Below are 266856 nucleotides of genomic sequence, written 5' to 3' on the forward strand. Positions count from 1 at the left end.
GGTAGCTACCAGCCATACAGATCTATTTAGATATAAGTAAATTGAAATAAAAAAACACAGTTTCTCACACTAGCCCCATTTCAAGTGCCTTGAAGTCCCCTGCAAACTGTACAAGAAGACACAAACGTCTTTGTGTCAGACGTTTCTTATGGACCGCTCTGGCAATACTTGAGTGTGTTTCTTTTTCCACTACTAATCATTCATACCCCGAATCTGTGCATAATCCAAACTCAAAGGCTGAGGTCTAAACTCTTCTACTTCCTAGTCCAGTACTGACAAATGTAAGATTTCTGGACTTTAAGTCTGGTCAGCATGCAGGCAGTAACTAAGTAAGGATGCCAAGACCCAAACCTAGAAGCAGGCGGAGCGGTGAAGGGGCGGGGCCAGCTTGTAGCTCTGGGGCTTGGTTGCTAGGTCTCAGTCGGGGGCGGAGCCTCGCGCGCGGGGGGGGGGGGGAGGACGGTCAGCCCGGGGCGGGGACTCGGGAGGCGGGGCCCCGAGGGGGCGGGCCGGGAGGCGGGCCAGCCAGTGGGTCGGCGCGCCAGCCCTGCCTTGCGTGCTCACGTGACAGGTCCGCGAGGCCTGGCTCTTGCAAGCGTCCAGGCCAGCGAAGATGGCGGCGGAGAGGGAACCTCCTCCGCTGGGGGACGTGAAGCCCACCGACTTTGAGGAGCTGGAGGACGGAGAGGACCTGTTCACCAGCACGGTCTCCACCCTGGAGGTGAGACGGCCCCGCCGAGGAGGCTGCGCCGCGCGTCTCGCCGCCTTTCCCCTGCCGCGACTTGTCCCCTCCCCACTCCCCGGTTTGGCCAGGCCAGGTCCGGTGACACCTGTGACGCCGGCCGCACCTCAGGTGCCTGTCAAGGGGGCCGGGTTGGCCCGGGCGGCCAGGCCTCCGGACTGCAGCCTGCGGGCCTGGGGTACGACTTCATCCTCCCGGGGCCGGGACCCGCGGACGGAACGCCGTGCTTGCGGGCTCTCGGGCCTTGCGGGTCATTCGCGCCTCTTCCTCCAGGCAGGAGGAAGGCTTGGACCCGCTTCCCGGGCACCTTATCCCCTCTGGGGTTTCAGCAGCCCCGGGGAGAGGGGCTTGTTTCTTTGCCCAGGAGGGTGTGCCCTGCAAGGGGACCGTGAAGTCATGAACTGAACGCTACCTGGCTGAGGGTCCCCAGGGAGGTCAGGGTGCGCTTTTCACTGTCCGTCATGGACTACCAGTTTTCTTGGAGGTAGGAGCCTCTTTGGTTTTCTTTTTTAAATAGGCAAATGCATTTGAGTTAGTAGACTTATGTTGAGGCGAGATCTCTTGCAGCCCAGGCTGGACTCGAACTTACCATGTAGCTGAGGATGGCTTTGAACCTGTGATCTTCCTGCTTCTCCTCTTTCCTAGTGCTCAGATTAGCTGACGTGAGCCACCACTTGGTTTTAGACTTTTTAGGGGCTATCATGCTGGGAAAACACAAAGTCTAAGGAGGGTATAGTCCAGGAAACTTTTTTTTTAATTACTAGGGGAGAAATAGAAACAGATCTCGACTCTTTTTCCTCTTTTTTCGCATGGTCAGCGATCTCTGTAGCTGAGTGTTCCTGTTTTTGTCAAAGGAAACACCATGAGTTGAACTGTGTTGGCCCACCAATTTTCTCTAGTCACATTTGAATTGCTTTACATTGGATGAGCGCACATACACCGGAAACCCTAATTTTAAGCATGTAAGCACTTTTCTCAGAAGATTGTTTACCTCAGATAGTTTTTTAATTACATGTATTTATTGTGGATGTGTGTGTGTGTGTGTGTGTGTGTGTGCCGGCGCTTGCGTAGAAACTCAAAGGACAACTTTTGGGAGTTGGCTCGCTGTTTACACCGTTGTCAGCAGCTTTACCAGCCGAGCATCTCACTTCTCACCCGCCCTCTACTTTCTTACAGAGTTCTCTGCTATAAGTTTTGTGCGCCTGTTCCGTTCTGCACCAAATCAACTGGAACTAACTGTAAAACACCCTTATCTGAATTTCATTGACCTGAAACTGAAAACGTAGGGGACTGCTCTCCACTGAGTACATTCTACTCTTTTTGTCTGTAGTGGTGAGGCCGAACCCCACCTTCCCACAGAGTGTAAATTCCTTGGATGGTACCTTGGTTGTCCATGTGTTCTAAACAAAATCTTGAGTATTTGTATCTCATTGGAGCTAGTGCTGGTGTACATGTCAAAACCACTATCTTCTAAAATAATTTTGCAGAATATATTTTTCTGGACACGGAGAGTTAGTCTCCTGGTATACTTTGGTCTGTTTTATTTTTGCGTAATGTGTGTTGAAAATGTCTGCAGGGCCGTAAAACCTGCATTGTCTTTTCTAGATGCAATACACAGAGTAAGAAGAACTATAGTCTGTATCTCCAAATATGATGTTTGGCTGTTTTTTAAAAGAAAGTCTGCAAAGTTTTATTATGAATGTTCTTATTTTGGTTACCACATTGTGAAAGTTATAAATAAGGTTAATTGGTTGTTTACCCAAACCCTTATAAGAAAATGGGTGACTGTAAGATTTTTAGATATGTTTTAAAAATGTTCATTTTTTTCCCCTCTCCCAAATGTTCAGGAGGGATCCCATGCCACTGCTCCACTTCTCTTTTACATAGTGCGTCTTACACTCGGGGTGCAAAAGAATCCACAGCATTCGTGCACAGATGCCTACACCTGACTTTGGAATGCTATATGTTTAACAAACGCTTTTCTTTTGAAATCGGATCTCTTTTTGTAGCCTAGACTGGCATGGAACTCTCCTTGGCCGAGCCTGAGTGCTAGAATTACACGCATGTACCGCTACTGCTGGCTGTAGAGTCGTATTTTTCCTTTACTTTGGTTGAACCGGCTGAATGACATTCCCAGCCCAGATCAGGGTCTTCGATATTCAATTGTTTCAGGGGACTTATACATAACATGATTCTGTAGGACACTGGAGAGGCCTGTCGTTTGTTTGTTTTGAGACAGGCTCTCACTGTGTAGCTCTGTAGGCTGATCTGGAACTCGATCTGTAGACCAGGCTGACTTCAGACTGATAGAGAGCCTCTTGCCTCTGCCTCCTGAGTGCTGGGATTAAAGGTGTGCACCACCATGCCTGGCCCATCAGCCCATTTATTGACTGGGGTGTCTTTTCAGTGGTCTATATCTTTGTTGAAAATCTGGTGGCTGGGACCTGGTGAGATGGTTTATTGTGTAAAGGTACTTGCCATCAAGCCTGATGACCACAGTTCAGTTCCCAAGGAGGAATCAACTTCCTACACATTGTCCTTTGACCTCCACAGTGGCATGCATATGCCCCTCATCTCCTCAATAAATGTAAATTTAAAAAAAATTAATCATGTGGCTGTAGCTGCATGGATTTATAGTTGGATCCTCTTATTTTATTCCGTCTACATGCTTGTTTTGTGTTAGTACCATGTTTTGTAGTATAATTTGAAATCAGATATGATTGCAACATTGATCTTTGCTTTCCATATGAATCTCATTGTTTTTTATATTTCTGTGAAGAATGTTAATGGAGTTTCGTTAGGGATTGCATTGAGTCTGTAGATTGCATTTTGAAAGATAGATCTTCATAAATAGTAATTCTGTTGATCTGTGAGTGAGGGAAGTCTTCACATTTGTTTCTTCACATGTTTTAATTTTTTTGTAGAGGTCTTTTCCTTCTTTGGTTAGGTTTGTACCAAGATACCTTCATATTTACTTACTTATTTTTTAGAGAATTTTGATGGAATTGTTTTCCTGATTTTTTTTGCTTAGCATGCTTATTATTAGTAAATAGGAAAATGACTGATTTTTGTCTGTCAATTTATCCTGGCTTATTACTGGAAGTGTTTGTCAGATCCAGAAAGTGGAGTCTTTTAGGGTCTGTTATAAAAGCGAATTGTTTACAAATAAAGATAATTTGACTTCTTTCCTATTTGTATTCCTTTTATTTCTTGACTTACTGCTCTAGATAAGACTTCAAGCACTGTATTGAATAGGAATGTAACTGAATATTCTTCTTGTTCCTGATTTTAGTTGAAATGCTTTGAGTTTGTCTCCATTTATCATGATGTTGGCTATAGGCTTATTGTATGTAGTTTTTATTTTGTTGGGGTATGTTCCTTTCATTTTTAGTCTCTTTGAGGATTTTATCATGGAGTATTTTGTCAAAAGCCTTTTCTGCATCTGTTGAGATAATGATGTGGTTTCTTTCCTTGAATCTATTCTTGTGATATGTAACATTTATTCATTTGTATGTTGAACCATCCATGCATCTCTTAAATGAAGTTAACTTGATCGTGATGAATTACTCCTTTTGAGGAAAAAAAAATGGTGTGTGTGCATTCCTGAGTATATGTATGTACACAGTGTGCATGCAGAAGCCCAAGGAGGCCAGAAGAGGGTGTTGGGTCTCCTGGAACTGGAGTTACAGACAGTTGTGAGCCATCATGTGGGTGCTGGGAATTGAACTTGGGTCTTCTGAAAGAGCAGTAAGTACTCTAACCACTGAGTCAGCTCTCAAGCCTGAATTATTCCCTGCCCTCTTTTAAGCTTATTTATTTTTTATGTATGAGGGTTTTGTTTTTGTGGTGGTGGTGGCTGCGTTCCTGTATGTATACTATGTGCATGGCTCATGCATTTAGAGGTTAGAAGAAGGCATCTGGAGTAACTGGAGTTACAGGTGGGTCCTAGTGGAACTGGGGTTCCTCTGCAAGAACAAATGTTATAACCTCTGTTTGAACCATCTCTCCAGTCGCTGAATTACTTTTTTGATGTGATCTTGAATTTGGTTTGCAAGTTTATTGACAATTTTTGTGTCTGTGTTCATCAGGGAGATTTGTGTGTAGTTTTCTTTTTGTTGTTGTCTGGTTATGCCACCAACACACCACTGGAGTCATGAGAAGAGTATGGGAGTCTTCTTTCCTTTTCTCTTTGTGAATGATCCTTGTTGATTCTTCTTAAAATTAAGAATTTAATTTTAGTTGGTAGAATGTTGTAGTGAATGCATCTGGGGCTGGGTTTCTTTTAGCTGGAAGATTTATATTGCTGTCTAAATTTTGCTTGTTATAGATCTGGTTGCATCATTTATCTCTTTAGTTTTACTTCAGTAGGTCATATGCATCTAGAATTTTTTTTTCCTCTTGATTTTCAGATTTAGTGGAATATAAGTATCTTAATTTATTTATTTTTTGTTTTGTTTTGTTTTTTCGAGACAGGGTTTCTCTGTGGTTTTGGAGCCTGTCCTGGAACTAGCTCTTGTAGACCAGGCTGGTCTCGAACTCACAGAGATCCGCCTGCCTCTGCCTCCCGAGTGCTGGGATTAAAGGCCTGCGCCACCACCGCCCGGCCACATCTTAATTTAAAAGGAATTTATTTTTATTATTTTTATGTATATCTGTGTTAATGAGTGAATGCTGCATGTATATGGGTTCCTGTGGAGATCAGGAGAGAACATGAGATCTCTTGGATCTAGAGTAAGTCACTTGACATCGATTCTGGAATGGAACCTGGGTCCTCTGGAAGGGCAGCTAGTATTCTTATCTGCTGAGCTGTCGCTTTAACCCTTGAAATATACATTCTTGCCAGGTGATGGTGGCACACGCCTTTAATCCCAGCAGGTGGATCTCTGAGATCAAGGCCAACCTGGTCTGTAGATTAAGTGCTAGGACAGGCTCCAAAGCTACTGAGAAACCCTGTCTTGAAAAACAAAACTAGCCGGGCGGTGGTGGCGCACGCCTTTAATCCCAGCACGCGGGAGGCAGAGGCAGGCGGATCTCTGTGAGTTCAAGGCCAGCCTGGTTTACAAGAGCTAGTTCCGTGATGGGCACCAAAGCTACAGAGAAACCCTGTCTCGAAAAACCAAAAAAATAATAAATAAAAAAAAAACAAAAAAGAAAAAAATAGTGGAAAGAAATATATATTTTAAATGCATATCCTTCTAATTTTATGGCTAATTCTTCTCCACTGTATTGGGGTTTGGGATATGTGCATATGTGGCAGTCAGGGCACATTTGGGGAGTTGATTCTTTCAATTTTGTAGGTTGTGGGAAACTTGGCTGAGAGCCCCCTTAGCTGTTGAGTCATCTCACCAGCCCAGATTTTCTGACTTACTTTCTTTTTTATTACTTTTTCTTCTATAGGGTTTCTCTATGTAGCCCTTGCTGTCCTGGAAATCGATCTGTCGACCAGGCTGACCTCAAACTTGAGATCTGCCTGCCTTCTGAGTGCTAGGATTTAAGGCATGCACCACCGATTTTGACTTTTCATTGGTTTCTCTTGTAATGTCTACCTTTTCATCTCTAATCTTATTAATTTTGTTTATTTCACTTGTTTTTTTAGTTTAGCTAAATGTTTGTTCCTCTTAATTAACATTTCAAAGAATCAACTCTTAGTTGATTTTTCAAAAATTTCTTTCTTTTATTTCCTGATTTTTTTCTTTCAATCTGCTGACTTTGGGTTTTCCTCTTTCTTGTTTTTCCAGAGTACTGACGTTATGTGAGAGCCCTCTGATTTTTTTAAAAATAGGCACTGGTAGTTAGGATCTTTCTTCTTAGGGCTGTGTTCATTCTATCCCATAGGTTTTTGACAGGTTCTCTGCATTTTCATTCAATTCTCATATGTTAAAAATTTCCTTCTTGATTTCTTCAGGGACCCATTTATCCTTCAGTTGGGTGTTATTTAATTCCCACGAGTTTATGTATTTTCTATAGTTTATCTTGCTAATAATTTCTGCTTCATTACATTGTGGCCACTTTGGAAACAACAAAAACTGTTATAGTTTTCCTGATTCTAATAGTATCTATCTTAGAGAAAGTTCCATGGGCTACTGAGAAGAATATGTATTTTAAAAAATATATTTATTTATTTGGTTTTTCGAGACAGAGTTTCTATATGTAGCTGGCTGTTTTAAAACTCACTCTGTAGACCAGACCAGGCTGGCCTGAACTCACAGAGATCTGCCTGCCTCTTCCTCAGCTTCCTAGTTCTGGAACTAAAAGCACGCACCACCCCCCACAGGCTTTATTTTTATTTTTTAAATTTAGTGAGTGTGTGTGGGGTGTATGCAGTTGCACGAGTAGAGAGGGTAAGTGAACAACTTTGTGGAATTGGTTCCCCCCTTCTGTATTTTGTTTGTTTGTTATTTGTTTTAGTGGGATGACCTTTCTTATTGGTGAGAGTAGGGTATTAAAGTCACCATTGTGTTGAGGTTAATTTGGTCTTATATCTATCTAGTAGTATTTGTTGTAATTGGTGGCATCCAAGTTCTGTGCACACGTTTAAATCGTAGTCTTGGATTGCTCCCTCATCAGTATGAAGTGATTTTTCTCTGTCTTTTGGGTTGAAATCTGTCTTGTCAGATGTTAGCAGAATGACACACATATTTACTTCCTGTTTTTCTTTCCGTGGAATATGTTTTTCCCATCCTTTTACTGTAATCTTTCATTTGTCTTTGATGTAAAAGCACATTTTTTGGAGGTAGCAAATAGATGGATCCTGTTTTGTTGATTTTTTTTTTTAAAGTTCTTTATTTTTATGTATATGGGTATTTTACCTGACTGTTTGTCTTTGCACCATATCCAAGCTTGGAGTCCACAGAGGCTAGTAGAAGTCTTTGGATCTCCTGGAAGTAGAGTTAAGGTGGTTGTGAACTACTTGATGTGGGTGCTAGGAACTGAACCCAGTTCTCTGCAAGACCAGGAAGTGCTCTTAACTGTCGCGTCATCTCTCTAAAGCCTTGATCTTTAAGTTAAAAAAAAATTGTGCCTGTGTGTGCCACAGACTTTGAGAACTGAATGGGTCAGTTGGACACTGGTCACAGTCATTTTTCACTGGCTTCTTTTACAAAGATTGTTACCTGGCTTAATAAATTATTTTATAGCAATTGTATTTTGAAGAAATAGACATTATTGTGTGATGTTCTGTTGGGGCTTCTAATCCTCTATCACTTGGAAGTTCTGTTTTTTATTTTTGTTTACAGTTTGTGTGTGTGTGTGTGTGTATCTTATCGGAGTTGGTTGTTTCTATCATGTGGGTTCTAAGGATCAAATTCAGGTCCTCAGCATCCTGCCCACTGAACCATCTTGCTAGTCTTCTTCGTTTTGAGAAGGTTCTCACTTACATAGCCCAGGCTGACCATAGACTTTGAGCAGTTCTTCCTGCCGTAGCCTCTCAAGTGCTGGCGTTGCAAGCATGAGCCCTCATGCTTCACTTTTCTGAACAGCATTGTTAAGGTACAACTTATACGCCATATTGTTCACCTATTAGTGTGTGCATTTCAGTGGTTTCTAGTCTAGTGAGACATATGTATCTCACTAGTCAATTTTAGAATATTTTCATTATTTCAGAAAGATAGCTTGTACCCTTCAGATGTTGTCCTGCCATTTTCCCAGCCTCTAACCTTAATATAACAACTAATCTATCTCTATAGATTTCCCTGTTCTGGAGTTTGATGAGTAGAACCATATACGTGTGTGTGTTTAAACTTTCTTTTCCTGCTCAGCATGGGGGTGGTGGTGATGTTATCATAGTGCATTGTCTACAGGAATAACCGTGTAAATAAATAAGTAGGGTTTTGCCTTATAGACCAAAGTGGCCTTAAGCTTGTGATCCTGTGGCTTTAGTCTCATCTCAGTGCTTCAGTCTCAGAAGTTTGTCACTATGCCTGGCTTCCACTTTCATGTTGATACCTTCACTGTCATGCTCAGTATCTGCAGAATGCAGAGTCACAAAGACTAGGCTTTGATTTATCCCCCCCTCCCCCCTTTTTTTGAGACAAGGTTTCTCTGCATAACAGCTCCTGCTGTCCTGGAACTTGCTCTGTAGACCAGGCTGGCCTCAAACTCACTGTTGCCTCTGTCTCCTAAGTGCTGGGGTTAAAGGTGTGTATCATGCCCTGGAGGCTTTGGTTTTCTTTTAATTCTTGTGTGTGTGTGTGTGTGTGTGTGTGTGTGTGTGTGTGTGTGTGTGTGTGTGTCTTACTGTGTAGTCTTGGCTACCCTGAAACTAGTAATCCTCCTACCTCAACTTTCCCTGTGTCCAGATGGTGTGAGTACCCTACCATACATGACTTATTTTCTTGTTCTTTATTTAGTTTTAAATTAAAAAAAAAAAAAAACATTGCTTTTGTAATTGTATGCATATGTGGGTGCCCACAGAGGCCAGAAGTAGGTGTTGGGTTCCCTGAAGATTGAGTTTTTAGTCTGTTGTAAGCTGCCCTATGTGGATGATGCTGGGAACTGAATATGAGTCTTCTGCTAGAACAGCAAAAACTCTTAACCACTGAGCCATCTTTCCTGCTTCCTTGTTTCTGTTCCAGGATGTGATCATGCAGCTCAGGTTGACCCAGACTTTCTTTGTAGGCCGCGGTAGTTTGAACTACTAATCTCCCTCCTATTGCCTCCATAAAATACTGAGAATTCCAGATGTACCACCATGCCCAGAAGATGAATGATATCAAAAGATGATTAGAGGAATTGGGTGTGGTTCTGTAGTAGAGTTTTTGCCAGGCATGTGTACAGGGCTCTAGGTTCAATCTCAGTCACCACAAAAACAAAAAGGTCATCCTACGGAAAGTTTACTAACCAAATAAGAAGTGACTGTTGAGCAAAGGACACACATTAAAGTGTATTTTGGACCTTAGAGAAGAAAATATAAGTAGCTCTTCTTTTCCTCTCTAATCAAGAGATTGCTGGGCTTTTATTTATTTGTCTTCCCCCCCCCCCCAGACAGGGTTTCTTTGTGTCTTTGTATAACAGTTCTGGCTGTGTTAGAACTAGCTTTGTAGACCTGGCTGGCCTCTAACTCACAGAGATCCACCTGCCTCTGCCTCCTGAGTGCTAGGATTAGGCGTCCACCACCACCGCCCGGCCTGTATTTCTTTAGTTTATGAGATACAGTCAAAAGCAAAGAAGCATTTCAATCCATTGTCTTCTATTGTTCTTTTAACAGTCAAGTCCATCATCTCCCGAACCAGCCAGTCTTCCTGCAGAAGATATTAGTGCAAACTCCAATGGCTCCAAACCTGTAGAAGTCATGCTAGACGATGACAGAGAAGATCTTTTCGCAGGTAGTTGTCATATCTTGATACTTTTTAATGTCGCTATAATAGTAATATCAATAATAGCCAATTATGATATTATATGCTATTAGAATACTCTCTAAGGCAACTGAAATTCTTTGTCTTAATGGGAACTCTTGTAACACCCTAAAAAGTGAATCTGAGCATGGCTGATGCCTATAATCTTAGCATTTGGGACACTGAGGCCCGAGGATTGTTGAGTTCAAGGTCAGCCTGACTTATAGGGTATCACCTGTATAACCAACCAATAACAAAACAAAATTTAGCAGGATAGAGACTGTCTAGTAGGATCACTCTGTAAGAAACACACAGACCATTACGAGAAGCAAAACTGCCCTTTATTTGTAAGCATTTGAAAATAGGGTACATGGTATTGACCATACCCTTGGGAGGTAGCAGTGACTGTTGTTTTGGTTACTGTTGTTATTTACAAATGTCACAAAGCAAAATCAAAGTATGGGTTTAAGAATCACTCTATGGGGGCTAGAGCGATGCCTCAGCAGCTCTTCCAGAGGGACCCAGGTTTGATTCCTAGCACCCACATATTGGCTCATAGCCATCTGTTAACTCCAGTTCTAGGGGATTTGATGCCTTCTGGCTTCTTTTGGCACCAGGCATACATGTGGTACATAGAAATACCTGCAGGCAAAACACCCATCACATAAGAAAGCATCATTTGTTGTTAGGTAAGTTGATGGTTGAGTTTATTTTGGATATAAAAGGATAGAATTTGGTGTAGTTCATTCTAATGTAAAAAATGCTTGACTCTTAAACAGTTATACCTTAAAGTTAAGGTTTAAGTTAATATTTAACATTGAAAAACAAAAATTTTAATTTTAATATTGACACAAAATTAAAATAGTAAATATGTTTGTATTTAGCAACATAATTTAAATAATTGGCTTTTATTGAATTATTAATATTCTCAACTTTTGTAGTGGCCCATATTCAGATCATTCTGTGCTCCTTAGTATAATTACGCTTGAAGGTACAATTCTTTATTACAAAAGTTCATGTAATTTCCATTTTGATAGCCTGACAAAGAGTGTTGAGAGTGTGAGGCCAGCCTCGGCTATATAATGAATAACAAGATCAGGGATATCAAGACTCTGTCCAAGATAGGAAGAAAGAACAACAGTATATTATCAGTATTTGTTTAAAGACTAAAGAATTTGGCATTAGTGAGAAGGAATCAGTGGGTAAAGTTCTTCCTGTACAACACTATTTTTGAGTTTGATCCAGTGAACCCTCAGGAAATGGAGGGAACTAACTCCTGAAAATTGTCCTCTGGCTTCTACAGAGTACTCTGTGGCATGTATTTCTGCACAGCCGTACATACACCATACATACCTACTCTCGCAACAAAAATTTAAATGAAATTATTTTTAATCTTTACAATTTAACTCAGCTGTGTTTTATAATGACATCTTTAGGTGATCTAAGACATTTTGTAAAAATTATAGTCTGTTGGTTCATATTTATAATGTATTTAAGCAGATCTATGTCTTTTCCTATAGAAGAGTATGATGCTAGGAACTTGTAAATGCAGTATATACTATCAATCAGGATGATGAAACTTGTCTAGTAGTAGTAACACACTTTCAGTGCATAGAATACAGATCTGGCCAAAGCAAAGTAGCCATTGTGACTTTATAAGCCAAAAAGAAACCAGATTATGTTGGTGTGTATCTGTTGTGTTTTAAATAACTTACATAGTTTATGGGTTGTTCATAACAGCACCATACTGGAAATAAGTTAACTATGACATGTTGTTACTTCTTTATAAAATGTTCACCAAATGGGTTCAACTATCTAACCCTTCTCCATTTGGTACATCGTAAAGAATGCCTGAATTTTGATAAAGTCAATGTGTGTTCACCTTTAAGTTATAGCTATATATTCCTTAACCTTCAGATCTGTTTGGAACTAAGCCTTCTGTATCTTTAGTTGTTTACTTAAGTTAAAAGAAGTCATATCAGCCATTTAAAGTCTGGATATAGTCATATGCACCTCCCATTTTAGCACTTGGGGGTGGCAACTGTAGGATCAGATGCGCCTCAGTAACATGAATTGGAGGATTCATGAGACCATGTATTTTTTGTTGTTTTTCACTGTGTAGCCATCCTGGCCTAGAACTAGCTCTGTAGAACAGGCTTGCCATGAACCTAGATAGCTCTGTCTGTCTCTGCCTCCCAAGTCATGCGCCACCCCTGCCAGCCCAGACCATGTCTTAAAAACCAAACAGCAAAAAAAAATTTAAGGCAGACCATCTATTGATTTCTTCTCTTTCCATTATTAGTTGCTTAGATCATGCCTTACTTAAAGTTCTTTGTTGTTGAAGCAGCTACTAGTACAAGCACCTAAAACTTCGCATCAATGTAGTAAAATGTCATTGAGAAATTCTGAATGGCTTTAAGAAGTGCTTTTCAACCTTCCTAATGCTGTGACCCTTTAGTACAGTTTCTTATGCTGTGGTGACCCCTAACCAACCATAAAATTATTCTGTTGCTACTTCATAACTGTAATTTTGCTGCTGTTATGAATCATAATGTAAAATGGGAGGTTGCAGCCCACAAGTTGAGAAATGCTGTGTTTAAACGATGTCAGTGGGTTCTGTTGTTGGTTTGTTATTGCTTGTGTGTTGTTGCTGGAGCAGTTCTTCCTCGGGGTTCACGGGGCTTGGCGGGCTCTGCTGCTGCTTAGGTTCATGTTGATGCTTTGACCCTTAATAAACTTCTCATACCTTGGTTTCTTTGAAAATTTACTTTTATATGTGTGAGTGTTTTTTTTTTCCATTTGTATATGTGCAGCAACCACATGCAGTGCTTGTAGAAGCACTAGATTTCCTGGAACTGGAGTTGTGGATGGCTATGTATTGTAGATGAGCTGCCATGTGGGTTCTGGAAACCAGAACAGTCAGCGATCTTAACTGCTGAGGCATCCCTCCAGCCTATACCTAGTTTTGATGTACTACTTTTGACTTCCATACATTGTTGGCTGTTTTTTGTTTTTGAGACAAGGTCTCAGTATGTAGATCAAGCCTCAAACTCATAGGGATCTACCTGTTTCTGCCTCCCAAGTGCTGGGATTAAAGGCAAACACCACAATGTCAAGCTTATTGTTAACTATTTTCTCTTTCAAATTATTCTTACTGTATTTACTTATTTATTAATTCATTTGTGTGTGTATGTGTGTGTGTTTGTGTGTGTATCCGTATACATACCACAGCATGTGCATGGACGTCAGAGGATACTTGTAGAAGTTAGCTCTCTTCCTACCATGTGGGTCCCAGGAATCAAACTTGTGTCAGGCTTGGTGGAGAGCACCTTTACCCAGTGAGCCATTCTCTGGTCCTGTTTTCATTTCTTAAAACAAGTAATAAATACTAGCAGTCTACAAAGGCTGAAGTGGTATCTAAACTTTTACTGTATGCTGTCAGAGGCATATGTAGTCTGTTGTATCTGCAGTTTATATTTTCCCCTTTGGAAGGTTTTTAGTTATTAGTCATCTTTCTTTTAATACAAAAACATGAAGAGATCCATACCTTGTCAACATTAAATAGCCAATCCAAATAATTGATAGCATGTCCAGTTGTGTAATTTCAAGTCGACTGCTTCCAATGGGTCACTGACCACAATTACTGCTCTACCCAAACTACAAGAATCCAGAAAACGTAGACTGAAAACCATTGGTCTGATCCCTTATTTGCCTATAATTTCATCTTCTTGATATCAATTCTATAACCCAAAGGACTGTTTTGTCTTAGACTCACTGATTAAAAGCCACTGTCCTGGCCTTGTTTTTCTTACACTTATGCTGTTATTTCATTTACATGGATTTTTTCCAACTTCTTCCTATAACTATTTAAACTATCTCAAATCAGAGTCAGAGACTATTTCTGATTTTCTTCACTCTGAAGTATTGACTCCTGTGTCTACTCAAATTATAGTGTTTATCCTACCATTCATATAGTAATTGAATGTCTTATAACATTCTTTGTTATTCTTTTAAGTCTTTTATTATTATTTAACATTCCACATGTCTTGTTTTCTCAACTAGATTATAAACTCCCTGAGGGCAGGTATGATTTATTTTTTCCATTTCTTTGTGTTTCATCATTGCATTTAGCACAGTATTACATAGTCTGTAGACTTCAGTTTATTGTTGTGGTTTACTTTAAATATATTTAATTTTAGATATTTCAAGTGAATGAGCGTTTAAAATTAAAACGTAAACATCTCTTTGGTTTGTGTCATATTTGTATATCCAACTAATACTCAGTAATCTTTGGCAATTAATTGCTTTAGATTACTAACTTGGTAGGTTTTTCCATAACAGAATTTTAAGCCCAAAGGTAGTCTTCTTCCATAAAATTTGTTTTCATATGTATGCAATAATCATTAGCCTGATTAAAAAAATAGAAAGGTAAGTTACCACATGTAAGACGTATTACAATCCAAACACAAATGAATGTGGAAATGAAAGATGAAATTGTGTTTCTCCTAGTAAAGATAATTAAGCTGACTTTATACAGTTCTTCACAAAATCAACATAGTCCCTGATTATTGTAAAGTTTTCATAAACAACTAAATAATTAGTTGCATAAAGTCCCTTGTAGTGATAACTTAAAAATCATGGTACTTTTGAGACTTATTTGTAGGTGTGTTTTTCATATTTCTTGAATTGCTATATGCTGTAATTTCTTTGATTAACTTGTTTAATTTATGTCTAGAAGCCACAGAAGAAGTTTCTTTGGACAGTCCAGAAAGAGAGCCTATCCTCTCCTCCGAGCCTTCTCCTGCAGTTACCCCTGTCACGCCTACTGCACTCATTGCTCCTAGAATCGAATCCAAGAGCATTTCTGCTCCAGTGATCTTTGATAGATCCAGGGAAGAGGTATGGAGAGATGTTTATAATTCTAGGTTAATATGGAAAGAATACATGTATATTTCTTACCCAGTACTTCTCTCCTGTTAATTTATTCTTAATCAAAGCCTTTCAGACATTTTAAATGGAAAAACTATACTAAGAAGAAAGGTGTGGTGGTACATGTCTATAATCCCAATACTTGGGAGGCAGAGGCAGGAAGCTCCCTGTTAGAAGCTAGCCTGACTCTACAATTCAGTTCTAACCCAGCTAGGGTTGGATAGTGAGCCCTGGTGTTAAAACACATACACAAAACACACACACACACACACACACAGAGAGAGAGAGGGGGGGGAGAGGGAGGGAGGGAGGGAGGGAGAGAGAGAGAGAGAGAGAGAGAGCGAGCTCTCACTGAGATCCTCCTCTTACCTCTAACTTCCGAGTGTTGGATTTGATTTTCGAAAAGGTTGGTAGCTCATGCTGGCCTGGGACTCGTAGTATCCCTACTGGCTTTCACAGCAATGTTCCTGTCTTAGCTTCCCCAAACCCTATCACTTAACCTTCTAAAAATCAAAGAGTTTGAGGCTGGAATGTAGCTCACTGGTAGAGTGCCTCATATGCTCAGGACCCTAGATTTTATCTCCACAACTACAAAAAAAAAAAAAAAAAGACTGATGAGTAAATTGGTGTATTGAACATTGTGGTCTTATGCTAATAGTGTTATGTATGCCTCTGAGGGTTTCTGTGTTAAACAGGTAAAAATACTTAAAGTGGGTTATGAGTAATTTTTTTTGACAGAGCATGTAGTGAATACTGTTAATACTTAAGATTGCTAGCTAGCATCTCTTTGTTTTTACAGCATTGAGGATTGGACCCAGGGGCTCTTGCATGATAGGCAACTGTTTTTACCTCTGAACTGTATGCTCGGCCCAAGCCTTTATCTTTATTTTTGAAATGACTCAAACTTTGTTTTAAAAGAAAGAAGTACAGATCAATAAAAGTTGCTTTCTCATGCCCTAACAATCCTTTTACTTTATCAAAGATAGAATTATTAAGAAATGACACATTTGGAAAAGAAAAAAGTCATGGTGTGAAGGTTATTTTAAATATAAACATTTAAAATTATTCAACTAGAAATTTGTAACTAATGTAATCATAATTAAATAATAGCTATATACAAATGTGAATAACCTCCAAAATAATACAAAGGGAAGGTAGTAAGATATAAATAAATAAATAAGTATTCACACTGTATGAGTCTATGATATGAACATTAAACACAGATAAAATTAGGAAACAGTATATGCAACGTCAGATACCAGGGTAGCAGCTGAGTTGGCAGGGTGACATGGTTCGGACTGGGAGGCAAGCTGTAAGGGGGTCTTAGGGATGTACTCATTGCCTGCGTTTCTCATTTGGGTTCTAGTTATAAAGATGAGTTCATTTTGTGAGAGTTTATTGAACTGTCCACTTAACAGTTAATAATTTTTCTAACTTCAGTGTCCATGTAGAGAAGATTAGCTCTCTCTAGAAAAGTGGCTTTGAAAAGAAAGATAGTTAGGAAAATATGCTTTATATTATTAATGTTGCCTTGACATTTTGGAGGTTTAAGACTCTGAGATTTTTTTTTTTTTTTTGGTTTTTCAAGACAGGGTTTCTCTGTGGTTTTGGAGCCTGTCCTGGAACTAGCTCTTGTAGACCAGGTTGGTCTCGAACTCACAGAGATCCACCTGCCTCTGCCTCCCAAGTGCTGGGATTAAAAGCGTGCGCCACCACCGCCCGGCGACTCTGAGATTTATTGTCTTTTGTTTTGCGCTTTTGTTCAGTGCTATGGACAGAATCCAGGCCTTGCTTATGCTAGGCAGGCACAGTCCCTCTGAGTTACACTCCTAGCTGACCTTTCTACAAACTCTTCCTGAAATGCTTGGGGTTTGTTTGGTTGGTTGGATTTTTGTTTTGTTTCTCGACAAACCAGACTGACCTTGAACTGAGGGATTCACCTGCCCCTGAGTCCTGAGATCAAAGGCTTGGACCACCTTGGGCCCAGCTGAAATTCTTTTGTTTGTTTGTAATTTTTATTTATTTATTTTTGTTTTGTTTTTTTAATTTATTGATTGATTGATTATGTATACAATATTCTGTCTGAGTGTGTGGCTGCAAGCCAGAAGAGGGCACCACCAGACATCATTACAGATGGTTGTGAGCCACCATGTGGTTGCCAGGAATTGAACTCAGGACCTTTGGAAGAGCAGACAATGTTCTTAACCACTGAGCCATCTCTCCAGCCCCTGTTTGTAATTTTTAAAATTTACTTATTGTTATTTTAAGTGCATTGATGTTTTGCCTGCATATATGTTTGTGTAAAGGTGTCGGGTCCCCTGGAGCTGGAGTTACAGACAGTTGTGAGCCACCATGTGGTGATAGGAATTGAGCCTGGTTCCTCTGGACGAGCTGCCCATGCTCTTAACTGCTGAGCCATTTTTCCAGCCCCCAAATGCTCGTTTTTGAATTGCCTTCAATAAGACGTATCTGTGGTCCAGTTATTTTTTTTTTCCCACTTGTTGATTTTGAAAATGAGTTTTACAGGGCTTTTACTTTTCTTGAAAAAATGTTTTTTATTAGATTATTACTGAAAGCATTGTGTTAAAGTTGGTTTTAGATATAATTTCTATAAGTATGTAAATTACTATTGGTACAAGTAATGGGTTCTTTTTAGTTATTCAGAATTGGAAATTACGGGGCAGGGGCTGGGACTGGGGTAATGACTTAGATAATGCGTATGTGGTTCGGATACCCTGATGGACATATATGCCAACTGGACATGGACAGCTGTCCTGCAATCCCAGTATTAGAGAGGGAATAAGATAGCTAGCTAGAGTAGCCAAACTGTGCGGGAGGGAAGCTAAATAAAAGTAAGGCAATAAGCATGTATCTAAATCTAAAGATTCCATTTATTAGCTGGGTATGGTGGAGCACACCTATAATCCTAGCACACAGGAGGTAGAGGCAAGAGGAATAAGAGATTCCATGATGAACAACAATAACAACAGCACAAAATCTACAACATTTAGAAAATCACATTTCTTTTTTTCTTTTTAAAAAGTTTTCTGTCATTTTTTATATACATCTGTTAAGGCAAAAATTCCTGTTCTCCAAATGATCTTTCTTATTTTAGAGTTGTGTTTGTTTGCAGTCAGCATTATGAGAGCTTCTGTTGTTTTGAAACTATTGTGATATGACTCCAGTAACATAACTAGTAAAAACAAGCTGTTGGTGTCATGACAGTAATAGAAGTTGGAATTTTAAAATTTTGTATATTTTGAAAATTTCATACACGAGTACAGTATTTTATGACTGTCCACTGGGTATTAGATCATCCATTAGTGGGGTCATCCCTAGGAAAAAAACAGATTTTCCTTCTCTAGGCAGCCTATGGGTAGGAACTTGTGAAATTTCTCCCATCTACACATTGGCATATCAGTTGGTGTTGTCACATGCAGGTCTTGTTGAAGCAACCATATTCCTGAGGTCTCATGGGTGCAGCTTTACTGTCATGCCTAAAAGACAGTATCCAGCAGTGGGCTTGCTGGTCGTCTGGCTCTTACAATCTTTCTGCCCCTCTTTCATGATTTTCCCTGAGACTTGGATGTAGTAGTTATATTGGGCTCTATCAGTTGGGCATGTGGCGGTCTCTCATTCTCTATATGTTGACTAGCTGTGGGTCTCTATAATAGTCTCTGGCTTTTGCAAAAAAAGAAGTTTCTTTGCTGATGGGTAAAAGTTACACCTATTTGTGGGTATAAGGATAAGTATTTAGAATATAATTAGAAATTTATTGGTTTAGAGAAATGACAGAAGTAGGCTCTTGTTAGGCACAGGACCTCGGTAGACACAGATAGCTGGCCAGAACTGCAGTACTAGGCATAACTTCCCTCCTGTTGACAGGGCCATGCATCCAGTTAGACAGCTGCTGGTTACCTTCAAGAGAAATGGAATTTTTTAACATGAAAATATGCTTTTATAGATTGAAGAAGAAGCAAATGGAGATATTTTTGATATAGAAATTGGTGTGTCAGATCCAGAAAAAGTTGGTGAGTTATTATTTTTTGTACTTGTTTTGATTAGCTTGTTAGATTCTATAGTTATCCACTTAAGTATATGGTTGCAGTGTTTTTTTCTTTTAAATTTTTTTGTGGATTTTATTTTAAAGCATTTAACTCAATTAATTTATTTTGGTGGTACTAAGAATTAAACCCAGGGTCTTACACACAGTAGGCAAGCAGTCTACCTTTTACCTCCTCCAGCCCAGCATTTGAATTGTAATAATATTCTTTGGCTTTTTCTTTATAGGTGATGGCATGAATGCTTACATGGCATATAGAGTAACCACAAAGGTGAGCTTTTTGCTTCTTCAACGAAATGTTGGCCCCTCCCTCTGTATAGTAGAGAGGATGTGAGTGTAAGGAAGAGCATATGCAGTGACTTAACATAGACCGGGAGGTTAGGCGTGAGCAAAGTAGTTCTAAGGTGAGACAGATGAGGGAATGCTGGGTAGGAATGGGAAGAAGCAGGAAGCTTCCAGACAAAAAGATCTGCTGTGTAAAAGCCCAGAGTTGAGGCATTTTGCTTTCTAGAGTCTCGTCTGTAAGTGACTCTGACTGAATTCACCTCGTGGATTTTAAGTATTTCATCCTTAGCATACAGGAGAGCTGTTAGAGAGGCTCAGACAAGAGCATGGCACTATGACATTTTTGTTAGGACAGCTCTATCTTAACTCAGTGTGAATTGGAGGATCTAGCTGGGCGGTGGTGGTGCGCCCCTTTAATCCCAGTACCTGGGAAGTAGAGGCAGGTGGATCTTTGTGAGTTTGAGGCCAGAGCTAGTTCCAACACAGTCAAAGGTACACAGAGAAACCCTGTCTTAAAAAAACAAAAAAAAAAAAAAGAAGAATTGGAGGATCCAGGTCAAGATTTCCAGTTAAATATCACCACAGTTTTTAAAGGATTAAGTCTTGAAACAGAAAGCAAGTCTGTCCTAATGATCTTAGCTTTATACTGAGGGTGTAGCTCAGTTATAGTACCTGCCTAACATGCATGAAGCCCTGGGTTCATTCACCAATATACAGAAAAAACAGGGGAAGTGGTGAACACCTGTGTTTTCAGTACTCAGGAGGTAAGTAGGGGCAGGAGGAGCAGAAAGAAGTTCATAGTGAGTGCTAAGCCAGCTTGAGACACACAAACAGCTGCAACAGGGGAGGGCATTGATACTTAATACTGAGAAACAGTTTTGAAAGTAATCAAAATAAATGTTTTTTAATTATGTAGGTGGGACAATCAATAATGTTTGAGTATAAGGCATGAGGAAGATATTTATTTATGATATAGGAACTTTATAGTTTGAGGTGGGGTAAGTTTTGTTAGTTGATGAAACAAATATTATGTTTCAGGCTCTGCTGCAAGCACTTGCAAAAACCAATAAACAGTAGAGGAAAGTGCTGTCCTTATGGGACTCTTACTCTAACAAGGAAAATTCAGTGAGATTTACGTGGAGCTGCCTCCACACAAATGGTCTGGGCCACAGGGAAATATTGAAGAATCAGTAGCCTATTCATCGTGAGTTCAAAGCTAGCCTAGGTGCTGTATAAACCGGTCTCAAAACCAAAATGGGGAAAATGATTAGCTAAAGTAGGGTAGAGAAGGTGTTATAGGTCAAACTTAAAATAAAGCAAGTGTTTTCTAACCTCTTATATTACTTTTAAAAAACTATGTCTTGGGCTGGAGAGATGGCTCAGCGGTTAAGAGCACTGGCTGTTCTTCCACAGGTCTTGAGTTCAATTCCCAGCAACCACATGGTGGCTTACAACCATCTTTATTGAGGTCTGGTGCACTCTTCCTATATATACAGGCAAAACACTGTATACATAATAAATAAATAAGCAAGTAAAAAATACTGTGACTTCTAGGTCTTTATGCTAGTTAGGGTTTATACTTGTGTGCTTGAGTGAAGTTGGAGCCAAAAGAATCAGCTGATGCCATAAAAAAAAAAAACCTCTGTCTTGAGCCCTAAATTTTAGTTTAGTTGTTTTTGTTGTCTTTAAGCCATACTACATATTCTGTATTCGTTTGCAAAATAGAGCAGACTGTTCTTGTAGTCAATGTGCAGCATTAATTTGTAAATGATCGCTTTCTGTTAACAATGTGAAATACCTGTTCTTCATTTGTAGACTTCCCTTTCCATGTTCAGTAAGAGTGAATTTTCAGTCAAAAGAAGATTCAGTGACTTTCTTGGTTTGCATAGCAAATTAGCAAGCAAATATTTACACGTTGGTTACATTGTGCCACCAGCTCCAGAAAAGAGTATAGTAGGTAAGCATAAGTCAGACCATTTCTTTTTACTGTTCCTAATTTTAGCTGTTCTGGTTTATTTATCCCTTAATCATCCCCAGTCAGGGCTCCTGTCTAGAGGCGCAGGTTTATACGTGCTGTGATGTTCCTGTTTATTCTTTTGTTTTGTTTTTTGTTTTTCGAGACAGGGTTTCTCGAACTAGCTCTTGTAGACCAGGCTGGCCTCAAACTCACAGAGATCCGCCTGCCTCTGCCTCCAGAGTGCTGGGATTAAAGGTGTGCACTACCACCGCCTGGCTTCCTGTGTATTCTTGAAGTATGTGTAGCTTGAAATTTTGGTTTATAACATATAAATACCTGGTTGTTGAATATTTGCTTGAAATTGATTAAATTGAAGGAGGTTAGAAGCTAACTTTCTAGGGTCGTTAGAATATCAATTTTATGAGTCCTTTTCTAGTGATAATGTTGTTAAGACGTTAGTGTTTTTGTCTAAGAGCTAGGTGCTATTTGGTGCTCAGCTATATATTGTCCAAAGAGAAGTTCAATTTAACCTTTCTCATATAAAAGCTATTTAAATTCATCTTAGTTTCTTGAGTTCCCAACCAGATTTAGTGAGAGTCTGCCTGAAATAAAACAAAAGAAAATTTCTACTATGATCACCATTAAGGGCTTAGTTAACAAAATTCAAAATTTTTAAAAGAAGCAGAAATCCTTCATTACGTTTACTATAATTTTTTGCTACTGTGCTTACTGTGTGTGTTGAGGTGTCACTCTTGCCACCATATGCATATGGAGGTCAGGACAGTTTATGGAAGTTGGTGCTCTCCTTCTGTGTGGATCCCTGGGATTGAACTCAAACTAGTCAGGTTTAGCAGCAAGCATCTTCATTTCATATACTCAGCCATCTCTCTGGCCCCCATTATTCCACTTTTAAGTCTTGTCTGGGTGGTGGTGATGCACACCTTTAATCCCAACACTTGGGAGGTAGAAGCAAAGGCAGGCGGATCTCATTGAGTTCAAGGCCAGCCTGGACTACAGAGCGCGAGTTCCAGGACAGGCTCCAAAGCTACACAGTCTCAACAAACAAATCAATTTTATTTAAGATACAAAAAAATTTATATCTTAAAATTTGTAGGTCATTACCAGTCTTATTCAAGTCCTATATTTTTAATGACCCCCATTTTAATTTTCTTTACATTCAACATTATTACTCTGAAATATATTTAAAATGAATTTTGCTGATCATTAGTTTTATTAAATGCTTGGCTTGAAAAATCATTTTATAATTTATAATTTTGAAACTTGATGCCTTCAAATGAATTTGTTATTTGTTGTATCTTTTTCTTGATCCTTAAATACAAACTTTCTGGGTTAGGGTTTTTTTTCAAGATAAGTTCTCACTGTGTAGCCCCAGTTATCTTAGAACTCTGTAGACCAGGCTGTTCTCAAATCCACAGATCCTCCTGCCTCTGCCTCTGGAGTCCTGGGATTAAAAGCTGCCCCCACCCTTGGATTGTTTTGTGATGGGGACTGAGCTCAGGGACTTCAGCATGCTAGGTGCACAATACTACCAAATTTCTACCATGGACCAAATTTTCTAAAAAAAAAAAATACTCTATTGTTTCAGAAGTGTCAAATACATTTAAAATGGTTTGAGCTCCTGATCTTCCTATACTTCCCAAGTGTTCAAATTATAGATGTGGACATGCCCAGCTTGCTTGCTTGCTTACTTCCTCCTTCCCTTCCTTTCTTTTCTTTCTTTCTTTTGAGACAGAGTCTTAGTGTGTAGCCCATACTAACCTGAAATTCACAGTCCACTTACCTCGTTCTCTCAAGTGCTGGGATTATAGGCATCTGCTACCACACTTGTGTAGGTGTGTAGATTTTTAAAGTAGTATATCTTTTACTGAGATGGCAGAGTACAAAGAGTAGCTTTCTGGGAAGCTGTAACTGCCACCGAAAGGAAACAGCCTTAGCATATGACTTACCACTTTTAGCTTGACTTCAGTTAAATTAAAAACACGATTCTTCCTAAACTATTAGAAAAGGAGCAGTCCGGCACAAATGTGCATTTTATAACACCAGCACCGGGGAGACTTAGGCAAGAGGATCAGTTGAGACCTTGGTTCTATGAAACAAAGACAAAATGACAAAAACAAGCTGAATGTTGGTGGCACACACCTTTGATAATCCTAGTACTCAGGAGGCAGAGGCAGGCAGATCTCTGTGAGTTGGAGGCCAATCTGGTCTACAGAGTGAGTTCCAGGACAGCCAGAGCTACACAGAGAAACACTGTCTCGAAAACAAACAAAACCAAACAAAAAAAGACAAACGGCAAAACTAGTCATGACAAATAGGAACATGCTAGTTCTGAAGCAGGGAAAGCATTTAGCAAATTCATCAATTATATCTAACACATTTCTTCATTCCATAAAGACTTTTATTGACATTAATTAACTTAGTGTTTTTAAACTCCCCATTTTATGTGTTGAAATGTAGGCCTGGGGCCTAAGGAGACGACTCAGAAAAGTACTTGCCACTTCTGTAAAGAGCTGGAGTTTGCTTCTCAGGACCACGTTAGGCATCTCACAACTGCATGTAACTTCAGTTCCAGAGGATCTGCTGTCCTCATCTGGCCTCTGCAACTCCTATATGCATGTGTACATAATGAAATACACACATACACAGAAGTAAATAATGAAGTCATTTTAAAAAAGAAATGTAGGGAAAAGAATCAAGCTGGGGATCTAGGCCAGAAGTAGAGTTCTTGTCTAGCATTCATAAGACTTTGGGTTCAAGTCTAGGTCTAGGGAGAAAATAATCTTGAAATATCAAAACCACTGTGTTTTTAAAGTGTGAAATACCACAAATAATGAAATTTTTATGTAAGCTTTTTTATAAACTTACTGTATGAGTTCAAACCCCATAAATACAAGTCATGTTGTACTTTGTTTACATGTTCCTGCCATAGATATTTATTCATTAGAGATATTAATACATCATGAGATGTAATTGTTCAAAATGGGTTTCTCTTTAAATAAGATTCCAATTACCAACATAGGGACATTATTATACTTAACTGTATATTATTAAAGTATATTTTTATTATGAAGATATTATGACCTGTTTTATTATAATCTAAAAAAATTCTTATGAATTTCTTCCAACTTTTTCAAAGGTATGACCAAGGTCAAAGTAGGTAAAGAAGACTCATCATCCACCGAGTTTGTAGAAAAACGAAGAGCGGCACTGGAGAGGTAATTCCAAGTCCCAGGACCACTGTTACCACGCTTCATTAGTCTAGCAGCATGGCGCCCGTTTCTGTATCACGTTACGAGCAGGAAAATGTTAGATTATATCATCACCAAGAGCACTAACAAAATGACTGTAGTTATAAGAGGGAAACGTGGAAGCTGTACTTGCAGGACTTGATAGAATGTCTGGGGAAGCTGTGTGTGGTGTACACTCCTGCAATCCCAGTATTCAATAAACTGGCAGAAGGACTTACCGGGCTTGTCCTGGGCTACACAGAAAGACCCAGTCATTTGTATAAATTGATTTTTAAAAATTAGATTTATTTTGATGTGTTTGAGTGCTTTGCCTCATTGTAAACATATATACCACATGCAAGCTTGGTACCTGGGGTGTTTAGAAGAGTGGGTTGAACCTCCTGAAACGGGAGTTAGAGATGGTTATGAACCACAATGTGGGAGCTGGGAACCACATCTGGATCTTCTCCAAGAAAAGCAACTGTTTATAATTACTAAGCCATCTCTCCATCCCTAAGTTAATTTTTATTTGAATAAATATTTGGTATAAGCACTGTTAAACAGTGAAAACTGCATGTGTGTGCCCTCTCATTTTTGTGTACTTGATTTTGACTTTAATGGATAGCAATGTTACATCTTGCTTAATCATTATGTAATTAAATACTAATTATAAATATATTGTATCTCCCTTTAGAGTATATAACTTTACATGTCCTATAGATTTAAAGACTTGCTTTTCTTCTTTCCTCTTTGAGACAAGTTCTCACTGTGCAGTTCTGGCTGGCCTGCCTCTGCCTCCTACAGTACTAGGATCAAAGGCATGCACTTCCATATCTGGCCTAAAACTTACCTTTTTAATGGCAGACTAGAATATTTTCACTCCCAGCTTAACATTCCTTCCTTCCTTCCTTCCCTCCTTCCTTCTCTCCTTCCTTCCTTCCTTCCTTCCTTCCTTCCTTCCTTCTTTTTTCTTTTTGATACAGTCCCAGTTGTCCTGAAACTCTCTATGTAGACCAGGCTGGTCACAAACTCACAGAGATCTACTTGCTTTTGCCTCCAGAATGCTAGAATAAAAGGTGTGAATCACAATGCCCAAAATTTCTCCATATCAGTTCTCCTTGGTCCTTGGTTCTGATTTGATGAAGACTAAATTTTAATATTACAAGTTCCAGGACAGGCTACAGAGAAAACTTGTGTTGGGGATAGGGGGAGAGAGTACTTGCTCTTGCAGAGGACATGGGTTTGTTCCTACTACCCACATGATGGCTCACAACTGCATGAGTCCAGCTCTGGCCTCCATGGGTACCAGGCGTATTTGTGGCACATGTAGGCACTTACACATACACATAAACTAAAATTTTTTTAAAAAATGGACAAAACCTTTTATTCTACTTCTTTAAAGTTCTTTTCTCTGAGTTAGGGTCTTATATGTAGATCTAGCTGGTTTAGAACTCTGTAGACCAGTCTGGCCTCAGACTCACAGAGATTCACCTGCCTCTGCCTCCCAAATTCTGGGATTAAGGTGTGCACCACCACTGCCCTATTCAATTTGTGTAAAATTCTAGATAAATAGGGAGTACAGACTAATAAGAGATACATTGAAGATACCTTTTACCTGGATATTTTTATTCTTTTGTTGAAACCCAAATTTAAAATTGCACTAAAACTGGATCTATTCTACTCTTAAATATAGGTATCTTCAGAGAACAGTGAAGCATCCCACCTTGCTTCAGGATCCTGACTTAAGGCAGTTCTTGGAAAGCTCAGAGGTATTTCTCGTTTAAATTGTCTCTCTAATTAGGTATTGTCATAACTAATCCAAGATTAGCCCTTCAGTAAATGATTCGTTCAGTGGAAACAGTGAGACCGTGTTTTGGAACTTTGGGTTTTGCTTAACTAAATCACCAGCAAATAATTCCTTTTAGTGATAGAGGATGATGATCAGATCCTTTTTGAAAAATTTAAACTTGATTTAATTAAATAGATTATACATCATTTTACTGTCACTGTTTGAGATTTTTTTAAAAAAACTTTGCTAAGTCCCATAATTTTCTAGACACTCACAAGCTCAGCCCTACCAGCATGGGGAGGTTTTTCTCAAGAGCACCTTTGCTCACCAGCAGCTTGTTTGTGCTTGCAGACAGGTGGCCAGTGTTAGAGCCTGGCAATTTCTTAATGTATTTTGACAAACAGCGTTTGTTCTATCTAAATGTAAACGTGCAGAAGAAAAGCAATGGAAAGTCTATTTTTTAAGTTTTCCTTTGAGAATGTACAAGTAGTGCATTTGAGAAATTAGATCTCACTGTTGAAATGTATGAGGGTGAAGAAAATACAGCCTCTTTTCTCTTTGCTTCTCTCTCTCTTCTTTATTTTGGGAGGGGGATCCCTTTTGTGCCCAGTTAAATCTCTAGGCTTTTAACCGGTTTGTTTGCCCTTATTTGTCATTCAATTCCAGCTGCCGAGAGCAGTTAATACACAGGCTCTGAGTGGAGCAGGAATATTGAGGATGGTGAACAAGGCTGCCGACGCTGTCAACAAAATGACAATCAAGATGAATGAATCGGATGCAGTAAGAGCTGATTTTTCGACTTGAATAATGAAATGAATTAATGAGCCCAACAATTGCATTTTAAAGCTGTACAAGCAGAAAATAGGATATTAATTTGCTTATTGAGTTCAGTTCTCAGCTACATCATTTGACCACCATGGTTATATACGGCTAATTTACCGTTCTAAAACAAGGAAGGTAGCTTGCTATTGGTAACCTAATTTACAATGGTTCATTCGTCTTAAATTAGCTCCATTTTTCATTTTTTTTTTCTTAGTGGTTTGAAGAAAAGCAACAACAATTTGAAAATCTTGACCAGCAACTTCGGAAACTTCATGCCAGTGTTGAAGCCTTGGTTTGTCATAGAAAAGGTTGGTGTGCCTTGTTAAAGCGAATACTCAGCTGTGAGTCTGGGAAGGATAAAGCGGTGGTTTGTGCTGGGTGTGGTGCATCAGGAGACTGAAGCAGGACTGCTGTGAGTACATAGTGACGCTTGACCAGAGTACATAGTGAGACTGTCTCAGGACCGGAAAAAAGAGTATTTTGTTTCAATGTCATTTAAAACTTTCTGCTGTATTTTGATCTAACTTCTACTTTAAAATTAGAAAAATCAAAACCTTATAAAACTTTTAATTTCAAATTATTATTTATTTAACTCTTGATACATTTATAATTTAATAGATAAAATTGTTTCATTAGTAACTGATTATAATATAAATTTGAGTTTCTAAAATTTATTTATAGGACTCAGATTTATAAAATATATATATAAAATTTTATAAATTTATGAGTTCTATAAAATTTATGGGACTCAGATTATAGCTCAGTGGTGGTAGAGTGCTTGTCTAGCATGCATGAAACATTGTGTTCAATTCCCTGAACCAAGGTGGGGAAAATTAAAAATTGGTATTTACAGATTTTCTTGAAAGTATATTGTGCCTCTATTTCTTGAAAAATTCTATGAATTATTTTGCTTATGTTTCCATAGTATTTAGGGACTGGAAATGTCCTCTACTTCGTAGTGCTTGTTGAACATACAGAAGGCCCTGGGTTTGAGCTCCAGAACTACATAAACCCGGCAGTCTAGAGTTCAGGGCCAGCCTCTCAGTGGGAAGTTCAGGGCCAGCCTGAGCTAAAGAAGACAAAAATTAAGAGGTCCAAACCATGTTTTTTGGTTTTTTTTTTTTAACTCACAAATTTTTGGGGGGGTTGAAGTTTTGTTTGTTTGACTTTAGGGGTAGGGATATTTTTACTGTCCAAGACGTTTTTGTTTGTTTGTTTTTTGTTTTTCGAGGCAGGGCTTCTTATTGAAACAGTCTTGGCTATCCCAGAACTCGCTTTGTTCTCGAATTCATAGAGATCTGCCTGCCTCTGCCTCCCGAGTGCTGGGGTTAAAGGTGTGCTCCACCACCACTGCCCAGTACAAGACTCTTCATCATGGTTGTCTAAAATATTTACTATGTGACAGTGTTTAATGGATTTCAATAAGTAGCAGATTACTTGTATGATAAATATTTTTCTAAGATTTATTTATTTTTATTTTATGTGCATTGGTGTTTTGCCTGCAAGTATATTTGTTTGAGGGTGCCAGATCCCCTGGAACTGGAGTTACAGACAGTTGTGACCTGCCATGTGGGTGCTGGGAATTGAACCTGGGTCCTCTGGAAGAGCAGCCAGTCCTCTTAACTGCTGAGCCCTTTCTCCAGCCCCCGTATGATAATTATTTCTATATAATAGTTTATTGTAGCTTTACTGTTTGTATTATATATCTCTTAGGAAGTGGACTGTATTTTTTAAAAAAGAAACTACAGAGTAATGGAACTGTTTTCAGAAAATGTAATTCTTAGTCATTGTCAGTGGCCTTTAAACATCTAATTTTTCATTTGAAAAGGCTTAAAATGGGGGCTGGAGAGATGGCTCAGAGGTTAAGAACACTGGCTGCTCTTCCAGAGGTCCTGAGTTCATATCCCAGCAACCACATGATGGCTGACAACCATCTGTAATGAGATCTGGTGCCCTCTTCTGGCATGGAGGTGTACATTGCAGGAGGCACATTGTATACGTAATAAATAAATCTTTTGAAAAAAAAGAAAAGGCTTAAAATGGTTATATTAAAAATAATGTAGAAATTGTGATTAGAGAAATTATGTGTTTGAGGCCAGCCAGGACCAAATAATGAGTTCCAGGCTAGCCTTTGTTTCAGAAAAAAAAAAAAAGTTAGCATCATTGCAAAACAAATAACAAAAAAATGACTTAATTTGATATAAATTGAATTGTGTTTATAAGTTTACCTTGTTTTTCTTTCTTGGTAGATAAGATTCTCATTAGAAACTGAGACATTATTTGCAGTGACAAATGTTTAAATGCCAAAGAATATAGTATAGCTTAATTGCGATCTTTTAAAAAAAGTATTATTCTTAATTATATAAACTTGTATGTGCCAGTGTGTGGGATTACAAACTTGGGTTCTCCAGAACAGCAATATAAACTCTTAACCTTGGAGCCTTCTCTCCAGCCTCTTTAATTTTTATCTTCATGCTTCTTATATTAGAAACACACTTACCTCTTTAACAGAATGCAGAAGAGAATAAATGAGCACTTTGGGGTCAAAAGGGGTAGGCAGGTTATTAAAATAATTCAAGAATTAGACACAGTTCACCATCTGAAAACATAAGCTATGATTCTTTTTTGGAGGTTGTGGGGCTATGCTGGGACTGGATGTAAACACAGGCTTGTTCATGCTGGGTGGGTGCTCTGCAGCTGTGACTCCATACAGCAGTGGTGCTTCTGCTAGCATCTATACCCGAAGCACTTATTGACTGTTTCATATTAATTTAAATATTACTAAATTCATGAATATAAATATAATTTTACTAACAAATACTAAATGCTTTTTTTTTTTTTTTTTAAATTTCAGAACTTTCAGCCAACACAGCTGCCTTTGCTAAGAGTGCTGCCATGCTAGGTAATTCTGAGGATCACACTGCCCTGTCTAGAGCCTTGTCTCAGCTTGCAGAGGTTGAGGAAAAGATAGACCAGTTACATCAAGAACAAGCTTTTGCCGACTTTTACATGTTCTCAGAACTTCTTAGTGACTACATTCGGCTCATTGCTGCAGTGAAAGTAAGCCCCATTCTACAAGCTTTCTTACACTCTTTTGGTTAAGCCATTTGCTTCAGAAGTAATTTAGACTAGACACAGTCTGAATTGTCTGTAATACCTAGGGCCAGGCTAGTAAATTCTAAGCCAATCCATATCACACAGCAAGTGCAAGTACGCGGGACGGGTGAGTGTGCGTGCATACACACACAGACATTTGGTTTTCTGTTAGATACACATTTAAGTGTGCAAATATATTGTACCACTATATAAAAAATAACTTCAAAATGAGTACTTGTAATTTAACATTTTCTTCTCTTATGACATGGATAGTAAAATAAAACAGTTTTTAAGAAGTCTAAGGGCGACTGGACAGATGGCTCAGCAGTTATGAGCACTGGCTGCTCTTCCAGAGGACCTGGGTTCAATTCCCAGCACTTAGATGGTTCACAACTGTCTTTAACTCCAGTTCCAAGGTTTTTGACACTCTCACACACACATGAAGGCAAAACACCAATGAACATTGGAAAAAAAAAATAGGGCTGGAGAGATGGCTCAGTCATTAAAGGCTAGGCTCACAACCAAAAATATAAGAAGCCTACGGAATGCCAAATAAGAAGTGGAAACAGTATACATTTATTTACGTATCATATTCAAATTATTCAAATTTTAACTATTTGAATTTGCTCTTTCTAGAAGTAACTAGAGCTGCCTGCCAGGTCTATTTTCATTGGTAAAGTTTGCTAGGCATTTAGAAATAGGATAAATGCCAGGCGGTGATGATGCCATTAATCAGAGACAGACAGATGTCTGTGAGTTCAAGGCCAATCTGGTCTACAAAGCCAGAACTATCTTGGTGTGTGTGTATGTGGGGGGGGCGGGGGAGAAGTAGCATAAAAGTAGGAGTGATTATTGTCTTAATGGTTCAGGAGGTTTTTAGCATGAATTTGGATAATAAAAGGATTTTCTGTCTATGTACTCAAATGTACAGTCATGTATTTATAGATGAAATGAGACTAAATTAGACCATAGCTCACATTTTAAAGAAACCTATTTCTGAGTGGTTGCAGACAGAATCTAGTTAGAAATTGGTGTTCTGCAAATGCCTTCAGTATTTATACTCTCAAACTGAGCTATCAGCCTGAAATTCAAATATTTTAGAGAACTAATGAGACCATTCTTTCTTGTGAAAACTAGTATTCATCCATGGAGAGAACACTGGCATACTGCCTATTTATTGATGTTTTGTGAACAGGTTTTTGGTCTCTAGAGGATTCAACATTTCCAAATGGTGCTTTTGTAGGGGTGACAAAAATTACCAACTTTATATACTCTTCTATATAACTCTTTATGCTTCTGGTGAGTTTTTTCTTTGGTTTAGAACTGTTAAAGTTTCTAGTGTATTTATTATTGTATTAGGTAGCTTTTATTTTTGTTTTATCTTTTTTTAAAATTTATTTTTATTTAATTTTATGTTATGGAGGTGTCAGATCTCTTAGAACTGGAGTTACAGACAGTTGTGAGCTGCCATGTTGGTGCTGGAAACTGAACGTGGGTTCTCTGAAAGGGCAGCTGGTTCTCTTAACCACTGAGCCATCTCTCCAGCCTGGCAGCTTTTATTTTTAACATTATCTCGGCCTGGTTTTCAAGACCTGGTAACTTTTTATTGTGTTTTATTTGTATTGTGTGGCCAAGGCTGGCCTTGAACTCCTGATCCTTGTGACAGGACCTCCCAATTGCCCATATTACAAGCATGCACCATCAGATGGTGATTCCCATTTCTGTTTCATCTGTTGATAGTCTCTAGAGAGATGTGAGAGCTGCTATTTAAAACAAACAAACACAAAGATAAGGAGCTAGAGAGATGGTTCTCAATTAAGAGCACTTGCTGAGGAACTAAATTCAGTACCTAGCACCTCCACTGGATGGCTCACAGCTGCCTGGCTCACATCCAGCTTCAGGGGATCAGGTGCTCTTTCACATGAACAACATGTACAGAAGTAATAATAACTCTTTAAAACACAAAACACAAATGCATAAGAACAAAACCTATGGATTAAAAAGGGAAATTGACAGTGTCTTTGAGGGCATGCTGAGTAGAGCTTCCTGAGGAAAGGCCCTATGGCAGGGTGGCCTGCCTGTGCTGACCCTTAGAAAAACCTCTTCCCATGCCTGAAATCTTCTGTTAGACTTCTACATTCTTTGAAATTAGTTATGTTCATGTTTTCCAAAATTCTCTAGAGAATATTGGCATCAACAGATTTGCCACAGTCAGCTGAGCTTGGAAAGAGTTATTTAACTTTTTAAATCCAGGGGTACCTAGATTTATATGAAAAAATTCTTTTTTATATTTTTGTTTTTTTGAGAAAGGGGTTCTCTGTAGCTTTGGAGCCTGTCCTGGAACTCGCTTTGTAGACCAGGATGGCCTCAAATTCATAGAGATTCACCTGTCTCTGCCTCCCAAGTGCTGAGATTAAAGGCGTGCGCCACCACCATCCCGGAAAAATTCTTCTTTCATACAAAAATTCTGTCCACTTAATGTATCACAGGTGTATTGAGAAATGCTGAAGTTAGATTGGAGTTACAGAGCTGTGGTCTGGTTTTGTGAAGGCAGATAAAGCTCTTCAGCATCTTCTGAAACGTTGGCCAGCTCAGCTGCCTGAACGAGATAGAGTCATAAGAGCTAGTAACAGGCAGTTAGACTCGCAGGACAATTCAGATAACCAAAAGAACACATTTCCCTCTCCGCTGCCAAGACTCTAGTTTCTCCAACAGTAGTTTTAATCTCTTAAAATTCTTGAGTGTCTTCATAAAAGACTAGCTATGAATGTACGTGAAGCTAATTTTTGTCCCGATCCCTACTTGTTTTGTCCTTTTGTCAATACATCCCCCAGACCCCTCCTTCCCTTCTCAAAAAGGAGCATACTGTTCTTTTTTTTTTTAGAGAATTTTTTTAACATTTATTTATACATTTATTATGTATACAATATTCTGTTGGTGTATGCCTGCAGGCCAGAAGAGGGCACCAGACCCCATTACAGATGGTTGTGAGCCACTATGTGGTTGCTGGGAATTGAACTCAGGACCTTTGGAAGATCAGGCAATGATCTTAACCTCTGAGCCATCTCTCCAGCCCCGAGCATATTGTTCTTAACATTTATAGATATGCCACTTTATTCATTTTTTTGATTTTTTTTTTTTTCTGAGACAGGATTTCTCTGTAGCTTTGGAGCCTGTCCTGGCACTAGTTCTGTAGACCAGGCTGGCCTTGAACTCACAGAGATCCACTTGCCTCTGCCTCCCCAGTGCTGGGATTAAAGGCGAGTGCCACCACTGCCTGGTTTATTTTTGATTTTTAAAATAGCATTTCATATACCTCAGGCTGGCCAAGAAACCTATTGTGATTATAAGTGTGTGTTATCACATCTGCTTAAATAATGCTAGTTCTAAACCCATGGCATATTCAAGCAATTCAAGCTTAATTTTATAAGGTGTTTTGACAACAGCTATTTTGACAAAAAATTCCTAGAAGTAAAATTATTGACCAATGGTTGTATATAGACATGAAACTCAATTTTATTTTATATAACTACCACATGCTCCTTTTGTCTGCCTTTCTATTTATAATCAGATTGCTATCTTCTTCTCTCCCCTTTCTTTGTTTCTTTTTTAAGATTTATTTTATTTTATGTGTTTGAATGTTTTGCTCATATGTATTCATGTTTACTAGGTGTGTGCCTGCTGCCTGGTATCTATGTAGTCATTAGAGGGTATTAGATCCCCGGGAACTGGAGTAGCAGACTGTTGTGAGCCTTGAACTCATGACTCTTAGCTTCTGCCTCCCAGTTATTGGGATAGCAGGCATGAACCACAACACCCAGCTATATGCTGCTTCTTGATTAAAATATGTTTTAGAATTGAAGTATCTCTGGCATAGTGCCTTTTTATTCACCTAGTTTGTTGATAGTTGGTTCATTTGCTAAGTTAGTAACTAATTAAAATAATGTTAACATACCTCCAACACCAAGCTAGAGAAAAATTCGTAGTAGGTTTTTCCATCTTGTCCCATCCTTTCCTGTTTCTGTTTGTTCATACCCTAGTTGCTCTTCTGTGGCTGTAGTTCACTTTCTTCTTCATTATCTTGATCTTACTCGGACAGAACCCTTGAAGATAAGGGTGATTTTGGTTGACTTGCTCTGGTAGAGTCTTTGTGTCAGTTTCTTCATTTAGCTCTGCCTTCTGACTGTGTTCTTTGGCCCTTTTCACCATGTAGAGGACTCACCTGTTCCCTGTCTTGTTAGGCCTCTTAATTTAATATTTGCTTTTTTTTCTCTTAGAGTCAACTATGACATCTGTACTTCACTCTTCACTTCTGTTACTTGGGGTTCCCCTCTCTCTGTGTACGTGTGTGTGTGTGTGTGTGTGTGTGTGTGTGTGTGTGTGTGTAAGACTGTCTCACTATGTAGCCAGCCCTGGCTTGCTTAGAACTCACCATATAAACCAAGCTGGTCTCAAATTTAGCAACAATCTTCCTGCCTCTGTCTCATGGTACTGGGATTACAGGGGTAGGTCTGGCCTATTTTATGTTTTTAATTTCTTTTTTCCCCCAACATTTAAATGTTTCGCATACTGTTCAGTAGAACACTTCTAATGTATATCAGTAGTTTTTCATTAAATACATCTTTTTTTTTCTTTTAGATCATGCATCTCTTTTACTCTTATTAATCTTATTGGAGGCCACATTTAAAATCCTAAAAGCTAGTGAAATTGCTAATGGCTTGCATATTTTCATTGTCTGTATACTTAAATAGTTGGCTTTATAGATTTAATATTATTATGCTTATGTTGTAATGAGAGTATTTTTACACTGTTAATAGCCTTATGCCATCAACTTACAGGGTGTGTTTGACCATCGGATGAAATGCTGGCAGAAATGGGAAGATGCTCAAATTACTTTGCTCAAAAAACGTGAAACTGAGGCAAAAATGATGGTTGCTAACAAACCAGATAAAATTCAACAAGCTAAAAATGAAATAAGAGAGGTAATTAGTATTTTCTTTACTCAGATTCTTTGTCATTCATGTATGCATAATTTTTCATATTTTTTTCTGAGTCATTCAGCACTTAGCTATTTCTCCATAGTTTATGAATTATGTGATTTAGTTAGAAGTATTTATCTCCAGGAACCTTTGTTTCCTCACATGACTTTGACATGAGCAAAGCACAGAAGGAAGCATCTAAAGTTAACCTTCGCATTTTGTACATCTCTTTTCAAATGGCTCTGTTGTCAGGTGGTTACTCATTTGTGTCTAAAATGGTTTTAGAGGTAGACCTACCCACATTTAGTTCTCTGGGCAATATTATCCCCCATATATATGTATTATATATGGTATTTTAACAAATTTGTATAAGTTTATTATAATTTATACACTTTTTTTGCCATGCTTCAATAAGGAAATTGAAGAGGTAGGACAACCTTTATATTACTACAAATAAGTACATCTGCTCTTTGCAGAGTATGGACCAGTGTTTTGGTTACATAGTGGGAAAATACCATTTCATTGCTTAAATCTTTATTTTAGCTCTTTCATTAGTCACTAGTCATATTCTGTTGTTTCCATACTGAATTTAATGATTATTGATGAGTCTACGTGACAATAAATAGTTCCACTCTTTAAAAAAGTAGTCATTTTACCATTACAAATTATTTTAAAGTGTTTGCCATATGTTGAAGTATTTCCATGACCATATGAATTGTGATAAACATGTATTATTGGAATTAATATTGTTGGTATATTTTGAAATGTGTAAAAATTGAACTTCAGGTCTTTTAATTTATTTGATAGTGAACTCTATACTCAAAATCCCTCCAGGTGTATCTAATGGGCATTGGTAAGGTGGTTCTTTTATTTGTTGGTTTTGAGATGGGATCTAACCATGTTAGGTGGGATCTAACCTTAGGCCAGTTTTAAATTCACAGTTGTTTTTCTCAATGTTAGAATTATAGGCAGGAGCTACCATACCTGGCAGGACATTATAGTTCATTAACTAAGTATTCTAATCTTAAATAAATGTAGCGATGAACTATTAATGGAATTTAATCTGATATGTATCTCTACCACTAGGAGGTGAAATGCACCATTTTTGTGTGTGTGTGGGGTGTGCATGTATGCATATGTAATGTGTGTGGGCATATGTGTATGTGCATGGATATACATGTGTGTGCATGCATGTGGAGGCTAGAGTATCATGTTTGGGTATTTTATTCCATCATTCTCCACCTTATGTTTTGAGACACACTGTTTCACTTTAATCCAGAACTTGCTGATTTGACTTGCTTAGCTAGTCAGCTTTCCTCAGGGATCTTTCTGTCTCTGCCTGCAGGGTGCTGGGATTACAGGCAAACTGCCATGCCCAACCAGCATCTACATGGGTACTAGAGATCCAATTCTGATGATCATGCTTGACAGCAAGTGCTTCATCCACTGAGTTGTGTCCTCAACTTCTAGATACACCACTGATTGTGTTAGACTGGATTTTCCAATATTGAGATTTCTTGGTTCTTTTAGGCATTTTGGTTAAATTAAATGAGTAATCATGACAGTACAATATTTTTTTTCCAGGCAAAAATAAGCATTTCTTTCTCTCGTTTGTTTTCATTAGTGGGAGGCGAAAGTACAACAAGGAGAAAGAGATTTTGAGCAGATCTCTAAAACAATTCGAAAAGAAGTGGGAAGATTTGAGGCATGTATCATAATTCTATACTTTCCTTAATTTTTTTTGTAGCTCTGTGGTAAAATTAGATTTAATTTCCTACTAATGTCCTTTTTTAATGTATTGTACTTTAACAGAAAGAAAGAGTGAAAGATTTTAAATCTGTTATCATCAAGTACTTGGAGTCATTAGTACAAACACAGCAACAGGTAAGCTCATTTTCTTTACAGCTTCTAGGATTTCTTCTAGGATTATTTTAAAGATGATTAGTAGGCTTTTAAAATGGAAGAAAAATTAAAGGTAGATTAAAGAAAGGTAGGACAACGAAGGGGAAAATGCTAAAGTAATTGGAAACTACTTTAGGTCTATTTGCCTCTACTGAATAATACACAGAGATATACTATTCCCACAATTAAACCCTAAAAAGTCAGAGGGCCTGGAGAGATAGATCAGCAGTTAAGAACACTTCCTGCTCGTACAGAGAAAGCATCCACATAGCAGTCACATCCAGTTCCAGTGGATCCAACACCCTCTTCTAGCCTCCCAGAATGCCAAGTGGATATGTGGTACGAAACACTTAGGCATGAAATCACGTAATAGCTTTTCCCTTATCTTTGAGACAGTCTGCGTATATACCTCAGGGTAGCCTGGAAATTGCTGTCCTTGTGCCTCAGCCTGCCTAGTGCTGAGGCTGTAAGGGCGCACCATGGCCCTGGTTTCCTCTCCTTATCAGATTAGCAGCTACAGTAAGCACCCCTAAAACATCTTTCTCCTCTGCAACAGATAGAAACTTAGATGGAAAACTAATTTTTAAAAGATTTTTCTTTGTAGTGTTTCGATAATTTTGTCTTATTTTTGGTACTTGATTTCTACAACTGGCATTTGTTTCCTTACCTAGGACTATGAGCTTTCATAATACATTAAAGTCTATGAAAGTCTTGCATATACAAATCAATTAATTTAGTGTCTTTAATAGGAATAATTCTTCCATTTAGTTTTAAAATGTTCAGAAATAGAAACCTGTCCATATAATATAGTATGTCTTCAAATTCAAGCCAGGCCCAGTGGTGCAAACCTGTGATCCCAGCACCTAGAAGGGGAGTGCACCCTCGGGAGAGCCTGGTCTGCAGAGTGAGTTTCAGGCTAACCTGGACTACATAACATAACTTTCAAATGAGCTAATAAAGTTAGATGTTTAAAAATGGAACTGCTGGGCTGTGGTGGCACACCCCTTTAATCCCAGCACTCTAGGGATCCACAGAGGCAGGTGGATCTCTAAGGACTGCCAGGCCTACACAAAGAAACCCTGTCTTCAAAAAATCAAAAACCAAACAATAACAAAAACCCAAAACCAACCAAACAAAAAACAAGCAAACAGCCTAAGTCGGATAAACTTAGTTCCAAAGAAGTTGTTTTAATTTAATTTTTTAGTATATAGTCAGTCTGTTTTCCAGTCCCTGTTTTCCTTTGTTACTCAATATTGACTTTTTTCTTCCTTTATTCTCATCTTCTTAACTAGCAATAATATAAAATGTGTATATCCTAGAAATTAGGGTATGTCATTGTTTTATGTTGGAAATGGTCAGTTTTTAACTCATAATAGTATGTTTCTATATAATTTTGCATATATCTAAGAAGTATAAAAATAGATATTATGTTGCTTACAGTGGAATCTGTAATTACTTAGGAGTAATGTTTAAATAGGTCATTTATTCTGTTGATAAGACATCTGGTGAGGAAATGATCCATTTAAGAACCATATGTAGTCAGGCTTCGTGATGAACACCCATAATCCAGCACAGTGAGGCACAGGCAGAAGGACTGCCACAAAACCAGGGCCAGACAGTTCTACACAGAAGAGAGAGAGAGCCTGTCTTCTTTCAGACAGGCCATTGAAAAACAAAGCAAAACCCACACACAGGCAAGGTGTGGTTCTGCACCCATAATCCCAGTACTGGGGTGGCTGAGGCATGAAAACCTGAAGCTTGAGGCCAACTTGAGCTAACAGTGAGACCCTTTCCCAAACAAGAACAGGTGATCCCATTAGTACATACAGTTATATACATATATAAATTAAAAAGACTAAATTAGAGTTAGCTGTTTATGTATATATTTTTAAAAGAATATATGCACTAAAATAACAAAAATATAATGAAATTATCTTTTTATTATCGCCCACAGCTGATAAAGTACTGGGAGGCATTCCTACCTGAAGCTAAAGCCATTGCCTAGCGATAACGTTATCCCTGTTAAGGAGACATTGGATTCCTCAGTGAGATCATCTAGAAACCATCTAAATAAACCACTATATATTTTATGACTTACATGTGGTTTTTTTATATATAAAGACATATGCGCTGACATTTTATCACCAGCTGCATGTCCTGACCCTCTTTGAATTCAGTGGACTGTGGCATGACATTCTGCAGTATTTTGCTGAATTGAACACTATTGTGTCTTAAATAATTGCACTAAAAGGTGCACCGCAAGGCCAGAAAATTTTACAATCTTTTTTCTTTTATCTTCTGTATTATGTTTACCCTTATTGTGAAGCAAATTAGCAAATGCATTGATTAATGTTCACTTATACATTCCTGTACAGAAATTATGATTTTGTGATTATAATAATAAAATGATATTACTTGTGAAATATTAGTAATAAATTATTTGAGTAAACATGTTAGGGATCTTTTTAATAAGAAGAAATATATATATATATATATATATATATATATATATATATATTTAATACTGTCATTCCTTAAATGTTTTAACTGATAGGAAATGCCAAGTTCTTACATTGAATAGCTAAATGAGTTTATAAATTGGCTTATAAGACAACCATAAATCAGGGAACAGTTATCTTGGTCATTTTAGGTAAAGAAGAGAATATTATAAATGCCCAGTTTTAAGAGTCAGGACAGGTTGAGCATGCAATCATGCCTGTAATCCCAGCACTTGGAAAAGCTGGAATAAGTGGATCATTGCAAGTTCAAGGCCAGTCTGGGCTAGAAAGTCAAAGGATGGTATCTGTGTTTCAGTCATATGTGTCATGTATTTCTTTTTTTCTTTTTTTAACTCATATGATTATCTTCAAATATTTTATTGTTGCCTCTGTTCTATTTCAAACTAAAAGTAGGTCAAATGTAGTCTTGATTGACAAAGAATTGGTGCCATATTAAAACACCGTGGTTTGATGAGTAGCCAAGGACAGCAAAAACAAATCTGAAGGAAAATGACATGTGCAGTCTTCTCACAGTTCCTGCATGTCCTATTTAGATGACTGGTATTCAGTGATTAATGATGATGAAGTTATAAGTTATGACTGGCATCATTCATTTTCCCCAATCAGGTAACAGAAAGAGACTGTTATAGAGGTGTGTAAACTTGGCCAGTCAGACTGCATTCTTTGTTTTTGGCCATCTACAAAGCCAGTATCTTAAGAGCATAGCATGAGGAAAAGGAGGGGTGCATGGAGGGAAGACAGTGACACAATCCTTTGGACTTCTCTAAGATTCCATGTTCAACATACTGCTCATATGGCCAATAATTGTCAACTTGTCACAGGGTCCTGGAATGGTGAGCTTGTTTGTAGCATCTTCCAGCTAAACACTAAAGTACCTGGCTGACTCCCACTGTCTTGTGCTTGTTCATTGGTATTCTAAGCTTGCTGGAATAGTTAGCACTAGAACTTCAGGCGGGTCAGCAGACTTTCAGCACCACCGCCTCGCCACTTTGCATATGCTGAATGACTTTGGGTTGCATATAAATCATAGCTGGGTTCTCTTGACACTTGTTTGTGGAGAGTGGCCTTCTAATTACATGTGGTGCCTTTGGCTTTCCTAATTTTTAGTTTTTACTACGTCTTCTTAAGCTGAATGTGGTGGCATATACCTGTAATGCTACTACTTGGGAGACTGAGGCAGGAGCCTTGGGAGCTTGAGACCAACCTGGCTACAAAGTTATCTCAAAAACAATAGGAAAAAAAAAACCAAGTATTCTTACTAAAAACCATCTGTTTATTTGAATTGGGCATGGTGGCACATATCTAATCCCAGCACTTGAGAGGTTGAGGCAGGATCATGTGTTTGAGGATAGCCCTATCTACAAAGTCTCTCTCACTTCCAACCCCTCCCAATCTGTCAAAGGCATGCACACAAAGGCAGCCTTTCTGGAACTCCCTTGTGTCTTCCTGGGTATATGAAGTGTCTCATCATGTCCGGAGTAAGGGTTTCAGTTGAGACATTAACACCACCGTGGGTGCTGTTCACATGAGACTCTTAGAACCCAGGAGACATTGTGTGATAGTGAAGGCTCAATGAACTGAACAGGAAAAACAGTCCTAGAAGTCATGAAACCGTACATCGCTGCTTACATTGAAAATAGCATTGAGAAATTAATTTGTAGTAACACCTATCAGCTGTTTTCTACCATAAATATTGAATCCATGGGCCAGTGAGATAGCTCAACAGGTTAGGGCACCTGCCACCAAGGTTGACCCTACCTATTTTGATCCCTAGGTCCCACCTGACAGAACAGACCCCAAAAGTTGTCCTCTGACCACATGTACACTGTTGCATGCATGCCTCCTGCACACAAACAAATATAATTTATTAACAATTTTTTTTTTTTTTTTGGTTTTTCGAGACAGGGTTTCTCTGTGGTTTTGGAGCCTGTCCTGGAACTATAGCTCTTGTAGACCAGGCTGGTCTCGAACTCACAGAGATCCGCCTGCCTCTGCCTCTGCCTCCCAAGTGCTGGGATTAAAGGCGTGTGCCACCACCGCCCAGCAACAAATATAATTTAAAAGTAAATAAATGTTAAACAACAACAAAGAAGAAGAAAAACTTGTTGCCAATATAGTTAGTTTCCTTTGAATGAAGGCCTAGTAGTATGTCTATAGTTGTTGTAATTCCAAACATGTGGTTTAGAAATAGCTAAGGAACAGTTATTCTGATCCAAGTTTTCATAATTAGAATACTCAATAATTCCAAATAATTTGAGTATTTTCAGTCTTTTTTGTTTGTTTGTTTGTTTGTTTGTTTGTTTTTCGAGACAGGGTTTCTCTGTGGTTTTGGAGCCTGTCCTGGAACTAGCTCTTGTAGACCAGGCTGCTCTCGAACTCACAGAGATCCGCCTGCCTCTGCCTCCCAAGTGCTGGGATTAAAGGCGTGCGCCACCACCACCCGGCGAGTATTTTCAGTCTTGATGAAGCTTTAGAAAATAACCAAAGTGGGCTGGAGAGATGGCTCAGAGGTTAAGATTATTTAAAATATTCAAGCTTCACTATACTTAACATTTTTAAAGTTATGTATACATGTGTTAAGTGAAGGTGATCTGATTAGCAAATCGGATCCTAGCCAGGAGCAGTAGCACAGACCTGCACACACATGCAGGAGAATTGCTTCAAGTTTGAAGCCAGACCCTATCTATCACCTCATCTCCCTCACAAAAAGAAGGAAAGGAAAATTTTGAATCAAAGCCAGTAGTCTTAATATAGTAAAGTAGAACTATGAGTCCTTTTTATATTTTCGTTGAGGTATTCGGGTGTCGGTGTGCCACAGCACTTGTGGAGGTGGAGGACAACTTTCCACAGTGTGGGTTCTGGGAATCAGTCTGTCATCAGTCTCAGCAGCAAGTTTCCTTAATCACTGAGCCACCTTGCCCCCTTTCAGGCATTTTGTTTTGGAACAGAGTCTCACTTTATGTAGCCCTGTCTGGCCCGGGAGTAAAGGCATGTCACATGACATCCTGCTTTAGATGGCGTTATGTAGCCCAGCTTGGCATCATTTCCTGTGTAGCTGAGGCTGACCCTAGACTAATTTTTTGTGTGTGTGCCTCAAGTGCTGAGATAGACATGCCCAGCTTGTAATATCTCAGACTGGTTTGATAACCTAACACACACCTGAAATCCCAGCATCTGGTCAAGATCCAGTCTTAAAGATTCCCCCCACTTCTCTCTCTTTCTCTCTCTCTTTTTAATTGCAGGGAATCAAATTCAGGGTCTCACATGCTTGATAAGTTAGCATTCTATCACTGAGCTACAGCCCTAGCAAAAAGGGTTTGAGTTTCAGTTTTTAAAACTATTTTTAACCATTCAGCTTGTATTTTACATACTGATATGTATCTCTGTTAGGGGTGGCCCTTGAATGCATAGAGCCTTGGGTCTGATCCCAGCACCCCATGAATTGGAGAAGGTGGCAGAGAACTCATCAGGTGGAGACAGGAGAATCAGAAGTTCAAGGCCATTTTTCACCCCCATGTCCCATCTTCCTGTTCTGATTCCCAAATACACAACATTCCCCCTTCTGCGCTCACATCTTTTTCAATCTCAATTTTGAATGCCAGAGAGTGTGTATATTTATCTTTACAGTCTGACAGTTCACTTATCGTGATGCTCTCCAGCTCTATCCATTTTCCTGCAAGCAGCACAAATTTATCTTCCTTCCTGGATGACTAATACTGTGTTTTGTTTATGCCACATTGTCTTTCTTCCTTCACACATCAATGGGTACCTGGGCTGGTTAACTAATTTGTGTAGTGTGATTATTGCTAGGATAAATAAGAGTGTTCACAGGTATATATTGTATGCTGCTGACGTATCTGTTCAGGGGTGGTAGAGCTGGATCGTTTGGTAATTCTCATTTTAGGGTTTTAAGTAACCATAATGATTTCCATACCTTACCAACTGCAGAAGGGCACACATACACCCAACAGCATCTGATGCTAGTTTTCTAGTTAACCATGCTGACTAGGGTGAGACAGAATTTCAGTGTAGTTTTAATTTGCATTTCCCTCACTATCTAAATATGTTGAATATATATCCTTTCCAACTAATTTCTTAATCCAGTTTCCTGAAAGAATTACAGGAACGTCCCTATTTCTGACCCAATAAGAGTTGGGACTAAGCTACATTGCAACTTTATCCTTCTTGTCAAGGTTCCCCACATGGGCGGTCATGTGCTCATCTGAATCAGGGAGACAGCCAATAGATGGTAGTAATCACAGACAGGTTGAGCAAGCTCCGCCTATTTGAACCAGGGTGGTAAGGAAGTGACAAGGAAGCCTAGTCACCAACTTAGGGACATGGAAACATTTTCATATCTGATATCCACATACAGTTAAAAACCATATGATGGAATTTCAAAACATTTTTGATCTTACAAAGGGAATAGAGAGATGGCTCATGGCTTAGGAGTGTTTGGTGCTATTTGAGCAGGCCCAAATTCAGTTCTCAGCACCCACAGCATAGTTCCCAACTGCCTATAAATAACTTCAGCTTCAGGGCTCTGAAACTCTTCTGCACTCCTTCAGCCACCCCCCTTGTACACATAGTTTTAAAAGTTTTTAAAGAAATGTGTATGGCAGTGTTTGAAAGATGGCTCAGCAGTTAAGAGTGCTTGCTGCTCTTACAAAGGATCTTCCAGTTCCCAGCGCCCAAATGGTGGCTCACAAGCTGGAGTTCCATGGATCTGATACCTTCTCTGGCCTCCTTGGGCACCAGGTATGCATATGGTACACAAATATACACAGGAGAACACACATGCAGGCAAAACACTCATACACATGAAACTTGAAATGAGGAAAAGAGAAACATGTGCGACCTGTTTCAAAGTACAGATAAAAGACCAAATAGAATTGCCATCCCTTCCCTAAAATTCACAATGGAAAGGATCATGCCCAGCCTTTACAGATGGAGAGGCCAAACATGGAAACTGAAAGCATTGTTTTCTATATTCAGACTTTTAAAACGTGAATAGTAACAGGTAAGATTAATATTTGATTCAGATTCTACAAAATATTTTAATATGTGTCCCAGTATTCTGAATGCTATTGAGATGTTTTGTGTTGTCTTCTGCATCAAGGTTTTGATATCTGGTGTGAATTTTATTCTGTCATCACATCTTCAGCCACCGCTTATCAGCTATACCATGGGCTGCTGGCTAGGATGTGGCCAGCATGGGTTTAGACAATGTGTATAGGAATAACAGCCGTGCAGCAGGGAGCTAATTGGCAGCCTGAATCTGGTGAAGAAGCTGACTGGGAATAAAGGATTCCAGGCTATCCTCCATTCAGGTGCAGCTTTTGTATGTGCATATACTGGGCACTCAACAGCTACTCTGAGTGGTGCCTACCACCTTAAATCGTGGCTGGACTATGCTTCCTCTTAAGTTTGTGTGTTAACTATGTGCAAACATTTTTTTTCTTGATATGTGGTAAGCTCTTCCAGATTCCTGTTCTAAGTGTCAAATGTTCTAGTAAGTCCTTTGGGGACCCAGAACCTGTTTCTTCACACTGTTGCTTCAAAAGCTGCTAAGAACGGATGACTATAGTCAACAGGGAAGTTGTGGCTTACCGTTTAATTCTTCAGTGAACATGGAATTTCAAATGCTTATTTTCCTTTTTTTATTACATACTTCTAAAAATTTACTGAAGATAAATGTTCTTAAGTATTTTCTAATTGGGAAAAACGGGGAGTTTTTAATTACAGACACATCCAGTTGAAGCTACCCACTCGGTTTTGGTTTGTTTGTGACAGGGCCTCGCTTTTTAGCCCAGTTTGGCCTAAAACTCACTATGTAACCCAGGACAGCATCAAACTGAAACTCAAGGTGATCCTCCTGCCTCAGCCTCCCCAAATCTGGGATTACAGGTGGTATGTACCACTACACCTGTGTTTACCTACTTGTTAATAAACAGAACTTATTTTTACCAATGTCAATTTAACATGGTAAACTATTCTAAAGGAATACTTTGAAGGGAAAAATGTTCTATTTTAAACTTATATATGTAACTTTAATAAAACTAAATACAAACCTAGTTGCCTTCTTATTGCTCCATAGTCAAATCATTGATTTTAATCAATATTTACTCTAGTTCTCTACTCAGTGTTCTCACTCTGTATGAATGTAGTATGTGTTTATGGGTGTACATGTATGCATATACATGTTTGACGGTAAACTTTTAAACTAAACTTTGGGTTTTAAATTTCAGTTGGAAGTATTTCTTAGGACCTGAGACATTCAGCGAGGGAAGAAGGGAAAGGGTCTGAAGGTCTCTACAACGACTGAGAACTCTGCTCATTTAGATTGTTCAGTTGGTGTGTAGCTCACATCCCATTTATGTGGCCACATTGCCTGGACTAATCTATAGATTTCTTAAGGAATGACTAGGTTCTTGTTTCTTGTAGAGCACAGTGTGTTACAGCCCAAACAATGTAATAGAGTGGTTAGGAACAGTCTTGGGGCCCAGAGAGATGGCCTAGCAGTTGGGAGCATTTCATGTGCTTGCAAAGAACCTGAGTTCAGATCCCAGCACCCAAGTCATACAGCTCACAAGTGCCTTTAACTCCAACTCCAGGGCACATGATATATTATTTTGGTTTCCTTGGGCACCTACAAACACACACACACACACACACACACACACACACACACACACACACAAATCAAGAAAAAAAATAGGCTACGTTAAATCCAGGTACATTAAATCTTGCTTCATGAATCTACAGAGAGCTTGATCAAGTTCTGTATCTCAAAGATTTAATCTTTTCATCTGTAGAATAGGAAGTGTCCCTTACCTGGCAGGAATGCCCTTGCAATAGCAAATGCCTGATATGTATTACTACACATTCAACAAGTATTTATTGAGCACTTACCCCAGTTTGCACAAAGCACAACTGGAAGTATGAGTCGATTAAACCCTTTCCTTCCCAAGTTGTTTTAGGTTAGAGCTTCTTGTCACAGCCAACAGAAAGCACACTATAACAGGTACCAACAGGGTTCCCTTCCAGAACAGTCTACCCAGGAGATCTGCTGTGTAGGATAAGAAAACAGGTGTGAAAAAATGGTTGTGGTCAAAACCATTGTCTAACCACTTAGTAAAAGTTTAGAATTACCACTGCTGCAGAAAAGCCCGTGTGCTTAGAGAATGTTGTTAGTAGTAGGCCTTTACAGAAGTCTGAAGTCCCCCTGCAAATCTGAAGTCCCAGCCACTCCAGAAGTCAAGGCATGACTACCATAGGTTCAAAGCCAGCCTGGGCAACTAGGCTTATTTCAAGTTAAAAATGTGGGGTTGGGGACATAGGTTCAGTGGTGGAGTATTTGCCTAATGCGTGCAGCCCGAGGTTCAGAGCCAAAGAAGGGCAAGAGAAATGGAGGTAGTTGCTAAGGAAAAGAGTTTATTTTCCACACAGTGAAAGAGCCTTGACTCTATCGTGGGCTCAGCTGAATACCAATGGAAGAAGGAATCGAGCAGGTGAGAGGCACCAGTGACAAAGCAGTGATCCCGGCAGGGCTGGCGAGGCTGGAGCACAGCAGCAGAGGTTGAGGGCAACAGAAATAAAAGCTGGCAAGTGTATTTCTTCCACCCATTCACATTACAGTCCACGTGACTGCTGCGTAAACGTGATGGCTGAGTGAAGGTCAGAGAATGTTAGGTGGATGGAAAGAGCCCCCCAAAGAAATGGAGCATTCCTCTGAGTACAGGAAAGGGAGATGGGCTGACTTGGAAAGGAAACGGGAAACCACAGGAATTTGAACTTGAAAGATTGTATTATCTTAGTGAAGCAAGAAATGAAACCATTACCAGAGGTATCAAAAAAGAAAATCAGCTGCCAAAACGTTGGATGACAGGTGTTTAAAAAGACAGAGGTGAGGGAGAACAATGGAGGAGTATTGCGTGTTAGAGTTTGGAAATCATGAATACACAATGAAGCCTGTAGCATAATTAATAAAAACCCAGAGACAGATACTGGGGTTCAACCTGAAGATCAGAAAAGCAAAACAGCCAGCCACTGGCTCTTAACCTCTATTTCAGTCCAAAATGGTGATCCTGCCTCCAGGAATCCCATATAAAGCCTGATAAAGCTTTAAAAAAAAAAAAAGGAGGAGAAGAAGAAAGAAGAAGAGGAGGAGGAGGAGGAGGAGGAGGAGAAGGATGAGGAAGGAAGAAGACTTAGACACAGAGTCAAGCGGACCTTCTTGGTAACCATCTTCTCTCTGGTAGGCTCTGCTGCCAGCTAGCAGAGGCACGGCTCCTTTAAGAGAGGCTTCCTGATTCAGCAATAGCATCAAAGTCTTGAAGCTCTTTTAAGAGGCTGGGCTGCCAAACACTTCAGTGGTGTTTATGACAGCTGGCATCAGGCTTCTTGGTGGTGGGATGAACTTAGAAACTCTGTAGAGTTGTGGCAATGAATGTGGCTTCTACCAGTACCCATGCCATGAAGCTAGACTCCCAAAAAGCTAAGGAATGGGGTGGAGCCAGCCACCAAAAGCCACAGCTTTAATCCTAGCCATGTTGCTTAGCAGGTTAAAGACTTGTGCTCAGCAAAAGATAGATATTTGGTAAAGACATATTCCAATGGGGGGAAAAAAAACTCTCAACAGGCCGGGCGATGGTGGCGCACGCCTTTAATCCCAGCACTCGGGAGGCAGAGGCAGGCGGATCTCTGTGAGTTCGAGACCAGCCTGGTCTACAGAGCTAGTTCCAGGACAGGCTCCAAAGCCACAGAGAAACCCTGTCTCGAAAAACCAAAAAAAAAAAAAAAAAAAAAAACTCTCAACAGTTTTTCCGATGGGGGAAGAAAACTCTAAACGGTTTATAATGTGTTCAAAAATATATGTAGGCTTGGGAGAGAAAAGAAAAATGATAGAGTCCTTTAAAAAATCAGGTGCGGGGCACACCTTTACTCTCGGCATTTGGGAGGCAGAGGCAGGCAGATCTCTGTGCATTCAAAGCAGCCTGGTCTACAGAGTATGCTCCAGGACAGCCAAAGATACAGAGAAACCCTGTCTCAAAAAACCAAAATTAAAAATAAAAGAGAGTTTTTAAAAAGCCACATAAAGATGGAAAATACACAGAGAATCTGGATACTGTATGTTACTGTGTTGTTTTTGAATTGTTTGACAGCTGAGGAAGGAGCAATGGCTGCTAAAAGATATTTGATTATAAATGCTGCTGGATTCATCCAAGCTATATATTTTGAAAATGCCTTGAATTCAAAATTTAAGTCAAAAGGTATGTTACTTCGGAAAAGAGGTTTTGCTTTTGTTTCCACAGGAAATGAGAGGCTGTGGATTCATCCTGGGTTAAGAAAACTCAAGTTTGATCAAGGAATGCCCCCTGAAATATCTCCAATAGGAATGGATGGCCCAGATTAGCTAATGTTTCAGAGCATCTCTGTTGCAGCTGCTTATGAGTTCTGCATTCAGAAAAACTTCCAAGACTGCTCTGAGATGATCCAGCTTCACAGAATACTCCAGTTGGGACTTGACCCTAATCCTAAATTTTCGTTGGATCCCATAAGATTACCAACACCCCCAAGCAGCAGGAAGTAGCCTAGAAAACTATGCCCACATTTCCCCCCAAAAATGGATTATGGATGTTTGTCTTTGTTTAGAGTGTTGGTTATAAGTTGTTATGGATAATGGTCAGGGGGGAAAAAAGCTAAACAAAAGAGAAAAGGTTCATAGTTCTTGTTATGAAAAGAGAAAAGGGGAAATGCTGTGGAATAATGCTCTTGTACACTATAAAGATTTGTTGCTTATATTAGTTTAATAAAATAGTGATTGACTAGTATCCAGGCAGGAAATATAGGCAGGGCAACCAGACTAAGAGAATTCTGGGAAGAGAAAAGGCAGAGACACAGTCACCAGTCAGACACAGAGGAGGCAAGATGAGAATGCCTCCCTGAGAAAAAGCACCAAGCCACATGGCTAAACATAGACAAGAATTATTAGTTAATTTAAGGTGTAAGAGCTAGGTAATAATTAACCTGAGCTAATAAGTCAACCAGTTTATAATTAACCTAAGCCTCTGTGTGTTTCTTTGGGACTGAACTCAGGCTGCGGGACCAGGTAGGACAGAAACTGCCATCTACAGAAGCCATGCCAGGAGGCAGGGGCAGTAGGATCTCTAGGAGTACAAGGTCAGCCTGGTCTACATAGGGAGTTCCAGGGGAGCCAGGGTTCTAAAGGAAGACCCTTTATCAACAACAAAAATACAATGAAGCAAAACACGCGTGCACACACGTGTCATTTTCTTCAACTATCAGAAAGCAGGACCTAAAACACATGGTTGGATTTATTTAGTATTCTGTTGATCGTTATGTGGGGAAAGCTGTTGGGAACACTAAGAGAGGACTGGGGACAGAATCTCACGGTAGAGTTCTTGCCTTCGAGGCCCTGGGTTCAGTCCCCAGCACCTGGCACGAAACGGGGATGGATAGAAGAAAGAGGTTGTAGTCCATGCTTAGAGGCAGCAAGGTCAGGGCTGGAGCCAGGCTACATGAGCCCTACCTCAAAGAAAAAGGAAGGAAGGCTACAGTAAGAGAAATGAAGATGTTTGGTGCTGTAGGACACGTTTGTCATCTTTATGTGTCAGCGGCAGGATGATCAGAGTTCACTCTCCTAGTCTACACAGTAAATCACACAGGGCTACACAGTGCAGTATGTTTCAACAAAGTAACGAGAAATGACAAGTACAAACTAAAGCGATTCAGGACTATGGAGCCAGCACTGCAGCCGATGACTGTACACACAGAAGAAGAAAGTCTCAGTCAGTAGAACACAGGAAGGAATAAATTCCATGAAAGGACAACACGCAGGTGGGCAAGGAGCTTGCTGGCTTTCTCTGGTAGCCACCAACCCTGCCACCCACCTCACACACCGAGCCCTGAGCACCTGGAACCAGAGCTGGCTGCAGGGCACAGTGGCTGGCATCTGAGACGTGTGGCCCATGGGGCCTCCCTTGAGAGGGGGCTGCTGAGATTCCTGAGCAGTGTGTGGGTGGAGTTATTCACACTGCTAGCTGCAAGGGAACTTTCCACACACAGGGAAAGCATGGTCCGCAGAAATAAAACAGTGTGCCCTGTGGGAAGCACAGATCAGCCCAGGGCCAAAAGTCTTTAGACAGCTGAGCCAGGGCCTAATACCTGAGTCCACAGCTTGTAGTAGAGAAGTAGCCAGACTTCATGATCACGTGAGATTTGCGCCCCCCACCCCCACCCCAGGGAAGTAAAAGTAAGGCTAGGATTGGCATATTAGGAGTGTCTGCTAAGTGTCTGGTTGTCTTCGTATGGCTCCTGCCAGAAAACCCCCATGGTAAAGGCCTGCAGGCCCTATGGAAGCAAAGGCTCAGCAGAGGGGAAAGAGACCATAAACTAGACAGGATGGCTAAGTCCTGATCCCACCAGGGGGGAAGCTGCACGGGAAGACTGCCTCTGAGGCCAGCCTGTACTGAATAATGAGATTCCATTTCAAAAAGGAAGGGAAAGGGTGGAGGGGAAGGGAGATGAGAGGACGGGAGGAGACCTCTGAGAGAGCAGGCCAGAGGCCTCAGTGCTGTTTCCTTGGCTGTTCTCCAGGGACTATTGCTCCACAAGCAAACATATCTTCTCGCTTCAGAACATTCTGGACATCTGGAAAACGAAGTACTGGAGGACATGAAGCTAGGTCTGACTTGTGCCAGTGTGTACTGGTGTCATGACAGGGTGCAGTGGCGCAGGCCTTTAATCATTTCAGTTGAGAGGCAGAGGTAGGCAGATCTCTTTGAGGTCCAGGCCAGCCTGATCTATATATGGGGTTCAAAAGACAACACGGATTAGAAGGGATGGTGATCCCTGTAATCCCAGCACCCAGGAGACTAAAGTAGAGGGACTGCCACAAATATGAGATCAAGGTAGACAACATAACAAGACTTAGAGCAAGACTCTGTTAAAAAACAAAACAAAAGACACAGGATTAAGAAACAAGATCCAACTATGTGTTGCCTCCAAACAGATAAACCTCCCTGACAAAGATGGCCGAAGAAAGGAAGTGTTAAGGGTGGCAGTAAGTAGATTTCCATTAGAATCAGCTACCTTTATTCTTATAACGGATGGAATTAACTTTTTTTTTTTCCATGACTGACACTTGTTTTATTCTACATGCCAGCTCCAGGGATTCCTGGTAGCCTTTCAGTATCCATGGTAACAGAAGTTGCTTCTCTCCAGTGTGTGCACAGGTTCTCCAAGAGGTCCACCTAGACTCTCAGATGATGAAGCTCTACAGAATCTGCACCAGGGCTCTCCCACCACACCAGGTCTGCTGGCACTTTGCCCTGGCATTGTCTGGTATTTGGTGTCCTTAAGCCAGGAATGCCAAGCAGGCTTATGACATGTATCATATGCTTGGAGCCCCAGGTGCCATCATTGAAAACTGGATTGATTAGCAATGTCTGCAATGGCAACCACCAGGTGGATTGAGGGGCAGGGTATGTGCTGGAGACCTGTGTCCCATTCTTGCTTCAGGTGGCTGTTGCTCAATGTAGGCTGTGTGGTCTGATGTCCAGGTGGCCCAAAAGCAGCGGCACTGTGGAAATTTGTGTGGTGGGCCACAGGTAGGAGCTTCCTGTCCTGGCATTATGGTGCAGATGAAGACAGATGCCACAATCAGGGTGGGAGGGGTACCCTCCTTCCATGGGCCTAACCCAGAAAAGACCCGAGCCTGTCAAAGAACAATGTTGCAGTCCAAATAGAAAAGGGTACACCCGGTGAAAGGACAGCCTGACTTTAATCAAGTTTCAGAAAAGTCTGGTTTCAGCAGATGTACCAGGCAGGTGTAGGGCATTCCAGAAAACACCGAGGTGAGCAAAACAGCCAGCCTGACCTGTCTTTTGCACCGGGGCAAGTTACTTGGTCCAGCTGACTTTAGGAATGTCATAGTGCTCGGTGAGTGTGTCCAGGTGTCGGTTGAAGTCCTCCACTCTCTGCTTATGGGTTTTGGACGCCTTCTTCAGGATTCTTTCCATTTGCCGTTTCTCCTGCATCTTCTCAAAGGCCGCCTGCGCCTTTGTCCAGGCAGTGCCTCTTCTCCTCCTCGCTCTTCTTACTCGTCCCCACGGCCTCCAGCAGCTTGGCCTTGTCTTTGTCCTTTTTCTTCTTCTTCCGCTTTGTCACGCCCAGCTCCGCGACGCCTTTCAGCTTCAGGGGGCCCTTCTGGACCTGCTCATACGCCTCCACGGGGTTCAACCGCCTCGCGCGAAACCCGGATGGAATTAACTTAAAGCCAAAATTAATTCAAAGATACAAAGATGGCACAACATATTAATAAAAGGAAAATCCACTTCCTGGCTGGATACAGAATATTGAGTATATAGGCACTGAACATTGAAGGTCTTTCTTTCTTTCTTTCTTTCTTTCTTTCTTTCTTTCTTTCTTTCATGAGGTCCTGGGTTTAGCCCTTAGCATTCCACTACCCCCCAGAAGATTAATGCTTTTTATTTTAATTTTTTATTGACATTTTTTGAGCTCTACTCTTTTCTCTGCTCCCCTCCCTGCCTCTCCTCTCCCCCCTTCAACCCTCCCCCAAGGTCCCCTTGCTCTCAATTTACTCAGGAGATCTTGCCTTTTTCTACTTTCTACTTCCCAAGTAGATTAGATCTATATAAGTCTTTCTTAGTGTCCTCATTGTTGTCTAAATTCTCTGGGATTGTGGTTTGTAGGCTGGCTTTCTTTGCTTTATGTTTAAAAACCACTTATGAGTGAGTACATGTGATAACTGTCTTTCTGTGTCTGGGTTACCTCACTCAAAATGATGTTTTCTAGCTCCATCCATTTTCCTGCAAAATTCAAGATGTCATTATTTTTTTCTGCTGTGTAGTACTCCATTGTGTAAATGTATTACATTTTCCTTATCCATTCTTTGGTTGAGAGACATTTAGGTTGTTTCCAGGTTCTGGCTATGACAAACAATGCTGCTATGAACATAGTTGAACACATGTCCTTGTGGCATGATAGAGCATCCTTTGGATATATACCCAAAAGTGGTATTGCTGGGTCTTGAGGTAGGTTGTTTCCTAATTTTCTGAGAAATCTCCACATTGACATCCAAAGGGGTTGTACCAGCTTGCATTCCCACCAGCAATGCAGAAGTGTCCCCTTTTCCCCACAACCTCTCCAACATAAGTTGTCATCAGTGTTTTTGATCTTGGCCATTCTTACAGGTGTAAGATAGAATCTCAGAGTTCTTTTGATTTGTATTTCTCTGATGACTAAGGATGTTGAACATTTCCTTAAGTGTCTTTCAGCCATTTTAGATTCTCCTGTTGAGAGTTCTCTGTTTAGGTCTGCACTCCGTTTTTTAAATTGGATTATGTGTTCTTTTGGTGTCCAATTTCTTGAGTTCTTTGTATATTTTGGAGATCAGACCTCTGTCTGATGTGGGGTTAGTGATGATCTTTTCCGATTCTGTAGCTATCATTTTGTCTTGTTGACCGCGTGAAGGTCCTGGTTTCATACACATAGTCAGACATAAAAAGACAGAAAGGTCCTGATATAATAATAGTGAGTGACTTCAGTACCTTTATCTAGTCAATAGGTAGGTCATCAAAACTAAGAGCTGACAAATGTCAACAATATTTGACATAATAGATCAAATAGACTTAACAGGTATTTCCAGAAGACGCAGGATGCACATTCTTCTCTTCAGAACTCTCTGGAATGATCACACTTTACGATATATGGCCAATAGGAACAAAGAAAAAAATCGGAATAATTTCTTGCACCTTGCTTGATTAAAGTGAATCAGACCTAGAATGCAATGGCAAGGGGAAACACAGAAAATAGGCAAATACATGGAAACTTAAGAAACCACTTTGGAATTGGAAAAATCAGAGGAGAAATTTAAAAATTGCTACAACTGAATAAAAATAAAAAGCACACCTTATCAGAGCATGTGGGAAACAGCAAAGAAGCAAGTTCAGAGCTCTGAGTGCTTCTATTAAAAAGCAGAGAAAGGATTAGCAGGCCAACAGTTGACTGGATAGATCCCTAACCCCACGTAAAATCCGGGTGGGCATGGTGGCTGCCTGTAATCCCAACACCCAGGAGGCAGAGGATGGTCAGGGCAAGCTGGCTAGACTATCTGGGACTGGAAAGCTCCTGAGATTCCGACACAGAAAATAAAGTGGGGAGTGTTTAAAAAACATCCTACCACAATTCAATTTCAATTTTCTACATACATGCACACACGTGCACATAGATATATGCATCCACACCACACACTTGTGCATGTGTATGCACGCCACACATCCGCGTGTAAAAGAAAAACCCCAGAGATCTCACATAAATAATTTGATGATGTTTTAGAAGAACAAGAATGAGATACAACCCAGCGTAGTATTGAACAAAATTATAAAAACCCAACTAGAAATTAAGGCATGGACACTAAAAGAACAACACAAAGCAAATAAAACAAAGAAAAATAAAGTTTTGTGGAAAAAGACAAGATTGACCAAACCTTTACCAAATAATCAAAAGAAAGAGAAGGCTTGAATTAACAAAATTAGAAAAAGGGGGAGGAGGCATCAACCCCAGAGGGTCACTAGGAAGTGCTTTGAAAACTGATACTCTGAAAACATGGGAAATCTAGAAATGAGTATGTTTATAGACACATATGACCTACCAAAACTCAAGCAAGAGGATCTATGTTAAATACATCCATAACCTGCAGCGTGATAGAAGCAGTCATAGTTTCCTGACAAAGAATTCTAGGGTGCCTCTAAAAAACAGCAAACACTAATACTCCTCAAGCTGTCCCATGGGTTGGAAAGGAAAGGAAAGGAAGAAAAGAAACTAAGACAAACCGTCTAACTCATTCCAAGCGTGAAAGATCTCTGTACCACAAACTAGAGAGGCCAGACCTGGCTGGCCAAGCCTGGGTGGCTAAGAATGACCTTGAACTCCTGATTCCCACCCAGGCTAACCTTGGCCACCACCTCACCCAAAACAAACAAACAAACACACACCCTGTCATTATCCTGAGACCCAAACCAACAACATCCTGAGACCCAAACCAGGTGAGAAAAGAAGAAAAAACTGAAGACCACTATCCCTAATGGACACAGATACAAAAATTCTTTATAAAATACCTGTAAACTGAATTCACCACAATACATTTTTTAAAAAAGGTATGCACTACAATGATGCTGGTTTAATCTGGGAGAAGAGAATGCTTCAACATATGCAAATCAGACACAAATCATTAGGTCATTCCAATGGACACAGAAAAGGCCTTTGGCATCCCTTCATGATGAAAGCCCAGAATAACAGTGGTCATACTTACCTCAACACAATAAAGGCTACGCATCATAAACCTATGGTCAACTTTATACTTAGTGGCGAAAACCTGAATGCATTTCCTCAAAGATCAGGAAGGAGACAAGGGTGCCCACTTTCCATTCTTCTTCAATAAAGAGCCTGAGTTTTAGCTACAGAATTAAGGCAAAAGGAAAAAGTGGGTGGGAGGAGGGAGAAGGGAGGAGATTGAATATCCCTCTTGGTAAGTGGAAGTATCCTATGTATGTGTGTTGTGGGGCTACAACCCCTGTCACACAACAAGAGGCCAAGGCAAGAGGATTTTAAGTTTGCGGTAGCCTGGGCTATATAGTGAGGTTGTGTTTTAAGAAACAGCCTGAATTACAGAAACAAACAGAAAGCAAAGATATCCAAACACAACAATCCAGAAACACTACTGATTTTCTAACTTTGTAAGTTCCACTGCAGATAGCAGCACACAACACTTCCTCCCTGGGACGTGACATGAAGTTTATACACAGGGCCTGACCTCTTCTACGCGTTTTGTGTAAGTACTTAGATTCTAGAAAAATATGCACCAGATATAGTACCACAGAAAAGTGTCTTGGCTCCGTTTCTATTGCCCTGTTAAAACACTGATCAAAAGCAATTTGGAGAGGAAATGCTTTCTTTGAGCTCACAGTTGTAATCCATCAAGAAGGGATGTCATGGCAGGAACTTAAGAGCAGGAACCTGGCGGCAGGAACTGAAGCAGAGACCAGGACCACGGAAGACAGCTGCCTGCTGCTTGCTCTCCCATGGCTTGTCTGTTTGCTTCCTTAGACCACCCAGGACCTCCCACCCAGAGGTGGCACTGCCCACAGTGCTATCAATTAGCAATCAAAAATGCCCCACAGACTTCTCCCCTCTTCTTCGATTCTAGCTTGTGTCAAACAAGAGCTAGTTCCAGAAGCTACAGAGAAACTCTGTCTCGAAAAACCAAAACCAAACAAACAAAAACAAAAAAATAACAAGAACAGGGAGAATAACGCATTTATTTATTTGCTGTGTGGGAGAGGTGGGGGTGAGTGGGTGTTGGAGGTCAGAGGGCAATTGGTGGCACTTGGTTCACTCTTGCCAACATGTAGGTTCCAGGCATTGAATCTAGGAGTTCATCAGGCAAGCACCTAGACCCACTGAGCCAGCTCATTGGCTCCAATACAATTTAAAACAAAACAAAACAAACAAACAAAAAAAAAAAAACCCCAACACGGTCTCACTGTGTAGCCCTGGCTGTCCTGGACCTTACAGATATCTGCTTGCTTCTGCCTCCCTAGTTCTGGAATTAAAGGCCAGGTCCATCACAACCCACGATAACACATTTTCTTTTAAGGCAATTGTACTCTTGAATAGAAATTAAAATTTACCCAGAAGAAGGGTGAGAAATCACACAATACAATGTGACACTTGCCAGGGGCTAAAACAATCTACAAACTAGTCTCTGCAGCAGCAGGGACCACAGGACTGTTGGATTCAGGAAGTGCAGGTGGCTACAGGTAAGAGGTCACATCCTGGGGCTGTAGGTGCTGAGTCGGGGAGAATGCCTCTTCAGATGTGGCTGTGGAGGACCTCTAAGTCCACAGCAGGCAAGAACCCAGACCGTCACTGCGGGGCGGTGGTGGCACATGGGTGGCAGAGGCAGGCAGAGCTCGGTGAGTTCCAGGACAGCCAGAAGTGTTACACAGAGAAACCCCGTCTCAAAACAAAACAACCCGCCCCCCCCCCAAAAAAAACCCAAAAACAAAAACAAAAAAACAAAACAAAGAAGAGGAGGAAGAAACAAGAGCACTTTCTCTATGATTTAGGGTTCATCTCCCTCTGTAGAATTTATGTTGAAATGCCCCCTGTCCTCAAGGGCAAAGTGAGTGGAAGCAACTGTTTACTTACTGTAAACTCAAGAAGCCGCTGGCTGGTCAGTGTTGCGCTTGACATCAGATGAGATGTGGTTTACATCACAGCTGTGTGTCCCACAGTTTCTTCCAAATGCTATTCTGCACTAACATAAGAAAGAAACTAACATAAGAAAGAAACTCAGTTTCCTTGAGTAACTTCATAATCCACTTTCCTGAACTATCCAGGAGGCAGCTAAGTGCAGCTGAGGGACAGGCACTGTCTGGCCACCACACTTTTAAGCAATCACTTCTATCTTGTCCACTTACAGTTCCTTAGAAGCAGTGAATGTCTTGAAACTAGAGCGGGCACTAGTCACTTTGAGACTATGCGGTCGCACCCCCAGGCTCGGAAGGCTGGGTTAGCTGAATGGGGTGCAGCCGCAGCAGTCCCAGTGAAAGTTGGCACGGTTTGCCTAGGTCAGCACGAAAGCCGAAGCCAGCCCTAGCTGGGCAGAATCTCGATCGCCATCATTTTCCGTCCTCCACTGGCTCCTACTCTGGGGTGGCGCCCCGCAGATCCGGAGCCCGCAGGGCAGGAGAGACCCGGGTGGCGGCGCCCCGCGTGGCCGCGCACACCCGCCGGTGCAGACTCCGGCCCGCAAGCCCCGCCTCCCGGGCCCAGCTGATCCGCGCCGCCCTGCAGGCCCCACACTTCGGCCCCGCCGAGCCTCACGCCGCCCGCGCCCGCTGCCCCCGCGCCGCGGATCCCGGTCCCGGCCGAGCACCTTGGGCTGCGCGCACGCGCGCGCGCGCCGGGAGGGCAGCGGGAGGCGGGGCGGCCTGCACGGTGCTGCGGAGCCGAGGGTGGCGCGGCCTCGCCGCGGCCATGGAGGTCTACATCCCGTCCTTTCGCCACGAGGACAGCGATCTGGAACGCGGCTACACGGTAGGCCGTCCCCGCGGATTCCCCCATCCCCGATAAACCCCCACTCCACCCCGCCAGAGCGGTCGTCATGGAGACGGGAGCCCCTCCCCAGCGCGCGCCCCCCGGGCTCCATCCCTCCCCCCCCCCCCCCCCCCTTTTACGGTCCGCGGCCTCAGGAGCTTTGGGAGCGGGCCCAGCTACCCTCTGCTTGCTGTGTTGCAGGTTCTTCATGGCTTGCAAGTTCTGTAAGGTTTGTTCCGATGGAAAATGTGTTACCAAAAGTGGGGGGAAAAGAAGAAAAGAAAAAGAAATCAGTCTTTGTGGTTGTTCATTAGCTAGGGTAATACATAGATTGATTTTAAATTTTTTTTTAAAAAATGGATTTTAGCGTTTGCTTCTTTCTAGCTCTGCAGTGGCTTGAAAGGGCAAAATAAGGTGCTTTTACCTGAGCACATGCCCTGTACCTAGTGAGTGTAGAGTTGCCCAGAAATTTGAGACAGGTGGCTTGCTCTGAGTAGAGACAACCACAGAGATCAGCCCTGGACTCTTAGAGTGACAAGTTAAATGAGTGAGGTATTGCTTGATTTCCTCGGAAATCTAAGCTCCTTCATCTAGATAGCCACTGCAAGCGGTAGAAATGCGATTGGTTAGAACTTGCAAGAGGTTATTTCTTTTTTCTTTCTTTCTTTTTTTTTATGCAGTTGTTGGAGAACAGAATAGAAAGATCATTCCAGACTGACAAACTTAGTTTCTTCTCTTGTAGACTAGCAGCTGTATTTCCTTTCTGTCATTTCATTGGCCAGAATTTTTTGTGAAATATCAAACAGTAGTTGTGATGCTCTCTGCTGCTTGTCCAGGTGAGATGCTGAGTAAGACCTTTGCTGGCTCAGTCGGCCTTTAACAGATGGAAGGTGTGTCTCCATGTTTCTAGTTTGAGGATTAAGAACAGGGGTGCTACACAATGTTCCCTTGAGGGTCTGTAGGGATGTTTAGGTTTGGAAGAAACTGCGGAGAGCAGCCTGGATGGATTGCCGTCTGTCGCCGTCTTATTCACTGCTGATTCTCTTACTAAGCACTTACTAACCATATCATCCTGGCACAGCCTTGTAACCCTGCTTCCTTCCTCTAAATATTCTTGGTGTCTTGTGACAGTCTGTCTAAGCCCCGAGTTTTTAAAGTGAAAACTAAACTGCCCTCTGAAAAGATGCCAAAGAGTTCCCCAAAAATGGCTAACATGCTCTCCATGGTCAGGAACTAGGGAGAGGAAGCTTCTGCGCTCTTGCAGTAAACCTCTTCTTCTGTAAATCTCCCAGGCACTTAACATGTGCTTAATTGGGTATTCTGAATATTCATTCTTAAAAGAAGATTGTAGGTCAGTGGCAGAGAGCAGTTGTCTGCCTTCTACAAGGCTATGGGTTCCATCCCGGCACTGCAAACACCAAATATCAACAAAGAAACCTCGGAACTGGTGCTCATTCCAGGGGGCAGAAACTTTGGCTGTGTTTTATTCTTCCAGCAATCTCACCTCTCCTGTTAGCATCTTCAACACCTTGCTTCTCAGAGGCATTCTTTTGGTGCTTACAGGTAAAAGACAAACGTTAAGGCCCCTGGGCTTCAGGCAGCTCCAGTTAAAGTTAATTACCAGCAGGAAATAAACCTTTTTATTTCTTTTTCTTTGGTTTCTCTGTGACTTTGGTGCCTGTCCCAGAACTAGCTCTTGTAGATCAGGTTGGCCTCAAACTCACAGAGTTCTGCCTGCCTCTGCCTCCCGAGTGCTGGGATTAAAGGCGTGCGCCACCACAGCCCAGCGCATTTTTGAATAGATGGCAATTCAGCTTCGTTATCCAACATTGAAATTGTTTGCCTTCTTTACATACTGTTTAAGATTTCATTACATATATTTATATGTGTGTGTGTGCGCGTGTGGTGTGTGTGTGTGGTATATAAGCATGTGTGTGTGTTCACGTGCAAGCGCACACTCTTGCTCCAGCGCGCATGTGTGCATGCGCCACCATTTGCCTGTGGAATGAGTGAAAATGAATGCTGAAGCATGCATGGGCAGCCCGTATGTGGCGGTTCTGTTGAACTTGTCCATATTGGGTTTCATGGTCTAAGTTGATGAGGACGACTGACCAGGTCTCTTTCTTTACATGTGGAAGTCAGCGGATAATTTTTGGAGTCGATTCTCTCCTTTCAGAAAGTGGGTTTCTGGAACTGAACTCATGCCTTCAGACTTAGCTGAACATGCCTTTATCTTCTGAACTGTTCCTGCCAGCCCCGTTTGTTTGCTTGAGATAGTGTCTCCACGTGTAACCTAGGCTGGTCTCAAAGTCAAAGCAGTCCTCCTATTTTCAGATTCTTTGGTGCTGGGTTTCCAGGTGTGCTACCATATCTGGCCTGATTTTTTTTTTTCATTAGAGAACCTGATTTTCCTCCCCAAAGTATATTACGTAGTGATTATGATTGTGTTTTTACATTAAAAGAACATGGCATACAGTTTTAAGTACTTCCATGATAGAGAGTTTTATTAGAAAGGATGAGTGTTCTGGAGATAGAGATATGTCCAATCAAGCTACATCTCTCATCCAAAAGGGAGCAGAGAGTGTATTCATTCTGTGCCAAACACGAATGATCATGCTTTGGGACACATGGATTCAAATTGCCCCAAATGGCATGCTCCACTCCGGAAGTGCTTATAGGAGCTTTTATAGCCACAGGACAAACCATAGTCATAAATCAAGGCATTTTCCAAACACATTTGTTCAAGCACTTACTATTGTGCCCATGTCTCAAGACCCCCGAACTTTTACTCTTATTGGGATGTTTAGTAGGACTGAGTTCATCTCCTGGTTGGGCCTTGTCTAAAATGGAGTTCTTTTTCAAAATGGAGTTTGTTTAGTCCCTTTATTCTCTTCTCTTCTTTGTTCCGAGAGCCCCATCATGGGTCTTGATCTTGTCTTAAATTATCTAATTCCATCAGAGCCCCTGGCTGATAGCTGGTGACCATTATCTGAATTGCCCCAAGCCTCTCTTTCATGAATTATACCAGCCTGTTTAGGATACAGAGTTAGGAGTAAGATAATATGAAGAGGTGGCTCAGTAGGGTGGAGATTAAAGTAGTCAGCCAAGGGAACTGTTAAACCAAGATTCAAACCCTCCCTGATTAGCCTCTTGTTCTCTCTCACCTTGGGCATATTGTCTTTTACCACCCCGCTATGATCTATACAGAAAGAACATTTTTCTCCTAATGCAGCTCAGAGTGCCCCTTGCTGAAGAAAAGTTAGGTCTAAGCATCTTCTATTTTGTAACATGACTTCTGCTGAAGACGTTAGAGATTTCTGTAAGTGAGAGACAGAGTTTTTTAATCACTCTGTATCTGTGTCTGTAACAGCGCGTTGGCTGGAATAATGCTGATTTTGAGTAATCAGGGAGGCCGTCTCCATTCCCAGCTTGCCTAGGCTAGCTCCCAGCAATATACTTAGGGTAAGAGTGGACATAGGTTTTCTCCTAACTTGCCCCATGACTGGGGTTCCTAGTCTATTTAGTGGTTCCTTGTTTGAGTGACAAATCAGCCTGGGGACCAGTTGCACCAAAATACAGAATCCTTTGCTGTCATTAAGGATCTTGTATGGGCACATCAGAGGAACATGCCTACCAAGTATCTTTAGGAGGAATTAGACTTCCTAGGGAGGTGGGAAGGGCTGAGGTTTGATTGCATAGTGCTCGTGTGTCATTTGGCATGGCACCTATACAGAACCCTTGACCCGTTACTTCTTCAAGGGTCAGGTTGGCCTTAGATTGCCAACAGCATTGGTCATGCTCAGTCTCCAAGGGGTAATTTCCCATAATAGCAATGCCCTCACAATAAGGGGGTGCAGTGTCATAACAAAGCCAACAAGAAGGTGTTAAGTTTGGCTCAGTAGAATTTGAAACCATGAATGATCTTTGCACCAACTCAAGAAGCAGGTCCGTCTCAGCTGGGCCCCTGCTCTGGGTGATGGTGCTGTCAACTGCCGTTAACATCAATGATGACAGTAATAACAATATCAAATGAGGAGTGGAAGGGGAGAGCCAGAAAGAAAAAGAACACATTACAGTGAAAGACACCAAGGTTGAGGCCTGGGGAGTTACTGTCATGGTGTTGCCAGCCAAGAACGTGACTGTTGTCGCTGGGGCATGGAGATGGTGGGCTTAGGTTTAAGGGGCTGAGGTATGGGGACAGGCTTGGGCTTGGGCCTGGGTTTAACTTGATTGGGCCCTATCACTTTTACAGTGGTAGGATAGCCAACAAGCAATCTTACGGTGACTATAGCTCCTGGGTTAGGTGCCTGTCCAAACCATTGAAGCTTATCCTAATGTCTGATTTCCCAAGTATGTCCTTTGATCCATGTATCTTCTCTTCTCTACCCCACCTTGGTGAAGGTTATATTTACAGGGTTACACCAGTGCTCCCGACAGCCTCCCACTTGCATTTGCTTAAGACTGGGGAGAAAACTGTGTGCTATCCATTTTATGCTGGGGGGAATGAGGCGTTTCAGGGAGATGTAATCCTTCTTAAGAGGGGGGTTCCCCCATAAGTGCCTAGTGAACACATAAGACCAACTGGCACAATACTAGTCATCCCATCCCCCACACCATAGCTGGTCTTTCCAGACTCTGCCGGCTGGATGTTGTGGGCATATATAACAATGTGGTTCCCTGCGCTGCAGTAGTGAGAAGCAGTGGGCAAATGAGGGCCAATGTCTGGGTCATGGGGGATAGAAGTGGCAGAGATTCACAGTTATATTGGGGAACACAGTTAAAATGGGGCCAGCTTTAGACACTTGGACTATGATGTTCTTATCCTGAATGTATCCCCGAGTAGTTCTTATGAGTTGCCAAGTCAAATTTAGGGGGGGTATGTGGATTTCCCGAGGAACATCTCATAGGCACAGTCCATACAGATAGCAAAATCATTAAGATTGCCACCTCTTGGAACACCGAGTTCACAGCTTGAGTGGGTTGCTTGGGTCCTTGGCAACCTCCCATCCATCTCAACGGTGGTCTTTGAGTGCGAAGGGATCAGCAGTCTGGCGTGGGTATAGTGGATCCAGGAGCTATGCTGTCAACCTTGATGGCAATCGTGTAGTCATGCCAACCGCCATCGAGGTTGACGATGGCATGGTCAGTGGTCAGTAGAATGACGAAGGGTCCTCTCACTGGGTTCTAGCAGATGTCTCTTAGCATAGACCCAGCCCCCTGACTGAAACCTATGGTGTTCAAGAGGGACACCGGACTCATTAAGGGCCCGAAGCTTTGGCCATACATGATTCTCTGTATAGAGTCAAGAAGTTCTCGGTCATCCAACTTTGCCAGGAGTTCTGTCTGCAAGCTGGGGACAACAGGGATGGGGTACCAAACATAATCTCAAAAGGTGTCAGCCCCATTTGGTAAGGAGAGTTTCTAACCCTAAACAAGGCACAGGGGAGGAGAGTCACCCAATCCGCACCAGTCTCTAGGCCTAATTTAGAAAGGGTTTCTTTTAGAGTTCTATTCCTGCATTTTACCTGTCCTGAACTCTGGAGTCTATATGCACAGTGTAATTTTCAATCATTTCCCAGGACGGTGGCTAAACTCTGACTCACTTGGGACACAAAAGTTGGTCCATTGTTTGACCTATCACCGTAGGAAACCCCTACCCGCGCAGGATGTCTTCTAGAAACTTCTTCACCACCACTAGTGCCAGTGCTGTCTCATGTTGGTGGGGAATGCTTCCGATCAGCCCGAGTGATGGAGGTGGGTCTGTATATTATCTGTTGTTTTCATTGGTTAACTAATAAAGAAAACTGCTTGGCCTGATAGGACAGAAAATTAGGTAGGCGGAGTAGACAGAACAGAATGCTGGGAGAAAGAAGCCAAGTCGGTGAGTCACCATGCTTCTCCCACTCCAGACAGACGCAGGTTAAGATCTTCCCTGGTAAGCCAGCTCGTGGTGCTACACAGAATATTAGAAATGGGTTACATCAATATGTAAGAGTTAGCCAATAAGAGGCTGGAACTAATGGGCCAAGCAGTGTTTAAAAGAATACAGTTTCTGTGTAATTATTTTGGGCATAAGCTAGCCCTGCGTGTGGCTGGGTACTAGGAACATAGCCCGCCGCTCCTATCACAACACCCAAGAAGGCGTCTTTTAACGCTAACAAATATTTATACTCACATTTGCCAGATTTGACTTCAGTGAAATCCACCTCCCAATACACACCAGGCTTCTTTCCTCTGAGTCGGCTCCCAGGGTGTTTGGGATTGGCAGCAGCATTGGTTAGTTGACAGGCCTTCTATTAGAAACTATGTCCGCGATTTTCTGCTGCCTGTCTCTGATTTTAACTTCAGAGCGCCTCAATAAGTCTTGGGTTCTGCGAATCCTCCTATGAGAGGAGCAGTAGATCTTTGGGAGCAGCTTCTTTCCCAGGTGGTCATGTGACATGACTTTACAATCAGCTGAGCGCCACCATCCTTCCGGACATTGTGTCATAGGGAGAGACTTTATCCAGGTCAGGTTCTCCTGGCACTACTTCCCGGGCAGTTTCATCTGCCAAATTGTTACCTCTGGGAATAGGTCCATCCCCCTAGTGCCCAGACAATGTATGATGGCTACTTTCCATAGGGCTTAGAGAAGGGCTAGAATCTCCTCTTTATTTCTGATAGTCCTTCCCCTCTACAGTTTACAATCCCCTCTCTTTATCTGTTGCCCCACGCACCTGTGCCATCTCTCCAGCCCCAGTGTGTGATTTCTTAACAGGCAGCAAAGGTATGTTCCAGGCCGATTGCACAGGCCAGAGGACTCCCAAGTCTAATAATCGCCTGATATATGGGATGATGCCCTTCTTTCTTGGCCTCTAAGGGCATGGGATGCTTACAGACTTTGACTGGGTCTGCCCCCGATTTGATCTCTACGTAAACGGGGGGTGTGTGTGCACAGCAATGTGCTGCCAATCCCATACCCCCTGTTTCGGCCCATTCCAATGGAAACTTTAGGAACCATTTCCAGAGAAATGTATCTGAGCTTTCATTTTTGCCAATAGATCTCGGCCAGTAGAGGATAGGGGCCGAATGAATGGGCTACCATCCCATTCCTAAGTCCACCATTCTTCGGGTGGTCCATGAATAGGGTTTTGTCCCTATGGCTCCTTGAACCCAAATCTTTTTGTTGGCCATGGCCCATCAGCCTTTAAAATTACTAAAATTTGAGTTCCTGTATCTACCATGAAATTGCCTATCTACTGTGAAGTTTCACAACAACAGTTTGATCTGATACCTGCAAGGACGCCTGAAGGTGGCAGATATAAGCAGATGTTGTTTGGGCACCCTGGTGGGGTCACTTTGACCAGTGCAGACATAGTGGGTGGCTTTTCCTGGAATTGTTTCTAACTCTTACTGGGCCCGAGTTCATCCTGGTTTAGTCTTGTCTGAAATGGAGTTCTTTTTCCAAACGAAGTTTGCTCGGTTCCTTCAGTTAAGCAGTGGGAGAATCTGTGCTGTTGGTCGCCTGATGCTATGCGATGGTGTTCTTAGCTTTAGGGTCAGTGGAAGGCAGTGGTCTGTTGAGAATACATGGCCAGGCTTTTACCTATGTGTTAGAAGGCTGCTGGGTCAAATACAGAAGTATCTGATAAAGCTTCTATTCAGGAAATGTGATAATCCAAGGTAATTTTAGCTCTGAGCAGCAGCTTTTCGACTCTCCACAGCCAGGAAGTTCTAGACAATCCAAGAATCATCATTTAGATGTGACTTAGAGTACTCGGCTCCCAGCTCACGGATAGAGTGCTCGCTGAGGGTACTGGAGGGCTTAGTCTCAAACATTTCAAGAAAATAAACAAAATGAAACAAGGTAATTGTTGCTTCTGTTGATAGTCACCTGCCTACTTGCCTCCTGAGGGTTTTGTTTTTGTTTTGCTTTTTGTGGGCTGGGGTGACTCACTTTCTTAGAGAGACCTTAGCTATTCTGTAAACATGTGTTTGCTGCAGCTGGGCGCTGGTGGCGCATTTGGGAGGCAGGTGGATCTCTGTGAGCTCAAGGCCAGCCTGGTCTAAAGCGCTAGTCCCAGGACAGACTCTAAGGCTACAGAGAAACCTGGTCTCAAAAAAAAAAAAAAAAAAAAAAGGCAGAGGCAGGCGGATCTCTGGGAGTTCAAGGCCAGCCTGGTCTACAAGAGCTAGTTCCAGGACACGCACCAAAGCTACAGAGAAGCCCTGTCTCGAAAAACCAAAAAAAAAAAAAAAAAACACACAAAACAAAAAACAAAAAACAAAAACAAAAAAAACATTGTGTATGATGTACATTTGCCAGACACTAGGTTGCCAATGTAACCGATTTGGGGAGTCATTTGGGGTTAAACTTAGCAGTTTGAGAATCTCACTTGCGGTGATAGTTTGTGCATACTTTAAATTTTTTACTTAAAAAAAATAGCTTAGTTAGGTTGCTAGACCAAATTGTTAAGGTGGTTTTCTTTTCCACTTCAAGTTCGTGAGGCAGCCGACGTCTTGTTCTCTCTGAGAGACAGCTATTATAGCTGCACAGCCATGATTCATTCAGCAAACATTAACCAAGCGCCCGATGCTCACTGTTCTGGGAGTAGAGCCGGGAGTGGTGTTCCAGCTGAAAGAAAGAACAGTTTAAAATCGGATCCAGTTTCTAAAATAGAAAGCTGGTAAAAGCGTGTACTCTTGAGTGTAAAACATACCTTTAATTCATAGTGATTATGTATTTAGTGAAAAAAAAAAAGAAGTCCTATAAATTCTGACAATCCCCTGGTAAGGAGGTAGAAGCAGAGGCAGTTTCTCTTCCTCTTGGCTGAGAGTTCAGCGGTCCTCGAGGTCACTAGGTTCTTAGAAAACACTGCTGAGCGCCGTGCCCACGGGCAACCTAAGCACTTGGGCTTGGAGGCGGGAGAACCTAGAGTTCAAGGACAGCCTTGGCTCTCCGGTGATTTGCCGTGTCTTAGGTTGAGAGTGGAATTGAAGGCTGGAAGGGTGATGTTCCTGCCCCTGGGGGGCTTCTCTGAGTCTGGGGGCAGGCGTGGAGCTGGCAGGGAAGTGTTGGGTTCCAGGCTGGCTGGTAGAGCCCCGTGTGGGCCACTTCTGCTGTGCCTGGGGTGGGGGAGGGTGCTTAGGAATGCTGACTTTGAAATCTGATTAGGGTTTTGCTAGCGTGTGAATTTTAAGAAGAGGAAGTACAGGACAAAAATCTGAGAGAACTGGCGTTTCAGACTCCAGATACTACTAACTAAATAAACTGGGGACCTCAGACTCCAGATACACCAACTAAATAACCTGGGGGAAAAGAGACCTCCCACCCAGTCAGTGTGATCTCCAGAGAAGCAGGCCAGGCTGTTGTAAGGAAAGAGCAGATAAACTCAAGTGTTATTTCCCAGGGTCCTGGTTCTCTCTGCTTTTCTTCTCACTGAGCCGTCATGCCCCCGACTTTGCAGGCAGTGAACTCCTTGGAGCTGGAAGCAGCATCTGTGTCCAGGTGCAGGGTCAGACTCAGCACGTGAAAACCTAATGAGTTAGGAGCTCAGACCTGATAGAGAGGCTGTGACCTGAGGCAAGCACAGCCAGGAGGATTAGGTGGGGTCGGTGAGACTGGAATTTCAAGTCAGTAGCAGGGATTGTGCAAAGACATTGCAGGGAATCAGAGGCTGAGTGAGCGCTGTAAAGAGCTGTGGACTTTGAGTTCCCGGGTAGGAGCTGTTTGGGGAAGGAAGTAACATGATTAGCTTTGCATTTGGAAATCCTCTATCAGTTCCTTTGGGCAGCGATGACTAGAATTCCGGTAGACCGGCTACTTTATAAATAACGGAAATTCATCTCTATAGTTTTTTAAAGTGAAAATTCCAAGAAGGAGGTGCTGGCAGGTTCATTGTCTGGTAATGGCCTGGCCCTGGCTGGTAGTTGGTGCCTGCCTGCCTCTGCCTCCCAAGTACTGGGATTAAAGGCATGTGCCACCCACTGCCCGGCTCTTGTCCTTAGTTTCTATGTTTACTAATCCCATTTCTGAGGCGTTGCCTGAATGACCTATCTCCCAAAGCCCCTGCTTCATAATATTGTTACCCTAAAATGAGGGTTTTGTTGTTTTGTTTTTTAGTTTTTGAGACAGGGTCTTGTTTGGCCCAGCTGACTTTTAATTAGATTCCATATAGCTAAGGAATCTTGAATTCTAGATCTTCTAACGTCCACTTCCTGAGTGCTGGAGTTACAGGCTTCTGTAGTGATTTGGGGAATCGTTAGAGACACCCTTGACAGGGCGGGAGTGTAGTTGAGGGGCAGAATGTTTGCTGGGTATACTTGAAACTCCGTGTGTGTCCCTAACAACAAACAAATAAAACTTGAAGACAAATATATAGTTTGTACACACACACACACACACACACACACACACACACTTATGGAGCTGAGGATATGGGTTGGGTTTTAGATAGCCAGATGGGAAGCTTGAAAACCTAAGGCTTTGAATATGACTCTAGTCCCAATACTATTTGCTTATTTGTAATTACACTTTTAGCGTGTTGCGCTTGCATCTGTGTACGTGTGTGTGTGTGTGTGTGTGTGTGTGTGTGTGTGTCTGGACATGCAGACCATAAACATCAGATTATGTTCTTACACTTTATGCTTCCTGAAGATCCAAATCACATTGTTGAGATTGAGCTTGGCAGTAAGGCTTTGTCAGTGCTGTTGCCTGCTGAGACACCTGTCCAGCTTTTGTTTTGTTTGTTTTTTGTGACAGGATTTCACATCTGTATCCTACCCGGTTTGTCTTGGAACTCACCATGTAACCTGGACCGGGATCTCATGCCGTTCTTACCCTCTCAGCTCCCATGTGCTCGATTTTTCCCCATGAATGAGCCACCTCAACCAGCAACACCCATCTTTTTAATGGAGATTATCTGAACTGTTAGGCAGAGTTGATCAGTAACCAAGATGGGTCTGGCCGGTGGCTGAAACAGGATGTTTACTTGCGTGCCAGACCAGCCTAGCAAGACCGTGTCCGAGAAAAACAAAAACAAACCAGGAACAGAAGCCAAAGAGGGGGTCATCACGGCAGAGTGGTGTTGGTGAGACAATTCATATTTACAGACACAGCTCATTTTTGGGTAACAGCCTAGAAGCCACTTAAGAGACAATATTCAACATATTATCCCCCAGGTGTCTAAGTATTTCCATCCTTTGACATGATGGGACACGTCACACATGTGAGTCACGAGCCTTTGCGGGGTCAAATGACCCTTAAACTAGGGTTGCCTGAGATCATCAGAAAACACAGATATTTGCATCAGGATTCCTGACAGCAGCAAAATTATAGTTATGAAATCACAATGAAAATGATTTTATGGTTGGGGATCCCCACAACATGAGGAACTGTATTAGGGGTGGCAGCATTAGGAGGGTGGAAAACCACCTGTTGTAGAACTTGTAGAACATTTGCTCCAGTGGGAGCTGAGGTCTGGGACTTTCTGCCTTCAGAATTTTAACACTGGGGATGAAACCTTTTGGGGTCGTGGCCTTCAAGGTTTTGCTTTCCTTCCCCGCCCCCCCCTTTTTTTGAGATAGGATTTCTCTGTGTACCTCTTGCTGTCCCAGAACTTGTTCTGTAGTCCAGGCTAGCCTCAAACTCAAAGAGCCGCTTGCCTCTACTTCAAGTGCTGGGTTTAAAGGATTACAGGCGTGCACCGCTGCCACCACCACCGGGCCGTCTTCAGGATTTTCAGCTGCAGGGGTCTTGCTCTCACTATCTAAGACTATGACACGAAGGCTTGTCTTGTCTTGGCTTACTGACTAGTGCTGACTGGTAGCGTACCAACAGCTTTTTCTTCACGTCAGGAATTAGTGTGCGTACTGAGCATATAAAGCACTCAAGGAGCCAACCAGAAATGGTGAAGGGAAAGGATTGGGGGCAAGGGAGAGGGGCAACCAAGAGAAAGGTACCTGAGTTCACCCAAAGTGCTGGGGCTTTCTCCTATGAATTTGTGGTTTAATGTAAAGAGAGAAAGGTCTAGACTGTAGAAAGAAAAAAAAATGCAGAGTAGGGATGTAACTGGGTAGACTGTTTGTCTGGTGTGTACAAGGGCTGAGTTCAGTCTCTGGCTTCAGTACTCTGGAGGGTAGAGGCTAGAGGGTCAGGAGTTCAAGGTCACAATCCTGTACACAAACAGTTTGCGTCCATCCTGGGCGACATAATTTATATCCTGTCTCCAGAGAATTTACCTTTGAATTAACTCTGGTTCCTGCCTTATTGTCACTGCCATTTGATACACAATTTGAGAATGAGACTGAGGTTGAGTGAGGGAGCCTGGCCTTTCCATCTTACGTTTTTTTCTGAGTAGTTTGTACCTACTGAGAAAAATTGTAGACTTTGTATACCACATCCAAAGGCAGAGAGCATACTTCCTTATAATAAAGGGGTGTTTGCCTCGGAAACCCTGAGCCAATAAATGACCTTTCAGATCTCATTATTAGTTCCCAGTCAGCCTGCTGATAAGGGAGCCCTGTGTGTGACTGGTGGAGGCCAGGGTTCCCTGAACCCTTAGGGAACAAGAAGGATAGGTTAGCTAGTTGGAGAGAAAAGTGGGGAATTTCTGGGGCTGGGTGAAGAGCCGGTCTTTCCCTATCACCCAACCCTTAGGCATGCCGTGGGAGAAGTGCAGGAGGACACACTGAGACCGCAATGTCCTCTGAAGTCACGGTCATCCATCCTATGCCCATGAGATGAACGAGGCCTTTGTTAACCGTGCAGCACTGGCATAGGGCCTATTCACACCGAGTGTAGCAGAAGCACACGTTAAATATTTATTAAACGATGAAGTCAGGTGTGTGTGAGCTCTGATCCCTACTCTTAAAGACAAAAATGCAGTTTAAAAGTTCCTCTTGAACATCAGCACACTCACAGTGATTGCTACATTGTCAAAATAGGGACTTTGGTGTAGCTCAGCGCTAAAACGCTGGCCTTGGGTTTGATCCCTTGAATCGCGAAACAAGCAAGCAAATAATCACCATTTTTGTATGCATGAGGCCCTCAAACACAAACAATAGCTAAACAACTTTCAAAGTTAGTACAAGAGGATTGAGTTTTGTAAATAAATTATTTAGAAATTTGGGGATACAAGTGTTAGAAATATTTTTTAATCTTACAAGTGCTTTAGCAAGTACCTTTAAGGTGTGGCAGCCTGAATGGTGAGGTTTTCTATTACTGATGAAGACAAACACTGAGTGAGTTCTTCAAGGCTGGTTCCTTCTGAGTTCTAGAAACCAGCCCACCCCAGATTGTCTACCTAGGCAAGTGCTCAGGAACTCCATGGAATTAGTAATATGAACCACAACGATATGCTCTAATTTTGTATAGTATCTGGCCTAGTTATCATTAACTATAAATTTCTGGTAGCCTAGAGTCCCCTTAAAAAAGAGTCTCAGCTGAGTGGTTGTCTTTGTCAGCTTGGCCAGTGGATGTCCTTGTATGGGATTGTCTGGATACAGGAGTGCTCATGGGTTGTGAGAATGCTGGCTGGGCTGGGGAGATGGCTCAGCAGTAAGAGCATGTATCGCTCCTGCAGAGGCCTGGAGTCCAATTCCCACCACCACATCAGGTGGCACACAACTGCGTGTAAACACACACACACACACACACACACACACACACGAGAGAGAGAGAGACAGAGACAGACAGACAGACAGACAGACAGAGAATAAAATCTTTTATTTTTATTTTGTATTATTTGGTGTGTGTGTGTGTGTGTGTGTGTGTGAATACCTATGGAGACTAGAAGAAGGTGTTGGACCCCCTGGAGCTGGAGTTGCATGCTCTTATAAGCTGCCTGATGCTGTGTGATCCTGTACGCTGTGAATATCTGTTGTTCTTACTGGTTGATAAATAAAGCTATTTTGGCCTATGGCAAGGCAGCATAGAGCCAGGCAGGAAATCCAAGCAGAGATACAGGTGAAGAAGGGTAGAATCTGGGAGACGCCAGCCAGCTGCCAAGAAAGCAAGACATGTAGAAAATGAGGTAATGCCACAACCACGTGGCAATACCTAGATTAATAAAAATGGGTTAATTTAAATATAAGAGCTAGCTAGTAATAAGCCTGAGCCATTGACCAGACATTTATAAGTAACTTTAAGTCTCTGAGGGGTTATTCAGGAACTGTCAGGCAGGAGAGAATCCTCTAGTTACAGCCTAGCTTGGGTGCTAGAAAGCAAACTCTAGTCCTTTGGAAGTGCAGAAAACACTCAACAGCTGTTGATTGTTTAAGCTATCTGTCCAGTCCCCTAAAAATAATAAAGTAAATCTTAGAAATAAAAAGAAAGCTAAGTAAGTATGAGACAGCGAGCAAGCCAGCTAGCAGTGCCGCTCCATGGCTTTTGCATCAAGATCCTGTTAAGGTTTTGCTGGTTCCCTTGGTGATGGACTGTGTGATCTTTAAATATAAGATGAAATAAAGCTTTCCTACCCCACGTTGCTTTTAATCAGAGTGTTTTATCGTAACAACAACAATCAAACTAGAACACTACCTCAGAATTTCCCAGACCAGTTCACTCTGCAGGCTGGCCTGGAACTTGGTATGTAGATGAGCACCCGAGTGGTGAGATCACGGGTTTATCTGGCACTAGGGATTGAACCTATGGCTTTATCTGTGCTAGGCAAGCACCCTAGCAGCAGAGCTACATCTTTAGCACCAAACAACGATCTTGAATAATTACTTCTTTGCTCATACCACCTAAACACTACGTCTCACTTTATGTTGTTGATGTATGGATCACTTATGAATTTAAACATTCATGTGTTTATACGCAGTACTGGGAATTAAACCTAGGGCCTCAAACAAACTAGACAAGAACTTTTATCTCTGAGAGGTAGCCTGAACTGACATTTTACATTTATTTCTTTAAAAAATAGATTGTGTGTGTGTGTGTGTGTGTGTGTGTGTGTGTGTGGTGTATAAAGAGGGTAAGGGCATCAGGAATCAGATCCCTAGATCTGGAGTTACAGGCAGTTGTGAGTCACCCATTGTGGATGCTGGGAGCCGAACTCTGGTCTTCTGAAGAGCAGCACACCCTTAGCCGCCTCCCCAACCCCAGCTTTCGTACACTTTGAGCTGAGTTTCATTAAGTTACCAAAGCAGTATTTTCTCTTTCAGTCTCCTAGCTGGCTGGGATGATTGGCCTGCCCACCAGGCCTGGTTTTTCCCCCCTGGGTTGGTAGTGAATGCATAGAATCATAGTCCTTGAGTGGGCAGAAGCAGGAATACCAGGAGTTGAAGGCCAACCCAGGCTCCATAGGAAGTTCTAGGCGAGTTTGGACCATATAAGCAGACTGCCTGAAAAAAATCAAAAACCACAGCTAACCAAACAAAAAGGACATAAATTTTGTTTTTTTTCCTTGTGTGACGTGTAATACAATGCTGTCAGTCACAGGGCATCCAGCTTCTGCCTCTGCCCTCACGCTCTTTCCTTCCTCTCTCATCGATTCCCACTTAAAAAAAGACAATACACGTGAAGGTTGTTGCCAGCACTCCACTGAAAGTAGGACATTCTGTTTTCTTGGAGAATAGAAGGACTTAACTGCAAATATATGGACTCTTTAAAATGGAATGGAAAATTAGATGTGTTATTTTATGATGAGGTTGTGGTTTCTTCTATTCTGGACATATGCTAACAAGTAGCAGTCTACTGTGTCCCCAGTCCTTTTCTTATGTAGGCGGTAGTGCATGCAGAGAACCCCCTCTGTCTTCTTTAACAGTTCCTGTGTGTATGTTCCTGGTAGGGCGGGGATAGCGTACATGTTATGGCGTGTCAGTTTTCTCCCTCCATCATTGAGTGAGTTCCAGTAATGGAACTCAGGTCGCCAGGCTTACAAGGCAAAGCGCCTTTACCTAATGAGTTGTTCTGTTAGCCCCAGCCTTGCCTTTTTCTCCACCTCACCGTGGTTCCCTGAGATACTTACAAGGCAGTTTCTATAAGAATGCCCTGATCTCTGCCATAGTTATATTGCCTTCTGTTGGCAGACTGCCATCAACAAACTTGTGAAAGGCATTTCTTTTTCTTTTCTCTTTTTGTTTTGTTCTTGTTGTTTCGAGACAGGGTTTCTCTGTAGCTTTGGAGCCTGTCCTGGAACTAGTTCCTGTAGACCAGGCTGGCCTCAAACTCACAGAGATCCACCTGCTTCTGCCTCCCGAGTGCTGGGATTAAAGGCGTGCGCCACCACCGCCCGGCTCGTGAAAGGCACTTCAGTTTCATTCTCTTCTACTCTGTTTTGAAATAGGCTCTCATGTAGCCCAGGCTGGCTTCTCCTATTCCTCTGCCTCTGCCTCCAAAGTGCAGGGCTTACAGGTGTGTGATAACACAAGTCTTTTGAAATTATTTTCTTTTTTCTTTTTTTCTTCTTTCTTTTGAGTTTGGTTTTTCAAGACAGGGTTCCTCTATGTAACTGTCCTTGTTGTTCTGGAACTAGTTCTTGTAGACCAGGCTGACCTCAAACTCAGAGGTCTGCCTGCTTCTGCCTCCCAAGTGCGCCTTTTGAAATTCTTGTTAGTATGTCTTTAGATTCCACATAGAGGTTACTGGGTCAAAAGTAGATGTGTGTGGCATTTTGGTGGCACTGGGGTTCCAGCGAAGCCTGCCCTGCCTGACTTTGCAATCCTGTCGCAGTGTATGAATGCTGCATCCGCACCGGCTTGCCAGCCAATGCTGTCGCTACTGTTGCTCTTGGAATTCTACCAATCTGATGGGTGAAGCTGGACACGGTGACACACCTGTTGTTCCAGCACCCGGAAGGTGGTGTTAGGAGAATCAGAACGCTAACATGATCCTCGGCTGTATAGTAAGTGAGCTTGATGCCAACCTGGGCTACATAAGACCCCCACCCCTCACTTTTTGTAAGGTCAGTCTGGTAACATGTGCAGTCGTGTTTTAATGTACTTTTCAGTGTTCATAATTTATTTTTTGTTTGTTTGCTTTCTCTGTGTTACAGCCCTAGCTCCCTGGAACTGTACCTGTAGACCAGGCTGGCCTTCAACCCATAGAGATCCACCTGTCTCGGCCTGCTGTGTGCTGGCATTAAAGGTGTGCACCATCACTGCCCAGCACCAGTTTATTTTTGAGACATACTCTTACAGTGTAGGCCAGGCTGGCTTGCCCTCCTGTCTCAGCTTCCCGAGTGCTGACATGACAGGAACGAGCCACCACACGTGGCTTAAGAAAAACGAAAAGATTGTGGAAATGCTAGATTGAGCAGAGGGCCTCAGGCTTGCTGCACAAGTGCGCCGCCCCTGAGCTGTTCCTACAGCCTTTCCTAGTTTATTATACTTATATTTAATGAGTCACAGGGAATCACAGCATCCCATTGACAGAGAAAGCGGTTCCTTCTTCACTAGCTGCTCAAACTGAAAAGAATGTCAGCCTCACAGATTTATATGTGGGCTGTAGATCCATAAAGAAGGCAAATGGAAATAAAATGTCCTAGTGAGAGATGCCTCCTTGGAGTCTGGGCTAGCAGCAGAGGTGGGTATTTTGTCTTGTACCGAGACTATTTATCGACAAATTGGGCTAGTGGGAAGAATGTTATTTCCAAAGCAGGATTCCCATCAGGAAGGGCTCTGTATCTGAATGCAGCTCTCCCTGAGCTTCCCCAGAGAAAAGAGAAAATTGGAGTCAGACCGTGCAAGGCTGGGGAATCTAAAGGCTTTTCATAGAAGCGCCACGCCAAAATCCTATGGATTGCCCAAGAGTTCCAGGCATCCAAGTCCTAAAGCATTGCTGGGGGTGGGGAGGTGCCTCTTGCATCTGCAGGTGTGGCTGGCATGCTCACACACTTCAGCTCTTTGAGGTAACTTGTACAGAGACTTCAGAACTGAGGGGAGTCTCATATACTAAGCAAGTAAATGGATTCTTCTAGCCCTAAGGGTTATCTGGGATTTTGTTCTTTTGGGGTATTGTTTTAGATAAGTCATGAGTATTAGTCACCCATGAGCTACGAGCTAGTAAACCTCTAAGATAGAGGACTTTGGGAAAGTCACTATATTTTCCAAGCATTTCTTGATTAATTGCTTTATACTCTAGGGAAACACGAGGGAAATAAAGTATGGTTCGCCTGGCTGCACGCTTGGTTCATAAAAACATGCAATCATAGACAAATGTCTGACTTGTGTATGTTCGTAAATGGTGTGATCTGTCTGCCTCTTTCTCTCCTTCCACCCACTCACACACACACCCGCAATCCACCCACCCTTCCGTCCCTCCATCCGCATGCTCTCAGTGTGTAGTACAGGCTACCTCTTAACCCATGACTCTGCCTCAGCCTCCCAGAGGCTACGGTTACAGCTGTACACCACCACATCCCAGTTTGGAAGCCGAGTTTTAGAAGCTGATAGTCTGTCACAGAGGAGAATATCGTCTCGTGGTTACTGAACGTTCATTTTGATTTGACTCTGGCATCATCTTTTTGCCGCTTCTCTGCATTCCCAATCTGGTACAAAAATGCCATTTAAGTGATCCTACTGCACGTACTGGCTTTGTAGGAGCCTAGGCAGTTTGGATGCTCACCTTACTAGAACTGGATGGAGGTAGGGGTTCCTTGGTCTTTCCACAGGGCAGGGAACCCTGATTGCTCTTCGGGCTGAGGAGGGAGGGGCACTTGATGGGGGAGGGGGAGGGAAATGGGAGGCGGTGGCAGGGAAGAGACAGAAATCTTTAATAAATAAATAAATAAATAAAATCACAAAAAAAAGAGTTCAAAATAAATAAATAAATAAAACCAACAATGAAAAAAAAAGAAAAAGAAAACTCTGGGAAGGGTTTTACTAGTTTTTCTTTATTTTTTTACTTACCGGAAAACTTCAGAAGGAATGAGTGCTGTTCCAGAAAGCCGAAAGCTCTTTTAGACCCCACATTATTTTCTGTGAAGATTGATTGGGTGTATTTAAAATATTGGAATGTCCCCTCTCTCATTACCTTTTTCTTTTGGGGGGGGTGGTATTTGAAATATACTAATGTCTGTTTCTGATGTTTATTGGAGAAGTAACTTAGTTAGCTTTGCAGTTTATAGTTGTCTCACAGATGCCTCCCCCTCGTTCTCAACCCAGAGATCCAGAGGTTCTTCTAGGGACTCTAAGCTTCTTTTCCGCTCTCACCCCATCCTTTCCCTTACTGATGGGATTCCTGTTATTGTTCAGATGACATAATGAGGCAGATTGAGTCTACAGGATGGCTATGTGAACTATTTGCTTATCGTGATAAGGTCTTGTTTTATAGCCTGGACTGACTTCAAACTCATAGTGATCCTCCTGCTTCAGCCCTCTGAGAACTGGGATGACAGTTGTGTCAGCTGCACACCTGATTTATGAGTTACGTTTCACAGAATCGTTCTCATTTTATTGCGGCTGGAGAGGGGCTTTAGGGAAGGTGCTGCAGGTAACATGCTCAGTTAACTTAAGGAGTATTTTTAAGGAGCAATGTTGTTAGTCTCCTTGAGAGGTGGCTCTGGCTTAGGAGAGTTCTGAGGTGAAATGGTGGCAGGTAATGGGATTCTAGATAAAATTTGATCGTGAAACTAAAGACCCGCTGGCAGGTGGGAGAGAGGTGAGAGACATGAGGAACCAATTCTTTTTTTTTTTTTTTTTGGCTGAGCAAATAGAAACGTGATAGTGACAATTCACAAACACTGGAAGCCACACCTTGGCTCATGCTCACCACCTTCCTTCCTCACTTTGGGACATGCTTGGTTTGAAATATTTGCCTAAATATTCTGTTGGGTCATTGGTGCTGATTCAGAGCTGTCTCTAAGTCCACCGTTTGTCAACTGGGCACTCATGCAGAAATCCTTCAGCCATAGTTAATTTGCCCCAATAAAGACAGTGACAAGTCAGCCTGATCTGGTACAGCTGTCCTGGGTTCAACCAGAAATGCAGGGGCCTCTTGTCCAGAGCAGGAGGCTTCCACTGACATCTACCCTTCTTCATACACTATCTTGCAGAAAATTAACAATTCTTAGTTTGCCATGGTAGACAATCAGTATATTTTTATTTTACATGATGAGGAAATTAAAGAAGAAGTTAAGATATTTGTTTAGCATGTGTCTAGCAGACCTTTGGGACAGAAATGGCAGGAGGTTGTCTTGACGGTTGCCATCTTTCCGTGTCTGTAACTGGTCATGTGAGTATAATCACTGTTCTCTATGTGTCTGCCTTCAGCAAGCATCTCAGCTGCTCATGATTCACCCCGTGGGGTGACCCAGACCACCACTTATGAAAAATCTGGGCCGTTAGCGATCCTGCCTAAATTGGGGTTCAGTTGTCTTTATATAAATGTATTTTTTTGCTTCCTTAGTTACGCTTATTTATTGGGGTAGGATGGAGTGCACAGGCCTCAATCTTTGTGTGACGGTCAGAAGACAACTTGTAAAAGTTGGCTCCTAAGTTTTACTGTGTATGTTCTGGCCATTAAACTCGGGTTGTCAGACTTGGTGGCAAGCACCTTTACTGCAGAGCCATCTTGCGAGCCCACTTTATTTTATGATGTGATATTCTAAACCGTCAGCGGCAGAGGAGTGTGGACCAATGACACCACTCTGCTGCTGTCCTCAGCAGCCTACAGTGTTCTTTTCAGAGACTTCATTAAGAATAGAGTTTATGAGCCTGGCAGTGGTGGCATACACCTTTAATCCCAGCACTCTGTAGGTAGAGACAGGTGGATCTCTGTGAGTTCGAGGCCAGCCTGTCTACAAATTAAGTTCTAGGACAGCCAGAGCTACACAGATAAACCCTGTCTCGAGAAACCAAAGCAAAAATAGAGGAATAGAACTTCTGAGAGTTTTCATCACAGGGTTAATAAGTAGGCTTAGACACCATGCAGGACACACCCAGGTGGGGCTGTGGGCCTCTCAAGAGAGAGTCACAATTAAGTGTCTTTAGAATACTCACATATATAATTTGGGTGACTTCTAAAGTTCCATCTCAAAGGACTGCTCAGGAGCCCAGATGAGATCACACGTGCTTCTTTGATGCACATAGGATTGCGCGTTGGCTTTCAACTGCAGATCTACTGCTAACCCTGCCTGTTTTCTCTGAGTTCTAACACAAAATGAGTAACTTTTCTTTGCCTTTTTCTATTTCTTTAGATACTAATTAAATCCTAATATGGTTTCTCTGATGCCCCGGGCAACCCCACACATTATACAGCTGCTTACAGACCTGCATTGCCGGCCCTAAGGCGAAGGCGTGACCTTGTCTCTTCTTCATCTCTCCTGGCTGCTGCCAGGATTTAAAATGCCTACCCTATTGTTAATCTCTCAAACTAATAAAAGGTCCTCTAGAGCATCCAAAACAAAACAAAGTCATGAGGGTTGGAGAGGAAGTTAGGTTTTGTTTTTGCTGTAAATAAAAGTTTATAATCTGGTTTATGAACTACCCCAAAATATCAGGTTTATATCTTGGGAAGGACTAGGCCACACTCAAGACTGGAAAGCTCAGGCTTTCAGAGTGGTCTCTTGCTATTTTAACATTCTTATTTGAAGTGCATATAGAAGTACATGTTGTATGTAGGTGTCCTCAGCAAATGCTAATTGTACTGAAATTCTTGACTCTTTGCTGATGAAGGCCTTCAGCCAGACTCTGTAATGAGGGTTCCTTTCCCTTTCCATGACCCCTTGATTACCAATAAAAAGCTGTGTCCTTGTATGTAGGGGGAGCTGCGGGGGGGGGGGGGGGGGAACTAGCCTGGAAGTTTTCCCTCCCTCAAATTTTCTCTCCCTCCCTCCCTCCCTCTCTCCCTCCCTCCCTTCCTTTCTTTTTGGTGCAGGGTCTTATATAGCCCAGTCTGGCCTTAAACTGGATTTATAGCTAATAAGTTTTTTGATCCTCTCCCCCATAAGTATCTCTGCTGATTCAGTAAGCCAGATCAACCTGAATTAAAATAATAGGTTTACAGGAGAGCAACTCCCCGGAGGATCCTCCAGTCCCTGAGACTGGGGCCAGAAATATAACACCCACAAACAAAAGCAGGGAGATTTTATGGGTTGTAGGATGTAATGGTAAAAATAAAATGCTGCAGGTTTCCGAAGTGGTGGCAGCAGGCAGTGGGCCACAAGGGGCAATGGGTCCTATGAAGACCCACAGGAGGCAGAGATGGATAGGCACGCCATGCAGAGAAGGTGGGTATTTATTTAGTGGGCTATGGAAGGGAAGGGGAAAGGGGAGAGGGAGGGAGAAGGGGGATAAGGAGAGAGAGGCAGAGAGAGAGAGAAGAGAAACAATCAGAGAGAGGAGAAGAGAAGCTACCTCTTCTGGCAAGAGACAGAAAGGAAGGAGCTCAGGCTAGAAGTGGAAGGAAGATCTGCTTGACTCAGTGGAGAAAGGGAGTGGGCAGGACTTGTCTCTTAAAGGGACAGGGCAGACTATTACATAGGCAAGGAGTGATAATATGCCCACCACAAGCTGGGTTCCCAAGTATGGTCAAAAACTTAATGTTTTGGCGGGGACTTGGGTGGTTGGCAACTTTTAGGGGAGGAAGCTACAATAGCAGCCAAGAATGTGGGAGACTCTTTAAGCTAGGATTTGAAACACACACACACACACACACACACACACACACACACACACACACCAGACAGAGAGAGAACAAACATGGGACTGTCTATTTGGACCATGTAGGCATGAGCCAGAGGCCTCAGCTGAACATCCCAAACTGTTTGGGCATATGGGCGCCCAAATCTGGTTACTTCCTATTGGCATTGGACTATGTGTGGCGGGAGAATCAGAAGTTGGAAGTCAGTGGGTTCATGCTCAGGGGAGGTATTAGGTTAAGAAGCATTTGGCTGACTGCCTTTCTGGAGACCTCATGAATCTGTTTCTGGAGGAAGCGGAGAAGGCAAGGGGAGACTCGAAGTAGCAGCACCCTTTCCCAGGAACACACTGGTGTCTGTAAAACAGCTGGAACAGATTAGTGTCATAGCAAAGTCTATGGCTTTGGGTTAAAAGGCATGAACATTCTGAGGAAGAATATAGCCCACAAGGCAAAAAGACAAAGGTGAATGAACAAGTTGCAAGAGCAAGTAGAGTTGACCACCAGCCCCTCATTGGATCTTTTTGGAAGACCAGAGGGTGGAGGGTCCAGTTGCCTGGCAGACTTATCTGTCCTTGGTAGGTGCCCTCTTGAGCCTCGAGAGATGGTCCCAGGATTAATGTCCCAGGAACTTGACAATTGAAGGAAAAGTGAAGATAATAGTGTGGGGTCCTGTTCACTGGGACTCTAGAAACTTAGGAGGTCACTGTTTGAGGAGTACCTGGTCCCCCCACCCAGAGAGTGGGGTGAGCTTGGGAGTAGTTGGATCTGCAGGTGTGGAGGCAGGGAGAGAGCTGTTAGCGTGTGAACAGATAAGGGACCTTTGGGAGAGAGAAAGAGAATGGAGGAAGAGAGAGGGGGCTATCTGGAACATGCAGGGGTGAGCCCAAGACCCCAACTGAACAATAGTCAAGGATGGCCTTCTGTTTACTCCACCTGTCTACCCCACCTTCCCAGGAGTACCCTGCCATGGCTATGTTTCTGTGGTGCTGGAGAGCAAGCCTAAGACCTCACGCATGCTTTATAAACACTCTACCAAGTGTGCTATACTCTGCATCTTCTAACCCGGATGTTTCTACACAGCTCAGTCTGGCCTCCAACATACAATCCTCCTGTCTCAGCCTCCTGAGTGCTAGGACTGTAGGCATGTATCACCATACCTTGCTTTGCATCTGAATTTCTGAAATGTGGTCATAGTGCAAGGAATAGAAAATTACAGAAAAAGTCTATTCTCTCTCATATACTCTTTTTTTCCTTTTCTTTTCTTTTTCTTTTCTTTTTTTGAGACAGTTTTTCTCTATGTAGCCCTGGCTGTCCTGGAACTCACTTTGTAGCCCAGGCGGACCTCAAACTCAGAGATCCACCTGCCTCCGGGGTGCTGGGATTAAAGGTGTGTGCCACCAGTCCCAGCGATTTTCCTTGTTTCTTAACAGTGGACAATCAGATCTCATTGTCAGTAAAAACCGATGACTGCAGCACCCACACTATTGAGCCTGTGCTAATAAATGCAACAGTTGTTCATAGTCTGGTGGCAAATGACCTTTAAATGCAACCATTTATGGAAGCTGTCCATGGGGAACAATTTAACTTCCAAATGATGTTCAGGAGTGCTTATCATTTAAATATGCCTCTTCCTGTCAATAAGGAATAACAAACACCGGTTAGATTTCTGATGTTGATTCAGAAGGTAGGAAATCTGCTGAATAAATTAGTGTATGTTTGATTTATATTGACCAAATTTTTTTTTACACTGCTGTGTTACAGGTCGAGGTGACAATACATTTAAATGCGCGGTGGAGCAGAGGTCACAGCTGACTGACAGGAATGCTTACACTGTTTTTAATTAACTTTTAAGTATTATTCTTAAATTCTTTCTCGAGCCAATTACTAGAAACAGGATTGAACTTAACTTGGGACGTTAATGGAGACCTTATTTTAGAAATCAATAATCTTGATCGTTCTCCTAAAAATTATGGGTGTATATTATGGCTTTATTTTAGCTACTGATTTGTATCAGATACTGAATTCATTATGCCTTTTTCTTTGATTATTTTCAGGACCATTCTAAGATAACACGGACAAAAAAACAGAGTAATGGACAGTTACTCCAGGAGGTGCTTTGTGGAGGAGGCCTGTTTTCTTAGCGCTCTGAGCTTTTCATTGATGGTGTTCTGTGTGTGCTAAGGAGAGTCATTGGCAGGGGAAGGATGTGGCTGGGGGATTTTTCCAGTCATTCATTAGTGTTTTCGAAGCTTCGGTAACCCTTAGTTTGCCCTCTGAGAGAGTCTCTTCCCATGGACTCTCATGGCTTTGGCATCTGAAAACTACCGAACACAAAGCATCTTGTTTTCACTCTTCACTTTTTCAGCTTTGTCCAACGGAATTGTGTTTGCATCATTCACAGTCATACAAAAGCTTTCATTCTTTTGAACTATGGAGATTTTTTTTTTCTTTAAAGCCAAGCATGGTGGTACAAACTATAGCATCTCTGTATGTTTGATGCTATCCTGGACTACTTAGCTGAGATCCTGTTACCAAACAAACAAAACTCACAAAATAAAAAATAAAAAAAAAAAACAGATAAATATTCACAAAAATTAAAAGACGAAACAAAGGGGGCTGGAATGATGGCTCAGTAGTTAAGAGTACTTACTACTCTTCCAGAAGACCCAGGTTTGGTTCCCAGCATTGATGTTGGGCTGTTCATAACAGCCTGTAACTTCAGCCCCAGGGGATCTGACACCTTCTTCTGTCCTCATGGGCGCAGTGATGCACATTGACATATTCACAGAGACACACAAATACAAGTAAAATAAAAATTATAAAAACAGATCAACGGTCTGGAGAGATGGCTCTGCAGTCTGGAGCGTTGTTTGCCCTTCCGGAGGGCTCAGGTTCAAGTCCCAGCACCTACATGGCTGCCCACAACTGTTTGTGACTTCAGTTCCAGGGGACCCAGTGCCCTCTTCTGCTCGGCAGGATCTTGCCAGCATGTGGGGCACATACACTGCTCACACAATCACACACACATCAAAATAAAAGATAAAAAAGTAATTTAAAAAAACCAAACCCAAAACTCTTTGGCTTTAGCCAGGCATTGTGCTGTGGGGCGTGGGGCAAGCAGACTGACCTGGGTCTTGCATCCTGAGTTGTTGCGTGCTCCCAGAAGGTGGCACAAAGTCCAGACCCTTCCTACTGCCCTCCAGAGCACTCATGCCACTCCAGGTTAGAGACAGTCACACTGTGGTTCCCCAGTCTGCGGCCTTGTGCCGGCATCTGATGTGACTGGACAGAATTATCCCCAGACTGTCCCCGATGGTGGAAGTGAGAGTGTTGAATGCTTACAAGGGAGAAAAGGAAGTAGAGACGTTAGTGTTGGCGTTGAAAGTGGTAAGAGAAGCACTCAGGAAACAGAGGCAGAGGTGGCTGGATCTCTGAGTTTGAGGCCAGCCTGGTCGAGTTCGAGGATAGCCGGGGCTACACAGAGAAACCCTGTCTTGAAAAACAAAAACTCAAAAAAAAAAAAAAAAAAAAGCAAAGAAAGAAAGTGGTGGGAGAATGCCTGTGGGATGAGTCACTCACTGGTGAGACTGGCTGGGAGGGAGGGACCGAGGCCAGAGCTCTACAGCAAGTCACTCTCTTCAGTGATAGCAGAGACAGGGGTTTGGGAGACATGGTGAGCAGCACCAGGTCGTGTGCCAGAGGCAGGGAAAGGAGGAGGCTGGTTGTTCTTTGTTGCTTGTGTGCTGGTTGTTGGTTGTTGTTCATTGGCCTGATCCATGCTACTGACATCTGCAGAGAGGAGCCTCCGTTGAGACAATGCTTCCGTCAGAGCACTACCAGGCAAGTCTGGGGCACTGGCGCCCAGCTGCCTGGGAGCAGTGCCTTTGCTGGTTCAGGGCCTTAGAAGAAAGCCGTGGAGGGCAAGCTCGTAAAAAGTGTTCCTCCTGTAGCTTATGCTTTGGTTTCTGCGTCTGAAGTCTAGCCCTGAGTTCCTTCTCTGCCCTCCTAAAATAAACTCTTTCCTCCCCCAAGTTGCATTTGGATGTGGTGATTACAGCAACAGAAACCAATCTTGGACAGGAAGGGGCACATGGCCAGTGTGACAGTTGCCACCGCTGGATAGACTCTGCCTCCTGAGTGCTGGGATAAAAAGGAATATGCTACTACCACCTGACTTTTTTTTTTTTTAAGAGATCCCATGCTGAGTTGGCATAGCCATGGTAACTTCTGCCCTTTGCAACTCTGCCCCAGCTCACCACAGTGGCCTTGGCACTACTCTGCCCTGAGGGAACCGGGAGGAAGCCCAGGACTCTAGCTATTCTTGACCCTCTCACAGTGGTTGGAAAGCTCACACACATGTACTACCAGTACAGTACCACACTCATTTGACCTCAGAGGGAATCAAGGACCAACTATATGTCCTGAAACTCTAGGACAAGAATGACCAATAAAAGCTGTCAGTGAATTTTTATTTTGTGAAGGACCCTGGCTTAGAAAGTTTGGACCAAGTGAAGATTATTATGACCATGGAAGATGAATTTGGGTTTGAAAGTCCTGATACAGATGCAGAGATGCTAATGTGTTTCTAAGAAATTGTAAATTACATTGCAGATAAGAAGGGTGTGTATGGATTAAGTACCAGAGCCTCTTTCCTCACAGAGAAGACTCCAAGAACACACGATGACATCATGGTTGGCTGACAGTGGCTCTGTTGGACTTCTATTTAAATTGTCTGAGGGTTTTACCCTTTGAAAATAGATGTTTTCTAAAATAGAACAAACAAACAAAAAAGACAAGGTCTCATGTGTCTAGTGCTGGCTAACCTGGAACTCAAAGGATAGTGAACTTGAACTTCTGATCCTCCTGGCTCCACCTCGTGAGTGCAAGGATTATATGAGGGTGCCAACGTACCCAACTTTAAATGAAAACTCTAAGCAGGATCAGGATTTCCAGTGCTGCTAAATTAGAACATGCCGTTTATAGCCATTCCCTCTGGATGCTCCATCTCGCCCAAATTAGAGACTGACATCTGACACACCCTGGTTGCTCTGCTGCCCTTGACAGCCAGTTGCTTACAACTGTTGGTGTATCATGGACCACTTCAGCCACTGTCCACCCACCTTGCTTTGCTTTAGGCTTCCCATAGTCTTCTCAGGTAAACTTTGCGTGAATTGGTTTCCTGCCTGTTTAGAAGAGGCCAGCCATGCCTAAAGAGGATAGTGTCTTCACATGATCTTGGTGCCACGTAATATCAGTTTTCATCTCACATTGGTGAAATGTGCCGTTTGATATTGGAGGACATTCTTAATAGATGTGTGTATGCTATACGTCATTTAAACACATTTCTTAATTTATAGGTCATTGGTTTTTGTAATAGCTTACCTCCTCCTGTTTATTTTATATTTTATACTATGGAAATGATGTTGGGCAAAACACAAATTTGAGTATTATTTTTAAAATTAGAGTTTAAGAGGCTGGTACCGGTTCTCACAGATTATTAGAGATGGGTTGATCGGGATATCAGAATTAGCCAGTAAGGGCTAGAGCTTAAAGGGCCAAGCAGTGTTTAAATGAATACAGTTTGTGTGTTGTTATTTCGGGGTATAAGCTAGCCGAGCAGGTGGCCAGGGTGCTGGGAACGCAGCCCCGCTCCTCTTATTACTACATAGTGGGGGCCAGCAGGTGTTGGCAGTGCCCAACTGAGAGATAGTGGAAGCCAATCCTCCTACCACTGCACAAGAACTTGCTGAAGAACTGTGGGCCATCCCTAGCCAACAGGCATTTGGAGCACATTGGAAAGAGGAAAACGCTCAAAAAGTGCATCTCTTGGGAGCTGATGCAAAACTGAGAACAGTCACTATCATCTTCTTTGTTCTATGGAACAACAACTATCCATTTCTTGATTGGGTTGAGACTTGTGTGAAAAGTGGATGTCATATAAAAGCCAATGGCTGGCTGGCTCAGTGGTTGGACTGAGAAGATACTCCATGGTACTTTCCAAGGGAACACACACACACACACACACACACACACACACAGAGAGAGAGAGAGAGAGAGAGAGAGAGAGAGGCGCACATGCTCACAAATTCCTGTCCAGTGTTGGTTTCATTGGTGTCTTCTGCAGGTCTAATCCATTACAGCTCTTTAAATCCTAGTGAAACCATTATATCTGAGAAGTCGTTCAGCAAATCCTTGGGATGAATAGGAAACAGCAGACAGCTTTGCTCAACAGAAAGGGCCTAGTTCTTATGACAACACCCAACATACAACACAACTGAGGCTTCCAGAGATGAATGAACTGGGCTCCAAAGTTTGTCTCATCCACCATATTTATTGAACTTCTCAAAAATGGACTACATTTTTTCTTTTTTTATTGTTTTTATTGAACTATACATTTTTCTCCACTCCCATCCCTCCCTTCCTCCCCTCTTCCCTTCTACCCTCTCTTGTGACCCCCACACTCCCAATCTTGTTTTTTTCACCTTCCTATGTAGATCTATGTATGTCTCTCTTAGGGGTCCTCTTTGTCTAATTTCTCTGGGGTTGTGACTTGTAAGCTGGGTTTTCTTTGCTTTATGTCGGAAAGCCACTTATGATTAAGTAAATATTTTATTTGTCTTTCTGGGTCTGAGTTCCCTCACTCAATATATATTTTCTAGATCCATCCATCTGCCTACAAATTTCAAGATGTCATTATTTTTTACTACAACATAGTACTCCATTGTATAAATGTACCAGATTTTCTTTATCCATTCTTCAGTTGAAGCCGGGTGGTGGTGGCGCACGCCTTTAATCCCAGCACTCGGGAGGCAGAGGCAGGCGGATCTCTGGGAGTTTGAGGCCAGCCTGGTCTACAAGAGCTAGTTCCGGGACAGGCACCAAAGCTACAGAGAAACCCTGTCTTGAAAACAAAAAAAAAAAAAAAAACAAAAAAACCATTCTTCGGTTGATGGGCATTTAGGTTGCTTCCAGGTTCTGACTATTACAAATAATGCTGTTATGGACATAGTTGAGAACATGTCTTTGTGGTATGATTGAGTGTCTTTTGGTTATATACCCAACAGCGGTATTGCTGGATCTTGAGGTAGATTGTTTTCTAATTTTCTGAGAAATCACCATTTCCAAAGTGACTGTACAAGTTTGCACTCCCACCAGCAATGGAGGAGTGTTCCCCTTATCCCACACCCTCTCCAGCATAAGCTATCATCAGTGTTTTTGATCTTGGCCAAGAATGGGCTACTCTTCTTCAGGTCTTTTGACAGCTCTTTGCAGAGAAAATGTTTCCGTGTCCATCAGAATGCAGAAGATGCCTTCATAAGTTCCGTGACATTCATATTCATGGTAGAAGAATAAACTTAACATCTGGTTGCCAAAAAGGCCTTGATTATAATGGTTCCTACTTTGGTGACTAAAGATGTGTTTGAACCTAGTATAGTGATTTAGGCCACAGTCTGGAAATGCATTTTCTTTTGCACCAGCCTAGTTTATTGCTGGAGCCTGGCAAGTGGTACAGGGCCAGGCCCCACTCAGACCCATTCTTGTGTTTTGCTCCGATCAGAAATGACTCCTGACTCATTGCTGTTGAGGTTCCGCCAGGTTCCGATGGCGTCAGTGGGAGCGAAAGGCATTTTGTCCTCGACTTTCTTCTCAGAGCTATTTCTGCAGTCAGAGTTTGTTTTTCTTGAGTTCTGGCTCTAGAAAATGTGCAACTTTCCTCTCAGTGGCCCAGAGTATCTAAATGGCTGAATGGGGAAGCCAGCGGTCGAACTGGAAGGATAGCTCAGTTTCCGTATGCTCAGCTGTGAGGTTTTGCAGTCTGAGTGCTTGGTAGGACTTGAAGAAGGGCTCGTGGGAGAGCCTGGCAGACGCTGTAGTAGTTGGCAGTGCTGAGGATTGGGTGAAGGGACAGAGATGGGGCATGTGAGGCACAATTTTATATGAAATCAAGTCCAGAGTCCAGTGAGAGAGCACTTGCCTAGCCAGTGAAAGCTCTGGCTGTAGTGCCTAGACATTAGCACCAATATTTATTCAGATTTATTTTTCTCAACCAGTGGTTTGAAGGCCTTCAGTATACTAGGCACTGTATACTAGGGCTTTTAGAGATGTTACCGTGTTAGGGGTTTGTTTCTTTTTAAAAGTTTTAAGATTTACTTAATGTGGATGAGTGTTTTTTTTAAATATATGTATATGTATGGGTGTGTGTGTGTGTGTTTCATCACCGTGTGTGTGTGTCTGGTCTCCACAGAGGCCAGGAGAGCATCAAATCCCCTGGAACTAGCAGTACAGATGCCTGTTAGCCATCATGTTGGTGCTGGGAATCGAGCCCAGGGTCTCTGGAAGAGCAGCCAGTGTTCTTAACCATTGAGCCATCTCTCCAGCCCAGAGTTTGATTTCTGAGACTCTTAATCAATACAAGCAGGCTATTAATGGAGTCTACTTATTTGTGAAATAGTATATCATAGAGATGCAATTTAATCCCCTGACTGCTTGTTGTTCCATGGAGAGAGAAACATATACATACAGTTATGCTGTCAAGCGTACACGGGGACAGTTTCTTCATCACTAGGACAGGTTAACTAGGGGGCTGGTGGCATAACTTTGTTGTTAGAGTGCTTGCCTAGCATGCACAAAGTCCTGGATTTGATTCCTAGCGCTACATTAACCAGGTATAGATGTGCATACCTGTAATCCTAGCATGCCTTCTGGATGGAGGCAAGAGGATCAGAAGTTTAAGGTCATTCTTGGCTACATAACGAGCTCAATCTAATTCAGGCTAAATGAGACCCATGTCTTTAAAAACCAAAAATAAAACAAACAAACAAAAAACCATGACTAGCCCACAGGCTCATTGCAAAGATTAAATAAAATAATATACGGGATATTTCTGGCAAAGGGTACAGTTAGCTCAGTCAGTGTCAGCTGCTGTTCGCATGACTGTGTCTGTCTTCACAACCTTGGCCCAGTTCCGCCCCTGAAGGCCAGGTGCTAGGATCCAGCTGGGAGAGCCAGGTGGGTTACAGAGAGTTAGCCGTGTGAGGTGAGGTGTCTGGGGTGAGGGATCACCACACACCGGAAACCAGGTGGCAGTGTGGAGGTAGAGAGGTATTTGAAACGGAAGTGGGAAGATATGACTTCGGATGCTGACAGAGATATAGCAGGTTTTACCTCTCCTGATTCTGGACCAAACTGCGTCGAAGCCAGTACTTGTGAACAGGAAAACGAGGGTTAGGCTCATTTTGTAAAGTTGACCTTTCGGGAAGGATGACCCGTGAGAAGATAGCAGAATGATTGAAGCATGAGCATGGGAAGTGATGAGACCCTACTGGAGAGGCTCCTGGCCCTACCCTCACTAGCCACACGATGAATGGGAACCACTGACTCCAGTACCCTGAGTGTGACAGAATAGTGACCAATAGAGGTTGTTTAGTCAAATGAAATGATATTACTTCCAAATACGTACACACAGCTGGCTCCATGGCAGCATTGTATCTAAAAGCTAAGATATTTTGTTGTTTTGAGGCAGGGTCTCCAGTAGCCCAGGCTAGCCATGAGCTTGCAAACCTCCTGTCTCTGCCTCCTGAAGGATCCCAGGCAGGCACCACCATTCTGGGCTGCATTAATTTGAGTGCAATTAACCCACAAGCCCCTCTTCTCCCCTCACTACCTAAGCTGAACAGCAACAGAAATAAAGCTTTTCAGGTAACCATCAGCTAGAAATTTCAGAATGGTAAAGGGAAGTTTGACCCAAGTGGATTTTATCTGTGAACTGTGTAGATGGTCAGCTGTGTCCAGTAGAGACCATTAAATCTGATTAATGACACAGTTTGACCAAATGAAGACATGATACCCTGGGGAAAAAATGATCCAGAACTCTGTAGAACATAGCCGCTCATCCCATAATCATCTGAGTCCACACCAAGGTGAGTGGGTATGGGATCCTCAGGTCCTTGTTTAAGCCCAGTCCGTGGTCAGCTTGACCTTAAGTTTATGGCACCGTGAAGCTAAGAAGAGGAAGCAGAGGGATTTAAGTCAAATTCTAGGGGCGCAGGTCACACTTCTCTTTAGCCCAGAACTCTGAGGGATGGGGCACGTTGCATTCCTTCAGTGTGCCTCGGTTTCCTTATCTCTGAAGTGGGGTAGTAAAAATGGATTTTGCTATTTATTTATATTGCAACATGGTCTCATGTAGCCCAGGCTGCCCTCATATTGGACATATAGTCAGGCAGCCTTGAATCGCTGCTTCTCTTTTGTCTCTAACTCCTAAGGGGCTAGCTCTACCACTGTGCCCAGCACAGATTTTAATTAAGTAAAATCCTGTGTTTGTATCATAGGGTTTTTGTAGAAGACTTAGAATACCTACTTAGTAACTGGATCTTCAGGGGAGACTTCATAAATAATTTCAATTTTAATATGGTTAGATTTCGTTGTTAATTACTACTATAGCTAATTTCATTTTAAGAATGTAAAAGATTTAATTTTTATTGCACGTTGATGTGTGCGTGTTAGTGCAGGTGTCTGCAGAGACAAGAAGAAAGTGCCAGATCTCCTATGGTCTGACTGTTGTGGCTGCTGGGAATTGAACTCTGGTCCTTGGGAAGAGCAGCCAGTGCTCTTAACCACTGAACCATCTCTCCAGTCCCCACTACTGTAGCTAGTTTTAAAAAATTGTTGTGTATATGTGTGCACACAACATGCCATGTAATATGGAGGTCAGACGACAACCTGAGGGAGTTGAGCCATCTTTCCCAGCTCTCTCTCTCCATTGTGTGTGTGTGTGTGTGTGTGTGTGTGTGTGTGCGTGAGCTTACAGAGGTCAGAAGAAGATGATAGATCTCCTGTGTAGGTGCTGGGTACCAAACCCAGATCCTCTACAAGAGCAGTAAAGTTCTTATCCTCTGAGGCATCTCTCTAGCACGTGAAATCTTGATATCGAAGTTTAAACAAAAACTCTTGTCTTAGTTAGGGTGTCTATCGCTGTGAAGAAACACCATGACTACAGAAACTCTTATAAAGAAAATCATTTAGTTTGGGTGCCTTACAGTTGTAGAGGTGTAGTCCATTATCATCATGGTAGAGTATGGTAGCTTGCAGGTAGACACAGTGCTGGGGAGGTAGCTGAGAGTTCTATATCTTGGTCCACAGGCAACAGGAAGTGAACTTGTCTGCCATACCTACTCCAACAAGGCCACACCTCCTAATAGTGCCACCCCCTATGATCTTATGGGGGCCAATTACGTTCAAACTACCACAACTACCTCCTTCAATTTTGTACCCTACTTTGGAAAATATCCCAACACAGATTTTATGTTTTGTATTTTCAAGTTTTATGTTTACAAAATTGAAATACATTGAGTGGGAATCAATGTATGTTTCCTGGGGCATTCCTTAGAGTAGAGGATAGACTTTAAAGCTTCAGAAGCGGAATAATAAGCTTGGGCATCGGGGCTGGTGTTTCTGAGAAGCATGCTGCTGATGTGGGCAGCAATATTTTATTTGCAGTCAAGCTGAAAATACATTTTTCATTGAGAAAACATGAATAAGGGGCTAAAGAGATGACTCAGGGGTTAAAAGCACTTGCTGCTCTTGCCAGGACCTACGTTTGGTTCCTAGCATCCATATGGCAGCTCACAGCTTCCTGTAACTCCAGTTCCAGGGGATCTGATGTTCTCTTTTGAACTGCATGAGCACCAGGCACACATGTGGTGCACAGGCGTATGCAGGCAAAGTGCTCATAACAGTAAGAGTAAATAAGCCTCCTACCCCCCCCCCCCCAAAGATGCCTGAATAAAAGCTGGTAATGGTGGATACACATCTAGTCCTAGTAGCTGCTCTGGAGGATGAGGTATGAGGATTGCTCTAGGCTAGCCTGTGCTGTGTGGAACAATTCTGGAGATGCTTCAGCTACACAACACAAACAAACGTGTGTGTGTGTGTGTGTGTGTGTGTGTGTGTGCGTGCGCGCACACATCTGGATGTATAGCCAGATCCATATATCTGAATGAAAAAACCATTAGGGTGGAGCTGGGTTGGAAATAAGAGAACAAGCCCTGTGAACACTACTGTTCATATGCCCTTTATCTGCTGGCTAGTGTTCCATTTTTCAAATGTGCTTTTACAAAAAAAAAAGAAGAAAAATCCAGAGTCAGATCACGTCACTTACTGAGGATGTATGCACCTACCTGCCAGCTTCCATCCAGCTCAGCCCTTCTAATGGAGCCCCGGTTTGATTTTTGCCTATAAAAGTAGAAAATGGAGCTGATAAAAATGTTTAGTCTGCAAGAGCTCCTTTTATTTATCATATCAGGAAAGAACAATGTTTTGCTGGGCTGTGGTCAAAACAGAAGGCGACCTTGCTTGTTCAGAAAAGCTCAAATCCTAGAGATAAGGGGGCAGAGTAATAGCGCACAGTGGAAAGAGTGGAGTGTAATTATTCGTAGCTTGTCAAGTGAAGCCCTTTCAAGCCCCCAGTGATTCGAATCTGGGAACTCTGCGCAGTTCTGTAAACTAACCGTGGGCAGCATCAGAGAAATCTCTCTGGCCTGCAGACAGCCCCGAAATTGCATCAGTTTGTCATGCACCGAGCATGCCAGCTTCACACAGTATCATTTGGTTGCAAATGGACCTGGCCCCATAGCTCTGAAACACGTCCTGTGGTATCTGACGCTTGGCCTGCAATTTGTCATGTCCCGGCTGCTATCGGTGTACAGTAATTTTAATAGGCTCTGATGGTTTCCTTGCAGAAACACAGGATGCATCTGGTTTGGACGTAGGGTGTGGCAGGGTCTCTTCCGTCCAAAGATAACAAGAGTGTGCACAGCAAACTTGGAAATCAGTTTGACTTCATTAGAATTTAGTTGTAGACCATAGGGTACTAATTTCTGATTTAAAATTCATTGACTAGTTTAATATTTACCTAACACTGGGTTTTTTCCCTTTCTTTAGTTGACTTTAAAAATGCATTCTTGACTGATGGCGGGCTGGACTTTTTAGAAGTCACAGCTCTAAGAATGGAGTCACGTAAGGTGATGGATAGCTTGGCTCTTTACTACTCGTGAGTATATAGGCCATGACTCTCAGCAGTATTGGTGTGAGAACGTTGAAAATTGGGCTGCTAGGCTCCACCCCAGACCTGCAGAACCCCATCTCTGTTCTCATTTCCACCAGCTCCCTGGGGGATTGACCTGTATATGCAGGTTCGCGGAGCTCTTGAGGGTATGAAAGTCTGTCCTTCTGAGTCTGTTTGCTTTGAGCCATCTCATCCATTACTCATGTAGCTCCAGATTTCTCATCCGCATGGCGGGGATCATAATAATTGTTACCACATTGTACTTTAACGATTAAATCGTGCCTGCCTCTGTCTCCATGGATAGTAGCAGAGAGAGAAGGCATTCTGTAAGTAAAAGATGGATATGGTGTTAGCTCCATTAGAAACCGCCTAATTGTGAAATGATTCGCCTGTGATTACCGTGACCCAAGGATTGTGAGAGTAACCTTTGCCTGGCATGGCTGACTCTAGTGTCACAGTGGCAGTATATTGTCACTTCACCGCTTCCCTTGTTCGCTTGTCCTACAGCATCATTGTGTCGTTACTTAGAGTTACAGCTCAGCCAGGGGAAATTCTCACTGCCTGCAGAGAAGTGCCTGATTGTGTGATGGTGGTACCATCTTGGGGCATCTAGGATCCCTTCCCAAGCCTCAGGCTCCATGGCCTTGGCCCAGCTAGATGTATAGAGCTCTTGCCTTCTTCTTTATGTCCTTGTTTTGGCCCCAGTGTGAGTCCCCAGATGTGATTGTCACAGTAGACCCATGGGAGAAAAACATAGAAGTAAAAACAAATGCCAAGGGGTGGGGTTGGATAGGAGTAATAACTACCTGTGCGCTACAGCACAGCAGAGTACCTGTGATTGACAGCACAGATAGTAATTCCAAGTAGCTAATAGGGCGTTTTGAGTGTTTCCCATAGAAACACATGGTCAATTCCGGAGCCAAGATTACCCTTCAGGTGGTTTGCGTTGTGTGCATGTTCTGAAATGTTACACAGAGCCCCCCCCCCCACACACATATACATTTGTAATCTGTCAATTAAATTACAAAGATACTTTTTTAAAATATAAAGTTGTGAGCCATTTAGAGCACAGTGGTGGTCACCAGAAGCCAGGGAGCTTTAGGGGAAGGTAGAGAGGGGTGGGCAGATGGCTGCACCTTAGGGGCATGCTAGGGTGACTGTGGAAAACAGTAGCCTACTGTTTTTTTCATTATAAAGAACTGATAAATGAGGAGATGATGTTTAACCTGATTTGATATTATATAATGTATGCCTATAAATTTATATGACTTTTATATGGTTTTGTGTATCTGATATTTAAGTTTTAATAACTAAGAGCTGGATATAAAAGTAACTAATTGGATTCCTTTCCTCTTTTTTGTTTCTTCACAGTGACTATCAGAGTCATCAATCCCTCGTCGTTAGTACAGAGTTGATAGCTCATTGCTAAGTGAGGAGCCTTGACGCTTCTTTTCATGTAGGCTTCATTTACAAAAGAGGAGCAGCCATATTTGGTTGATTATTTTTTTTTCTCTGTTCTGGGGTCACACCCAGAGCCATATGCCTGTGAAGTGCTCCAACACTGAGCACATTTTCATCCGTTAAGAATGAACAACAGGGCATGGTGGCACACACCTTTAGTCCTAGCCCTTGGAAGGCAGAGGCAAGTGGATTTCTGTGAGTTCGAGGCCAGCCTGGTCTACAAAGTGAGTTCCAGGACAGCCAGGACTGTTACACAGAGAAATCCTGTCTCAAGAAACCAACCAACCAACAACAACAAAAACCAAACTTTGATTTAATAGGGCAAAGTGATTCATGTCTTTAATCACTTGGGAGGCAGGGGCAGGCAGATGTTTGTGATTCTGACTCCAGCCAATGCCACTTAGTGAGATCCTGTCTCAAATTTCATTTACTATTATCATTATTGTGTGTGTATGATGTGTATGTTCGGGGGGGGGGGATGGTGATAGTTTGTGCATGCTGCAGCACACTCACATATGTGTTATGCCGGTGTCATGAACCCCCCAGAGACCACCAGGAGTGAGTCTGAGTTTGTATGCAAAAGCCAAAAGCCTTTATTGCAAGCTTGAGCTGGGCCCTCTGTCAATTCCCACACAGTGGCTGGATTAGGGAGAGCACTGAGCTCAGCTGTGTGTGTGTGTGTGTGTGTGTGTGTGTGTGTTTTTAGGAGTAAAGAAAGGGGGAGGGTAAATTCTGGATTCAGAAGGGGTTTGAACTCCTAATTGGGCAGGAGTGAGATAACAGGAGTCTTGAGAAACAGGAATTAGTACTAAAATGCTATAAGGAAATTAGCAACCTATATACAAGTTAGGTAGGCTATGCTTAATGTTCTGGAACATTTAGTTCTTGTTTGTCTCAATTCTGATTGGCCTTCTGCCAATCAGGGTACAGTTTGTGACTTTTCCTGGTTATTGTAAGGGTGAGGCCTAGTCTAGCATTGTTAGTCTGCAGCCTATCATGGCTGCAGTGATGTTAAGTTGGGCCTCTTCCAGTGTGGAGGCCGGAAGATATGTTTATAGAGTTGGTTCTTTCCTTTCACCCATATTTGTATAAGTTACAAGGAGTGAGCTCAGTGGTTCAGCTTTTACAGCAAGCTTTATTACCTGATGTCTTGATAGCCTCCAGCCCTTTGTGGTTATGGTTATTGCTCTTGAGATTATTTCATTTTATATGATGAGAGTTTTACTTCCATATATGTATATGTACAGTGTGCTTGCTGGGTGTCCGCAGAGATCAGAAGAAGGCATTGGATCTCCTAGAAGTATAGTTACAGACAGGTTTAAGATACCATGGGGGTGCTGGGGACTGAATCTGGATCCTCTGCAAGAGCAACAGGTACTCTTAACTGCTGAGCCATCTCTCCAGCCCCATCTCTTGGCTTTTAAGGCAAGGTCTGTGTAGTTCAGGTTCTCAGCACCTCTGCACTGCTCAGTTTACAGACATATGCCGTCTTTCATGGTTCCCATCATATATGGCTTCTAATTGATTCTTGGGAGTGAGAAAGCTTTGGAGTCTGTCCTGGAATTCACTTTGTAGACCAAGTTGGCCTCAAACTCACAGTGATCTGCCTGCCTCTGCCTCCCGAGTGCTAGGATTAAAGGCGTGTGCCGCCACTACCTGGGGAAAGCATTTGTTTTCAGAAATTACTAATTTTACTAAAATTATTATTATTTGCAGATCCCTATTCAGGTTTTTGTAGAAGTGAAATTTAAATAAAACTGTCCGTTTATCTTGAATACTAGTACATTTCTATCATCTTAATATGTGCTTTCTGTATATTAGACTGAATTCCAAACTCTGCCCTTCCTTCTCTTCTGACAAATGGATGCTTTTCATTTTTGTTTTTGATTTTTTGAGATAGGGTGTTGCCTTTGTAGCCGAGGCTAGCCTGAAACTCATGACCCCCTTGCCTTAGCCTCCCAGGTACTAGGATTACAGGGGTGTTTCATGCTCAGCTGGTTTTCTCTATCCCTTTCTTCTGTATTTGTCAGCTATTTTGGAAACTGTAAATTTTATAATATTTATTTAGAATGTTTTAATATCTGTCCTTTGTTGTTATTTACAGTTCATTGTTTTATCCCTTTTGCTGAGCAAGGCAAGAGTAATTACACTCTTCCCCACATCCCAGTCCTCTTTTTCCGTTGTCTAGAATTTTTATTCATTTTCTTAAGCCAGAGAACTACATTATTAAATAGTTTATCAGCATATGTATGCATTATTTTTTCTTCACACATTGTTTCCCTTTGGGCATAGCTGTTATTTTATTTGCCAGTTATAACTCATTTAATGTTAAAGCTCTGTGCGTGTTGATGCCTTGAGTTGTCTGCTCTCATATTGTAGTGCGGCTTTATCTGAAAGTCAGGGCTGGTCGTCATCTTTTGTCAACCCTTTGAGTGGATTATGACATCATCATTATCTATAATCTGACTTTCTCTCTAATAGCTTTTAAATTTCATTCTTCATCTTTCCTGTTGCGCTTTTTCAACCGTCATGCTAGCGACATTTCTTTTCAATCAGATTCAAGTCATTATTGAACTCTGGGGAATCATTTCCTTCCGGAATTCCTTTTGATGTGTATGTAGAAGTTCCTTGATCTGCCCTGTGTTCTCTTTCCTTATTCTTGTCTCTCATTCGCTATTTGGCTTGTACAATGGCTCTGCCACATCACTCATCTTCTCTTCACACTACCTGACCTGTTGATTACTGAACCTTAGTCCTTAATTTCTGAGTTTAGAGGTCTGTGTGTAGGATTTGCATTGGACTCCTCTCCGCCATGGTATGTGCATCTGGACTCACTTGAGTATATAACATTGTATCTGAACAAACATGACTTCTTCCTTTCCTTCTTTACTGCTTTCAACAAAATAAGAGTTAACCTTTAAAGGTTGTTTTCATATTTGCATTGTTTCCAGGTTTTTTTTTTATAAATTTCCCTCATGTATTTTAGAGTTTTTATCTGCAGACTCTGGGTGTGAGTCTGCCTTCCCTTCATCCCCCATATTATTTTTCCTAGTGATCTGACGGGCTGTCATCCTCTCCGTCCTGTACCACCCCCTGGTCTTTAGTTCAGTTGCTTACAGCTAGAGGTAAATTTAGCACATTTGTTAAGAGTGCCATTCTCTTTGGGGGAATATTTTGCTCAGCCTAGATATAGGGGGGGAGGGCCTTGGTTTGAGGTCAGCCTGGTCTACAGAGCAAGTTCCAGGATAGCCAGGACTGTTACACAGAGAAACCCTGTCTTGAAAAACAAAAAAAAAAACAAAACAAGAAAACAAAACACCCTTGCTGCTTTGCTTTGTCATTCTGTCCCTGGCCCCGTGTTGTGCCTGTCCCCACATTTTCTTCAGAAACAATTGAGACTATATTGTATGTGTTATCTATGCCCCATTATTCTCTTAATCCTAGGGATATTATTCTCTTAACATAACCACTGTAAAATAACCAGGATGTTTAACATTATACTTTGTAGTTCATTGTCCATGTGTTTCACTTGTCCCAATAACATCCCTTATTTTCCCCCGATGTAGGATGCAGACAATGCATTATATTTAGTTGTCATTTGGTCCTTTTGAACTGTCTGCTTTTCTTTGTCTCCCATGACATTGTCATTTTGGTACAAGATAGGCCAGTCATTTATAGATTGTTGGTTTCTTCTGGAGTTCCCTGATGGGTACATCGAGGAGATGCAGCCGGGACAGAAAAGCTCCACAAGCAATGGGTGTGGCTTCTGTTTGTTGCCAACTGGCAGTGCTAATTTTGACTGCTTGGTTAGGCCTTGTTGATATTTTTCATTTAAAGAATTTGATTGCACATCAAATCACAAATACAAAAAGAAGACCAGGGCTGCATCTCATAAACCAAGAAAGCATGGAATAACATCTGTCAGACCCTGAAAGCAGATAGCTTCCAAATGAGATAAACTTAAATGTAAATAGCTTCAACTCACCAAGAAAAAGGCACAGGCTAAGTGATTAGCTTAAAAAACAAGTCTTCCCCCAAGGTATGCATCTCACCGGCAAAGCACATACTCACCAAGAGTCAAACTGGTGTAACTATTCTGATGTCTGATAATAGACTTCAAAACAACACTATGGAGATAAAGAAGACCCCTATGTACCACAGAAGGGAACAGCCCATCAAGAAGACACACGGTGGACAAGAGCACTTGCTGTACAAACTTGGGGTCACAAGCTTGGATTCCCAGCAAATCCAGCACTGGTAAGGGGAGAGACAGGAGGATCTTGGGGACTTGCCAGCTGTCAGTGCTAGCTGGAAGAGCAATGGACTCCATGTTCACCGAGGAACTCCTGTCTCAGAAGAATAAAATGAAAAGTGATAGAGCGGGAAGGACACTTGATGTCGTCCTCTAGCCTCCACAAGTGTGCACGCAAACACACGATCACCCATATAAACGACATACCAACAACAAATATATATGCACTGAGTATTGGCGCAAACTAAGCTGTGCTCTGTCTTGGACTCCCAAATCCCAGCTCCTCACCCCCGTGAGCCGGTGATTGGCAGAGGAATGCTTTTCGCCTTGGTAAGTTGTTTTATCAGTTATTGTGTCCTGGTGGTTTCTAATACAACCATTTCCTCCACATCCATAGCTGGTACCCTGCTTTACAGACGGACTCTCCTCTCTCTCCTTTCCACTGCTGTGGACTTGCGACTTCAAAACAAAATTGACATGATACTTATTTTAGTTGTCCACTTGACCCTTCCACTCTGATGACCGAGGGGCGTGACCCCATTTGATTTTGAGTGTCATTTCTTGCTTTCTGTCCAGAACATACAGGTTTGTTTTAGACTTTGAAAATACCAGGCTTTTCCAAGGACAGAAGCTAAGATTTAGGTTGTAAGTATACGGTTAGACCCTTCCAATAGAGAGCTGAGAAGCAAGCCTATTTGTATACTGCCTATTCATGAACACTCTCCTGACTTCATATGTTATATTCAGACGAAAATTTTCTGATCTGAATTGCATGGAATCAGAAGTGGTTTGGAGTTCTGATTTTTTCCCCCAGATTTTGGAATGTTTGCATTGTGCAGTAAGGTGATTTTTTTGGTTTGATTTTTTTGTTGTTGTTACTGGAACCCAATTCTAAAGACTTAATTGACATGTTTTTGTTGTTGTTGTTGTTGTTGTTGTTTTGCTTACCTTTTACACATGTCCTGAAGGTAATTTTTTTCCAGTTGGAGGTAATTTTAAAGCATGTGTGCGGGACTCCTATGTTTTGGCTGTGACCTGTCACATGAATTCAGTGTGGAGCATTCTACTTGACCTCAGTGCTTTGTCTTAGGGCTCATGCTGTTACCTTTGTACAGTCAGAGTACTGTTCAAAGTGTCCTTGAGTCAACCATTTGCTCTGTGTTGTCATGGGATCAGGTCAATACACAGCCACTTCTTTTTCTGTTAATATTGAAATTTACGTTTGTGGGGGCTGACGGTTTTGCTCAGCTGCAGGGCTATGTATGCTTAGCATCTGCAAGGCCCCGGGGCTCAACCCAAGCACCCAAAATATGAAAAATGAAGACTTAAAACTAGGAATGCTTATAGAACTTATGATGGCGCTAAAGCTGATACTGCATACAAAGATCTTACTGGTGATAAGGAACAGCAGTATATATAGATTCTAGCCTGGGTAGGAGTGGCTAGACATGATCCAGACGGCAGTGGACTAGGAAGCCCAGTGGATTAATATCTTGTGCATGTGTACATGTGTGCGCGCACATATGTTTGTGTAACATGTGGATTTGCTTGTGGGGGTTTCTGTCCTGCCCCATTCCCTCAGTCCCAAAGAAAATCTCACAGAGGTCTCCATAAGTTATAAACTGATTGGCCCATTATCTCAGGCTTCTTATTAGCTCTTTTAACTTATATTAACCCATTATTCTTATTTATGTTAGCCACATGGCTCCGTACCTTTTTTGGTGGGTTAGGTAACATCCTGCTTCTTCCGTGATCTGGGCAGGATTGGGGAGGAATGGGCTTCCTCCTTCCCAGCATTTTCCTCTTCTCATTGCCCCACCTTTACTTCCTGTCTGATTGTTCTACCTATACTTCCTGCCTGGCCAATCAGCGTTTATTTAAAACATGATTGACAGAATACAGACAATTCTCCTGCACCATGTTTGTTTCTGGGAAACCTAAGACCTCTCATGCTTGCTCTACCCAGTGGTTACATGTACTTTGGTGTTTTCTAAATTCTCAGAATTGACTGCATACGCTCATAGAAGCAGGATGAGATTAAATAAACTATTACACCATGCTTCTAGGTAAAAATAAACCTTTTAAGTTAAAATAAATGTTCTTCAGTAAATCATGTTAAATAAACTTAATTGAACTTTAAGTGCCAAGTTTTGTTAAGTCATTTAATTTTAATTTGGTTTTTGCTATTTACATTTATTTATTCATTCGTGTGTGTGTGTGTGTGTGTGTGTGTGTGTGTGTGTGTGTGTTATGCAACAGTGTTCATGTGGAGGTCAGAGGACAGTTCATGGGAATCAGTTTTTTCCTTCACTCTATGGGCTCTAGAATTAAACTCAAGTTGTCTGGCTTGGCAGCAGGCTCCTCTCTACTCACTAAACTAGCTCACTGAGCCCTATTTTGTTTTGTTCAAATGAAGCAGAATTGAAGATTTTACTAAAGAATTTTTAGTATGATCGTGAGAGTTAGGAGAGAAGGAAAGATTGTTGGAAAAAAGGAAGAGACACCCAGGTGGGGGTATGTGCTCCTCGGAGAGAATCATTGCTTGTGTGTTTTTGAGACATGTTGGCCTCAAAATCACAGTGGTCCTCCTGCCTCAGCCGCCCAAGCATTGAGATTTGATGGTCTACCATGCTCTCTATGGGAAAATATGAGATTGGTTTCATGGGAAGAGTGCTTATCTAAAATTCAGGGAGCCCTGTGCTCAGTGCCCAGTACTTCATAAGCCAGATATCGTGATACACAACCCCAACACTCAGGATGTAGGATCCAAGGTTATTGAAGCACGATTAATCAAAACTCAGAGACAGAAATTGGGGTTCAACCCGAAGGGCAGAAAAGCAAAACAACTAGCCACTGGCTCTTACCTCTGTCTCAGTCAAAAGTGGCGATCCTGCCTCCTGGAATCCTCAGAATGAGACTGAGAACTTTCTGTTCCTGTTTTATAATCCTCTCTAGTTCTGGGATTAAGGGTGTGTACCACTACTACCTGGTTTCTATGGCAACTAGTGTGGCTACGGGGATTAAAGGTGTGTATCATTGCCGCCTGCTCTGTAAGGTTGGCCAGTGTAGCCGTTTTACTCTTCTGATCCTCAGGCAAGCTTTATTTATTAGAAGACAAATGACATGCCACTACAGGTTATGCTCACTTATGTAGCGTGTTAAGTGAGGCCAGCCTGGGCTCTATGTGACTGTCTGGAAGGGTGAGCAGAGGAGGGAGGGAGAAACTTTTCATGGTAGATAATATCATTCAGCAAAAATTGTTTCTTTTAAATTTTATCCATTGCGTTTTCAAAATTTGTGCTGAGCTTATATCCCTGTGATGTAAATTGCCAAGCAGTGTGGCACAGCTCCCCCACCCCCAACTCTGGGTGGTGAGCCTCCTTTGTTTTCAAATACTGGGCTTGATTTTTAATGCCGTGTTGGTCCTACCTTGACTGCCATTCTGCAATGGGGAGCCTTGCACACATTAATTTCCAGAGGAAGTTTCTAATAAATGCCCTCTGTATCTGTAGGACTGTCCTATAAGCCCAGTACTGAGCTGCAACAGTGGTCCAGAGCTTGTTCTAGTTAGGAACTTCCTCCTGATTTGGGGGGGGTCAGTAGTACACATTTTTATTACTTTTTACTTTATTGTATATGTATGTATGTTTTACATATATGTAAGTGTGCCATGTTTGATGCCCGTAGAAGCCAGAAGAGGGCATCGGATTCCCCGGAGCTGGAGTTACAGGTAGTTGTGAGCCACCATGTAGGTGCTGGGAATTGAACCTCTGCCTCTGGAAGAGCACCTGTGCCCATAACCACTGGATCTCTCCAACCTCAATATCACATATGCTTTAATAATTGTGCCATATGGCAGACATTCGCTTAGTTGTGTTCCAGTGTGTTTGCCTTGAGGCTTCCTCACACTGTTCTTCGTGTTGGTGTCTTGCCTCCATACTATTTCACTGTTAATGGTCCAAGCCGTCATGAATGATCTTAGCATGTTTTGTCGTTCCATGTATACTATTGCAAAGTAATGTAAAGCCCATTTGTCGTTTTGTCATTCTCAGTTGTTTTTTTTTTTTTTTTGGTTTTTCGAGACAGGGTTTCTCTGTGGTTTTGGAGCCTGTCCTGGAACTAGCTCTTGTAGACCAGGCTGGTCTCGAACTCACAGAGATCCGCCTGCCTCTGCCTCCCGAGTGCTGGGATTAAAGGCATGCGCCACCACCGCCCAGCTCATTCTCAGATTTTTGAATCCATTTCTGGATAATATGTAAATATTGGTGGTGATATCAAAATTATAAATTGTGTGTGTGTGTTGCCAGAGGGCCTTATACTAGGTCAATGCTCCACCCCTGAACCACACTCCCAGCCTAGGTATTTTTGACAGCCTTAAAGTAGAGGAACCCTTTTCAAAATAGTTGTCACTCAAAGAGTAGGGCTGCACAAACATAGAACACGGCTGTGTTGCTGGAGCGATGGCCCGGTGCCTAAGAAGAGCACATGATGTTCTTGCAGAGGACCCAAGTCCAGTCCCAGAGCTTACAAATCAGAGATTTAAAAAAAAATATTATTATTAACGTTTTTGTGTGTTTGTTTGTTTCCAGACAGGTTTCTCTGTGTATCCCTGGCTGTCCTGGAACTCACTCTGTAGAGATCCACCTGTCTCTGCCTCCAAAGTGCAAGGATTTAAAGCATGGGCCACCACTTCTGGCTTTACTAACTTATTTTTCATCTTAGGACAATGAAGTTACAGACCATTGGCACACATGTCCAGTTTAATTTTCCTCTTTTGTAGCCATGGCAGACATTACTAATTGATTCCAGCACTATTTCTGTTGATTATGCCGTAGAAACCTTAGCAATATAATGTAGCCATCCGTATCAGTCAGATTTGGCATTTGAGTTGATTTCCTGTTCTTAAGGTAATTTTGCCAACAGAGTAGTTTCACAGACAGAATTTGCCATGTATGTTCATGTCAGCTTGCTGGTCTGACACTTGCCTGAAGCAGGGTTAGTAACAACTAACTGCTGGCTTAGTTTCTCAGGTTTGTTTTTATTCTTTTCTTTCTTTTCTGAGATAAGGTTTCTCTGTGTAGCAGCCCTGGCTGTCCTGGAATGTTCTCTCTGTAGACCAGGCTGGCCTTGAACTCACAAAGATCCGCCCTGCCTCTGCTTCCCAACTGCTGGTGTTAAAGACGTGCCCCCCCCCCCCTCCACCACCACCACCCAGCACGTCTCTGGCGATCTTCTGCACCTATCATGTCCTCTCTGGAACTTCCTGTCTTGTTTTGTCCCAGCCTATTCTATTTTGAATAGATAGTAATTTACCGAATCGTTCTCTGCCCACTTCCATGTGTTTTTCCAGCTGCTTGGTCTTGAGTTTATTCCCTCTCTGGTGGAAATCTGCAACAGCATTGTGCACAGACAGAAAAGAACTTCTTGAATCTTGCCTTGTTCCTTTGATAGCCCACGACTTCTTTAAAATAGGCCACAGCTTGTTTATGGAGCATCTAACTCCTCCTTGCCACTGTTTTCTTGGTTTGTGTGACATTTAAACAATTATCGCGTTATGTGATTGCCCTCAGTCAAACATAATAGCCCCAGTGAGGTCTGAGGCTTAACTCTAACCACTGGCCAGAGATGCTGATAGATTTTGGAAATTATGAATGGACCAGCGGAATGAAAGCTCCAAACCCAGAGTGCTTCCATCTCTGTGCCGCTCTTAGAGTTGAAAGGCAGACATGGGGCTCTGGGCCTCTCACTTCCCTGCTTCAGTTCAGTACAGCATTTCAGAAGAGCAAGTTCAAGTCAAACACCATTTAACAGGAGACAGAAATGTGTCCCTGACGCATCCTCTGAGGCCTATTGTCTCGTTGCTGCACCAGTAGGTGTCACTGTGTGCATTAAATGAAAATCAAAGATGTCATCAAATGAATCTTCAAATTAAGCATTATTACAGGTTTTTCAAACAGTCAGCTCTCAAAAGTAAGCAAGGATACTTACACCCATTTCCCCCCTTTTTAACGTCTGAGAAAGTTACCTTCCTAGGCTCCTTTAAGAAAACACAACATTGTTCTTTCTTCCCACCCCAAGTGAGCTCTCATGTGCATAAGAAGATTGTCATATGGGCTGCATCGGCTGGAACCGGAAGACAACGCATAGACCCGTATGCTAAGCCGAGGGAGTGGATTCTTGTGCACCTGTGTATCTCTCTCTCCTGGGGGAGAATATTTTTGAAACTTGTCTTCGGAGAGGGATAGGTTTCTTTAAGCTTTTATTTACATTTGCATTTGTTTATTTTATTGAGGGCTGGGCACAGAGCTGTGCTTGTGTGGAGGTCAGAGGCCAACTTTGCAGAAGTGAGTTAAGAGTTTTTAGGGGTGCTGTTGGGGAGTATTATTTTCAGGTGTGTGGCTTTCGTTTACGCGGTATTTATTTTACTCTGAGAAGCTGTGATACTGTGCCTGTCTAAACCACCCGATGGTCCTAATAAAGAGATGAATGGCCAATAGCGAGGCAGGCGCGAGGATAGGCGGGGCTGGGAGGCAGGGAGGATAAATAGGAGCAACAAGGAAGAGAACAAGGGGAGGAGGACTGGGGTGGGGGGGGTGGGGGGGGAGGCAGCTACCCAGCCACCTGGCCAGCTGCAGAGTTAGAGTGACAGTAAGATGTACCGAAGTAAGAAAAGATAAAAGCCCAGCGGCCCAGGATAATTTAAGAAAAGCTGGCAAGAAACAAGCCAAGCTAAGGCCGGATATTCATAACTAAGAATAAGCCTGTGTGTGATTTATTTGGGAGCTGGGTGGTTGGCTCCCCCAAAATACCAAAAGAGTAACACATCATACAGCAGGGTCCCACATGTTCATCAGACTACTCTTGGGGTTTGTTTTAAGTTTAGTTTTTCTGAGAGGAAAAGCTATTATCTAATTATGCCTCATAATCCTGGCCATGTTTTCCATATTGCTGGGACCGCAGTGAACAAGCAGCCAATCCTCTTTCCCCTCTGCAAGTCAGCTCCCTCTTCTTTTCCCTTCTGGGTATCGAGTGCCGACTTTGTATGTCATGTTACTGGCGTGTGGGGGTAATAGTAAGCTCACTTGCAAGGTTTAACTGCTAAGAACTGTAAGCATCACAGAAGCATCACAGACCGCGTGTTCCTCGGTACAGCATGCAAATTGGGTTGCATAAGTGTTCCAGGGAGCAGTGCCTGTGTGGGGATTGAGCAGGCAGGGCCTGAAGGATGAAGGACACGCTCTCCAAGATGCTTACATAAGGTATCAGTTCCTAAGGAAGTTGCTGTTATTTTTATAAAGAATGACACAGAAAAGATTCACGGGGATGGAGTGTGCCTGTGTGAGGCTTCAGGGGGGGGGGGGGGTGTGGCCTTTAAGTTTCCCAAGGTCACAGCTAAATCACCTTGGACCCTGTTGTCCCAGAGATGAAGTCTGTTCCCTGGGAAGGGCCAAGCAGCTGTAAGATGCATGGATGGAAGAGCGGTGGCGCTCTTGCGAAAGTCTCTCCCGCTCACAACTCTAGGTCAGTAGTGCTTACAAGTCCCAAATCCCTGTCCTTATACGCAGTGTGACAAGTGTTAAGTTCCTAGTCGTGGGGTCAGAAGGTCAGGGTCTGAGTGCTGCACCAACCCTCAGTTGTTTGTTTATGGGCTGTGCTCACGTTTTTTGATTTTGATTTCCTTGTCTGGGAAGGGCATGAGTGGGCTTGAGCTAAATCTGTAATATTTTGGTTTTTTTATATGCTTCATTACTGTGTGTGTGTGTGTGTGTGTGTGTGTGTGTGTGTGTATACACACATATGTGCTCTGTGTGTGTATATGTATATATATGTGTGTGTTCTGTGTGTGTGTATATATATGTATATATATGTGTGTGTGTATACACATATATGTGCTCTGTGTGTGTATATGTATATATATGTGTGTGTTCTGTGTGTGTGTATATATATATGTATATATATATGTGTGTGTGTGTGCTGTGTGTGTATGTGTGTGTGTGTGTAGGTCAGAGGACAACTTTGTGGCAGTTTCTCTCCTTCTACCTTTAAATGGTTCCAGTGACTGAGCTCAGATTTCCAGGGCTTGTTCCTACAGGGTAAGTGCCTTTACCTTCTGAGCCGTTTTGCTAGCCCAATATTTTATTTTACTTATTAAAGAAGTGAGATCAACAGCCGGGCTGTGATGGCGCACACCTTTAATCCCAGCACTCAGGAGGCAGAGACAGGCGGATCTCTGTGAGTTCGAGGCCAGCCTGGTCCACAGGAGCTTGTTCCAGGACAGACTCCAAAGCCACAGAGAAACCCTGTCTCAAAAAACAACAACAACAACAACAACAACGACAAACAACTAAAGAAAGAAGTGAGATCAAATAGTAAGTGTGAGCATATGTAAACCCTGCTAAGCCTTGGTCATGTGAAGATGCTTGTGCGTTGTGTGTTCAGAGACTATGTAGAGGCTGGAAGGCCAGGACACTTTGAAACTGCTCCTGAGGTGACTGACAGGCCATCAGAACCGAGAGTCATCGGTCCTCAAGGTGTTTGATCACTAAGCCGACCAGATGTGCTTGCTGGGGCAGGATGGTAAGCCAGACTTTTGGAATTAGAATGAAAAAAAAAAAAACTTTTAAGCATTCCCGTAGCTGGGGGCCTGGGGGGGGGGGGGGTAGCTGTAGGTGTGCAGTGTCTGTCTCCTCGCATCATTGTGGTGGACTGTCCTGTTTTGACCTCTCTCTCCCTCACTCTTCAGTCTCTCTTTCTCCTCCTTCCTTCCTTCTCTCCCTCCCTTCATCCTCTCTCTCCCACCCTCTTCTGTACTGGGACTTGAACCCAGGGCCTCGAGCATGCCAGATAAGCACTGTTCTATTGAGCTGCGAGCGTCCTGTCCAGTATGTCCTGCTCTATGTGTTGTTTAGAACAGCGCAGGAGATGATGCTTGTACAAACCAGGCAAGCTCCCTGCCACGGAGCTGACATCCGCAGTCAGCTTATGCCTTAGGCCTTGAGTTTATGGTCCTCCCGCCTTCTTTTGTCAGTAACTTGGATTGCAGACCTGCACTATGATGCCAAGCTTGTCCCGCCAGCTCTTCATCCTAGTGGTGGGAACTTTGGGCTTTGCCATCCCTGCTGGAGTCCATCTTCTTCCCTGCTGCCAGCCTCTGGCCTGTCCCCTCTGCCCTTCCTCTTGTGGTCTTCCCCACGGATGTGTGGGAAGGAATACTGAACCCCTTGTGTGACAGGTCCTGACAATAGATGTTCTAAGGGGAGGGCTGGTGGTGGCAACAGCCGCAGTCCTCTGAGCAAACTTATTTCCTCAGCTCTCACGGAGTCAAAAGAAATTAACATACAGTCTAACAAATGCTTCAGCTGAGTGCTAGGAAGCTCAGTAAACACACACTGACTCTGCTCACTGCACCTTCCAGTGCGAGTCCCGGGAGCTCCTGGTCTCTGGGGGGACCATATTTCTGTTCTGTACGGCCGTCTGGAAATGGGTATGATGTGGCATCCAAAGCACCATGGAGAAGGATAAGCTCTTCCTGGAGACCTGGACGCCAGGCTTTTCTTCCTCCGCTAACAGATACAGTGCTCACTTTTGAGCCAGGAAAATAACCTGTGTGCTTTGAAAAGTGATGAAGTATTGTTAGTCTTTACAGTGAAGAACTGTAACGTGCTACCTACATTTTGGACCCCTTGAAATGCAGCTTGTTGTCTTTCTATCTTGCAAGGATTTATTGTGTTCCCAACTCATGCTTTGAACTATACGGGCAATACGGGGAAGATTTATACAATGTAATGTCTCTCCTGGGAACATTCAGGCTGTTTGAAGGGATTATATGTAACCAACAAGGAAACCTAGGCACACACACTATGAAGAAATAATTAAGGACTGAAAGAATGTGAGCACGGCCAGCCTGGTTTAGAAGGGCCGACGTGCAGAGGGTATACAGTCATCTAGCCTTTGCCCTTGGCCTTGCTGCTCACTTCCACCTTGCCTTTTGCCTGATTCCTGCCATTGCCCCTTCACTAATTTTCTTCCAGATTAAGATAATAATTTAGATTTATTTTTTTCATGTGTGCAACATTGTTTTGTCTACATATATGTACGTGTACCATGTGCATGCCTGTCGAGTTTAGAAGAGGTGTGGGAACCCTAGAATTGGAGTTATAGATGATTGAGAGCTACCATGGGGTGCTAGGTATGAAACCTAGGTCCTCTGCAAGAGCAGCAAGTATTCTTAATTGGCTGAGGCAATTCTCCAGCCCTTTGTCTTCCAGAATTTTTTTTTTTTTGACAAGGTCTCTCTATGAAGCCCGTATTAACCTGGAAGTCACTAAGTAGACTAGGTTAGTTAACTCCAACTCACAGAGATCTCCTGGACTGGCTCTCCTTCCCCAAGAGCTGGTGTTTAGCCTAGAATGTTTTGTTGTTTGTCTGAGATAAGGATTCACTCTATGGAACAGGTTGGCCTAGAATTCCCTATATAGTTCAGGCTAGCCTCAAACTCATAGTATTTCTACTCCCCTTGGGTCTTAAGTAGCAGACCTGAGTTTACAGTCATGAACCATCATGCCCAGGTGTTGGCAGAGACTGTTTGTTCATTTTCCAGCTGCCCAGACCTGAAATAATCACAGAAACTGTATTAATTAAAACACTGCTGAACCTATTAGCTTAGGCATATTCCTGGCTAACTCTTATATCTTAAATTAATCCATTTCTATTATTCTGTGTATTGCCATGTGACTGTGGCTTACCGGATAAAGTCCCAGCGTCTATCTCCTGTGGCGGCTACATGGCGTCTCTCTAACTCCACCTACTTTCTCACAGCATTCAGTTTAGTTTTCCTGCCTAGCTCTATTCTGCCCTGCTGTAGGCCCAAACAGCTTCTTCATTCCTTAACCAATAAAAGCAAAACATATACAGAAGGACTTTCTACACCATTTCCTTAGATCTGAGCAGTCCCATACTCTATGTTCTGCTGTAAACAAAGAACTCAGAACCAGCTGGGAACCTTGCCCTTCTTTGTGCCTTCCTAAGTGTCTAGAAGGAACTGGATGCATGTTTCTCTGTGCTTTTAAACAAACCTTCATGCCAGTGTCTGTGCTGTGGCACACCAGCAAAGCTGTCCATCTTTCAGTCTGTGAATCTGACCCCTCCACCCTGCTTTCTGCATCCTGGTGCCTCTTGTGTGCTGGTACCCACACCGTATCCAGTTCTTCCCGGTTAGATGGTTAAAATGCCATACAGAATTGCTTTCAAAGCTGGGAAGTATTTAGCTGTGTGTTTAATGTTGAGTTTTGTTTCTTAATTATCCTTACATTCTGGTTTGGTATCGAGTGTCTATGTAATTTAAAGCAGAATGACTATTTAAATCTGTTTGAAAAGGATACATTTCTGAAATTTCCATATGTGTAATAAGCTGTTCTGCTGAATGTATAATGTCCTCCATTGTGGATCACTGTTTCCACCTAATAGACTCTGTTTATTATACAGATATGTTCCAAGTTACTTTTGTAAGTATACTTTCCAGCAACCACATAAAAAGATACAAACACAATGTATATTCAAACAAAATCCTTTAATTTTTGAATGTTTTTATTTGCATATATTAATTAGATATAATAATATATTTTATTGTGACCTTTCCATACATGCACATGATGTAATTTGGTCATATTTGTTTCTTGTCTTTTTTTTTTCAATGACCCAATGAGTTTCATTGGCAGTCCTTGCAGAACTATACTGAGGATGTGTTTACAGGACTGTGTGTACCTTGCCAGCATCTACACACACACACACACACACACACACACACACACACACACACACACGAGGGAGGGGTGTAGTTGGGAAGAGGCAGGGGATTAGTGGGAGTGAAATATATTTTGTACGTGCATGAAAATATCACCATAAAGCCCATTGTTATATATAATTAATAAATGCTTATAAAAATTTTTAAAATGGAAGCTAATGTCTCCCCCTCCCACATCCACTATGAGCCCTGTGTGCTCCTCTCCACTCCATGCCAGGATATTGACAGGCCCAGTCTCATAGAAATAACTGTGTGGTAATCGGTGCTGTGTGAGTTCAGGTGTTCGCCAGCATCATCACGCGTGGACGTCCGTGTTCCACACCACTTCCCCAGCCCTTCCTCTGACTCACCTTCTTTCCACCTCTTCTTCCAAGAAACTCCCTGAGCCTTGGAGGGAGTGTCATGGGTGTCCCACATATAGTTAAGCATTTCTCTGTCTCTTAGCAGCACTTCAGCCAATTTTAAGCCTCTACAGTTATGGCTTTTCCAAAAATAAACTTTTCTGACTAAAGCTGATAGGAACACCTAATCTATAGGCACACACGTATTTATTTATAGGCAGTTTGACAGACACAGCAAAACAAGAGCAGTAACTTTGGGGACTTCACTGGGTATGATGACTTTCCTAGCCATGGGCCTTTGACTAGGTTTACAGTACCACCATGAATTCTCCCCCATGAGTGGGTCTCAAATCCAATCGGAAAGCAGTTGGTTACACCTGTAACAGACTTGCCACTGTGGCACCGGTGGCTCACCAGTATTGTTGTACACAGGGCCTACAGTGGAAAACTTTTTTTTTTTGCATTTGTGGGTATTGTAGCTAATTGCTTCTAGAGTTAAATGACCAGTAGAAATAGAATACCTAACATCTATTTTCTTAGTCCTTGTAAATTCTTTAATTGTATATGTATATTTGGAGACAGGATCTCACTATGTAGCTCTGGTTAGCCTGGAATTCACTAGGTGGACCAGATTGGCCTCAAACACATGAGAACATACACACACATACACGAGATCTTGAAAATGAAATAAATTTTAAAATTTTTAATTAAATACAAGAAATATCTGCATTTATGGTATGTTTCCATTCATGTATCTTTTTAGGAGCACATATTGTCATCTATACTGGTTAATAATGGCAGGACTTCTTATACCTGTAGCTTTGTACCCATTGACCAGCCTGCTCTATTCTTCCCTGCCCAGTACTTTCCCTGAGCTCCAGTAACCATTGTTACTGTTCTCAAGTCCTTTAAGGTGAAAATTTTAAACAATTACTATTTATTTAGAGAAAAGTCTCAGGTCATCCATGGCCATGTACAGCTGATGTGTGCTTTGTTCTTCATATGTTTCTATCTCCATCTTTCTTGTGCCAGGGTTGGTGGGATGTGCCCCCGTGTACAGGTTATGTGTGCTCGACTCTGAGCCCAGGGTTCCTTGCATGCTAGGCACACATCTTACCTGCTGAGCTACATCCCCAGCCTCTGATTAAGTCCTTTAGATTCTGTATGAATCAGATCGTGTGGTACTGTCATTGTGTTCCTGCCTTATTTCTCTTAGCATAATGGTCTTCAGTTCTGTTTATGTTGCTGCAAACAGCAGGAGGAGATTTTATGATGGAATTGTATTTATTCCCTTGATGTATATGAACCACATTTTATCTGTTTATCAATTGGTGGACATTCGGGCTGATTTTATAACACAGTTTTAAACGCTACAAGCAAGGCGAGCTTGAAAATGATGGGTTGTTGAAGTAAAACAGCCACCCTATGGAATGCCTAGAAAATATGTTGATTACTGTAAGTTCAACAGTATAAAAGTGCCTTGTCAATAAATATAGCTTCAAACTCAGATTTTAAAAACTGTTTCATAGGTACAGTCTTATTCTGTATTATACATATTTTTATTAATAATTTATATACTTCTTGGAGAATTAACAAGATATTTAGTCCTTGGTCAATATACGATTTAAAATTAATTATGTTGGCTGGGCATGGTGATGCACACCTTTAATCTAGGCACTTAGGATGCAGACAATAGAGGATCTCTGTGCTCTCCAGTTCGGTCAGGGATATGTAGTAAAACTCTATGTACCAAACACACATACACACACCAAAAAAAAACCCTGAGGGATGTATGTGTGTGTGCGTGTGTTTGTATACATACATATATTATACACACACACCTTATGACTAGAGAGATGGCTCCAAGGTTAAGAGCACTTGCTATTCTTGGAGGAGTGATGGAGGAAGGTCATTGGCTAATAAAGGCACTGCCCTGGCCCATTTTATTGGTTAGAGGATAGGTGGGAGGAGTAAACAGAACAGGACGCTGGGAGGAAGAGGAAGTGAGGTCAGAGTCTCGACAGCTCTCCTCTCGGGAGCAGACGCCTGAGAGAGACGCCATGCCGCGCTCCCGGGATGAAGCTCCAACCCAGGATGGACATAGGCTAGAATCTTCCTGGTAAGCACACCTTGGGGTGCCATACACAGATGATTAGAAATGGGCTAAATTAATATGTGAGAAAGAGCCTAGAAGAGAATGGGCCAAGCAGTGCTTAAATGAAAACAGTTTGTGTGTTGTTATTTCGGAGCATAAGCTAGCCGAGCAGGCAGCCGGGGTGCTGGGGACACAGCCCCGCTGCCCTTATTATTACAGAGGAGGACCTGGGTCCATGTCCATCACCATGTGGCAGCCCACAACCACCTGCAGCTCCGCTGTGCACTGCCGGTACACACCAAGAGGTCCCACTACCTGGCAGAAGTACTGGGTTGACCAGGCTGTCCCACCCCTGCTGCTCACTCAGCAGCCGGGAAATACAGGTGCTGTTGTTAACTGTAGCCAAAAGCTGTCATGCTAACACATGAGGCTTTGGCCTCTTGACTGGAGGTTTGCCTGTTTTAAGGGCCTTTTCATGTGCTGGCTCAGCTCTTACTCCTATCTATAAGCTAACACTGTGGCCATGCGTTTCATGTGTAGAAATATTACTTAAAATCTCAAGCATATCTTTGACACCAAACAAATCACCGCCTTCCCACTGAAGGGCCTCACTCAGGTCTCCCAGGTAAATTATAGTCTGATGAATCCTGGCTGTCTCAATTAATCATTCAACCGCAGTTCAATATCTGCTATCATCTGGCAGAGGTGCTCCTTAGGCATGGGAAACAGAGTAGCAACTAAGAGTCAGGCAAAAATTGTATGTGGAAGAACCACACATGCATAAAACTGTTAACCTTAGGCTGGGTTCAGCACTCACATCAGCTAGCCGACAACTGCCTGTAACTCCAGTTCCAGGGGATTCAATGCCCTCTGGCCTCTCTGGGCACGTGTACACGCGTGCTGCCCATAAGTTCATGTACATACACACATACAAATACTTGAAAAACAAAACAGTGCAAGCATGGCCTTGCACGAGTGCAGAGCCTGTGTGTGTGGAGTGCTCCTCTGCACTCTTGAGGGAATCATATAACATACATGAATTGACATGGAGTCTTGATAGTTGTCGGCAGATAAAAGCAGCAAAACTGGAGTGCCTGGAGACAGCCCTGATGCCCGGTCGCTCTCCCTGCTTATCACCCTGCGCTTGGTTCAGGCTGGGTTCTGCTACACCGCCCTCTTCTCATTGCCCACTTTACAAAGATCGTTCTTAATGCTTGTCGTCTTCCTTCCCAAGTGTGTGTCCAGATAGCATGAGGGCAGCAGCGTGAGTCTGACTCCAGGCAACTTTGGTTTTCAGCTAGACGACCGAGAGCACAAAGCCCAAGCTTTTGAAAGCACCGAGTTTGTAACGGTGCTAACACATGTATTTTGGACTGGGTAATTGAAAAGGAGATTTCATTCCACTTTTCTCAGAATACAAAGACTGAAGCAGATTACATGAAATGGTAGGTTCTGTGGAAATTCAAAATTCGTAGTATTTCTCGAACAGTTCCGTATGTTTGAAATGAACACACTGAATACTTTTCTGCATCTTTCCTTGTTTTCATTATCTGTGTTGGTGCCATAAGCACAAAAAGGTCAGATGCCACATCTAATGTCCCTTATTCAGATCTACTTAAATATCCCCCCACAATCCTGCCCCTGCTGACTTGATTTTTAGAAAGGGGAGGCTGTGTGTTCAGCCAGCCAGCCCCGCTCCTTGCTTAATGCACTTCTGCGCCCTGCTTGGTCCTGAGCATGCCCCAGGTGGCTTAGCCCTTTTCTTCTCAGGGCTTGTTACTGAGGGGCGGGTCTGTACGCACTGCCTGAAGCTGGGCTTGAACAGGTGCTGTCAGAGGGCAGGATGATCTCTGCTTGAAGCAAAGGGGCAAAGTTTGGTCTTTACTAACAAGAGGCAGCTGGAGCGAGTCCAAGTTTCGTCTGCCTCTCTGTCCTGTTTGTTGTTTGTAAAACGAGTTCTATAGAAGGAAACCTGAAGAAATTAATAATAAAGGCTTACATTTATTCAATGTTTTCTTAGTGCCAGATACCATGCCAGGCACTTTACACCCATAATGTTATTTATTTCTTGGAGCAGTTCCCTGCAGTTCAAGTACTAATAACTTATGTTTTGCATATGAGAGGGAGGAGAGGCACGGGGCTCAGTGACTTGTAGTGTGGCAGGGTTAGTGAGCTGGGCAGGATGGGAAACCTAGCAGCAGTCTCCCATCTGCAGGACTCCAGTTCCCCCACCTCTCCCAGGTTGCACGCAGGTGCGGTACTCAGGAAATGAGTCAAGTCGTGCCTAGACATTGCGTAACATCAAGTTCCAAGAAGACACTTACTCTCTTTGCATTTATCTTCTAATCCTATGTCTTTTCTCTCTCTCTCTCTCTCTCTCTCTCTCTCTCTCTCTCTCTCTCACACACACACACACACATGTGTATATAAAATACCCCCCGAAACTTTATGTGACACTGCTAATATCTCTTAACAAGGAGGAGAGCGAACCCCACCCCAGAGCTTTCAACAAGAAGCATACTTTAAAACCGCCCCTTTTCTGGCCTTACTGTACCTTCTATTTATGGCAAATGATATTGGCCTCCTTTATCTGGTTGTAACTTAATGTCTTTAGGTCACATTGGAGCAAAAAGTCAACCCAAAGGAAAATCTTCAGTCCAGGTAGGATGCAGATGTAGTCAAGTTTTGAAGGTGGTATGAGGATTCGTAATATGGGGAAATTTCTCAAGGGAACAGTCGAGGGGTAAAGGTAAAAGCCAGATAGCTCTCAGGGGAGAGTGTTCTGTTCCTTCAGACAGCAGCCAGAGGGCCAGCGAGCAGGTCCCATCTGTGCTTCTTCCTTTTCTTTAGGCGGCTGCTGTGATTTAGTGGAACTCTTTGCAGAAGTGATGTGTAACTTCGCAGCTAGCTGTACTGGCAGTGGAAATGGGAAGTGGTTGGCGCAGTTATCTTTAAAACCAGAAGGAACAGTCTGTAGGCAGAGGGCCTTCGTCTGATGTCTTGGTTCTTGAGAAACAATTAAGTTCTATTTATAAGTAGATTCCAGCTGTATCCAGCTTATCAATTTTTGTTTGTTTTCCTGACAGTGCCGTAAGGGGTCGGTGGGGGAGGGTGGATGGTCCCTGAAACATTTAAACTTCTTTGCACAGTAGTATCAAAGTTTTCACCTAGGCAGTTACAGCTCACTAAATGGTAATTCTATTTTTTTTTTTTTTAAGGACAGCGCAATTAGATTTCGGTGAGATTGAGACTTCAGGTGTCTCTTGGTGTATTTGTCAGGACAGAGTCACAGGTAGTTTGCAAGTGCGCATGAGCAAATCGGGGTGGGAAGACATTGAAACCAGCACAAAGTAGATTGTCCTCATCACCACGTAGACAAAACAGTCAGGAGCCGGGCTCCGGGCTATAAGCGCTAGTGGCATGATATAATGAAGTTGTATTCTATTAGGCTCCTGTGCGCGGGGAGCAAATGTCATCACCTGAACGTGGCCGCATCTCTGTGATACAACCTCATCTGTTCCGTCAACTAGTTTTGCTCTGATCAATAAGCAGTTTTCTGTGGCCTTTCACTGCTGTCGGCTGTCATTGAGTGATGTAAATGCACGTCAGAAACTAGAAACTTGACAGCTCCCCCACGGTGGGCAGAGGCAGAAGACGGAAATCGCTGCAGCGGACACAGGTGACAGCTGACGTCTCCTTGGGGTGACTGGGTGGATGCCGCAGCAGCCGGCATTTTTCCAGCCTCGACACAAAGGAGATGATCCTGTTATTTGTAAAAGACAGAGCAGATGTTTCCAAATAATTTAAGAAAAAAAAATATTGTTCTTTTAAGTTGTAGCATGGTGATTATGTGATTTGTATGAAATGTTCCAGAAATAATTAGGTTTTGGCAAATGGAAAATTGAGGCAAATGAAAATATGTTTCTAGCCATTTTCTCTGACGCTCATTGCTTAAATTATGATTAGAAGTTTTGGTCAGTCACCAAAAGGTGTAGCCCCCCAAACATTAACTCTGACAGTGTTCATGCAACAACAGGAAGGAAAGGAAGTTGCCTAGGGCTGCAGCCAATGGAAGAGCCAGAGGAGAAGCAGGCTCAGCGCTGAGTGCTGTGTCAAGGGTCAGATCCAAGACTGACTGTTCAGAAACATGCACAGTGGAACATTGGGTGACCAGGGAGGACTGTGGGGAGTGCAGATCGGAACCTGGTCAGGGAAAAGTGGGGCATGAGGAGCACTTTCTTTTCTGCCCGTGTGAATGTTCTGTTATTCAAAATGTTAAATTATAAAAGAGATGTCTATTCCACATGTAGAGTTGTCTTAAATGTGTGAAAAGAAGTATAGTATAGTATTACCAAAGGACACATGTTCCAAGAGTCTACAAGGACATTCGGGACACATAGCTTATAGTTGAAGTGCTTGCCTAGCATACAGGAAGCCCCAGGTTAGATCCCGGCACCACATAAAACCAGGGATGGTGTCTTATGGCTGGAATCCCAGAACTTGGGAGTTAGAGTCAGGAGCATAAGAAGTCCACCATCATCTTCTGCTGCGTTATAAATCTGAGACCAACCTGGGTCACATAAGACTCTGTCTCAGACAAACAGCAAACAAGTAAAAAAGGCATTCAAGATCCTCCTCGGTGATCTGGAAACATAAAAGATGGTGAACTGAGGCTGTGTTAGGTGGTCTGGGTGCAGGGTGGTGGCAGGAGAATTAGTTGATCAAAAGGACCCAGATGCACCCTCCAAGGAAAGGACACTATCCCAGACTCTTGACAGAACAAGATAGAGACCAGGACCGGAAGTGTTCTACATCTAAAGATAGGAAGAGGTATCAAGGAAGGGAAAGCGATGGAAGAATTAGCCACTCTTGCTGTCCTCCCTACTCCAAGTCTACAGAAAGAATGAACAATGACAAAAAGAATGAGAGAAATGGGACAGAAATCAAGATGACAATGGACCCAGACAGGACAAAGACTTTAATTTTAAATGATTGCAAGATTATCTCCTGACCAAGAAAAAATATCTTAAACCCTGGAACAGCAAAGAAGAGGATGAACAGGGTGAGGAGACACCTAAGATCCAGTCACTACTCCTGGTATTCTAGCAAAGGAAAAGACCAAAGAGGAAGATGAAGCTGAGTCCACGATCCTCTCCAAAGCAGAGCAAGAAGAGGCTGAAACTCTAAAGCCACAGCAGCAGGAGGTGGGAGGGTGACAGGTGATGCTCAAAGAGAGGAAGGGAAAGGATTTAGGAAGCTGCCTGACCCTCGGGAATGTCGGGAATGCAGAAAGCCAGTGGATCAGTGGACCAGTGGAAATGAAGAAGGAAGGTGGCAGAAGATTGGAAAGAGCAGGAAGAGAGAGAGCAAGGACTGCACAGTGTTATCTGGGCAGCATCAAAAAGAGTACTGAACCGTGACCACAGATTTGTCATTGAGTGGGATATATCTGAAGATACCTCTGTTGACTACAACCGCCTGTTTAAAAAAAAAAAAAAAGCACCAGGCTGCTGGGAGAGATGGTTGAGTGGCTAAGAGGACATACTACTCTTCCAGAGGACCTGAGTTTGTTTCCCCGTACCTATCTATATCCCGTGTCCAAGGGTTCACAACTACCTGTAGCTCTAGCCTCTGGCCTCCACAGCCTCTGTATACAGCTTATGCAAACACACTATTCTCTCTCTCTCTTTCTCCTTCCTCCCTCTCTCTCTTTCTCCCCACCCCCTTGCACTTAAATATAATAATAAAAATCTTAAAAATAAAAATGAAACAGCACCAGATGCAGTTGTAGGGGTCAGACTTCAATGTGGTCATTGACCTAAAGCAGCAGGAACAAGAACAGCATTGCCTCTATGGAGACCTGATGGAAAAGAGGCAAACCCTGGGAGGAAAGGAGCAGGAAGAAGAAAGACTTCACAGATTTCCTGAGGAGAAGCCCAGGCAGCACTGGGATGGTCACCATTGGCCCCAGAAGTTAGGCGAGATGACAGATGGACGAACTGGTGAATCTTCTTTTGAGGACTATAACGTCACCATCAAAGGTGGCAAGATCCCAATCCTATCTGATCACGGAAAGAGTCTTCTCAGCCCCACACATGCCTTGGGGATCATTGATAAGTGACTTACAAAAAGCCAACACCGGTGTAACATTAGGCAGTTCCCACTGTGCTACAGAACGGTGACATCATTAGTTTAGCTGTTTCCTAGACAGAACAAACACCTGGTCACCCAATGGGATCTCCAGCAGCACAGAGGTGGGTGTGACTGTGTTGCAGTGACATCATTACTGAAAGTTACCTAGAGGATCTGGGTACCCGTGAAGATTGTGACCATTTCTGTTACTTTGGTAACTGTTTTCCATTTGTAGTATTGAACAGATTCAGAGGTTGTAGAACTATGCAAAGCCCTGTGCTGTGGTTCTTGTGCACTCCAAGCATCCCAGCCCCAGGGAATTGTTTTAGATATGGGGACAGGGTAAGCTGGCTGTGCCCATCCTTAAATCATGGAGTGAAATTTCATTTTTCCTGTTGAGAAGATAAGTTTGCATATTCTGAGAATAGATGCATGAATATTAAAATACCAAACAATAAAACCGTTTAGCACCTGCAGAATGGCTCAGTAGGTAAAGGTGCCTGCTGCCAAGTCTACCAGCCTGAGTTCCTGGGAGCCACATGGTGAAAGTTGTCCTGTGACTTACCACATGTGTGTCTGTCTGTGTGTGTGTCCAGAGAATACACTCAAGTATTGCTCCTCAGGAGTGATTTCCACCTTTTTTTTTTTTTTTTTTTTTTGAGACAGGCTTTCTTACTGGCCTAGAGCTTGCCAAGTAGGCTAGGCAAGCACCCACCAGGGATCTGCCAATTTTCAGCCTTGCCTTCCAAGCATGCGCCAGCATCCTCATATTCACGTGGGTTCTCGTAATTAAACTTAGGTTCTTGTGTTTGCAAGTATTTTACTAACAGAGCCAACTTTATAGCCCCCAAAAAAGTGAGATTGAATTTCATTGGTTCTTTCCCATAAAGTATTGGTTGAGTAATTCATTCAAGAGTGTGTTTTTCACTGAGGAATACAGCCAGTACTGGGGCCGGGTGGCCAGAGGGCTTATAGGTTCAAGGCAGAAAGATAGTTTATTCTAGAAATGGTAAGCCAGCATTCACTACGAAAGGGTAGGACTTGTAAAGAGAAGATGTTGGGGAGTTAAGATCACCAGAGATCAGATTCACTCTCAGAATGAGAAAGTTACTTGAAATAATCTAACAGGAAGTGACTGCAGAACTCGAATCCCTCCCCCACCTACACAGGGGCTTTAGGTGTTCTCTGCTTTGCTCCGGTTCTCTGGAGACTTCCCCACCCAGGGTAATCCAGTGGGCTCTTTGCACAGCCCCCACCATGTCCAGTTTTTGCTTTTTTCCTGTTTCTTTTAAAGTTCTTTCCCTGTTCATCTCAGGCTCAGTGATACCAGAGCAGGGAGAGGAGTTCAAAATTAGGGTCACTCCCTCCTCGCTGCCAGGCACAGCTGGGAGCGTGAGGGGCAGACTGGCTTCTGGGAGAGAGCAAGCAACTGATCTGAAGAAAGCTAAATAATATGTAACCATTTCCGGTAAAGGTTCCAAAGTGGGTGGCTCTTAGCCAGCTGTCACCTAGTTAAGGTGGAGGTGGGAGGGGTCGCCGCTAGCCCTTTCATGGAGATCTCTGATTTGGATCTTGGCAATCATTCCCACCCTGCTATCCCATGAAACTGGCTTAAAGTCTTTTCTCTTCCAGTGTACCTTCTAGGTACTTTAAACAGTGTATAGAAAGACTACAGACGTATGGATGCCCTGTGCGGAACCGGGAAGTGAACCTAAGGCATTGTGTGTGTGTTAGGTCTAACTGCTGGGCTATGTCACAGCCCCATACCTCAAATTCTCTGTAGTAGGTTATTGCTGGGCTCCCTGACACTTCCGCCCTTACAAACTCACTTTAAGGAAACAGACGCTTCACCTATCCATAGCCTGCAGTGTGTCTGAAAGCTGACAGGTCAGCCTCATCTGATGAGTGATCTGGGATGTACGGTTTTCTGATCTGCTTGCATGGCGTGTTCTGTCATGCTCCTCCCCCTCGCCCCCAATTCTGAAGATTTGTCAGCCAGCCTTAATTATTCTGATATTGGGATCTAATCTCTACAACTTCAGATGCTAACCTCCTTTTCTGTTAGAAAGGAGAAGGCTTTCTACTGAGTATAAATGACTCTCCTGCTCTTAAGATGCCACAGGGAGCAGAAGAACCCTGGTCCAGCCAGGCTTCATTCAGCAATGCTCTCCTTAGAAAATGGTTTCTACCAATGAGCACAGTAAACCTTCCCAGGGTGACTGGCTGGGAACATGCAATGCAAGCTCTTAACTTCTTCATAGAATTTACGGAGTAAGTATGCTGCTTGCTTGCTTCTCTTTCTCCTTCTGACTTCACATTTGGTTCTCAGACATTTAAGAAAGGATTTGAAGGAAACCCACTTGGGTGTGCGTTCAGATTTTCAGCTGTGCCTCCCAGCCTTGGTGGTAGTGATGCACTCTTTATAGGTTTTTAGTTGCTGGAGTGAGGATTCTTCTCATATTTAATCAGCAGCAATCTAAGAGTTGAACTAGTTTTGAACCCCATTATTATTATTATTTTCATGTTGAGAAATATTGTGTGTGTGTTTATTGATTTTTATTGAGCTCTACAGTTTTCTCTGCTTGCCTCCCTGCCTCTCCGCTTTCTTTCAACCTTCTCTCAAAGTCCCCATGCTCCCAATTCACTCAGGAGATCTTGTCTTTTTCTACTTCCCATGTAGATTAGATCTATGTATGTCTCTCTTAGGGTCCTCATTGTTGTCTAGGTTCTCTGGGATTGTGATTTGTGGGCTAGTTTTCTTTGCTTTATGTTTGAAAACTACTTATGAGTGAGTACATGTGATAATTGTCTCTCTGTGTCTGGGTTACCTCACTCAAAATGATGTTTTCTAGCTCCATCCATTTTCCTGCAAAATTCAAGATGTCATTTTTTTTTTTTGCTGTGTAGTACTCCATTGTGTAAATGTACCACATTTTCCTTATCCATTCTTTGGTCGAGGGGCATTTAGGTTGTTTCCAGGTTCTGCCTATGACAAACAGTGCTACTATGAACATAGTTGAGCACATGTCCTTGTGGCACGATTGAGCATCCTTTGGATATATACCCAAAAGTGGTGTTACTGGGTCTTGAGGAAGATTATCTCCCAATTTTCTGAGAAATAACCACACTAATATCCAAATGGGGGGGGTCACACCTCAAATAGCCTGTAGATGTGGTCCCAAGTATCCCAGGGGAGATGCTAACCCCACCATCCCACAGGTGAGGTGCTCCAAAATAACAACACACAAACTGTATTCATTTAAACACTGCTTGGCCCTTTAGCTCTAGCCCTTACAGGCTAATTCTCACATCCCGATCAACCCATCTCTAATAATCTGTGAGCACCGGTCTTACCGGGAAAGGTTCAGCATGTCTAACCTGGCGGCTTGCTTCATTGCGTGCATCTGCCCGGGAGAGCGGAACATGGCATCTCTCTGAGGCGTCTGCTCCCGAGAGGAGAGCTGTGGAGTCTGAGCTCACTTCCTCTTCCTCCCAGTGTTCTGTTCTGTTTACTCCTCCCACCTATCTTCTAACCAATGAGGGCCAAGCAGTTTCTTTTTATTTAACCAATGACCTTCCTCCATCAGTGAGGTCTGGAGAGGACAGCTCCAGGGGAGTGGACCCCTCACTTGGCACACTGAGGGCAGCATCTAGAGACGGCAGCTCCAGGGGAGATTCCAAACAGAAATCCCAAAGCCACATTCATGTATTCAGTCAGTAAGTCTAAAGCAGAACTTGTGCTATTTTACGTTGTTGTTATTCCATTTATTTATTTGTTGTGCGTGTGTTTATGTGCGTGTGTGGGTACACATGAGCTAAGGCACATGTACCAAGGTTGGAAGATGGCTCTGCACAGTCAGTTCTCTCTGCCCCCTCTACCTGGATCCTGGGGATTGAACTCAGGTCATCAGGATTCATGGTAAGTGTTGTTACCTGCCAGGAGGTTCCAGTTGGAATGTTGCTGATAAACCAAGAGGCATCCTTGAGAGTGGTGATGATTATCTTTCTAAGGGTCGGAAAGGTCATTGTACTCTAAAAAAGCTACATCTTTGGCCTCTGGTGATGCCTCTTCCTCCTTTGAGGCAGCCTTGCTATGTAGTTCAGTATAGTCTCAAAGGTGTGATTATTGGGAACAGCTTTGCTAGTTAAATTCATAACTCTTGCCTCAGCCTCCTTATGCAAGAATTAACATGCCACTTCTTTCTCCTATGAGGTTAGCTGTTGTTAGTTTCAGGCTCTGTCTTTCTTACTCTACTCAACCACAGTTAGTTACCCCTTTAAAGACTCTCTCTCTAAATACAGGCACATTGAGAGCTTCCTCTGTGCATGGCGGAGGTGGTGGAGTTCAGTCTGGAAGTGAGATGGTCTCAAAGAACTTGTCTCCCTAGGTGTGGATTGAATGAGAAATGCCCCTCATAGGCTCAGGCATTCTTACAGTTGGTACCCATTTGGGTGGCACTGTTTGGGGAGGTTTAGGAGGCGTGGCCTTGCTGAAGGAAAGCCACTAGAGACAGGCTTTTGGGTTCTATGGCCCCTTTCTTCTTGCAGTTCCCTCTTTGACTTCCTGATTGTCGCTCCCGTGAGGTAAGCTGGCGTGCCTGCTGTCTGATCTCTTTCTGTAAGTTACCTTGATGATGGTGTGTTATCACGATCAAAGGAAAGCGACTCACACACTTACAGGGAGAATTATTCATTAGGCTTTAAAAATTTTGTTTTGATTTATGTTATTAGGAGAGTACATTACTTTATAGTTAATTATGGGTTTTTTTTTTTTTAGTAGGTTGTGTCTTATGGCTGTAGATTAGAATTTCTCAGCCTGGGTCTAGTACAGAGCCTGGCACCACGTTTATTAGGGATTAAGTAAAGAGTTTGAGAGCTGGATGAGTGGATGCTAAATGTCTAATCTAATTTCCTGATGTCTATTCAGATGGGGAGGAAAAGGTGTTTCAGAGAAGCTAGGTGCTTACCAAAGCCACTGAGTCCTGAAGAGCTAGCAGAGTGGGCTTTCTGGAATGTGGTTGCCTACTGTGCGTCACCCAGCACCGCCTGTGAATAGAGCTGAAACGAGGTTGAGACTCAGTGCTGTCTGAGTCCGTTTCTCCATGTACAAACTCCAGGGTGTGTGTGTCTGATCTGTAGAAAAATTTATTTTATACTCAGGGCAATTACAACTTTTTGCCACTTATTAAGACTTCAGAGATACAAACCAGTAGCTCAGTAATTGCTTTCTTGAATCTGCCTTTAATAATTACATTTAGTAAGGCTGTATCGAAAATTAGAAAGGCAGAGACTAATGGAAAACTAGATTTTTCACTGAATTAGAAAGCAAGACAATCCATATATTGACAACACTTCAAGTTGAAAGAGATCAGGAAAACTGTTTTGGACTGTTTGTGCAGAGAGGCAAACGGGGGCCTGATGGGCAGTGGCACCCACATTTTATGGAGGCAGAGAAACTCTCAGAGATTTCATGTAAGTCGGCACGTTGAGAGGAGAGAGTCCAGCTCTGATTTCGGGGAAGTCATTTGAATCTTAAAGCCTAGAATTTCTCCTTGGTCCTAACAAAGAAGTAGAAAATAAAGAATTGTGTTAATGAAGTGGAAATATCTTTGAATTTAAAAAGGAAAAGGTGCACAACTCATTTGGGGGGTCATACCTAAGAACAGATAGAAACCCAAGCAAGAGAGCGGCGGCGAGGGGGACATTAGATTTGTTCCTGTGGTCTTGGTTATGCTGATTTTTTGTGGCCAGAAAAATTAGTCATTTAATCTCCCTGTATTTCAGGAAGTGTATTAGGGAGATGTAACAATATATGAACTCTCTGAGGCTATTTAGGTATTAGGATATCATAATATCATAATCTTCACTGAATGAAACAAACACTGTCACATCTTCCTATGTCAGAGGGTCAAAGGGCAGCCATTTGTTTCTGCACTTCTCACACACTGGATTTCCTTCTAGCTCAGACCCTGGCTCTACAGGTCACTTGTGTGGGGTCCCAGGGAGCTCTTCTCATGTGCAAGGTTATTGGAACTTCAGAAAAAAATAATGCCTTCAAAAGGAGCCGAATCTCTTTATTGGTGACCTGTTAGCCTAGCCCAGCCATTCCTCAGAAGGCTAGCGTTTGCTTACAGCCTATGCCACTGGCATATTTTATGTATCCCTCCAAGGTTTTGAAATGTCCAGAAATTAGAGAACTCAGGTGGCATTTTGTCTTGAGCCAGCTTTATGGCATTTCCTTTTCGGCCAAGAAGAGAGAAGTAAGAAAAAGAAGCCAGTAGAGCAAGACAGGAACAGAAAGTGTCTGTGGTTGAGCCTTCCTGAGAACCACCTGAGAAACCTGGGTAATTAGTGTGATAGGCGGAACTGATCACAGCAGAAGTTACACAGGCTGAGGAAGTCGGGCAGGGCAGGGAGAGAGAGGATAGAGGTGGCCTTCCTGGAGAACTAACTACATCTGCTCCTTGGCCAGAGAGATGCAAACCAAGACAGCTAGCTGGAAGGAGTCGCTGCTGAAGGTGCGGAGGAACTGTGAGGTAAGCAAGCTTACCTAGTGTGGTGGTTTGAATCGGAATGGCCCCCTGAGACTCACGTGTTTGAATGCTTGACCCTTGGGGAGTGGCACTATTGGGAGGTATGCCCTTGTCAGGGGAAGTGTATCACTGTGGGGTGGACTTTGAGGTCTCATATGCTGACCCAGTGTGACACACAGTTTCCTTCTGCTGCCTGTGGTATCAAGATGTAGAACTTTCAGCTCCTTTTCAAGCACCACGGCTGCCTGCGTGCCACCATGCGTCTCACCGTGACAATAATGGACTAAACCTCTGAAACTGTAAGCCAGCCTCTAGTTAATGCTTTCCTTTGTAAGAGTTGCTTTGATCGCGGTGTCTCTTCACAGTGATAGAAAGTCTAACTAAGACACTTACTTATGGAGGAATTGGCATTTGATTGTCCATACGCTGTGTAAAATGTGGTATAGAATACGTGCATATAATTACAGTCTCTACCTTAGAGCAGACTTGGAACAAATATATCTGGCAAAGCAATGCTATAGTTATAGTTATATAGTTATATAGCAATGCTAATGTTATAGTTAAGTAAAATATTAAGATGTGAAGAAGTTTGCCTAAGTGTTAAGGAGGGAGGTGGTGTGGGGATTGATGATTTAAATGATTATTTCCAGTCAAAAGTATGTGTGTGTTATGTATTCTGAGTGCAGAAAAAGGAAGAAAAAAATTAAAAAGGAGGAGAAGAAAGGAAAAACAGAGAAGGGAGAAAAGAACCACTTCATAGTTCTTTAAGAACATTTGCCGTTCCACCCCCACCCCCAGGTCTTCCTTATAAAGGACACGTGAATGAGCCTGTGCACGGGGCCGTCATGCACAGGCGCTTACTAAATTAAGAGTCTCTCTTTTAGTAGCCTGCTTTCATTTGTTCTGGTTGGGAGGGTCTTGCAGTGAAGCCCAGACCAACTTTGCACCTGTAGTGTCTTAGTCTGCTGATTGCTGGGATTACAGGCATGTACTAGCCTGCCCAGCTTTTTTTTTAAATTTTAACAGAATTAACAGTATCATTTTATGTTAATAAATCTTATAAAATATGCATATGCTGTTATTAGTCCCTCCTTAAAACATTGCGATGTTTGTAATTTTTGTCATTGAAATGTACTTTTTAAAAAGAATTTTGACAGCTGAGTAGTGGTGGCACATGCCTTTAATCCCAGACTTGGGAGGCAGAGGCAGAAGCAGAGAGTATCTCTGAGTTCGAGGCCAGCCTGGTCTATAGTGCAAGTTCCAGAACAGGCTCCAAAGCTACAGAGAAACCCTATCTCAAAACAAACAAAAAACAATAAATTAAATTAAATAAAATAATGAACATATAACTCTGTCTTCGTTAAGGTTTCTCTTGCTACAATGAAGCACCATGACCATAAAGTGAGTTGGGGAGGAAAGGGTTTAGTTGGTTTACACGTCAGCATTGCTGTTCATCCCTGAAGGAAGTCTGGACAGGAGCTCACACAGGGCAGGAACCTGGAGGCAGGAACCTGGAGGCAGGAGCCTGGAGGCAGGAGCCTGGAGGCAGGAGCTTGGAGGCAGGAGCTGATGCAGAGGTCATGGAGGGGTGCTGCATAGGCTTGCTTCCCCTAGCTTGTTCAACTTACTTTTTCTTATAGAACCCAGAGCCACCAGCCCAGGGATGGAGCCGCCCACAATGGGCTGGGCCTTTTCCCATCAGCCATTAATTAAGAAAATGCCCTACAGCTGAATCTTATGGAGGCCTCTTCTTCATTGAGGTTTCCTCCTTTCGGATAACTCTAGCTTGTATCAAGTTGACGTAAGCCTAGCCAGCACAAGTTTCTTATAAATATGAAAATGAGAAGTAAATCATATTTCAATTTTAGCATGGTACTCTGTGCAATAAACAGTATATAATATTAGTATATTATATGACTACATATTATAGAAATAATCACCCTTTTGTGCTTTGTGTTCAATTGGTGTGTGTGTGTGTGTGTGTGTGTGTGTGTGTGTTGCTCCTGTGTATGTGTGCCAGCCCACTTGTGTGGGAATACATATACACATGTGTGCATGTAATGTGGAGACCAGAGGGTGGCCTCATGTGTCATGCCCAGGGCCACCATCTGTCTTCTTTAGGGAAGACTTTCATAACGGCCTGCCGCTCATCAATTAGGCCAAGCTGGCCGTCAGCGAGTCTCAGGAACCCTTCTGGTGTCCCCTCCCCAGTACTGGGATTATAAGCCTTGCCATCATTTTTTTGCGGGCGCCAGGGATTGAACTCATGTCCCGTTGCTTACTAGGCAAGTGCTTTACCAGCTGAGCCATCCTTGCAGCTCCTCTGCTATATTTTTCATGGATATTGATTCAGAGTAAAGAGTTCTTTTGGTTTGTCTCCTGAAAAGCCATATAAGAACAACAGATAAAACTTTTATTTCCAACCATCAACTATATTTAAATTGGATGTGCTGTCCTGAAAGCCAGGCAAATTACTTGTTGGGAAATGTTTTTTGGTGGTGGTGGTGTTTTGGATTTTGTTGTTGTTTGGTTTTGGTCCTGTTGGGACGATGCTGTGATTTTAGCCTTAGGAGAGCCGGTCTCAGCAAAGCTATCCTGACAGCAGAACTCTGGGTGTGTAGAGATCAAATCATGGCTAGAGGCATTAGTGCCATATCTGTGAACCATTTTGTCTAGAAAAAGACTTTGTCCAAAAGTTTCGTTTAGACCTGTATGCACTGATTCACAAGGAAATGTTTGCCAGTCCACTACTACACTGTCTCTGTGTAGAAAGAGAGAAAAGCGCCCATTATGTGTAGGTAGACTTGGGGTTTGACCTGTGAGTATCTGATGCACTAAGCCCAGGGGTAAAGCTTGCAAAGCAGGGCCAGCCTGCCGCACTTCTGCATTTTCTGACTCCCCCGTAGTTGCCTGCTTCGGACTTCCCGTGGACTCCTGGGGATGCCCGAATTAGAGCTTTGCGTGTTCCATTTCTCTGGAGACTCCACACGGCATGTTACTAACAGTAAGCAGCCCGTACCAAGAGCAGAAAGCCCTCAAAATGATTATATTTCTGCAAGTCAACACCTTTTCCTGCATCCATTGTTCTTTTCTAAAGCAGTCAGACAAATTAAGTGATTATGATATATCATGTAACTGGAGAATCTCTTTGTTTGGGGTAAAAGAAATCAATACAAGAAGCGTGAGGAGTGGCCTTTTCCTCCTTCCCGGCAGCTCCTTGCACATGGCTTCAGAAATGCTGATTCCACACGGAGAATGACAGTGATTCATGCCGAGACCCCGCTCATTAGGAACCCTCCTCCTCTCCCAGACCCTCGCCACTGGTACTGGCTCTGTAGATCTGGAAATAACAATTGGTTTGATACAGAACTTTAGCCGTAAATTTGTATAAATAAATTCAGTCTAAACTGTGGGACAGTGCAGGGTTTGTGTGGTTTCAGTGGGTTCTTTTAAGCCCAGCACAAACTGGTGAGTTGTTTCTGTGCATTCAGGGCCTCTGGCGGTGGAGACAGAGAGGGGTAGATGTGGTAGCTGGGTTACCTGGAGTCACCTTGTCCTCTCTCCAGTAACCTCCCTAAGAAAGAGTTTCACCAGCCATTATTTAAGTTAATGACATAAATAGGCATCATTATTGAGAAGTCTTATTACAAATCAAGACTGTGTGATAAGAGCCAGCTCTTCACAGGCAGTGTCCAGCAGCGTGATTGGGGGAGGGCTGGGGAGTAAAGAAGGAGATGGCTGTGGTGGCAAGGTTCAGTAGGTAAATTGCAGTTTCTGGAAGGTTGTGGAAGCAAATAAATTTTGTTCTCCACCCCAAGCCATGGATCTGTGATTAGGGGACACAATCTATTGCTAAGTAGTTTGTGGGAAGAAAGAAGGATTCTTGTTTAACTGTGTGACAAGTCGAGACAGGTTGTCTTTAGAAGCTCATGGAAACTGTTTTCTACTTTCTTCTGGGGATTTTGTCCACCTCTTCATAAATAGCAATAATTTTCCCTCTTCTTGTTCATCTTGCGACCAAGGCAAGTGTTCTCTAGCACGGTGCTGTCAAGAGTCCTGTCTTGTTATGTTTATTTCAATGGCAAAGATACTGTATCATTGTTATTTAGAGATTTGCCCAGTTAGTAAGTAGTGGGGATAAAAATCTATTTTCATTCTAGTAGATCCTAAAGAAGAATGGGAAGGCCCAGAGAGCAGTTCTCTTCTGGGATGGCTCATTGTTTAACAAATGTGATTTGTTAGCACAGCTCAAGCAAGCCAAGCCGAAGCGGCATTCATATTGTATTGAATGTCTAAGTCAAAGTCACGTGATACTGAAGCTAATGAAAAACTATGTAGGCAATAATGCATATGACCTGATGGGTTTGAATGCATTTTTTTCCTCACTGAATTGATTGATTGGTTTTGTGTCATACTGGTGATGTGGTTTAAAAGAAGAAGAAAAACGAAGACTTTCATAATCAAATAATCAGTCAAAAGATAGCCGCTGAAATCACCACTAGGGTTTAAGATTGAAAACCTGAAGCCGTGAAAGTATATCTAATCCAGCAGTCCCACAAATACCAATAAACTCAAGAAAAATATTTCCTTCTGTCTCTACAGAAACATTTCAGACATTTGACCTAACTGGCATCATTATTATGATGTCTGAAAGCAAAATATGTGCAGAGGAGGAATAAGATGTGCCCAGGGCCCCAGAGAACCAGGAACTGAAGCGTCACAGCTCTCAGGAATTCATAGCCCTTCTCATGCCTTGTATCTCAATTTTCAAGTCTCTGCTGACTCCCAGGCACTTTGCAAAATGAACTTAGCTTAGCTGATCCCATCCTTGTGTCTCTTTCCCTTCCACATTCAGCTTTCGCCATGAGGATGAGATTAATTTTATAAAGCATTTTTTGAAATTACCTGGCTTGAGTGAGAAGGAAACACGGAACACCCAACAAACCCGCTTAGGAGTTTATTAGAGGGGGCGTGTACAGGGCCTGGGGAATCGGTGTGCAGAGAGAGGAGAGAGAGAGAGAGAAAGAGAGAGAGACAGAGAGAGAGAGCGAGCGAGAGAGAGAGAGAGAGAGAGAGAGAGAGAGAGAGGGGGGAGAGGGGAGAGGGGAGAGGGAGAGAGAGCGAGCACGCCCACCGGGGGTTGGCGTGACTACGTCATACACAGATGACAGGCTCACGCATGCGCACAAGGGCTTAGCTGAGTCATAGTGGATGTAACCACTCATGTGCACACATGGGTCACACAGAACCTTTTAACATTCAGGCACTTCTACCTGAGGGCTTGTCTGCACATGCATGGCTCTAGAACTCTGAAGTGTCAGCCTTATGGGAATGAATATGTTACATTTTAAATTTAAAATTATATCTGTTAGTGTGTGTGTGCGCATGCGTATGCACGTATGAGTGTGCATTCCTACACTCACATCTTTGACTACATGTGTTGTGTGAAGGACTGCTTTGTGGAATTGATTTGCTCCTTCCACTTTTATTTGGGTTCTGGGGATCAAAGAGATCACCAGGTTTATGCATCAAGTGCCTTTACCTATTGAGCCATCATGCTAAAAATAAAAGTTTTCTTTAAATCAAGAGATTTAAAGGAAAATTATAATTTTTATCAAATTTCAAAGAAAATTAACATATATGCATGATATATGTGTGTAATATATATTATATATGTTACTAAGTACACACACATATTGCATATATGCTTGGAACATAGGTTTTCCTGCATTCGGCAGCTTTTTAGCAGCGTCCTTTGATGGCCAATCATGTCAAGGGAGGAGATTCTCACCCCAGTTCCTTTTCTTTTAATTCACATTTTTATTTTATGTATATGGATGCATACCACATGTGGTCCTGGTGCCAGAAAAGGGTACCAGATCCCCTGGGACTGGAATTACAGGTGGTTGGAAGCCATTATATGATGCTGGGAATTGAACCAGGGTCCTCTGGAAAAGTAACTGGTGCTCACAAACACTGAGCCATCTCTCCAGCTCCTCAAGTTTCTTCTTTCATCTAGTTCCTTCCCAGTACACCTCATCTCTTCTGCTTGTATCATTTTTTCCCCCAAAGGCTGTATCTATATCATGTCTTTTCTCATGTCTTTCCTTCCCATGGTCATTTTCTTTTTAAATGAAAATAGTTTTTTTAATATAATATATTTTGATCATATTTTCCCCTCCTTCATCAACTCCCCAATTCTCTCTACCTCCCCACCCATTCAATTCCACACCTTCTTTCTCTCTCTCTTTTTAGAAAATAATCAAGTATATGAAACAAACAAGCAAGGGTAGAACAAAACAACAGAGAGGGACAGAAAGAAAGAAAAAGTATGAGAAGCACATACACAAGCAGCCACACACCTGAAACCCATTGAAAACACAAAATTCATTGTATTTTTATACTGACAAGGTTTTAATATACTTACAACCTGATGTGTAATAATAATTGTCTTCCATGATGTACAGATTGAGTCTAAGAACTGAACACAGTAATGAATGGTTACCACTAGTCTAACTGTGCTGTGTATGTTTATATGTATTTGTGTGTGTTTGTGTGTGTGTATGTATTTCTGTTTTTACTGTGCAATCAAGAAGTCTGCTTAGTTACAATTCCCATCGTGGACTTTTAATTTCCATTTAAGGCAGCTATACAAGTAGATGTTTCAGAACTACACGAAGGTTCTATTGAACAGTCATTATTAATCCCTCCACATGTGTTAACTTTCTTTTCACACTAAAAGTTTAAAGCTATAAAGCATTTAAATTTCCTGGAGTCATTCCTAGGCTGGCCTGAAAGCTCAGCAGATAAAAGTGGTTGTCTTACAAGCTTGAAGACCTGAGTTTGACCCTAGAATCCACAATGGAAGGAGAGAACTCAGTCCTGAAAATTGTCCTCCAACCTCCAGTTGTGTGTCATGGCATATACATTCCCGTACTCAAGTAACTGTTATATGCACAAACACAAAATAAATTTAAACTTTAAAAACACAAAACAGAGGGAACTCCTAGGATTCCTTGTCATGATGTACTTTGTACAGTAACATTTTAAGCTACTTCATTCCTCTTACTTTTTAATTTCCAAATCAAAAGTAGAAAAAAATGATTTGTAGAATTTGATAATTATCATGAAGTTGTGTCTCCCAATAGTGGCAATACATTGAAATACAGGCATCTATTAACCAGAGACTGTACTTTAAAAACGAGTTTGTTCTTGTGTCTTCCAGGTACGCTTGTATAGTATATAAAATGCAGGTAATGTGGTACTAGTTCATTCACACCTGAGATATTGTAATGTGATGTTTTGTCTTTTGCTTTTTAAGTAGGTCAAAGCTTGTGAGTTTCAGAATCTGTAAGTTTTGTCAAAATAAAATGTTCATAGTAGAAATCGAACTAAGTTTCTGTAGTCCTTTAGCTACTTTGAGTGTGCAGTGTTTTATGGTTTGCAAAATACTTTTCCAAGTTTTAATTAAAAAAAAAATAGTCTCGGGCTGGAGAAATGGCTCAGTGGTTAAGAGCATTGCCTGCTCTTCCAAAGGTCCTGAGTTCAATTCCCAGCAACCACATGGTGGCTCACAACCATCTGTAAAGAGGTCTGGCACCCTCTTCTGGCCTTCAGTCATACAGGCAGAATATTGTATACATAATAAATAAATAAATATTAAAAAAAAAGAAAAAAAAAAGAAGTGTGCTTAGAACTGTAGAGGGGAAAGCATCGGTTCACAACCATTGAGTGTGTGCTGCTCAGTGCAAACTATTTCAAGAGTTATAACAAGCAAAGCTTGGTACCAAATCATGTTGTATTTAGTTTGTTTTATATTTGAACCTTTACATTGAATATAGCCTTTTGGAGGAGTGGTGTCAGAGACCATGGGAATATACAGCAGGTAACAACTAATGTTCAGATGTCAACCCACCAGAGGAATGATTCTCTGATGGAGGAGAATCCCATCTAAGCAGAGCCTATGGGAACACAGACTCTGGAAACTGTTGCTCCTGTCTGTCATTTCACATTTGCTAAAGCAGTTATGGTGTCTCCCCAACACCTGCACTGTAGTGTATAATTTCATATGATATGTATTTGTAATCTCATGATTGTTTCTCAATCTTATGGGCACAAATACCTATGGATGGTCAGGAAGATGACTTCTCAGTAAGCTGTATAATTTTGATATATAGAAAAATATACTAGGATATGCTTCATAACTATATCTATTGTCCCACGAGGACTGGAAGACACTGAAAAGCCTACTTTGTTCCTTTACTCAAACTACACACAGTTAGCTCATTTTTACTTCAGAGCAAGTTCAAACTAGACTGAATGTTTCTGTAAATGGATCATGAGCTAAAAACTTTACAGATATGCACTTGGCCAGAGTTGCAGATGTCTAACCAAGGTTATTAACACAAAGCAACCTAAAAAAAAAAGCCAATTCGTTGCTTGCCAAGACTGGCTGATAAGACCTGACTTTCTATACAGATCACTCTGCAGCATATCTCACAGGGTCCTGTGTTTCTGGTCTCTGGTCACAGTCTTATACCTCGGACCTTGAAACCTTGCACTGCCATGGTAAATGGCTCAGCTCCTTATCACTTACCCAAGGAATGTGCTATGACCAATGAGATGCAACTCTTGTAACTTTTTTCGTATTGACTCAAGCTTCCTGTAAAAAATATATTTAAGCCAGGTGAACAAAGAAGCAAGGGAGAATTGGATAGAATTACTCCTGTCCTTAAAAGGGACAGCTTGTACAATATATAGAACCCAAATCTCTTCTTAGGAGAGGCTTGAATTATTCATTAGATGTTTCTAGTCTGGTATAAGCATTTTTTTTTCCCTATGGAGGTGACATGCTTTGGGTATGTCCATGGGTAATTTTTCTTGACTGTGTTAGCTGAGGTGGGAAGATATACCCACTGTGGGTAGCAACACTCCCTAGGCAGCAGATACTAACATGTCTAAGAATGGAGAAAGTGAACTGAGCACTAGTGTGTATCCATCCTCTCCATTTTGTTGTTATTCTGGGGTTCTTTTGTTTTTGTTTTTTTTAGACAGTGTCTCTCCATGTTGTCTTGGAACTGTCTATGTGCATCAGACTGGCCTTGAACTCACAAGTGTTGGGATTAAAAGTGTGTGCCACCACCACCCAGCTTTCTTCTCTGTCCTTGATTGTTGTCTAGTGTGACCAATTCTCTCAAGCTCTTGTCTTTTGCAGTGACTTCCCAGACCTGAAGGACTGCAGACTAGAATTCTGAGCCAAATAAATTTTTTCTCCTTTAAGTTGCTTTTCCCAGGATATTTTATTACAATAACAAGAAAAGAAGGACACACTTTGCAAACCTGGGGGTAAGGCTGGAGAGACAGCCCAGTGGTTAAGAACTCTTGTTATACTTGTTCAGGGTCTCTGTTTCCCAACACCTACATCAGACTGTTCAGAACCACCAGCATCTTCCAGGGGGATCTGATGCCCTCTTCTGGCTTATTCAGACACTGCATGTATATTGTAGTCATGTCTGAAGGTGACGTCGTAGGTTGAGTATTACTGATATCTGTCCTATGGATTCTTCAGCCAATTAAAGGGGCTGTTGTGATGCCACCCCCAAGTAACCAGACCCGGTCAGTCTTATCAGCTCAGTGGCTGGAAACGACTTTGATTCTTGCCACATTGTTTTGACCAATAAAGGGGGACGCCAGGTTGAAGCTGCCTGCCTCTTGAATCTGTTTCTGGACACGTCTATCTAGTTCTCTTTGTGAGAGGCTTTTGCAAGAAGGATTATTTCTTTGGTGAATAACTAACCAGTGTTTTTCTAAGAAGCAATGGATGTGTATCTAAGAGTTAGCATATGTATATTTTAAAAGAAAATAAGAAAAGTGTTGAGGAAGAATTCTTAAAGAAATGAAATGTTAATATGAGATATTGATTAAATTGATAAACTTTTTCCAGTAAAATTTTTTAAAAGAAGGATTGTTTGTTTTTTAACTGCATCTTACAGTGGAAGAATTTGTGATTCAAAGACACACAAAAGTACAGGTAGCGTTTATGTTTGATAGTAAGTCTGAGCTAAAATAGTTGTTGCATACAAAGCAGAAATACAGGGCCATCGGGCTCTATTTTCATATTGAAAGTATAGAACCTTTCATGTCCTATGTTAAATACAAATACATACTATATTTTGGATAAACAGGGTTTTTTTTTTGGTTGTTGTTGTTATTTTACTCTGTGATGCCCTTTGTTCTTTTCCAAGGGTTAATCCAAACTGGAACTCAAACTTGCCAATATTCTCTCATCTTGGGGTTTACAGACTCTCACTTAGCAAAACGAGGGTGAGACAGAGACTCGGGAACAGCCCTGGCTCTTTATTTCCTGCCAGGTAACTCCTCCCTTGCAGAGTGGAGCCTTGTTTCCACGACTCTCAGTACCTCTCAGCGCTCTTCCCAGTCTTGACCCAGTGACCCAAGGATCAAGAAGATGTCATGTTAGTGCCTACTAATTAGAGTGCTCAGAGCACCTCTGCCTCTGGCCTCTCAACCTTTTGGAAGTGAGAGCACAGGCTGTCACTCACATCAGGCGAGGGCGGGGGGATGAGCCCTCCCTGCATTTGCCCTGTTTTGCAAAAAGCAGGATAAGCCCAGCTGAGACTAGAGACGAATATGCAGGTTAGGAAGAAATTAACCTAAAACGCACTGCTGTTTGCATGATCGTCTCAGATGACACCTGCCTTCCGTGAAGTCCCCAGTCAGGGTGCCCCGTGACTGCGTCCTCAGGGGTCTAGCTTTTGCAGCACACTCTCAGCTCTGTGCCGTCATTGTCATTTGATGAAGTCATTTCAAGCGAAGGATATTCTCTGCATAAAAAATGAATTAGTGTTTCAGTGCACGGGAGTTTCCCTGTCTGTAGACACATTCTTGGAGATGCTAAAGTTAGTGGGTGAGGATTTGGTTCCAGGGCTCATTAATCAGTGTTGTTGGGTCAGGGTCTCCTGAGCCTTCTGGGTTCCGGGAGAATCAGCTTCTGTAATTAAAGGGATGAAATATATCACAGTCACAAACTTACCACATCGACAACTGAGGGGTTTGAACTAGTGGAATTAATCTCTTTAATTTTTTTCCCTCTTAGGTGTTTAAAATAGAAGTGCTAATGAATGGAAGAAAACATTTTGTTGAGAAAAGGTACAGCGAATTCCATGCCTTGCACAAAAAGGTAATCTTTGGTTTTATGTTTTCCTCCTTTTCTCTGTGTGGGGCCCATGATATAATGTTAAGATTCCATCCTGTGTTCCTCAGAACATTGACTGTCTGCTGTGTATGTAGTTTCTTTATAATGGCATTAATTTCCTTTTAAAATCAATTGTCCAGTTAGTGTGTTTGGTTTTTATTTCCAAATAAGTGGGTTTTCTGTCACAATTGCTTGCATATGCACATCTGCGGTGAAAGCTGTTTGCAGTACATTGCATCAAATATTAAAGGTTTACCATGAATAAGATCAACGCCCTCATCTGTCCAAGAAATACATTTAATGTTCTTTACTAAAAAACACAAAAAAATCACTATGCAGCAAGAAATTTATTAAATTCAACTTAATTGTTGTGTATCTAGACACGCTTATGTATCTACACGCATGTGTTCACATGGAGCACATGGAAAGAGTCCCATCCCCCGTCCCCCGCCCATGGCTGTGCTCAGAGTTGTGAAGAGCGACTACACCAGAATGATCGGTGCTTTAGCTCTGAGGTCTTTCTCAAAGTCATGGAGTAAAGAAACAGAAGAGCAAAAGAAATAACTGATACTCAGGAAGAAATGATCACTAAGGAATTGAAAATAAATACTTAAAAAACCCTCCAAACCAGGCTTAATTTTTTGTGGGTTATGAATTACTTGGGTGCTAAATTTTTTACAATAATTTGAAATACCTAATGAGTGTAAAAAAAATCACAAGTGAGGAGTCAGTTCAAATTTATCATTTTTCTTTCCACATATCTGTGACTAGGAGTATATCATACATATATGTATAAATCACTTATATATGTATATAAATGTTATATTCACACATGTGAAATATATGTATGAAACACATGGATGCATGCCATAATTAGTTGGGCAAGAAGCCAGAAATGGGTTGTTAGGAGAGTCTTTTAGTTTTATGCTTTTTAATGTCTATGTATTTATTCTGGGACACATCACTGCATAAAAGATGTCATAATGTGTTGATTCTGAACGAAAAGGCTTTTAGAACATTGTGAAAAGTTTCCCACTTTAATCAAGAGAGTAGAGAATTAAGTCTAAACCGAAAGATTAGTCAGCCTGTTTGCCTGTTGTCTGTGTTGAGATTTTTGTCTGTCTAGTTTCAAACAGAGTCTCACTCTGGCTGGCTTAGACTCTACAGGTACCCCTCTGTTCCTCCTCCTGAGCGCTGGGCTTGGCCTGCACCACCAGGCCTCCTCCCTCTCTTCTTCTTAGAGATGTTCTAAACTTTTTTTTTAAATGATGGCAAATCATTTGATTAAGTAAATTTAATTCTCCAGTTAGCATTCCATCAAGTTCAGGTTTCCTCCTGGAGAAACCATGCAAATTCCTACAGATTTCCATCGGATGCTGCCTGGCATAGCACAACTAATAAAAACCCAGAGACAGATATTGGGGTTCGACCTGAAGGTCAGAAAAGCAAAACAGCCAGCCACTGGCTCTTACCTCTGCCTCAGTCTGAAGTAATGATCTTGCCTCCAGGAATCCTCAGAATGATACTGTGTCTGAGAACTGTCTCCTCCCTTCTCTAGGGCCGGGATTAAAGGAGTACACCACTACTGCCCCGTTTCTGTGACAAGCTAGTGTGGCTACTGGGATTAAAGGTGTGTGTCACCACTGCCTGGTCTGTACAGTTGACTAGAGTGGCTGTTTTATTCTCAGAACTTCAGGCAAGCTTTATTTATTAAAATACAAATGAAATATTGCTACAGCCAGAAGACTTGTTTTTAAAAAGCACCAGCCCCAGGGACCTCAGAGAGAAACAAACATAAAATTGGAGTCCCTCTTCTTCATGGGATTCTGTTTTGTTTGGTTTTAGGAGCAAACAAATTCCTCTAGGACCCTGGTAAACTAAGTCCCTATGGAAGGTTGAGGTCAGGTCTCTCTCCATCTGCACACAGCTTCTCCCTGCCAGTGTAGCCTTGACCAGCTTGTCAGGTGCAAGCCCCTTCCTAACCCACTGGGTCAGCATGAAGTACTCAGCCACCAGCACAACCCAGCTGAGCTCTCCAGATACCAGGGGATCGACCCCATAACAGACACAGCAGGGTGACTGCCAATTAGGCTGGCCCTGTCCATGGGGCAGCCCACAGACGCTACTTGTGTGCAGACCGGATTGCTCACGTTCTGCCCTAGGACATTTTTTTTTTTACCCTCTCATCAGCAATCAAGCATTGTCAAAACAAACAAAAAAAAAATATCCTGTACTTTCTCTTGGACTTGTTCTTTCAATTTCTGCAGTTCTATTATTTATTAACTTTATCCAGTTTCTCATAATGAAGCTTGTTAGAGTAAATTGAGGAGTAATTCTCAAATCTCTGTGACAGAATTTAAGACATCCTTCTAGGCACGTGAGCTCCAGTTTGGGAGCAGGGACAGGCTGTTGGTAGACCGTGCTGTTTGACTTTGTGGGACCGCCACTGCCGTGTTAGAATTGGTAGAAAGGCAAGGCCAAAAGGCAAATGCGTGCGTTAGTGAGATGTAAAAGTGTGTATCCCTCTGTAATCCTAACTTTAAAACTGCTCAGAAGCACCGTGGCAGTAAGACTGAATGGCTTTAAGGCGCTGCTCCCCACCGGGCAAGCCTCGTCATCAAGCTGTGCTTTTGTCCCCCTCTGATGTGGGGTCCCCTCTGTATGCTGTGAATATGTTTTATTGCCATTGGTTAATAAAGCAGCTGCTTTGGCCTATATCAGGGCAGAATAGAGCTAGGTGGAAAAACCAAACTGAATGCAGGGAGAAAGAAGGTGGAGTCAGGTAGATGCCATGTAGCTGCCAAAGGAGAAACATGCCAGAACCTTACCAGTAGGTCACAGCCTTGTGGTGATACGTAGATTAATAGAAATGGGTTAATTTAGGATGGAAGAGCTAGCTGGAAATAGGCCTGAGCCACTGACCAAACAGTGTCGTAATTAATATAGTTTGCGTGTGATTATTCGGGTCTGGGCGGCCAGGAAACGTAAGAACAGTCTTTGTCTACAACCCTACACTACATAGACAACACGCACCAAATATGCACACACATACACACCACACACTACATACACACACACCACACACTACATACACATACACCACACACACTAAATATACACATCACTTATAAACACATCATACACACACCACATACATACACCACACACACACACACAACGACAATGCTTAGAACTAACAGTTCAAGGTTCGGAGTGTTGAAGGTCCTTCTGACCTTTCTCTTACTTGACCTTTCTAGAATGTCACTAGGTCTTACCATCTCATTCTTCCGCATTCCTGCCATGAGCACCCCTTGGTTTTTCACTGTCACCCCAGAGCGGTGCTATTTTGTCTTGTGTCCACAGTCTGGCCCTCATCTTTTTCCTTTTTCTCTACTCCATGTGAGTTTGCCTGCATCTCCAGACCTTTCTCCACTCTCACTGATGTGGGCTTGAACTGTCTACCGTGCCACAGATGGTGACTCCCGGGACACTGTTCTCAAACCTTGTGTTAGTTCCCCATTGCTGTTACAGCAAATAACAGCAGAAAGGACAGCTTAAAACAAGGCACATTTATTATCTTGTGCTAAGTGGGTGGACAGGGCTGCATTCCCATAGGAGAGTCCGTTTCCTGTCGGTTGTAGCTCCAAGCAGCTGCCCACATTCCTCGTGGCCCTTTCCATCCTCGAAGCTGGCAGTCACTGTCCTTCCTGCTCCTGCCTCCCTCCTGTCATCTCCTGTCTTCACAACCCACATTGGGCCCATCCCAATAATAATCCAGGACAGCTATTCCGTATCAACATTCTGCATTTAAATCCTGTCTGTAAAGCCCCATTCTGCACAGGAGCACCACTCATGGGCTCTGGGGATGAGGGGGTCTCAGGTGTCTTTGAAGGCATCATCATTCTGTCCACTTCCAACCACCTACTGGCCAGCCCTGTTTCTGCTGCTTCTCCTAAGAAAAGTTCCTGTTAGCCACACCCAAGGACATCCTGTAGAGGCCCGCACTTCCCTGTCTTTGCCAGGCTAAATGCCCATCATCTGCCCGTGTGTTAAAAACAAAGCAGGACATTCAAGTTCTCCAGCGCCAGCTGCCTGTTTTTTAATCTTTTATTTCCCCTTCAAACACCTGTTCCATTTAATATAGACATTTCTACTTAAACAATTAAAATTATGTCTTAACACAATCAAAGCTTCGTTATCCCACATCTCCAGCTGGGTTCCAGGTTCCCTGAAAGCTCATGGTTCCCTCACAGGCTACAGTGTCAGGTGTGTATTGCTGCTCCTGCCCCCTCCCCCCACCGGCCTCAGTCTTCTCCTTTGTATTTTCCACAGAGTTAACTATCTGCTGTCTGGGATATTGGAGAGCATCATATGTGTTCTGTGTGAACGTTTATGTTATTGGAAATCTGACCTCAGGTTCCTCTAATCTCAGTTCCTTGGTAGCTTCTGCTGTGCCCAGAGGAGGTAGGGGCAGCAAATTAAACAAGACTCCATTCTGTTCTTTGGAACAAGGTGTCCCTTGGCTCAGGCACAGGCTCTTGTAAGGGTCGGCCTTTAAGTATGTGAAGACACCAGCCCCGTACCCCACTCACACCTACCCCTGCCAAGTCACTCATAACTTTCCACGGCCGTGCCTGCAGAGGGCTGTGCTGTCCCAGGCCCCAGACTCTGCCCCACACTGCAGACTTCTGAGCGTGGTTGGCTATGCTTTTCCAGCTGTTTTCTGTCAGCTCCAGCCCACCCCTTTATTCACAACGTTTTCAGGGAAATATGGGGCTGGCTCATTTTCGAATTAACTATCCTCATCTTTTGTTATTGCCTCCTTAGGGTTTGAGTCAAATATCGCGTTCTCTTTTATTCAATGTAATGAAGTACACATTTCAGATGTATCAGAAAACTACTCTGTGGGGTCAAACCAAGAGAGCAGCACCCCTGTACCAGCCCTGAGGGAACCCTGAGAAGACTGAGGTGATAGAATACAGGAAGGGTTATCTCATGGCAACCCAATTCCAAATAGCTCTGCTTGCTTCTTTTTCTTTCTTTTTTCTTTTTTTTTTTGTCTCTGCTTATTCAGATGCTTTTGTTTCCATTCTTTTTTATTTCTGTCCTTTGTAAAATTGTTTTTGAACTTCTCTGGGGGGGAAAATAGTAGGTTTTTCTAGCCACGTCATATGCATGTAGGTCTTTTCTGTCTGTACTAAGTTCTCAGCGAGTTCTAACAGTGTCAGAAGGGAAAGGGAATGGCTCCATCCTGAAAAGGTACATGTGCGTGTGCAAGTGTTTATCTGCACACACATCAGAAAGGTCCTTTGCCCCGATGCTGCGTAGCGGGAAAGTTAATCATCAGATGAAGTAGACAAGGAGGATTTATCTTGCGAGCAGCTGAGCCCTCCTGGAAACCTATTGTCTTGGGTTTGTCTCTCATCTAAATTCTTGCCCCCCTCCAAATGTGTCATGGAGAAAGTCTGTGTGGTGATCGGTTCCCTCCGTACCCTCCTGTAAACAGAAAGGAAAGATGCCTTCAGTGCTGTGTCCTCGACATGCAGAGAGAAAACCGGAGAGACAGAGTGTGGAACATTGTGGGGAGTCAAAGTCAGGTTGTAAGGCTTGCACAGTTGTCTTGCCTCCCCTTGCCCCCTTTTAGAAACACTCCTGTAGGGTACATCCCCATCCCCACTCACTACCTGTCCATCCGCGTTGGCCCTCCCAGTGTTCCGTTGTAGCATAGTAAGTCACCTCAGACACAAACCTTCAAGTAACCATTGTCACACAGAGTCTCCATGGGTCAGGAGTCGGTCTGGCTGGCTGTGATCAAGGGCAGCCATGATGTGGTCTTGTCCGCTTAAGCCCGTGTCTATGCTCACTTGGGCAGACTTCTGCCTGAATCTGTAGGAGTGATGCCTTGTATTGCTGACTGTTGATAGAGGCAGCTCTTAGCTGCTTGAGGCCACTTCCTCAAAGCCATCAGTCTGCTAGGACTGAGGGGTACAGACATGTAACCGTGGAGGTGACTATCCCATGGTAATCCCACATGGAAGGAGTTAGGTAGGCTGTAAACACCATGGGGCCAGTTTGTGCATTCTGTTCACCATAGCTCTTTTGCTGTGTTAGGACTTCACTCTCAATGCAATATAATTTAGTTCTATATCTATAAGATACACACACACACACACACACACACAGGATTCAGACTCCTGGTTTTACAGAATTCTGTATACTCACTCACACATTAGCTCCACGTGGACACCGAGAGGCATCTCTAGCGTAGATTCTCCCATCTCAAGAGTTGATTACTTTATGTTAGGAGTGTCTAAGGTTGTATCTTATAGAACTTTGACCGGTTTTCTTTTTTGTAAAATATTTGTTTGTTTGTTTATTTATTATGTTTACAATATTCTTTCTGCGTTATGCCTGAAGGCCAGTAGAGGGCACCAGACATCATTACATATGGTTGTGAGCCACCACGTGGTTGCTGGGAATTGAACTCAGGACCTTTGGAAGAGCAGGCAATGCTCTTAACCTCTGAGCCGTCTCTCCAGCCCCTGACTGGTTTTCTTAAGCAAGTAAGAGATCTATTGTTGTTATCCTCAGGAAACCTAAAGTCAGGCACCCCAAGGGATGGAGCTAGCCTCAGTGTCCACCGTCCAAACATGACTTGACTTTCTGATTATAATAGAGCTGCGGCCACTCCAGGCTTCACTTCATACTTCTGGCAGAAACAAGTTCTGCTGTCTTTCTGGGAAAACAGAAGTTCCACCCAGTAGACTTGTGCTACGTTTTAACAAGTCTCAATTGTGTCACATGACCACGGTGATGGTAAGGGAACTTAGGAAATCACGATTTTCCATATTAACATGTTGAACTCTGAATGACATTTCCCCCTGTTCACAGGGTATTAAATAGAGCTGACCGTGGTTGTAAGCACAAAACAGTGGTGACAGTCACAGATGGGATTCTGTTGTTCTTCCGTGGGCATGACCAGGCTCCTGTTGCTTTACCATTTCCAACTGCACAGCTTGTGCCTGGTGGATGAAGGTGTCTGGTCTGGCTCCACCCATTGTATAGGCCATTTACATAAAGGGTGGACGAATGAAAAGAAGGAAAGATTCCCTTCCTCCGCGACTTCTGAGAACCCTTCTTGGATTGGATTGACACCTCCTCTGCTTTCTTCTCTGTGACCAGGATGCAGTCACATTCTTATTTTTTTTATTTTACTTTATTTTTTTTTATTTTTGGTTTTTTGAGACAGGGTTTCTCTGTATAGCTTTAGTGCCTGTCCTGAACTCTCTCTTGTAGACCAGGCTGGCCTCGAACTCACAGGTTGAGATATCCGGCTTCATGAGCTGAGCCCCTAGTAGATTCTTGGACTTTCTATTGATGAACAGCGGTTGTTGGGCTGGCTGGCTCACAGCCGTATTCATTCTGTCAGTTCTAGAGAAGTCTAATACAGTCACTGAGCTCAAACCTGACTTTATGACACCGTTCAGTCAATAGCAGGCAGTTCATCAAGACAGCTGCCAGAGGAGGTCTACACCTGAAGGTCTGCCCTAGCACCATGATGATCTGACCTACCTTGCACACCCATAGCCTGCCACACCTGCCCACATCCACTACCAGCACACACAGTCAAGGCCATCAGCACACACAGTCAAGACCATCAGCACACACAGTCAAGACCATCAGCACACACAGTCAAGACCATCAGCACACACAGTCAAGACCATCAGCACACACAGTCAAGACCATCAGCACACACAGTCAAGACCATCAGCACACACAGTCAAGACCATCATCTCTTGCCTCACTTTCTTCAGCCACTTTGAACTGGCCTGTTAGCTCCACCTCTCTCCCCCATGCTGTCTTTCTTGTTCAATGAACCCAGCATGTTCCCTCCAAAGTAAAGGTTAGGTCATGGCATGAATTGTTGATTCATCAATTTACCTCTCATTTAAAATAATATCCCACAGGGCCCTGAAGTGTATAGTGTTGCCACCTGTGGGAGTCCTTCTCTCCTTGCTGGCTTTGAGCACCAAAGGCCTGGCTCTCCCTTTCTGTTGATGTCTCTGCCATAATAATGTTCCTTGGGTCACTCATCTGGCTGTTTTCAAACAGAATTCAGTTCATGCCTCAGACACTGCCACCTCACACAGGCCTTCTCCCTGCCACCCCACCCTACCCCCGATTTTAATGCTATCACTTTCATCCACTCAATTAACTTGTTTTCTGTTGGTGTGCGGTGCTGGCTAGTTTCAATGTCAACTGGACAGAATCTAGGGTCGTCTGTGAGGAAGGAATCTTAATTGAGTAAATACCTTCATGTATTGTTAAATCTGTAGGGCTTTTTTTTTTGATTGATTGATGTGGAAGGGTCCATCTTACTGTGGGCAGTACTGTCCTTGGCAGGTGGTTCTGGATGGGGTAAGAGAGTAGGGTGAGAAATCCATGGGAAGCAAGCCAATAAGCAGCAGTCTTTCATGGCCTGTGCTGGTTCCTGCCTCCAGGTTCCTGCCCTGACTTCCCTGGATGATGAAATAAAGCCTTCCCTTCTCTAGGCACTTTTGGTCAAGGTGTTTGTTTATTATTGTCAGAGCCAAATGATTGAGAAGTGATAAAATTCTTTCCTCTAACCGGCAGGAGAATAATATGCTTGAACAAATCCTAAGTCCTCTAGTGTCCCCATGCTGTCTTCTTTTTGGAACCAGACTTCTCTGGGTGTTAGGATTTACAGCATGAGTGACCCTGGGAGGTCCCACTGGAGGTGGGAGACTCTGGCTGGTAAGGGACAGATACGCCATATAGAGAGAGCTTGGGTACGGAGAGTTTATTTAATGGGTATTGGGGGAGTGTACGAGTAGGGAGGTATGGGGAAAAGAGAGAGAGAGAGAGATAGAGTGACAGAGAGAGAGAGAGAGAGGGAAATAGGAGAGAGAAGAAGGGAAGGGGGGAGACAGAAAGTTGTCTCTTCAGAAGAACAGTGGGGAGAGAGAGAGACAGAGACAGAGAGGGGGGGGCTTGCTTGGCAGGAATGGAGACACTGGGAGTGGGCAGAACTTGTGTCTCAAAGGGACAAGGTACCGCCGACAGGGAAGGCCAGCAAAATTATAGCACTGGGAATCTCCAATGACCTCAGGCTCCAGCAGGCTTCTAGCTCTCCAGGCAGCTGTGCCCAGAAGACTGTGTAATTCTGTTCCTACAAGTTCTATTGGTAAGAAAGGGTAGACTGGGGCTTACAATCACTTGTATCTGTATAGAGGGAGGAGGCAAACATGGGCTCAGCCATTGAAGGGCTGCTGTTGGAAATGCTCCTTTCTCATAGTGTCCATAAGGTTCAGCCTAGAGTGGTCACCTTTGAAAATTTTCTTAAATGCGGAAAGAAGTTTTATTGTGTTTTTGGCTACACAAGTTTAATCGTGCGTTTGGCTATACAGGTTCAGGCGTGCGTTTTCTCATGGATGAGAAAATGTTCTTTCTCTGCGTGTTTTGCGAAGGGGCCATGTTAGTAAGTCTTCAAGATTTCAGTTAGGATGGCGGGCTTATCTATTTGTAGAGGTTACTTCTGCACCATTCTATAAGTTTAGTAGCATAAAGCTGCACGGTCTATTCTCTCGTGCAAAGTCCACAATCAACTTAACCAGGCTAAAACTGAGTTGGCAACAGAACTGCAACCCTTTTAGAGGCCCGGGTAGTAGGTCCATTGAAGCTTCTAGAAGCCCTGAGTAGATACATCCAAGCTTCTAAAGGTCCTGCGCATTTTTAGCTTCTGGAGGCTGTTGAGACCATTATTAAAAGATAGCCACCTATTTAAGAATTTTTTTTATACTTTTATATTTTTAGATCCTGGTGATTAAACCCAATGGACTGTACATGCTAAACAAGTGCCGAGCTACATTCCCGCCGTGACACAGAATCTTTATTTGTAGACCAGGGTACCCTCCGCATTGTGATCCTCCTGCCTTAGCCTCCTTAGTATTGGTAGTATAGGTGTGCACCACCATCCCTTGTACTTTGTAACCTCTGCCCTCTTGTAAGGGCCTCATGGTTGCACTGAACCTGCCCAGATAATCCAGGACATTTACTCTGTTATTAAATCAATAATTTACCAAACTGGAAAAAATTCCGCTTTACTGTATATGGAAAAACTCCAGGTTTAGGGCTTAGCCCTTCTTGGCGATAAATGATATTTTACAGACCAGAGCAGCTTTGACTTAACTTTGAATAGCTTTTTTGAAAACTACGTTTTTATTTGATTTTATTTGTTTGGGTGTTTTGCTTGCATGGATGTCTGTGTACCCTTCTGTGACTGATACTTGGTGAGTTCAGAGGGAGGTGTCTAGACCCCTGGAATTTGGGTTACAGATGGTTGTGAGCCACTATGTGGGTGCAGGGAATCGAACACTGGTCCCCCGGAAGAGCAGCCAGTGGTCTTAACAACTGAGCCATCTCTCCAACCCAGAATATATATTTTTAATGTCGTTACCAAAAAGGACTCCCTGGATATTCTAACTCAAAACTGCCCTTCAGTGTGCACGAGGAGAGCTTGTAGTTCTCTTCTGGATTGTTGGAAGGATTAGCCTTTGTCTATATTTTCAAATTCACTTCATTTCAGAAATTTCTAGAACCTCTCCTGAGTGTTATGCTCCAGTTAATGTGATATTTCTGGGGACAGTGATAAGAAATGTCCATACTTTGTTCTGTTTTCTAATGTGAAAATCATATGTGGAAGAACTTTCTCTTTAGTTAGAGAACAAGATTAAAAGCTTGTGGTAATATTGCTATGAAATAAATTGGTATTTGAAACTATATGTCTTACTTTGCTTTCCTTTTAGTTCAAGTACTAGACTTTCAATGTTTCAGAAAAAGCTCATTTAAATCTGAAATACTCACCATAACGATTATCAGACATAAAACCCATTTGTTCTGAAGCCTAAACAATCAGGCTGCCTAAGGAAGAAATGCTCGAAAAACTTCTCTGCATATTTTAGTGAAGGTTTATTTTGCTTAGTTGGCTTTTCTTTCTCCCAAATTATTTTATTATAATTAACAGACATCTTTTCTCTTCTGTCTTGGAAGCTTAAGAAATGTATAAAGACTCCAGAAATCCCTTCTAAACACGTCAGGAACTGGGTCCCCAAAGTCCTGGAACAACGGCGGCAAGGCCTGGAGACATATTTGCAGGTAAGAGATGTTCCGTGTAACAGAGCCTACATCATTGTCTCACTAATATAAGAATGTGACACCAAATACTGACCAGCAGCCGGAGATTCCGAGATGCAGGCTGTTTTCAGTTACAAACGTGACTATTGTTTGGCTCATTAGCTTTTATTGGATTGTGTTTAAAGTTGCTTATGCATTGGGTAAGTTCAGATTTAGTGTCCTGGGAAGAATGCTATTGAAATGATCTGTGCATCTTTAAATTCAGCTCTACAGATTACTTTGTGTTTTAGATGCAAAGATTCTGCTTTCTCAGCCCTTGGTTTTAGATGTTCAGGTACTAGTTGGAGTCCTGAGAGAAAATAAATCTTCAGTGGGACAGGCTAAGATATGTGTAAAACCCCACCAAGACTGTATAGAAATTGCCCCTGAGAAAGTGTCAACTTTTCTGAGAATCAGAATATATGTCTAGAGCAGTGGTTCTCAACCTGTGGGGCACGACCCCTTGGGGGTTGAATGACCCTTGCACAGAGGTCTTGTAAGACCATCAGAAAATACAGATATTTACGTTATGATTCATAATAGTAGCAAATACAGTTAAAAAGTAGTAGCGAAAATAATCTTATGGTTGGGCTGTATTAAAGTGTCGCAGCATTAGGAAGGTTGAGAACCACTGGTCTAGATGGAATGCAAGAGGAAGTTCTCTACTTTCTCCTTGAAGGACAAGAAGAACTGGGTGAGATAGATGAAAGCCTCCTACACAAGTGACAGAGAAGGCAAAGGAGAGAATAAGACGCTGTGTGTTATGGTAAAAATAAAACACTGCGGTATCCTGAGTGGCCCATGGGCCACATGCGTCAGCGGGTCCCAGGCAGGGAGCTGTGCAGCAGGTGAGAGACAGAGACACACCATGCAGAGATAGTGGGTATTTATTTAGTGGGTTATGGAAGGGAAAGGGAATGGGGAAGGGGAGAAGGGGAAGAGCAGAGAGAGAGAGAGACAGAGAAAACCAGAGAGGGGGGGAGGGGAGGTGGGGGAGAAGGGAGAAAGACAGAAGCTGCCTCTTTTGGAGAGAGATGGAAAGGAAAGAACTCAGGCTGGAAGCAGAAGGAAGATCTGCCTGCCTTAGCGGACTGGGGAGGGAGTGGGTAAAGCTTGTCTGTTAAAGGGACAGGACAGACCATTACACTGTCCACTTACCTGAATGTTACCAAAGCCTCTGAAGTCTCAGGTGACTATTCCATAGTGTCCCCATTAGATGGGCAGCACAGGTACCAAATTAGACCCAAATAGTCAGACATGTACTACATTTAGTCCCATGTGAGAAGTGATATATGGAGGTGAGCATAGTTTGGGGAGGAAAGGAATCCTGCCTCAAAAAAGAAGGATGCAAATATGTTGGACATATCTATAATCAATCCCAAAGCACTTTGGGATGCAGATGTGTTGAGGTAGACAACCTATAATCCCAACACTTTGGAGGCTTGGGCAAGAGAACCAGAAATTTAAGGTCAGCCTGACCCCATCTCAAAAAACAACATAAGACAGAAGAGTCAGACTTCTTATAAGAGTTAAGAAGACTGATCCTTCTAAGAGTATCATATTAGAGAAATGGGCAGCATAGCCCTGTTCTTTCTGCATTGTCCTTGTAGCCCCTTCAAGCTTTATTAACTCCAGGGTGGACCTTGCATAGGAGAGAAGCTGGGAGCTGTCAAGCTCGTGTGCTGTTCCCATACAGAGCTCTGATGGATGGCTGGGTCTGAGTCACTGGTGGCTGATGCCCAGGGATAAAGAGGAGAACATCTCGGTGGAGAGGAAGACGCCAGGTGTCAGTTCCCAACCTTCTCTAGTGTTGTCATCTTTACCCTGTCCAAGGAGGACACACAGGGCAGGGTACTGAGGACTGAGGAGGGGGATGCTTATGGGTTTTTCTCTTGGGTTTTGTGGCTTGGAGGAAGGATTCTCCACTGTGTCTCTGGGAGTGAGAGTCTAAATTTAGGCAAGTGGAATCACAAATCGCTGGAGTGTGTGTGGCCTTCTCTGAGATTCTTTGGTAGAGTGATCAGGATTCCATAGCTTCGGGCGACACTTGAGAGCAAATGGCAAACCAAAAACCAAGCGAACACGACCTAAGAAATTGTCTGCAAAGGGTAGAAGGCATGTTCTCTGTAATTAGACGGGATAGGTAAACAAAGCACTTTCATTTGCAGGGCCAGATTTTCCACAGATATTGTATATCTTCAGGCTTTAGCTCTGAAGAGAGCTTTAGCCCCCTTCCACCTCCCCCCCATTGCATTTGACACATGACTTCCATTACTCCTCAGTGTAAACATTTTAAGTTGTTTGTGCTCCATATGTAAATATGTGGAGAAAATCATCTGGCACAGGAGGGGGCTTACAATGGCGCCCAAATTGAGCTTAGAATTTTCTATTCTCAGAAATGGGCCTTGAAAGATGTGATTGAAGGCTGAGCATGCTTGCTTCTTGCTGTGTGTTTCAAATTCACGTTGGTGTCGCTCAGTGACTTTTGAAAACCCAGAGGACTTCATTGCCAGCCTTTTCTTCTCCCTTGGACAGTGGGCGCTAGGCGGAGGTTGTTGTAAGGTCCAGAAGCAAAGGGCAAAACCCTGGCTGTGGACAACTCTTGCTTTTTAGGTCTCGATGAGGTAGACAGCATTGTCATTTCTTCCACTGCCCACCTAACTCCAAGGACAATCCCATTCACCCTCAGGACCAGGCTCAACCCCAGGGAGTAGCTGCCAACAGCCTGTCTTGTCAGACACCTGCAAGTCAGCTCAGCCTGCGCTGTAAGGTATAACACTGACCTGGCCCAAGCCATGCTCCCAAGGCCACAGAGGCCTAGACTCCCCATGCCAGCTCATTTGCTGCCTGTCAGAGACAGTCTATTTCTTGACAAGGTCAGGGCAAATGACCTTTCTTTTCTGGAGGGCAGCTGGTCACCTGTGACTGCAGCCCAACACCTTACCTGTGGTGGCCCACACTGCCGTTTTCCTTAGACACGGGGAGACTGAGATCGGAGAGCCTCTAAAGCCTCTGTCACCTTCCCAAGTACGTTTGTTAAAGGGCTCGGGGTAGAATTTTATTTTCCCATTGCCCAGTATGGGCTCTTCTCGTTATACACTGGTGATTTTTCTAAGTTAGGAAAACATTTTCACCCTTGTTAGTTTTATATTTCATGTAATAGTAGGTCCAAGGAAAGACTTTATAGTGATCAATATTACAGTTGATCAGAATGATTCTTCCCTGATTGGTTGATTGAATAGTTGATTGGTGAGTAAATGTTGGGGTTTTTTTCCCAATTGTGTGTGTGTGTGTGTGTGTGTGTGTGTGTGTGTGTGTGTGCAGGCACGCACACTCACTCACTTGTCTGTATGTGTACCACATGTGTGCAGGAGCCCACAGAGACCAGAAGACAGTACTGGTCCCCTGAAACTGGAGTTGCAGGTGGTTGTGAGTGGTCATGTGGGTGTTGAATACCAATCCCAGGTCCTCTGTAAGCTCAGTAAGTGCTTTAACCACCGAGGCATCTCAATAGCACCATGATTTTTAAGGTTTTTAACTTAAATATTCAAAATCCTAGCAAATAATGCGTCCATTTTCTGTGTTGCCATCTGGCTCAGTGGGGAGTTGTTTGTTTGTTGTTTATTGTTTGAAACAGCCTGGCTGGCCCATGCCAGCGTTGAACTCCTGGACGCAAACCAGTTCTTTGCCTCAGCCCAAGAACAGCTTATGGGACTTTCTCAGAGGAGGAAGTAACTTTAAAGAAGAAAGATAAAGTCACCCATTTTCAAAATTAAGTTTGTTCTAAGATGTTAATCAAAAGAAGCAAAACCTTTCTTTATGTCTGTATTTTTCACATTCTTTTCTGTTCTTTGGTCACTAATACTTTGAAAGCGAGAGTCCAAGAAAGCCTGCACTTGGGTTTGGTTTAGCTGCTCTTTTTTTCAGAAGTGAATGGTGTACTAATCTGTAAACTATAATTTAGAAATAGCATCAGTATCAATGAAATAATGTAGCGTATTTAAAGCTACAGAGACATCGAATAGCTACCTGGCACGTTTGTAACGGGAGGTGTCTTTAAAACATTTTACAGTGTGTTTGAAAAAGCCAGCTTGCATTGGGCATGAAAGCCTGCGTCTGTTGTTGCATCTATGCAAGAAGCTGACACAGGAGCGTCACTTAAACCTAGGAGTTCAACATCAGCCTGGGGAATATTGCAAGAATCAGGAGAGAAGGGGAGAGAAGAGGGGCAAAACGAGAGAGGGGGAGGATAGAAGCCACTCTGTCTTCAGATAGCAATGTCACATCTTCATGGGGAGGCGGGGGAGTGAAGTAAGCATATCAAATAAAAGTGTCACGAAAGGCTGGCATGGTGGCCATAATCACGACACTCTGGCTGGGGAACGTAGGTTTGGATGGCTGCTGACATTTCAGCGTTATATGGGAAGCCACAGGGTTCATTCCTCAGATCCTGGTGTTCTAACAATTTCCCCCCTTCCCTGATCCTTTCCTAATCTTATGCTTGTTTTCTAGACATGTACTGTTTTCAGTAGAATTAAGTTGGAAGAATAAGAAAAGATATATTCCCAACTTCTTGGAACTGGAATCTGTTGATTTTTTAAAAATTATTATTATTATTAATTTATTTTAGTGTATGGGTGCTTTGCCTGCATGTATGTCTATACATGACTTTTGTGCCTGGTGCCTTCAGAGGTCAGTAGAGGGCATTAGATCCCCTGGGACTGTAGTTACATACAGATGGTTGTGAGCTACCCTGCGTGTCCTGAGAATTGAACCTGGGTCCTCTGGAGGAGAGGTCAGTGCTCTTAAGCACTGAGCCATTTCTCCAGCCGCATTTATTTTTGCGTATGTTTGTGGGTGAGGGCACATGCTTGCCACAGCCCACATGTAGAAGTGAAAGAGAGCCTTGGGCATCGGTCCTTGCTTCCAGTCCTGTTTGAGGCAGGTTTCTCTTGACTGCTGCGCAGAAGACTTGCGGCTGGCTGCTCCCCGGAACTTCCCTGGGATCCTGCTGTTTCTGCCTCCATACTGTAGAAGTGCTGGGTTGCAGAGATGCACCACTGCCCAGCTTTTACACGGGCTCCAGAGATCCATGTCAGGTGTCCTGCTTGCACAGCAAGTGCATTTACTCACTGAGCCTTCTTCCCAGCTCTGGTTTGTTTGTTTGTTTGTTTGTTTGTTTGTTGTTTTTAAGAAAATGACCCCCTGGTATGGGAAGACCTTCTGTCTATGCTTTGCTTTTATTGGTTAATGAATAAAGCTGTTTCTGTCAATGAGCTAGCAAAATAGGGCAAGTAGGGAGTTTCAAGCAGATAGAGGAGGAGAGAGCTGGCAGAGTGAGCCCCGTGTAGCAGCCTGCAGGAGACAGACACTTCTGCTGGAGCCCACAGGAACCTTGCCTGTAAGCCGCAGCCACATGGCAATACACAGATTAATAGAAATGGGTTAATTTAAGATGTAAGAGTTTGCCAGAAATATGCTTAAGCTATTGGCTGAACAGTATTGCAAATAATATAATTTCTGAATCAATCTGGTCTGGGCGGCCAGGAGCAAGCTAACAGCTTCCTCCAACAGCCCCCAAAGGGAGTGGCACTATGAGGAGGTGTGGCCTTGTTGGAGGAAGCGTGTCACTGTGGAGGCGGGCTTTGAGGTTTCATGAGATAGTTTACTTCCTGTTGCCTTTGGATCAAGATGTAGAATTCTCCAGCACCATGTTTGTCTGCATACCCGCCACTCTCCCAGCCGCTGTGTTCTCTGTCATTGATGATAATGGACTAAACCTCTGAAACTGTAAGCTGCCGTCTCCATTAAACGTTTTCCTCTTCAGGAGTTGCTGTGGTCATGGTGTCTCTTCACAGCGATAGAAACACTCACACCAGCCCTTTCTGGGTTTTCATTGTTTCTTTAGGTTTTTCCTACATGCTTCAAAATTGCTCATGAAATATAAAATTTGCTACCCTAGACAATTTTACGACTTTTATTTAATTAGTTTTACATGTTTTAAAGTGTGTGTGTGTTTGAGTGTACTTACAGATACATATGCATGCATATATACATACACATATGGAAGTTCAGAAGACGACTATGGGAATGGTTCTCTCTTTCCACCATATGGGTTCTGGGGTGGGATTCTGGTTTTCAGGTGTGGCAACACATGCCTTTACTACAGTTTTGAGTTGATAAAATCATAAAATGATAGTGTGGATACACTGGTTTAAACAGAGAATTTTGTTTCATTTCTGAGATGGTCTCATTGGGTAGTCTTGGCTGGAATACACTACGTAGACCAGGCTGGTCTCAAATTCACTCTGGAATGCTGGAGTGTGTGCATATGCAGACATGTACAAACATGTAAAATTTGCGCTGGCCACTTCCCTCCACACAAGACTGCTTCTGTCGATTCACTTCCCATAAACTACTCACAAACCTAACATTTGGCTCTTGATTGACCAGAAATACCTATTTTATGGCCAGGAGACATTTTAGGTATATAGTTTCACCTTTTCCTGTTTTTTTTTTTTTAAAGTAGTGCTAGCAATGAAAGTTCTTCTAGGGACCTTTTCTCTGAGTCTTGTGTTGTATCCTAAGTTCTATGTGTTTAAAACATTCTGAGAATGGCAGAGTAAGCCCAAGAGAGCTGAGAATAACCAATTAGATCTAACTGAACTGTGATTGGTTCTATGATGAGCTACTTCCCTGGCAGGGGCTCCTATAATTGTCTTGGCAAAATGGTGAACATCTCTGTACCTAAGTTGCAAGGATTTTGAGTATTCAAGGTTTCAAAGACTGGGAAGAGGTTCCATTTTAAGGCTTAGAATCATGATTATTTTGAAGTTAGTATTAACTTTTTCATGGGGTTTTCTCATTATCATCAATCTGAGAGCCATAGCTACCCACCGTAGTTAAAAACAACATTTCTATATGTGCATCTCGCTCTTGATCATCTAACGATGGCTGAGGATTAGTTGAATTTTTTTCTTTTTCACTTCATGCCTGACAAGGTAAAGGCATTGGTAAGCTGAGTGGAGTCTGCTTATGGTAGGGGAGCCCTGGGCCAGCACTGTCACTACCCAAACCTTCACAGCTCCCTGTCTTAGAATGTTCGCTTTCATTCATAGACCAAGCAGTGATTTATAATAGATCCAGTTCTTACCAAGGATTTCATTTAAACTGAAAATGAAGTAGAGAATAAGATCCCATCAACAGCGAGAAGACGGTTGCCACCCAAGCATAGGGACCTAAGTTTGAATCCCAGAACCCACATAAAAGTCGACAGAGAAAACTGACTCCACAAGGTTTGCCCTCACTTCCTTATACAGACTGTGGCATATAAGCCCTCCGCTAGCCCCACATCACACTACAAAAAAAAAAAAAACATGTTTAAACCTCATATGTTACAGGAAAGGGTATTGTCGGTAGAAGAGGAAGCTATAGATGAACTTCATAAAACCACCTTAGAAGCCTGTGAAGTAGCAGTACCTATGACGATCCTGCTTTTAACACCAGATGAACCGCTCTTTGTTCTGGTTAGCATGGTGAACACTGTGTTAAATAATATTAATGGCTGGGATTGTCAGTACTTAACAGTGCCTTCCTTGTACAAGTGATTTTATTGATCGATACCGACTCAATGAAACCGGGCAGATTATTTTTACTGATTTTATCGAAACCTTGACCAAGTTTGTTAGCGCACCACCTATCTTTAAATAGATCCAGATGATGATGTAGATTAAGAAAAGCAAACCGCCATCCATCTCTTTTTGATCTGTTAATAACTTAAATCCATCATTGCTAGCGAGTGTTTTCAGATTCTGGTGTGTATTCATGTTTCTGTTGTGTCTGGGAAGACTCTTGTAACCTTGTTTCCTTGGGTGGCTTTTCAGAGAGCTGTGCACTAACCACTGATCCAGAATTTATCAGATAAGCATGGCGGCGTAATTGGAGGGATGGGGCAAACTGGGGAAAGGAAACCGTCCTGCAGAATTGCTTTTTAATTTCATCGAGGTAGGAGATCGCCAGGCAGACCTGTGGATTCTTAAATTTTATGGTGGTTCTGTTAGGCTAGAGCTAGACAATATGAAGTCTAGGCCCATCTTCTTTCAGCTGTATTGGTTCTCATATTTGAAATGCTTGCATTTTATGAGCCACAGGGAACTGTGGTGCTTATTTTCTTACACTGATTTCCATTAATTTCAAAATGATACACATGCATTTAAGATCATTTTTTGGTTTGTAGCAGTGGTTAAATTTTGTAAAACTAACCATGTGTATTATTTTTAAAGAGACAAATTATATACAACCTTCCAATTAGACCTTTATTCATTGCATGATTGCATGCATGCATGTATGAACTGCTTAGTACTGAACCCAGGTTCACACATACCAGGCACTGAACTACAGCTTTAGCTCTGAAGAAGAATTTAAAAATCTTTGGATGATGCATTCTTGCCCACTTTGGCTACACAAGCCTGGTGCAGCTCAGCCTACAGAACTGTGGATAAAGAACCTTCAGAGGTCGAGACCAGTGGAGGGGAAATTTGAAAAGCTTTGAGAGTCTCAATGCTTATGATCTCTTGGAGGGATTTATGTGGTCGTAGAGGATGGAGGCTGAAATAAAGTCCAGTGAGTTGCAGCCCTGGAGTACCTGGGCTTGGGAGGTTTTGAGCCTATGAATTGGCTCGTGTTAGCCATCAGTCTGCTAAACGTGTACTGAGTTTTTTTGTTTGTTTGTTTGTTTTCTCGAGAGAAGGTTTTTCTGTAGCTTTGGTGCCTGTCTTGGAACTAGCTCTTGTAGACCAGGCTGGCTTTGAACTCACAGAGATCCGCCTGCCTCTGCCTCCTGAGTGCTGGGATTAAAGGCCACCACCACCCGGCTTGTGTACTGAGTTTTAAAAGACTTTCTCAGTAGTAACACATTGAGGTTCCACATCCTAAACAGAGCCCTGTACTGGAAGGATGAATATTTGAGGTTCAGTTCTCTGGACTGTTTCTGCTCATGGGAATGCTCTGGCTGTGTGGTGTTGCTACATAGAGGGCTGGTGGGGTCACTTTCCACAGTGGCATGCAGAAAGCCCACTCCAAGCCCCTTCTCAGCACAGGTAGTTAGTGATGTCACTACACGTACCTGAGGAGAAGGAAGGAGTGTGTGTGGGCTTTCTTTATATACAGGTGTCTGTTAGGAAGCAGATGGCTTTTCTAGAGAAGCCCTGGTGAATATTGTCTCTTTGTGAGTGTTGGATCTTTACAGTGCTTTTGGGTTGTGATCTCTCGTTGCTGCGGTTGACCATTCAGTGAAGATTTTAGGAAACTGGATATCACCCGGGAGCTTCCGTGGGTTAGCATTTTGTCAGGTTGGTGAGATGGAATCATGGTTTTTTTTTTTTTAAAGATTTTTAATTTTTACCTTTAATTATGTGTTTATACATGTGCATCTGCCTGTAGGTTTAGGCATGTGTGAGTGCCTGAGGCCAGAAGAGGGTGTTGGGGACTGTCTTGGTTTGTATTGCTGTTTGATTTACTTTTAGTTTTTTTGTCAGTTTGACACAAGCCATGATCATCTGGGAAGAGGAACCTCAACTGAGAAAATGCCTCCATCAGACTGGCCTGTGAGCAAGCCTGTGGGGTGTTTTGACGGATGATTGATGTGGAAGGGCCCAGCCCACTGTGGGTGGTGGTGCCATCACTGGGCCTCTGGTCCTAGGAGTTGTAAGAGAACGAACTGAGTAAGCCGAGTAAGCAATGTTCCTCCATGGCTTCTGCTTCAGTTCCTGCCTTTGGGTCCTTTCCCTGACTTCCTTTAATGCTGGGTTCCAGCTGCACGCTGAAGTCAGCTGAAGTCCGCCTTTCCCTCCCCGGGTTGCTTTGTAGTGATGGTTTTTCACAGCGAGAGAAACCCTCACTGAGCCAGGAACTGGAGTTACAGGCAGTCATGAGCTGTCCAGCTTGGGTGTTGTGAATAAACTTGGGCCTTGTACAAGAACAGGACTGTTGTTGACCACGGAGCCACCTCCTCAGCCTTGGGACCATGTGTTCTAAAGAATAAGGTATTGTGGTGAGGTTGTTTTTAGCTTGATGATTACAGCTCAAGCAAAGAACCCAACTTACTCCATCCTTCACAGACACAAATTTTTACACACGAATACATTTTAATAACACATATTTTGTTGTTTTTCTGACTATGTAGATTTTAAATATATGTTCATATTTGAAAGCTACAAAAACAAAAAACACAAATAACTTTCTGTAGCTATTTTTCTTAGTTCAGTGTTTCTGCACCAGGAGCAGTGTTTGCCTTTACAGGAATGTATAGCAACACTTTTGATTTTCAGAGCTGGGAATGGGGTGGTACCCGCGTCTAACAGGGAGAAGGGTGTACCCTGTGGTGCACAGCAGAGTCCCACAAAAACAGATATTTGGTCCAAAACGTCTTTAGCAGCAAGATGACGAAACCATGACTCAGACCTTCAAAACTGGACTAGATTTTGTCACCTTATGCTACCCTGCAGCTCGCTATCCAGGCCAGGCTGGCTTCAGATGGCAGTGGTCTTCCTGCCCCCACCTACCAAGTTCTGAGATTATAGAATGCCATTACCATATCTGGCTTGTTACTCATATTTTCAAATGCTTGTAATGTCATCTTTTGTGATTTCTAAACTCCTCTATCAATTAAAAATGTCAAGCATTTATTTACCCCATAGCAAATTTATTTTTTAAAGTCTTAACTCTTTGATTATGAAAATTTAAATATCTAAAAAGCATAAAATTAATATAAATTTCCAAGTTGCTGTCGTCCACCTTCAACATTTTTCAACTCAGAAGAGAGCCTATCTTTTCTCACACTTCCCACCCATAATATTTAAAAAAAAAAAAAACACCTTCCCAATGTATTTTAAGCTATACATATTTCAGTGTGAATCCATAATAGGCAAAGATTCTTTGTAAAACAATCTTAATAACCACTGCATAGCATTCTGTCATGTAGCTGTAGTGGACAGAGCCTGTTGTTTGGGAGTTGTTTCCAGTTTACCTTTAACAGTTTCTTGTTTTGTTTGTTTCTCCCCCCCCCCACCCCCCTGCCTGTTTTCTTACACTTCTCACAGGGAACGCAGCCCTTGTTCTACAGGTGAGCTAGAATGCGTGCAAACTAAGCAAGCAAGAATGAACACAAGACCCTTAATTTCATTAAACGCTGGGTAACTGGTAAAGATTAATGTACATATCTCTTGCTAATTCTTTCCAATTACTTAGTTCATATAAATTCCCAAGCCTGGTTAATTATGCTGAAGCCGGGTCGTAATTCTGCACCGCCTTCTGACAACAGGGAATTTTCCTGGTGTAACCTTGTCCTCCCGCACGGGCTCTCGGCAGATTAGGCCCTCAGCCCTGAGTCCATTCATTTTCTCCTCAGGCCTAATTGCTGCCGACTGGCTGCCACAGGTACCTGGATAGCCTGCGTTCAAAGAGGCAGGGGCTTCTGAGAACAAATAAGGAAAGATTAATTGTTTGTTTTGCTCCCTCCCAAGAGAAATGTGGATGCTTAATCAAGAAAAATAATTTCTTCTGTTGATTTGGCTTATTTGGGGGGGAAGGATAATTGTGTAAAGGTGGGCTCCGAGGCGTGCCTTGGAGAAGAGGTATTGCCCCTTCTCTACACAGGAGACACCGATGGGGGGGAATGGATGTGGGGCACTGACAGAGTGGATAGGGATGGCTCGCATCCCTCATGGTAAGTAATCTGGCTGCTGGGCTCTTATTTGTACCGATAGTCCTCGCTAGTATTGTCATTTGTTTTGTCCGGATCTTCGGAAATCTAATCAAGGAGACAATAGCGTTGAAAAAAAAATCAACACTTTTCCAAATTGTTCTTAATTGCCGGAGAACAAAGTGAGCTAAATGCTGTGATGTTTCCAATTAAAGAAGCTGTTTCTACCAAGCACTATTAAATCCATCTTTCCCAATCTGATAAATAAGCTATCCAAGAGCAGCGTGGACTAATTGAGTGCAGTTAGTCCCTGATTTCTCATAACAGCCAGCGTGCGCCTGCATTGTTAACGGATCTGGCACCGTTTGGCATGGTCACTGTGTCACTTGTACCTCTGGCTGCTCGAGGAGGAAACTCCAATGAGTTACTCTTTAATAATAGTATCCTGTTGCTTATGCTTTTCAGTGTCCAAACCCTTTTCTTTGCACAACTCTACTTATTTGAGAGGGATGTTTGCTAATGCATTGAATTAAGGTGGAAATCTGAGTTTTGGGTAGGAGCAAAAGATTCAATTAAGGGTGGTATGCCTTGCCATTGTGACTGGAAGGCATAGACAGGTAGACACAGGGCAAGGGCAGTGGGAAACGACTGTAGACTGTGAGTCACTCAGCCCAGCTTAGCCACTCAACTCTACTTCTGTATTGTGAGAGTTGCCATAGAGGCTGGTAAACAAAGCAGAGGGTCCGTGCTGCGATAACACTGTATTTATAAAGGCAGCGGTAGGCCAGATTTGGCCCAGTCTAGTCAGCTCTTGAGCTGGAGGCTGGCCACCGAAGGCATGGAGGCAGCACTGTGTGTGTCCAGAGGTGCAGGGGCAGGGATGAAGACTATAGCCATTCCAGAGGGACATGTCTATTTGGGGCTCTAAGCCTGTACTCTCTGTGTAAGCTACATTGTTACTACTTAAGTCTCCAACCACAGGTCTCCATGGCAGAGTTGTTGCTGACGACTCATTGTGCGAGCCTAAGCAAACCCTGTAGCTCCTTAAATATCTTACTAAAACGTCTTACTAAGTACTTAGCTGTTTTTCCTCAGACCTGGGTGGTGTCTGCCATGCCTGCCTTAGCCATGTTTTCTCCAAAGCCCTGAATATCCATCCCTGTGGCTGCAGGATTAATACCTAATCTTAATTATTTAGCCATGAAAATTAAAGTAGAAAATGTTTTCTTCAGGACCCTTCTGAACAACTCAATTAAAACCGTTATTCACTTGAAACCTTGTTTTGGACCTAGACAAGGCAGGATATTTAAATAGAGAGATTGATGAAATCTCCCATCAGTTCATTTGCTCATTCATTCATTCTCAAATCAGCTTCTCTTAAGATGCTCCTAGGCCTGCCTCTGCCGTGTATCTCACATTAACTTTCTTCCTCACCACCAGCCTGGCTATACTATGTCCCAATTGGCCTAACTGCTAACCATTTTGTTTAAAATATTTATTTTATCTCTTATATGCATGACTGTGTTTGCCTGTGTGTATGTGTGTGCACCACATGTGTACCAGGTGCCCAGAGAAGTCAGAAGACAGCATTCTAGCCCTCAGAACTGGAGGTAGATACAGGAGGAACCACCATGTGGACACTAGGATCCAGGCTCCTCTCCAAGGGCAACCAGTGCTCTTAAGTGTGGAGCTGGCCCCTCAGTCCCCATTTTGTTTAGCGTATGTACTAAGCTATAAGTGAGACTCCAGACTTTCTTCACAGGACTGTAGAGTAGGGGCCGGCCTCAAATCCTTCTGAACGTGGAGACCCCGGCAGTTCACTGTGAGAAATCTCATAGGGGGAGCAGACCCAATGGCCCACACTGCGGCCATTCTAGAGCACTGCAGCCTGTTTTGGGGTGCAGGAGGCTGTGAAGTAAAGTGTAATGATACCAGTTTTTACTGACATGAAAGGGGTGGCCACATAATCCTCGCCTGAAGGCATGTGACACCCCAACAGTCTTTGCAGGAAAAACTGGGTTGAATAAAAAGCACACAGTTACAGCACCCTGGGAAGCTACCCCTATGGGTACTGATGCTGCTCAGCCTTCTCTGGAATCCGAAGCCCCTTCACCTGACCCAGCAGAGGAAGGCAAGAGGACAGGGTGTGACTTCTGAAATGTGAGCGTCGCCACAGCTTCACATCTTGAACATGATGCTTTAGGAAGTTGCTTTTGTTGTGGAGTCCTGTTGCCATAACAACGTGTGGAGCCCTCTATCTGTCTCCCTGAAACCAAGAAGTGGGACTTTGGGCCTACTCAGAAATCTTTCATAGGAAGAATTTCAATTGGTCTTTTACCAAAAATTTATTAAAAGCAGCATTTTCCAGTTGTTCTCTAATTGGGTGACATCACGAAAGTAGAGTGTTTCCTGGCCGGATCTCAGCAGAAAGTCTTTGCATTGTTGGTGAATGGAACGGGAAGAAAAAGAAAACAAAACCAACCAACCAAACAACCCCCCCCCAAAAAAAAGCAAAAAAATGATAATTTAGTAAGAGCAGCTGTGGGCCTACTTATCTTGATGGAGTAATGTTTTCATAATGGCAGCTGTTAAAACCAAGTCTGTATGAATTATTTTAAATTTTTGGTCACTCTTGACGGCAGTGAGCAGTCGCTTTGTTCCAACTTGATAGAGCATGGCAGGCACAGGGCTCAGAGGCTAAAACATCAAGATTTTCTCATTTCACAACAAGAATGAAAGAAACCTTTAGATTACTAATAAATCCCATAAAGTGGAGCCTGGATTAAATTGTATCTTCATGTTAAAAAGCTTTTGTTTTCAGACAAGGTGTTACTATGTAGCAAGCAAGGACTTTACAAACCTCCTTCCCCACCTTTAGGGAGTCAGGATTGCAGATGTGAGCTACCAGACCCAACTGAAAATGTTTTATGTGATACATAATTGACACAGTAATGCCTTTAGGTCAGCTTTAAGTTAATAACCATGTATCTACTGGTTTTTATATTTACATTTGGGGAGCACGGGTTGAGGGGTGCTCAGTCCTGGATGAAATGCCCTGTTCCGGCCATTCCCATAGATCTTAAGTCAATAAAATAGTGTAGTGGTGTGATTTTAACAAAACCAGATAGTCAGGGTTGGAGAGATGGCTCAGCCATTAAGAGCACTTGGCGCTGTTGCAGGGGACCTAGGTTCAGCTCCCAACACCCAGATGGCAGTTCACAGCATTTGTAACTAGTTCCAAGGAACCCTACGCCCTCTTCTGGCCTCCCTGGGCACTGCAAGCACACGGCACCCAGTGACGTACATGCAGGCAAAACCACTCATTCCCATAAAGTAAAAATAAATAGAATCTTTTAAAAATAATAAAACAATAGATAACCTTCCTATACTGCTCACAATGTATTCAAGTACTCTGTCCTTATTTTAGGTAATTATTTTACCAGATAGCTCTGCCTGGTTTGGAACTTGCTCTGTAGACCAGGCTGGCCTTGAACTCCGAGATCCTCCTGCCTCTGCTCTGCCTCCTAAGTACTGGAACTAAAAGCATGTGCCACCATACCCAGCCTCTGTTTTTGCATTCAATCTTTATTTTTTTTTTCTGTGCTGGGAATTAAACATAGATCACACATCTTAATTTTCAGAGTGCTTGTAGCCTGGGTGTGAAGGCGCAGGTCTGCAGTCCCAGTACTTTGGAGACAGCAGCAGGAGGATTTAGAGTTTCTAACTACATGGAGAGTCCATCTCAGAAAATAAATGCAGAATTTGACAAAGCCCTTTCTGTGCATAAGAGAGGTGGGTGTTTACGTGCCGAATGGGGCGTTCATTTCACACCCTGGCCCCAAATTCGCTCCAACTGCTTCCGTGAGTTAAGGTTGCCAGAGAAGCTGTTACATCTGAAGCACTCCATGGCTCTGTCTGGCCTCTTTCCCTTTTCCTGTCCCCCACAACAGAATTGCATATTGGTTTGTTTGCTTGTTAGATCCTGTGACACTGAGGCAGTCCCTTTGTCCCCTGCCCTTGCAGTGACTATAGAGTGACTGTCGTCCTTGCTGTTCCCAGAGAGCCTTTCTGAGAACAAGTCCACGGATCAACCAGCTTTCTTGTTTCATCCCTCCTACGCCTGGGCAGGAGGGTGAGGTGGTTGTGTCAGAGCGGCGTGATGTGGTGTTGGCGAACCACAGGTCAGCTTCCTCTGGTGTTAGAACTACTCGTTAGATGCTAACCCTGGGCTCTTCAGCCCTCACCGAGGTAATCTCTGTACTCCACATTGGTGGTCAGATTCAGCTTCCTCCCATCTCGGCTGCTGCTCCCTGGCCTTGCTTAGCTCAGATGCTCCTGTTCTCTGTCTTGTCACCTCCTTGCTGAAAAGCTCCACGGGCTTCTCTGGTGCTATTTTGGAAAAATATGGGCCCTTTATGAGACCATTATTTTCATGTAGAACAACCCTTTGCCTGTGTCCCAGTTGTCAGTCCAGAGTGCGTTTGTTTCTTGTCCCTGCATCCATTTCTGATGAATGCCTCGTTCTTTCTTCCAGGATCTTCCGGGTAGTTTCCTCCTGGACTCGGGCCCCTCTGGTTCATACTCAAAGTCTGAATGACTAACCTTCTTCCATTTCATATCTGGGAATGTTATCTACCTGCCAGAACATTTGAATGATTTCCTCGTCAAGTACCAATTTGAGATATTCTTAGGTTACATGTTCCGATTTTTATTTTGTGTGTATGAGTGTTTTGTCTGCATGTGTCTATGTGGACCACTTATGTGCCTGTGCCTGCAGAGGTCAGAAGAGGACATCGAATCCCCTGCAATTCGAGTTACAGATGCTTGTTAGCCATCATGTGGGGGCTGGGAACCTTACTTTGGTCTCAGCGAGAGCATCAAGTGCTCTTAACTGCTGAACCAACTCTCCAGTCCCTGACACATGATTTTTTAAATTCTCTGTAGCCAAATGAAATCAAAATTGCTACAGATTCAAATCAGTCATCAAACATTTGAAAATCTATTCACAATAAATATGACAGAATTCCCAAGATAAAAAGAGCTTTTATAATTGCTTGTAGAAAATTGGGAAAAAATTATCTATTCAAAAAAATTATAAATGCAGTCAGTGAGATGGGGCTTGCCACCAACTGAGTTTGATCCCCACAACCCACATTCAGATGGAAGAAGACAACTGACCTCACAGAATTATTTTCTGACCCCCACACACATATTGTGGCACATATAGTCTGAATGCACACAACAACAATTTATTTTAATTTTTAAAAATTATAAAAAATATTTAAAAATTATAAATGTTCAATAAATCAGGAAAAAAGATAATTTTATAATTGATCAGTATGTGGCCAGCCAAAATGACAAACACATTGGCTTTTACAACTACAAGGGTTGAAAGAAAGCATCTGTGCCTGTTTTGGTAAGCATGTGGTGAAACAAGCTTTCCCATGAGCCTCCAAGGGGGGTGCAAACTGCGAGAATCTTTTTGGGAAGCAATTTGTCCATTCCCTCTATGACTCGATCATACAATTACTCTTACATGATTTGGTTTTATGGTATGTAAGGCATTTTCATTATAATATATTATAAAAAATTGTTCAGCGAGAAGGGGATTGGTTGAGAATCTCTATCCGATGGAAACATTAATAAAATACTCCATAGCAATCCACAAGATTACGTAAATAAATGTGTTCTGAGAGAAAAAGCTGACCAGCCCCTGTGGACTGATCCAGAAAGAAATGCGGAGGTTCTCCAGGGACAAGCTTACAGCAACAATGCTTTGTCCTGTGATTGGTGGCATTTACACTTGAGAGCTCTGTGAAGACGAGCATTCAGAATGATCATGAAAAGTCAGTCAGAGCCATAGAAAATAGACTCTTAAAAGCCTTTTTAATAGTTAGAGTTTTTTTAAAGTATAAGCTGTATATTATTTTATTTTCAAAACCACAGTTTCTTGCTGCATTTTTTCTTCCGGGTGAGACAAGTTGCGTGAGGTTAGTCATCCCGTATTGTCGCAGCCGTTCGGGACGGAAGTCACTCCTCCAGATTGGCGCTGTTCGCTCTTCCTTGGCACACAAGGATGCTGAGCATCCTCTGGTCAGGTCCTCTTCACCAGTAATTGCATTGTTCCACGTCTTTATCAAGGACGCCTTTGCCAATAGATTTGGGGAGGGACAAGTGTCAGGGAAGAGGAGGCACAGTGAAGTCCCCGTGATTGAGCAAAGATTACAGTGCTCGGGTCACTCCCCAGAAACTTGTCAGTTTGCTGCCCAAAGAAATGCCTAGGGGGGCACCAGACACAGAGCCCGGTGACCCCGGGAGGAAAAAATCAATTGCAATTCATATTTCACACGTCTGTAACCGCTCTGGAAAGCGGGGCTGCAGCTTGTGTGCAGGCCTCTCCCCTCCCTCCAGTCTCTCTCTGCGTCCTCCTCTGCCTGTGCCTCATGGGCTCTGCTGTGCAGTGAGGCGGATTTGGGGCTTTTTCCCTTGCCCACATCACCATTCATACCCAGTGCCCCACACTAGACATGATCCGCACACTGAACTGTCGGCGGGCATGGACCATCGTTGCTTTGCTTTGAGATTCATGGAGGTTTGGGGCCAGTGTACTGGTGTTTGGCTCTGATGTACAGGAACCTGGCCTTCACTGAGACTGTTAATTAGTAGGTTCTCAACATCCAATGTGGGTTTTTTTTTTTTTTACCAGTGGCTGTGGTTTCAAAAGCGTCTCTGGCGTGATAAGCGCCCCTTAACACTGCAAGTTTTGAGAACCAGCTAGTCTCCCTTCCGTAGACTTCTTGCTCCAGCCCCCCCCCCCCCTCCTCTCTGCACCCACCTACACACTCTCGAGCGAAGCTGCGCTGAGATCCGTAGCCCTGCTGTGGACTGAGATGTCATAGGGATGGAGAAAATGCTGCTTACTTTATGGATTACTGTTAGGTCAACAAAACTTTGGCAGCATTGATTAACTTGACAGTGAGTACAGCAGTACATTTATCACTTATGGCTGTGCTGTAGAAAATCTAATAAGAGGCAAACAATTCCCTTTAGAGCTGTAACAGGTTCACTGTGGCCAACAGTGCGTGCACTGGAAATCTCTGCCTTTAAATTACACCCCGGCTGCCGGTTGGGTCATTGCCTCGAAAGCTCCTGCCCTCCTGCCGGCACGCGGCTGCTGTTAATTTCATCTCAAGTGTTTGATTGAAATAAGTATTTCAATCGTTATCTATGCGCGATGTTTTTAGACTGTGAGTTGATGACTTAGACACAGCTCTGTAGTGGTGAGTTTAAAATAACGTCCAGACAGAGGAGCCTCCTGTTTGGGGTGTTGTGGAGCTGGGAAGCTACAAGGACAGTGCTTTTAGACTCGACTTGATCCTTCATGGTGCACACTTCATAAAAAGAAGGATTCGTTAGCTGTATTTGGTATGAAATGGCGTACACGTGTATAGCACTAGGAATCTGGTGGATCCTTTGTGATTTTTTTTCTTTTCTTTCAAGGGTATCCTGTTAGGAGTTTTAATGCTTTTGTTCTATCCACTAAGCAGCCTTACTCATTTTCCCATTGACCACACAGATCTTCGGGAGCATCCTTTGGTATATATGCGCATGGGAAACAGGGCCACGTGCGTTTATTGAATCGCAGATGGCAGCAAGGTTAGAAAAATGTGGTGGATTCAGAAGATTCGCGTCACGTATACAAAGGCCAAGTTCTTCAGGTGTGCTGTAACGCTTATCTGGAAAGTGTTTGTTAGCAGAAAACCACACATGCTGAAGGGGCAGGCAGCTTCTCCACATGGCAAGGGCTCTCTCTGCCAGACCTCCTTCAAGGAAGATCCCTAATTTATTCTCTTTCTTTTATTTTGTTCTTGTGCTGATTGAAGATTCCCAGTTCAGCAGGAGAGCTCCAGTCCAGGGGAGGAAGCTTTCTAAGCTCGGTGGCTTTGCCTGTAAGTGCTCTTGAATCGGGAGCTTTTCCACAGTAGCGTCTCAGAGATGACACCGTTTTCTCTGTACAGAGAAGGGTATTCTGCCAGAATCAATTGTCAAGGGGGCTCATGTAACAAGGCAGCTTGTGGTATGTATGACTAGGGGAAACAGCGTGAACAGGAAATTCCCAGAGCAGTTTGTTTTTGGAAGAAAAACTGAGTTCACCTGAAACATGAATACATTGAAAACCAAGACTTAATAAGGCAGCACTTAGAGCCAGAAGGATGACTGGTCCAAAGCCCATGTCAGTGGTCTATCCAGTGTTTGTCTTTGAGATTCTGAACAGCGTCATGAACTAAAGTTGCTTTTTCTTGAGATTGGGAACTGGCCTGAATCAGTAACATTCAAGCCTGTTGACGTTAGTGTTTTGATTTAATTCAGTACAAATGTGTTCTGTTGAATCTGCAGGATAAATTCAATGCCTTTCCCTTCTGAGCCAGGCTTTTCTGAAAGGACTCCATCTACCTCGCTGGGTTCTGCAGGTTACAATGGGGATGCCCCCACCACTTGCCCCAGTGAGCAGAGGCCGGGTATTGATTAACTATCACACTGGCATCAGAACTACTCTTAGGATTCAATTTTTTTGTTGTTTTGCATATTTTATTGATCAACGTGGTAAATGAGCATCAAGCGTGCAAGAAGACGATGAATTGTTTACTTGCATAAAATAACCTTTCAATAAGGGAAGATGCATGGCTCACACTTCGGTTCTGTTCTGCGGCCCGAAGCAGATGGCATTCAGCTGCTATTGATTTACTTCCATAGTTAAGGAGCAGCCTGCAGCCCGGCATGCCCACTGCATTGTAAAGAGGGGTGTAGGCTTGGGGACCAGGATGAAAGCCAAGAAGGACTGACTAGTCTGTCCCTAAATCCTAAGGAAAAAAACAATCTGATTTGGTACTCAGGCATAGCTACTTAGCCGTAAATGTGAATTAACGCAGTCACATGTCACGAGCCACTTCACGCACCGCCACTTAGGAGGGGGAGAGCACTGTGGTCGTCACCTAGGCAGATGCGCCCAGGAAATAACGAACAGAGTAATGATCTCAGAGTAGCAATTCCAAACCTGTGGCGTTGGAGGGAAGCAAAATGAAGCCTTTCCCCCTGTGGTCAGGGCAAAAGAGGGTCTTCTTGAACCATACCATACAGTGCCCATATTGAACCATCTGACCTGAAACCAGCAAGAACACACACTTGCCCCATACCCTGCTTGTGTTCACCCGTGTGCCGTCCCAGCGCTCCGCCTGTATCCTTTGCCAGCGGCCAGATTTGGTTTTGAAATGTCTTTCCATAATCAGCAGTTACAGATGCTGAGTTTGTAAACATTTTCCTTTCAGCTGTGTCCAACATTGACTTTATATCAGAAAAACTAAGCGTAAGCTAGCCTACCGGTTGTAGATTCCCCCCCCCCTTACTCCTTCCAGAGTCATTAAAGACTGAAAATCTCTCTTCAGAAACAACATGAACAAGTAGGGAATAGACTTCACGGTGATCACAGTAACGTGTATTTTTTCGTCGCTCACGCACACGCTGTCATGTTTATCTGACTCCAACCACTTTGCTATTTGTAGTTTTAAGGAGAAATAAAATACTCAGTAAAAAAAAAAAAAAAAAAACTTGGACAGCAAAGTGACTTACCCATCATTACAGGCCTCTGCAGCTCTTCACTGGACTCTTATAAACTCCCAAGAAATAATGGTCCGAGAACTGTTTCTATAGCAGCTGTTCCTTGTAGTGGAAACATTTCATTATGTCATTTTCCTTGTTTGCGAGGCAGAGCGTCAAGTTCCCTCCGCTCGGTTCCAGGAGAATGTTAGCTCTGTCTGATGCTCTGTTCAGTTTCCAGACCTTTCACACGAGTTCAGGCTTCGGGGTTGGGAAGAGTGGCGGGTGGCAGAGGAGGGAGGTGTAGTTGAAATGCTAGCGTTTTTGACTTGGGGGATGTCTATGGCCAGCTGCTGGGATGTATTCTGAGTACCGCCAGCATCTAGTGCGATTCAGAGGGTTTGCATGAAAGACAAGCTCTCGTTTCCAAGAGAGGAAGGCAAGAAAAGCTAATGTCTGCTCTGTGAGAGGTTGAAAGAGGAAAAGTCCTTTGCCCCAGCGGTTGTTGCTGCGAACGGGAGAGACAGAACCTCTGATGTGGCAAGATGCATAACTGGTCTCAAGCGCACAGGCTGTGTCCGTGAGGTCAAAGGGCACAGATGACACCATAGGGCAGACAGACTGATTTACACCAGTGCGTTGACTGTGAAGATAGAAAGTACAATAATGAGGTTGTGATTGGCAACCAGAGGTTAGCTTACTGAGATTCACTGTGGATTCCTCATTTTGGATATGTGCGAATTCACACAAAACGTCGCTTGTGCTAGTCTAGCGTGCTTTAGCAGGTAAGTGTTGGCAGAGGCTGCTCATTCGTTCTCGGCTGCTTAGACCTGAAATAATCACACAGAAACTATATTATTTAAATCACTGCTTGGCCAATCACTTAAGTGTGTTTCTAGCTAGCTCTTATCTCCTAAATTAACCCATTTCTATTAGTCTGTGTATCACCATGGCTGTGGCTTACCAGGTAAAGTTCCCTCCCGCATCTGTCTCTGGCAGAGCTACATACATGGCTTCTCACTGAATCTGCCTACTCTCTCTCTACATCTCTGTTCAGATTTCCCGCCTGGCTTCACTCTGTTAAGCCACTGGCCAAAAGTAGCTTCTTTATTAACCAATGGCATTCGCAGCCTACAGAGGGGAATCCCACATCAGAAAAGTAATATTTCTACATTGGCTTACCGCTGAGTAACTTACAGGTGATATGCTTTTCCTCAGCAAGGGAACCGTCTCTTTCCATTCTCTTTGCCATGCTTAGCACTGAACACCGGCTGTATTCAAGAGTCTCTTTGTTGATCAAAGAAAAAAAAAAACAAAACTTAGATTCTTCTATTATTTTGCCTAATTATCTGGCAAACTCTTGAATATCAGTTACAGGAGAGTGGAAATATGAAAAGGAGATTTATTTTTCTTCCCCTTTAAAAGTTATGCATCAGGCTGTTTTAGGTCTCATTTGCATGCCACAGAGTACACACATAGTGTGCGACTCAAGCACTTTTAGAATAAATTGATATTTGTGTGAGCACATACAGAGCGGTTGCTGTTGTGTACTTGAAATCCTGAACTCAAGATATTAGCACTTGGCTGTGCTACAAACCCTTCTCCATGTTGATCCCATGCCTGGCTTTAAGAAATGCAGGGCACAAGAGCCTTTGTTTGTAGCTGTGCTGCAGAGACTTGCCGGAGCGCCTGCTTGTGGTGGGGTCTGAAGTACCCTACATCTGCTTTGCTGCCTCTTAGCCGCGCTGGTTTCAAACAGTTCTTCTGAGAGGCATGTAATCATATTCCACTCAGCATGCGAACTGTAGGATTTTTGTGACAAATTAAATTACTTTATATATTATAAACATTTTCAGTTATATGTAACCTAATTATTTAATGTTTATGTGTGTTGCATGCACGTGTGTGTGTATGTGCATGTACACACATTTGCAGAGCAAGGGACAACTTATGGGAGTCGATTCTCTCCACCGTGCCGTTTCTAGCAATTGGATCCAGGTGGTCGGTGCTGGCAGCAAGCGCTTCTAACCACTAAGCCATCTTACCAGCACTCAACTCAGTTTTTTTTTAAAAAAATTATTTATTTATTATATATGCAACATTCTGCCTCCATGTATGCCTGCATGCCAGAAGAGGGCACCAGGTCTCATTATGAGATGGCTCTGAACCACCATGTGGTTGCTGGGAATTGAACTCAGGACCTCTGCAAAAGCCACCAGTGCTCTTAACCTTTGAGCCATCTCTCCGGCCCAGTATTTTTTAAGCTACTTCTACTTCTCCAAATACAACTTTGAGTATTTTTTCTTCCAAGAGGAACCTTCAGTACAAACTGAAGACCTCCAATGAAATGTTCTGTTCACAACAAATAACACGTTCCTCTCAGTATTTAAATGGGTTATGATAAAGTTACTGGACACAAAGGTGAGGCCAGTAGCCATGCCGTGGTGAGTTTTTCTAACTTTATCTACAGGCATATCTGTTTGCTTATATTTAGATTATTCTTTGGCTTCTTTTTCCTCTTAAATGAAATACTGCTTGTTTGTAGACTCATGTTGGCTTTTGATCACTATGAGGTATCATATCAGTTCTTGGTTCTTTGCCTTAAGGCGATTAGAGCTTATGCTTTTTTAATATTTTAAAATATTTAGCCATGCCATGTGCCATCTACCAAAAATGTAAACTATTTGCCTTGGGCTCTGTGCAATTCAGAGTCAAACCTGTTAGAGTCAGGGCAGGGCAGATGTGCAGCCATGACTAGTCATTGGCTTCTAGTCTTAGAATGACTCCCACATCCCAAGAGTGTACACTCCGAGTAACCAGCAGTTCCTTTTTAATCTATAATTGAATTATTTCTACCTACATTTAGAGTGAATTTGGTGTATTTGAAGAGGTTCGCTTTGGGGTCTACTGCACGTTGCTATTAATTGTGGCAGTCGTCCGTCGTACTAACAGCACAACAGTTGAACATCATGACAACTTTTTGGCTTAGCGTCGGCATCGATGTTCCTTCCGGAGTAGTCTCTCTTTGTAATAATCAGTGAAGAAATACCTCTTCTCTGTAAATGGGAGTTATCGGTAGGGAGTTCCTACAGGCCCCTGCCTGTCGCCTTTCCAGCCTGCTTCTGTCCCGCTCTGTATGGTCGGATGGAAAACAGGCTCCTCTCAACCATGAGTAGTGTCATTAGCCAATTCACTTGAAGCACCCCAAACATCTCCACATGCATTCTCACAGAAGCTACCGCTCTATACTTTTTTTATTTTGATCTATCAAATCGATCCTTATTTTATTTTCACACAGATGACAGTGAGTGGAGCGGGATTTCTAAGCTTAAGGAAGCTCCCCCAAAAATGAGAGCATTAACCCCAGATGCACTGAATTCCCTGACCAGCAGCTTGCCGCCTTCTGCTCAGACTTGAAGAGGGCACCTGCTGCTTAATGTAATTAGTTTCAAAGGGAACATCAGGTCAGTCCTCAGGAGTTTACCCTGACCCAGAGCCCTCCTGAGGAAGTATCTATCAGGGAGACAAAACACGAGAAGCTCCCCTCACCATACTATTCAGGGGTATGCATTAAGGATCCACTGTGCTGTCCATCTCATCTCTAGTTACAGAAGTGCTCTCAAGACAGAGGTTTCTAGCAAGTGCTGTTTCCAGAAATGCAACATGTTTGACTGCATTAGAAAAAAAGATTAGTAAATTTCTGGAAATTCAACATCAGTTTTTGGTGCTGGTGTTGATAATACTTAAAAAGACAAATTAGACCAGGTGGTCTTCAACCTGTGTTTTTCTCCATGGGCATCCAAAAGTATGTCATAAAAAGCTATGCCAAAGTCCCTTTTGCTCCTAAAATTCATATTACAGTGAGCTATGATAAAAAGCAAAAAAGGGACTTGACCGGCAGCAGGGTAAGGCCAACACCAGGGACAGCACTGTCCTATTGGGTTTATTGTTTCCCACACCTTAAATGAACAATGACTTGTGGTCAGTGACTTACAAGCCACACCTTTACATGCCACGCCCCTCTTTGCTGATTTTTTTCCCCGTCATCCTTCTTGATTGGGTCGTGCATCCATAGTCAAACAGAACTGGCTTGGGTTCCAGAGCCTCATGAAGGAGCTATGGGTGAGGCGGTGAATTGGGAGCAGCTTGCTCTTGTGGAACCAGCAGGTTGAGAGAGGGACCCTTAAGAGCAGTCAGGAAACCAGACAAGACTTGGATCTTCAGTCCCATCCCAGAAGATGAGCTGGCAGGACAGGGTTATGACTTTCCTGAAGGTTGGCTCCTCAGTCTGGTAAGTGCCCTTAAGTTGGTCTACCTCATAGGTGATACTTAAGCAACCCAGCCCCTGGGAGGCCAGTAATTAAGACACAAAACATCGCAAAGACATGAGATGCCATTGTATTTCTTAGCAGATCCCTTGCTTGATTTCCCACCATTCTATAAATCCTTGTTCCGGCATTCCTGTGAACTGAGCTTTTGGTCAGGCAGTGGCCACAGTGATATTGGCCTTTCTCCCAAACAGAGCACTCCACCTTCAGCTCTTAGTTACAGGATTTCTCTGCGTAAATTCAGCCCAGCCTCTTTCTCAGGATTTACCTGTGTTACCTCTGCTTCTGCCTGTGGAGTAGCCCGCATGCATTCGAAGCTCTCGGTTGTTTTGCTTCGTTTGAGACAGGTTCTAGCTGTGGAGTCCAGGCTGGCTTCAAATTGGCTCTCTCCTGTACTCAACTCCAGGACTACAGGCGTCTACCACTATGCATAGGCAAAATCCTTAGATTCAGAGATACAGTAGTGAAGGAGGCACACTAGCTCAGTCCTGTCCCCTTGGAGTAGGGGGAAAACAAGCCAGCGTAAGAGGAAATAAAAGAAGCCGACGAGGAGTCGAGGGAAGGTTATCACAGAGTAGGAGTAACCGTCTGGGTGCCAGTGGTGAGGACAGGCACCTGTGAGGTTACATTAGATGTAGAAATGTTGTCCATGGGAAGCGTGAAGGGTTATGCGTGTGAAATGTGTGGTCTCATTATGGGCTAAAGGACCACTGAAGCTGCAGCATCTCAGTGAGTTGGAAGGCATGCCGAGCAATACTGCCAGTAGGCTGGTGCTGAAGAGACAGCAGGCCTTCAGACTTTGCCAATGGAGTGGAGAGATGGAAGTAAGGAACATGATGGGGGAGATAGATGGTGAGGATGATAATGATGATGATTTCAGGGAATAAGTTCTGCTTTAGACATTTTGAGGTGGAGATATTTGTAAGTCATTCAGGTGGGAAAGAAAAAAGTTTCTTTAAGGCAAGAAATCCAAGTGTGCATGTTAGCTACATGTTTATTTCTATGAATCTGAAGCCTGAGTGGAAAGTCCAGCCCGTAGTTAGCAGTTTGGATCTCATCAGCGTTAAGGTTTTAAAAGCCATGGAAGAAAGTATGGTGAAAGAGAAAGCGCCAGCAAAGCCTTGAAACCCCTCTGCATTCTGACGACAGGTAGAAAAAGAAGCAGCAGCAAGTCATAGTAAGAATGTAAGAAGACAAAGCCCAGGAGTGTGAAGAAGGGAGGGTAAACGTGGCATTTCAGGAAGTAGAGAGTGACCTATTGGTGTTTACTGTTGTAAAGGCCCTTCTGGGAGGAAGTGCTTCCATCTCCTCAGCTTCCATTTTTCTTTGCTCAACTTCATGTCATTAACTGTGAACTTGACTTCTTTTCTGTCTTGCATATGTGTTCCTTTTTTTGTTTTGCTTTGTTTTGTTTGTTTTTGTTTGTTTGTTTGAGACAGGGTTTCTCTGTAGCTTTGGAGCCTGTCCTTGAACTAGCTCTTATAGATCAGGCTGGTCTTAAACTCACAGAGCTCCACCTGTCTCTGCCTGCCGAGCGCTGGGATTAAAGGTGCGCGCCACCACCGCCTGGCTGCATATGTGTGTTCTTAACACCTGTGGAGTTAGGAATAATGATTTTCACATATAATTCATTTTCTTGCTTTTAATAAAATACAAGATATGTGTGAACGGAGTTTCTTTCTTGATTTTCATATGCTGTTTTTAAAGAATTAAATTAAAATGCAATATCAAACTTGGTGTTCCCCCAAATAATCTTACTTAAAGTTGTAAGTTAAATGCACTATCAGATTTATTTTCTCCCTCCCCCTCTTTCTCTACATTTCAATAGCCTATGAGCCAACAGCAAATTTAACAACCTGCAGTGGCACAGACAGCAACCAAATAAATGGATTCCACAATTGAAGATTCTCTCTCAACTGTTGGGCAGTACAACAGTAAAGATTTGTAAGGCTTGCTTTATTGGCTCAAGATTGTCATAGATTAGAATTACTCTGTTCTTTTTTTCCTTTTCCTCATGGTCATGAAATTATAGCTGATCTTGAAGATCATGTCCATGGTCCAGCAGAGGTGGAAGGGACGAGGGTGGAGAGAGGAATGCAAAGAAGACTACTGGGGCTTGGCTGTTCATTTTGGAGAAGCTTGTTGGTCTCTCGCATTTACTTTGTGGACATTACCATCCATTTACAGAGAAGACTACAGTGTCGTTTGGCTTGTTAATGTGTTCTGTCCCCATTGGCATCTATGTGGACCTGCTGCTATCCTGTCTGTGCGTTTGGTATGAGCCATTTCATTGACTGCATTTTTTCATTGTTGCGAAGAAGCCAAGTACCTTCTCACACCTTTGGGTTTTTTTTTGTTGTTGTTGTTTTGGGGTTTTTTTTTGTTTTTGTTTTTGTTTGTTTGTTTGTTTTTGGTCTGCTTAACAGATTAACTTCTGGTTTCAGACCTAGGAGCCAGTTCCACAATGGCCACTTTTCATTCCTTGTATTGTTTCTCTGAGGACTTGCTCTGGGTCTTAGATTAAGTCACATGTCACACTCAAGTCATTTTCCATTGTGTTTCCCTAATGAACTTTGCTCATCAAGGGGTCTTAATTTCATGTAAAGCTAATTACACATCTAGCCATAACCTTGTTTAACCGAGTGACACACAGTGTTTGTAGTTGTAGGAGTAGACCATGGCATTAGAGCAGAGCCCTCCATTTTTAAGAAGTCGATGTAAGCCTATGGCATCCTTTTAACTGCAGCACGGTAGGGCTGTGTGCACCCAGGAAGGCCCAGTCCTTGTGGATGGTGTGCTCCAGCTGTGCTGGAGCTGGGTCAAGCTGCAACAGAACAGGATGCTAAGTAAGCCAAAGGAGTGTGTGAGAGACGTAAGTGAGCAAATTGTTTTCAAGCACTTAAAACACAATTCATCACCACCCGCGGGCTGCATTAATTATAAATCCCGCATTAAAATCTAGTCTACGAAAGCCTCCCTCAGGCAACATTTTGCAAGTCCAGCTGTGATTACTATTTCTTCCTTAAAATATTAGGGCAGCACTTCCATAAACGTGGTATATGATTTGTATTTAAATTAGCACCTAACTACATAATTTGATTTAATAAGCCAGCTTTGATTTGCTTTGTAGCACAGTTTTACTCAAATGCATTAGTCCCCGGACCTTGGTTTTGACTGATGGTAAGTAACTGGTTTATAGTTGTATTAGAGTTTGCTTTTCTTGCATCATCAAGAAAATGTCACATACGATGTTTTCCATAGTATATAGTCAAAGCATATTTTTATTCAACATGTCGAGAAATTTAAATGGATTAAATACATGCGATATATATTTTGTTTCTTCCCCTAGAGCCTCACATATATACTAGAAAAGTGCTTTGCCACAGAGCTACATCCTTATACTTAAAAAAAAAATAGGGGCCAGGTGGCAGTGATGTACCCCTTTAATCCCAGCGCTCGGGAGGCAGAGGCAGGCAGATCTCTGTGAATTTGAGGCCAGCCTGGTCTGCAAAGTGAGTTCCAGGACAGGCTCCAAAGCTCCACAAAGAAACCCTGTCTCAAAAAACAGGAAAAGAAAATTAGGCCTGCCAGAAGTTGTCTAATAGGTATTGAATTGTTTTGTGGTCAAGTCTTTGTTTCCTTTGCTCTGTTTTCAATGTATTTAATATGAAAGAGAAATTAATGAAATTAATTTCTGATTCTGGGATTATATTTATTTTTATTATTTTTAATTATGTACAGGGACGTGTGTCTGTGTGTGGATATGTACACTTGAGGGCAGGTATCTGAAGAAGCTAGAGGCCTCTGACTCCCCAGAGTCAGAGCAGGAGTTACAGAAAACCGTGAGCCCCCTGACATGGGTGCTGGAAACCAAACTCAGGCTCTCTGTAAAGCAGCAAATGCGCTTAACCAGTGACCCAGCTCTCTAGGCCCTGCTTTTGGAATTCTTTGTATACTAGCACAAATTAGTCGAAATGTTAAAATAAATTTTAAATCCGAAGAAAGGAATGTATCTTTAAATTCCCGTGGCTATTTTGAATTTATTTGTGATTTGCATTAAAACTATATATGGAGAGAGAGAGAGAGAGAGAGAGAGAGAGAGAGAGAGAGAGAGAGAGAGAGAAGAGAATACATCAAGAAAATTCAGTCACTATGCTTATACATGGTTGGGACGAATGTTTTTATGTAAGTAGATAATCTAGAAACACACAGAGCATTAGTTCTCATGTTAAAGTACCCTAAAAGGCAGTTTCTATGTTTAGTAGTCTTTTTTTTTTTTTTTTTTTTGAGACAAGGCCTCACCAGATGCCCTGGACCTGGATTTCTCTATGTTGACCAGACCGACCTTGAGCCCACAGAGGTAAATCTGCCTCTGCCTCCCAGAGTTTTGAGATTAAAACTGTGTACCACCCTGGCCGTGATTAATCGTTTAACAACATCAAAAATTATATTCTGCTAGGCAGAGTAGCATACAGCTGTACCCTAAAATTCACAAGGTAAATATGGAAGAATCAAGAGTTCAAGGCAAGCTTAAATTACTAAGTGAGTTCCAGACTAGCCTAGGATATGTAACAAGACCTTGTCTTTAAAAAAGGTTTGGGCAAGCAAGATGGCTCAGTGAGTATAGGCACCTGCCACCAATCTTTTTTTTTTCTTTTATTTTTTTAAAAAAGAAAACAAACTATCTTTTTTCATTTTCCATACCAATCCCAGTTTGCACTCCCTCTCCTCCTCCCATTCCCTCCACCTTACTCCCAATCCCTCATCTACTCCTCAGAGAGGGTAAGGCACATTGCTTAGGAGAGGGTCCAAGGCCCTCCCTACTATATTTAGGCTGCGCAAGGTATCCATCCAAAGAGAATGGGTTCCAAAAAGCCAGGACAAGCAGTAGGGTTAAATCCTGGTGCCACAGCCAGCGGCCCCTCAGTCTGCCCCAGCCATACAACTGTCACCCACATTCAGAGGGTCTAGTTTGGTCCTGTGCTGGTTCCTTCCCTGTCTGTCTATTTACCCATTAGCTCAGGTAAACAACCTGCCACCAGTCTTGACATGAGTTTCATCTCAGGGGCTCACAGATGGCTCCTGGGCTTTGTCCTCTGCGTTCCATACACACACACACACACACACACACACACACACACACACACACACACACACTGCAATACACTTTTAATGAAAAAATGTTAAGAATTTCTTTTCAGAATTTCTTAAGCCAAATCCCAGTCTTTCTTTACAGATTCTTCATTTCATAAAGGCCCTCTTGGCATTCAACTTTCCATGTAGGTCCTTGGATATTTTTTTTTAATAAGATAGTCTACAAAGCTCTGGGAAACCTTAGCAGACAGATCTTTGAATTCTATAAGGAGCACAAGTTTTGCCAAAGCACAAGCTCAACGCACCTTGGGGATGGAGTCAATGAAAACAAAGAATGCATGGGGCTATGGTTCTTCAGCTCACACCTGCTTTTTAGTTTTTAGATGGCCGCAGTCTTCCTGAGATCTGTGTACTGCATGGTGTTTTTAAAAATGACCGCGAGTCTTACTGTGGCTCGTTGTGTGAATTGGGACCAAGTGCCAGGAGGTGACTAAGTGGGAGACTGAGGACCACAGAGCTTCCACAGGCTTGGGTCCCAGAGGACGGTGACACCGAGGCCCGCTTACTGCTGTGTGGAGATATTGATTTTTTTCTCCCTCCCTGTTCTCAGTGACTCCTCTGAAGTAGGTATGGTATGAAGCTGCTTTTGTGGGCAAGAGAAGAAAAACCATCGTGGTGAACTTTGTCACTCCCCAAATCAGACATTTCAAACCAAACTGGAATCACTTACAGGACTCGTGAAACCTCCTGACTTCTGTAACAAAGAGGTCCCCTGCAAGTCCATAGCAACCGTATAGGCAGAGCATGCCTGCAGCTCACAGCAACCTCACAGGGAGTAATATACATGCTATGTATGTATGCACGCATGCATGTGCATGTCTGTTTAATATTTAGAATTGATAATGAAAAGATCAGACGTGAAAACAAAAGTGTTCCGCAGTGATCACGGAAGGTTAGCCGAGCGGGCTCATCCGAGCTTTCGAGATGTTCCCTTCCTGTTATAATTGGCTGCTGGGTAGGTTCGGCCCTAACTAGAATGCCAGCGTTCGATTTCACCGTGTCCTCAGCGGAGACATGTCACCATTTATGCTGGCTTTAGTGACAATTTTCTAAAATGGAAACTCGTGGGAAATCATTACAGTGTTTATACGTCTCCCTTGTCGGACGGTGTGATCCTGTGATATTTTACCAGTGTTTTCTGCCGCATGATGGCATCTTGCAGAGGTTAAGGCAGAACAGGTCCCTCTGTAGTTTTGTGAGCACATTTTACTGGCCGCAGAAGAAAGGATAACTGACAATTAAGTATTTGGGATGCCACAGAAAGAACATGTGCAACTAATCAATGGCACCCTTTGGGACCATGATTTTATAAAGCTGATAGGGTAGAAAAATCAGGGTTTTGTGATTTGTGTTACATGATGATAATTGCACCTTTTCAATAAAAACGACATTTCTGGAGTAAACACCAGGCTGGTGAGGCCGCTGTACCAATGCTGTTGTTTTTCTGTCCCATTCAGACAAGTTTTTGTCAATGATTTTATAGAGTATGAGATCCCCTCCCCCACACAAACGCTTATTAACACCATGTAGAGAAAAATAATAAAGTTTTGCAAAGCCTATTTCATTGCCCAGTTTTAATATTCATTGAAGTTTTCATTTTTAATATTCGCTAGATGCAGTGGTATCCAGGTGTGTCACAGTACAAACACACTCGGTACTGTCCCTTGATTAAATGCCATTCCTATGGTCTTCGTCTTCACATGCGTGTGTCCGGCTCATATCCCTAAGTGAGAAACTGGATGCGTGAGAACCCACAGGTGCATTTTCAGCTCGTCTGGAGGGTTTTTCCGCTGCATGCGTGTTAAGGGGCCCTCATCGATTAGAAGCCCCTTGGTGTTTCTTTTCCTACCCTTGGGGTGTTCTCCTAGCTTCACTGAACAGAGTTCAGTTGGAGCTGAACTTCTTCTGCCCCTACCAGGACGGACTTGCTTTGAACATGCTGAGTGTATATTACCACGTGTGGCCAGTTAGCCCTTGCAATGAAAGAGCCTCCCTCTCTCCCATGGTCCTCTACCGTCTCTCCTTGTTCAAGCAGCCTACTTCTGTGGAAAGTGCCATTTTTTAATTATTGTCCTTGTTGCCTCTGGCTCTCCCTCACTGTTTTCTTTCTCTTTCTTGGATTGTAGGGGGTGAGGCAAATGCGCTGAGCAGGGTGGGAGGATGACTCAGCTCTCTTGACAGCGGGTAGCAGAAACCCTTCATGCTAACCCACCACTGGAGACCACAGCACTTGCGTGGAAAAAGCTACTCTCTGTCTTGGATCTGTGATTGATTGTGCCTCTTACAGTATTTTACTCAGCTCTTATACCTGTAAAATGCAATGGAATTTATTTCTAGCCTTTTCTCTAATTTGGCCATTTCATTTTGAGTTACACTCTCTTACTTCGTAAATTATTTGCCAGGCCTCACATGCCAGCTTTGCAAGAATGGGCGAGCAGCATGGGAACTCTACTGCCAGGGACTTTAGGATCTCAAGTAGACAGCTCTGGGCCTGAAACTTTGCACCGTCCCACCACCAAAATACTCCTTACCGGATATGTGTTGAGTCTAGGCTTCGCCAGCTAAGGGTTGAAAGGGTTCAAATCATATTTTCCCTACTGGTTCCTCATGTTGGTGAATCCTAGGCACTAGCAATTGTTACACTTTTGAGTCTTATGTAGAAGATACAGAACACAGAAGCAGTGAAATAGAATGCTTGCTAGAACGAGGGAATAGTAGATTTTTGTCCACCAGGAAGAATTCTTTACCATGATGCCTTCACCACTTAGACAAAGATTTTTTAAATTTACTTTTATTTTATGTGCATTGGTGTTTTGCCTGCATGTATGTTTGTGTGAGGCTGTCAGATCTCAGTTACAAACAGTTATGAGCTGCCATGTGGGTGCTGGGAATTGAAACCAGGTCATTTGGAAGAACAGCCAGTGCTCTTAACCACTGAGCCCTCTCTCCAGCCCCTTGGACAAATTTTTTTTTTTTTTGAGACAGGGTGTCTCTGTAGCTTTGGAGCCTGCCCTGGAACTAGCTCTTGTAGACCAGGCTGGTCTCGAACTCACAGAGATCCGCCTGCCTCTGTCCCCTGAGTGCTGGGATTAAAGGCGTGCGCCACCACCGCCCGGCTGGACAAATATTTTTTAACCATAGTCTAAAGCTGAAGACCCTGATGTGAAGGAAGCACACACTCCAGCAAGTTTTGACAGAGAGGGAGACCCCACACAGGAAGCCAGGGCATCTTTGAGGAGGCTTGTGAACAGCAGTCGTCGGCATGTGGGGTTCCAGGCCAAGTGTACTCAAGTGCTCAGCAATATGACTGCCACAGCCTAGCTAAAGGAAGGTGTCCTCTGCTGAAGTGTCCTCCTCTGTGTGTGTGCGGTGTGTGTGTGTGTGTGTGTGTGTGTGTGTGTGTGTGTGTGAAAGAGAGGGGGAGGGAGAGAGAGACGTGGGGGACAACGACTGAGCTTTATCCTGTTTTCAAAAGGATCCACAGAACATGTGTGGCTAACATCTAGTCACTATAGAGATATTCATCCAAACTTTCCAAGTGATTAAAAATGAGTTGGAAATCAACACACACACACACACACACACACACACACACACACACACGAGAGTGAAATCTCTCACATGCTAATTGTATGCCGATACTCTTGGGGATGTCTCCTTGAATCTGCACGAGAACCCCGTAAGTACAAGGAGAAAGGCTGGAGACCAAGTCTGACAATCAAACCCACATGCCTCATGCACCACACTGCCTTGAGACTAAAAATGAATACCACCAAAAACTAACAAAGACCAGCAGGCTAAACCAGTGGGGACATGATTTCATATTTAAAAATGTGATTTTTCTATACAATTAGGAACTTATCTGGGGAATAAAGTTGGGTGATGTGAACCAGATGGGTTCTGAAGATGCGGGATGAGTCAGGGTGTGGCCCTGGAGAGGGATGGTTGCTCCTGGAGACGAGCATTTCAAGGAATGAAGATGGAAGTGGAACAGCCGGGAGGCCCCACTTCCTGTTCAGTCTCCTGCATGAGATCATGTGTTTATGGCCCAAAAGACTGAGTTGAACTAATTTAATTCCTATTTGGCATCTCTGTACTAATTAATGACAGTTGTTTTTATTTGTTCATATTATATTAAATTAGGTAAATTTTTCATCTTTGTTCAGACTAGAGTATTAATTCTTTTTTTGTGTGTGTGTGAGGTTTCCTAACAAAGCTCAGGAAACATTCCTGACCACGTAGCTGAAAGCCTTAGCAACACTCCCTGCACACTCGGGGTACTGCTTTCTTTATAACACTGAGCCCTAAAGAGTAGCTTGACCATTGTTTTCTGGAAAATATTAATTGAGAATATTCCTGGAACAAAAATAGGTGCCTGTAAGTTTCTAGAGTTTTCTGTGTTTCTGTCTGCCAAGATGTCTTACCTAAAACAATGTGGTCATCTGTTTGGAGAGCTCCAGGGAGAGGGAGCAGGATTAATTCCTGTCCCTGTGTGCAGTGTAAACAGCTTTTTGCCTGTCTTTTGTCATTAATGATCATGCTGTGGATGTAGCCAGTGCATTGTAAGCCAATCTGTCAAGGCAAATAAACAATTCACCTTGTTAAAATTCCCTAAATCTTGCATTAATAAAACCGAAGGAGCCCCCTGAACACTCAAGAGATGTCTTCCCCCATAGTGCAGTGATGGATGATATGTCTAAAGAGCCTGGAAATTAAGTAGTTCGGGTCATTAAAAGTGTCCCACACTTCTTATTGATTTAATTTGTTTTTAAAAAGGTAGGGGTGGAGATAAGAATGTAACACCACCCCTGTTTTTTTATTATTATTTTTTAAATCTGAAGGCTACCACCTATACAAGTTGTTAATTTTTTCTGGGGCAAATTCTTCCATATTTAACACAGCATTAAGTTATTTTTTTCAAGTGGGCATTAGGCTGTCTTGTTAAGCAGACATCTAGAAACATCTTAGTGGTCCTTCTAGCCTTTGTCATGGCACAAACTTCTAGAACTTCTTAGGCTACCAAAGCAATGATCTCTGGATGTTCAGAAACTCTATTGAATAGGTAGGGCTCATAATAAATGTCAAGCAATTGGAAAGAAGTGAGCTGAAATGTCAGAAATTCTGTCCATGGGCAGAGAGCCTCCTTCCTTCTCGGCTCTCTCAAGTTTTTGTTTTTCTGCTTGCATAAATAGAAAAAAAATGAGATCTGAGACGACAGAGGGGTATGTGCATGGATGGATCAGTGGGAGTGAATGTATTTGGAGAGTGTTGTGCGGGATCTTAACCTCGTCACTGTGCTCTAGGTTGTTCGAGTCGTGTGTGCGCTTATTTCTTTAGCCCATCCTCCCCTGAACCTGCTCTATTCGCTGCTGGGCGCCAGCACCCGCTCTAACAAGTACCCAGGCAGCTTTATTTAACGACTAGAGGAGAATTCCTCATCACTCTTCTATCTTCTCCTCTTAGTCCTTAACATCTTTCTGGTACAGTGGACTCTGGGAGGGATGGTGACAGCCCAGACACCCAACCTTTCCAGATGGACTGTCTCGGGGACCTGAATAGCAGGAGAAATTGGGTGTCGCAGTGCCTTCTCAGGCCCGACAGCCTGTGTAGCCCTAATCCATGTATGTGATCTGCAGTGGGCAGTAGGATTCCTCACCTGTGAGAAATGAGCAGCTCAGTATGGAAATGGTGGCATGCCTACAATACACAGAAGTGCTGAGAGTTTGATCCTTTTGTGTTTGTCCTGTATCTTCTGTACCAGTTATATGGCTGTTCCTAAGATTCTGTCAGACAATATTTAACTAATTTCCATTATTCTTTAGATAACATACGCTTATTGCGGGGGGAAAAAGCTCACCCATGGAATGTTATTTAAGTAGACCCTTAAGAGCCACTCCTAACCATAATCCCAACACTGAGGAGGTCGAGGCCAGGACCAGCCTGGGCTAGATTTAGACAAGCAAAAAGAGCAGGTGCATCGTCTTTGCTCTTTAGTGGAGAGAGAGGACCGGGTATCAGGTGTATAATCTGTTAACACACATTGGCAAATTCTTTTAAAAATGCATAAATATGAAAATACACCCCATAGCCTCCATCAGATTTCTTCTCCACATTTTGCATCATTTGGTTCTCGGTGTGCTGACATGTTTCTGCCATTATGCCAGCTCTTTAGCAGAGCTCTTTAAGTGGAAGAACTTTATAGATTTTTTTCAATATATGCCCTGATTTACACTTGGCGGTAAAGTTGTCACTGACCCTTTAAGTGGAGCTGCCCAGATGGCAATAAATGTCAACTGGTCCTAGTGCAGGAGCAGGTGATAGCTAAGGGCATAGACTAAATCTTCCAGATGGAAAACCTGCAGTATTTCCTAGGACTAGTGGCCTGTTATGGAAATGTAAATACTTTATCACTCAATAGGGAAAATTTGATTTGTGTAGCTGATGTGCCTGGGGTTGGACTGTTCAGGATGGATCAGAGTCTCTGTGAAGGCTTGAACCATGCCCGGTGCTTCTGCAATGTCTTGTCTGTTAGGGAACGTCTGAAGGTAGGAGACCCTTCTGTAGATCTCCCGAGAAGCGGTGGGTAAATGCAGGGTGTGTAGTGTGTGCCAGGCTGAATCCACTCCTCGTATCAACCCTGGGAATGTTGCTGGCAATGACTTTGATGGACGCTTATGACTTTTTGATGGAGTTCCTTTGATTGATGGTCTAACAGACTCCCCTCCCGGCTCTAATTCCATTTTCTGCTTCCACAGGCCGTCATTTTGGAGAACGAAGAACTTCCCAAACTCTTCCTTGATTTCCTCAATGTCAGACACTTGCCCTCTCTGCCAAAGGCAGAAAGTTGTGGGTAAGAACCGCTATTTACATTATGGATGTGCATCTTAAGTAACTCTTCGATAACTGATTGTCCTCACAGATATCCCAGAGTGGTGCCACAGGGCAAGCTGGCCACATCTAAGCTCTGAGCTGAGGCATCATTCTCTCTCATATCTCTACTTATAGTAAGAGTAATCCCTCCCAAGTCTTCACCTCCATCGTGCAGCAAATGGTCCAGGCAAACTCATGCTTAGGCAGAAGGAACTACCCTCTTAAATGATGGTGTCACATAGTGTCGCAGATGCTAATTATGAATCCAGACTGTCCTTGGCTTGTGCCAAGTATACATATTCATGTAGCTTTTTAAACCTATACTTTTATTATTTGAGTGTATGCTTGTGTCTGTGTGTGCCATGCTTTTGAAGGGGGTGCCTGTGGAATCCAGAAGAGGGCGTCAGATCCACCAGAGCTGGAGTTATAGGCAGTTGTGTGTTGTTGCCCAACATGGGTGCTGGAGTCCAAACTCAGATCCTCTGGAAGAGCAGCAAGGATCTTAACCACCAAACCATCCCTCCAGTTCCCATATTCATATAGTTTTAAAGATATAGATGACTTTAGAGATTATTGATCCAGCACCCCTCATTTGGCTGTTGGTCAGAGACACAATATCTAAGTGTTTTTCCCAAGCTGTCCACGCGGCAGAACCCAGACCTTCCATGAGGGCTACTGTCTTCCCTCAGGAACTCGTAACGGATGAACTGTGGTCCCCAGTCCCTGTTAACCATGGAACTGGGGGAGCAACATCACCAGCAGCTAGAGATGAATTCTGAGCTAGCCTCTGAAAGCTCAGCAACACCCCTGTCCAATGTCGACCCACAGAGACATAAGGCAGCACAAATCCATCTGGGGAAGGGGCTCTACCCACCCGTTCTTTCCCTCCGACCCCAGCCCTTTCCTGAGATCAGGTTAAATCTGAGCTGTCTGCGGAGTGCGGGGCAGTAGACACTTTTCGCCGCGCCTCCTCAGCACTGTGGCCACTTGCTGCTCACCCCAGAGCCTGAATTATCTTCCATACTCACCAAGTAGTCTATGTGGCCAGTGTGTTCTGTCCCAACCTGTGTATTCGTGTTTCCTAGGAGGGCAGGTTTATGGCTGCTCTTGAGTTTTGCACAGAAACCTTAACATTTACGGGGAATGAGGTCTTTTTATTTCTATTCCAACCCCCAAACAGTATTAAGGCCGTACGATTTTTAAATGATCTTAAGGAAATTTTGAAATGCCCAGAATCACCCAGGCTGAAGATTTCTTAGGATTAGTTGTCAGCTGTACTTTGGCTCCGTACACAACCTTTCTGCCTGTTTCCCATTTCACTGCTGAGGCTACGAACCTTTGTTTTGTTGCCATAAATATTGGTCCAACTTAATTGGTTTTTTTTTCTTTTATAAAAATTTCAGATCTTTTGATGAGACAGAATCTGAAGAGTCAAGGTAAGAACTGATGTCGATCAACGAGGAGTTGGTTATAGAGATCAGTAATAGAGCTGAGTTTGTTCAGGGTCTAAACTACCCATGGTACGCCTGTTTAAAGTTGTGTGCCTTTTGAAAACCTATTTGGATATTGGTTTGAAGATGATAAGTATTTGATAGGAATTTGCAGGGCTAATTGCTTGTAACTCAGCATGAAAGGGGTTAATTACGTGCCCCCCTCCCCATGGCTTCATGCAAGTAGTAAGAGTACTGCTGTACTTGTGCTCAAACCCCAGAGTTTCAGAAAGTACTTCCCGGCAGTGGTATTTACTGCAAAGATGAGCGTCTGTCTCACATCCCAAAGAGAAATATTGGGAAGCAAGTGAGCTGCCATGGCTTCCCTCTGTGTGTGTGCTGTTATTCACCCACGCTGGTGGATGCGGAGACCTAGGGACATCCCACACAGCAGTCTGATCCCCTCAAAGCTAGTTTGTAGTGTTTTCTGTTTACCATCGTCCCCTGATGCTGACATGCCTGTTTTCGACCTTTCCAGCAAGCTGTCCCACCAGCCGGTGCTGCTGTTCCTCGGGGATCCATACGTCTTGCCTGCAGCCAGCGGTAATCAAACCTGTCATCTGCTAACAGCTCTTTACTGATTTGCCCCTGCACCACATAAACCACGTTTGTAATATGGGTCTAACAGAGTGACATCGGTCCAGGGCTTAATCATCTGCCAATAAACCAGTGCTCTTGGTGTAAGAGACATTTAGAATTTTAATTGGGGCCGGCCTTTCAGGAGGAAATGTAATTTTTCTTTCTCTCTTCCTAGCCTATTTTGAATTAGAGAAAAGAAGGGATAAAGGTACTTATTTTTCTTCTTTTTTTTGTGATGTTTTTCAGACTGCTGCTTGTTTTTAATCTAGAGGTCAGAGTTCAGGTTAAAGGTTCTAGTCTTTCTTAAAAAATGCTTCCTTCCCAAAGCTGTGCACATGCATTGCAGCTATACCTGCGTTTCCATTTAGGCTTTAGTGTCTTGGATGATAGACTATATATCTTTAAGTTGTGTATTTCAAATATAGCTAATTGATTTAAGTGTAACCATAATCGATATTTCAGCATGCGTCCTTTTTCGGTTCCAGTTCCCTAGAGTCCCTCTCAAAGTGTTCCCCTATGCAATGTTCCTGGAGGACATGCTCAGCATCATCTCAGTTCATTTGCAGGCAGCCTCATAAAATAGGCTCAGCAGGTAATATCATTGGCTAACGGGGAAAATTCCGGCTCAGGGATGTTGGTGACTTGCCGGACTCAGGTGGACCATCTAATGCCCAGGTTTTCCTTCTTGGCTTTTAGCACACCAGGTCTCCAGCCTCTAGGAATGACAAATATCAAGTCACAAGAAAGCATAGATGAAGGATCCATTGTTTCTGTCAACTAAACCTTCCTATGAGCTGGAGAGGAGACTGCTGTGTAGCACAGGGTTTGTAGTCGGGACACGCGCTTGCCTGCCGGGAAAGGAAAGGTGACCAGGACGCAGGCACAGTTTACTCTGAGACCCCTCTAACCCTGCTCAGAGAGTTGCCTCAGCTCTAAAGAATATGGTTTCATGGTGGCTTTTTGTGCATGTCTTATCAGTGAGGAACAGTTACCCCTTTTAAGGACTGCTTCCTATACTTAAAATATTTATATTAATTAATTATTAACATATTAGCCAGTGTTATATTAAAAAATTATGTTTAGTAAATACAGTACAACCCAGTCTAGATTAAACAGTCATTATCTTGTAAAATGATTACATACATAATTGTTCTGGAATTCTCTCTTCTCATGCACCTGTCTAGAGTTCCCGCAGCAGTGGGGAAAACAGTAATGACTGGCCTGGAATAGCCATGGGCTTGATGGAAGTGAGAGGGGGCAGGGGGTATAGTTTGTGATCTTTAAATCTGATTCTTTAAGCTTTTAAGCAGCACCTACCACATGGTGTACACTTTGACAGTGGAGACCGAGGGGCCTTCTGGGAATCAGGGCAAATGTCGAAAGCAGGAAGGTGTGTGTGTTGTTGGTCACTTGATAGTGTAGACCAAAATAAGGGACCTCCTATTTGAGAATAACCGTAATTAATGGGTTTGGTGGACAGGGAGACACAGGGGCGCAGTGGCCAACCCTTCATGTTATAGTCTTAAAACTTTGGCAGACCCAGTTTTGGAAATTAGATCCCTCTGGCCTTAGAGGAACTTCCTCTGTACCACACTGTGTTGGTAACATGCCTTTCAGTGAGGGGAAGCCATTATTCCTGAAAATACCGAGTGTGGGAATCTTGAGAGCTGCCGACTCCCATTCACATCCACTCTCTTTACATCTTAGACATTCTGCCTAGAGACTCGAGGCCAGATAGGTAGGTTTATTGGTAAAGCATTTGCCATTCAAACATAAAAATCTGAGTTCTGCACACAGAACCTACTTTAAGAATGAATGAATGAATAAATAAATAAATAAACAAACAACCCAGGCACCATGGTGCAGTTGTAAACGAGCACTTTGGAGGCAAAAGGAGGATCCCTGGAGCTCACTGGTCAGCCAGCCTAGCTGAGCAGTGTTCTTTCAGCCACCGGGACCCTGTCTCAAACAACAAGGGGGACAGCTCCTGAGAATGACACTAGAGGTTGACTGCTACCTGTATGTAATCACATGTGTGCACATATATGCGCCAATGAAATAAAAAAGAATGGCTGGTAACTGATCATTATCTTATTAGCTTTTGACAACAAAAGCCAAGAGAATACCCTCTGTCTTAAAGATTATTTATTTCTATTCTATGTGTAGGAGTGTCTTGCTGCATATATGTATATGAACTCTCTGTGGACCTGCAGAGGTCCCTGAAACAGGAGCTGGCGGTGTTTGTGAACCCCCGTGTAGGTGCTAGGAACCAAACCCAAGTACTCTGCATCAGCAGCCAGTGCTCTTAACCCATGAGCCATCTCTGGCCTCCAGAGAGAATTCTCTTGACAGCCTCAAAAGTGCACGTTCTGGCCTTTGTCTTAAATTTTCTGGAAAATACAAATTAGCCCTTTCCAAGGACCTAGGTAGGCATCATCAACCTGGCTGAATATTCTGGACAATGCTCTTCTTTGTCGTGCGTGCCCTTTCATTAGCTTTCTGTGTGCCGGCCACATCCTCTCCCTTCAAGTGCTGTCTCACCCTTGGCTTTCCCATCAAAGACTGGACGCTGCTTACTGAGCTTTTCTTTAAATAATCTGCTTGTGGTCTTGAACTACCCCATCGGTACAGCTGAGAGGTGGTATTGTATTTCCAACGCAGACTCCACTCCTGCTGTGGTCTGTTCCACATCATCTCTCCTCGCCATCTCTCCACATCATCGTACCCCACTTGGTTCCAGCTACACTGTGATTCATCCTGGGCCCCAAGTGCACCCACCCTGCCAACCCTCTCCCCCAGGACACCTGTCCTGCCCATTCTACTGACCCTGCCAGCCCTGCTGGCTCCACCTCAGGGCATTTGCCTTGCCAACCCTCCCCCCACCCGAACACCTGCTGCTTCCTCCTTGAATCTTCCAGTCTGCATGCTTGGTGGGCCTGCCAGCTTCCAGGCCTCATGTTGAATGTCATAGCTTCGCAGCTTTTACTTCCTCTCTCTCTCTAAAGCAGCCTCTGTACAGCTTTTTTCTGTTTTTGTTGCTCACAGTGAATGTTGTTAGATAGAGGCATGTCAGTAAAAATATCAAGAAGTGTATCCCAGGTTGTGTTCCTTCCCCTCTCCTCCCAATGGGAGACCAAGGAAAGAGCAGTTCCCTGAGTATGTCAAACACGAATGGGCGTTGTATTCGGTCAAAGCCATGGGGAAGCTTGAATCTACAGTCTAAAGGGCAGTGGAACAAGTGAATGGAACAAATGAGTGGGGGCAAGCACAATACCCACTTATCCCATCCCTGACCATCAGGTTGATACACCTTCCAGGCTATTCACTTTTCCTGAGATCACCCTGTTGGCTTCCTTCAGTAGAAATGGCTGCAGACTATGTCCTTTGGAGAGTCTCCCTACTGGTTGCTTCCTGTGCAGGGAGCACTTCCTTCTGGATATCTTCACATCTGGCTCCTCTGGCCCCTCATTCAAATCTGCTCAAGTGGCCCTTTCATGCTGAGCCACCTTTCCCTTTCCTGTCCCCTGTCCTGTAACCCGTGCCCTGCTTTGTGTCCTTGCTTCTAATCCATATTAATCACGGTGTAGAATTACTCATCGGACATAATGAACGGGGTTTTCATTGTTTTATGGGACTTTGTTGAATCCTCTTAAGTTAAATATGTTCACAGTGTAAATTAACTGTCTTTAAGTAGATTTTCAGATTTCAGATGGCAAAGGATAGCAATATGCCACCCATGTGAAATATGTTTGGATATTTTATTGAAAATGAATCAGTGGTTCACTGTATTAATATCTGTATGAGAAATAAATTTAAAATTAGAATTAGCTAGACCATTTGTTCAAATACACAGATTTATAGCCTACTGAAGGCTTTTAAAGCTGTGATCTATGAAAATTGTGTGTGTGTGTGTGTGTGTGTGGTGTAGCAGAAAGGTACACACTCAGAAAGCCAGTGTCATTAGCCAGAGAGAAAGCGCATTAATCATGTAGTAGAGACATTTGTTTAAATATTTATTTGTATCATTTGCTTACTAGCACCTATTTCATGGCCTGGACAGAGGCTGTAATTTTTATTTCTGGTAATTAGATGTGTGTATGGCATGTGGTAATGACCAAGTACATACTGTGCGCCAGGCCCAAGTCATGAACTTGGCTTCACTCACCAACTTGTCAATAACCGGTAAGGAAGGTCTTGGTGTGAAATCCTTCACCGCTGTTAAAACAAGTCAGCTGTGTTCATAGAGCTGGGAGGTGACTACCCAGGATGCAGAGCCATTTTAGTGAACGTTTCCTAAGGGAAATCAGTCAGATCTCCAGCTACGTACTTGACTTCGCCCTTGACTAGACTCAAAGGTGTCTCAAACTCAGGGGATCCCAAACTGAAATGATTGGCTTCCTTCTAATTCCCTTTTGTTCCTCAGCTTCTCCCGCAACCCTCTGGCTTGCTAAGACAGAAACCCAAGGTGTGCCTGTGATGACTTCAATTATTATTAATTTTTTCCTTTACCGACTACCCCCTCTCTCTTCCTCCTTTGTCTTCCCTCTCCTTCCAGACTGTCTCTCACTATACAATCTAGGTTGTCCTTGAACTCAAGGTCCTGCCTCAGTTTTCAATTCCTGGGATTACAAGCACGTACCACCCCAGCCAGCTTAATCCTTGACTCCTCCCTTTTATTTCCTGGTCACTCGTATCTGTCAGCAGGTCACATCCTTCATTTCTCTAGAACCCATCCGCTTTTCTGTGTCCTGTAGCAGCATCTTCCTCTGCACTATCGCAGTAACCAGGCTGATCTGTATCCACCTCACCCTCGCTTCAGTCCGTTCTCGGCCTGACAGTCAGTCATCTTTCAAAAGTTCATGTCTTGCTTCATTTAAAATCCCTCAATACCCTCAGCACATCTCTGATACATTCCCGTGAGATCTTCATAGGTCTGAGCTGGTACCTCTGTCCTCCTGAGCACCAGGCCCCTCACTGTCTCACTTCCACCGATGACTCTGAATCCTCTCGGCTCCCTTGCCATAGACTGTATTGTCCCCTTATTGCCCCTGAAGCCTCCCTACCTTCTCTGATGAAGCCCAGTTCCCTTGCACGTGACTTAATAAGGTAGCTGCTCTGTAGGGCATGAAAGGATGAAAAGAAGTATCAAGATGGTAGTCCATTTGCATAATAACTACCCAGACTGCCCAGCTCCTGATGTAATTGTGTACAGATCGAAACTTCAACCTGAACATCTGTGCTATGGGAAGAAGATTGATCCCCCTGCATTCCACTATATCTGCTCTCACGCTAGAAACGGGCTCAACATGCTTTGCATACCTCTGCATTGCCTTCTGCGAAAGTGGGGCTGCTGTTTCAAGTTGGACAGGATGGCTTTCGTTAGAATTTGGAGTTAAAAGACAGACTTCCTATTTCTAGTCTCCAGAAGTGCGCCCACAAGTACACACACAACTTGGACGAAGTGGCTCCGTAAGCCTCAGTGGAAAAACCACAGCCAAGTAGTCCCAATAGAAATCTTGAAATTCCTTCGAGTGTATTGAGATTTTTGTTAGAAATTGAATTGCCAGCGTAATCCATCTTCCTTGTGAGGAAGCATCCGGATAAAGAGCTGGGGCCTAGTGGCATTAACCATTTGAAGAGCAGCCCCTAAATCGGTAACACTGCAAATCTGGCCATGCAATCCCACAATGCCTGGTGGGAGCCAAAATGGCCTCTGGTTGACAAGCACAAATAGTAGCACTCCTTGCCGTGGGTAAATAGGCCCAAGTAGCAGCCCTGGCCTCTGACACTATGGCCTTGATCTCTGACCTTCTTTCCTGACCAAGGGCAAATGGCTCGGTCATGTGGACCCCAGAGAGATGTAGCTGTTCTGACGCTTCTTCCATAAACACGATTATATGTCGTTGGTGCATGTTAAGAAAAGCAGCTTTCTTTTTCTTTTTCAGATTTTCCCAATGTGGTCATCGAAGGAGTTCTTCATGGAATATTTTATTCTCATCTGCAGCCCAGGTAGAAGTCCTACCTGGCTGGAAGAAGCTGAAGCAAGTTTCAGTGTCAATGGCAAGAACATCAATAGCTCGACCAATTTACCTGAAACGCTGTGACAGAATAGCTCTAGCTAGTGGGAAAATTCAGTCCTCGCTCCCTTCAGAACAGGGACATTTCTATTAGAATGGTGCTTTTAAAATTAGAAACTGAACCAGGGCAGCAGCTTATGTCCAATTGTTGGAGTAAAAAGGGAGATTCCAACATGGGAAGTCAGGACAAGGAAGCCGCAATGGATTACTGGGAGCTCCGAGTGTCACCAAACAGAACCATCTCTGCTTCAACTGCACCATTTGCTAATTGGAAATCATATCCTGAGTCCTGCTGACCCTGAGTGACTTTGGTGGCCTTTTGTTTGGACCTTGACAACACTCATCTTTACATCATGAGATTTTTCTCAGCGGGGGATACCGTATTCAGGGGTGCTGGTACCAAAAGAGAACCCTGGAACCCACTGCTAAGTGTGAGGAAAAAGCCAGCCTGGAAATCCAGTTTTACTGACAGTAGAATGCACTGAAGACTAGAATGCCTTTAGTTCCCACTTCAGGGGTGTTGCCTCCCACCTACGGGTTGGCTTCCAGCATCGGTGCTTGAGATGAAATGGGGTGTTGGCGCAATCCTTGAGAGTCCCCTAGGAAGACACTATACCGGAAGTCTGGCCTCCCCTTTTTTCCTCTAGTATTGGAAAGTATGAGTGCCCCGCTGAAGGCCAGTTGGCACCCCAGTGAAGTCCCAGGGGCCCTTTCCTGTAGGAAGAACACGCTTTAAACACTAGCCTCACACTACAAGTTCTTGTCCCAGTGGGAGTCAGATGTGAGTTGACACTGGTGGCGGCAGGCACAGATGAACTGTTTGTGTCTGGGTTTCCTCCATGGTGCACAGTCATGGTATTGCCACAGGCTTTTGTGTGGTTGTTCTTCCAGGTTTCTCTTCACTGGCATCATGTATGGATTAATGTGAGTTCGATATTTGATGATGTCTTCTCTACTGGGTGTCAAACAGATGGTCATCTTTTGTAGAATGTATGTCCTACCTGTGTGTATGTACTGATGAACATAACCTACTTATGGTTATAAGTTTTCATAAATTTAAATGTTGGAGAAAATATGTACAGTTGAAAGTACCATGTCATGAATTTTTATTAGCGTCTAACCCCACAGATTGAAAGCCTGCTGTGAACTTTTAAAGATAACGTTTTTACAATTGATTGTGTAATTATATGTTAGAAATAAAGTAATCAAGTGTCGTCAGCGAAAAATAGCTAAATGGTGAAGTATTAGAGATAATTTTTAAAATGTTTTTATGTTACTAGCTATTTTGAGTTAAATAAAAGTGAACAAAAGTATTTGAATTTGTGCTTTTCCCAGAATTCCTGGAGGCACAGATTTTGTCTCTTTCTACATGTGCACAAAATACAAATTCAACCACTCTCACATATCACTAGACATATATTTCTAACCTGATGGGGTGGTAAATTACCTCATCCATTATAAGATGATTGTTGTTCATTAAACACTTCGATATACCAAATTCAAATCTTTTTAAATAAATAAAGACCAAACATTTATGATGGTATGTTACTCACGAAATCTTTGAGCTGATAATGGTGGCTTATACCTGTGATCCCAGCACCTGTGAGGCAGAGGCAGGAGGATCACTGTAAGTTTGAAGTCAGCCTGGTTTAGAAAGCTAGTTCCAGGCCAGCCAGGGATATATCAGAACCAAGACAAAGATGAATTATTCTCTTTTTTTGGGGGGGGGGATTAAATTACATCTTATCAATGACCTTTTTATTATTCATTTAAAAATTAGTATATGGACTGGAGGGATGACTCAGTGGTTAAAAACAGCTTAAGAGCATTGACTGCTCTTCCAGAGGTCCCGAGTTCAGTTCCCAGCACCCACATTGTGGCTCACAAGTGTCTCAACCATCTCTACTGTACTCTCATGAGTTCTGATGCTCTCTCTCTTCTGCTGTGGATACATGCAGACAGAACATTAATATACATAAAATATATAAATCTTTAGTATATAATCTTGGGGTTCTTATAGGAGCTATAAACCATTATAGATCTTTTGAGCATAAAGAGTTGTATGTCTGAAGCTGAGAAGACATGAATCAGCTCCCTAGCACCTGCCTCAAAGGCCTGACAACATGCTCCTATAATCCCAACGCTGGCGAGGTGGAGACAAAGGATCCATGAGGCTGTCTGGCTAGCCAGTCTAGTTGACTTGGTAACTTCCACCATCATTGAAAGACCTTGTTTCAAAAACAAAAAATGAGCGCCATTGAGGAAAACACCCAATGTCAACCTTTGGCTTCACATGCATGCACACACACGCATGAACACATAGACACATGAACACATACACACCAAAATCCACAACCAAACAAACCCATGATTTGTCAGCCAGTTCCATGGCCCAGAGAAATAGGAAGCTGGCATTTATCCCACAGCCCCCAATGTTTTCCACTCCATTGCCCATCTATATATAACCAACATATAACAGTATAGTGTCACCCCCCCCCCAGCGATGGAATCTGAGAGGAACCTGGTAGCCTTTTGATCAACACATCTCAGGACACACTGGAGGATAATGACCTTTCTTTCTTCCTTTCCTTCCTTCCTTCCTTCCATTTATTGCATGCCAATCCCAGTTTTTCCTCCCTTCTCTCCTCCCCCAATCCTCTCCTCAGTGAAGGTAAGGTCTCCCCTGGGAAGTCAACTAGGTCTGTCCCATCACCTCCTTGAGGCAGGACCAGGATGGCATATATTTCTATGATTAGAAATACAAAAATACAAAAGGATGTCTAAAGAAACCCACCTCCCACCCCATCTCTTGAATACCTAGTCTCCCCCTATGAGCATCCAAGGCACTGAATTTTTCTATAAAGTCCTTTGAGAGAGGATTCTTCTATAGGCAAGAATATATTGTCTATCTATTGCTTTTTTGACTTGATTTTTTAGATTATGTTATGTGTATGAGTATGTTGCCTGTATGGATGTATGGATAGTATAAACATACTTGCTTGGTGCCTTCAGAGTGTCAGATTGCCCAGAAGTGGAGTTCCAGGTGGTTGTGAGTCATCATGTGGGTACCAGGAGCTGAACCCAGGTCCTCTCCAAGAGCAACAAGTACTTTTGACCCCTAAACCATTCCTCCAGCCCCATCATCTAATGATGATACATCCTGTTTTCCCCTTTTTACAGACATGGTAACCTACAATACTCATCTGTTACACATATTTTTATGTAATGACACATCTTGATAGTCTACGTTAGTAGATGGAGTATGTTTCTCTTTACAGCTATATACCTCTGCTACAATTTATGCAACCAGTGTGATATTTTTGAATATGTTGACATTTTTCTAGTATACAAATACCATAGACAGGGCTGGAGAGATGGCTCAGGATTTAAGCGCGCTGCCTGCTCTTTCAGACGTCCTGAGTTCAATTCCCAGCAACTTCATGGTGACTCACAACCATCTGTGATGAGATCTGGCGCCCTCTTCTGGCCTGCAAGGATACATGCAGACAGAACACTGCATACATAATAAACAAATCTTTAAAGAAAATACCATAGACAACTTTGTACACATGTATATCTACACACATTAATTTTAATAAGTTTCAAAAATGATGGCACAGCAAAGCTTTCATACGAAAACCCATGTGTAGATGCACACTTAAAATATTTTATTATTGGGTTCTGTTGGGCATGTGTAAATACACTTACAATATTTCATTTGGGTTCCATTGTGCATATTTGTGTTGCTATGCAGGTGCACTGTACATGACCACACTGTGCCATACACAAGCGACACAATGTGAATGGTACATTGGGCCATGCCCGAGGCCCTGCACTTGAGGATGTAATAAAAAACTGATCCATTCGAAGCTTATATTCAGGAACAATAGAGAAGTACAGGGGCAGAGCACAGAAATAAGAGGGAAAAGAAATATCCTAGTGCTGCTTGCTCCAGGATGTAGGGTAGCCCCTCTGCCCCATCCACACAGCCCTTCGACATTCTGCATTTGTTTTGTGCCGAGCTGCTCTCCAACCTCACCTCTGCCCTGCTCATTTGCATGCTGGCTGCTCCTGCCCTGGTGTACTTTCTTTGGTGTTCCTTCTCCCTGTTGCCCTTCAAAAGCCACCCAGGTGTACAGGCCTCTTGGCGCCGAGCTCACTGCTGCCTGGCAAACCCTGCCTTTATAAGCTCACTTTGGAAAGTATGGATATCCCAGAGTCACAGTTAGGAGAAATGATCACACTTCAAAATTGACAAAGGACTTCTGCCTCTCTTGTTAACTTTGATCAATGGACAATGGCTACTTAGCACTTCGTTGATTCTGGCAGAATTTCCATATGACTCAGTGATTCTGGAAGTAGGGGCAGCAGCTGAAGAGGGTATTTGGATATCTGTGCTCACAGAGTTGTTCGTGTACAGTAGCACAAAGAAGAAACAACCTTAATGCCCATCAGTGGAGGAATGAGTGAAAAGCAAGTGAATTCTGGTGTGTGCTGTTGGATGAACCTTGAAGACATGAGTTGAATAAGCCAGTCATGCAGGGACAAATACTGAGTGGATGGCTACATTTATACATTATATATATATATATATATATATAATATATATATTCATTTATAGTGAATATATATGAATACACCCACATATATTACACACACACACCCACACCCACACACACACACACACACAGTATTTAGTGAGATTTTCAGATACAAAATGTGGAGGGTGTGCCCGGAACTGCAGGAAGGGGACATGAGGAATTAGAATTGCATGGGTGTCTTTGGAGAAAATGACAGTTCTGGAGATGGGCAATGAATAATATGGATGGGCTCAACACACACCACTAAAAATGATCCAGATGACTGGTATCATGTGTGTCTTTCACCTCGATGGGAAACAGCCTGATGGGGTGATTTGGGTCACATGGAACCTGTGAGTAAGAACAGAGCATCCCATTGGTGCCCTGTCCCGTGGGTGCAGGAGTTTTGTCACATGCACTATTGCTGCTCTCATGGCCCTGGAAATTTCTCAAATTCAAACTGGATTCAGAATTCTAAGGCTGTCAACTAGAACCAATTATGAACCATTTGGGATTCTGAGTCAGCCTGGCCCATCGCACCTGAAGTGTTTGAACCACACAGCTGATGGACACACTGGTAGGAACCACTGTAAGAGACTGTAAATCACCTCTAGCATCTCTTTAAAATACTTTTTATTAGCTAGGCAGTGGTGGCGCACGCCTTTAATCCCAGCACTCAGGAGGCAGAGGCAGGCGGATCTCTGTGAGTTTGAGGCCAGCTCTGCTCTACAAGAGCTAGTTCCAGGACAGGCACCAAAGCTACAGAGAAACCTGTCTCAATAAACAAAAAATAAAATTAAAAAGTAAAAATAAATACTTTCTGTTTATTCATTAACAGTTTCATGCATTATACAATGTATCATTAGTGTATATAACCCAAATCCATTCATCTGAGGAGGCCCCAGACCTCCTCAGCACTTCCTACCTTCGTGCTCTCTTTAAAAGCCCACCGCGTCTAGTTAATGCTGTCTGAATGAACGTGTCTGAAGCTCTGCTGGTTGGTTTGCCAGCTTTACACAAACTAGAGTCTTCTGGGAAGAGGGAAGCTCAGTTAGAAATTGCCTCCATCAGATTGTACTGTGGGAATGTCTGTGAGGCATTTTCTCAATCAATGATGGATGTGAGATGGTTCACCCCACTGTGGGCGGTGCCAGTCCAGCTAGGCGGTCCTGGGTCGAATAAGAAAGACAGTTGAGTGAACTATGATGGGCAATCCAGGAAACACTGTCCTTCTATGGTCTCTGCTTTACCTTCTACTCTGCTTGAGTTTCTGCCTTGACTTGTGATAGATTGTGATTGGGATGTGTAAGCCAAATAAACCCTTGCCTCCCAAAGTTGCTTTTCGTCATGGTCTTTTTCACAGCAATAGAAAGCAAAGCAGGATAGGGACCATCTACCATACCACGAGCAACACAGCAGAAGCCACAACTCCAAAGAAAAGTAACTCTTCTCCTTTCAACAGTTAGCAGTTGCTGACTCCTTCTCATCTAGAGGTGAACTCTCTTTGGAATGTTGACTGGCTTGATCTTATATAGACTTTGTGTAGGTGGCCATAGCTGCTGTAAGTTCGTAAGACTAATGGCCATATCACATCCAGAAGACAACATCTGATATTCTTTCTTGTTGGGGCCCCACATTGGGGCAACATCTGTCAGGGCACCGTACTGGGGTGCAGTCTGTTGGGATCCAGTCTCGACAGGGTTTGCACATTCCAGGGTAGGGGCGTAAGGATTAGAAAATTAAATGAGAAGAGCAGAGATACAAAAGAAAAGGAACAGAGAAGCAGAATAGACCCGGGAGGAAAATCCAGTGAATACTGACTTCACCCATGTTTATTTTCCTTATGCTTATAAACCCCAATCCAAAAATGGGGAAGAAGGCAAAAGACTGCTTAACATGACACAAAAAATAATTACCTGCTTCAGTACCTGAAACATCAAGAAGCTCTATCTTGAGTTAAGCGTTCTGCTGTTAGGTAGGCCATGCAGCAACCACACCTTAGACCAAGCTTCCTGTAGCAGCCACTCACTGAGTCAAACCTCCTGTCATATCCCTGAAGGCACAAGAATAGGCCTGGATTCTCTGAACTTCTGTCAAGATGGAACAGAACCACTTCTGTGGGCTCCCACACTTTCTGTTCTCTCTTTCATGATATTCGTGAGCTTCGGATGAGTAGGGGTTAATATAAATGTCCATTTAGAGCTGAGCACTCAATAGTCATTTCTTCTCAGCACTTTGGCCCGTTATGAGTCTCTGTGTTAACCACTGTCAACTGCAAACAGAAGTTTCTTTGACAAAGGTTGAGAGCGGCATAAATCTATGGGTATACTCGTAAATATTTAGAAGGCAGTTTGACAACATATCCATTTAGAAAAATGATAATAGGTTGTCCCCATGAGCCTGTGATCTGAGCCGTGGGCTTTTGACCAGTTTGTGGTCCAGCCATTAATTCCTTCCTGTAGAGAGGCTTCAAATCAAATCACAAAGTGATTGGTTACCCCCACTGTAGTCATGTTGCCCCTGCACCCGTAGGCACACTGGCCTAGCAAGTCAGTGTCGTAGCATACTGGGTCTACCACTAGGTAAGACCCTGGGTTACTTCTCACCCAGCAGCTACCTACATAATACTATGGGCACTATGAAAACTCACCAGTGGAGAGGAAGTTTGCAGATCAGTTCCAGTTTGATTTCTCAATGTCCTGTAATCAATGTGTGTTGTTTCTTCTGCGTTAGAGTAATACATGCTAACTATACTAAGCAACTAAGAGTGATAGCAACAACCTGTGTTGTTTGGGGGGCACCCTGGGGCCTTCTGATCAGTAAGTTTAGCATCTTGAGGGATTTCTCTCCCCTTGTCTCTTCTGTTCTTTCTCCCTGTACCTCAAACTCTCTCTCCACTCGCTCTGTGTGTCTTTGAGATTGAACTACTGTGTTGCCTTGGTTGGCCTCAATCTCCTGGGCTCAGGCTGCCTCAGGCTTTTGAGTAGCTAGGATTGCAGGCACCTACCATTGCACCTGGCCAAGCAACTTGATAAATTTATTTTAATAACTCCTTTAGAATCCACTATCCGAAACCACACCTATTCAAGTCAGGGTATTATATGTGGTCACATGAAGAGGCTGAAAATACACCAAGGGTGATTGACAGGTTGGAGGAACATTCTCATTCAATGTGGTTATGCACTGTGGGGAAATTCTGTATTTGCTTGTTTATCCATTCCTTCAGTGAAGTACATTTGAGTTCCTCTAATACGTTAAGCCACTGTAATAACCCTCTAAAGAATAAAATACAATCCCTTATTTCTCAAATTGTCAACCACTTACTAAGGAGTTTTTTTCTTCCACTTTGCTGACTTAGGGAACAAAGTTTAATCTGTCTGTCTACTTTCTGGAAGTCAGCATCATCTGGGCTCTGTTTTGGCTTTCGTCCTTGGTGATAATTGTACATTTTCAGTTGAGCAGAGAAACTCAGGGAAATAGTAGCCATTAATTCCAAACTAAAATATAAATAGGATTTGTTTTCTATTTATGAAGGTACATTGTGGCAGTCAGAATTTTGATGGTGAAGCAGAATGTATTTTTGTGTGAAAAGGTGGAGAATATAGCAACTATAGGGCTGAGATAGATTTAACTTAGTAAAAAATGTGAAGATATTCTCATAAATCTGATGTGAAATTATAAACCACTTCCTGTCTTCTTATCTCCCACTGATCTCTGTGATATGTTTTATTTCCAGCTATGATGTCCATTTCACTTGAATACTCCATACACACCAGTTGTGGGACTGGAGTTTTGCATAATTACTCCATTGAGTAGACAGGGTCTTGCTACACATAGCAATAGTTGAAAAGCAGAGATTCAAAGTAGTGAAAAGTAGCTAATGGGAGCATCCCCTTAGGGTTGGTAGTTTCTGAGTAAGTCCTAGTTACAAACGCAGCCTCCCCACATCTGTGCGGAGTCATGTGTTGCTGTCCCATGCCACCATGAGAAAGTCAAGCTAGAGGAGGAAAGAGCTTGCCTTGGGCCACCAGTTCACACAGGGCACCAGGATTGGAAGCTTTCTTCTGCAGAGCTCAGGCTGCTCCACTCTTCAGTCAACCTTCTGTTTGCAGGGTTAGAACTCTGGGTTTTGTGTGTGCTCTGTGGAGACCAGTTCTTGCTATGTAATCCCATCTGGCCTTGAAACTGTGACCCTTCCACCTCTGCCTCTCCGGTGCTGCAATGTCTGTGGTTACGGCATGTAGTACCACGTCTTATTGGGTGCATACCCCTCCTCAAACTCCATGTATCCCCACCTAGCTTAGGCTGGGCAGAATGACTCACCTTAAAACTAGGGCGGTGTATAGGGAAAGGGTCATTTTGCTATGAAGGAGGTAGCCCAATGCTATACCCGTCTACATTCGCAAGTGTATCTGGAGAGTGGACTTCAAGAAACATACCTCCCAGCTCTCAGATCAGGCATTTGCCGTCAAGGAACAGGAGACTGCAAATGCGCTCATTGGTACCAGCCTCAGAAAGGTTTTCTGGACCAAAGAATGCTCCATCTGCATCAGATCCTTGTACTTGTCTGAAAACCATACTGAGGATAGGACTTCAGATAAAATGCTCTGAACTTCAGTAACTCATGTCTCTGTCACCACAGTCAAAATCTACACACTGTTGGCATGGATGAGAACTAGCCATGGAAGTGTCAAGTGCAATTATGAAATTGTTCCCCCCAAAGTAGGTACTGCAGGGCTGTTTGTATGTTAGACATTTGGGGTCCTACACTACACATTTACGTCTCTCACGCATTCTCATTGAAACAGCATCAGGAGAAAGTTGCTGGTAGCAGGTTCCGAGATTCACCTTGCTTTATCTTCTGACATTTGTCACGTAGACATTGTCCTGCCACTATTCCTCTGCCCAGCCACCCAGATTCTGGTTTGGTTACAGCTGTTTTTCCTTCACTCTGGGATATCACTCGCATTTGGGACTATGTTATGTATCACAGCTACAGCTTCTGTTGGCCAAAATCTTAAATCCGTGGGCTGAGTTACAGAATCAAGTAAAAACTGTTATGTACTTAGTGGCACAAATTTTTCCATTACAAATACTGTTTTCACTCTTCCTTAAGTTGAAAAACACAAAAATGCCTTAAGGGGTATTTGAATTTCCAAACCTTCAAGATCAAAGATTATTTTTTTGCCTGTCTGAATTATAAGAATGTTGAAAAACAAAGCCAATCCCCTTGTAAAAGCCTTGCCATGTTTTTGCCTTTTTGTAATTCAAAACTGCTGAGAGCTGAGAAATGAAGCTGGTTGAGTTTTATTTAAAAACAAAAATCTAAGAATTCATCAAAAATGAAGTAATTGATAATTCTTAAGCTATCATTCCAACTAATGTGAACCAAGGATAAATTTTACTGAGCACTTAGTTGACGGTCCAGAAAATTACTAACTAGCACTTGGGAGAGAATAAAACAGATTATGGCTAAGAATGCCAAAATGTTTTAAATTGTTTATGAAAGTGATTCTAGACTAAATTGTAATAACTTGGACTTGGTGATGGTGGCCAGTGTAATTTGCCTCTGAGTTCATATTCACCCACAGCCACACAGGTGCCCTTTTATCATCAGGATCAGTAAAATAGTGAGGCGTTACTTCAAAAACTGTTGCAGAACATGCTAGACTATAAAAAGCAACAGCTGGGGCCTGTGAGATGATTGTGTTCCATGTGCAGAACACACACGGCGAAGGGAGAAAACTGCTCCCAAGATTTGTCTAACACACACACACACACACACACACACACACACACAATTTGCTCAAAAAACCCACAATTCCTACTTTCATTGTGTTTAGCTTGCTTGTGTTTCAGGATGAAGTCTGGCCCTCCCTATACAATAGGTTCTTTTGGGTAGGGTAGGGCTTGGCGTCATTAGCTCGTTGGTCCATCTGTCAAAGTCAAAGATGTGATCATTTAGTGCTCTCAGAATTTCAGCACTTCTAAGATGAACTACTTTTCCCCTTGTCGCTGGTGAGGGGTTGCTTCCTCTCATCCCGAGTAAAACCTAGACAGCAGCTATGGTCCACGGTTTATGTCCTTATGCATGGGTTCATGGTAGTTTGTGTGCGTTTTGACACGAGTGGCCCCAAGCACTTTTGCCCATATAAATCCATTTATTTCCAATTTCTTTGTTGCCGTTATTTAACATATAGGGGTTGTTTTTTGTTTGTTTGTTTGTTTGTTTGTAGTAGGGTTTTGCTGTTGTTGTTACTAGCATTAAATGTACCCCTGGGAATTCTTGGGAACCTGAAGGGTAGAAAGTATACAGCAGAAGAGGGTAACAACCCCCCATCATTGGCATCCACCTTGCGGAGTGACACTTTGTTCTGTTTGCTTTAAGCGATTGTCTTTACATGACTGGGGGGTCCTACTACATTCAGAATTTCTACTTTTCATCACATTTGCTGATTTGCTGTGTGGAGCAGAGAGGAGACACATGCGACGACGGCATACATCCGGAGGTCGAAGGATAACTTTTGAAGGTCAGTTTGCTTCGAGCACTGTGTAGGTCAAAGAAGATTGAACTCAGGACTAGCAGCAGATGCCTGTATCCGCAGAACCATCTTGCCAGCCAGGAGTTCTGCTTTTAAAGCCCTCAGTACGGGGCCGGAGATGTAACTTAATTGGTAGAGTGTTTACCTAATGTTCACTAAGCCTGGGGTTTAATCCCCAGCACTGCATAAACTGATATAGATCTATAATCACAGCATTTGGGAGGTGGAGGCAGGAAGATCAGAAGTTCAAGGCCATCCTCAGCTATAAATTCAAGGTTAGCCTAAGATGCATGGTATCTTGTCTCAAGAATAAATAAATAAAATAATAAACCCACCATTAATTCCAGTCTTAATGAATGATATCATTTTGTTACGTGCTATATACTTTATAAAGATTTGAGCATTAAAGTTCCTTCCAGTATTCTCCTTTGGTTACTTCTAAGCCTTTGTGCATAAAATGTTTTTGCTGTCTCTCTATCAGACAATGAGTTCAGGTTGTATGTCAAAGGAAATCAATTTATCTTGACTTAAGGGGAAAAGGAGATGTATTGACTTGGTGGCAAAAAGCAAGAGATGAATTAAATTCAAGCATAACTGGACACAGAAGCTAAGTGATGTCTTCAGGAACTTACGTCTTCTCATTTTCTTCACTAACACTTTAAATTTAGCATACAAAGTAACGAGCTTCATTGTCCCATTTCCATATACTTATACATACATACACAATATAATTATACATATACAATTATATTGCTTATATATGTGTACATATATATATGTGTGTGTGTGTGTGTGTGTGTGTGTGTGTACACACACCTATATAATTATACTGTTTTTATTTCCCCTTCACTGCTTTTGTCCCCTGCTCTTCCTTCACCCCACACAATCTCTCCTTTTGCTTTCATGTTGCATTTAGGAATTCATCTTTTTTTCCTCTAGACTAGCCTTTCCCTGATAAATTTATTCTCAGTCTTACTCCATTGCATCCATTGCACAAAGGCAGCTGCTCTATTCATACGCCAGCTGATGTCCCACAGTGGAGACTGATTAGTACAACTGAGGCCAAACCCCAGACATGAAGCATCCATTGGGCCAGGCTGAGGGACAGCACTGTCCTAGGGTTTCTATTGCTTTGACAAAACACCATGGCCAAAGCAGCTTGGGGAGGAAAGGGTTTATATGGCTTTACAGTTCCACATCACTGTTCATCCAAAGAAGTCAGAACAGGAGCTCAAGTGAGGCAGAAACCCTGAGGCAGGAGCTGATGCAGAGGCCATGGAGGGTGCTGCTTCCTCGCTTGCTTCTCATGACTTTGCTTAGCCTGCTTTCTTACAGAACCACAATGTGCTGGACCCTCCCCCAGACCTGCCTATAGACCAGTCTTATTATGGCTCCCTCCTCTCTGATGGCTTTAGCTTTGGTCAGATTGACATAAAACTAGTCAGGGCAAGTACCAAGCTACTGGGTACTACATTGCAGCCTGTGATAGTTATTAGACCCATCTGCCTGTCCTTCACTGGGCGACAATGACACTGCTTGACCCCTCTGTCCCTACTGGTTTGCTCCCCCATCACTGTCTTCAGTCCCCACTCATGTTGATCCCAACCACCCTGCATTCCGTGTCCACTTCCCACCTTCCACTCCGTTTTCTGTCATAGAAGTATTGGTGCCTGATGGTCTACTGTATATTTGTGTGGTATGTCTCAGCCTTCCTAATGCTGTGACCCCTTATATTGTGATGACCCCCAACCATAAAATTATTTGTGTTTCTACTTCATAATTTTGTTAATTATAAATCATAATATAAATGTCTGATATGCAGGATATCTGATATGTGACCCCCAAGGGGGTTTCACCCCACAGGTTGAGAACCACTGACTAAGAGAACTTCTTTAAAATAGGTCTTTCTTGTACTTAATGATGGAAGACATTGCTAGGCAGGCATATACCCATCTGTAGGGTTAACCCATCTGAAGAAGTAGTTGGGGGAACAGTGCAGTTCCCCAAAGGAAAGAAAATAAGAAATAGGTCAGCCATTGCTGCAAGGATCAAAAATGCTGGGCTGACCAAAATAGTGGGGTTCATTATGACTAAGATTGCTTTTGATGTCAAATCTTAGAAGAGAGGACACATAGGATGTGTATGTTTTAGTTACTTGATACTTATTTCTTCCCATTTTCCATTTTAATCCTATAGTAGACAAAGTAATTTTCCTGAAATGCATATTCCATTATTTCCCTTTCCACAAACCTTACAGTTCCATTATACTGGGAATCAACTAATTCCCCCCTAACACCCATGTCCAAGTTGGTCATTCTTAGTATTGTCTTGCCTCACTTCATCCTACACCCCTTCTGATGTGGGATTTCCCTCTGTATGTTGTGATTACCACTGATAAAGGAACTGCTATGGGCTGATAGCAGAGCTATAGGGGAACAGAGCTAGGTTGGAAAAACTAAACTGAATGCTGGGAGAAAGGAGGTGGAGTCAGGGGAAGCCATGGAGCTGCTGCTGGAGACAGATGCGCTGAAACTTTGCAGGTAGGCCACGACCTCAAAGTGATGTGCAGATTAATGGAGATGGGTTAAATTAATATGTAAGAGTTAGCCAATAAGAAGCTAAAGCTAATGAGCCAAGCAGTGATTGAAATAATAGAGTTTCTGTGTGATTATTTCGGTTCTGGGCAGCCAGGATGAACAAACAGCTCCCTGCAACACCACTCACACCAGACCACCAAATGCTGACTTTCTCTCCTGCCTGAAATCCACTCCTCCTCATTGCAGGCCTCTGTATTTTCTCTTTTCCCTAGGTCTACAGTGGTTTGGTTGAGAATGGCCCTAGTAGGTTCAGATACTTGGATACTTTGTCCCCAGATGGTGGTACATTTTCCTTGGGGGGGGGGTAGGGGGGGCTTGATGGAGGAAGTAGGTCATTGAGGATGTAGGCTTTGAGGTTTAAAAGCTAGGCGCCAATCCCAGCTCACTTTCTCTTCTTCCTGCTTGGAGTTTATTATGTGAGCTTTCATCTTGCTGCTCTAGTTGCTTGTTTGTTTTTCTGCTTCACACTTCCCTGGTGTGATGCTGATAGATTCTTATCTCTCTGGAAACATAAGCCCAAATAAACCCTTCCTTCTTTAAGTTGCCTTGGCTGTGTTGTTTTATCAGCACTAGAAAAGAACCCAATCTACGGTCCATCTTTCTTGGTCACCTCCCACTCTTTCTTTACATGTCTGTGCTAACTTCATCCCTCTAGGGATTCACAGGAAGCAGATCTAAGGGGGTTTCCCACCCAACCCTAGTCACACACACATCATCTTCATCTCTCTCATCTCTGTGTTTGCTGAACTTCCATCTTCTCCACTAGAATGTCAACTGCATGAGACTATTTCTCTTTGTCCATATCCCAAAGGTCAAACTAAGGTCTGACACAGTCTGTTACAGCAAAGCTCCACAATAAATATTTATTGTAAAAAATATGAGCAAACTATTCCCTAAGCATGTCATATATGTAACAATACCATATGCAGCACCATCAAGGGTACCTTCTTCTGATTCTTCAGAACTTTTTAAAATCCTTGTTTTTTTAATTTTTTTTTTTTTTTTAGATTTCTTTATGTGTGTTTTGCTTGCATGCATGTGTGTGTACCATATTCAGGCCTTGAGTTTACAGAGGCCAGAAGAGGGTGTTGGAGGCCCTGGAACTGGAGTTACAGACAGTTGTGAACTGCCAAGTGAGCTGAGTTCTTGGTAAGAACAAGTGTTCTCAACTTCTGAGCCATCTCTCCACTTCCCCTACTTCCATCTTTTGCTGAGATGATGAGACTGCTTTGGCTCCTCATTGCCTGGCAGGATCTGTTTCCATCTAACCAGAGCTTGGCTTCAGATATCATACAGCCCTAAGACTGTACTGTCTAATTTCATTAAATATAGCCTGAATCTAGACTCACACTATCAACTAAGATTCCATAGCAACTCTACTCCAGACAAGTCTAAACCTGTGATTTTTCTAACCTTTGTGCCATGACCTCCCACAGGAAGGTCATATGCCAGATATTTACATTATGATTCATAACAATAGCAAAATTACAGTTTTTTTTTAGCAATGAAACAATGTTATGGTTGGGGGTCACTACAGCATGAGGAACTGTATTATAGGGTTGCAGCATTAGAAAGACTGAGAACCACTGGCCTAAATGTTAAGTTAGCTTCTGTGTTTGGGATGTAGGTTCTGTGCCCCATCTCCAGTGCTCTTCCAAAGGGTCCAGGTTCAATTTCTACATACATATGGCAGCTCAGGCAGGCTCTATAACTGTCAATAACTCCAGCACCGGGCAGGGGATCTAGTAGCCTTTTCTAGACTTCAATGGTACTGCATACACATGCTGCACAGATATACATCCAGACAAAACATCCATCATATAAAAAAATTGAAAAACAAAAGTCTTACAAAAGAGCCAATTTATATAAAAAGCATTTAATATAAAGAACATCACAGCACATAAATGCTGATGACATACAACTTGTGATATTCCTCAAGTTTCCCTTTACCTGTCAAGAATTATTTGAAAGAAGAATGCTAAGCGTCACTGTAGCTACCTTTCTCAAACAAACCTTCCGGATCACTGAACATGGAGATTACAAGGAAATGAGTAGAACTAAACAACTAAACAACCATGTTCTGAAAAATAAATAGCCAATACAAAGTTTTTTGATTTAAGCATAGCACCATTGAAAAAGAAGGATATGTTGTTTCAGTTTATAGCACCTGAGTGGATGATATGCCAAAATCCATGCACAATAAACTTTGGTTGATTTTTATAGTTGTTGGCATGGTGTTTTTGAAACAGAACTAGACTAGACTAGATTCAAACTCACTATTTAGCAAAGACTGGCCCTGAATCCCTAATCCTCCTGGCCTCCACCTCCCAAATGCTGGGGTTACAGGTGTTTGCCAGGACATCTGGCTGTGTAGTTGATTTTTAAATTTTTGTTGCAATCTGAACTGGGAGATAAAAGAGCACAACTTTAAGCAACTAAAGAGTCAAAAGACAGGTAGCAGCTAGCAGATGCACACACGGACCAGCCAGAGTGTGTTCCCTGTTTTCCGACATTTCTGTCACCAGTCAGGAACCTCGACCACAAAGGGCGTCTTCACGTCTATCTTGCCACTGTTCACGATGGTGCAGTCAGTGAGCGGGCGGTCATGGTCATCCGTGGCTTGAAGTTCTATGGAGTGTACCACAGTCTGGAAAGAGAAAAACAGAGGTGTGGCTCATCTGGGGTCAGCGGCTATGACAATTCACAGGAATAGCCAGTCCAACTCCAGAAGGACAAATGGGAGATGTTTGTTGCTATTGCTCTTTTGAGACAGGATCTCAACTATCAGGCTGGCCTAGAGCTCAGGACATAGCTGAGGGTGACCTTGATCTTTTGAAAGTCCTGCTTTCACTTCCCAAATGCTGGGATGACCAATGAGCACTGCCATAACAGGTTGAAGAGGTACAGTGGGTCAAATCCAGCCCTTCCTATATGTTCAGTAAGTACTCTAGCAACCGAGCCACATCCCCAGCCCTGGGATATATGTGTTGTCATTCTAAAACTGTGCAAATAACTCTAGCATTCTCCTTATCTGCTACTCTTCAAAATAGTGCCACTGTGCATGGAGCACATAAGAGACAATCCTCAGATTTTATATATATATATATATGCCATAATATATATACATGTATATATATGTTGTGCATGTAATAAATATGTGTATAAGATATATGTATATGTACATATGTGTTATATACATGATATACATTATATATGTATGTGCACACACATATATGTGCACATTATATATACTCTATCAGTCTACTCAGAGAGATAAAGGCACTTGTTTCTTAGAAACTCAGATCATATCTATTTCCCCATTTTTTTAATAATAAACATGTTACATTTGACTTAGCTAGTCTTATAAATCCATAACTCTAGTAAAAGATACTTCTATTTAACTGCTATAATCCATTGTAATTATTAGCATTGCATCGGGGTTGGTTTTAGCTCTACCCTAACTCTCATCCAGGCTTGTCAGTACAAGCCAGAAAGTATTTGTGAAAGCAGCCTAGGCTCTGACTTTACTTATTTAGAGGTGACCTAAGCCATTTGTCTAGTGGTTGAATTTGCCATGGATGTAATTTAATCCCAAATTGTAGGGGCCCTGGAGGGCTTCTCAAGCCCATGAGCCTAAGGGTCACATTGAAGGAAGGAGGACACTGGGACCAAGAAAGTCATTTCTGATGATTTCTCCAGTGGGCAGCTCAGTTCCCAGCCTTGGGTTGGGTAAAATCAGGACAGCAATGGAAGTGTAAGAACCACAGCTAGGGAGGCGCTCTGCACACTCAGATGACACAAAGCACCCAGGAAAGCAAAGCAAAGGGCTAAGGGAAGCCAGGGTCAGTGTACTGCTTTGTGTTTTAACTTGACACAAACTAGTCTCCTAGGAAAAGGAAACCTCAACCGAGGAACTGCGGGCATTGGTAGGCATGTCTGTGGGACCTTTTCTTTGTTGATGGTTGATGTGGGAGTGTCCAGCTCACTATGGGTAGGACCACTCTGGGCAGCTGATCCTGGATGTATAAGAAAACAGGCTGAGCAAGCCATGGAGAGCAAGCCAGTAAGCAGCACTCCTCCACGGCCTCTGCTTCAGCTCCCTGGATGATGAACTATAAGTTGGAAGTCTGATAAATTCTGTGTTGGCTAGTTTTTTTGCCAACTTGGCACAAGCTAGAGTCACGGAAGGGGAGAGCTTCAGTTGAGAAAATACCTCTATAAGATCTGGCTTTAGGGTGTTTCCTTAAGAGGTGATTGATGGGGTAGGGCCCAGATCATTATGGGTGGTACTATCCCTGGGATGGTGTTTGTAGGTTCTATAAAAAAGCAGTCTGAGCAAGCCATGGGGAGCAAGCCAATAAGCAGCACCTCTCCATGGTTTCTCATCAGCTCCTGCCTCCAGGTTCCTGTAGTGATGAACGGTGATGGGCAAGTGTAAGGCAAATAACCCTTTCCACCCCAAACTTGCTTTTTTTCACGGTGTTTCAACAAAACAAACCCTAAGTAAGACAAATCCTTCCTCCCCAAGTTGCTTTAATCAGTGTTTCATCACAGCAACAGGGAAGCTAACCAGGATACATGGACATTTGGCAGACCCTGAGAGAGCAGCTCCGGGCAGCTGTAGGAGAAACCCCGAGAGATGCAAAGAGTGAGGCTGTTCAGAAATGGGTTAGGAATTGGCTCTCCTTGTTATTTTTCAGTGAATAACTAGCAATGTAGATATGGGTCCTCTTAATAATTTCTGGTTATTATAACCTATATCTTTATGTATGTGACTTAGTATGTGGACAGACTCATGAGTTCAGGATTTTTTTTCAAGACAGGGTTTCTCTGTACCCTTGACTGCCTTGGAACTCACTCAAATCCAGAGATCTTCTGCCTCTGCAGTGCTGGGATAAAATGCAAATGCCACAACCACATGGCTCAGGATTTTTTTTAAAAAAATATTTCTTCATTTACTTATTATTGAACCAAATCTTGCTTTTAATCCAGGCTGGCTCAGGACTTTCTTTCTAGCACAGCTAGTCTTGAAATCACAATCCTCCTGCCTCTCCTCTTAAGTACTGGAATTACAGTCATTCATCATTACACCTGACTATAATATTTTAATTTAATTTAATTTCTGAGACAGGGTCTCACTATGTATCTCTCTGTCTGACCTGGGATTCACTATGTAGACAAGGGTGGCCTCAATTTCAAGATCTGCTTGCCTCTGCCTCTTCAGTACTGGGATTAAAGATGTGTACCACCTGCAGGCTAATACTTTAATTGTAGTAAGAAACATGTGACAAAAATTTGCCATCAATCCCTTTTTAAGGACTATTGTGTAGCAGTATAGTCTATACCAAAACATTGCCATTCTAAAGGTAGGCTTCTTAAGATTCAGGAATAAACAATTCACAACTCTCAGAAAGTCCCTGAAATTTACAAAATTCACAAGGTACCTCCCCCAAGTTATCTAAGGAATAAAGATTTCCATGGGCAAAGGGGCAGTTGAATTGCTGAGGGGCATGCATAGAACTCCAAGGTTGTAGCTTTTTTAGGTAGCCATCCATGCTGGGATGAGTTTTTCAGTGATGGAGCTGCCTTTGCATCAACCATGCTCCTGTAAGTAACCTCTCCCCTAGACTGCTATAAGAAACCCCAATAAACTCATTGGTTCACCAAGCTGGACTTTGGTAGAGTCACTTCATTGGTTTGTCATCAGTGATCTATCTTGAGTGAACAGATGTTTGTCCATATCTTTCCAAGAAAAGTCCCAAAACGAAGACATAGCTCAGTAGTGGTTATATGCATCCAGCCATAAGCTGTGTCAGCTTGCAAAACTGGACTCTGTATTCATTAAATACCTCTCTTTCCTCACCCCTGACAGCTGTCAGTTTTTTTTCTATTCTTATAGACATGACTACTCTAAATATCTCATATAATTAAACTCATACACATTTGTCTTTTTTCAAATTGTGTGTGAATAGATAGATTGATTGACTAACAGAAAGATCACACACACACACACACACACACACATATATATATATACATGGTTGTTACAGCATGCATTTAAATGTTCTTTTTAATATCAAATAATATTTCATTGGATGCATATTTGGTCCCTGGTTTATTTGGTTGCATTTCTTAAATTAACGGAAGTACCTAACTTCTTCACTGTCTGCTTTAATGCCTCTAGCAATTAAAATTCTTAAATTAACGGAAGTACCTAACTTCTTCACTGTCTGCTTTAATGCCTCTAGCAATTAAAATTCCATGCCATATGTAACTTGTTCACCTTCAAAAACTCTAGTCACAGCCAGTCAGTGGGTGGCGCACGCCTTTAATCCCAGCACTAAGGAAGCAGAGGCAGGCGGATCTCTGTGAGTTCGAGGCCAGCCTGGTCTACCGAGCAAGTTCCAGGAGAGCCAAGGCTACACAGAGAAACCCTGTTCTGAGCCCCGCCCCCCCAAAAAAGAGCAACAATAAAACAACAACAACAACAAAAAACCTCTAGTTACCATAAAAGGCTATCTAATAACACACTTGAAGATTCAATGAATTACTGAAGGTCTCCTCATATTTAAATATAAAGCTTTATAAAAGAGGAAAAAAAGGATATATCAAATTACCATCCCATCCAGGACTTTTCCAAATACAACATGCTTGCCATCCAACCAGGTGGGCTTCGTCAAGGTGATGAAGAACTGGGAGCCATTGGTGTCGGGGCCAGCATTGGCCATGCTGACCCATCCAATCCCATAGTGCTTCAGTTTGAAGTTCTCATCAGGAAATGTCTCACCATAGATGCTCACCCCTGGGGGAGGCCAAGCAAGGAGGGACAAAAGCAAATGTTAGAAGCAAACCCTTCAGAGAAACTTAGGTTGTTCATGTAATCAGTTAATGGCATCCCAAAGGTAATAGGAATGAGGATAGGCAAGCCCACAAAGTGAGTGGGTAGGACAAAAGCGACCCATTAAGGAAATAGGCACCAGGGTCTGAATTCAACCAAAGGAGGCCCTTTACATGGCATAAGATGAAAGTACTGGGGCCTCAAGCCAAAAATTGACCAGAATAAGTCAGTGATTTTATTTTGAAGAAAAGATGGCATCTGAAAGCAGGGTAGAAAGGTGGCTGAGCCATCCTGGTGGTTCTGCTCCCATGTCCGCACCCAACCAGGTAACTAAGCACTGAGTGCATACATTGGCTTAACCCCACAACAGCCCTGCAGAACAGACTTTCTCAGGCCTGGTTTTTGCTGGGAAAGAGGAAAAAAAAAACAAACAAAAAACATGGGCAAATATCAGAACAGAATTGCAACGTCTGGCTCTCTGACTGTAAGCCTACTGCTCCCTTGTCTCTGTCACCCAAGGGCCTGTCCTGCCTACCGCTTCTTCCAACGGTCTGTTTGTCCAGTGATTGTCAACCTCAAAATCCTGCCTCAGCGAGAAGTAACAGAGGTGGAATTAAAACCGAGAATTTTAAAGCTGATTGGCTAGGACATAGGAGAAGGCTTGAAGATAGCTCTGCCCACAGAAAGGCCTAGGCTAAATGGTCCAAAACTTCCTCTCTTCCAAACTCAGAAAATTTTAATCTAAGACACCCCCCCCCACACACACACACATACACATGCAGGGAAGGCAAAGAATAGAATAAGATAGAAAAGAGGGTCACTGTTCCTGCTGACCGCTGGTCAGAGGCGGGTGCGGAGTGGGAGCACTGGTGCTGGAGCCAGCTGCAGAGCTGCCCGAAAGCAGGTGTTGCAGCAGCTGGGTGCTCCTCGGCATGGTTCTCAGCAGATCTTAGCCTGGAGGAACCTGAGTGCGCGTCACATCCTGTGCCAATCTGATAAGATTTTTTTTCTTCTTCTGTGATGCTGGCGATTAGCATGCCAGGCAAGTGCTCTACCACTGAGCAACATCCCCGGCCTTTGTATTCTCACAAGAACTAAAGCTCAACCTTCAAAATGTGTATAGCAAATCCAAGAGTTAAATGGCAATACTTTTTTAAAAAATAAATAAGCCATTGCAAAAAAAAAAAAAAGTAAAGTTCAAAATAATACCTGAAAATAGCCTAAATGCTTCTTTGAAACGTCATCCACTAATATCTACCAAATCCAGCATTTAATTCTGAAGTAGATTTAAGTTCTGTCTAGATGCATGGATGGATGTACTCACTGGAGGGAAAACACTCCCCGGAAGGAGCCGATGATGACCCTTGGAGAGATAACAGTGTAGTTTGAAACTAAAAACAAAAGTATTTGTCTTTTATTGGACTTTGCTTATTAAACTTAGTTTGTATTATGTTTGTTGACGGCTCGGCTGCGACTTCAACATTTCTTTCATTCTTAAAAGGACCAACAATAAAAGAAAGCAATTTGGATAGAAGAGGCAAAAATTTACCACGATCTACCACCCACATGCCAGGGCTGTCCTTCTGGCCCCTTCTCCTCCACACCCACACCGGCTGCTGGCTGTCACACCAGTGCAGGCACGCCTTTGCTTTAGTTCTCCCTCTCTGTGGCAAACATTTGTCTATCCTCTATACTGGGAGAAAGATCTTTTCAATGCCTGCAAAGTATCCTGCTAAATGACTCTCTCTCTCTACTGTGTAAAGACCATGAAAATCGAGTCATCCTGCTCAGCCTCAGGAGCACCTCCCTTGTTCATATCTGCTAGGATTCTGCTGCTAGGGCTCTACAACGCCATCCTCCCTAAAGACCTGGAGTGGGAGTCAGGCACGGTGGCGCACGCCTTTAATCCTAGCACTCAAGAGGCAGAGACAGGCAGATCTCTGAGTTAGAGGCGAGCCTGGTCTACAGAGTACATTCCAGGACAGCCAAAGGTACACAGAAAAACCCTATCCCCAAAACAGAACAAAACAGAAACAAGCAAAGAAGAAAGAAAGAAAACAAAGGACTGGAATGGGCTTATGTTTTCGTACCATAATTGTGAGGTTCTCCAATTATGAGCTTAGGTCCCAGCTTGGCAAATGGGAAAGGAGAAAGAGAAAGACCATGTTACCTCCGGTGCCATCTCTAGCCGTGAAGTCCCCTCCTTGAATCATGAAGTCCTTGATGACGCGATGGAAGATGCTTCCTTTATACCCGTAGCCTTTCTAAAGAGATGGTTGCAATTGAATACACAAGTAGAAATAATAACCCTCATTGAAAGATGAATAGTGCTTATCTGAAAGTGAGAACATCTGAGCAAAACATCCACAGAACTTGCCTCTGTTCTAGCAATTATATACAAAGGAAAGTTTATCATTAGCTGTCCAAAATAACTGAAGTATAGGAATCAACTACAAATGGGAATAAGTAGAAAAGGAGTAGTCAGTACTTTAACCTGGTGTTTTCTACTCTCATTTTCTAGAAGCCTAAGGACACTGAGTGGTTGAATAATTATAAGAAAACAAAAGTCTAAGGTGTCCCACACTCATCTGATATATTAATTCTCATTTTTCTGGAAGACATCATTGCATCTTGTCTAAAGGAAGATCCGCACGTGTGCTCAGTTACAGTCAATAAGGCTGGGACAGACCTCTCCTGTTGCCAGAGCCACAAAGTTCTCCACCGTCTTGGGTACCACTTTTCCAAAGAGGCCAATCACAATTCTACCCACATCTTTGTCTCCAATCTTCACATCGAAGAAGACCTGTGGGAAATTGAGATGCAGAGTAGAAGGTCACCACATGAAAAAGACAGAAGTTTGAGCTAAGTCAAAATTAAATCTTAAAATTGGCCCCTGTAGGAAAGCCTGTCCATCAGTGTCTTGTGAGAGTCAAGAAGCCTGCGGCCAGTTAGCAGTGCTGACACAACACTGTGCAAGCAGGTCGTTCCCAAAGATTCACTCAACAAACATTTACCGGGCACCACCTACGAGTTGAGCATGAGCTAAGTACTGAGAAAGCTTGATTCAGTATGGCCAGAGTTAGCTCGCAAAGTCTTCAGGCCATTATTCCCCTCGACATTTTCCCTCAGCAAAGCACAGCTCTGCTTTCCCCCCTTCCTGCTTTGTGGATGAAGATTAGAACAGAGAATATTGCTCTTCTTTTTATTCTTGGCAGGAGGAAAAAAAAAACACTTAAGAGGAGCTGAAGCCTAGCTATCCAAATTCATCTTTTATCATTTTGAACACTAATGAGTCCTTAGTAGACATCTGCTGTCAAGGGAACGGCCAAAGACCATGAAACACAGCAGCAATCCTTCGGCAGGCTTGCCACTCACATCCAAGAGAGCAAGACACCAGGTCCCCAGCAGAACAGGCAACCTACAAAGCTATTGTCCTATAAACTTCAACACTGGATTCGGGTGTCTGGTTCCCATGGTCACCCAAGTAGAATTTGTTCTTCTGCTGTCATCTTAGAACAAAGAAAGATAACACAGCTAGAAGTGCACACGTCACATTTTTTATTTTTCCAGATTAAACCTTAAAAGTTCTCTTGGAGTTCTTTTTCAAAACCGTTTCACCTGGAAGGAAATTACACACACTTGGCTTCACAAATCACTATGTTCAGATGATTTGGAGACAGGAGGCTTGAAAAGGCCACAGAGTCAAAGGTCATTCCATTAGCAAGTTTAGATTATACAAGCCAATTTACTGTTTGAATGGGTAAAAAAAGACATTCAAGGGATGGCTTTAAAAAAATATTAGAAGGGTTGTCAAAGAAAAAAGACGCCTTGCAAATCTAGAAAAATCACTAGGTAAAGACTGTCAAACCCAGCTCAAGGCAAGGGCTCCTGCCAATATATCAGAAGTCCTGTCATGGGCTGATGTGATATTTTGTGCTTTGTGTGGCATTGACATTTCCACGTGGCCAAAACAGCCACCGTTTTATTATATTCATATACAAGAGCTTTCCTGAAAGCATTGAAGACTTGGCTCTTCGTGTGAGGTATGGCAGAAGAGAACCACCCGTGTGGCTTAAGGACAAAAGGCCGCCTCAGCACAGGTGAGGCTGGCAGTGAGAAGTGGTTTCTCGGAGGGGTTTCCCTGCCCCAGTGAGAAAGGACTGTGGGCAATAACAGAACAGCTCTGCCAGAGATCCAGGGGTGTAATTTTGAAGAGACAACCAGAAAGACACATGCAAAGCCTTCCCGACTTTTAAAATACAGGACCAAATTCTTAGAAAGCAACAAGGAAGGCAGCTGCAGGGGATGAAAAACCCATTACCCATATCTGCAATGAGAATCCCATTTTCATACACGGCTCTATTCATATGTCTCTTAATTTTTTTTTCTCAATTGTCCTGCCCTTCGACTCCACGAAGACACTATAAGGAATCACATCCGAATGCTCCCAACTCTAATGGAAATGGCAGATCCCAAGCTTGTCTAGCCAACAAATAGCTATTAAATACCTCCCTACAAGGCAGTCCCTGCACACTGTCCTAACGCAGCAGCTAAGAAACGGGATACCCGGTGTAGTGAGAGGTAGAGGAAGAGATCTGTGTGAGGTTGAGGCCAGCAAGTTCCAGGTCTCAAAATAAAAATTTAAAAAAGAAAAGAAAAAAAAATGACCAGTTGGCACAAGACAGCATGTGAGCTATGCCCAAGAACACTGTCTGTGAAGTTTTGGAGGGCAGGACAGGTTGGGAGAGGGCACCACGGAGGACGGGGAGAAAAGCATGGAAGGAGGCAGCGGGCTCAGGGACAAGACTGGGCATATACCTCAGCTGGCACTCCTTCCTGGAGCCAGGACAGCCAGGCAAGACCCACGTCTGCCGAGCATCAGGGCCGCCTTTCTCATGGCTGGGGCAGGTTCCATGCCAGTTCCGTGGGGCTGAGGACAGAAGCCTGAGTGAGGCTTTGGGAAGGGGCCCCACATGGAGCCCAAAGAGAATCTGGACACTCCATAGCAGCTCAAGAGTGAGAGTCTCCGGAACCGGAAGGTTAGCTGAGATGGCGTCTCCGTGTGCTTTAACCACCTCGTGTAATTAATCCCCAGCCCATCTGTTATCACTAATTCACAGATGAGGACGTGGGGAGGAGGGAGGCTGACTGGCCTGGGCTTTGCAGCTAGGAGTGTGAGCATTAGGAGTTCAAACCAAGGTCCCCTCTTATTAATCTGTGACCCTCTCACTATGGCACCTCCAGAATAGAAACTGTCCTTTCTGATTCTCAGATCTCAGTTCGATGCCAACAGAAAGCAGACAAGCATAGAGCACTGGATAACTCAGTGTCACCACACAGGAGGGGAGCTAGGTGCCAGGCAGGCAAACCTCTCCTTCCACGGGACTTGTCTCTGACTTTGCCGAAGCCCCTTAGGAATATAATCCAAGCTGGACGAGGAAGAACTACAAAGCTCCCTCTCCCCAAGAAAGAGAAAACACACATAGAAATGATGTGTTTTTAAATAGGAAACTGGTCCTTATAAGGCAAATCAGATGAAGTGTCATGGGAAGGGATGAAGGTTGGTGGTGGGGTAGGGACTGGAGTGGGCTCCTTGGAAAAGTTGGCACTTGGTTTCCACGCCATACTTAGTAGGTAGGTGCCGCAGACACTTCTGATTCCTGGGTGCTGCCCTGAAAGTCATTTGAAAATTATGGGACACTGACAGTTTAAGGAGGGATGGGGGCTCCCAAAGCCTGACCAAGTGCCTGTAGGAGCAATCCTGTGTAGATCTACTTTCAGATTCACCCAAGAAGACACCAAGTTCGAAATGGTTAAACCCAATTCCACTACTAAATGGCAATGGGACCTTCAGTAAGTTAAAATTGAGCTGTATACCTCATCTATTAGATGGGTGACATTTGCTTTCTAGCTTAGGCTGTCGCACTAAGATTCAGGGATGAACAACACTGAAAAGTGACCTCACAAATGAGGGACCACAAACTAGACACTTACCTACTTTATCACACTTCATTTGCAAAAGTCCATAATATGCAGAGAGATACGTACCCTCCAAATATACACATAATAATGAAGAGTTATCATTTCCATATACTTTCTACAGAAGAAACAAAGTCTCAGACAGTAGATAACTTGCCCAAAGTGCCTTGGCCAGCATCCCATGACCACTACTTCCCGACATGATTAAAAGTGGGAAAGGGCGGTATCATTTTTATGCACTCTGTGCTGGCTTGTGCAGAAACCCCGTGGCATCCGCTGCTGGAAGGTGTATTCTGAGCGGAGAATCCAGAGCCCACACCAGAGCACCAGCGAGACAGGAGACTGCAAGGACCGAAATGGAGGCACATTTCCCACTGTGTGTGTGGGGTGGGGGCAGTACCGCATGCCTCTTACAGATTCCTAGCTTTAAATAAAGTCATAGTGAGAGAAAGGACCATGGGCGAGACAACATAGGATAGTCACAGCCTGCTAGCCTACATTTCTTTTCTAATGTCTCTATTTTCTATTATACTGAATCGTTCTAAGGTATTATAAAAGGAACTCAAGAGTTCCGATTAATGTAGATCAGTGTGAGGTTCACCTACATACACCTCTGTCCGTCAGAGCTCAGGAAGCTTGGTAAAAAAGAAGAAAATAGGTGACCGTCCTGAAAGTAGAGCCCAAGTCCCAGTGACAGTGCTGCAGATGTCAGGATGGTCCCACATGCCCTGTGGCCATGGTTTTTTTCCTGTGCAGGCTTTCTTCTCTTCCCCTGGCTGCCCAGAAGATGTCAAAGTAGCCAGGCACTGCTGCAAAGACTGCCATGGCCTTGCTCTATGTGGCTCTCTGGGTGAAATGCTCCCAGGGTCACAGAGACGTACACTGGACAATCATCCCTGGTTAATCTGAAGTGCACATCTACTTGGGCATCAGGCTCCTTACCTCACTACCCTACACCCCTTTTCATCTAAGCTTTCACTGACTCCTGTTAATTATGTCTCCCATATCTACTTCAAGCTCCTTGTTCCCCATTCCCTAGATCATCACCCTGATCCAAGCCGCCATCTGGAGTCTAGCACGGAGCCCCGAATGGCGTCTATTGTTCACCCTCCGAAGTGATCATAGAAATTTATAGCATATATGCAATTATGCTATTTCTGTGTGCAATCCCCACCCGCCACTTTACCTGAGAGCAGTGATTTGAAACCTGTGGATCACGACCCTTTGGAAGGAGGTGTCAAATGACATTCTCACAGGGGTCGCATATCAGATATTTACATTACAATTCATAGCAAAATTAAAGTTACAAAGTTGCAACAAAATTAATGTTATGGGTGGAGGTCACCCCAGCATGAGGACCTGTGTTAAAGGGTTGCAGCGTTAGGAAGGTTGAGAATCACAGCCCTAGAGTACTAAGGCCCGAGTCCTGTGGATGATGACCATGATCAACGGTCACACAGAGCCATTCCTTCTCAGGCTATTGAAGCCTTTCTGTTACTCACTCATCCAAGCTCATCACCCGGTCATTTTGCCCTCAGTCCCCCCCCCCCCAAAAAAAAAAACCAAACTGTCCTTTCGGCATGCTCTGAGCCAAGAAAGGATTTCCCCCTTGGAGACCTTTGCACAAGCAATTCCGGTTGGCACCTCAACCTTTGTCAGATTGGTTTTTCTTCACCACTCAGGTGTTTTAAAATGGTGCCCAACCTATATTAGGTTCACTCCCTTCAACATTTCATAGTTCATATGTATTTTATGTTTGCGGTTTTATCTGAAATAGTATCTGCAGACCGAATAAATCTGTGCTGGCTGTGTGTGTGGCTTACACACATCAGCTTTCCAGTGTAGAGACCTAACAGATCAAGGGGCTGCATGAGGATGGATGTTACTCTAATCATGCTGGCTTTCGGGTCTCAGGGGAGTGGCACTGGAGGCTGGACTTACTTCTCTCTCCTTGCTGGTTCTTTGGTTGAGTCTGCCATGGAAGATTTAAACCTTCTTTTAGTCCTGAGGTATCATTTTCAGTGGCAAATCGGGCCGGTCATTAAGACCACTTTCTGCTGGTCCCACCCCATTCCTGGACATGGTCATTACTCCACCACTGCAGCCCCTCCCTCCCTTTCTCCGAGAGTCTTTTCTTTCTCTTCTATCCTCGGGTAAAACAGGCTGAAATAGAACTTCAGCAGTGGACACTGTATGGACTAAATTTCTCGCGATTCCCTTAAGACTCAACTATTGCCTTGTCATGCCTGCTCAGGGCTCAATCCAGGCCTACCACAAAGTTTAAAACTGCACTTTCCTCTTGGAGGGTGACAGTAGGAAATAGGGGAGGAGGACGGGTCTCATCTGAGCCAGGACCCAGGCTCTCCCCAGCGAGTGACCAGTGACGTCCTAGTTGGCTCCCGGCTCCCAGCCTCCCCTCCTCAGCCAGTCCCCTCCCCTCAAATTCTTCCAGCTTTGTTCCACACCCAGGCCACTCCAAGGAAGTACTCCAGCAACTTCCCTTCTAGCAAAAAGGGAACTTAGACCCGACGGGATGGCAAGTTCAAACAACCAGCGGCTGGGACGGTGGGAGTTGGCCCTGTAGCCCGAGTGGCCCGACTGTGTGCACCATTAGACGTCCCCCCCTCCCGCTTGACGCGCGGCCCCCTCCAACCTCCTCCAGTCCCAGCCAGCCTCAAATCCCAGTTAGTCCCTTCTCTAGTCCCTACGCCCGAGTTCCCTCCAGCCCCAGACAGCATCCTCCCTCCAGCCCCAGACAGCATCCTCCCCCCACCCCCAAATTCCCGGCAGTTTCCCGGCCGAGGGCCCCTCCTCTCCAGCCCTGCCATAGCGGTCCGGTCGCCTAAACGCCCTGGTGCCTGGACCGCAGGAGGAGAAGTTGCAATAGCAGCAGGATCACCTTGGCCGTCACCGAGGGACCTCGCTTTCGGACGCCTGAGGACCCAGAAGAAGACACGAGCGCGCCGAGCCCCAGGCAGAGCACCGTGGCCAGCAGCAGACGGGGACCCAGGATCATAGTGAGCAGAGGAAGTGGCTGCGGTGGCACGGGCGCAACCTTGGGCTCCCGGACTGTGGCCGGACTCTGGGGCGCCTGCGCCTGCGCGGGTTGGGTAGGGAGGGTGGTGGATCCGGGCAGGGCGGGAACCCGGGGCTCGCTCCTCCCAAGTTCAAACCCGTGGCCGGAATTGGGGTCTCGGAGGGCGCGACTTGGTGGGGGACGCCACCGGGCAAAGAGAGCCAGGCGGGGTCTTGGGGCCCAGGGAGCCCAGCAAAGAACCGGCTGCACGACTCCTTTGGAGCCTGGAAGCCCTGAGCACCTCTCCGTCCTTCGTGTATTTCTGGAAGGGCTGCAACCTTTGACAGAGTCATTTGAAGATCTTTTGGAGTCGCAGGATTCAATCTTCTGGAAAAATTTAGCGAGATCGAGGCATTTTGTGCGGGCATTGACTCCGTGGTCTTATCCACAGTTTTCTGAGTAGGCCCAGAAAGAGTTCTTCTCTACGAAAACAAGTACTCAAATTGGGCTTTGAGGAGTAGCTGTAGGATTGTTGTTGTTGTTACAATCTTACGAATTACATTTGGGAAAATTAATGACGTGGAGAAAGTCTCAATGCTTTTTTTAAATAAAAAAAATTCAAGTTGCAAAATCACATTGAAAGTCTGATCTTAACTCTGAAAATAAATATAAACAGCACTTTAAAAATGGCAGTGAGAGGGCTGGGTGTGTGGCTCTGTTGGCATAGTGCTTGCCTGGCAGGCAGGAAGCGGTGGATCGGATCCCTAGTACAACATAAACTGGGTGGGGCCATGCAAGCCCTGTAATCTCAGCACTTGAGAGGCAGAGGCTAGCACGTCAGAAATTAAAGTTTATTCACATCATCCTTGGAGACATAGCATGTTCCAGGCCAGTCTGGACTACATGAGACTAGAGGGGACAGAGACAGTTACAATAGCTGTGGTCTTTGTTTTCTCTGTAGTTATCTTATTCCTCAGATGTTCCCCAATGAGGATATACGTATTTCATGGCCTGGAGAAAGGGTTATTTTAAATCACTACATTTTGGCTGGGCATGGTTGTGCATGCTTTTGATCCCACCATTCGGGAGATAGGTGGATTTCTGTGAGTTCGAGGCCAGCCTGCCTGGTCTACAAAGCAAGTTCCATTATACAGAGAAACATTGTCTCAAAATAAATAAATAAATAAAACAGAATAAATAAACAAATAAATAAGAACAAAACACTGCATTTTGAAATATAAATTCAGAAGAATGTTTTAGTCTAATATAATATCACTAAAATTAAATTTTAAATTACTAGTACGTCTTCCTCCCCCTACCAAATTTAGGGCTAATGCCCTGAATTACAAACCTGGACTGCCTTTGGAATTTGGAAATCTAAGAGTAATCTAAAGACACCGGAAGGATTTCTTATAGACAGGAGGTGTAGCTGCTGCGTTTTAAGGTGGAGCAGAACATTTTTCCCATTGGGTCCATTGAGAATCACATAGGTGTTTTCTCCTCGTCCCACCCCAAGAAGGAATCCCCACTGAGGAACAAGGCTACCAGTGTGAGACGGACCCTGTTGGGGTGACTGTATATATTTATTCTGTGCTCATCACTGTCTCTCTTATCTGAAGCAAACGCCGCCCCAGAAACAGGGATCGTAGCTGATTCTATTCCCCCAATGGCTCAGGTCTAGCCCTCTGCCTAGAACAGAATGATGAATATTGACAGATGTTTGTGAGGTGATTGGTGTGTCTATTTCTCTGCCACAACCCTACCACCCCCAGGCAAAGAAATACTCTCTAGAAAGACCATGGGCTCTTTAGAAACCCTTTCATGCTCCTCCTTTCTTTCATTAACACTTTTTTTCCTTTCAAAACTTGTTGCAGTCTTGACTTCTTACCCACTTTAACTAAACTTTTTTAAAAACTAAACTTTTTACAGTTTAGTTTCAATTTTGTACCAGCAGGTCTTATAGTAGACTTTTTTTTTTTGCTTTGATTTTTGTTCGTGAAATTCTTCAGTGTTTTAGCATGTTATTTTGCTGCCAAGTGCCAAGTAGGGATAACTCATTCTTTTAAAATTTTCTATTTTTTTTATTCTTAAACTATGTATATGTGTGGATCTCTTTGTGAATATGTACAACGTGGGGTGTGGCATTTGTGTGCCCCCCCCATATATAAAAGAATTAAATACAATGTAAAGCAAAAATGATGCGTTGAAGTTCCAAGTACTTATAAATGTGACTTTATTTGGGGATATCTTCGCCAGTGTAATCAATATTAAGGTAAGGTCATGGTGAGTAGACTGTCCCTGCTGTCATGTGACTGGTGTCCTTATGAAAAGAGGAGAAACACAGGCCTCAAGGAGGAGTATAGTGACGATGGGAGTGAAGACTGGAATCTTAACTCCATAAGGCAAGAAACACCAGAGTCGGCTGATACCCACAAAATCTAAGTGCAAGGAAGAACCCAGAACCCTCCTGGCGGCATTGGGATTCCAGACTCTAACTTCCAAAACTGTGAGGCCATTTAGTTCTCTTGTTTAACTGACTCAACTTGGGTTACCTTGTCACCCAGGTCTAGGAAATACACATCTTTGTCTTGGCTCCAAACCCAGAAAGCTTTTTTGTTTCTCCATTAATTATGATATTTGCTAAAGATTCTTTCAGGGTACATGCTTTTTTTTAAATCAGATTAATAAAACTACTTTCTAACCCTAATTATTATTATTATTATTATTGGGGGGGTTTGTTGATGTTTTGCTCCTGAATTTAGTTTGAATTTTATTGGCATCATATATTAAAATCAAGTGAAGCAATCGATTGAATTTCCCTTATTCTGATAATGTGATGAATTATGTTGATTTTCAAATTGTTACCAAATTTTGATTTCTGGGTAAATGCATCCAACATGTGTAATATTAGTTTTTTTTTAACATATTAGTAGATGTGGTTTACTGAAATTTTTTAATTAACAAAAAACTTACTAAGAACTTGGAAAAAAGAAATATCTTTTCCCTTCAGGATAAACACAAGAAAGTATGGTTCTGGCTTTCCAATTTAGACTACACTGCTTATCCCCTTGCCCTTTTGGTGTTAATATCCAAATCTGCTAATCTTATTTGTACACGTTATATATAGCAAAGGACAAGAACATATTAACTGGACATAGATGGGAAAACGTGGATTAGGGATAGGAGCCATGGATAACAGTAATCTTTTGGGGACTGTGGTAATTTAATTAGCCCCTATAATCTCATACAGAGTGGCACTGTTAGGAGGTGTGACTTTGCTGGAGTAGGAATATGTGACCTTGTTAGGGAAAGTGTGGCACTGTTGGGGCAGGCTTTGAGGTTTCCTACGCTCAGGATACTGCCCAGTGTCTCAGGCCATTTCCTGTTCCCTTCAAGATGTAAAAAGGAACATTCTCAACTCCAGCACCACCTCTGTCTGCACCCTGCCATACTCCCTGTCCTGATGATAATGGACTGAACTCTGAAACTGTAATGGAGCTACCAATTAAATGTTTTCTTTGTAAGAGTTGCCATGGTCATGGTGTCTCTTCACAGCAATAAAAACTCTGACAGGGACTTATGATTAAATGTGTTGATTGGGTCTAGAAAGGAAAAAAAAAGAGTCCTGACAATCCCCAGCTCATATACTGTAATAACATAACAGCTCACATATTACAATAGCAGGACACCATGTTTGATTATGTAGTTCAGCTCTTAGCAATCTTAGTGTTACCCAGAAGTGTTCACACCCGAGCTCTCTCAGCCACCAGCCAGAGTAGATGCAGGATGTCAAAGGTGTTTCAAAGCTGGCGTGTGTGGACAGCATTAAAGAGCAGCTTGCCAGTGAGTAACCCAAACAGCACAAAGTGGGAGGTACTTAGCTTCTGTGGAATGCCTGCTGCACGCAAGGCACACACACACACATTGCATATGCTTCCCAGAAAAACCATGAGAAAGGAAAGAATTATTGCTAGAGACTTCTGAAAACGGAGAATCAAAGTCCATCGGAAATGTTCATGTTCTTCTATGACGTTCAAGTGTGATGGATGTAGGAGGAGCTGCTTGTTCGGCCCTGCCACCCAGATCCGAAATAACCACACAGAAACTGTATTAATTAAAACACTGCTTGGCCCATTAGCTCTAGCTTCTTATTGGCTAACTCCTATATTAATTTAACACGTTTCTATTAATCTGTATATTGCCACATGGCAGTGGCTTACTGGCAAAGATTCGGCACGTCTGACTCTGGCGGTAGCTTCATAGCGTCTCTCTGGCTCTACCCTTCTTTCTCCCAGCATTCAGTCCGGTCCTCCCCGCCTATCTAAGTTCTGCCCTATCAACAGGCCAAGACAGTTTCTTTATTCATTCATGGTAATCACAGCACACAGAGGGGACTCCCACATCAAATGGAGATTTCACAGATGACAGACTTTCCAAGAATGTGGTCAAAATGGCTCACTGAGGAATATGAATGTGTGGTTGGATTTCTGCATGCTACGTGAGAAGTGGGAAGGACAGGTAAAGCCATATCACAACCTAAATGAAATGGAAGGTTGGTTAGAGGTGGATTTTATTCCAAAAATCAAAGGAAATGTTTTCATGTAAAGGAACCCAGACCTGGTACTCGGAAGCCATGGTGCTTCCTTGCTCTGACAGCATTGATATGAGCCCTAGAAATGTCTTCCCTGACAGTCCAGGCAACCCTGTTTTTAATTCTTTAGAGACAATCTGTTATTAAATTGATCTGTGTATTTATGTTCTGTCCTATTCACTGTTATTTACCGTTCACCAAGGCTGCCAACTTTTAAACAGTCTTGGTATAAATGTTTGTTCCCAAACCTTTGCTGATAGAAGTGTTTTATGTAACAGTTATAGAGTCCATTAACATGAAGGACTGAAACACAAAAAGAAACCACGCAGATTTATAAGCGTGTGCAGTGCCCTCACCAGAGACACAGAAATAATAAATCCCGAGTCAAAGGAACATTCTCGAAGCTACCATTACAGATTTATCTACTTCAAAACCTGTTTTGTGGAATTGAATCATAGTATACATTACATTTAAAAGGTAAGATACAAATCGCCTCCTCTTGGTAATGTCTTCTCATGATAATAACAAAAGCCCCACTGTTGTTGAAGAGAGAAATTCTGCTTCAAATCATTTGTCGTTCACTTTCTTCACAGAAATTGCCTGAATAACGTTTTTTTATCTGAATTTGGAAAACTCAAATTATCAGTATTAAATAATAATAAAATGCTTCTAGCACTATACTTTCACAAAATTTATTATTATTATTATTATTATTATTATTATTATTATATAGTAGTAGTAAATACCCAATCCTAAGGTCCATTGCTGGTCAGGACAGCAATCTAGAGGCCAGATTTCTCTTGGTTGCACCTTCAGATATAATTAGTATCGTCAGAAGCCTCCCCACCCCCACCCCCAAGAAAAAAGTTGGCCGACCAAAAGGGTGGCATCCGTCTCCTCGTTAAAACATCAGGCTGACAAAGTCCATGTGCCCTTGTGCTTCAGAAAGTCACAGCTCTTTTAAACACTGGCATTCTTATCATTTTGTGTGCTCTGTCCTGGCCACTGGCTGACAGGGGCTGCGGATTTCTCGTGGGGTATCTTTACCCCATCTGGCGATAAGTGAGTCTCTGTTAGGATTCTGGTGTAGGCTGCTGTTGGAGAAAGCAAGCTGATAGTGCATATTTGGAATTGTTGCAGAAACTCTGCCTTCTCCTCTTGATTTGTTGTTGTTGCTGCTGTTCTTTTTGTTGTTTTGGGTTTTTAACTTTGCTTTCGACTTCGTATTTGGAGCTAAGTTAGGGGCTACTGATCTTCCAGGAAGAGATGATGGGGGTGTTCAAGTGTCAGTTTAATATACTTTCCTTGAAGAAAAAGGCGCTCATCGTAAATCCAGCTGCGACCACTATCATATGGATAATCCATGGCCATAAAATTGGAGTCAACTGTAAGAGGAGCTGCAGCTCACTGTTTTCACATCAACCTTTGCAAGCTTATAAATTATTTTAGGAGTGGAAACAAAAATCTTAATTGCTTTTTAAACATGCAGCTGTGGCTGAGGGGCTATTGTAGTAACTCTTGGGCAGATTTGCTTTTCCTGCATGTCTGTAATATTGTGTTTAATTCATGTTAGTTCTGGAAGGCAAACAGGAGAAACGTTTCTGTCTCCACCCCCACCCCTACCCGTTACCCCCCCCCCCCCCCGCCACCGCCAAAATAGATACTGTTGATGTTTTGTTGTTTTTCTTTTCATTCTTTCTACTGTCCTAAGTCTCATCCAACTTTGTATTTAATGTTTTATTAAAATTAACTTAATATAATGCTTTGGGTTATCTATTATGGTGAAGTATAAACTCTGAACAACCATGGTTTTTTGAAGATGTTAAGTGAAAAAATTTAAAGATCATCTTTTCTGCAATGACAAAGTTGCTCAAAAGGAAAGTTTTTTTCCCAAAGTTTGCAAATAATACATAGTGGTTTTAAGTATAGGAACTGTACTGAGCTTGAAAGGATAGTGGGGCTTTACTGGTGAAGAATGGAAAGACTCCCTCACTTCTCAGGTGGGCAACAATGTTGCCTACCAGCTCCTGGGGCACCTGGCTTGGTAGAAGCCTTACTGCACTGGTGCTGCATACACAGAGCACTGCCTGCAGCCCCCAGAACCAGCACTGAATGTCAAAGGTCTGGCCTGCAGCATCCATCCTGCTTCTAGTCTCTATCCTTAACTATATCATTGCAGGACTAGCTCCAGCCTAGCTTTAGCTTGCCTTTTGGATAACAACAGATAAAGCCACAGAGAAGTGAAGTAATCCATGCAGGACTGGCTCTGTTGCCAGGCAAGGGTCTGGAGAAAAATGCCCACTTTCCTTCCCAGGTGATTCTAGAACCTCTCGTTACCTTCTAGAACTGCTTAGCACTGGGAACCAAAGTTAGCCTGAGTTAAAGAATGCGAATGTGTGAATGTTCTTAACCAGAGATCAGCATCTCTACTGCCCTTTCCCCTTGGGACACACATACCCATTGGAATGACTCTGAAAAATCTCTTACGTTTCCATCCTTGAGAACAGGAAATGACAGAAAATGGGATCATGAAAACTCTCAATAACAGGACTCAAAAAAAAATTCTGCACTCATATAGATCTGGGAATTTTAAACCCTTGGTGGCTAGAAGGCCTTTATAAAGATTTTCTTATATAATTATATAATTTCTTATATAATTTTTTAAATTATAGTTTTAAAAGGCACAACATTAAGTTATTAAGTCCATCACCAAGACTCGCAAACAATTCTTATTAAAATTCCCTGTCTTCCTGGGCCAGAAGGATGGGTCAGTGGCTAAAGGCACCTGCCACCAAGTTTGATGACCTGAGTCCAACCCTCAAAAATACAGCCCCCCAATATATAAATGAATATATAAATAAATGTAAAGAGTAAATTCCTGCCTTTAACTTTATGACAGTTATTACATAATTCTTTTCATTATTTCACACCGAAGTTATAAAGCAACAAGAAAGACTAAATCATGATGATACTTGTGTTGGCCTTATTGAATAGATGGAAACGGACCATTGGATTACTGTGTTAGCTCTCTCTTACTCCATTCCTTCTATTGTATCAAAATACTTGAAACTGGGTAATGTATGCATGACAGGTATTTATTTCTCACAGTTCTTGAGGCTGGTCACTAGCAGGCTTCCTGTGTGGCCTTCTTGCTGTGTGGCTCAGAGGACAGAAAGCAGCAACTGTCTACACCCCTTGCATAAGGTCAGTGGGCCCATCCAACCAAAATGGTTCCATGTCTCCATATGCTAGTCAATGTGTGAATTTTGGGGGTACACCTTCAGATCACAGGAAGCACTGAATACTTATCTGTCCCTGTTCTAGATTTACCCATGTAGTACCAAAATAACCATCACCCCCTGATCTGGCCCCCACCCAATCCTGGTATCCATTTCTTTTTCTAAGGGACTACTTCATCCCAAGAGGCTACATAAAGATAGCACTGAGCCCTTCCAGAGAGCCAGGTTTGTTTCCGGCACCCACATGGCAGCTACTTACTGTTCGTAGCTCCAGCTCCAAAGGGCTCTGAAGTCCTCTTCTGGCCTCCATGGGCACTGCATGAGCATGGTACACATACATACATGCAGATAAAATACTCATATACACAAAATAAAAATCATAAAAATAAAACAACAACAACAAAACCCTTTTGGAATTGGGAGAAGGGAGAGGGAGAGAGATAGAGAGATAAAGTTGGGTGGGTAGGGAGGTGGTAGACTCTGAAAGAAATTGGAAGAGGGGTGAATATGATCAAAATACCTTGTATGAAATTCCCAAAGAATCAATAAAATCATTATAAAAATATAAACCATTTTTTCCTGAGATCCTTCCAACTTATGGGTTTTGGTTTAATATACAAATATGAACATATTTTTGTTAAGTAAGACAGAGAGTGCCACGCATAGGGAGAGGGAGGGGGAGAGGTTGAAAGAAAAAGTATGTGAAGAACCTGTTCGTGTGATTATGGAGGCTAAGTCTTCCAATTTATGTTTTGTCGATTGGAACCCTAGGTTAGCTGGTAGTACATAATTCAGTCTGAATGCAAAAGCCTAAAACTGGGATTTGTTATAAATCCTAACTCCTAGTGCAAGAGCTTGAGACCCTGAGATGAGAGGTCCCAAGATTAGCAGTTAGTCATAAAATCTCTCTCTCTCTCTCTCTCTCTCTCTCTCTCTCTCTCTCTCTCACACACACACACACACACACACACACACACACACATCAATTTACAATATTGTAACTAGAAATATGAGGCACTGGTGGAACAATCCATAACGCATGTACTTACATGATAATTTTGAAACATTTTCTTGCTGTAAAGAGGTGACAGATGCAGCACTTCAAATTTTCAAGCTGATCTTTTCCTTGGCCATCAACAGACAAGATGATCTGCTCTGAGGCCGGGCGTTGACGGCACATGCTTTTTAGTCCCAGTCCTCGAGAGGCAGAGGCAGGGGAATCTCTGTGAGTTCAAGGCCAGCCTGGTCTACAAAGTGAGTACTAGGACAGCCAGGGCTCAGAGAAACCCTGTCAGAAAGAAAGAAAAAGAAAGAAAGAAAGAGGGAAGGAGAGAGAGAGAGAGAGAGAGAGAGAAGAAAAGAAAGACAACAACATTAAGTTATTAAGTCCATCACCAAGACTTGCAAACAATTCAAAGTGCCTGGGTCGAAGAGCCAATGGACAGGGCAGGTTAAGCCGGCAGAAACCAACAAGAAGGTCTGCATCTAAAGATCAGGCAAGCTGGTTGGAAAAGCGAAGCCAGTGAATCAAGTTTTGTGGACACCATTTGGTCAAGGTAGAAACGTTTCTGGAAGATGTTCGGACTCTCTGTTGATCTCAGCCTGGCATCAGCATATGCACATCTGGGCTGGGAGGAACTAAGGAAATGGCGTCTCCTATGCAGGCATCAGAAATCAAGATTTTTAAGGCAATAATTCTTTGGGGCTCTCCACCTGAGATTTTCTTTCCCTTTAACTCTTGGATTTTCATTTAATGGAGATTCAGCTTATATTTATACTCATATAAACAAATGTATTTATATTTATGTACATTATTTATATGTCATTTATGATTGTTATTGTATTTTTATGGGTAGCATTCTTATGTTAAAACACACACATACACACACACATAGAAAAAACACACCAACATACCATTGCTTCCTTTCTTCGCACCTCTGGAGATCAAAACTAGGGACTCACACATACAAGGCAAGCATAGTCTATCATTCACCTACATTTCTAGTCCCTTAAATATCTTTAATAATTTATAATAATAATAATTTAATAATTAAATTATTGGATATCTTACATTTCTCTAAGTGACCAGCAACATGCCTAAGCTTCTGTGACTCTCAACAAAACAACAGAAATTCTTTAGCCAGGCGCACTGAAACCTCCAGGCCAGCAGAATCAGGAATTTCTTCTTTGAGATCTTCCACCCAACACTGCACTGCTTGCCCCTGAAGTCTAGGATAGCATTCACTGTACAACACAGCCGTCCATGTGTGTGTAAAATTCACAAAGACTTTAAGCAACTACCAAGGTGGTTTACTTCACGCACAGTCTTGATAACGTCCCATTCAAATGGACTCACATGTTGCCAGAAACTGTGTGACCTCTGGGTCCACGGGTCCCATTCTCCAGATCATGCTGTTCTTCACCTACTATAAACCTTAGTCCTATGGTTTAGAAAGATTAAGAAATATAAGTTCTGGAAACTGTTCACAAAGACTATTCTTTGAAGACAGAAAGCAAGCCTATAATGAGACTTTTACTTGTTACATTTGTTTCTAAGCTGTAAACATGCCTCCTTGACATTAAAAATAACATTTTATTTAAAAACATAAAGAAAGGGGGATAAAATACTTTCCACCCAGTTACATCCTACCATCCACGAGTTCCATGACTGAGCTCATCTTTCACCACAGAAGTCAGCAGAATATGGATTGTGTGAAAAGAGTTCCATTCAACCCTATTTCAGCTCAATATTGCTAATTCTCTGGCCAGAATGTTTACTTCAGCTTTATCTTTCTTTGTGACTTGAAGCTGTGTATGTCTAAAGGCTCCAAACTTTCCCCAGGTTATCAAGCTGCACTGATTAGAAAAGCAGTTATGATTCTTAGTGGCTGGGGAGATGACTCAGTGGGTCAAATGCTTCTAGGCAGATTCGCAGGTCTGAGTTTGGATTCCTAGCTCCCACGGAAAAGCCAGGTACAGCTTCGCCCATCTGTAACCCAAGTGCTGAGGGCAGGGAAGAGGGAGGTGGATCTCTGGAAATCGCTGCTCCGCTGTGATTCTGCAAGCTTCAGGTTCCGTGAAAGACCCTGTCTCAAAACATAAGGTGGAGAGCAATTGAGGAATATAGGAAGATAACAAACATCGACCTCTAGCTTACACACACACACACAGGGCTACTTGCATATACCCATACTGTGTGCATACACATACTGCACACATATGTATACACGGAAGAAAGAAAAGTAATTCTCAATAAGGATGACGTTGGCTGTTGATCACAAAAGTGTTAGATTTTCCCTTATATTCAACAAGAAAACGTGGTCTTCTGAGTTGCTAGTCTAAGGTGGAAAGAAATATGGAGCATGTGTAACGAAAATAGCTCAAGTGTAGAATCACTTGGGGAATAATTTGGGCTTACATAGTTAAACGAAAAAAAAAATCTCCAAAGTCATATCCACCAGAATTACATCCAAGAACAACGTTTTATTTAGCAACTAACTGAGATGAATAGCAGCTTCAGTGGCTCTAAGCAAAGGCTCTATTCATCAAATTTAAGGACACAGGCAAAGGAAATTGATTCATTTCTGGACCCGATTGAGTTTCCACGGTTAGATGCATTGGAGTGAGACACGACCTGAATGCCCCAATTCTGTGGTCCTCGCCTGTATGTCATCTGGTATGGAGCACCCCGCCCTGTGCCCTTGAGTTAACCAGGCTCCCTATATGGAAGGGTATCTTATCTCCATGTCCCTTTTAAGATAATAATGCAATCTCTGGATGCCCTGTGATCTTTTAACGGAAGGCAACCTTCTCTGAGGAGATGCTTTTATTTATGAAACAGAAGATAGGCCACGGCACATTGGAATGTCTTATGAAACAGAGCTTGTTGGCCTTTGAATGGAGCTGGTGTCCACCCTGTCAATGCCTGTGGAGGCCGTCAAAGACCTTTTGTTAAAATCATTCTGTTGGCTGTTGTTAAACGATGTCTTTTCACCTCTTCCCCATCATCTCGAGAGTCTCCTTGGAACCAGAAGGGCCTTCTGGGCTATGCTTTGACTCACTTGCACCGCACTTCAGAGCCACTGGATCACTGGCTGGATGACTTAGCCAGCCTCTAGACTGGAAGCTCCGTCAAGGCAGGAACGAAGCTCGGAGTGTGCATGAAAAATCCTTGTGAGAAGGTTAGTCGCCATCCCCGACATCCAGGCTGGGACTGCTTTCCGTCCTCAACCCACAGGAGTCTGTTTTGCTGTCGGCATGCTAGGTTCTTCCTTAACTCATTAACTTGTATTCTCAAGCCTTGCTCTTGAAGGCCGAAGACCCTGTGCTTGATTAGCTGTTAGCTATGGGACCTTAGATAATTATACTCTCTCAGCCTCAGGGTTCTCACCTCTACAAATGAGATGCTGTACTTATTCATGAGATTTGGGTGAGTATTAAATGAGGACTTACTTACATATATATATGCAACAAACTATGTTTATCCATAATACATCCATGCAGCAGAATCTAGCCTGTTGTGGATGTTCAATAGCAAATGTTTCTTTTAGTTTTACATATCTGAATGTTTGCCTGCATACATGTATATACTGCATGTAAATGAATTGCCTGTGGAGGCCAGAAGAGGACACTGGAGCCTCTGGAACTGAGTTACAGGCCGTTGTGAGCTGCCCGGGTGCTGGGAACTGAAATTGGGACCTCTGGAAGAGTAGCCAGTGCTCTTAACCTCTGCACCATGCCTCCAGGTTCAATAGCTGTGCTTCTTTTCTGTATAAGACTCAAGTTACTGAGATATAGAATCTCATAGATACAGTCAAGAGGGAGAGCTAGACTACTTTACTAGAGTCTGGAGAGTTGCAACAACCTAAGAGGCCAGCCTAAGCTACATAGTGATTTTATATACAAAAAATAAAATAAAATTTAGACACACGGGGGTGGGGGAAGGCTATTTATCAGCCTCACAAACATACTATAAATATCTTAATTAGGAGGTAGGGAGAAAGGGAGAGAGAGATGGATAGATAAATGATAGATAAATAGATAGATAGATAGATAGATAGATAGATAGATAGATAGATGATTGATGGGTGATAGATAATTGATATGTGATAGAATCTTTAGTGATATTTTCTAAACTTTTTAGCATATTGATGATTTTTTCAGTTATTTTATATTTTAAAGCTAAATTATCTTGATGTGGGGAAGGGACATTTTTTCATTAATATGGTAATGCAACACTAAGCCATTGAGACAATGGAATAAATCCTAAATGTATTCTTAAACTCAAAGTTTTCAGGTTCCTTTGCCCTATATTTTCCTCGTTACTCTGGGGAGGAAGACTGATGGATCATAAATATCCGGGTGTTACTTGTGCCTGTTGGATATATGGCTGACTCACCCTTCTGTCACCTGTCCATAAATGTGTGATGTGTATTTCATCTTCTTTCCCTAAGGCCACTTTTCTGATGAGAGTTGATATCATGAAGTATGTTTTTAAATGTTGCCTACTCACACAAATCAAAATGATCTACTACGTTCTCTTGCAATATACAAGCTCAAAGCAGAAAGGTACATTTATCATAACTTGGATCTTGAAAATGTGAAAAAAGAAGCTCTCGGTTTTCTTATTGAGCATATATTTTAGAGACCATTATTTCAACAGCTAGAATATGAGGCATTTTTGCTCTATTCATAATAGCCAGGAAACGGAAACAGCCTACCTATCTAACAATTGATGAATGGATAATGAAAATGTAGTCTATTTAGACTATGGAACATTGTTTAGATGTTAAGAAAATCAAATTATGAAATTCACAGGTAAATGAATGGATCTAGAAATGAATGATATTTCATTCAGAAAGACAAATGTTACATATTTTGTCTCATTTGTGGATGCTAGCTTTGAGTGTTCAGATATGTGTGCTCCATTTGAGGTACCCTCAGAGGTCAGGAATTTAGTAAGGGACTGTGGAATTGGGAGGATCCTTCAAAGAAAGGGAGATAGAACACCATAGTATGAAGGACTAAAGGGGACTAATATAACAAGGAAGATAGGAAAGTGGGGGTAACAGATGAGGGACTATGGAAGGGAAGGTTAATACTAAAGGCCTTTCAAAAGAGCCCATGTGAAACCTACTACTGTAGGATCTTCCTAAAATATATACATATGTAAAAAGAGGTTTAATGAAACTGTTCTACAATGGAGGAGGACAATACCCCAACTAAACACCTCATGCTAGCAAATAAAAAACCCGGTACCAGGAATGAGTTTCCTCTTTTTTGAGTTGATGGCTAATGTGGCCACATAGACCTCCAAGGTCTATGTGGAGTATTATAGGCTATTGCCAATACTCTTGGCTACGCTCCAGCCCTTTTCCAAATGATAAGCTCCATTTATGAATGTATCGTAAGGTCTGTTGATGGGTATGCAGATTGCTTCCTCTTTGGCGTTCTTCTCAACATTGTAAGCACATATACCATTATATTAGAGAACCTATTTTCAGAGTTTCTGCCTGTTGACCTAGGGGTGGAGTTTCTAAGTCATATAGTAATTCAGTTTTTAACTTTTGAGGAGCTACTGAAATATGTTCTTCGGTGTCCAGCACATTTACATTTTACGCGTGTGTGAAGCTTCAGGTTTCCATGTCCTCAGCAATGCCTATTACTGTATGTGTGGTATATGGTGGATAGTAACCATCTTGGTAGCTATGAGGATGCACTTCCTTGAAGTTTGGATTTGTGCTTATCCAGTACCTAATGTTGAGCAACTTCCATGCACAGTTTGCCATATGCAAATGTCTACTGAAGGCCTCTAAGTTATTCCTTCCTTTCTTTTTCTTTCTTTCTTTCAGAGCTAAGGACTGAAATCTAGGACCTCACCCGTGCAGAACAGTGATTCTCCCCCTAATCTATATTCCCAGCCTTATATCATGTCTAATCTTGGTTGTCAACATGACATACCTTGGAAGAGAGAATCTCAACTAAGGATTTGCTTCCATCAGATTGACCTGTGGGGCATCCATTACTTATTAATGCCTTAATTGCTAATTAAATGTAGAAGAACCCAGTCCACTGTGGGTGGCGCCATCTCTGAGCATCTGGGGCCTGGACTTCATAAGAGGGCTAGCTGAAAATAGATGATGGCCCAAGAGCAAACCAGGAAGCTGCGTTCCGCCATAGTTTCTGTTTCGAACTTTTCCCTTGAGTTTAGTTCCACCTCCTCTCAATTATGAATTATAACCTAGAAACTAAAATAAAGTCTTCCTTTCTCAAGTTGCCTTTGGTCATGGTATTTATCACAACAGCAGACAACAAACTAGAACAGTTTTCTTCATTAAAATTCCACATGTCTGATTGAAAAATGTATTTTTCTCCTCCCCAACTGTATAGTTAGCACATTCTTGAAATGCTTTTATATTGTTTTTCATATGGTGTGTGTGTGTGTGTGTGTGTGTGTGTGTGTGGTGAACATTTGCCTAAGGCTCAAAGACTGGGTGCTTCCATCTATCCTTAATGGGGTGATGCCTCAGGCTGGGGGAGTCAAGTGGAAGTAGATGGGCAGATTTGCCAATATGGTCTCTAATGGTGACCAGGAAGAAGAGGAGTTCCCTGGCTTTTTGCTGTGTCAAAGAATAATGGGTGCCTATCTGGAGAAATGGACAAAGATAAAAATGGTGGATGGGTTAAGAGTGAAGGGAGAAAGCCAGACATGTCTTCCCTGGCTGTAAAGTGGGTTGGTTTAGCTTCGTCTATCTCAGTGAGCACAGTTTCTGGTGAAAATGCCACTTGTCTTGGTCGTGTTAAAAGCAGTCTGTGGATGAAGGTTTCTCTGTAGATCTTAAGCACTGGTTTGAAAGAGTTGGGGTGACCCTGTGCAGAGCCAGGCAGCTGCAGGGAAAGGGAGCAGGGTGAGAAGACAGCAGAGGAAGGTGGAATTTGGGAGCCCTGCTTACGCTGCCAGATCCCATGCCCCGTTCCCTTTGCATGCCTTAGTTCTCAGCTTCAGAAGGTTCTGTATTTAAATTAGTACATAAGATACCAATTTAAAGATTTTTTTTTCCTTCTTCCCATACTTCAACCCTTTGCTTCCATCCCTTCTTGTCAATGAGTTAGCCCTGGCCTATAATCTCAGGAAGAGGGAGTGGCTGAGCAAAAATCAGAAACAGACAATAAGTTGGTGTGTGTGTGTGTGTGTGTTTCAAAAGTTTAAATATTTGGGAACACTTAGCAGATTATGGGTTTAGGGGAAATGTTTAGGAGAGAGAGGAGTCATACCTTCCTCATCCAAACTTGAAATAAGGCTCCCCAGGACTGAGTGGGGGTGGGGTGAGCTAATGGGGGTGTGAAGATAGAAAAGCAGAGAGGTGTGCGCACCCCAGACTGGGGACTGAATGATGATGTTGAGAGAGCCTTGCAGGGGAAGTGAGGCCCTAGAGACCAACAGATGAATGAAAATAAATAAATAAAAAGGATAGGGAAGGACATGACTACCCTAGGTAGGGAGGAGGAGCAAGTTTATCGTAGATAGGTGGGAGAGCATAGTCAAAGGCAGAGGCATCTGGGAGAGTCTGGAGTGGACATGGCCAGACTGAGCTGGGCCATGTGGGAGACAGGGAGGGGAAGGGAAAGAGGGGAACCAAGTGCAGCAGCCAGGAGGTCAAAGGTACATAAAGGGGCAGGTAATGGAAGTAACTGGATGCTATAGGGAAGAAGCTCTGAGGGAAGGGCAGCCCAGCCCCTGGGCTGATAAGTTCTGGGTATGCCAGCCATACCTGGCAAAGGGTAAGGGCTGAGGGATGCTGGGAGAACCTGGAGGCCAGGTCTGCTTTGATATGTTAAGTAGGTGTGTCAGCCATTTGTCCTGGGTTTGAAACTTAACAGCAGCCATGTGGAATCTGCAAAGGTGCTGAAAGGTCCCACCAAATGCCACATCCCCGTCGTTGGGATCCGAGACTACATGGCTTTATGCAGTGAAAGAGACCGCAGGGGTGTTTAAGTCTTCAGGTGGAGCCAGTGTGGTCCAGGCTCTTTCTGGGTGGGAGGCTATAGAACATTATCAGGAAGGATGCAGGTGCTGCTTGGCTGTGGTCATTGAAGGTACAGGACGGGGTTCTGAGTCAGTAAGTGCAGGTGGCCTCCAAACGTGACAACAGCAAGCCCATGGATTCTTCCGCATGGCTTCCCAAAGGGAGACCTTGTTTGAGTCTGTGCCACTCATGTGGGACTTGTGGCCGCTGGACCTGTAAGGTAGTGTATCTGTGGCTCGGGAGCAGCTGGGGTTGTGGTCTTCTGTGACAACAGCACTGGAAAACTAACATGGCTTGTGGAGGCAAAGGTCACAGCTGGCTGTACCACAAGTTTGTGTTCCAGATAGAGTCAGCAGAGACCTGAAGGAACACACTCAGGGACCAGAAAGACCTTGGCAGTTACACAAATGCGCTTGTGACCCAAGACCCCGTGGGCTCCTATATCCAAGACCCGGAGTGCCAGGCAGACCCGGGAATCCTCTCTAACCAAGATTAAATTGCTTTCACCAAGGCTAAACGGCCCCTTGACATGGAAATAAGGTGATCTTCTTGGGCACTGAGCTTGGGGACCCACATTCCTACTTACCATATAATAACATTTTCATGTTCATTAGCGGGAGGGCATCCACTGTGCGCCACAGCCTGTTCCAGTTCATCTGCACAACCCAAGAAGGCCAGCACCTCTCATTCTCTATGCAACTTTTTCCTGAAAGTGCGCCAGAGAGTTGGTTGGAGGAGGGGATGAGGATGACTATATTCCATTATTTTAAATGTAAAACAAAATATAATGAATTCCAGGCATATCCAAACATTGCAATCAATTTGCTCAAATGCCACGGCACAGCTTGAACAGCTGTGGAATAATATGCCAAGGATTTCTGCATCATGTAAAGCATTAGGAAACCAATCATCTAATTATTAAGCAGAGCACTGGATAGTTTGTATTTGAAACCCAACTCTCTACAGCATTATATACCAACGACATTTTCCCTCTACCCTGAGATGAAATGTAATGAAAATAACATGTGTGTATGTTAGTGGTAGATACCCAGCGTGCCCTCCTCCAGGGAGAATGTTGACTTCTTACCTCTGTATTTTCTACAGTCACTAGCCCAGGCTCAGGTCTACACCTGAATGGTTTCCTCTGTTGTGTGCCCGGGAACGCCCTCATAGCTTGGGTGACCATGTTATGTATGGTCAAGTAGGGTGGGCCCTTTTTTGGTGGAAAGAATAGCTCTTTATTATCATCACAATGGAGCCAGGTGTTGTGGGACACACTTGTAATCCCAAGATTTGGGAGGTAGATGCAAGAGGATGCCAATTTCAAGCCTAGTCTAAGTTACAGAATGAACTCTCATCCCCCTTCCTCCAAGAAAAAGTAAAATCTAATGATATCTAAAATGAATTGTCTGGGGCAGAGTGAGACACATGGTTAATTCTGCAATTAAGAATACAAATTCAGCAAAAAAATTCTTTGCAAATTTTATAGCAAATATTCAGTTAGTGTGAACTCATTATTTTCTTGTTCCTAATTTCCAGAGAACCAGACCAAACAAACAAACAAACAAACAAAAAAGCGAAAGACAGGAAGTAAATAATTGCAAGCTTGAGGTTGCACAGTAATTTCTACAATAGACTGAGAACCCAAACCCAGGTCTGTGTGCTGTGATTTTTTAGAGCTATTTCCAAGACTTCAACTTGACTTCTTTCTTGAGGCTCTAGAGAACTTGTTCTAGCCCCATCTGCTAGGCAGCAGATGGCCCAGGACACCTGTTCTTCCCAGGCCTAGAGTTCAGTGCCACCAAGACTAATTTTCATGGGCCAACTTGAACCATAATTCTTGCTGAGTGCCTGGGAAGATGGTGGCAGCCAGGAGATGACCAGTTCTGGGGTCTATCCTGAGGCAAACAGAAGAGAAGCTGCAAACACCAGACTTCCCTCAAACCTTCTAGTACTGAGGTAAATCACAGCTACCAGCCTGTGCAGGCCATTGTGTCTCCCTGTGAGAGACAGAACCAGACCCTGCCATGCATCAGTTCACTGATGAAAGCCGTTCTCCTTATTCAGCCGATGTTCATTGCTTTTAGTTTGTAACTGCAATCCTATTAATGTGCTTATTAGCTCCCTTTTGCTCCTTTAAAAAATAAGAAAAGTATCACAGACAAGGTGGCCTATAGCAACTGAATATTTTTTACTCTCCCAATTCATGGGCCCAGAAATCTGCCATCAAGTTACAGTCAGGGTGATATTCCTTTCAAAGCCTGCTGAGAAGAATCCTTCCTTTCTCTCCAACTTCCCATGGCTCTGGGGACTGTGGTAACATCACACTCCAAAGCTACCTCCACCTACTAGTCTTTCGTGTGTGTGTGTGTGTGTGTGTGTGTGTGTGTGTGTATGTGTGTCTTCCCATGGTCACCTTCTCCCATGTGTCTTCCCAAGGACACTAGGGCCTGTCCTAATCCAATATGTCCTTAACTTAAATAGTTGGTATCTATAAAGAATCCATTCTCCAATAAGACCCCATCCTAAGATTCTGGGCAGGAGGGAGTTCTGAGGACCATGGCTGAATCCCGCGTCATCCCCAGTTCTTCACGCCTCACAAAAACACCCCTTCTGAACTTCTGTAAAGCGCCATCCAGAATCAAGCGTCGTAGATAACCACCTGGGGAGAGATATGGTTGGTCCAGCCTGGCAGATCAAGGTGGGATGTGGCAGAGTTGGGCATGGGGCTTGCAGATGTTTGCCATGAAGTTAAGAGAAATCCGTTTCCTTGATGGTGAATATGGCTTAAGGCCAATCAGGCTCTGGTGAGAATTGGAGGGTTCTAAAACTCGAGCTGTTTCTTGCCGTCACCATTACCAGAAGTCTTTGAAGAGATAAAGTTTCCAAAGCCACCATTATATGTTTTAAAAGTAGTCTTTACACAAATAGTATATAAGTAAGTGGTTAAGACTGGATCAAGCTCATGCTCAAGCTAAGGCACGCCAGCGATCAGCCTTTATGCTTTTCTCTTGCCTTGCTTTTTATCCGATCTTAAACTACGGAGTCTTGTCTTCCCCTTTAGTTTATACTTTGACATATATGGCATAGTCTTGTTCTTTCAAAAATTTACATTTTTATTCATATTATCCACACAACATCCATATGAGATTCTGGAAGTGTTCACTCGCTGAAGCTAATTGTTTCATAGTACACTCACAAAACAAACAATTTGTGCTGTACATCTTAAATATCCACAATTTTTCTCCGTTGTACCTCCAAAAAAACTGGTAGAAGGGGGTCCATCTTGCACAGGCCACAGACCTTCTATAATCATTTCATTTTCCTGAGGGATCTGCCAGACACCTTTGTGCAACCTCCCTGTGATGGGCACTGGCCGGAGTGGGCCTGACGAGCAAGTATCACTCCTTGCCTGCTTCCTGCAGCTTGCAGAGTGTCAGGCACAGAGACTGTTCAATCCTGTGTTTGTTGAAGGAGGAAATGCTAAGTGAGAAAAAGACCAGCATCCCTTGCTCTGCTAACTGGATCCATGCATCACCTTTAGAATGCTCCACTGTTCTCTCTAAACGCCACGTGACATGACACCTTTGTTCCTGCTGTTGCCCGGGCTGCTTCTCCCGCTGCCTCTGCTGACGTGTTAGCATGTGGATCATTCCTCCGTCTAACTGCTGTTGCTGTTCTGAGATTCCCAAAGCAAAGAGAGTGTGAGCCTCAAGTTAAAGGTGATTTAAAGCTTCTCCATCCCGGGTCCACACTCGGTGGAAAAGCACCTCGTAAACATGGGAAGGAGATGGCTGACGCACGCCAGATGACATTACAGCTCGGATTCCAGGCAGGAGCTGCACATTGCCCTCCTGCCTTGTAAAACTGCGCTGCTTTTTATAGAAAGAAAATAGTCTAACGGATCTCAAGTTCCACAAACGTGCAAATTCAATTTCGCAAATGCAAAAACTCACAGAGAACTGTGAAAAGACATGGTGGATAATTCATGACCCAACTCTAGGACAAAATATGGATCATTTAAACCAGCATGCCAGGCCAGTGAGAAGGGCCGGTGGATGAAGATGCCTGCTGCCAAGCCTGACTGCTCAATTCTGCTCCTGGGACCCACACTTTAAAAGGAAAGAACCACCTAACTTCTGCATGTTGTCTTCTATCTTCCACACGCTTGCTGTGGCATGCACACATGCTTTATACATGCAATAGATTTTTAAAAATGTAACAAGACCAGCTTTCAAAACTCGCAACTTCGAAATGATAGATCCTGGTCTATTACAACTTTTGAGCAGAAACCTTTTCAACATGCCAAAATCTAGTTCCTTGGGGGAAAATGTGTATAGAACTCCCTCCTAACTTTATGTTTAGGCTAAAGAAAGACTGATTTTCCTTTTCAAATGTCTCTTATTTTGTCCATCATCAATTTAATTCTAATCGTAGCTGTATACTTGGAGCATTATCTAACATATTGGTTTTCATTTCTAGGAGGTGAAAATTAAGAATTTGATGGCAAATTTCAGCTTCTGTGTAATGACTAATCTTGATTGACAGCTTGACTTTATCTACAATCCACCACAACTCAAGCTGAGCGAGCCTGTGAGATATTTTCTTGATGGGATCTTTTGAGGTGAGAAGAGTGAACCCTAAATCTGGACCTTACATTCTGGTGCAGCTCATATAAAGGAAGACAGAAGGAAGCCTTTATTTTTGCCTGCTTGCCTCGCTCTTGCTGGTAAGGTCTCTATCCTGGTGATGAGATGTTCATTACTTAGCTGGCATAAGAACCTATTTCTTCAGGGTTCCAGTGTAGACTGAAGACCAGTCCATCCTCATGGATTGGACAGTTACCAACTTCTTGGCTTTTTCCTTGAGAGACAGCTATTTTGGACTGGCTGGACCACAGTCTGTGAGCCACTCTAATAGATCTCCCTTTACCATACATATGTATTCATTCCATCAGTCCTGTTCCTTGAGGGAACTCTGAATCATGCTATGTTTTTATCTCTGGCTGAAATAAACACAAGAAAATGTCAGATGAACTATTGAATACTCAGCCAAGCTCATGGGTCCTCAAATGATTCCTGTGACTCCCAAATACCCCTGGTAAGGAACAATTATGTATCGTCATGTATTTATCTGTACTTAGGGTAAATAAATAAATAAAACTGCTGTCTTACTTAGGATTCTTTGGCTACAAAGAAATTGTTTTAAGATTCTCTTAAGAATCTTCAAGAAACTTGGGCCTTTGAGATGACTCAGCCAATAAAGATACTTAATAAGCCTAACAATGCTCCAGCCTACATAGTGGAAGAGGAGAGTGATTTCTGCAGGTTGTCAAGTCATCCTGTGACCTCCACACTCATGCTGCAGCAAGAGAGCGCGTGCGCACGCGCACACACACACACACACACACACACACACACACACACACACAATACGTGTAAACAAAGATTCTTGTAAACCTTGTAAGAAGCTATGTAAATATAGATTCTATTATTTCTCCAAAGTCTGAACTCTTAGAAAGCAGGGGAGTGGGAGTGGGCATGGTGTCACATGCCTTTAACTCCAGCAGACAAAGGATCTTCATGAATTGGATCCAGTTTGGTATACATAGTGAGTTCCAGGCCCTTGAGAACCTTGTCAGATCTTGTCTCAAACAATAAGAAAGAGAGGGGCATAGGGAGGAAAGGAAGGAGAGAAAAGGAGGAAGAAAGGAAGATAGGAAGAAAAGAAAAGATAATAAGATAAGGAAGATCGAGTGGAGAATGGCCGTCTGATTATCCCAACTGCTGATGTCTTCTGACTTCTTTTCTACTGAGCTGCTACGAAGTGACCTGGCTTGCTGCTGCTCCTTCCCTCACATCTGCTCGTATAGACCCAAAGGCTCTCTCATAAAATTGCACTCCCCAGGAGAAAAGATATGACTGATCAGCTGGCCCCTCTCTTGTAGTTAGTCTCTAGACAAAGATAACTGAACTAGGTTGCCTTTTCAGGTATAAGTGGCGGTGTTGAGTCAGGCTCCCATTCCTGATGAATTTGGCTGAGGGAAGCATACTGGGCTCACGTGATTTAGCCATGTGATACCAGTTGTGTCTACTCATAACTTACCCCTCATACAGGAGGCCACGAAAATAGCAAGCAAAGGAAGGTTTCTAACTCCTGCTATTGGGTTTCTTCTAAGGGATGAGGAGAATTTGCCTTTCTTTTTGTCCTCCCTCCTTTCTCTCCTCATCAGCTCTCTGTCTTTCCTGACCTACCACATCCCCACTCCACCCAGCTCCACAGCATTCAGCTGTGCAGCAGTTTCCTTCAGGTGTATGTATTTATTGACCTTTGACTCAGAGATCTAGAAAGTAAGAGAGTGAGTCACCAAAGGCTGACCTGGTTTTTGCCTAGAGCTGATGCTACATGAGCCCCCAACTCCATATTCCATATAGAAGTCATGAATGCCCTTCAAATTTAGATCTAATTAAAAATGAACTGGATTGATTTAGAAGATTATTCGATCGTTTGCTGGGGCCACGTAAGTTGCTGGTTCTTGTCTCTATGTGGATTGGATCACATAATGTTTGAGACTTAGGTTTCCGATCCTCAAGATGGCACTTGATGGGGCTCAGCAGTTACTATGTGAGAAGTACTCTGCCAGCCCACAGGCAAGTGCTGGCATTTCCCATTAAGGAGAAAGTGGACCGAAGCTTCTGGCTTGCACTGGCAAAATCTGAGGGAGAACGATGAGACCATGAGGAAGGCTTGGAAAGGCGATAGGAATGTAGGAACTTCATCAGCATGCTCCATTCGAGGGGATGGAGCTCTTAGTTTCCCTTCTTTCATTGGAAGAAGTGTTTATGAAAGCATAGTTAAAGTCAGAAGGCTTGATGGGAGCTCGAGGGGGGGCACATGAGGAGAGCCTCGCTTCAGGAAAGGTTTAGGTTTATTTACGAGTGCTTGATAACTGTGGGCATAATTCAGTTTCTAGCTTTTTGTGACTGGCATGAGAAAGAGCCTAAGCCCTGATTGTCAGAAGGGTACGCAAGAGTAATCTTCTGAAGCACTGGGGAGGTGAACCCCATCTTTCTAGGGTACCAGCGCTATCCTCTGGATGGATCCAGTTTACATACCGGAGCCAAGATGGACCCACTTGGCTTAATTTAGGTTTATGTATTTGGCGTTTAGCTATACTGCCTGTGTTGACCAGTAGCCTGCCTGAAGAATAGACACCACGATCTTAGCTACTGTTAACAAGAATAATTAAAGTGGGGAGCCATCAAGCATGCCAAGTAGTATGCCTAATTAATAAAAGCATTATGAGTGAGGGCAAGGATAGGGAGCGTGGGTGTTGGTTAGGGATTGGCTGGAGGGAAAAAGGGGTATTGTGTTGCTCACGAGGTTTTGGGACAGAAAGATCAGTCTAGAATTACAGCTAATTGGTTCTAGAAAGGGACCCAGAGTTCTGTATTGCTGTTCTCCCATCCTTAGCCTGTACCCTCATTTCTTAGTTTTTGAAGATAATGTGAACCTCCAATCAACACATTAGTGCCCTGGGAAGATGGGGATAAGGACAGGGAACAGGAACAAAGATTTAAGAGATTGCTTAAGCTGTCTCTGAGAAGCTCCACCAAGGAACCTCTCCTTACATGTCACTGATGACTTCCAAATCTATTCTAGAAAGTGAATAGGAAAAGGAGGTGTTCTCAGGTCAGTTATGTACTGCTATGCCTCCCAGGATGATTGGCTGGAGAAGCCAAAATGACAGATCCAAGCTCTGCTTGTAAGAAACCCAGTGGCTTCAAAGGAAGACCAGGAACTACTATCCATTATCCCCAAAGTGAAGGGAGATGATGTATGACCAGCTGGTGCTTGTTGATGGCAATGTTCTTTATATTCTTAAAAAAAAAATCTCACCGTTAGCATACACTGCCTGCGTAGAGAAGATATGTACCTTTTTAAAGGGATTGATTTTTATTCTTGTGTGTTTGTGCCTGTGTGAGTTATGTGTTCTCTCTCTCTCTCTCTCTCTCTCTCTCTCTCTCTCTCTGTGTGTGTGTGTGTGTGTGTGTGTGCGCGCGCGCGCGCGTGCGCATGCCCATAGAGGCCAGAAGAGGGCATCAGATCCCCTGGAGGTGGAGTTACAGGTAGTTGTGAGCCACCCATTTGCATTCTGGGAAGTCAGACTGGATCCTGGATCCTCTGAAAGAGCAAGAAGTGCTCTTAACAGCTGAACCATCTCTCTACCCAATACTCGCTCTCTATGGTTCAATATCTACCCCATTCTTGTATATCTACACACACACACACACACACACACACACACACACACACACGTATATCTTCTACATGCCATGGCTTTTCTTTGAGACACTTTCTGTTCCGTCTAAGTCTGTGGTCTTAGTTGGGACTGAGGCCCTGGTTTGAACAGTCACCATACTCTATTTTCTTCATGATAGTGGAAGGGTAGGTGTGTGATCCATATTACCCCAGCAACACCGGATTCTAGAACTTTTATGGGACCGATTAAGAAAGAACTCATGTGTCCCTGGATTGCAATCTAGAAGAAGAAAGGATGAAAGATTTTACCTGAGACTAAATCCAGAACAAAAGAGGCAGAACCAAGAGCTGAGGAGAAAGACTGAGATTTGGTGGCATTGTTTAACCCCCCAAATCTATCTGTTCTCAAACTCAGAAGCTGTTTCTCACTTGTGATCCATTAAGTCTCCTTTTAAACAAGCTGATACGAGATTAATTCAGCTTCTGTCACTTGTAGTTGAAAAGATGCCTCAGTAATACAGGGAAGTTAGACTAGCCTTTTTTTAATTTTATTTATTTTGAGTGTATGGATGGATATGCATATGCTACTGTGGATGTGTGGTGGTCAGAGGACAATTTGTGGTCATCTGTTCTTGCTCTTCCACCATGAGAGTTCTGGGGATTGAACTCAGGTAGTTAGACTTGGTGGCAAGCATCTTTATCCACAATTCTTCTTTTAGGATAGTTTTTATTCAATTTATTTCCTATAATATGTTTTGTTATCTATTTATTTTTTATTTTATATTCCAATCAAAGTTTCCCCTCCCTCCTCTCTTCTCAGTCCCTGCGATGCCCACCCCATCCACTCCTCCTCACTGTTTCTTTTCAGGTCCAGGTTGGGCCTCCCATGGATATCAGCCAGCCATGCTATATCAAACTGCAGTGAAACTAGGCACCTCCACTTCTATTAAGGCTGAATGAGGCAATCCAATAGGAGGAATGGGTTCTAAAGCAGGCAACACAGGGACAACCCCGGCTCTCACTCATATAATATGTTTTGATCATATTCCTCTCCCTCCTTCAACTTCACGTTTTTACTCTCTTAATAAAAAAACAAGAAATAACAAATAATAAAAACCAAAACAAACACCTGATGATGCATGCCTTTAATCCCAGCACTTGGAGGGCAGACGCAGGCCGAGCTCTGTGAGTTCAAGACCAACCTGGTCTACAAAGAGAGTTCCAGGACAGTCAGGGCTGTTACAAAAAAAAAAAAAAAAAAAAAAAAACACCGCAAATCAGAACTAATAATAATAATAAATCAGACAAAAATACCTAAACAAAATAAGAAAAAACAAAAAGTGCATAAAAATCATGGAATCCATTTTGTATTAGTCAATTACCCTTGGGCATGGAGCGTGCCCTGGAGTGTGGCTGATAAATCCAGTGACACACTGTTGGAGAAAATACCTCTCCCAGCTGCAAATAGCTTCTTGGCTAAGAGTGGTGCCTTGTGTCTGCTCTCCTCCTCAGTGGTGGGATCTCGTCTGATTTGATCCTGTGCAGGTCGGGTTGCATGTCTGCTGCCACAGTCTCTGTGAGTCCACAAGTGTGTCAGTCCTGCTGGGTCTGGAAGGCACTGTCTCCTTGGAGTCAGCCATCACCTCTGGCTCTTCCCATCTTCCCGCCTCAGCTTCCATATAGATCCCTGAGTTGGGAGTTCCCAATCTTCTTAGCATCGTGTACCTGAAAACAAAACTAAATAAGTACTGCAAATATTCATATCCCAAAACATTGCAGATATAGAGATAAAATTTAATATAGTACGTATTTTCAGTTCTCTCCAGGAACACATTCATTGAAAAGTGCTTGCATTCATCTTGCAAAATCTGTTGTAGAGACCAGCCCTGTAAGCAACCCACAGAGATATGAAAGAGACTGTGACCAATATAAAATGGTGAGGGAAGTGACAGCCCTGTAGGAGAAGCTTGCTAGGATGCTCGGTCTCCCATGCTGGCTCCAAGACAGACATTTGTTTTGAGGGAACAATTGGTAGAAACGCTTCTGTTTGAAAAATGTTTGCTTATGAAGCAAACATTTGATTTCTGAAATCTATACTTAAACGATTAGGCTGCTGCCAAGTAAAACACCCATCTAACACATGCTTCCATTGAAAACGCTTGCCAGTGAAGACAGATAAGAAGGAAAACCTCACAGTGCGGTCACTCTGGGCAGTATTTTCAAAGCCAAGTTGTTAAACACTGGATTGTCAAAATGTCAATTTCCCAATCAATGTTCCCCTGTCACATGTCCATCACTGTTAAAAGTGGATGCAGGATTTTGTTATTATGAACCACATTTTACTTTTAGTTTTCCTGAAGAGTCTGGCAATCCTGCCAGGCCTGGTGAGCTCAGCTGTCATCTCAGTGTTTGGGAAGCAGAGGCAGGGGAATCACAACGCTGAGGTCAGTCTGATCTACATAGCAAGTTAAAGGCCACCTAGGAACACATGGAGACCTCGTCCCCAAAAGCCAAGGAAAAGAATCTAGCAATCTTGTCAAAGTAGAAATGATCCTATATTTCTATAGTATTTGCCCTTTCTAGGTCTTGCCTTTGCCTTGTTTATTTATTTATCTATTTGTTTTTCTATGGTTTCTGTGTAGCTTTGGAGCCTGTCCTGGAACTCTCTCTGCAGACCAGACTGGCCTTGAACTCACAGAGATCTATTTGCCTGCTTCTGCCTCCTGAGTGCTGGGATTAAAGGTCATGCACCATCACTGCCTGGCTCTAAATTTATTTTTTATTTCACAGTTTCATATATACATGTAATGTTCTGTGATAGTCCCTACTCCACATCCTCATTTATTCTTCTCCCACTTTCCAGATCCCTGGCAATTAGCCAGGAGAGAGGAAGCTTCTAGCTCAATGACAGCTCAATATATAAATAAATATGTATACACACATATATAACATGTATATAAACACATCACACACCAATTACTATCTATCTCTAGATATATAGATATATAGATATATTACAAGCAATGTATATGGTGTCTTCAGTAATAGTGTCTTATCATCTACTCCTGAGCAACCAAGAGAATGGGAAGAGTTGACATTGTTTGGGGGCTTTGAGAACTCATGAGTCACCCCATTCCTGGCACTAGGATTATCTTTAATATCCCATGGTTTTTAGGAGAAGTCCTGGAGAATATTTCCCCTTGAACTCTTTTTTAACTTATATTTTTAATTTGGCTTATATTTTTAATTTAACTTCTTTTAAATTTAATTATATTTTTAATTTTAAAAATGTATTTGCTGGTATATTGGCTTACAATACCCTGGGTTATTATATGGCCGTGTAGTGTGCCTTTCATTTTTATTAATTCTTCCCCCCAGCCCTCTCATCTCCCCTTCCCCACTCAAACCTCTCAACCTGTCATATTTCTCCTCTATTTTCACTGCACCTCTGCTCTCCTATCCCCCCTCCCTAAGACGTCCTCCCGCCCAATAACCCCTTTCTAGCTTCCTGGCATCTCAAATGCAATATCAAGAAATCAACTCAATCCAAAAATGGACTGTAGATCTGACAAGAGAATTTCCAAAAGAAGTGCAAATAGGGCCTGTGAGATGGCTTAGCAAGCAAAGGCACTTGGCGACAAGCCTGAAAATCTGGGCTCAATCCCTGGGACCCGCATGGTAACACGAGAGAACAGATCCCTGGAAGCCATCCTTTGGCTTCCATATGCACGCTGTGGTACACACGCCATAAATAAACATACAAATACATAACCAAGAAAGATGTAAAAGCATTTTTAAAGAAGTAAAAATGGCAAAGGACCATTTAAGAGATGTTTGACATCACTAGCCATCGGGGAAATGCAAATTAACATTGCTTTGAGATTTCCATCTCGCTCTACTTAGAGTGGTTATCAAGAAATAAAGACCAAAAACAGGCCAGCAAGGACGTGTGGAAGGAGGAACCCTCATTCAGTGTTGGTGACAGTACCAATCGGTGCAGTCAGTGTGGAGGATTCTCAAGCAGCAAGCAATAGAACTACCCTACGACCCATCTTGCTTCTCCTGGGCATACACCTAGCAGACTGGATTCTTGTGTAGAGGCCCTTGTACAGCCATGTTCATAGCTGCTATGCTCACAATGGCTATAAACCATTGAGAAGAAAGAAAGAGCCTAGATACTTCTCCACTGAAAAGCAGATAATGAAAATATGGCGGTACATTTACACAACAGAATTTTATTCAGCTGTAAAGGAGATTATGAAACTTACAGGAAAATGGATGGAACTTGAAAATATGATTCTGAGTGAGGTAACCCAGACCCATAAAGACAAACACCACATGTTCTTTTGTGTACATGAATCTGTAACGGCGTAAATGAATGCAGACAGAGTGTAAAAATATATATATATAGCTTTAATGTAGAAATAGACTTACAGAACCACCGTTCCCGCGGAGACCAGGAAAGCAGAAGCGAGAAGCTCGGAGCTTGCTCGCCAAATTTATAGGCAGACATTAGCCCGAGGCGAACACGCCCCTTAAGGGGCGGGACTTATCCCTACATCTCCCCTTTTTGTCTAAATAAGACAGAACTAAACCAAATACAACTACATACAATAACAACAAATAATAAATACAACAAACAATATTGAGAACAAAAGCTTTGCTAAACTTTCTATCTCAAGAAGTCCAAATAATGTAAAGAGTAACTACAATTATATAATCTTCAACTCAGTCAAAGATCTGAGAAGGGAATAAACACTACTCAACAAACGAGATATATCCAAAATGTGCAACAATTGACAGAGACAACTGACTACCTGGGCAATCACCCAAAGTCTCGTTTGCAACATTGAGTCAACCAATTTTGGCTAAGGCCTAACATAACTGACATACCATTATTAAAGGCAAGGAACTTTTCAAAACTATCTTACCCTGTCTTGGCAGGATATGACAGTCCTGTTTTATCCATTGATGCACGCTCTGTATCTCTGTCAGTGGTTGAGGTATGGGCATTTCTTTGCCCAAAGGCCAGTTCTGCCAAATAGAAAGGCTCCAGATGGAGTGTTTTTGGTGCTCAACATTCTCTCGGGAATAGAGCGGTGTTGCCAGGAGCAATTGTGTCTCACTATCACGAAACTCTGAGTTAGATTAAAGGCCATTTTCTACAGCTCTTTGAAGAGGTTGAAGATTATCTATCTATACTGAGTATAATCTCTATATATCTAAAGAACCTGATTAGTCTAATTATAAATGACAAACTTAGATGACAATTAGTCTATATAATTCTCAATATCTATCTAACTTAAAGAATAAGACAATAAACGACTGTGAAACAAATGAGGACAATGACCTCCAAATATAAACAATGTACAAATATACATTGCAGTAGGTAAATATATATCAATACACAAATATTATATAAGTATCTTAATCTGAGGTAGAAATGTACACTGCAATATGGTAAATATATACAATATATATCAATACAATATATGTCAATACATAAAAATGTTTTAAACAGAGGTAGAAACATGCATGCGTACAATAGTCCATATAATTTAACTTTGTTTCATTATACAAGAATTGATACCAATATATTTGTCTAAAAGCAGTAACTCACAATTATAAAACTATTATCCCATCATTCCCTCTTTTTTTTTTTCAAAATGATCCTTGAGCTTATAAAATTCCTCTCCCAACCCTCAATCATATACTAATTATAATCAACCCCTAAATGATGTCCCTAAACCCAAGGGCAAACTTTACTGGGAGAGGGGACGTCGTTCTCTAGAATTACTTCCAGCTGTCATAGGGGCGACGTTCTTTCTGGGGGATCCTGTGAAAGTAAAATGATGGTTAAATTTCAAGATAATGTCTTTTAAAATTGCAAATAGTCTCTGAGTATTTTCGTGCAGGTCTGGCCAAAATGTTGTATAAGATGTGCACCATTTCAGCTAACCAAGTTGGAACTGTCTTGTGCAGCTGGTACCAAAAGCAGGTCTTGTAGTAGCGCTATCAGTATCATGACGTCATATCAACCAGGTGGAGTTGTTGTTATGGGGCCCCATCTTCTTCCTGGAAACTTCAAATGTCACTTCAGGAAAAACTCATTGTTCATTATGAAAAACTTAAACATTAATCATATAGACATATATATATATATATATTCAATGAAAGACATGATAGATATATTCAATGAAAAGTATGATAGATATGAAGAGAAGCAAAGATGTTTTCTAAACTCATATTTCTTTCTGTCCCATATCATGGCTCTTGACATGAGACAGAAACTCCAGAAACTCTGGGTTTTTCTCTTACTAACAGGCTTGGAATTGGAGAGGGACTGAGCCAGAGTCCAACTTCAAAACCAGCTTTATAAATTTAGAAATATGGTTTAATATTACTTACACAACCCATTCAGTTGTCTTGATATTTCCTATTGGGCAGGTATTTTTCCATCTGTCAGTATCCAAACATCCAGGGTCCCTTGAATATCTCAAAGATGAGTGTTTTCCTGTGGAGATAAGAACAGAACCCTGCCCCCATTCTATATGTTTTTCTTACCACCTGTATGAATATCATCGTTGTGGATGAGTTGTCATTTCTCCTTTCCAAGAGGTTTCTCCTCTTCAAATCGAAACTTTATTAATTTTGATGGTATCCACAATTTTTCTTCTCCTGTGGAAACAAGAGCAAAACCCCTTCCCCAACGTAGCACATCTCCTGGCTTCCACTGAGAGGTCAGCACATCTTTGAAATAAATCGGTTGATTTAGTTCAGCAGACTTTTCCATTATCCAATGTCTTTCTGCTGCTGTCGTTCCTTTCTCATTAGCGTTAAGAAAATTCAAGGTTAATAAAGCATTATGTAATCTATTTCTGGGGGTATTTTCAGTCCCTTTCTGTTTGTTCAGCATATCCTTTATAGTACGATTTGATCTTTCTATAACTGCCTGACCTGTAGGATTATTTGGTATACCTGTAATGTGTTTTATATTATAATAATCAAAAAAGCGTTTCATTTTCTTAGATACATATGCTGGACCATTATCTGTCTTTATTTGCGCAGGTATACCCATGATGGCCATAACTTCCAATAAATGTGTGATTACTGAATCAGCCTTTTCTGAGCTCAGGGCAGTAGCCCATTGAAAACCTGAATATGTGTCTATGGTGTGGTGTACATATTTTAATTTGCCAAATTCTGCAAAGTGGAACACATCCATCTGCCAGATTTCATTCCTTTGGGTGCCCTTTGGATTAGCCCCTGCAGGCAGTGGCGTTTGGTTATAGAAAGAGCAAGTAGGGCATTTCTTTACAATCTCCTTAGCTTGTTGCCATGTAATTGAAAACTCTTTCTTCAAACCTTTGCTATTAACATGATGTTTTTTATGAAATTCAGAGGCTTGTAGCACACTACCAATCAATAATTGATCAATTTCTGCATTACCTTGTGCTAGAGGACCTGGCAGACCCGTATGGGATCGGATGTGTGTTATATACATAGGGCAAAGCCTGTTCCTGATCAAAGCTTGAACCTGGAGGAACAATGAGGTTAGTTCAGTATCATCAGGTATAAATTCAGCAGTTTCAATATGTAAAATAACTCTTTCTGCGTATTGTGAATCTGTAACTATATTAATAGGTTCTTTAAAATCTCTTAGCACCATAAGAATGGCATATAATTCCGCCTTCTGGACAGAAGTATACGGACTTTGTTCCACCTTATCCAAGTCTTCTGATTTGTAACCTGCCTTCCCTGATTTATTGGCATCAGTATAGAATGTACGGGCTCCAGTTATTGGAGCATCACGGACGATTCGAGGAAAAATCCAAGAAGTTCTCTTTATGAAGTTAAGCCGCTTGCTTTTTGGATAGTTGTTATTAATGTCTCCCAAAAAATTAGCACAAGCTCTTTGCCATGGTTCATTATCTTCCCATAATTTCTTTAGTTCATCAGCAGTGAAAGGCACTATAATTTCTGCTGGGTCTATGCCTGCTAGTTGACGAAGTCTCAGCTTGCCTTTTATAATTAACTCAGAGACTTTTTCCACATAAGTTTTCAGTTTCTTACTTGGTTTATGTGGTAAAAAGATCCATTCCAAAATAATATCATCTCTCTGCATTAAAATTCCTGTAGGAGAAATTTTTGATGGTAGTATGACGAGAATACAATCGAGCTCTGGATTCACCCTGTCCACATGTGCCTGTTGTAATTTTTCCTCAATCATTGTCAGTTCCTTTTCTGCTTCAGCTGTTAATTCTCTGGGACTGTTTAAATCTTTATCACCATCCAAGGTTTTGTTCAAATGAATTATTAAATCAGGTGTTATTCCAATAGCTGGTCGTAGACTGGAAATGTCTCCTAACAGTCTTTGAAAGTCATTAAGAGTCCGTAGGCGATCTCTCCTAATTTGTGCTTTTTGTGTCTTAATTTTTTGCAAACCTATTTTATAACCTAAATAATTAACAGAATCTCCCTTCTGAATCTTTTCAGGAGCTATTTGCAATCCCCATTTAGGTAAAAGTATCTTTATTTCTTCAAACAGTCTGTTCAAGGTATCCATGTTTGAATCGGATAACAAGATGTCGTCCATGTAATGGTATACTATAGATTTGGGAAATTTCTTGCGTATTATTTGCAATGGTTGGTTCACAAAATATTGGCACAGGGAGGGGCTATTTAACATACCCTGGGGGAGAACGGTCCAGTGGTACCTCCTCGAAGGTTGAGAATTGTTGTAAGTAGGCACTGTGAATGCAAATTTTTCTCTATCTTCTTTTTGCAAAGGTATAGTGAAAAAACAATCCTTTAAATCAATAACTATGAGAGGCCATCCTTTTGGTAATAAAGAGGGCAAAGGAATTCCAGATTGCAGAGGGCCCATAGGTTGAATAACCTTGTTGATGGCCCTGAGATCTGTCACCATTCTCCATTTACCTGATTTTTTCTTAACCACAAATACAGGAGAATTCCAAGGGCTGGTAGACTCTTCTATATGTCCAGCATCTAATTGTTCTTGTACCAGCTGTTCTAAAGCCTGTAACTTTTCCTCAGCTAAAGGCCATTGCTTTGTCCATATTGGTTTCTCAGTCAACCATTTTAGAGGCAAGGCTGTTGGTATCTCTGAAGGGACATCAATTGCTTGTTCTTGTACAGCCCGAATGGCCGGTTTTCTCCGTTTGTAATATCTTTTAATATTATTCTCAGAAATATAGGCTCTAGATTTAGCAGGAATGTTAATTTCAGTATTCCATTGTTGTAATAGGTCACGACCCCATAAATTCATTGCGATATTGGCTACATATGGCTTTAATTTTCCTATTTGTCCCTCTGGCCCTATACATTCAACCCATCTCGTGCTCTGCCTTACTCGAGATAGGGTTCCAATTCCCAGGAGCTGAACATTTACATTCTGAAGAGGCCAATACGGATGCCAAGATTCTGGGGTAATGATACTTACATCAGCACCTGTGTCCAGCAGGCCAGTAATAAAAATGCCATTTACACACACTCTCAGTTTAGGTCTTTGATCATTTATAGAAGTTTGCCAAAACACACGTAACTTATCTTTCTGATCATTATTGCTTGTAACAGTAGGCATGGGGCTTCCTAATTGTCCTGATGAGGCACGTTCTCTGCAGAAACTGGATATGACTGAACCATGTTTGCCATGGGGGCCTGTGAGGCCCCCCCTCTCACGTTTCCCGGCTGTATCAGGTTGCCTTGTCTATCTCTTGTAGACCTGCATTCATTCGTCCAATGTCTGCCCTTTCCACATCTTCTACATAAACCTAAAGGCTGAGTCCTCCTATTTCTGTTATTTCTAGAAGATGCATTATTATTATTATTTCTGAAAGATGCATTATTATTATTATTATTATTATTATTATTTCTGAAAATCCGTTGTCTACAATTCCTTTTAATATGACCCATTTTTCCACAATTAAAACATTTGGTATTCTGGTGTCTCCTTTTACCATTGGAAATTGCTTCTTCTACCCATGCTTCAGTGCCATAATCAAATGTATCAACATTGAGTGTATGCAAGACCCATTCTTCCAACGGCGCTGATCTGAGCTTTAAAGGACCCAAAATCCTTTTGCATTCCACATTTGCATTTTCATAAGCCAAAGACTCAATCATTATACGTCTTGCTTCTGGGTCAGATATTCCTATTTGTACAGCCTTAGTTAATCTTTGTAAAAAGTCACTAAAGGGTTCTCTCTGACCCTGTTTAACTCTGACAAATGATTCCATTCTCTGTCCTGGGTCTTGTACCCTGTCCCAAGCCCTTAAGGCTGCTGTAGTACACATGGAGAGTGTGTTTTCATCCAAATTAGCTTGTTCCTGAGGATCAGAAAAGGGCCCTTCACCTAGAATTTGATCTAGGGAAATGTCAATTCCCTTCGCTTTTTCCTGCTGTTCTAAGAGTCTAGCCTCTTGCCTGAATAAGCATTTCCATTTCAATTGCGGTCCACTCTCGAGTACCGCAGAGCTCAGCTGGAGCCAGTCTGAGGGGGTTGCTCTGCTTGTCGTGGCCCAAGATCTTAGCATCTCTTTAACAAAAGAGGCTTGCATCCCAAAAGTCATGACAGCCTGTTTTATTTCCTTGAGATCATTCATACGCACAGGTTCCCATGTATCCTCCTTGATGACCCTAGGGTTTTTGGAACCAATCACCTTCTCTGTTGTTATTACTGGAAAGGCAGGTAGAGCTGTAGGTAGAGCTTTGTGGAAATTGTCCCGGAGAGACTTACCCACAGATGTAGTTAAAATTTTCCTTTCTACCCTTTGCTCTTCCTCATCAGAATTTAGAAATTCCTCAATCTTTTCAATTCTATTCACCATTGCTTTCTGCAATGTCTGAATCTCCTGTCCAGAATTATGTTCCAAAGCCTTCATTGAGGATTCTAAAATATGAAGTTTGTCCGTTAGAGATAACATCTCATCTTTGGACATAATTTTTATGGCATAAACCGTGCCTTCTTGTATTGACAATCTTTCCGTCAATCTGTCATAAGCTTTAGACAAAATCCGATTGTCACATTCAGCAGTTTTGATTCTCTCAGTTAATGTTTCATTTCCTACAGAAAGGGACTGAATCTTATGGTCCAGATCAGCTGTTCCCTCTTCCATAGTAATGAATTTCTCCTTAACATCAGCCTGAAGAACTTCAACCTGATTCTTGAGAAGATTGTTATCAGCCTGGAGAACTTCAAACTGATTCTCAAAAAGATTGTTATCAGTCTGGAGAACTCCAACCTGATTCTTGAGAAGATTGTTATCAGCCTGGAGAACTTCAAACTGATTCTTGAGAAGATTGTTGTCATTCTCAATTGTTTTTAAGCGTTCAATCTCTGCCTTAAGAATCCTGGATTCGTCTCGTAAAGACTTTATCATATTTCTATTATCAAACCATTTGGTGCCAATGAAAACTACGAATCCCAGAAGGATCCATATATGTGGGGTGATAGACACCTCTTGTAAAATCTCCCACATGGTACAATTAAAAAAATCATTAAATTCTTGAACAGTAATGTGTTCAGACATTTTATTTATAAAAGAAAATTTTTTTTTTACCTGCAAAGATCGGTTCCTGCCAGTGGTGGTCTCTGTGTTTTTGGAGCCTGTCCTAGAACTAGCTCTTGTAGACCAGGCTGGCCTTGAACTCACAGAGATCTGCCTGTCTCTGCCTCCCAAGTGCTGGGATAGAAGGCGTGCACTACCAAGGCCTGGCAGGCCTCAAACTCACAGAGATCTGCCTGCCTCTGCTTCCCAAGTGCTGGGATTAAAGGCGTGCTCTACCACTGCCTGGCCGGCCTCAAACTTGTGATCCTCCTGCCTCTGCCTCCTTCAGCAAATCCTACCGGCGTGCGCCACCACAACCGGCCAAGTCACTTTGTAACAGACCAAATCTGACGCTGTGGCAGCTTTTGTTGCAAAACCGCAAGTACTTGAGGTTCAGGCAGTGGGGTTCAGGCAGTGGGGTTCCGCTGCAAAACTTAGCCAAGGCAGGCAGAATGGGCCTGTGTCGCCGAGTGTGTCTCGGACTCGGCACTGGGGCCGGAGTCACGAACTGAAAAACAGCACCGGGGAGGGTGCTGTGTTAGCTAGCGGGCTACCCGCTTGAGTCGGGGGCAAAATAGCCCGACGTTGGACGCCAAAATGTAACGGCGTAAATGAATGCAGACAGAGTGTAAAAATATATATATATAGCTTTAATGTAGAAATAGACTTACAGAACCACCGTTCCCGCGGAGACCAGGAAAGCAGAAGCGAGAAGCTCGGAGCTTGCTCGCCAAATTTATAGGCAGACATTAGCCCGAGGCGAACACGCCCCTTAAGGGGCGGGACTTATCCCTACATGAATCCTAGCTTCAGAATTTTAGATTTGTATATTTAACGTGGCATCTCAGGAATCTTAAGTAATTTTTTGAAATTTTTTCTTTATTTTTAGTTTTTTTTATTTTTTTAATTTATTTATTTATTAAAGATTTCTGTCTCTTCCCCGCCACCACCTCCCATTCCCCCCCCCAATTAAGTCCCCCCCCCCTCCTCAGCCCGAAAAGCAATCAAAGGAGAAGAAACATGACTAATTGGATCTCTGGGATACGTTTTTGCTGCTTCTAAAATATTTCCTTACATGGATTTTACTTCAGAAGGCTCCAGATAACCAGTCCTTTGAACATATCAGCTTGCCTGCTTATTTGTTTACTTAATTATTTATTTAAATAATAAATAATTGTTTATTTAATTATTTTATAAAGGGTAAGAGAATCATAGCTTACACCACTCAGAGCCAGGCAGGGGCATTGCCAGGCACACAGAAGCATACTGTAGTGCAGCCTCCACTGCACTGACATCTTATCCTTCACTTCTCAACTATTTTTTAACAGTCTTGGTGGTGCACTGATTCTCAGACTATATTTTAGATCAGAACACATGTATTTGGAAACATGTAAGTTTGGGAAGAAAAGCATCTCTTCCCAAGCTTATGAAATGTAACTCCAGGGCCACCAAGAAGAAACAGTTCTGGCTCTTAGAGAAAGTAGTCAAGCAGCTAACTGTTCTCATGAATAAAGAAGGAGTATTTCATCAAGCAGTGGTGGCTCATGCCTTTAATTCCATCACTTGGGGGCAGAGGCAGGCGGATCATTGTGAGTTCGAGGCCAGCCTGAGGTCTGCAGAGTGAGTTCCAGGACAGCCAGGACTATTTCACAGAGAAACCTGGTCAAAAATAATAATAATAATAATAATAATAATAAGTAAGAGGATTTCAGCATCTTGCAGCTTTCTTGTGTAGGGCCCTTGTTGGCTCCTTACTCAGGCAGCTACCTGCTCCTAGAATACCCTCTGACATTCCCACTCTACCCACCTACAGGAGGAAATCTGTGTGACCCATGTCATTTCTGAAGCTTTGTTGATCTTCCTAGACCATAGAGATGACTTTCTCTTCTGAACTCTTGTGCCATTTGCTGGCTCCAGGGCCCCGTTCTACAGCGAAAACTGAGCCTTGAACACTTCTGCATCACGGAATCTTGGGTAGCAGAGGCGCCAGTGTTCCAGTCTTGGCTTTTCCACAACCCGTCTTGCATTTTTATGTAGGCTTTGAAACAAGCTTTCCCTCTCTTCACAAGAAAGGAGAAGGTATTTCTTTCTTTGCTCTTCACTACAGGCTTGTTCTGATTTGCTTTCTGTTGCAAATGGTCTTGATAAGCACCATGACCAAAAGCAACTTGGGGAGGAAATGGTTTATTTTACCTTATGGTTTTCAAGGAAATGGTTAAAGGAAGTCAGGGCAGGAACCTTGATGCAGGAACTGAAGCAGACAGGTCAGAGGAGTGCTCTTACTGCCTTACTCCCCTTGACTTGTTCAACTTGCTTTCTTATACAACCCTGGATCACCTCCCCAGAAGTAGCCTTGCCCACAGCAAGCTAAGCCCTCCCACATTGATTGTTAATCAAGAAAATGCTCCACCAACATGACCACAGGCCAATCTGGTAGAAGCAACTCCTCACTTGGGTTTCCCTTATGCTAAATGTCTCTAGTTTGTGTCAAGTTGACAAAACTAACCCGCACTTGGCTTACACAAAGAGAATTATAGACTCGTTAGAAATGTTCTTATAGATATGCTTCGTATCACTCTAGCTCAGAGGTAAGTGAGCATCTGTGTTTACGGAGGAGCGTGGGGGGGGGGGGCAGATAGATTTCCCAGAGTACCTACAGGTAAATGTAAGCTCTACTAAGACAGTGGTTCTCAGCCTGAGGGTCATGACCCCTTTCCGGGGTCAAATGTCAGATGTCTTGAATATCCAATATTTATATTACAATCCATAACAGTAGCAAAATCACAGTTATGAAGTAGCAACAAAATATTTTTCTGGTTGGGGGTCACCACAACACAAGGAATTGTATTAAAGGGTCACAGCATTAGGAAGGCTGGGCACTACTGCTCTAGGAGAACAAGATGTCTGGAGAGAAGCTCAGGATCTGCTCACTTATGGAACTAAATGGAAGCCATCCTGACCCCTAAAGACTGTTGCCAGGCAGGCAGGGGAACCCATCATGCACCAGGAATTGGCACTGTCATCTACGTGGCCTCTGTTCCTAATTTCTGCCAGATGCCCTGTTACATGCTTGCCTCATCCCGGTTAGAACTCACAGTATACCCTGTACATTTAAGTATGCAGTGGTCCTCCACCCTCTCAATGCTGTGACCCTTTAATATAGTTCCTCATGTTGTGGTGACCCCAACCACAAAACTATTTTCGTCGCTACTTCGTAACTGGAATTTTGCTACTGTTATAAACCATAATGTCAATATTTGATAATATGTGACCTGTGCAAATGGAGCGTTCAACTTCCCAAAGGGATCAAGACCCACTGGTTGAGAACCACTTGTATAAGATTTCACAGATTTAGACTACAACCTGGCTACCAATGAAAGACTCTCTGAAAACCAGGCAGCATTTGCTAGAAGAACATTACCCCAAAGGTGTCTATTAGTCATTTCTCCTACACCACAGGTGCTCATGAGATAGTATCTATTTCTGTTGTAGATACTTTAGTTGAGTTGTGTATTTCTATGGGCTCTTGGAAAAACTGAAGACTTGATTCCTGAGGAAAGGATAGTGGGTTAAAGATAGTGCGATGAATCCCTGAATATCTGAAGGAGGAGTTTATTCTATTTACATTTTCCTTGTCATCTTAAGATTGAAAGAGAGAAAGGGGGAACGGGGAGGGGAAATCTGGTTTTTTAACCCAATGGTAGTTCAGTAAGTCTTTACAGTACTCAACTCCCATAGATAATTTTTTAATTCAGGAAAGTGTAGCAAATTATAATAGCTGATTTTCCTGTGAGTGGAAAGGATGTATTTAGAGACTTCCCTGGGAGAATGGACAGGCCCTGGGAATTGGTAACCTACCGTGGAGCCTTTCACTTCAAGGTCAGCAGGTCAAATCCAAATCAGGCCAGGGTGTCTAAGAAGCATTGTGTGACTGACAGCTGTTGGGTGACCAAGGTGAAAGGAGCTAGAGGTCCTGCTGCATTTCAAGTCAAGTGAACAGGTGCTGTCTGCCATGGTCCTGGCGGAGGATGAAGGACAATGCTTAGAAATTGGCTAATTTGACCTCCTGACTCCAGAGGCCGTCCTTGACCTGGTAAAGTCAGGAGCCTTCATAGTACAGAATGGGGTAGGAAAAAGCTGAGGGAACATCTAAGCTGTTTGTGTCTCTCAAGAGGATGGTGCATAAGTCTTCAGAATGCCAAAGCTCTCTTTAAAACCTATTTCCTTGCCCAGCCTTAATGCAAGGGGAGGAGCTTGGTCCTGCCTCAATTTGATATGCCAGGCTTTGTTGACTCCCATGGGAGGCCTTACCCCTTATGAATGGAGACAGAGGAGAAGTGGGAGTGGATGGGGGAGGGGATGAAAGGAAGTGGGGGAAACAGGAGGAGAGGAAGGAAGGTGGGGGGGGGGGGGGAGAGAATGCCCAGGCTCCCACAGCCTCACTGAGGAAAGAGCAGATTCTGCCTGAGGAGTTGAAAATGCCTTCCACCTCACCCACCCCACACCCCTTTGTTTTCCACAGCGGTTACCACTCTTCTGTCCCTGAATGAAAGAAGTGTCCATGCAAAGGAATCAGGGAGAAGACTGCTTTCTTGATCCCGGAGCATCTCACACTCCAGACACCTGACCTCTAGGGAGCAGGGACAGAGTGCAGGGAGGTTTCAAGACAGTGTCTGCTTCAAATAAAGCTTAGCACAGAATATCACAGTAGTTCCATCCCTTCATTTCCTCTTTGAATAGACCCAGAGGATCAGAAGTAGTACATTGTATCCATTTAAGCCACTAGGCACAGCGGCAACTCCAACCGTGAAGCCTGATGGGTAATCTGGCAAGATATCCAGTAGCTCACATTACCCTTAGGGATGGCCGGGAGGACAGTAGCTGAAGAGGTAAAAGTGGTACCCCAAAAGCACGTCTACTGCTTTAGTGCCTGGGCCACGGCAGAGGGGTGGGGGGAGGGTGGGGAGTGCCTCATCCAGTTGACAAAACTGGTTTCCCCTTGCTTTTGTCATCCAAAAGACACCTTCTAGGAGCAGCCTAGCCCTGGTCACCAGGTGTCTCAATCTCTATTCAGGTTTGCTCCTTTCCCCCCCCACCCTCACTGCTTCCCACCACACGCCTCTCTAACTGACTTTACTCAGATCTCTTTCCTCCTAGCCTCTAGCTCCTTAGGCGTAACCTTGAGAACCTGAGCTTTAGGCGTTGTTTTGTATCACCCCCAGGGTCCCATTTCTGAGCGACAAAGTATCTACCTGAAGTTGCCTGTGCTCTTAGGAAGGAAATTCCCAGATCCCAGGTCAGGGTAAGTTTGAAAACTCCTCTGGGAAAGGTGAAGGGGGCTTTTGGGAGCCACTCGGC

General features: G+C 42.9%; 3 protein-coding genes, 1 long non-coding RNA gene and 1 pseudogene across 10 annotated transcripts; 2 read left to right on the plus strand and 3 right to left on the minus strand.

Moving 5' to 3' along the window:
• The first annotated feature begins 565 nt into the window (after window positions 1-565).
• On the plus strand, window positions 566-39561 carry LOC121441954 (sorting nexin-2). 2 transcript variants are annotated; one of them, XM_041643375.1, is made up of 16 exons: window positions 566-721; window positions 9948-10065; window positions 14810-14973; window positions 18968-19034; window positions 19294-19337; window positions 21167-21308; window positions 24466-24544; window positions 26250-26325; window positions 27012-27125; window positions 27382-27475; window positions 30022-30227; window positions 35102-35245; window positions 35658-35669; window positions 36867-36947; window positions 37055-37126; window positions 39099-39561. In XM_041643375.1, exons 1-16 carry the CDS (start codon window positions 614-616, stop codon window positions 39147-39149), a joined length of 1572 nt encoding a protein of 523 aa, XP_041499309.1. In that variant the 5' UTR covers window positions 566-613; the 3' UTR covers window positions 39150-39561. The 2 variants fall into 2 exon arrangements, with proteins under 2 accessions (XP_041499309.1, XP_041499310.1); XM_041643376.1 differs by lacking the exon at window positions 35658-35669.
• A 12241-nt stretch (window positions 39562-51802) lies between these two features.
• LOC121441945 lies at window positions 51803-52968 on the minus strand (annotated as a pseudogene).
• A 1054-nt stretch (window positions 52969-54022) lies between these two features.
• Window positions 54023-58373, minus strand: LOC121441956. Its single transcript, XR_005973521.1, has 3 exons — window positions 58191-58373; window positions 57919-58027; window positions 54023-54183 (listed from the first exon to the last, which is right to left on the minus strand). It is a non-coding gene; the product is annotated as an uncharacterized LOC121441956 (long non-coding RNA).
• Window positions 58374-58561: 188 nt separating this feature from the next.
• On the plus strand, window positions 58562-196570 carry LOC121441955 (sorting nexin-24). 6 transcript variants are annotated; one of them, XM_041643379.1, is made up of 8 exons: window positions 58684-58809; window positions 138173-138256; window positions 149342-149446; window positions 186997-187091; window positions 188515-188547; window positions 189080-189144; window positions 189356-189388; window positions 195126-196570. In XM_041643379.1, exons 1-8 carry the CDS (start codon window positions 58750-58752, stop codon window positions 195191-195193), a joined length of 543 nt encoding a protein of 180 aa, XP_041499313.1. In that variant the 5' UTR covers window positions 58684-58749; the 3' UTR covers window positions 195194-196570. The 6 variants fall into 6 exon arrangements, with proteins under 6 accessions (XP_041499314.1, XP_041499313.1, XP_041499315.1 ...); XM_041643381.1 differs by lacking the exon at window positions 58684-58809 and adding an exon at window positions 64213-64563; XM_041643383.1 differs by lacking the exon at window positions 58684-58809 and adding an exon at window positions 97217-97330.
• A 14311-nt stretch (window positions 196571-210881) lies between these two features.
• Window positions 210882-224872, minus strand: LOC121441951 (peptidyl-prolyl cis-trans isomerase C). Its single transcript, XM_041643373.1, has 5 exons — window positions 224693-224872; window positions 218504-218617; window positions 217985-218078; window positions 215594-215778; window positions 210882-211623 (listed from the first exon to the last, which is right to left on the minus strand). Exons 1-5 carry the CDS (start codon window positions 224807-224809, stop codon window positions 211495-211497), a joined length of 639 nt encoding a protein of 212 aa, XP_041499307.1. The 5' UTR covers window positions 224810-224872; the 3' UTR covers window positions 210882-211494.
• Between the last annotated feature and the right edge of the window lie 41984 nt (window positions 224873-266856).

Source organism: Microtus oregoni, unplaced genomic scaffold, assembly GCF_018167655.1.
Source record: "Microtus oregoni isolate MIOR12 unplaced genomic scaffold, Mior012 000085F_ref0000168, whole genome shotgun sequence".
Lineage (NCBI taxonomy): Eukaryota > Metazoa > Chordata > Mammalia > Rodentia > Cricetidae > Microtus > Microtus oregoni.

Bases quoted from the DNA above. Each gene is read 5' to 3' on its own strand.
- LOC121441954 (XM_041643375.1), top strand. From the start codon at position 614: ATGGCGGCGGAGAGGGAACCTCCTCCGCTGGGGGACGTGAAGCCCACC. The intron at 27,126-27,381 runs GTAAGAGCTGAT...TTTTTTTCTTAG, and splicing joins AGATGAATGAATCGGATGCA to TGGTTTGAAGAAAAGCAACA. The intron at 30,228-35,101 runs GTAAGCCCCATT...ATCAACTTACAG, and splicing joins GGCTCATTGCTGCAGTGAAA to GGTGTGTTTGACCATCGGAT.
- LOC121441955 (XM_041643378.1), top strand. From the start codon at position 97,134: ATGTATATGTACAGTGTGCTTGCTGGGTGTCCGCAGAGATCAGAAGAA. The intron at 97,275-138,172 runs GTACTCTTAACT...TTTCCCTCTTAG, and splicing joins ATCCTCTGCAAGAGCAACAG to GTGTTTAAAATAGAAGTGCT. The intron at 189,145-195,125 runs GTAATCAAACCT...TTTCTTTTTCAG, and splicing joins CGTCTTGCCTGCAGCCAGCG to ATTTTCCCAATGTGGTCATC.
- LOC121441951 (XM_041643373.1), bottom strand. From the start codon at position 224,809: ATGATCCTGGGTCCCCGTCTGCTGCTGGCCACGGTGCTCTGCCTGGGG. The intron at 218,618-224,692 runs GTGATCCTGCTG...AATTTCCCACAG, and splicing joins GTCCCTCGGTGACGGCCAAG to GTCTTCTTCGATGTGAAGAT. The intron at 218,079-218,503 runs GTCTGTCCCAGC...CCATCTCTTTAG, and splicing joins TGGCTCTGGCAACAGGAGAG to AAAGGCTACGGGTATAAAGG.